At 55.5% G+C, this 283113-nt stretch overlaps 1 protein-coding gene across 1 annotated transcript; it reads left to right on the top strand.

The window, feature by feature from the left end:
* Positions 1-79376: 79376 nt before the first annotated feature.
* Positions 79377-251485, top strand: Tcerg1l (transcription elongation regulator 1 like). The gene is made up of 12 exons (XM_026410296.2): positions 79377-79703; positions 81640-81786; positions 82527-82704; positions 119490-119678; positions 193167-193261; positions 196207-196295; positions 208694-208848; positions 220583-220652; positions 234629-234764; positions 243133-243222; positions 246930-247048; positions 251329-251485. The coding sequence occupies exons 1-12, from the start codon at positions 79377-79379 to the stop codon at positions 251483-251485; spliced, it is 1752 nt and encodes a 583-aa protein (XP_026266081.2).
* The last annotated feature ends 31628 nt before the right edge of the window (positions 251486-283113 follow it).

Here is a 283113-nt window from a genome sequence, read left to right as displayed (position 1 = left end):
TCCCTGGCACGGTGTCACGTCACGGGGCCTGGAAGAGGGACTCCTGAGAATGCTGAGGAGACGTTGGCGCCAACCACTGGCCACAGCCGTGCACCCGAGCCGCTCTACCAGGTCTTCTTGGAAACTCGCAGATCAGTGCGGCGTGAGGCTGAACGGGACTCCAACTGCAGCCGACCGCCCTTCTCTTACCAGGCACTCAGTGCCAACATCTCTGAGGCTCCGCTGTGACTCTGGCAGGGGCCGGCCTCTGTCCCTACGGAGGCTGGGTCTGCCAGACAATGCCGTCATCATGTCAGCAGGAAGGAAGGCCCTGGCCGCCCTCCGTGGCAGCTCACAGCTCTCCACGTCTGCACCACGTGGTCCGGTCACACCCGCCCCACCAGCTCCGTTCAGAACCAGGAGCCGGTCACTAGACAGGTAGGCCCCTCCTCGAAGGAGTGCTTGGCCTAGACTTGGGGAGTCTCTGCCAGGCTGGGGTCAGAGTTAGAGTGACCAGGTGTGCAGATGACCTGGCCAAGCTGCCCCAGGCTCATGGGGTCAGTGAAAACACACCTGTCTGGGGAGCTTTAAAGAGTCTGCATAGAGAGAGGGGACAGTGGTGACCAGCCACAGGGAAGTGGTCCCCAAGACTTTGCAGGGACACAGTGAATGTGCATGTGGGAGGGTCTGTGAGAAATGAGTGGCCCCCAGTCCTGCAGGAGGATGTGGCTGAGCAAGGGTGAGGGGCACACGGGACTCCCGCAGAGTCCTGCCCCAGGGCCTCGAGGTGGCTCCTTTCCAAGGGCTTCTACTCCTCAGTGGCCTCTCCTGCCTGCCCCATTCCCAGACTTCCTTGGGGAGACGTGCCGTGGGGAGAGGGCTCTCCCTGCTGCTGGAGTCCCAGGTTCACAGGAAATCCAACCTTTCCAACCGCTTCAGGTCCTGAGAGTGAAGCACATGGACATCACAGGTCACTGGTCAAATAGAGACCCCACACTGGGCGTTCTGCTGACTGCAGGGAGCGGGCTCAGAGGTGGCCATGCACATGCTGGGGTTCTCCAGGGAAGCAGAGCGTGTGCACATACACATACACGCACTTACACACGCACACACACACACACACACACACACACACACATACACACACAGTATGTGGACATGTAGAAAGAGGGGCATTCTGAGTGGGTGGCACAAGATATCCCAGGACAACACGCCCACGATGCCCAGGGTGGTGGACATGCTGGAGACCCAGAAGGGCAGGCGGTGTGAGCTCCAGGCTGAAGGACAATGGCTGATGTCCAGCTCAGAGGTGATCAGGGAGGGAGGAGCCTCCCTTGCTACCCAGAGCCTCAAGTGATTGGAGGAGACCCACCCACCCCGGGGCGGGCCGTCTGCTTCATGCAGCCCACCAGTCCACGTGCCAATCTCACCCAGAGTCTCCCTCACAGACTCACCCAGAACAGTGTTCAGCGTCACATCTGGGGTCCTCAAGGCCCAGTCCCATCAACACGAGTCACCAGCTTGTCCAGTGTCGAGACTCCTCCGTGATGCGGGCTGACCTCCCGAGCTGCCCTGACCCATGGCCCGTGCAGTGGTCTGCTTCTCGCCTGCTTGGCCCCTGACCTCGGCTGCCAGGCCCCTAGCCCCCCTTCCTCAGTGCTCACCCCGTCTCCTTTCTGCAGAGCTGTAGCCAGTGTTCCTGCTGCACCTGTGGCCTGCTGCGCCTGTGGCCTGCTGCACCTGTGGCCTGCTGTGCCTGTGGCCTGCTGCGCCTGTGGCCTGCTGTACCTACCTGTGGCCTGCTGCGCCTGTGGCCTGCTGTGCCTGTGGCCTGCTGCGCCTGTGGCCTGCTGCGCCTGTGGCCTGCTGTGCCTGTGGCCTGCTGTACCTACCTGTGGCCTGCTGCGCCTGTGGCCTGCTGTACCTACCTGTGGCCTGCTGTACCTACCTGTGGCCTGCTGCGCCTGTGGCCTGCTGTACCTACCTGTGGCCTGCTGCGCCTGTGGCCTGCTGTACCTGTGGCCTGCTGCGCCTGTGGCCTGCTGTACTTGTGGCCTGCTGTACCTGTGGTCTGCTGCACCAGTGCTCCTGCTGCGCCTGTGGCCTGCTGCACCAGTGCTCCTGCTGCGCCTGTGGCCTGCTGTACCTGTGGCCTGCTGTACCTACCTGTGGCCTGCTGCGCCTGTGGCCTGCTGTGGCCTGCTGACTGGACACCCGCTGTCCTGTCTCTTGCTCAGCCTCCACCTGGCTGGCGATGAGTCCTCGGGAGGCAGCCCAAGTCCCACTCACCTCCACGTCAGGGCAAGACAGAGCCCGGCCATCACCACGGGTCCAGCCCACAGCCAAGCATCCCTCCACTGCTTCCTCTCTGCTCTTCAACAGCTGCTTACCAAGAGGCTCCCGTAGGCGCAGGGAGCAGAGTGTCCCCTGCATGTGAAGGCCCACCAGTGCCTGGGATCCCTGCCGGAGCCCAGCTTGCAGGGAGCAGGCAGGGGACCTGCCTCTCTGGCACCACGCTGTGCCCCCTCCTCCTGCCGCAGGTGCGCCCCCTGCCCCACCTCTCCTCAGCTTTGGAAGGTCCACCCGAAGCCAGGCTGGTGAGCCTGTGCCCTGTCCCTCCCACGGCAGATGGCCCACTCCCGACCATTGGCTGCTCTTGCAGACCCTTCCCCATGGGAACCTGCTCTCCCTTGAGAGGTTCCTGCATCCTGGGCCACCCGGGCAGATCTCAGGACAGGAGACATGACACTTCAGGAGGACGGTCTTAAAGAGCAGGGAAATGGAAGCCAATGTCACTCTGTCCCAGTGAGTCTGTTGGGGACCAGGGATCTTCCTTGTTCTTTGGTTTGCTGTCAGGGTGGGCTGCTGGGCGGGGAGCGCAGCCTGGAGGTGGGGCTGGGACGGCTCTGGACGGATGCAGGTGGTGGTGGGTGGTGTGGCTTTCTGCAGCTTCTCCACTCTCTGGTGACGTCCCACCCTCACACCCGCTGCTCTCCAACATCAATGATGGACAAGCGTCTTCTACAATGACCTTCTAAGAGTCGGTTTGCACTTCTCTTGCGAATGCGATGGACGGCGTGGGATAGGAGGAGCCCACTTGCTGAGGAGTAGGGCAGAGGCTGCTGCAGGGAGAGGGGTCAGGAGTACCTTCCTGACTGTCCCGCGTAACAAGAGAAGTGACCACTGGGAGAAAGGCACGTGTTTCCCCGTCCATGCTGTGGAGTGAGGAAGCTGTCACTTCCTTCTTTGACTGAAGGCAGAGGCCAGACGGGCAGCCAAACGTCGCTGAGTCTCCCACTGGCTGGAGGTCCCCTGGGAGGCCAGGGGCAGAGGCAGAGGTGGAGCCGTGGGCACAGGCCCCAGAGGGGCACTCGCTGGGCTTTCCAGGATGAGTCAGGGTCTTCGCGCCCCTGGCTTCCCAAAGAGCGAGTCTCAACAGCCACTCGGGGAAGGTCTGCTGTCCATGGGGAGTCACGTCCGGCCAGAAGAGGGGGCCAGGGGATGACCCCTGCCTGGGAACTGGGAGAAGCCCCGCAGGAGGTGGGATGGAGCTGCTCCTCTGTTCTCGGTGGCACCCAAGCACGGTGTTGGAGTGGGTGAGTGTGGGCGCCCATGCCGGCCCTGCTCCTGCAGGCTTCCCTGTGGCCAGTGTCTTCTGCTCCCACGGCCTCTGTGATCCCTGCATGATCTCTGTGATAACCATGTCCACTCAGAGATAGTGGGAGGGCTCACAAGATGGTGCACGGAGGCTGAGGGGGATGCTCTCGTGACTACCTGCCACTCCTTGCTCAGCATGTGTTGCCCCAACAAGATACTCTCCCTGGGTGTGACAGGGATGACGATTCCTAACACCCCGCTGTGGGTGCAGAGGGGACTTGAGGGCCCTGTGAAGATGTTCAGCTTCATCCTCTACTCTTTAGACCACAGAGGCCATCAATAAGTGGAAATAATCAAGAAATAAGGAGACAGGTGCTGGGGAAGGTGAGCTGGCCTGACTGAAAGGCTTATGTGTGGCAGGCACAGCTGCATGTCTAGGTGCCCAGTTTCAGCCATGTCTCTCCGCTAACCTTCAGAAAGTTTGACATGTTCAAAATGTAAGCATAAAATGTGGGTCGCCCCAGCGCGTCCACCCCTGCCGTCTGGCTGAGCCTCCTGCCCGGCTCCCACTCTGTCCCCAGCCCACCCTGCTGGAACTGACGGCAGGGAGTGGAGTGGAGTCCTGAAAATGAAGGGAAAGACAAGGCAGGCCGCCGCTGGACCTTTCCTAACTGTGCAGACACCGCAAGTTCATCGAGCTTGAAAATCGCCGTTTCCCTGCAGAGCCTCCCGCACACGCCACAAGTGCAGGAGCAGAGGCAGATGAGCAAGTGTCCTCTCGTCTTGAGCGGGGTCAAGCAGTCGTGAGGACAGAGTCATGCACAGAGCACTGCAGCGGCCCCCAGCTCCAGTACCTCCAGGCCTCATTAGTGGGAATCCTGGGAAATCTCATTTCTGCTTCCAGGGTGACTTCCTCCCCTGGTGAGGCCAAGATCGTGTCACCTGCAGGCTGCCCTTGGTTTAGGTCCAAGCCAATGTCCTTTGAATGTCACTGCTAATGAGCTTGCAGGCCCACCCTGCTCCTGGACCCTTGGCAGTGCTTGTCCCTCCGTCCTGCAGCCACGGGCTATCCCACAGCTCCCTTCTTGAGGCCTCCCTGGACAGCCGTCCCCAGGCCACAGTGCAGGGCAGCCAGACAGTCCCAGGTGGGTGGAAGAGGAGTGCATGGTTCTGGAGATGGAGGGCCGGACGGGCCGGACTCTGCCCTCTGGGGACTGTGGAAGGTCTCTGTTATTGTGGGGACCGAGGTGAGCAGTCTCGACAAGGTGGACCAAGCCCACTTTGAAGTTTCTCCCGCAGCAGCCCCGGCAGCTGTTTGGTTTTAAGAGCGTGCTCACATTTGAAGGGTGTGCACTCCAGGGGTGGGATTGAGAGGGTCGGGGTCTCCAGGAGAGGAGGGCCATTCCCAAGTGCCGTGTGCAGGCTCTCAGGCATTCACTCGAGCAAATGTGAGTGTGCAAGATAAGAGAGCCATCCAAAAGGACGAGAATGCCGAGAGACAAATGCCAACAGGCACAGAATCCTGGGTCAATAGATGGGTACAGCTGACGTTTTATTTTTTTCTGCTGTTTTCTAGGTCAAAAGCAATTGCTGAGCATCACAAACACTAGAAATTCAAAATCTTGAGTTTAAAATTTTCAACCTGGAATTCATGATGTCAGTGTTCAAATGACTTGGAACAAGGGTCAAATAAATAGTTCTAAGGTTGCTGACTCCCAGCCACTGGGCACGGGGTCCAGCCGCCCGGGACCCCAGCGGCAGGCCAAGGCAAGACTGGTTCCCACAAAGCCTCGTGCGTGGCCTGCGAAGCCTGCGGGTGGGGCTGGTCTGCAGCAGGAGGCAGGTGCTGGCCGTGTGGACAACTTGATCCTCTTCCTGAGAAACTCTTGGCACGTGGACCTGCGTTTGACGTGTGTGGGAGGTGGCCTGTTAGTGTCACTGCCTGGGAAACGCTCTGAGGAACAGACTGGCCTCTGTACTGCTGTGGGACACAGGATCTGGACACGTCCCCTTTCCCCCACGAGCAGACCCTGGACTCCAGAGCTTGCGCTGTGCTGACGCACCCTGTAGTCGGCTGACAAGGGCCCCTCCCGAGGATGTCCCCACCCTAATGCACAGAGCCTATGAATGTGTCCCTGACACAGCAGAGGGACTCTGCAAGTGTGAGTAAGTGGAGGATCCTGCTGGGAGCCCATCTCAGCGAGACCATTTTAATCATGAGGTTCCTGCTAGAGGGAGGCAGGAGGGTCAGAGAGAGCAAGGGATGGGATGAGCCACCAAAATCAGAGAGATTTAAAAATGATGCCCAGCCGGCTTTGAGTGTGAAGGAGGGGGCCAGGAGCCCAGGCACGCAGGCAGCCTTCCACAGCAGGAGAGGGCCCGGCGTCCATCTCCAAGAGCGTCCCGAAGGCAGGCAGTCCTGCTGACCCTGACTTTGTTCCAGTGAACTGATTCTGGACTTCAGACTTTCTGAGCTGTAAAGTGATAAATTGGGGTTATTGTAGGCCAGTAGACTTGGGGGCATTTATTGTACCCGCCACTGGAAATCCATCACAGAGCAGCCAAACCGACTATTGGAGCAGGGAGTGGTGTGGACTATGAAGTGGCCCAGGCTCCTTCAGGACTTCATTCTTCCCTAAGACGGAGTGGACATGGGGTCAGGGAGGGCATCTAGGAGGAAGATGGGACTGGCGTGAGTTGGAAGGTCACCAGAACAGGGACCAGTAAAGGCAGAGGCCAGAGGTTGGAGCAAGCCTATTGACCTTGACATCAACAGAAAAGTCCTTGGGAATATGGGGGGTGGGGAGTAGAGAGAAAGAGGAGGTCACGGTCTGAGGCTGCAGGCAAGCTGTGACCTGGCGCTTTCCCACTGGACCAGGAATCCCTGCAGGCTGAAGTTTGTGTTTTTATAAAGGGAGCCCTTGGGCCTCAGAACCTGGCAGGGCCTCGGGACGGACTAGAAATGCCCAGAGGCTCTACAGGAACAGGGAGAAACACCCGTGAGTACAGTGCCTCCACACCTGCACACGGAGACGTGGGCATCCCACGGTCATCTGAGCAAGGCAGAAGACAGCCAAGGGGACAATCTGAGATCCAACAGACTGTTGGCCCTGGATTGCTCCCATCCAGAGGTGATAATCCACTTCTACACGCAACATTGAGTTACCGATCTTCAATTTCAAAGCAGCAAATGCACCTCATAAAAATTCAAACCGCTCAGAAGAGGTTCCTGCCATCCCAGTCCTCTCTCTTCCCCCTGGGCCAGCGCCATGTTCTCCACCCACCTGGACCTGCCATCCTGGAAGTGGGTACTGATGAGTCCCCTGAGAGCAATGATCATGTTAATGAGGAAGACACAAAGCTCAAAACTGAGGCAGAGAGGTGGACCCACAGGATCTTCAAAGAGCAGAGCAGAGCTGCTCCTCCCCAGCTCCGTGTGTGGAGACGATGAACTTGTCCAGGTGGCCTCGTCCTAGAGACAGAGAGGTTGCTGCTGCTCTGCCTGCAGACAGGTTGGCTGCCCAACCCTGGCTCGTGCAGCGAGGGGGCTTCGATGCCACCACCACCTCAGTTTTATATATTCCATGAAGCAGGACAGATGACAGCATTGGCACCTTGTAGGCAGAGGGCAGAGCACGGTGACTGAGAATGTGGCTGCACGCACAGCAAGGACTCTGCCTACAGGAGCTCCCTGGACCCCTCTCCAGGAGCGTCCACTGGAGAACAGCAGCAGGTGTAAGGCTCCATGGCAAAGCCAGGTCCACGCATTGCACTGAGAGTTCACAAGCATTTAAAGTGGGTTAAAATGGATCCAGCAACTTATCTAGGAGAATGAATTCAGTTAGCCCTTGGGTCCATCTCCAGATGCCTGGCCCGGGGCAGGCAAAAGCAGTAAGGCGAGGGCTGAGGTCAGAGCAAGTCGACCTTAACATCAGGATCGTCATCGGGAGGTCGGGGGAGAGCGAGCCAGCTAAGAAGTACAACACAAGAGGAAGTCAAGGTCAGTGGCTGCCGAGATGGGCAGGGGCTGGCCTGCAGGCCCTTGGAGACAGCTGTGACCCGAGGTTTGCCTCTGGGCCAAGAATTACTTCCTGTTTGAGTTTGTATTCACTTCAGAATTGAGAGGAGATGTTGGACCAGCTCCAGACAGCACGGGTCTCCTGGTGCCATGGTCCACGGACGCTCAATGTCCTGCTTGTTTCCCGAGTGCTGTGCTCAGCAAGCTGCCCAAGGCACGACGACGGAGCTGGCACTTAGCATCAACCACTTCCACACACTTGGTTTTTATCACTCACTGTACTTATGAATAACACTGGCTCAATCAGACTTATTGTCTATATTTTGCTGAAACCCGCAGTGCCCCGTGGGATGGACTAGAAGTGCCCAGAGGCTCTACAGGAACATGAAGAAATTTTGCTTTATGGCAGGAAAAAATCCATCAGGTCCTAGATCTCAGCATCCTAAAAATGAAGTCTGAGGAGCAATGGGCAGTTTGCAGTGAGGGTTATTATTGAAAAGACTGGAAAACTCATTTTTTAGTGAACATCCTGAGATTTAGAGTCTTCACATAGCTTCATGCTATCTTAAAATCTCCACGTGTCTATAAACACCACGCTCCCAGATCCTGGGACGGCGTTCTCATGTTTCTGCTGGTTGCAGCATGTCATCAGCAAGATGCGTCCTGGCTATGCTCAGAGGGGAGGTGATGGACTTGCTTCTCCTCACAGAAACAGCCCAGTGAAATAGATCTTCTGTGGACGTGGTGAGCCCAGGAGTAGAAGGATAGACTTGCCATTGGTCCACTGTCTTAGAAACAGGAGTTGTAGTCCAAATCGATGATCCATGTCATTTACTAGTAAGCAAGAAGGTCGGCAAAGTTGATGATTACTACTTATGAAGGACTTTTTCACATAAAGCCAAATACACACTGTTGACAGCCCTGAGCCCTGGTGCAAGCCGGACACTCTGTCTGAAAGAGCAGAACCCAAAGAGGAAGGTGTTGCATGACGAAGTCTTGAGCATGGTCTTTCTTTGCCTAGGAGGCTCTTGCAAATGGTAAGAATTCAGAAATATGGCCAGAGCTGGTCTCTGAGTACCTCTAATCTAGACACTTAGATAATGCTTCAATTTGCTTAAAGATATTTTTGTAGCTTTAAGAGGAATTGAACTCCCAGATCCCTGAGTGATAGTGGTAGGCATCAGAGTAAGATTAGAGATTTTCCAACGACTGTTGATATTTTAGTGATAGAAGCAATCCACTTTTCTGCCTACTAAATTTTGCTGCCTACCTTTAAAATTCCTGAAGGTATTTTGTTCAACATTCCTGAAGGTAATTTAGGGATGCAGGAGAATTTAATATAGAATGCAAAATCCTAATGCCTAAAATTTCCCCAAATATTAGAAGCTTGCCCACAACCATCTGAATTCCCCCTCACACAGAAGATCCCAGACATGGAAGATCTCATTCCTCAGGAAGGAGATCACTCACTCGACCCGGCACAGCCAAGGTGGGTGAGCCCAGGAGTAAAAGGCTGAACAAAGACAGATCCTGCTACAAGGAGCTGCCACTCCTACACTGATCTGGGTTGGAGCCAATTTAAGAAAAGGAAATGGTCCGGAGTCTGGGAGGGTGGAAAAAGTCAGAAGGACAGGGTTACGGCACGATTAGTCCAGACGACAAGGCTGCAGAAGCAGGCGGTGGGGGTGGAGGAGCCCCGGAGGCAGAACTCAGGTGTCCCTCATTTCTTGAGAGGCTGCCTGAGCTGCCAGTCTTGGCCCTTCCTGCACCACGCGGTGCAGCCCAGGGCCAGGACCTGAGCCTCTTCAGCAGGTGTCTCTCGGTACCTGGAGTGCCAGAGCCTGCCCCATGGATGTGCTGTCCAGAGGGGCCAGAGGCTGAGCAGGGCCCAGTGTGGTGGACCGTGGTGGGCAGGGCCATGCCTGGGTCAGCAGTGCGGATACGCATGTGTGCTAAAGTGAGGCTTCTTCCCCGAGGGCTCTGTGTCCATTGCGCAGAACGGGGCCAGGGGGGCCACGAGGCACTCACTGCTGGACGGCCTTGCTCTCCATTCACACTGGAGCAGACCCAAGCTGTGCACTCACCCAGGTCAGGGAGCGGGCCGGGGTACACCGAGGAAGAGTAACCCTGCCAAAGCAAATGCCCTGCTCTCCAGGGGTTCCAAGAACGTTCCAGAAACTAATCCTCTGGGGATGTGATCCACGTGATAGTCCTCCAACCAAATGACCATTCCTCAGAGCATCCTGTACCACAGAGGTGCCCAGTTGGAGTCTGGACTAAGTTTTAGCTGAATGAAAACACTATGCTGTATTTTCCTTTATCAACCAACCTCCCTCAGATCCACAACTGACAAAGCAATCGTCTCCACCTTCCACCTGCAACACCAAGGTCACACTGCCTGGCCTGAGGTCTGCTGGTTGATCTCCAGGGGCTGCAGGAGCAGGTCCCCCACGTCCAGGGAGGTGGGCTAGCCTCCGTGTAGGTTCCTCAGGGGCTGCAGGTGTGGTTGGGCAGCCACATTCTGTGCAGTGAAGGGAGGGACGCAGCACCCAGGGCCTGTGTTCCTACACGGACCCTTCACGCACCCCAGGTGTGTGGTGCGGTTTGTATGATAAAACCCACACTCACATTGCATGGTCACCCACATTCAACTCCAGTCGCCATTCTCATTGATCCCAGTCTGCTGGCCGTGCACTGGGAGACCGTGGTGACACCGGGAAGAGCGAGCAGGGGGCTCAACCTTGCTCACTTCTGGCAAATGTCCTGTGGCTGCTGGCTCCAGAGGAGGCAGCCTGAGGAGGCCACAGGCCATGCACCGAAGAGGGCTGGTAAGTCATGGTCACAGGAGGGAAACCACTAGCCTGGGGCCAGAGAAGTCACAAATCCTGGGGAGTCCAACCAGGAGTGCCAGGTGACAAAGGACCTGGAGACAGGGACTAAATCTGCTCTGGAAACACACTCCAGCCCCAAGATGGACCTTCTCCAAAGCAGCCCTGCATCTTATTAGAGAATGTAGAAAAATAAATAGAATAGAAACCTAGAATAAAGTGAAAAAGTTGGAGAGGCTGGAGGCTTGCTGAGGCCCAGACCATGGACAGCTGTAATGGTGCGTGGCCCCGTGGCCTCTAGAACCACCTCAGCCACAGACCCCTTCCTTGCTGATGCAGACCTTCATGGTAGCTTGTGAGGACGTGGGTGGGGGCCACATGTGCAGGAGGCTCTGGGGGTCTCACACCTGGCCTGGACCTGTCCCAGGCACGTGGACGGCTCTCATGTTGAGGGTGTGGCTTCCAGCCTACCCCGACTTTGGCAAAGGAGGCACGGGCACTGGTTGGAGCTTTCAACCTGGGTGGCACCCTGGTGGCCACGTGCACCTGTCAGCCCACCTGAGAGTGAGCCAGGGCACCGCCACCTGGTCTGAATTGTGTCAGGAGCTCTTCAGACATGTGAAGCTGAAGAGTGCTGTTGTGCTTGTCCACAGAAAGCCCCTGTCATGAGTGGGTTGTGCCATTAACACAGACAAAACATGCTGCTGTCTCCACAGTGTGAGCGCTTACTGAACAGCAATCAATCCACAGGCCAAACCACTTTCATAGGTGGCAGTTCACAGAGCGGTTACAGGCCACCTGGTAGTCACAAGCCGGGCAGTCACGGTTTCTTTTATTCCCATCTTCATGTCTAACATCACTAACACTCAAGGCACACACACTTCACACAGTGGCATATAAACAGGTCACAGAAGGACTAAGGGAGGGCGAAGATGGCCCCGGGGTTGCAGGATGCTGAGCCAAGGCAGAGTACGGTACAGAGGCAGAGTCACACAGGGTCAGGTGGGTTTCCAGGAGCCAGTTCCAGAGTTGTCAAGGCAGAGGGTCTGGAGGGTTGGCAGGTTCGGTTTCAGAGTGTCGGCTTGAGGTGTCAGCTGGACGTGGGCCGTGTGGCCGTCACAGGCAGCAGAAACCAGGCTTTGCTGAAGTCTAACAGGAACAGGACATCAGAGGTTTGTCCTGTGGTGGTTTTCCTGGACAAGGCAGTGATGAGTGACCAGCGATCAGGGTGCCGCTGTGTTCAGGTCAGGGGCTTCTCCTTTTGTGGTTTCAATGAGGAGCTCTCATCTGTGAGGTCGATGAGCTCCCGGGTCAGGTGTCCTGGTAGGAAGAGGGGTGTCCACCTGTCCAGGTGCTCCTGGCCTCAGTTTGATAAGTTGGCATGGAGGAGTTGTTTATCAACGGTGGCACTGGGCAGGTGGTGGTTGTTTACTTCTACAAACAACAAGTGGAGTCATCTTACCTTGGCGCCTGACTCAAATACAGTCAGTCGCTCATAGCAAACTACTGCTTTAACAAAGGGAGTAATTCAGGATCAGGTGCAGCCTGAAAGCTGCTATCCTACACACCATGGAGTCACTAGGGCAGGTACAGCCTGAGGACTGCTGTTCTACACACCATGGAGTCACTAGGGCAGGCACAGCCTGAGGACTGCTGTCCTACACATCATGGAGTCACTAGGGCAGGCACAGCCTGAGGACTGCTGTTCCACACACCATGGAGTCACTAGGGCAGGCACAGACTGAGGACTGGTGTTCTGCACACCATGGAGTCACTAGGGCTGGCACAGCCTGAGAGCTGCTGTTCTACACACCATGGAGTCACTAGGGCAGGAGCAGCCTGAGAGCTGCTGTTCTACACACCATGGAGTTACTAGGGCAGGCACAGCCTGAGAGCTGCTGTTCTACACACCAAGGAGTCACCAGGGCAGGCACAGCCTGAGAGCTGCTGTTCTACACACCATGGAGTCACTAGGGCAGGCGCAGCCAGAGAGCTGCTGTTCTACACACCATGGAGTCACTAGGGCAGGAGCAGCATGAGAGCTGCTGTTCTACACACCATGGAGTCACTAGGGCAGGCACAGCCTGAGAGCTGCTGTTCTACACACCATGGAGTCACTAGGGCTGGCACAGCCTGAGAGCTGCTGTTCTACACACCATGGAGTCACTAGGACAGGTGCAGCCTGAGAGCTGCTGTTCTACACACCATGGAGTCACTAGGGCAGGCACAGCCTGAGAGCTGCTGTTCTACACACCATGGAGTCACTAGGGCAGGCACAGCCTGAGAGCTGCTGTTCTACACACCATGGAGTCACTAGGACAGGTGCAGCCTGAGAGCTGCTGTTCTACACACCATGGAGTCACTAGGGCAGGAGCAGCCTGAGAGCTGCTGTTCTACACACCATGGAGTCACTAGGGCAGGCACAGCCTGAGAGCTGCTGTTCTACACACCATGGAGTCACTAGGGCTGGCACAGCCTGAGAGCTGCTGTTCTACACACCATGGAGTCACTAGGGCAGGAGCAGCCTGAGAGCTGCTGTTCTACACACCATGGAGTCACTAGGGCAGGAGCAGCCTGAGAGCTGCTGTCCTACACACCATGGAGTCACTATGGCAGGCACAGCCTGAGAGCTGCTGTTCTACACACCATGGAGTCACTAGGGCAGGTGCAGCCTGAGGACTGCTGTTCTACACACCATGGAGTCACTAGGGCAGGCACAGCCTGAGAGCTGCTGTCCTAAACACCATGGAGTCACTAGGGCTGGCACTGCATGAGGACTGCTGTTCCACACACCATGGAGTCACTAGGGCAGGCACAGCCTGAGGACTGCTGTTCTACACACCATGGAGTCACTAGGGCAGGTACAGCCTGAGACCTGCTATTCTGTACACCATGGAGTCACTCAGGGTAGGCACAGCCTGAGAGCTGCTGTCCTACACACCATGGAGTCACTAGGGCAGGCACAGCCTGAGGACTGCTTTCCTACACACCATGGAGTCACTCAGGGCAGGTGCAGCCTGAGGACTGCTGTTCTGCACACCATGGAGTCACTAGGGCAGGCACAGCCTGAGAGCTGCTGTTCTACACACCATGGAGTCACTCAGGACAGGGCACAGCCTGAGGACTGCTGTTCTACACACCATGGAGTCACCAGGGCAGGCACAGCCTGAGGACTGCTGTTCTACACACCATGGAGTCACTAGGGTAGGCACAGCCTGAGGACTGCTGTTCTACACACCAAGGAGTCACTAGGACAGGCACAGCCTGAGAGCTGCTGTTCTACACACCATGGAGTCACTAGGGCAGGCACAGCCTGAGAGCTGCTGTTCTACACACCATGGAGTCACTAGGACAGGAGCAGCCTGAGGACTGCTCTCCTACACACCATGGAGTCACCAGGGCAGGCACAGCCTGAGGACTGTTGTCCTACACACCATGGAGTCACTAGGGTAGGCACAGCCTGAGAGCTGCTATTTTACACACCATGGAGTCACTAGGGCAGGCACAGCCTGAGGACTGCTGTCCTACACACCATGGAGTCACTAGGGCAGGCACAGCCTGAGAGCTGCTGTTCCACACACCATGGAGTCACTAGGGCAGGCACAGCCTGAGGACTGCTGTTCCACACACCATGGAGTCACTAGGACAGGCACAGCCTGAGAGCTGCTGTCCTACACACCATGGAGTCACTAGGGCTGGTACAGCCTGAGAGCTGCTGTCCTACACACCATGGAGTCACTCAGGGAAGGTGCAGCCTGAGGACTGCTGTTCTGCACACCATGGAGTCACTAGGGCAGGCACAGCCTGAGAGCTGCTGTCCTACACACCATGGAGTCACGGGGGCAGGCACAGCCTGAGGACTGCTGTCCTACACACCATGGAGTCACTAGGGCAGGCGCAGCCTGAGAGCTGCTGTCCTACACACCATGGAGTCACTAGGGCAGGAGCAGCTTGAAGACTGCTGTTCTACAGACCATGGAGTCACTAGGGCAGGCACAGCCTGAGAGCTGCTGTCCTACACACCATGGAGTCACTCAGGGCAGGCGCAGCCTGAAGACTGCTGTTCTACAGACCATGGAGTCACTAGGGCAGGCACAGCCTGAGAGCTGCTGTTCTACACACCATGGAGTCACTAGGGCAGGCACAGCCTGAGGACTGCTGTTCTGCACACCATGGAGTCACTAGGGCAGGTGCAGCCTGAGAGCTGCTATTTTACACACCATGGAGTCACTAGGGCAGGCACAGCCTGAGAGCTTCTGTTCTACACAATGTGGAGTCACTCAGGGCAGGTGCAGCCTGAGAGTTGTTGTTCTGTACACCATGGAGTCACTCAGGGCAGGCACAGCCTGAGAGCTACTGTTCTACACACCATGGAGTCACTAGGGCAGGCACAGCCTGAGAGCTGCTGTCCTACACACCATGGAGTCACTAGGGCAGGAGCAGCCTGAGAGCTGCTGTTCTACACACCAAGGAGTCACTAGGGCAGGCACAGCCTGAGAGCTGCTGTTCTACACACCATGGAGTCACTAGGGCAGGCACAGCCTGAGAGCTGCTCTTCTACACACCATGGAGTCACTAGGACAGGAGCAGCCTGAGGACTGCTCTCCTACACACCATGGAGTCACCAGGGCAGGCACAGCCTGAGGACTGTTGTCCTACACACCATGGAGTCACCAGGGCAGGCACAGCCTGAGAGCTGCTATTTTACACACCATGGAGTCACTAGGGCAAGCACAGCCTGAGGACTGCTGTCCTACACACCATGGAGTCACTAGGGCAGGCACAGCCTGAGGACTGCTGTTCCACACACCATGGAGTCACTAGGGCAGGCACAGCCTGAGGACTGCTGTTCCACACACCATGGAGTCACTAGGACAGGCACAGCCTGAGAGCTGCTGTCCTACACACCATGGAGTCACTATGGCTGGTACAGCCTGAGAGCTGCTGTCCTACACACCATGGAGTCACTCAGGGCAGGTGCAGCCTGAGGACTGCTGTTCTGCACACCATGGAGTCACTAGGGCAGGCACAGCCTGAGAGCTGCTGTCCAACACACCATGGAGTCACGGGGGCAGGCACAGCCTGAGGACTGCTGTCCTACACACCATGGAGTCACTAGGGCAGGCACAGCCTGTGAGCTGCTGTCCTACACACCATGGAGTCACTAGGGCAGGAGCAGCCTGAGAGCTGCTGTTCTACACACTATGGTGTCACTAGGGCAGGCACAGCCTGAGGACTGCTGTTCTACACACCATGGAGTCACTCAGGGCAGGCGCAGCCTGAAGACTGCTGTTCTACAGACCATGGAGTCACTAGGGCAGGCACAGCCTGAGAGCTGCTGTTCCACACCATGGAGTCACTAGGGCAGGCACAGCCTGAGGACTGCTGTTCCACACACCATGGAGTCACTAGGACAGGTGCAGCCTGAGAGCTGCTGTTCTACACACCATGGAGTCACTAGGGCAGGAGCAGCCTGAGAGCTGCTGTTCTACACACCATGGAGTCACTAGGGCAGGCACAGCCTGAGAGCTGCTGTTCTACACACCATGGAGTCACTAGGGCTGGCACAGCCTGAGAGCTGCTGTTCTACACACCATGGAGTCACTAGGGCAGGAGCAGCCTGAGAGCTGCTGTTCTACACACCATGGAGTCACTAGGGCAGGAGCAGCCTGAGAGCTGCTGTCCTACACACCATGGAGTCACTATGGCAGGCACAGCCTGAGAGCTGCTGTTCTACACACCATGGAGTCACTAGGGCAGGTGCAGCCTGAGGACTGCTGTTCTACACACCATGGAGTCACTAGGGCAGGCACAGCCTGAGAGCTGCTGTCCTACACACCATGGAGTCACTAGGGCTGGCACTGCATGAGGACTGCTGTTCCACACACCATGGAGTCACTAGGGCAGGCACAGCCTGAGGACTGCTGTTCTACACACCATGGAGTCACTAGGGCAGGTACAGCCTGAGACCTGCTATTCTGTACACCATGGAGTCACTCAGGGTAGGCACAACCTGAGAGCTGCTGTTCTACACACCATGGAGTCACTAGGACAGGAGCAGCCTGAGGACTGCTCTCCTACACACCATGGAGTCACCAGGGCAGGCACAGCCTGAGGACTGTTGTCCTACACACCATGGAGTCACCAGGGTAGGCACAGCCTGAGAGCTGCTATTTTACACACCATGGAGTCACTAGGGCAGGCACAGCCTGAGGACTGCTGTCCTACACACCATGGAGTCACTAGGGCAGGCACAGCCTGAGAGCTGCTGTTCCACACACCATGGAGTCACTAGGGCAGGCACAGCCTGAGGACTGCTGTTCCACACACCATGGAGTCACTAGGACAGGCACAGCCTGAGAGCTGCTGTCCTACACACCATGGAGTCACTAGGGCTGGTACAGCCTGAGAGCTGCTGTCCTACACACCATGGAGTCACTCAGGGAAGGTGCAGCCTGAGGACTGCTGTTCTGCACACCATGGAGTCACTAGGGCAGGCACAGCCTGAGAGCTGCTGTCCTACACACCATGGAGTCACGGGGGCAGGCACAGCCTGAGGACTGCTGTCCTACACACCATGGAGTCACTAGGGCAGGCGCAGCCTGAGAGCTGCTGTCCTACACACCATGGAGTCACTAGGGCAGGAGCAGCCTGAAGACTGCTGTTCTACAGACCATGGAGCCACTAGGGCAGGCACAGCCTGAGAGCTGCTGTCCTACACACCATGGAGTCACTCAGGGCAGGCGCAGCCTGAAGACTGCTGTTCTACAGACCATGGAGTCACTAGGGCAGGCACAGCCTGAGAGCTGCTGTTCTACACACCATGGAGTCACTAGGGCAGGCACAGCCTGAGGACTGCTGTTCTGCACACCATGGAGTCACTAGGGCAGGTGCAGCCTGAGAGCTGCTATTTTACACACCATGGAGTCACTAGGGCAGGCACAGCCTGAGAGCTTCTGTTCTACACAATGTGGAGTCACTCAGGGCAGGTGCAGCCTGAGAGTTGTTGTTCTGTACACCATGGAGTCACTCAGGGCAGGCACAGCCTGAGAGCTACTGTTCTACACACCATGGAGTCACTAGGGCAGGCACAGCCTGAGAGCTGCTGTCCTACACACCATGGAGTCACTAGGGCAGGAGCAGCCTGAGAGCTGCTGTTCTACACACCAAGGAGTCACTAGGGCAGGCACAGCCTGAGAGCTGCTGTTCTACACACCATGGAGTCACTAGGGCAGGCACAGCCTGAGAGCTGCTCTTCTACACACCATGGAGTCACAAGGACAGGAGCAGCCTGAGGACTGCTCTCCTACACACCATGGAGTCACCAGGGCAGGCACAGCCTGAGGACTGTTGTCCTACACACCATGGAGTCACCAGGGCAGGCACAGCCTGAGAGCTGCTATTTTACACACCATGGAGTCACTAGGGCAAGCACAGCCTGAGGACTGCTGTCCTACACACCATGGAGTCACTAGGGCAGGCACAGCCTGAGGACTGCTGTTCCACACACCATGGAGTCACTAGGGCAGGCACAGCCTGAGGACTGCTGTTCCACACACCATGGAGTCACTAGGACAGGCACAGCCTGAGAGCTGCTGTCCTACACACCATGGAGTCACTATGGCTGGTACAGCCTGAGAGCTGCTGTCCTACACACCATGGAGTCACTCAGGGCAGGTGCAGCCTGAGGACTGCTGTTCTGCACACCATGGAGTCACTAGGGCAGGCACAGCCTGAGAGCTGCTGTCCTACACACCATGGAGTCACGGGGGCAGGCACAGCCTGAGGACTGCTGTCCTACACACCATGGAGTCACTAGGGCAGGCACAGCCTGTGAGCTGCTGTCCTACACACCATGGAGTCACTAGGGCAGGAGCAGCCTGAGAGCTGCTGTTCTACACACCATGGTGTCACTAGGGCAGGCACAGCCTGAGGACTGCTGTTCTACACACCATGGACTCACTCAGGGCAGGCGCAGCCTGAAGACTGCTGTTCTACAGACCATGGAGTCACTAGGGCAGGCACAGCCTGAGAGCTGCTGTTCTACACACCATGGAGTCACTAGGGCAGGCACAGCCTGAGGACTGCTGTTCCACACACCATGGAGTCACTAGGACAGGTGCAGCCTGAGAGCTGCTGTTCTACACACCATGGAGTCACTAAGGGAGGCACAGCCTGAGGACTGCTGTTCTACACACCATGGAGTCACTAGGGCAGGCACAGCCTGAGAGCTGCTGTTCTACACACCATGGAGTCACTAGGGCTGGCACAGCCTGAGAGCTGCTGTTCTACACACCATGGAGTCACTAGGGCAGGAGCAGCCTGAGAGCTGCTGTTCTACACACCATGGAGTCACTAGGGCAGGAGCAGCCTGAGAGCTGCTGTCCTACACACCATGGAGTCACTATGGCAGGCACAGCCTGAGAGCTGCTGTTCTACACACCATGGAGTCACTAGGGCAGGTACAGCCTGAGGACTGCTGTTCTACACACCATGGAGTCACTAGGGCAGGCACAGCCTGAGAGCTGCTGTCCTACACACCATGGAGTCACTAGGGCTGGCACTGCATGAGGACTGCTGTTCCACACACCATGGAGTCACTAGGGCAGGCACAGCCTGAGGACTGCTGTTCTACACACCATGGAGTCACTAGGGCAGGTACAGCCTGAGACCTGCTATTCTGTACACCATGGAGTCACTCAGGGTAGGCACAGCCTGAGAGCTGCTGTCCTACACACCATGGAGTCACTAGGGCAGGCACAGCCTGAGGACTGCTTTCCTACACACCATGGAGTCACTCAGGGCAGGTGCAGCCTGAGGACTGCTGTTCTGCACACCATGGAGTCACTAGGGCAGGCACAGCCTGAGAGCTGCTGTTCTACACACCATGGAGTCACTCAGGACAGGGCACAGCCTGAGGACTGCTGTTCTACACACCATGGAGTCACCAGGGCAGGCACAGCCTGAGGACTGCTGTTCTACACACCATGGAGTCACTAGGGTAGGCACAGCCTGAGGACTGCTGTTCTACACACCAAGGAGTCACTAGGGCAGGCACAGCCTGAGAGCTGCTGTTCTACACACCATGGAGTCACTAGGGCAGGCACAGCCTGAGAGCTGCTCTTCTACACACCATGGAGTCACTAGGACAGGAGCAGCCTGAGGACTGCTGTCCTACACACCATGGAGTCACCAGGGCAGGCACAGCCTGAGGACTGTTGTCCTACACACCATGGAGTCACCAGGGTAGGCACAGCCTGAGAGCTGCTATTTTACACACCATGGAGTCACTAGGGCAGGCACAGCCTGAGGACTGCTGTCCTACACACCATGGAGTCACTAGGGCAGGCACAGCCTGAGAGCTGCTGTTCCACACACCATGGAGTCACTAGGGCAGGCACAGCCTGAGGACTGCTGTTCCACACACCATGGAGTCACTAGGACAGGCACAGCCTGAGAGCTGCTGTCCTACACACCATGGAGTCACTAGGGCTGGTACAGCCTGAGGACTGCTGTCTGCACACCATGGAGTCACTAGGGCAGGCACAGCCTGAGAGCTGCTGTCCTACACACCATGGAGTCACTCAGGGCAGGTGCAGCCTGAGGACTGCTGTTCTGCACACCATGGAGTCACTAGGGCAGGCACAGCCTGAGAGCTGCTGTCCTACACACCATGGAGTCACGGGGGCAGGCACAGCCTGAGGACTGCTGTCCTACACACCATGGAGTCACTAGGGCAGGCGCAGCCTGAGAGCTGCTGTCCTACACACCATGGAGTCACTAGGGCAGGAGCAGCCTGAAGACTGCTGTTCTACAGACCATGGAGTCACTAGGGCAGGCACAGCCTGAGAGCTGCTGTCCTACACACCATGGAGTCACTCAGGGCAGGCGCAGCCTGAAGACTGCTGTTCTACAGACCATGGAGTCACTAGGGCAGGCACAGCCTGAGAGCTGCTGTTCTACACACCATGGAGTCACTAGGGCAGGTGCAGCCTGAGAGCTGCTGTTCTACACACCATGGAATCACTAGGGCAGGCACAGCCTGAGAACTGCTGTCCTACACACCATGGAGTCACTAGGGCAGGCACAGCCTGAGAGCTTCTGTTCTACACAATGTGGAGTCACTCAGGGCAGGTGCAGCCTGAGAGTTGTTGTTCTGTACACCATGGAGTCACTCAGGGCAGGCACAGCCTGAGAGCTACTGTTCTACACACCATGGAGTCACTAGGGCAGGCACAGCCTGAGAGCTGCTGTCCTACACACCATGGAGTCACTAGGGCAGGAGCAGCCTGAGAGCTGCTGTTCTACACACCAAGGAGTCACTAGGGCAGGCACAGCCTGAGAGCTGCTGTTCTACACACCATGGAGTCACTAGGGCAGGCACAGCCTGAGAGCTGCTCTTCTACACACCATGGAGTCACTAGGACAGGAGCAGCCTGAGGACTGCTGTCCTACACACCATGGAGTCACCAGGGCAGGCACAGCCTGAGGACTGTTGTCCTACACACCATGGAGTCACCAGGGCAGGCACAGCCTGAGAGCTGCTATTTTACACACCATGGAGTCACTAGGGCAAGTACAGCCTGAGGACTGCTGTCCTACACACCATGGAGTCACTAGGGCAGGCACAGCCTGAGGACTGCTGTTCCACACACCATGGAGTCACTAGGGCAGGCACAGCCTGAGGACTGCTGTTCCACACACCATGGAGTCACTAGGACAGGCACAGCCTGAGAGCTGCTGTCCTACACACCATGGAGTCACTAGGGCTGGTACAGCCTGAGAGCTGCTGTCCTACACACCATGGAGTCACTCAGGGAAGGTGCAGCCTGAGGACTGCTGTTCTGCACACCATGGAGTCACTAGGGCAGGCACAGCCTGAGAGCTGCTGTCCTACACACCATGGAGTCACGGGGGCAGGCACAGCCTGAGGACTGCTGTCCTACACACCATGGAGTCACTAGGGTAGGCACAGCCTGAGAGCTGCTGTCCTACACACCATGGAGTCACTAGGGCAGGAGCAGCCTGAGAGCTGCTGTTCTACACACCATGGTGTCACTAGGGCAGGCACAGCCTGAGGACTGCTGTTCTACACACCATGGAGTCACTCAGGGCAGGCGCAGCCTGAAGACTGCTGTTCTACAGACCATGGAGTCACTAGGGCAGGCACAGCCTGAGAGCTGCTGTTCTACACACCATGGAGTCACTAGGGCAGGCACAGCCTGAGGACTGCTGTTCTGCACACCATGGAGTCACTAGGGCAGGTGCAGCCTGAGAGCTGCTATTTTACACACCATGGAGTCACTAGGGCAGGCACAGCCTGAGAGCTTCTGTTCTACACAATGTGGAGTCACTCAGGGCAGGTGCAGCCTGAGAGTTGTTGTTCTGTACACCATGGAGTCACTCAGGGCAGGCACAGCCTGAGAGCTGCTGTTCTACACACCATGGAGTCACTAGGGCAGGCACAGCCTGAGAGCTGCTGTCCTACACACCATGGAGTCACTAGGGCAGGAGCAGCCTGAGAGCTGCTGTGCTACACACCATGGAGTCAGTAGGGCAGGCACAGCCTGAGGACTGCTGTTCTACACACCATGGAGTCACTAGGGGAGGCACAGCCTGAGGACTGCTGTTCTACACACCATGGAGTCACTTGGGCAGGCACAGCCTGAGAGCTACTGTTCTACACACCATGGAGTCACTAGGGCAGGCACAGCCTGAGAGCTGCTGTCCCACACACCATGGAGTCACTAGGGCAGGCACAGCCTGAGGAATGCTGTTCTACACACCATGGAGTCACTAGGGCTGGCACAGCCTGAGGACTGCTGTTCTACACACCATGGACTCACTCAGGGCAGGCACAGCCTGAAGACTGCTGTTCTACACACCATGGAGTCACCAGGGCAGGCACAGCCTGAGGACTGCTGTCCTACACACCATGGAGTCACTAGGGCAGGCACAGCCTGAGGACTGCTGTCCTACACACCATGGAGTCACTAGGGCAGGCACAGCCTGAGGACTGCTGTCCTACACACCATGGAGTCACTAGGGCAGGCACAGCCTGAGGACTGCTGTTCTACACACCATGGAGTCACTAGGACAGGTGCAGCCTGAGAGCTGCTGTGCTACACACCATGGAGTCAGTAGGGCAGGCACAGCCTGAGAGCTGCTGTTCTACACAATGTGGAGTCACTCAGGGCAGGTGCAGCCTGAGAGTTGTTGTTCTGTACACCACGGAGTCGCTGAGGGAAGGGTACAGCCCAATCTCCTCCTGCCCTCTCTCCTTGTGGTGGCCATGCGTCCTGGTGCTAAGGCATCAGGATAGCTCTGTGCACTTGGTGGTAGCAGCCTCGTTCAAGATTGTCGGAACTGGGAGCTCCTGAGTTGTCCTCCCATAGCTGACATAGCACGTCAGGCAATGGGATTTTGTTGCTGCTGAAAGAGAGGAGATATTAAGCCACCAAGAGACATGGAGGAAAAGTCATTGGTATTACTAGGAGCAAAGTCAATCTGAGGAAGGCTGCCTTCTGCGTGGTTCTGACTATAAGATGCTCTGGAAAAGGACAGCTGTGGAGTGGCCAGGGGGTCAGGGTCTGCTAGGGCAGGAAAGGGGGTATGGAGCTTGGGCTGCAGGGTGCAAACACTGTGTGACACTGATGGCAGCCACAAGCCACAGCACCTTTGTTACAACCCACAGACTGTATACCACGCAGAGTGCGCACCACCCTAGTGCCCACCAGGGTCCTTGGTGACAGGGATATTTTGGTGTAGATTTATGGATGGTGGTGATGTGGTGGGGTACAGTCAGTGGGTCTGTGGAGAACCCCTGCACCTGCCTGGAAATGTTGCTATGGACCAGAGCTGGCCGCAGAGGATGATCTTCAAAACCCCGTAGGTCTGGAGTTTTCCCTTCTCAAATATTTCGGAGAAATTGGCACAAGTGCATTAAGCTTGGAATCATGTTGCAGAGTTTATGTATCAGTGTCACATTGTTCTGATGACTGTGGTTATATAACTGCACCATGTCTGACTTCTTACAGCTGCTTCACATCTGGATCTTAGAACAAATTGCGTCTAAAAAGCCATCAGTGCTCAGGGCTTGTGTGCTGATTGGTGAGGATGTCCATGCTGCTGCTTCTGGGCATGACACAATTAGCCCTGGGGGCAGAGGGAGGAGAGGTGCTCCCTCCTCCTCAAAGCAGGCTGAGCTAACCCGAGAGGGAGAGCACTGCGCATCCCTCATCCTTCCTCAGGGCGGTGTGCAGCCTGGAGGGCAGGAAGGCTGACGGGGAGACACTGCAGCAAGGCCTGTGGAGGAGGCCGAGGGTGCGGGCAGCGTGGCCTGTGCCCAGGCCAGCTCTGCGGCCAGCTCCTGTCCCTGCAGGCCTTCTCCCCTGTGCTCAGCTGAGTCTCATGACTGTTTCCCGGATGCATGTGTGTTCTGTCCACTCCACAGAGGTGCAGAGTGGAAGGAGAACTGAGAGAAGCCAGCATGAAGCCTGGGGACGTGCAGAGTGGACTCCAAGAACAGAGGGCTTCCCAGATCCTTCAGCCAGCAGCTTTCAGATGCCTTGAGTCTAGCCGAATGCTCTCTGAAGAGAGTGACATTTTTTATCATTTATCATTGAAAAAAGGCAAGAATAAGATAAGGACTTATGTAATTTATGGGTTAAGAGCCCTATTTGACATGAAGTCATCTGTTTTGCTGGGACTTCCATCCTAGAGAACAGGGCACTGTATGTGTATGATGATGTGTGCACAGGAATGTGTGTGCACATGCATGTGTCTATGCATGTGTGTGCACGTATGTGCATGCATGGGTATGTAGTGAATGAGAACATGGACACATGTGTGTGTGCATGTGGTGTATGTGTACACTCGTGTGCATAAGTGTGTGTATGTATGCAGAGTGTGTATATGGGTACATATATGTGTGTTTATGCACATGTGTGTATGTGGAGGTGTGCATGGGTACATACGTGTGTGTGTGTGGGAGGGGCGCCTGGGTTGCCACCACAGGCAAGGGAAGTGAGTCATGGGATCTCTTGTGAGAGGCTGGCCACCAGGAAGGTAGACGGGGTGCAGGCTGGGGGAGGTGAGCCACCAGCCACCCTCACCTCCCCTGGGGGACAGAGAGTCACCTGCAGAGCACTTGGCCCAGGAGTGAGCTGCTAAAGAAGTCAAGATGTGTGATCACTTGAAAACATTTCACGTCCGTTACCTCCAGCATGAGTTTCAACTTTTTGCAGAAAGTCTCACCACTAGGATGGGGACAGTGAAGACCTCACACCCCAGCACCCGTTCCCACTCAGGGTTAGAGAATTCAGCTCCCTCTGTGCAGCCCACGGGGAGCATGAGGATCTCCTGCGTCACAGGGACAGCAGAAGGTAACTGTGTGCGAGCCAGATGGGAGGTGAGGCCGCTTTCGGCTGGCCATGAGCAGCGCTAGGGCCCCTTGAGCTGCAGACCACCTGCAGGTGGCCAACCCGACCCAGCCAAGTCCCCCAGACCTTCTCGTAGTATGTGTTGTTCCAAGCTATCGGCCCACGGGCCGTGCTTTTCCTTCGTGTTTATTCATTTGGCTGTTTCCTCAAATCCAACACCTCTCTTCCTCTGTGGCTTACATCAGCAGCAGGGCGCTGTCGGAGCCTGAGACAGTCTCTGCAGCAAAGGGCTCACGTTCAGGGAGACCCAGCGAAATGGCCCAGGGCCCAGGGAGGGCCTCAGCTCCAAGGCCCAAAACCTACAGGACACAGACGATTTCTGGCAGGAAGCAAGCTGCATTTGGTTGGTGGCTACAGCTTACAGGAAGAGAGTGCTTCTTACTGATACCACCGGTGACCGGTGACGAGGCCCGCTTCCCACATGTTGAAGTTTGAACAGGAGAGAAGCTCGCTGAGCAGGCATAGGAAGCAGGGTTTATTTAAAAAGGAGTCACATAGACTTCTCCCGGGAGGCAGAAGGGGCCATAGCTGGTGTCCTGGTATCCCCAGAAGCGAGGTGTTGTGCCTTTTTATATGTCCTAGGACTCCTCTGTTCTCCTGCCTTTCCCCCCTGATCTTTCTCCTCCCTGCTTAGGTGACTGGACCTAGGAATGCTCGGTGGGGTGGCCCAAAGGTGGAAACAGGAGGGCTGAAGGGAAGGGCAGGATGGAGCAGCCCAACGCACATTAACCACCTTAGAGCTCCCTGTAGGGAGGGCCCTTCCTGGACAGGTTACCTTGGCAACAGGTTGGAGCAGGGACAGGTTCTTGGTAAGGGTGGAGGAAGGGCCCTGGAGGAATTCACATTTCAATCCCTGGTGGCAGTCTCCAACCTCCCAGACTCACTCAAAATTGGCCTCCTAGATCCTAGATCCTAACTCCATTTACCTGTCTACACTGCCTGCCTGATTCTAGCTTTATTATGACACAGGGGTACAAAGGAGCCGAGGAAAACTGAGGGGATGAACACCCTGGTAGAACTGAACGACCTCCTACTTGTGTGTGTACCTGTGCTCGCACACTCGCATGTGTGCAGGCACACACACCAGGCTGAGTTCTCTCAGCCAGTGGCCACTGCTTGGAGGTGGGTGGACGAGGCGGGTGGACGGGGCACAGCTGACGACTTGGAAGGAGCAGGCGCATGGGGGTAGGCGTGTGGGCTCTGCCGTGAGACAACTTGGGCTGGAACCCTAAACTCTGCCATGTCCCAGATGTGGTGCTGAGCCTTGGTGTCCCCTCGTGATGAGGCTGAGTAGACCCCTGCGGACCCCTGGGCACTGCACGCCTCCTGGGTGATGTGGCAGTTTGTGTCTTAGGTGAACAGGTGTCTGCAGGTTGCAGGAGGCCAGACACCTCCTCTGCTTCCCTGCACCCTACTTCTCTAACCGTGAAGGGAGTGGGCCGAGTGGGGGGACTGCCCCAGCCTGCCTGGGCTCCCAGGGTTAGACCCCCCAGACGCTGGCCCCCTGGGACGCTGGTTGTCCTCTTCCCCGAGGCCCCCCCCCCCACCCCCACGTGCATCTTCCTTCCCTGCTGGGTTGATCCTGTTGGAACACTGGGGAGAACTGCTGGGACAGGTCCTTGGGACAGGGTCTGGCCTACTTTCTTGATGGGCTGAAGATGGGGAATTCAAAGGGGCTTTTCCTTACTAAGGGTTTATGACTGCTCTAAGGAGCCCTAAATGTAAACCAGGGACTGATTATCGACCCTCAAACCTAGAAAGATGACCGCACCGTGCCCTGGATGGAGTGTTTCATCTTTCTTATTTTTCTTTACACATAGTTCAAATACCCATCAGAGGTGAGTATTTCAGCAAATATATTTCCATTTAGATTATTTTGTTTTATTCAAAAAGTTTGCAAAAGAAGCCTTGAGACCATGCTGCTGTTAGTATGTCTCAGTCAGCTGTCTTTCGCAGTTAGGGAATGGGCTGGGCAGAACGATGTCCCTCCTGGAGCTGTCCTTGTCCACAACCCCAGAGCCTGTGCACAGCGAGGTGTCTTTGCAAAGCGGATTGAAGTGGCAGATGCGTTCAGATTATAGCTGGCTTAACTTCAGACAGAAGGACTGAGGGCCAGGGAGGTGGCTCAGAGGCAGAGCACTTGCCTGGCACACGTGAGAACCTGGGATTGATGCACAGCAGAGAAAAGAGAAAAGAAAAAGAGAAAGGTGTCCTGGTCACCCAGGTGGGCCTGAAAGTGGACGAAGGAGGCAGGAAAAGACATTCGAGGGAGAGGAGTGGGCCATGCAGGTCCGAGGGACGTGGCGTGGCTGGATTGGCAGGGGAGGAAGGGCCATGGATCAGGAGTCAGGTGGCCTGAGAAGATGGAAAAGCAAGGGGACCCACAGTGGACGTCTGACCTGCAGAGCCATGAGATTGACTTGTTCCTAAACTGAGGAGACACTCATCCAGCAGTGTGAGATTCTGTCGGGCCACCTCTGCACCGGCAGGCCATCAGGCCCAGAAGGACTGCAGTGGAGAAGGCACCGGACCTTCCAGAATGTCAAGGAGACACTAGCTGAGACTCCCTGAGGGCGCTGGGTGCACCTCTTCTCTGGGCTCACTGTGACATGGTGGTCCAGCGGCGCATGGTGAGCTGTCCAGACGGCCCCCAGGACCAGCCTTTCCTGAATCCCCAAGTGGCTCTGGACTCCATTTGGATGACGTGGGGACAGAGTCCTCACGGAGGCTGTTTCCAGTCCAGGGCCAGTGAGGATGGGTGTGTCATGGGCCTGGGAGGCCAGGAGGGAGCTGGCCCAGCACGCCCTTGCTCTCCAGCCTCACTTCAACTCCTGTGCTGCTCCCTGGCTGCCCGCCTCCCCTACAGAGCAGGCCCCTGTCTGCAAAGACTCCCACCTCCCCCACACACCAGGGCTACCGCTAAGCCCCCGACGCCCAGGGAGCAGACCCTGCTCCCAGCTTGCCCAGAGCAGGAGGTGCCTGCCAGTCAGGCACCCGGCCGGGGCTTGGTCACTTGGAAAAAGAGTGTTAAGAAGGAAGATCACCCTCCCTGTTAAGCTCCTGGTGTGGAGGGAGGCTGGGCACCGCTCTGGGGTGGACGTGGGGCCGAGGCAGGTCTGGTCTCCAGCGGGGCTTCATCCAGGCCCAGGTGACCTGAGGCGCCTCCTCAGCAGGAGTGACCTGAGGACCTCTGGGAGGGTGGAGGGCCGCTTGAGCTGGCCTCCTAGGGTCCCACGCGGTGCTCCCTGTGCTGAGCGTGGGGGCTCTCAGGACCCTGCTGCTGCCCCAGGGAGCAGGCCAGCCCAGGTGGGGCTCCAAGGAACACAGTGACAGCACCGGCCATGAGGAGGTGGAGAGCTGTGTCCCTGGGCTTTGCTGCAAAGGCCAGCGTCATGGCCAGTGACGGATCTGGGCATTTGGTGGCTCTGCCGGGCGGGGGCTTCCAGGTGGCAGGTGGGACTGACACTGTCTCCCAGGCCCTGAGCCCCCCCTCGGAGCTGCGTGTCGGTGTGAGGCTTCAGGAGAGGGAGCTGGGCAGCAGCTCTGGGGTGCCTCCCTCAGCAGCTCCTCCCCTTGTCTCCCGACAGTCCCTCCTAGTCAGCCGCACCCCAGCCTCGCCACCGCCTGCCCCTTCAGTGGCGCCTGCTAAAACGGGCCTATCCCGGGCAGGGCATATGGTGACCACACTTCTCTGGGTCTGACCTGAGGAGTCAGGACAGCAAGGTGTCCAACGGGCTGTTGGAAAGTCCACCTGATCAGGCCGAGAATCGAGGACAGCACAGCCAATTTCATGCTCTTTAATTAAAAACAAACAAACAAAACACAATGTTGATGAGATTCTTTTCCTTGGTATTAACTTCAGGGGTTTATGAAAATAAAACTCAACTTTTAGGCTTTAACTATTTCTTTTGAATACCTACATGCGAACATGAAGCAAGATATGTCATTCTTCAACTGAATCTTAACATTGAGATATCGTCACCCTTGGCGTCATCACTGTGTGCAGTGGCTGGAAAGTGGGCGCCACCAGCCTGGCCACCTCCCAGTCATCCCCCTGCAGCTGCGGGCTGTGGGGAACAGGCTGGTACTGGAGTCCTGGAGTCCAGCGTCTTCAGGGGCCAGCTGGAGACCCAAGGAGCCACGGCTGGAGTGACGTGGGTCTGTCTGAGTCAGAGCCTGAAGCAGGGAGACCGTGTCCCAGCCGAGGAGCGCCAGCCAGAGAGACGGTCCCTCCGGGGGCCCTCCTTGGGCTGGATGAGCCCCTGGCACGGGGCCCCTGCACATCCCCTGACCCATCGCAGCTCCCGGCACTGAGCCGCCCTCTTGCTGTTTCTCTTCCTGGTGTGTCACGCAGGAGCGGTGCTCAGGACATTCCTGGATCCTGCCGTCTTCGTCCTGGAGTGAGGGGCCAGGCCACCTTCCTGAGCAGCCCAACACTGTCCGACCCGCCACAGCAGAGGGCGGGGTCAGACGAGGTCCTCCGAACCAGTTGCATCCTAGGGACACACACTGCATTTTGCTGCCCTGCGGCTGCCTCTGCATCTCCATGTTCATTTTCTGTTTGTCCCTGATGATCCAGGTCCTTGGCACAGCAGCTGGCGGACACAGACTGGCCCGTGTTCCCTAGCACACAGGTTGTGACTTTAAGTCTGAGCGCTATTTTATGGGGCAGTACAGAGAAGCACACGTGCTCTCACACACAGAAGCGTGTTCTCAGATGAACCAATGTATGCACATGGGTTGGCACTATCCCATCCTCTTCGGACTTTAGGTTATGTCCTGGGGTTACTTTAACTCAGACGTGATGTTGGAATCACTGCAGCCACCGTATGCCCAGGAGGAATGGGCAGGTGGGCCTTCAGTGACCATGTCAGCCCACCTGCTTCAAGATCCAGGGGTCACACAAGTCCCAAAGCCCAGCACAGTCAGCCAGAGGCCTGTGTGGTGGGAATCAAGGCAAACTCCACAAAGAATCTCATCCCTGGGAGAAGGTGGGAGGCCCTGGGTCACCGTCTGGAAGGAGACAGACAAACCCAGGTGTGTGGCAGCTGACTGCTGAGCTTTGCTGGGTTTCAGCCTGTCCTCAGCCTGGGTGGCCCGGCAGCCTCCTGGGAGCAGATCCTTTAAAGCAACTAATAGGAGGTTTCGCAAGGTAAGTTTCCATTCACTACCTCCCAGAGGGAGGCAGATCCACAAATAGGGAAATCGATGCCCTGTCAATCAACTTGGCAAAAGCTCCCTGGCCCATTAGGCATCCCTTCACTAACCACCGACGGGGCCCATCAACGCCCTGGGAACCAGGCGCTCTCCAGCCCGCTGCCCCTGCCATCCCCGGGAGCCAGTGGGGTTTCACGTGGGTCTTTTAGGAGATGCTCCTCCCACTGCCGTTCATTACCGTGGTCAGCTCTGATGGCACCGGCCTGCTGTAGACAGGGGAGAGGGGAGCTGCCTTGGGAGCAGAGGTGGGCTAGTGGGGAGGCTGGTCAGCGTGTGCTGGGCAGTGGTGTCCCCGGGGGACTGCCGGGGGCACGTCTCTTCTTACACACCCGGCTGGGAGGGGAGGGACCCATGAGAGAGTGAAGATGTACATTGTAAACTCTGTTCTGATAAAATCATTCTGTAAAAACAAAGAATTTTTTCAGGAGGTGAAAATATGGACAGTCTTGTCACCAGAAAAACAACACTGAATGAAACTTGAGGAGCAAAGTCACCAGGGGCTCCTGCAGTGTGGCCCTGGCCCTACGGGCTGGATGTCCCAGGCCTCAGGTGCCTTTAGAGACGCGGCTGTCATCGCAGGGACTATTCACGAGGCAAAGTGCCTCTGAAGGGTGGCCACGGTCCCTTCGATGGCGGCAGAACTGAGACCAGAACTTCTGGCCCCTTTGGCGGGATGGCCCACACTGCTCAGCCCTTGTCCCCCTGTGGGCCAGCCATGGATGGGGAACACCAGGGGGACAGCCCTCAGCAGAGACAGAGCCCTGCCTTGGGAGTCACTGTCCAGTGACAGGGACAGACTCCACTCCAGCAATAACCACTGCACTTCGCACAGGGTCCCAGGTGATAAACGCCGCGAGGGGAGGATCGCAGTGCTGTGGGCCTGCCCTGGAGGTCTTCTCTGAGGACCGGGGCTAGGGATGAGGTCTCCACAACAAGCAGGCCGTGGCAAACAGGGTGGTATATCAGGGGAACAGGGTTGCATAGGGAATAGCAGGTGCAAAGGGCCTGTGGATGGAGGCAGCTGGCTGGAAGCCGACTGGTGGGTTGGACACAGAACAGCCAACACTGGTGCTCAGGATGCTGGGGAGGGTCCGCCCAGAGGACCAGGGATGGTGGTCGCAGCTCCCCATCTAGGCTTCTGAATTAATAAAGTAGGTCACTGATGGAATGTCTTGAAGTCGACTGTGGTTTTAAAGGTGACTTAATCTCATCATTTGTACATGGTGATCTTGGTTAAGGGTCTAATCAAAATGTGGAAGAATTCAGTTATTTACAGAACCACACTTGGGGCTTCTCAGGGACAGAAAATCTCATACAAAATTTCCAAGTTTAATAATATAAAATAAGAATATTCTAGTAATTATGGAAGTCACATCTAGTTAACGTCTGGTATGCCTTTACATTGCACTCTGTTTGGACAGACTTCCTCTGTTTCTCACACTCGGGAAGTGCCTGCTCCTGCCCTGACTTTGCAGACTGGGGCCAGCTTGAAGAAAATTGCCAGGTCGTTACAAGTTGCCTTTTTGGGTCCTGGGGCTGTTTGGACCGGAGCGTGGACCTTTCCCCAGACGGCGATGAGCAGGGCTGGCCGGGCCGAGCACTTCATGCAGAAGGGAAGCACCTCGCCTCCTTGGAGGACGTGGCCAGCGTGGGGAGGGCAGGGGAGCGCAGAGCCACACATGAGCATTCCCTTCGGCCTGAAAGCTCGGGAGACTGCTGAGCACCGCAGAATGGAGACGAGACCCCTCCGGACCCAGAAACCCACCCTCTGCCCCTGCGCCGTCCTCACTGACCCGCCGCTGGTTAGTTCTGGGTTTGAGCCTTTCAACGACCCCGGGTGGGCGGGGTGCGGGGGCTCCATCTCTAAGGGTGGCTCTCACACACCCGATGGGAAGCCCTGGCCCTTCCTGGGGATGGAGGCCCAGCAGGGAGTACCTCCTGGGATCAGGGACCTCAGTCCTAGCCACACAGTAAAACCACCTGAAAATTAACTGGGCCACAACCCAGAATGATGGAGGCAGACCCCAGGGGAGGGACCCAGATACTGGCAGCTCAGGGCTCCCTGGCTGAGCAGGGCACGTACCCAGGACTGAGTCCAGGAGTCCATGCTGTGCTAAGGGGTTCAGGAGGAGCCAAGGGGATATGGGAGGAGGGGGCAGGGGCTGCAGCTGGCTGTCCCTGGCTGGGAGCATGCATCTCCACCTGTCTTCTCTCCAGCCGTGGGACAGAAGGCACCAAAGCTGCACAAGTTCTGCAGGGACTGGGATGGGGTTGGGGGGCTTCCCAAGCCTGGATTCCATGAGTGTGTTCCACCTCAGCCTCGAACAGTGACCTGCCCAGGGATGCAAACCTCTATTTCTCTTCAAGATGCTGCAGGTGCACATGAATCTTGGTTGCCACCCTGTGACCATGCCCAGTGTTGGGAGCCGGCCTCAGGGGCTCCCTGGAGCGCCACCCCCACCAGGCATGGAGAGCTCCCGCTTCAGACAGGTGTGGAGCTCTTGCCGCCCACGCCTCCCGTGGCCCCAGGGCTCCTGTGAATTTCAGCATGCATTTGTTGAGAAAAGAGGGGATTTGCAATGGGGATTCTTATAGCTCAGCGAAGATGCAAGCAGATTACTAGCCCAGGTCTTGTAGTGGGAGAGGATCAGGATTCTCCTATGTCTTCTGCGAGTACAGCCAGAGCAGAAGGTCAGCAATGAAGGAATTGAGCCGAGAATGCAGCCCCAGCACTTTCCAAAAGCCAGTCCACTGCAAGAGGAAGACTGGACTCTGGTGGCAAAGCTGCTACCTGTTTCCTGTGAGCACCGATCACGGGGCCACGCTGTCACCCAGGGCTTCAGTGGAAGAGCAGGCTGGACACTCTTCTCCTGACCCATGGTCGCCAGGCTCCTGAGACTTCTCCGAGGCCCCTCTGCATGCTTTCTTGCCAAACTCAGTTTTAGCAAAAACCCTGACTTCAACTCAGCGAGAACCCACTCCACGTCCAACCGTACTAGATGGACATCACACGGGGTCAGAGTGGCTGAGGATGTCATGTGAAAACCCAGCGCCTGCAGTCCAGGGAGGGCCTCTCACCCGCACCCCGCTCCCCGCCCACCACCTGCTCCCTTTCACCTAACAACTGCAGTGAGGTTGCACAGCAATTATTCCCAAGGGTTTTTCTGTGCCATCCCATCATCCAGGGGTAAAAACCAGTAAAACCGCAGGTTTAATTAAATCTGGAAACTTCATGTTAAAAATAAATAGTTTCTTTGTGGCAAAATTCTTCAAATCCTTTAATGACTAATGTGCACTTTGGATTCCTGAGGGACAGGGAAATCCTATAAAGCATCTCTAAGATTAGGTGGCCCTAGAATACTTCTTTCCTGAAATGCATCTCTTGGGACTATTGTTGCAGAAAACACACTTTAGAAAATACAGTTTCTTACCAATTTTAACTGCCATGCAAAAAAAAAAAAAATGAAGTGAGCTGTTCTCTACACAAATAATAACTAGGAGGCAAAGGGAGTGCATTTCTATTCCTGGGGAGGATTCTCGGAGGCAGGAAGTGAGAGGGGAGAAGGGGGAGATGGTGCTGTAAGGGGAACTAGGAAGGGGCGTGACCTCTAGGGGGACCCCTGTCACTGCCTGACACATGGTGCCACTGACTGTGTGCCAGGGGCACCGAGTGCCCTTGCCTGCCAGCCGGACGATGGGCCTGCAGACCGCTTCTCCGGCCACCTTCCTTCCTGGGCAGGGTTGCTAGGAAACGGGGAGCCGAGACTCGCTTGCAGAGTTGCCTGGAGGATTCTCTCTGCGATCCCTCCTGAGAGGAAGGAGGCCAGTGGGTGCAGGGAAAAGCTGAGCCCTGCTTCTCCAGAGTGCCTCCAGTGTGCCCGGGACAGAGCTCTGCACCACCCCCAGGGCAGGACCCCATAGGGATGTGGCCTTTGGCCACGGGCAGTCCTGGGCAGGGCAGAGTGTCCTGGGTGACGACCGTCGTCCCCGGGCTGTCACGACGCAGGACTTGAGGCCAGGCAAATTTTACAGGGTCCAGATGAGCTTACTATAGCGTAGAGGCCACAAGTCCAAGACCAAGGAGTGGCATCTGGTGAGGGCCTTGGTGCTGTGTCCTCCTGTGGAACAGGAAGGGGGGGGAGGGGAGGGCGACTCCTGGGTAAGGACACCAAGCCACTGGGGGGCAGAGTCCTCCTGGCCTGGCCCTGCCATGCTGCCCTGGAAATGTGTTTTCAGCACCTGCTTTTGGAGATGCATCAAGGCCACCCAGGCGAAGGCAGGCTCCAACCCAGAGGAGGGGCAGGGTCAGTCAGTCAGTCCTGGGCTCCCGGGCTCCAGGGCTTTTGTTGAAACTCATGTCACGAGGTACACATGGACTTTCACATGTTCTACCTGTGTGCTAAGCACCGAAACGCTGGACGCGGAACGAGAAACAGTGCCCTGGCAGAGGCCAAAGGCTATTTGTAGAGGGGTCTTTATTTGTAGAGGGGTATTTATTTGTAGAAGGGTCTTTATTTGTAGAAGGCTATTTTCAATGCTGACATGAAGGAGAAAACCTACTGGCGGGTGAAGCCGAGGTCCAAATCACAAGGGAAGGACTCCTAACAGTCACACAAAGCAAAGCTTCTCTGGGGACAGAAGAGCGGTTTCTTCACTGGGCAATCAGGCAACTGAGGGAAGGGAAGGAAGCCCCCTTCTGGCAGGCTGCAGGGTGACGTGACGGGAGGGACTTGCAGGGACCTGACTTGTGCAGGAAATCCCCCTGTCTCGGCCAAAGTGGGTGTGGGCAGGAGACGGAGACCCCAGCCTGGCCCAGGGGAACCTGCCGCCAGCTGTGGGTGACCCAGGAGGCATGGGGGGCACGGCTGAGGAACCTGGGGCCCTGACCCGGGGCCTAGGGCCAGTGCAGAAGCCACTCCTGCCAGCCCAGGAGGAGCATGACCCTCGGAGGGGAGCGGGGCCAGGGAACCAGGTGGAGACCCGGGCTCCTGCTGGCACTGAGCTGGTCAGCCACCCCCGTTGGCTGAGTGAAGAGCCGGGCCTTCTCAGAAAGAGGGTGACGTCATGAGACGTGCCCAAGGTCTGTTCTGCAGTGTGCGTGCCTCAGGAGGCCGAGCGCTGAGGTCAAGGAGTCAAAGTGACCAACAGAAGTGGACGAGTAGGTGATGCAAAGACAGGGACCACAGCCTGACTGAGGAGCGTGTGGAGGAGGGGGACCGCGTGGAATGGGTGTGACCGCAGATGGGAATGAGTAGAAATCCTGAACTGATGAACGACCACTGAAACCGGGGCTCGCTGGAGCAGGCAACTGCAGATTTTTAATATCAGAAGAAAGGACGAAACTCTGGAAATCAGGTCTACGGCGAATCCAAACAAAAGCACAGCGAGAGGGCTGAGCCACAGGCAGGAGGGAGAGCTAAAGGGTGCCACCGTGAAGTCCCAGCGTCTGCAAGCAGCACCCAGAAAGAGGAGACGGAGGATGGAGGAAGGAGAGTTTTCCGAAGCTGGAAAGGGACTCGGTGTCTGAGGAGGCTGGGGTTTGCAGGGCCATTGCTCACAGGAAGGAGATTCTCAGAGAAAGAGGTCTAGGAATGTGCGTGGGTCCCGGTGCGTCTCCAGCTGATTTCTAAGCTGAGGACAGATGTGGTCCGTGCATCCAGACAAGCGTGTCAGTGGGAGAGCGGTTAGCAGGTCGGGACTCACAGGAGACTCGGGAGTTCCAACCAGTCTAGCTGAAGAGACGGCGCTGGGTGGATACTCAGAAGGACTGTGCCTTAGAAATGTGCTCTGAAATGGCACAAAACCAGGCAAATAATGGAATAACTCCAAACAGGAAATAGACCAAAGAGTGAAAGCTTAAAATGTAAAATTTTCAGGGAAACCAGAGGAGGAAACCTTGAATTAAGCAAAGATTTATTAATCTTTCTTAAACACAAATGAAAATGTTCGATAAGTTGGATTTCACTGAAATAAAGACTGATCTTAGGTGGAAAACACCAACACATGGAAGGGCAAGATGGAGACCAGGAGAAGTATTCACACTCTACGTAACTGACAGCGGACCTGTGTCCAGAGCATGAGATCAACTCGTAAGATAAAAGCAACCTAATTCAATGTTGGCAAAACATAGTCATTCCTCAAAAGGTGATGTTTGCATCCCAGTCAGTAAATCAAAGATACACAGCATCCCTAGTCACTGGGAGAATGAGAATTGCAATATCAAGGAGGAAGTACTATCCAGCTACTGGAAAACCTAACACGATTATTCTAAGGACAGTGACCAGGGGAGGACACACAGCAATTGGAAACATTATGATTTTGGTGGAGGGCAAGGGGAACCCTACAGCCCACTTGAAAACGGTCTGGTGGTTGCTTGTAAAGTGAATTTCACATATGCCCCAGGACCCAGCAATCACCAGACGCACCGTAAACCCCGCGACAGCTCTGCGCCTGCCAACACAGCACAGGAAATGACACCAGTGTTCTCAGCAGCAGGCTGGGTGACGTGTTTCGGAATACCCACACAATTGAATAACTTCAGCAATAAGAATAAAGTGCTGTTTTTTTTGTGGATGAATCTCAAAACACATAATTGTCATTAAAAGAAGCAGACACAAGGAGTGCATCCTGAGCTGCACCGCTTACATTCTCTAGACTCCAGAACACAGCTGATCTAGAGAGGGTCGCCTGTGGGCGGGGTAGGAGCATGGACCGTGGGGATTGAGGAACTGGGTAAGGCGAGGAGAAGGGGTGCATTTGCTAAAGCTCATCGCCCTGCAGCTTGAAACCAGTGAGCTTTATCACAGGTACTGACCTTCAGCCGCCATGACCAGGAGTGCTGCTCCTTCCCTGGCGGCAGAGTGGCTGAGAGTGAGACAGAGACAACGTCTGGTGTCTGCAGAGAGAGGGACCCGGGACTCCTTCGGGATCCACGTGGCAGACCCCAAACCCCAGCACTGCGCCCAGTTAGGGACCCGGCAGCCCACGTGAGCCACGGAGTCTATCCCTGCTAGACTCTCAGGATACAATGACCAGCCCTTCCTCCCCAACTCCCTCCCTTCCTCCCTCTGTTCCTTCCTTTTGTAGAACAACTTGTAATTCTGTTTGCTCCTGTGCTCTTCATATGCAGAAATATTTCTCGAGTAATGCTGAAATTCTTCTTGCTTTGCTCCTGAGGGGTACAGCCAGCTGTGTGGGAGAGAGGCATTCATTGATCCTTCATTAGAACCATCAGTGGCCGTTAGCCATTTATAAAATAAAAAGCTGTGTAAGTTCAGCAAAGCAACCTCATCATCACCCAAATCAATAGCTCTGTTTTACGTTCCTTAGAGAATGTGACAGAAGGGACCCATATGTAATGGAGGATGAATCTATGCAGACGTGGGAGGTGGCACAGCCACAGTGAGACTGAGGGCAGAGGCAGGAGGGCCTCAGAGGGCGGAGGAGCCTGGCTCACCGGTGTGCACACAAGACAGCCCCTGCTTATTTGGCATATCAATTCCCTTTGTGGTGTCTTAGTTATTTTATAGAACAGGCTCTCAAAACTTGGTCTGTCCTATAGGAAGTGATGGTTCTAGTGTTGGAAAAAATTTTCAAAACCACGTGTTCCAGGAAGAAACAGGTCACACACATTTTCTGCAGACATGGGACATTTATTCAAAGTGGTGGTGGCAAATACCATCCAGCAAAAGCAGAGGACCTTGGTTAGTGTGAGGCAGGCCTCCGTCCAGCTCCACTAGGGTGAGGCTGGGCCTCCCCACGACTTCTGCAAGGAGGAGATGTGGAGGAGTTGAGAAGCATGGCCTCCATCCTTCCAGCTGGCTGAACGTCAGCACTCGGCGGAGACTGAGAAGGGCAGGCGGGCCCCGTCACCTGGGGCAGTCTCCGTAGTGTTGCGGTCTCTGTTCAGAGTGATTGAACCTCTAATTACAAAAGGCAAGAGAAGAAACCATCTCAGCCTGTTCTAGACATTCCGTCGACAATTGACTTAATCCTGTGCTGATTTTATAAAGGAAGAAAGCTCCAGCTGACTTAGGCACATGGCATCTGACCCCATGTCCCACAGCTCCCTCCCCTGCCTCCGTGCCATTTGGAAAAGACTTTTGGTTTTTGCTTTTCAAGTGTCACAGGGGGCCCGGATCATGGGCTGTAACTGGACATGCACTTCTGTCAAGGTTGCTGATTATACTGGAGACCTCCCGTGTCTCCTGAAGGACAGGTTCCAGAGCACTCTTGTCCCAGAAGTAAGTGGTGGCACTTCTTCACACGGGCACCTCTGCTCCGGGAACCTGTGCCTCAGCCAGGTGGCCGACTGCCCTCAGACACCCGGTTTGAAGGTGTCTGACAGCAACGCTCAGCTAACTGCTGAGGAAGAAGAAGTTCTTGGAAACGGAGCTGGGTGGCTTTGGGAAACGTATCTTCAACAACCCAGGAGCAAAACGCTTGGCACATTCAAGTTCTTCTGCAGAACTGACTCATAAAGCCCTCGCTCTGTGAACCACAAGAAGAGGAACTAGCTGGGGCGGGGACGTGAGCGCCAGTTACACGTTAGAAAAGCAGCCGAGGAAGCAGGGAGCGGCGACAGCACCACGCTGCCGGGTGGCGTGACGTAGGTGTTCACCTCAGCCTCTTCCTACCTCTGCAGAGGGCAGAGGTGACATCCAGGGGCTGGGGCTGGTGAAGATGGTGGAAGTCACAGCCTGGCACCTGGACTCACCTGGGAAGGTGCAGGCCATGTCGTAATGGGTGTGGACTCCCCAGATGGCCACTGTCCACAGAAGGGAGGGGAGGTTGGGGGTGGGACCTGTCATTCACTGGGTGCTGTCCCTGGAGTGCTGAAGGAAGACCACAGCACAACTGAGAGGCTCCACAAAGGAGGTGAAGAAGTGGTCCTGTTCCCAGACCCAGGCCAGAAAGAAGAGATCTGAGGAAAGACTGGAGGTCCCGCAGGAGTCCCTAAGAGCTGGGGCCAGGCTGACGCAGCCCGTGTCCCTCCCTGGGACATGCACCTGGCCCTGAGAGGGGCTCTGGGGGCACAGCCATGCTGACCACAGCCAAGCGGGAGGCGTCTCTGTGGCTCGCAGGTGCTGCTGTGAACATGGAATAGCCCTGGACGGGGCCTTCGCTGGGCCTCTGAGTCCTCAGGTCACAGGAGGATCGGGACCTCAGGTGTAAGAGACTTGGTCAAGCTCACATTCCAGGTGGAGTCGGCCATGTCGCCAAGCCCGCTTTCTTGTTCCAAGTCCCTCCTCTTTCTAGTGCTCTGTACCTGTAGCAGGATACCTCAGTCTGAGGAAGGAACATGCCTTCAGTGGTTTACTTATCTCAGGGACAGAATGTACTTAGCTTAGAGTCAGGGGGTCAAGAGGCATGAGGGACTGGCCAGCAGGGCACGTGGTGTTTGTGTGGACGCTTGGCATGGCCTTCTCCCCTCCATGGGCTCTTGGGTGCCATGTGCTCACACTCTTTCTCAATGCCAAGCTTGCCAAGGTCACTGTGTCCCCAGAGACACATGCCCTGCCCTGTCCAGGTCCTGCTGGGGCAAAGGGAGCTGACCTGAAGGAACGGATCTACCGTGGTGTATGCATGCGGGTTAGAGGGACGTCCTCACGGTCCTGATGAACATCAAGGGGACAGGCCATCCCTTTGGGACTTGCAGACAGATGTCACCAGGGAAGAGACAGGATCTGCCCTGCTCTCCAATGGTGCATGTGGGTGGAGGTGGAGAGAGGGCCTGGCTCACCGCGGCTCAGCACAGAACCCTGGGGGACAGTGTGGAGGGAGGGACCCCTGTGCCACGGAAGGCTGTGGGGAGCGCTGGCTCCTGCCAAGCTGCCAGGTGACAAGCCAGGCATCGACTTTATAGAAATGGCCCTATTCAGAGTATGTGGGGGACAAATGAAAGAATGAGACCGTGACAGAGAGAGGAGAGGCTGTGTCACCTGCTCACGCACTGCTGACAGGGACTGGGAGGAGCACTTCATGTTGGTCTGGCTCTTTTCTCGTGGTGATGGAATCACACCCAGGGCTTGGCTCCTCTAGGCGAGGGCATGGCCACTCAGCTGCGTCCTCTGCCCGCGTTGGTGTGTCTAAAGGCAGTGTGCATAATGCGCTGCTGCTGGGATTTAATTTGAATGAGACACTTCTGCTAAAGTTGATTTTAGTCTAATATTTTAATGTCTCCAATAATTCATGAGCGATGGCGTTTGACATTTTCTTCCCAGCAACGCGAGAGACTGGAGAAGCCAGACTTCCACGGACAGGACTCTGCCGCGACAGTAGTCGACCCCGACATGAGTGGATGACTTTCCAAAAGTGCTTCTCAGGGTGGCATGGCTGGTGGTCCTCAGCTAGGGCTCTAGCTCCTTAACTGCCACTCTGGTCTGTCGCCACCCCCTCCACCAGGGAGAGAGGACTCCCCCTGTGCTTGCATCTGCATGACCTTGGAAGACAAGTCATTGCCCTTGGGGAGGTGGCCCCCCACTGGGACACAGCAACACACAGTATGCATGCACACACAGCACGTGTGCACTGCATATGCACACCTGTGTGCACCCACACAGACGCTGGCTGCCCACGTGTGCACCAGCACTGGCTCAGAGCTGGGGGAGGCGGGCTGCACAGCATGCGCTGGGCGGTGGGAAGGCCAGGACATCCCGCCAGCGGGAGCCAAGCCTGAATCAGTTGCTGTGATAACCTTCAAAGGAGCTGCAGAGCGCCGTGGACTATTTTTAAGCAGATACAGGAGTACTTTTGTCACTGTGATAAGTTGACAAGTTTCCTGAGTGCTGATACTGTAATCATTACTTAATGGAAGGGACATTATCTGCTTTGGGGAATTTCACCAAGTGCTTTTCCTTCTTGATTTCTAAAGAAAGTCTGCTCAGCGTGCCGACCATGTGAAGAGATAATCAACTGCCTTCCAGAAGTAGAACTGCTGAGACAGGAGGCGCAGCTCGGGGACCCAGAGCAGGAGGCCTCTGCGCTCGCCTGCCCCAGGGCGGCTGCCGAGCCAGCCATGCAAGGCTGCGTAGGTAAGAGGCAGATACACAGCCATGGGGGTCCGTTCACAGGGGCCGATGAATTACTTCTGAAATTAAGACACATACCTCTGTTTTCTTTCTTGTTTGAAAGTTTCCCGTGGAAACCAATCAAACAATCCTACTGTAAGTCGTTGAATCATAGTTTCTACGATAGAGAATCCAAACAATGGAGAGGACCGTCCCATCCGGGGCCCCGTGGTGGAGACACATGCTCAGCAAAGACTTTCGTGTCTCACGCATGGAACACGCTCCAGGTCTGGAGCACCTCTTCTCTGGGCAGAGGCCCAGCAGGCAGGGAACAACGAGGTGTTTGTTATTCCTGTCTTGCAGTCGCAGACCATTGACAGGCCTGGAAAAGAAGCACACCAGCTGGGGGCGGGAGAGAGGTGCCACGTGGTGTCTTTCTTGGTGACATCCTCAGCAGGTGGACATTTGTGTGGTAGAAACAAAGTGACAGACCGGGCGGGAAAGCCTGTGGTCGGCAGAACTGAACACGGCCCTCCAGATGCGAGGGGAGAAGGCCCGCCGCCCTCTCCTTCATCCCCTGGAGCCACGACGCTTGGTTGTGAGCTGCAGAGTCAGAAATTTAGCACAGTATTTCTTGCTAATGTGGAAGATGAAAGCAGTTAATGCTGAGTGGACACATTTCCCCCTGGAAATCTGCAGCCCTTCATTTTCAAAGCCCCAACAGCCAATGCCACCTCGCTGGTTTCTCTGCAGAGTTCCACGTTTGGGGACCAGTCCCCCATATCCTACGTGACAATAGCAATCGTGTCAGATTCTTTTGCTGCGATACATCCTCATATTTCTGTAGCTAAAGCATCTTTCGCAAGAAGCCGGAGGCTGCTTCCAGAGATGGAAGGACAAAGCCAGAGACCATTCTTGAAAAATGACAGAGAATCACGGCAATGGTCGACTTGTTTTCAAATGACTGACACATAATTAATAAAGAGAATGGCTTCTGTTTACTCAGAGTCTCTGCCAAGTGGAAAGGCTGTGTCACTTGGACCTTGATAGTCTTTTGGGAGCTCAAGCCTAGAAAGGTCTGGTTAGTCTCAGAAGGTGTCAGGATTCCATGTTAAATCTTTTGATTTTAATGAGTCGTGTGTGTGATTCTGAGTAATTCTGGGGCATCCTCTTATCAAGATGTGAGCAGCCGTGGCTTCTCTGAAAGCTCAGATGTGACAGTGCTGTGAGGGCGATGTCATCTTTGATAACCGTCATTCCTTCTAGGTCTAGCCTCAAGACATCAGCAAGGGTAGCAGCTGGCACCCCACGGTCACAGGTGCTGGGCAGAGGTGCTCCACCGCAAACAGGGAGCACAGTGCAGGGAGGGTATCCTCATGGGATGGGGGGCCGCAGGCAGCCCCCATGAGCATGAAGAGGAAATCCTGCACGAGAGCCTTCCACCTCTGGAGACCTGAGCCTCGCACGTCGGAGGGGCTATGTGCGTCCAGAAGCCACCTCTACCCGCTGGCCTCTCTCTGTGTCCAGAAGCCACCTCTACTGTGCTTGCCTCAGCCCCGTGTGTGTGTCCAGAAGCCATCTCTACTGTGCTGGCTATACCCCTCTTGGTTTAAATTGCCATGGAGAATGGAATTTCACAGCTGGTGGGATTGTGTGTTCCTTTCCAGACTTCAGGATTCATTGTGGAATCTTCCGGGTGCTGTCTCCCTGTCCTGAACTTCATCACACCCCACTCCTCAGACACTTGGTGCTGGTGGGAGGCAGAGGCAGCAGCTTCAGGAGGGAAGGAGTTACCTTATGGGGGTCCACGCACAGCCATGTTTTCTCTCGAGGTAATCGTCTGGGGCGAGAGCTCTAGAATGTACCGTGGAAGCTCCTTGTCCACCGTCCCCAGACAACCTCTGCAAGGCTGGAGGGCAGGGCTGGAGCTCCGGCACGGTGGAAGCTGGGGCTCAGGGTGGAAAGGAAGCTGGCGAGTCACAGAGGGTCTAATCCCTGTCACCAGCCCTCGTCCTGCAGAGACGTCTGGGCCAGAGGGTGGACAGGTCAGCTGCTGCCTCTCATGGGGACGTTTCCCTGCAGCTGTCCCTCTCCCTACACGCTCAGGCACACCCGAGGGAAGCATTCCTTGTGGCTCTGCTCTGGCTCCAGGGGTCTGAGATAAACCAATTTGGAAGGAGGGCTTTTATCCCACTACAAGGCAAAGAGGTGAAGGGAAGCAATTGGCTCAGGTTGGAAAAAAAGCCTCAATAAGTGGGAGATTCAGTGCGTTTGGCATTGCTTCAAAGCATTCCGATTTCTATTTTAATAAGGTGACATTGAAAATAACCCCAAATTTCTTTTCAAACTCAGAAGATGAAAAATCTCTTCAGGTATTCCCTGCCATAAAAATAAGTCCAAATGTTAGGTGAAGGAATTCTAAATTATAAGACAAGTGCTCTTTGGGTCACCCTGTGACTTCAACCCCAAATTGATATAGTGAACATGATCATTATTTTCTGCCAAGCGCAGGAGGGAAGAGTGGAGAAGTGAGTCTCAAGTCTTGCAGGCGCCTTTGATTTCCGTGTCATTAATGGTAAGATGGCAAATGGAAAGGACTGGCCCCAATTTCAGGGATGCCACAAAATTGGGTTACAGTGAGAGGAAAGCTCACCCTGCAGTCAGGGATCGGAACCAGGGCTCCTTCATTAGCAGAGGTTCCTGGATCAAGCAGGGCCCGTGTGGCGCTGTCCGTGGTGCTGATAACACATCCAGGAGGAGACACCTCGTCCAATCCAGATCAACGCACTGCGTGCTGCAGAATTCATGCTAAAATACAGATTCACGGACAACAGCAAGTGCGGAGTGTATTAAAACAAACAAACAAAACCCAGCAAAGATCTCTGTGCTAAGAGAATGCACAGCCTACATCCTTCAGTGCACAGATACCCTCGATCCTCAGCCATCAGGGAGATCTGCAGTGTGTCAGGTAGTCAGTGCCATGGGGAAGGCTGAGACCTGTCTGCTAACTTGGAGGGAGACCAAGGGGGTTCAGTGGCTGGGACTGAGCTTGGGGACCGAGCGGGGGGGGGGAGGGAGTGTGGCTGGGCTTGGAGGGACACAGGCAGGTGAGCACGGCCTGCAGCTCACAGGGATCGTGGCTGCAGGCCGTGGCTCACTGGAGGGCTCTGACCCAAACAGGACCATGATGATCCCTGACCAGCAGACAGGCTCCCAGGGCAAGGACCAAGGGAAGGACCGTAAGGAAGGAAGGCGCGGGAATCACGAAGCCTCAGCAGTGCAGGAGAGAGCAAGGGCTGTGGGGAGGAGGTCGGGGGCCACTGGGGCCTCAGGCTCAGGCCATGTCGGCATGTGCTGCTGAGAGCAGGGGCCTTGGAAGACAGGGTTGCTCCTAACCGAGCAGGAGCAGGCATGCGGGAGGAGACGCAGAGAGGCTCCTGAGCAGCTCCAGCCCACATATGGGCCCCTGTTTGAAGTGAGGACCCCACAGCTCACCTGGCCTCGCCCCCTCAGTTAAGGCGCTGGGCAGGTGGAGAGCTGGGCTTCTCAGGGTGTGGTTTTACCAAAGAGAGGGATGGAGGAGGGAAGGCGCTGGCAGAGGAGTGATGCTGGGTGCTCTCTGGGACGCACCTGCTGGGCTGGGCAGAGCATGAGCTGCAGAGAGGGGCGGGGGGAGGCGGGAGCCTCCCCTGAGGAGGACATGCGTGCGTGGGAGCAGGCCAGGCAGGCAGGGTGAGGGAAGTCCTGGAGGAAGGACGTCCACCCCTCCTGCAGGAGGGGCCTGGAATCACCACAGGCTGGGGCTGGGCAGGGCCTGAGGGAGTCTGCGGTGGAAATCACTGATTTGTGTTGGATCTGGGCGGGAGGCGGTCAGACTGGTCCAAACTGTGGAAACTGACAGAGACCCAGGTGTCTGCTCCCCTCCCGCCCCGTCCAGGGTGGGGCAAGCCTGCCGCGGCCTGGCTCAGCCTGCAGACTTGGAGACGGGCAGACACTCAGTGGCTGAGCTCCAGAGCCTGACGTTCAGCCCTCCCACCCCCCACAGGCCTGCTGCACACCCTGGCAGAGGTGGACCTGGGCATCAGAGGCAGGGCCTGTGGGGCAGAGCATGGCGAAGAAGGACAGGAAGATTCAGGTCCTTGGCTCACCCCACACGGACCAGAGAAGCCCTGTGGCCACTACCACGCTCGCTCGGCCCTCACCTCTTGGGCAGGTGGGCCTACCTGATTCTGTGTTTTAAATAAGGGACTGAAGCTCAGAGGGCTTAGGTGACCCCCTGCGGCTCCACCCAGAGGAGCTGGAACCCTACTGGAGCTTCTCCACTCCCACCGGTCCTTCCTGTGGGGCTGGCACAGAGCCACCCAGGCAGTGGCCCTCAGGAAGGGCTGCCTGGTCCAGAGGGGGTCCTGGCCAGCCTGGGCAATGAGAGGACCCTGCCTGCGGAGTCCAAGGGCCAGCTTCCACCTCCTCCCCTTCTACAGACCGTACCTCTCTTGTCTCTGGGCTGTCTCGAAGGCCAACAAGATGGAACACTAAAGGAAGAGAGGCCAGGAGGCCTCCACGCTCCCCTGGGTCCTGGCTCACAGCCCTGGGGAAGGCAGAGAGCACAGGACTGAGCTGCACCTCCCAGGCCCCCGTGGGCTCCAGGATAAGCTGACCTCTGGTGGGAGAGTGTTCATGCTTCTCACCTGGGACACAAAGGCAAGGGTGTGTCTGTTCTCAGAGCCCTGGAACCTTGGTCAGTGTGGGGACCAGTCCTGGGTGCCCACCTGCTGGGCTGGAGTCCTGGGGCAGAGGCCAAGCCCTGCCCAGGGTGCTGGCAGGTGCTCTGCAGGTGGGTGAACATCTCCAGTCACTGCGCTGAATCATGCAGGTGGGCCTCCTACCAGGGGGCGGAGGCCTAGAGAGCAAAGACCAGGGTTTCCCAGAGGAGAGGTTCTGCCTGGAGGCTGCGGAGTCGCTGCCACCTCAGTTCCCCGCCTGCCCCGCAGGCCTCCGGCTGCCAGGCCCCCATCCTTGAATTTTTAAAAACTAAACTCAGCCTGTCAGTCTCTCCCTCCCTCTCTCACACACACACCCCATGTGGTGTCTCTCCAGAGAACCTGACTGATACAATTAGTCATAACAAACAAACACAACTAAAACAACGTTTTATTCCTGTCTCTTGGCAAATACCAGTCGTATCTCCATCGTTTCTCCCCAAACGTCGGCTCAGATGTCAGACAGGGGACCTAATCAGGGGCTGGGACCTAGGCGGTCTCTCATCTGCAGCTCTGAGCTACTCTTCCTGTGGGGTAACCTGTGTCAAGTTATTAATTCTGAAAGCAAAGTTACAAATCAGCACATTGTTCACGTGGCGCTGAGTCCCATCCACTTGCCTCTTAATTTGCTCCCTAGAAGCCGCCTCTGGGGGACTCTATCGAGCTGGGAGTCAACCACTTAATTTTTCACCAGGCTATTTTGCAATTGAAAATTCTAATTTTACAATAAATAAACACTTATTTAGCTCATTTATTTGATTTCTATTAGATGGCTCTCTCCACTACTTATGGTTAAAAGCAAAACACAATCATTCCCCCTGTGGCCAGCTGCTGGGCCATGCTAAGGTCAGGGGTCTCCCTGGACAGGAATTGCTCATTAGGCCAGAAGCCAGGGGCTGAGCCTGGGATGAGCCCTCGCTGTGCATCTCAGCTCTGACAAAATACCCAGGCAGGAAGCAGCAGCACCGACCGCACGATGCTTACAGTAGCTCTCCAGGCTCTTCGTCTTCACACTCAGGAGTGGGCAATGCTAATGGGGTGGATTGTAGTTTTGCCGTCACAGTGGCCAGAGCTGAAGACCAGCCCATGCTGCCCTCCTGCATGTGGAGGTCAGCCATGGTGTCACCTACTGGTCCTCACAGTCAAGGACAGGGCTGGCCTGTCGAAGACACAGGATCGGGGAACTCAGAGACACAACGCTCTCATGGACCAACCCTGCCCGTTCACCTGGGCCAGAGAAGCAGGTCCCAGGACTCCCAGATCCACCAGGGAATTCTGTGCCTGAGGCTTTGACGTGCCCAAGGTGGAGCTGGCATCCTCGGGACCTTCTTCCACTCTGGAGCACCTTCCTCCAGGCCTCTCCTTAGCCTCACCCTGCTCCACAGAGGTCTCCAGCTCCACGGGCCAGTGGCCCCTGGGGTGCCGAGCTGGCTGGACTCCAAGGTCCAAATTGCAACTCTCTAACCCCAGGAGTCGGGGCACTGATGGGAAGGGAGTGGTCTGAGCTGGATCCGCCAGGCCGAGCGGTGAGCCCCATCTTCTCAGCACGGTTACTGTTTCTTAGACTGCGGGTCCCCACTGCAGCTCTGCGGCTGGCTTAGACCACACTGTGTGCACATCTCCCGGGCTGGGAGGGCTGAGTCCTCGACAGAGTGAACGCAGAGGCAGGTGAGCTTGCTGCCCTCTGCTTCAGGTCCTGAGCGGTGAGTGGCCAAATCTGCCGCGTTGCCCAGTGCAGTGCTCATGCTTGGAGCTGTGGAACGTGACAGAGCACAGATGCTGAGCCTGGGGTTCAACCCTGGCTCCCTCCCTGCAGAGCTCTGTGGCCTTCCACCAATGACTTCACCTGTCTGTGCCTCAGCATCCTCCATGGTGAGTGGGGATAACGCTGGAAGCACCTACCTCCCAGGCCTCCCCTTAGGTGCAAAGAAGCCAGAACAGCGTTAGGCACAGCTGACCTCCTGCACAACGGTGTCCTTGTTCCAAGACCCACTGTGACTCAGCAGCCGATTCACAGTGTTCCTCAGAGAACTTTTCTAAACATCTGGAAATTGTGGCTCCTATGGTTTAGGTCTGAGGAAACCAGCTCAACAGCAGGCAGAGCAGGGAGCCACAGCCCTGGGCCTGAGGTAAGTCCCCACCCCGACCCCAGGAGAACTGGAGAGCAGCAGGGCTCCCTGCACCCCCGCTCAATAACCAGCCAGCAGAGACACAGGCCCAGAGTAGGCTGAAGTCGTAGCAGGAAGTGGTCTGCCTCCTGGGAAGATGGGGACCAGGGTGGGGTGGTGGGGAGAGTGGAAAGGAGGGTGTGGGACAGGGACGTGTGAGTCATGTACTGGCTCCTCGTGGACAGCATCTGCTATTACAGTTGTACCATCATATAATGATGAAATAATTATAATTAATTAATAGACACATAATGTCTTCCCACTGAACTTCAACAGCTCTCTCTCATTAGGTAGAGAGAGAGAAGGGAGAGTTTCGCTGGGGAAGGACCCAAGGCAGGCCAAGTTAGGAATCCGTGTGAGATCCCAGGGGACAGATGGGCCTCTTGCAGGTCAGTGGCTCTGTCCAGGCTGCAGTGGCCTTGCTAGAGGGCCACCACCTGAGCAGAAGCAAGGCTCATCTTGGCAGGGCTTCTGCTGACCTGCACCCTTCAGCCCCCACCAGGGCCTGTTGTAGCACAGGGGCCTCCCGGGGCCAGGAGGCCAGCATCCGTCCTGACTCCTGCAGGCTCCCTGAGCCTCAGTGGGCATGCTTGCTCAGCCTCCCTGCAATGCCAGGAGCTTCGGAGAGCCCCTGCCCCGGGAAGTGCAGAGGATTCCCCTCCACGCAGCCAGACTCCCACCTGCCCACACCTGTCCTCCTCGCATCCAGGCTGGAAAATGCCTAAGAGACCGTGGGATTTCACCAAGCGGCCATCTCCTTCTAGCAAGGACAACAGCAGTGTGGCTCTTCAAGATTTATGAGTCATAAAGAAATCCGCACATAAAGAAGTGCTCACAGGGCCCCTGGATGTGCCGGCAGCAGGTCGCAGAGCAGGAGGAGACCTCAGGGCCACCTGTTGCCCGTGCCACCTCCATCCTCAGGTGCCTGGTTCCCATCTGTGGTGGGGAATGCAAATGAGTCCTAGTTCAGCCAGCGCACCAGCCAGAGGACAACCAGGGAACACTGGGGAGGACCAGCTGGCCAGAGCAGGAGCCAGGAGTCTGTGGACGCGTGCCAATCCAGGAGAGAGGGCCGAGGGCCCCTGAGCCTGGGGGTGACACAGATGGAGCAAAGCTGCCCCTTGAAGGTGACGTGCAGCTGCACTGACAGGAGCCTGGCTTCCCCTGGCAGGGCCACCCCAGGTCAGGGGCTCCACTCAGGGCCGCTCTAGCTGTTCGTGCTGGCCACACAGTGGGGTGCGGCGTGAGGCATGTCAAAGTCCCCCAGATGGCTCCTCCACCCCAGCAGCCCTCACTGCCCCCACCACTCCCCAGGGGTGGGGATCCGGAGCGCAGAGCACCTGCTCTCAGGCTGTGCAGACGGTGACACATCCCTGGGGACTCGGGGGCTGGCTGTTCCCCTCAAGGCACTAGGCAGGGTGCCCTGCCTTCTCATGAGGGCCCAGTGGGAGAATTTGAAGCAGGAGGCTGTGGACAGGCCAGGGCGGACACTGCCACAGAGGAGATTGAGGTGGAGGGGTGATCTCTTCAGTGGCCTTCCCAGAAGTCCAAAATGATCCTTCTGAGCAAGAGGACAAGGCCCAAGGACCTGGGGTTCCAGCAGCAGGAGGGTTGAAGGGGCTGCTGCATCCTGACAGAACTGGACCAAGGGGACCCCCTGGGTTGACCAGAAGGCCTGATTGCTCTGGGCCAGAAGGGCCAGAATGAAGGTGCTGAGGGCTGGCCATGGCCTGGAGGACGGGGTGGGCAGGAAGGGACAGGCTTTGAGCCTCCTCCCCAGCCCCGAAGCCCACCTGTGAGGCAGTGTAAGGGTTGCTGGGGAGAGCCCCAGGGGCGAAGGCTGCTCAGGCATGGGGGAGTCGGGGGCTTCCCCAAGCACCAGCTGCAGCTCTCGGTGGGAGGAACCCGGGGCCAACCAGGGTCCCCAGAGCAGCCCAGAGTGTGGGGTCAGACCACAGCGAGCGGGCACCTCGGGGCTTCCTCCTCCAGGCTCCTTCCAGGGGATCCCCTCACACTGGGAGAAAGGACCACAGCTCAGGGAGGGCAGTTGATGTCACACTGGTGGTGACAGGTAAGTGCACAGGTGGTCACACAGGTGGCATCTGCTGGAGAGGTCTGCCCCTCGAAGCCTGGCTGGGCCTCATACCATGTGTCCAGTGGGGCCAGTGGGTGAGTCTGATGCGGGAGGAGAGGACAGGCTGTGGAGGGGCTGCTGGAGAGGAGGGTGAGGGACAGCACCCAGGGCCCTGCTCCTGCTGCTTGGCTTTCTCGGCAACACAGGCTCCCAGCTGCGGAGACAGAGGCTGGAATCCCGGGAGAGCTGCCTGGGGCTCATTTGGACCTTGCAACGGAGTGTACGAGAGTGACATGAGCATTGCTCTCCCAAGGCCTGGTGGGTCTCTGTGAGAGTCACCGTGTAAGGACTCCCTGACAGCCAAGGTGGCCAGCCTGGGCCACGGTGCCCTCCTGACCACCGTGTCCCCGCCTTGGTGCTATTGATGGGCCACTGGAGAGTACCAGGCCCGGGCACAGAGATTGAGTTGCTCCCCTCCCAGAGCAGGTGGGGACCTGCAGGTGGGCACTGCCCACGGGCTCACAGGAGCAGTTCCCTCCAGCCCCAACAGTGCTGCTCCCTTCGGCCCTGGCAGCTTAGGGGCATGGACCCCAAGTCATGGCTCCTCCTTCTGAATCCTGCCACCCGTGAGCTTACCCAGCTGCATCAGGCTGCTCAGGGCTTTGCTTCCATTTCATCCTCAGCAAAGTAAGCGGCATCTCAGTCCCTGTCCCTGAGCCGTCGGAGGCTGGCCGGACGACAGACTGAAGGGCATGGAGCCGTGCTGGGCTCATGCAGGACTCCGGGAGCTGGTGTGACCATGTCCATGTGCCCACCCCCAGACCAGAGGCTGAGCGCAGCCTCGAGAGCTCTTCTCTGTGTGGGACCAGGAAAGTGGTTTGCTCCTGTGCACTCTTCACACCCTGCGTGAGAAGGGCCTCCGCGACCTGCGTAGTGCTAACAGGCTTGTTTGCTGTCTTGCAGGTTCATTTAGACCCAGGGAGGATGCCCCAGTGGCACTGTGCTCAGAGAAGTGCCACTCTGACCTCGCGGTGGGACTCGAGAGTGAGGCTCTCGATCAGCATCTACCAGTTCACCACTTTCTGACGTGGGCCAAACTGAGCCACTTGCTGTGATGAGATGGAAAGTCCTGGGTCCCCTGAGGAGGGTTTCTGCTGGGATGCCCCACGCCTGCAGGAAACCACCCAGCAATCAAAGCCCCTCTCTTCAAGAGGAGCAGACCTGAATGCAGTGACGGGCGGCACACTTCACGCCTGGGTCCCTTGGGAAGACCTCCCAGTGGGTCAGAGGGTCTCAGACTGAGCAGCGTGGGATTACCAGGAGGGCTGGCATCTGCATGTCCAACAAGCTCCGGGAGGTGCCGCCTGGAGCCTGGAGCCCACTCTGGGAACCACCATCCTGGACTTCTGTGGGCCTCTGGGTGGTGGGCGGGGCCCATGAGTGCCACAGCCAGGCCCCGGGAGCTCATCTGAAGAGCAGGGCTCCTGGTGGAATTCCCCCGAAAGCCCTGGGTCAGAATGGGGGGACGGAGGGCGTGACAATGAACTTCTCCACCTTGACTTGAAGAGCTTGATCACATTATGACACAAGGCCAGCTGTGCCAGGCTCTGCATCTCCACATCAAAGTCACCCTTTAGGACCTCACCCGCACGTCCCAGATCACTTAACCAAAGCAGGGTGGGTTCTGGAGACAGACATTCAACTGGCTGCAATGGTGAGAAATCCAGCTCCGTGGAGAGTTTCCGAAGTCTTTGGATTCCTGGCCGCTAAGTGTTCTGTCCTTTATAAATCATAACTGCAAAAAAATCATTTAGAGTCACAAAAAAAAATCACTTAGGTAAAGAAAAGTTGTTGTTGGTGGTGGTATTTTTTTTTGGAGGGTTCCGTGAATTGAACTCAGGGGCACTTGAACACTGAGCCCCATCCCGGGTCCTATTTTGTTTTTTAGAGGCAGGGTCTCATTGAGTTGCTTAGTGCCTTGCTTTTGCTGAGGTGGGCTTTGAACTCGAGATTCTCCTGCCTCAGCCTCCCCAGCCGCTGGGATTACAGGTGTGTGCCACCGCGCCTGGCTGAAGTTGTTGATGTTCTTCTTTTTATTTTTTTTCCAGCTGCACCCAGCCTCTGCTCTACTTGTCTTCCCGTCTTGGTGAGCTCCTGACCTGCACCCAGCCCAGAACCCGGCCCAGGCCTGAGAACACAGGCTGTGCAACGTGGGGTGCAGGCACTGCTCGGTGTCCCTGTGAGGCCTCTTGCCGGCCTGGTGCTCTCCCTTCTGCTGGGCTCTGAGGACCAGCGAACATTCAGGGAGCCACTCACAGTGCTCTGGTGTGGGTGCTCAGCTCCTCTCTGCTTTGTGCCAGGTGCCTGCATGGGATGCGAACAAGACTGCAATGGCTGGACGCAGGTAGTCTGGTGTGGTGTCCCTGTCCACCGTCCACGTGGAGGTGGTCTTGACCTGACTCTGCCAGGCTCTGGGGAGGCGTTTCTGTGAAACTCTGAGCCCTGCCATGTCCCGCAGAGGCTCCGGGACATGCTGAGCTGGAGAAGAGAGGCTGCTCTGACTGAGCCAACCTGGGCACCTGGACATTCTGAGCAGTTGTCCTGGGACATCTCTGGACCCACCACGGCGGTTGAATAACAAGGCAGAAGCATGAAGACAACCCAAGCTCCTTGAGGACTGGATTTAAAGTTGAAGCAACGTGCTGCTGAGATCTTATCTGCTCCACAGGCAGCTTGCCCTGTGCACGTCTCCTCCTCCCAGTGAGCCCGGAAAGCACGCTTCCCACTCTCCTTCACCAGCAGGATGAAGACGGCTACAGGTCCCACACGATTGGCTCAAGCTGTCACGTGATGACAGGGGCACCTGGGAGAACTGCAGGCCTTTGGGGTGGTTTCCCTTCTGCGGAGCTCCTGCCCCAAGAGCTGCCGTCAGAACGGGCCGTGAGCCCTGGGCACACCAGGCTCCACCCTGACCATCCCAGGGCAACCAGGGCTCAGGGGCTGAGGAGGTTCCTCACTGGAGCTCCTCTCCAAGCTGCAGAGGTCAGCCGCAGGCCACACCACGGGGCACACGGGCTTGGCTTCCCCATCACATGACTTTCAAAGTCACATCTTCACCTTCCCATCTCCACCCTACTGTCGGTCACAGCCACAGCCCCACCAGGGGCTCAGGGCTACGTGGTGCCTGCCGTGTGGAGCCGTGGGGGGTGGAGTTGCCCGACACTCTGTGGGTCCGCTGGCTGGAGATGACGGTCACACCTCTTCTACCCGAGCTCACGATTGTGCCCACAGGCCCAGAGCATGCTCCCTCTGGGGCCAGGCTGGTGACCAGGCCAGGAGGGCTGGGAGGAGCAACCTGCCTCCCGGTCCCCAGGGAGTGGTCTGCCGCTCCCTGGTGCAGACCCTGCCTCACACAGGGCTCGGAGTGCTCTGTGCTCCCTTAAAAAGGGGGGGGAGCCGCCTGCCAGACCTTCTCATCTGGGAGGGAAGAGCGGCCGCCCCATCCGTGGCTTGAACGAGAGCCACCAGCATTTTGCCCAGAAAGAACAGCGGAAGGGCTGGGTCTGCCTCCTCCTAGGAAGAAACCCGAGGCTTCCCGGGACAGCTGTGCTGCCAGGGCGCTCGGCCCACTGTCCCGAGCCGAGGAGAGGCAGAGGGCCATTTTTCTTTCTGAAATGGACTGTCTCATCTCCCCATAACTGCAGCTGCGTGACTCGATGCGGCTTACAGCACGGCGCTGTAACGATCAATACGACGGAGATAAAGTGATGCGTTTGGACAGCGATGACCCAGGGAGGAACCTGATTGGCGGAGTCAAATTAAACAAAAATCTGAAATAGCAGCAAGACACTGACTTCCCATTATTTGAGCTGTAGAAAAATTCATTTCTATAAACATTTTTTAAACAGATTTCATCCAGTTATTTCAGGATCTCGATTACTCTTGGAAATGAGACAACTGGCAATTTAAAAGAGCTTCCTGTAGCTCCTCAGTGCCAAAGGGAAACGTGGAGATAACTCCATCTGAAGAAGCCAGACTCCCAGCTGCCGACCTTGAGGAGACCTTGCTTCTCAGGAGGGCGCTGTGTCCGTCAACATGCGTCTCCTCTCGCACAGTCGGTTGACATTTAAAAAAACGTTTAAAAATACTTATCAGACTCATGAAGAACATGTCATTAATCTTACTTTTCCACAATCCCCAGGAAGTGCAGAGAAGGAGCCACACACCCTTCTCGGTGGCTGGGGGCATGAAGCCCGAGTTCCCTGAGAGCCACAGGCGTGGGCAGAGCCTTGCTGGCCGCAGGGAGGCGTTGGGGCTGGGTTCTCCTGGGCAGTGTGCACCCCGTTCTTGTCAACAGCTCTCAGCACCCTGGGAATGAGGGTTGGGTGACCCTGGGCCCCCTCGAAGGCCTGCTGGGCCAGGCCAGAAGCCCCGGGGTGCACAGGCCCCTGTGGGGCAGCCTGGGGACTCAGGCTTTAGGTGTGTCTTTGACTACGCCTGTGAGTGCCAGCGGACCCCTGGCCGGCAGGCTGGCCTTCTGTGAACTGGAGCTGCCAGGGGCAGGTTTCTGCCTGTGGCTCGCATGCTGCTGGGGACCGTGGCAGTGCAGCGGTGTCTCCGTCACAGAGCCCCAAGGTGGTGCGTGCTCTCGCTGGTTCACCCAGCAGGTCCTGGCACAGGCTGCGTGGCAGAGCTGAAGGAGGGGGAGTGAGGCAGACGTGGCGGGATCACCCCAGGAGTCCAGCACCGTGTGCGGCTCGAAGGGCCTCCAAGGTAAGGCCTCTCCTGGGAGCAGATTCTCGCTGCAGGGCTTAGTGTGAAGAAAGGAACCGGTGCAGCCTGCTCTCAAGTGGGAGAGGCCCTCACCAGGGGTGTGACGAGGACGTCACCATGACACACAGCAGCGGGCACAGGCGTGGACATCGAGCCAGCGAACCATGTAGCCCCTGAGATCTGAAGATCACGCTCTGTGCTTGGACACTGTCACCAGGGGCACATCTGGGCGGAGCTGGAGCCCTGATTATCCAGGACAGGAAGATGGAGAGTCTATGCATGCGTCTCACGTGGCTGTGGGAACTCACCAGGACCAGGCAAGCGTGGAGCCTTCGTGCTGTACACACACTGGCGTCACCAGGTGCCCGCTCAAGGCCACCCTGGCCGAATGAAGGTCCTGCACTGCGCTGCTGCCTTCAGGGGTGACCCAGATGGCCTCACGTGACAGCAGCTCAGGGCCATCCACTGTACGACACTGGGCAGAGGGGCCCTGAATTAGCTCTGAGGGCTGGACACGCTGTGCTTCCTCTTGGTCACTCCTGCAGTCCTGGGTGTCCCAGGCTGGTCCCCGCTGCTCACAGGGCGACTTCAGTATCCGGGACTCGCAGAGCCGTGTCAAGATGTCAACCACAAGCAGCAGCCCTCCCCTCTCTCCTTTTGGTGTGTGAAATTCTTTTACCCGGTGTTCTTCTAACACTGCCTCTCGGGTCTCCTGGGCCATGACGCAGCGCCCGTGGCCACAGCAGGTGCTGGTGAGGCGGACCATCGAAGCAGAGCCCACCCTGTGAAGAGGGCAGGAGGCGAGGTGCTGTGGTGCCCTCAGACTGCCCAGGCTGGACACTTGGTCCCAGCATGGAACCTGGAGCCATCACCAGTGGCGAACAAGGGCCTGGGCCAGTGGGCCCACGGATGAGTGGGCTAGTGGGGTGTCCAGGGCAGGGAGCGGCCAGCCGTCTGTGACACACTTGCTCTGTCTCACTCTGCGCGGCCCTCCTCCATGTTAGAGGGCAGGAAGGCAACCCTCTCCACGCTGAGCAGATGCAGACACCATGCTTTTGGACTTCCAAGCCTCCAGAGTTAAATAAATATTCATTCTTGATAAATTACTTGGCCCCGGGTATTCTGTCTTAGTAGCACAAAATGGACTGAGATATCATGTCCCACAAAGTCACAACCACCTAAGACCCCACCCAGGCTTATGAATCTGCTCAGGCTGCCATAACAAGATACCACTGGTTGGGCAGTTTAAGCAACAGACATTTATTGTCTCAAAATTCTAGAAGCTGCAAGTTCAAACCCAGGGTGTGGTTAGGCTCAGCTGCCCCCAAGGCCTCCCGCCCTTCTTGGTTGCAGTTGGTCACCTTCGTGCTGCAACCTAACCTCCTCTCAGAAGGTCACCAGGAAAACCAGATTAGGGACCCAAGTTTATGCAAGTTTAATTCCTTCTTCATAGACCTTGTCCCCACGTGTGGCCACCTGGCAGGTTCCAGCTTCAGCTTATAAAACTTGGGGGAACACAGAGAGGCCATTACAGAGGTCAAGGGTTCTGAGCAGAGGAGGGCTCTGACAGCTGAGAAGACAACCAGGGGCCTTCGGTGATGCCCAGGGACGGTGGGTGGAGAGGCCACTCCAGGTTTGACCCGCAGTCATCTCTGCACTATTGTGCAACCAGAGCTGAGTCCTCTTTATTTTTTTTACATAGCTGACTTTGCAGAGAGGAGGAAACTCCACCCAGAAAGACCTCCAGAAAGTGCCATGGGCCCCCCACTGTGCATTTGCCTGGACATTAAGTGGAACTGTCAAAAGCACAGCTGGAGTGGCCCTCAGCCGCAGAGGTCAGGTTCTCACCAGGCTAACCAGAGAGAGTGGCCACGCTGGACACCAGAGCATTCTCCAGAGACCCCAGGGAATACGATTCAAAAAACACGCTGTGGAGTTGGTAGCATGAGTCCATTTTCACGTCACGGGCTGTGAGGTCATAGCACGGCAGCCACGCCCAGGTGGGGAGCGGAAGTCCAAGCGCTGTTGCTGCTGCGCTGTGTTTATGCCAAAGGGCAGCTGGGCAGGAGCTGAAGGTCACCTGTGGCTTTTAATTATGCATGTTTCCTGTAAAGAATAAGACACTGTTTTCAAGTGGTGTTTCCCCTCCAGAATACAAGAGTGGCTGGCGTTAAACATCAATCAATTTAGTTCACTATATTAAAACAATAAGAAAAAATCAACCTCGATCTAGGTCAAGGTTATATTGGACAGAATCCAGCATCCATCTCAGATGAAGTGGTCAGCAAACTGCAAACAGCAGGCTCCGGGGCCCGACGACAAGGATCCTGGCAGAACCGTGACCCTGGGTTCTCTGGTGTTACTAGATGTACTTACCCCAGTGGTTTTTTTTTTTTTTATTTTTTTAATTGTTTTGACTTTTCTAGAAATTTTTCTTTTTGATGACTGTACTGTTTGATTTTAAAACTGAAGATAGATCTCCCTTAAACAAGGAAATGTGCACTTTGCACAGAGATGGACAGGGAGGCCAGACAGTGGATGGAAAGTCCAGGGGAGGGTGGAGAGCCACTGGGAAGCTGGTCCCCACTGGCCAGGGATCCCAACATCAGCCACTCCATGTGAGCACCCTGAAAAGGGGTCAGCACCGACCTCCCCAGAACTCTGTAAATTGTCATATGCCTGCAAGTGTCTCCGGAGCCTTTATTCAAGTAAAATGGCTGACTCTTGAATCTGTGTCCAGAGCCCATGAATAACTCTTATAACTTGATAAGCACATAAACAATCTGATAAAAGGTGGTCAGAATATTTGGATACTCCCTTCAATAAAATATTGCTGCACACTTGAACTTTAAATAAGTGCCATTTATTCCATGTAAATTACGTCTAGGGAAACTGATATCAAATTTTCGTTTTAAAACTCAGCAAAATATTTGAAGAGATACTTGCCAAGGGAGTGCATATGAGTATCCAGTAAGCACACCAAGAAACCACTCAGCACCATCAATGGCCATCAAAAACCAGGTTAAAGCCCCACCGAGGCAGGCTGGGTAGCAGCAGCACGATTACACTTCAGAATAACAGTTTTGGTGAACGCGAGATGCACCTGACACCCTCTTCCATTTCTGGAGAAATTGAATATGCTTTGAGAAACAGTCGGGCCATTTGTTACAAATTTAAACATACATTTTTCATGTAACTCAGAAATCCCACTCATGTATTTCCAAAAAAGAAATGAAAACATATGTCCACACAGTGAGTTACACAAAAACGATTACTTCGTTTTTATTTTAATGGCCAGAAACTTGGAACAATTAATATGTCCATCAGCAGATGGGTCCATGGCACCAGTGGGCGCACCAGTCTGCACAGATAGCCTGGCATCACTTAGTAACAAAAGAGGAGGCCCTGCAAGTCCTCATAAAAACACACATGGATCTCAGAAACAGCAAGCTGAGCCAAAGAATCAGGACACACATAGGAACATACTGCAACATTGCCTCCTGTGAGATTCCAGGACAGGCGGAACCCGCAGGGAGCAAAGCCAGAGGTCGGCCTTGTGAGATGGCGTCCATGGTGCTCTGGGGGTGATGGGGATCTGCTTCCTGACTGTGGGGTGGCCCTGGTGCTGCATGCCTCAAAGCATTTAAAGTGGGTCACATTACAGCACACCACGTGCACCTCAGCGAGCTCACTTCGTAAGCTGAAAAAACCCAAACCTAGGAAAAGCAACCCCAGATCCTTAGTCTTCCTCTGCAGTGCACCCCTGTTTAAGATCCTCAGTGGGGGAAGGGTCAAGCACCTCTGCGGACCATAGAAGAATCCAGGGTTGGTCACGAGAGCCGGGTTTCCACGGGGCCAGGTGGCTGGCTGTGGTCCCTGAGTGGTGGGCTGGGCAGCAGCCCCTGGAACCCTCCTGGAGCAGCCGGTGAGGGGTCGCTTTCAGGAAGGTGTGAGTGGAGAGGGGGCAGGCCTGAGCCAGCGGGTCCCAGACAACCCAAGCCTGGGCTGGAGAGGCAGGCTCCTGGAGCGGGCATCTCCTCTGCCCCTCCTCCTGAGCACCTGCGCACAGCCAGGGGACTGCTCCCAGCCTCGGGGCATTCACCCAGGAGGCAGAAAAGCCAGCTTGGATTTGTCACACAGACGGATGTGGCTGCCATCCTCCCGGGCATGGTGCCCTAGGACACTCCTGGTCCAGTTAAGGGTAGCAGGGTCACATTCAAACTCAGGCCTCACCGGCTCACTTCCCGTGCGACGGAGGCCCAGTGCTGCTCTGAAGCCTGGAACACAGCTCACGGCAAACTCATTTTCTTCTCTTTTGAAGTGTGAACTCTCACGGAAGGGTCCCCATTGTTGAGATGGCTAGCTGTCCTCTGGAGCCTCTCCCTCCTACAGAGCAGGAGCCCTCCCTCAGACGTCCCACCCCTAAAGGTCTAAAAGTTGCATTTCCCAGACTCCACGGCAGGTAGGAGCGGCCACAGGGCTCCAGGGGGACCAGGCAGTTGGAACCATCCTCAGTGGAAGGTACAAGTGTTTGACTTCTCCTCTCCTCCTCTTCTTGCTTTTACTTGGCTGCAATTCCTTTTAGACCCATCTGGGACACAGGGACATACCAGTACAGTCCGCTCCTGAGGGCACCAGAAGCAGGTCCCCATCTGCTGTCCTCAACACTTCTGGCTCTGAGTGACAAATCCCAGGTGGGAGGACAGACGGAGCAGGGACTTTCATTGAGGATGCTTGCTGGCTGAACTCGATGTCACTCAGGGTAGGAACGTGTGCACCTTCATTCCCCAGATCACCTTAATCGTGAAGTGCAGTTGCAGACAAACCACCCTCATCTCCAAACGCTCATCTCTCAACGGAGCGGGGCCCACAGATAAGTAAGGGAGGCCCGAGGCAGCCTTCTGAATACAGTGGGGAGGGAGCGGGGTTCCCATTCACCTGGTGGAATCTCGCCAGGCCCATGGAGCTGGGGCTAGGCAGAGTCGGTGTTCCTGAGAGCAGGGGCAGAGGACTGTCCTGAGGCCCAGCACTTGCCTGGTCACTGTGCCCTCGACAGGGGAGGTCACCTCAGCAAGCCTACTCTGTGTACCAGGGGGGAGGTACCTCCCAGGTGTGCAGTGCCTTGCCCAGCGCTCCTCAGAAGGCCTCACATCAGGTCCTGAAGCCTGGTGGTTAGACCCTCAGTCACATTGTCCGGAAAGCCAGATGCCTTCTGGTGGTTCTGAGGTCACCGGTGACGACAGAGAGAGTGACAGCCGAGGAGCAGAGAGGGATGTAAATGTGTGGAGGCCATGCAGAGAAAAGGACTAGAGGAGACTGCCAAGCTCGGCACCAGGGACGCACGCGCAGCAGGCTGGACAGGCAGCCGAGGAGCAGAGCAGAGGTTTGCCGACCCCATGTCTTTGGTGTCTGATCAAAGGTGACGTCCAGTCTGCCTGAATGATTCCTTCCCTCAACAGCAACAAGACCAACAGCTCTGTTAAAACGGGAAAGGATTGGAAAGATACTTCTCCAAGGAAGACACGCAAAGGCTGATGAGAAGATGGTCAGCATCGCTGATCATTAGGGAGACAGGATCTAAACCGCGGGACAGGGCCTCACGCCCACGAGGTGGCATCGTGAAACACAGCAGTGGCACACGTGCCAAGAGGTGCCGGGGCTGGCACTCGGGTGCAGGTTGGTGGAGAGGGAAGGGCGGAGCTGCGTGGAGAAGAGCGGGTGGTTCCCTGAAGCAATTAAAAATAGAATTCCATATGGTCCGCACTCTACTTCTGGGCCTCTGACCCCCGTTTCTTAAAATGTTAGAATAAATTGAATGAGGTGAATGGAAGCACTGGGCTTGGCGTTTTCCCAGTGGAAAGATGTGGGAGAGAAGACAAGGAAGAAGTGAGCTCACACGGAGGGCAGTGTGGGAGGGAAGCCGCTTGGCTTGGAAGCACCCGAGCTCATGCATCACGCCGGGGTGGACGCAGGCAGTGGGTGCCGACGGGCAACCGCAAAAATAATGGGGAAAACAGGTATATATAATGTTTTCAGTATCTTCTGAATCCCACCACCCGCCCCCATAATGTATCCTAAATAACTTCTAGCGATCCACGTACCAACTGTCCTCTAGAGCTGAGGCTTTGCGAGAACCCCTTCGCAGCACTGTGAAGAAGGATGAGGTGGCGTGTGGGCCAACGGTAAGCAGCTCCTTGGCACGGAGCTGGGCTCATCTGTGGGGGCACGGCTCGCCCAGACAGGCTGTGCAGGGGGTGGGGGACGCTGTGTGAGCTCTGAGCCTCCCACCCAGCTCCTGGAGCAGCAGGGGTACTGTCAGCTTCTGAGGCCACCTCTCGCAGCCAAGCCGACTTCCACGCAGACTGTGTGTTTAGGGAGGGCCGGGATCTGAGGGGACTTCTCTAGGATGACCCCGTAACCATGGAAAGGGCTCTGTGTGCAGACGGACAGATGAGGAAGGAACGGGCCGCTCCCCCTCCATCTGCCATAGGTGTTTGTAAAGATGCTCGGCATCGGCATTCTGTTTGCTCTGTTTCCCGGTGTGGCCAGCCCTGCCTGCCAATCCCAGTGCCCAGGAGGGGACTGCTGGGCAGGCCTTGGAGGAAGGGGAGCAGGGACACAGACACAGAAAGTACGTGGCAGGTGAAGAGGATGGCAAAGGCCCCAACAGAACCAGTGCCATGTGGTGGGGAGGGCGGCGCCAGGAGGGCCATGTGGGGAACTCACCTGTGGCTGACCCCATGACCACCCACTGGGGAACCAGGAGACTCAGGCTCAGCCCAACCTCTCCTGCACCAGGCAAATGTGTCCTCCCCCTCCTCCCCCTCCTCCCCCTCCTCCCCCTCCTCCCCCTCCTCCCCCTCCTCCCCTTCCTACTCCTCCTCTTCCCCTTCCTCCTCCTCCTCCTCCTCCTCCCCTTCCTACTCCTCCTCTTCCCCCCCCCTCCTCCTCCTCCCTCTCCTCCTCCTTCTCTTCCCCCTCCTCCTCCCCCTCCCCCCTCCTCCTCCCCCCCTCCTCCTTCCCCCCTTTCCTCCTCCTCCCAGGATGCTGACCCCCTGATCACCATCCCTGGAAGCTCCCTGCTTGGCCCATGTGCCTGTGGTTGCTGTGGAGAGATGCCCTTGTTCCTGTGTGGGCGGCTGCACCGTAGGGCTGTGTGGCCTTAGTAATATTCTATCCCTCACTGTTCTGGAAGCTCAGGACAGAGGTGCCGGCAGGTCGGGCTCTGGAGAGGCTTGCAAATCATCACCTGCTTGCTGTGTCCTCACCTGGTGGACAGAGCCAGCACTGGTCTCTCACCTTCTCATAGGGACATTAATGCCATCACAGGGTTCCACCCTCTGAGCTGTCTGAACTTCGTCCTTGACCAGAGGCCCCATCTCCAGGCACTGCCACACTGGGTGGCTCCCACATGCAGGTTAGAGGGCACCATCCGCCAGGCCCTGCAAGCCTTTGTAGGCGGAGGAGGAACACGCGCTCTGGAAGCCAAGGTGGGGCAGAGTGTGGGTTTCCAGCCCATTTCTTCCTTGTGGCCCCCAGGGCAGGTTTGCATAGATGTGGGGACCACACGGCTGCTTCTCACCAGCGCTCCTGAGAAGCCAACGGTCACTGTGTCCAGGGCTGAATGGTTAGGAGCAGTCTGGATGGTGCACCACACTCCTCAGGACGGCTTGACCTTGAAACCACCTTTCCTGCACACCTCTGGGCTGCACCGTGGATGCCGGGTCGCTGCTGGCACCGGAAAGCTCTGGGCTTCCTGTGCGAGGCTCCTCCTCGCCCCTCCCCCTCCCCCCTGGCTTCTTCAGAGCCCAGGGACACGTGGCCCCTGGGCCTCCTTTACTCCTGGGCTCTTCATGAGCCAGGGACCTGCCTAGTGGCAGCAGCAGCAGCAGGAAGGACGTGATCTTAAAGGGTCCTGACGCTTGACAGGAAGGTTCTTGCTGTGGGACACCCCTTTCCAGCTGGGGCTCCCCTCCTTCCTGTGGAAGGTCAGGTTCAGGTGAGACAGCAGGAGGGGCACTGCTGGGCTGATTGTGCTCTCCTCGATGGCCTCATATGAGGAATGGGCCTGAGGAGCCCTTCCCCAGGGTTGGGGACGCAGCTCCGTGGGACAGCACTAGCCCAGCCCCTGTGAGCCCCTGGGTTCCGTGCCCAGTGACACCAGGAATTGTGAAAGTTCCTGAATGTTGTCCCGTCCACACTTGTGCCGAGCAGGAACGAGGCCAGAGCTGGGCCCTCCTGCAGAGGAGGCCTCCCCAGCCAGGCCGAGTCCTGCACACGGTGAGTCAGAGCACCAGGCTCGGGGTTGGGGGCATTTGCCAGCTCGGCATGGTGCTTGGCAGAGCAGACACTGAGAGGAGCTCCAGTCCAGCGAAGACCAGGACTCCGTGTCAGGACACGGTCCCCAAGGGGCCCGAGCTGCTCCAGTGCCCCACAGCAGGTCAGCGTGTGTGACCCTCTCACTGTGGGTCAGTGTGGTGCGTGGCTGTCCAGCCCACAGTGCACAACCCTCCTGGTGCCCCTCTCCTCCAAGGTGCTGGACCTCAGTGTGTGCTGGAGGTGGCACCCCTGGGGACATGACTTGGGGGAGGGTGCTGTGGCGTTGGTAGGAAGAGGGCGGCCCACAGCCCAGAGTCACAGTCACCACAGCAGTGGTCAGTGCTGCTCCGGCCTCTCCCCGCCTGCAGCACCATGTGGGGAGGAAGGAAGCAGTTGGAAGAGCCATTCTGGGGGGTTTCACCACACCCCAAAGCAGGCAGGGAGGGTGGAGGTAGTCAGTACTGGACGCCCTCTCACGGGTGTCCCGGGGGCATTGTAGGAGTGCTCCACACAAACTACACCCCTTAGGGTTTAGAACATCTGGAGGAGAGGAAGATTAATTAGCTATTTCATAGATAAAATCGTAGGGTAAAAGAAACGCAGAAATACCCGTGGAGCCGGCTGGACGGCCCAGCTGCTGCCCTGGGGCCTTTGTACCTCCTCCTTTAGAACCCTTCAGCTAAGTTCTGTCCTTACCCCTGTGCTGCAGACCAGGAAAGGCAGCTGTTGGAAAGCTAATGACATACTGGGTCCCGCCCTGGCTCCGGGGAGCACCCAGGTGTGTGGCGGCCCACAGAGCCTTGGTGCGGGGCTCCCTCCTCCAGCCCCAGCCTGCCAAGGGCTGACCTGCAAACAGAGCCCTGGGATTCAGGAATCCCTCTTCAAGTCTCTTGATCAGCCTGGACAGGAGGACAGGGACCTGGCCTCTCTGATGTCACTGTCGCTGAGCGCTCCCAGGTGCCCCACAGCAGCCAAGCCTCCCTGGGGGGAAGCCAGCCCCAGCCTGGGTGCTTCTCGGGTGAATGCAGAGCTCACCTGCCCAGGGACACGGGAGGGCTGTCCGAGGATCCGAGACCTGCCAGGCCACAGTGGATAAGGCACGTGGATGCTGGGGTAGGTACCTGGAGAAAGAAGGACGTGACAGAAGCTGGGCCCCAAGCTGGAGAAACAGCTCCTACTGGTTACCTGGAAAGGCACCGACTGGCCACTTGGGCTGGGAGAGGACGTGGAGCACGGCTCCAGAATGAGGAGGATCAGGGTAGAAAGACCAAAGGGAGAGGGAGGAAGAATTACCCACTGGATCAAAGAGTGCTTGGTGGCTGCCACCCACCTTGTTACGGTACCAGGTGCAGGTGTGGAGAGCACACAGCAAAGTGTGGCATCCTGTACAGCGCACTCCTCCCTGCCCCCGCAGGTGGGACATCATCTAAGTCTTCTATCTAACCAGCCCTAGCCTTCCCTATGTTTCCCCCACATATACATTGTTTGAGCTTAAATCATCTTCCTGTTTTGTATAAACCCACTAATGTTTTTATGTATTCTTCTGCGACTTTGGCGACTACAAACAACATCATGTGGAGGAGTGGCTGCAGGTCGTCCCTGTTCACTACTGTGTAGTATTCCAGCACACAGCTCTGCCTGATGGATCTTTCCTCCTGTTGGTGGAGTTTACATTGTTTTCAGTTTTCCTCTTCTGAGCAGGGTTCCTTGAGCTCACTGAAACATCCTGGCACACATGCTGGAGAGCAGGGATGTTAGGACAGAAGCACCTGTAGGTAAGTACTTACGCTCTGCTAAAAGGCCATGCCAATTTCCATTCTGCTCCAGATCATTCCCAATACTCGACTTAATCAGACTTAAATATTTGATTTGTGGTGGTCTCTCAAGTTGCTAGAATTACAACATAATCTGTCTTCTTGAAAATGTTCCTTGGTTGTTTTACTCGGTAGTTAAATTGAACTGTTTATCTTTCAAAATATAAAACAAAATTTTAATTGACACATAATAATTATACATATTGATGGGGAGAGTGTGTTGCTTTGATACTTGTATACTACGTGTAATGATCAAATCAGGAGGGTCAGTATATCCACCACCTCAAATGTCTATCATTTCTTTGTGTTGGAAGTATTCAGAATCCTCCCTTACAGCTATCTTGAAACATACAATTAACTGCTGTTAACTTGAGCCACCTTCATGTGCTACAGACTGCTGGACCTACTCCTCCTGTCTAAGTGGGTCTTCCTGCCTGCTGACCAAGACTCTGTCCTGCCTCTTACCCATCTCCTGCCCAGCCTCTGGTATCTAGGATTTCCTGCTGCTGTGAGGGAGCTGCCGATCTGTAATTATTGACTTGTAGAATTTCTTTATTTTGTGGAAATCTGATCTCTTGTGTTGCTGTAGCATTTACCATTTTGTGCATTTTTATTTTAATATTGAGATTTCAATGTAGCTGAGTTTATCAGAGTTGAGTTGCTGGCTAGCCTGTTGTCGATGTTATTTAGAAATGCCATCTACATCTCAGTTCAGAGCTACTAGTTGATAACTCCTTTTAGATTGCCAAAGAGCTGTGCCTTACACTATGAAGTCTCCAGACTTCCCCACGTTCCTTCTGACTATGAAGGAACACAAGAGCGAAGTTCGTCTTCACAGTGGGCAGCCAGCCCTGGTCCTGAGGCACAGGTCCCCAGGGCCACCTCTGTGTCTTGGAAGCAGGGCTCCTGTGATTACTGCTGGCCCTCTGTATCTCTGGCCTGTTTCTGTACTAGGTTGGCCTGGCCATTCCTCAATTAGAGGAGATTCACAATTCCTGTTCAGGAACCCGCCTCTGAGAAGTAAGAGCTGCCCACTTCTCCTCTCCATGTTGGAATGCAGCTGGGATCCCCGCAGGGGACAGAATGCAAATGTGAGCCCAGTGCAGAGCAGGACAGGCTGCGCTACCTGGACCAAGGGATGACCCCGGAAGTGCCACCGGCCACCAAGAAAAATCCCCAGGAGCCAAAGAACCAGGAAAGGGGAGATCCAAGGGAGGGATGTTCCCGCTGTGAGCACAACTGCAGCTCCACTGCACACACCAGCAAAGGCTGGGGAGGAGGGCCCTGGAAACACTAGTACCAATGTGTGGACGCAACAGAGAGTGGAGCAGAGGGCCTGGACGTGATGGACATTCCCATACGGCAACAGAGGGGAGAGCGAGGAGGAAGAACAGGAGCTGGGGGCCTGTGGAACATGGCAAAGTCAAACCCCCTGTCTTCAGAGTCCCCGACAGAGGGGATAAGGAGCATTGGTTGAGAATAAAAAGGAAAGTACTGGCTGGAAACCTCTTGGACTTTGACAAAAGACCCAAGAGACTCAGGAGACTGAGGAAACCCCAAGCAGGACAGAAATCAATGAAGGGCACCAAGACACGGTCAAGGCAGGCTTTTGGACACCAGACAGAAAGTTCTTGGGAGCAGGAGGGAAATCAGCAGTCACCTGAGGGGGAAAAGAAGCCCCTTACAGGAGATTCGTCATCAGGAACTGGGGGCCAGGGTGAGGTCGAGTTGACGGCGTCTTCCAGATACTGAAAGAAGAGTCACCGGAATTTTATACCCAGTGAAAATATCCTTCAGGAATGAAGGAGAAATCAAGACATTTCCAGATGAAGGAAAATCAAGGTCATGTGTCCTTGGGAGACTGACCCAAAGAATAGCCAATGGACAATTCTTTCCTAACAGAAGGAAATGACAAATGGACAGAAGCAAGAAAGACTGTGATAAGCAAGATGCAAAAAGTACAGTAGACTTTCTTCTTCCCTTCAATTTCTCCCTTGAAGCACAAATCGTAACAGTGTATCATGTGGTTCTAAATGTACCTAGAGGAAACAGTAAATGCAATTTCTTTTCACAGGAGAAAATGAAGGAATATGAAGGGAGGTGAGATTTCCAGGCCCCTCTGCCATGGTGAAGAGCTGTGTCACAGCTTCACTGTGTTTGCCATTTTTAGCTTTTTGGTTTGTTGATGTTAACCAGCCGGTGGGTGTGCAGTGGTATTTCCCTGGGGGTTTAATGTCTAATTATCCTGGTGACTAACATTCTCATATTTTTTGCAGCCATCTGTACACCTTGTTTTATAAAATGTCTGGACAAGTCGTTTCTGATGGAGCTATTAGTCTTTTTATAGGTTGTTTTTTTTTCTTATAGGTTCTGGACCCTCTGTTAGATTTATTATTGTGATGTTCCTTTCAGTATTCTAGTGATGTTTTCTGAAGGACAAAATTCTAAATACAGTATTGATCGACACTAATATATACATTGTTTCTTTTTGTATTTTGTGGTTTCTGCCCTGTACAATTGTGTCTACCCAAAGGCTGCGGAGAAGTCATGCTTTCTTCTAGAGCTTCATGATCTTAGATGTCACTTGCAGTTCTGTGAAACACTGTGCCCGGAGGAAGGGAGCAGGCTTTGTTCTGCTGCAGGATTCCATGGTTTCACCCCGAAGCTCCCGCGTCGCGTGTGGAAGGATGTCCCTGTCCCTCTAGAGCAGCTTGTCCTGTCTGGGCTACTCCTGCCCTTGGCACTTGCATGATGCACCTTAGAATTAGCTTATCAAGTCTATTTTAAAAACCTTCTGATTGCTTTGATTGCATTAAAATTCTACATAAATCTGGGAAGAACTGATGGCTTTAAAACATTGTCTTCCTATTCAAAATATAGTCTATTCTTCCAGTTTTTAAGAGCTTTTTAAATGTCTCAGAAGTTTGACAGTTTTATCCATAAAGAAGCTACACACATTTTGTGTTCCCTCCTAGGGACCACATCATTTTTGTTGCTACTGTAAATATATATATATATATATATATATATATATATATATATATATATATATATAACTAAATGACGTGCTCCATTTATTTGTATGCATTATGGAAATGCAAATGATTTTTATATATTGATTTTTTAAAAACTTGCCAAATCCTATTTTTATTCTTCCAGTATTTATTCTAGAAATTCAAACATGCAAATTTAATTTGACAAAGTTAAATTTTCATAAGTGTCTTCACTTCCCTAACCAGGGTTATTTTCATGAGTTCTCCAGTGCTGACCTAGTTTTCACCCCACAGAGTGTCCCTTCAGGCGTTGCCCCCCGGGTCCCTGAGGCCGGTCTGTCTTCTGCCCGGGACCACACGACTCTGCTTCTCAGTGGAGTGCCACTCTCTTGCTGGCCTTCCTTCCTTCCCTCGGGCAGCGCTGCGGCCTCCCTGGAGAGGTCTGTGGAGTGGACGCGCAGTTCTCTTCGCCTGGCACACACCTTCACTGTGCCCGCCTCCCACTCTGCGGTGTGGGGTGCTGTGCCCACAGTTATCCAGCCAGGCGCCTTCTTCTCGTCCAGGGCGTCTCCTCTGTGCACTTACTCAATTCATCCAGCTGCTCTATCAGTTACTAAGAAAATCGTGTTAAAATCTCCCTTCATCACTTTAAAAACTCTGCTATTGTTTCCTGGGCATGTTTTAAGGCCTCCTTGTGCCACACACCCACACGGGACTTCTCTGGCTGCTGGGTGCTGTCCTCCTGCTCCCAGGCTGGTCCTTGGCCAGTGCTCTCTGCATGCCTGATTTGGTGAGTCCTGTGAGGTGAGCCACTGCTTTCTTTGGGCTGGGGTTGCCTGGCCCATGGTGGCCCTGGGTGGCTCTCTTATGTGGTACCCCTGTCCACAGAAATGACTTGATGTAACAACATATGGGAAAGTCATGAGTCCCCCTGGGGCACAGTGACTTATGCAGCAGGATTTGGAGCTGGGGTGGAGAGAAGGTGCTTATCCCTGGTGGGTCCTGATGGTGCTCCTGCGGGTCCTTGGTAGTGGCAGGACCATGTCCGTTCAGGTCCAGGTGCCTCCACTCCACATTCCCGTCACCAAGTGCACCTTGTCTGGTTGATTTCACATCTCCTAGATGAGCCAAACAGGCCCCGCTCTGCTGCCTCACACTGGCCCTGGGGACCCGTGGGTGGGAAGAGATGAGTGTCTACCAGCCTCTGCAGCTGTGGCATGTGTGTGATGCACGTGGCTCGGGCCACCAGGAGCTCTAGTGTCCAACGGGCCCTCCACGCCCGCTCCTGCCTCTGCTCTCCTGGAGGACAAGCGCACACGTGTCCCTCTGGGAAGGCAGGAAGTGCGTCCAGACACTGGGCACTGGGCCATCTCTCCTCTTTTCCCTCCGCCTGTTTCCCGGCTCTCACCAGCACAGGGTCCTGCCTCCCCGGCTCTCAGTGTGTCGTGCACTCCTGAGTGGTTCTCTGGGTAACTACCGAGTCTCTCTTCCAGTCCCGTTGTCTCCTCAGCTGAGTCTCATCTACTGATTAATCCACCCATCGTGTTTTAAGCCTCAAACTGAATATTTTTCATTTCTAAAGGGCTGGTTAAATGAATTAACAGATTCACCTTGATATTTGCTCTAAAGTCCCGTTCTCCAGACTCAAAGTTAGTAGGCTATTTTAAAATATTTTAAGTAGCTAAGATATAAGTTTTAAGTACTTAAAATACTTTTGAACATTCTTGAAAACTTGGGTTCTGTGTAAGTGCATCTGCACACTCATTCCATATTCTGTGCCTCCTTCCAGAGCTGGCCGTCTTCTGGATCACATCCGTCAGTTTTAGTCTTTTTCCTGCAAACCTTGGTCTCCAGGCCTCTGCCCTCCGGTACACTGTGCTTTCCAATCTGTGCCTCTGATGGATTGGGGTCACAGTGTGTCCCCAGGGGTCCATTCCCCACCCCCGAAGCCTGGAGCCACTTCCCAGGAGGACAGCTTCAGACTCTTCCCTGCTGGGTGGATTCCTGCACCCAGAGTCAGGTGCCAAATGGGAAGAAGAGCATCAGCTCTAGGTCCCCCGGATGTCACCCTAAGGTGACCTAAGGATCCTAAGGTGACCTGGGAGAAGTGCCTGTTTCCTGTGTGCACACATGCTCATCCAGCAAACGTCCGTAGAGCTGCTCAGCCCAGGGATCCCGCCTCGGCAGGAGGCACAGCTGTGGGTGGAGGCCGGAGTTAGTGTTGGTGCTGCTGACCTGGGAACCCAAGTAGAACTCTCTCTCTCTCTCTCTCTCTCTCTCTCTCTCTCTCTCTCTCTCTCTCTCTCTCTCTCCCTCTCTCTCCACACACACACACACACACACACACCCGTCAGCTTCAGTGAAGCCCAGCCTCCACTCAGACCCTGGCAAGTGGCTCTGAAGAGGGCCCCTGAGGTGCCCCACCGTGTGTGAGGATGGTGGACTGGCCATCTCACCTGGGGGGGCTCTGACGCCTGTGCTGTCCTTGTCCCAGCCTGGGAACACCTGTAGGGGTGCTACCTTGCACAGGCAGATCCCAGGGCCTGCCTGATGGGTGTGGAGGTGGCCCGTAGGGCATGGGCCTCCAACAACGTAAGGGTGTGTCATGTGGTGGCTTCACTGGGGAGATGTGCTGACTTCCCGGCTGTCCTGGACAGGCTGTTCCCATGGCCCTGGCCCAGCGTTCTACCAGGGTCCTATGGAAACCCCTCTCAGGCCGCCAGCTCCACTACACACCTTTACTTCACCGCTTGCTCTTTAAATAATGCAAACTTGCCCTGTCTAATGCTGAACATGGAGAAAGGTGAGAAGTCAGGTGCCCCAGGGGTTGGTCTCCAGGTAAGAATATTTCAACGTATTTATTAACAAGTTGGAAGAGTCAGAGAAAAGGTTAAGTGGCAGAATTTGCTGAATGCACAGAATTGTTTAAGTTAGCTGTTCAGGGAGGGTAAAAAACAGACCATCTTCTGTGGAATTATATCATTTTTTTCTTACCCTGAGACTATTTTATCAAGGTGAAATCTATTAAGACAATCAATGGTGCAGAGACTACATTTATTCAGCGCTTTCTTTTTCGTTGAGATATAATTTACTATCAAGAGTAGAGGATTTGGATTTAAAGGATTATGATTACTGAACTCAGAGATGTCACCTCTCAAGAATGCAGGCTTCTCCAAAATTGTGGCTGTGTGGAGAGCAGCTGCCTAGCCCAACACTCTTCCAAAGCAAGCAACCAAGGAAGATGCATCGTCTGGTCACCAGATGTCCCCATCACCTCTGCAATGTCCTAGACACTTTGGCCTCCTTACCTTGAAAGCCAGAGCTCTGGAGTTAGGCTCACTGGGTTTGAATTCTAGTTCTGCCCATTATTAGCTCTGGGTTCTTGGACATATTGCCATATCCCTCTTTGCTTCAATTTTTGTCCTTTAAACAGACACAAAAGCACTTCTGCATGGTATTTGGGATGGATTTCATGAAACGAGATGTTTAGTAACTTGGGATGCTGTCTGGGACCTGGGACATGGCCAACAGCATGGGCCACGTTGTTACTCACCTGCACACATCCTGACTGAACTTCCCACCACACTCCTCAGGAGTCCTGCACAGGGAACCTGGCCCTCGCTGGGGCTGCCAGCTGAGTGCCACTGCCACCTTGCTCTTCGTTGGGCTCTGAGCTCTGGCATGCTGTCCACCTGTGGGCTGAGTCCAGTCCGGGTCTCTCTGCTGTGCGGCACAGCAGGCCGGACTCCTGCCAACTTAGGGGCTGTGAATGGAAGGGAGGTGTCTTGGGAAACCTTTGGAATCCTGGACAGGTCAAGCTCCTGCTGGCCGAGGCCAAGCTGACGGGAATGGCACAGAGACCCTTCTCCAGAGTTTTGCTCTCTGGTGCCTCTGAGGAAGTGCACGCTGAATTCGGACCCTGGCCCTCAGAGCTGCTGGCAATCTGAACTGGGTTGGAATTTGCCTCCTCTTTGCTTGAGGTTTGAGGGCGGAAAGGAAACTGAGCAAAGTGTAGCCCTGGACAGAGGATGGTGGTTGGCCCAAGCTGCTGCCTCTTGGTGTGCTAGCTGCCAAGGACTGGAACCTGCTCAAAGGAGGCACAGTGGGGCCTCTCCTTGGCTGCTCGTTATGCCTGGGAACAGGAAAACTGAGTTGGAACAGACTCATTCGTCTACACCTTCCCCCAGCTCAGACCAATCCACTTCTGAATTATTTCCACTTAGTGGGGTTGTTGTGAAGTATTTTCCAATTGTGTCCCACAACTGCCAGCTGGTAGTGCATGCCACTTGTCATTAAGCTGAGTGACAGTGGAATCCAAATATGCCTCTCTACGGGGACTTGGGTGCTGGGAGGCCCCACCGCCTGCTCATCTCTAGTTAAGAAACCGGGAAATCGTTCCTTTATGTCAGACAGATGGGAGCAGGGTTAACGCAGGTGCTGCCTTTGGTACGCCTCAACATGGTTTGGCATCAGGAAACTACATGTGAATATAAATGTTTGTGTCAAAATGGGAAGTTTCCCTGTTTGCTGACTGGCAAAAGGCCCACTTAACGGGAATCATTATGGCTTCTAGTTGTTTGCTTGGGCTTTGAGGAGAAAATGCAGATGATTTTATGTCTCCCAAACCCACAAATCATGTCACCATATGTGTGCTGGGAACGAGGCGGAGAAATCACGCAGCCGGTGAGGACGGCAGCACCGTGTGCCCTTCTCTTCCTTCCCGGGTGTAAGTGCCCTGTAAATCATCGGATGATGAGATTAAGGACCCTTCCCCATCCCCCGCAGCTGGTGCTGCCAGACAGTGGTGGGACCATAAAGGGCACAGGAGGCTGGGTGGCATGGGGGAGGGGGGCTGTGAGCACCCTAGGTGCCAGGAGCTGTCGTCTGGACACCCCACACCTTTCCTCTTCTCTTCTTACCTGCTTGACCACACTTCTCTGCCCAGGTATTCCGGGTCTAAAGAGGCGAGTGAGTGGATGGGGGCAGGCGACGCTCAGCCGGGATCCTGGCACCCAGGCCCTGTGTGGCTCTCAGGACAAAGCCCTGTGCCTGGCCTGTGGCCTGGCAAATGGCCTTGCTGGGTCCCAGCCCCTTTCCCTCCTCACTGGACATCTTTGTGGGGGTAGACAGATGGATAGAGACACGGGTGATAGATGAGCAGCATCTATAGATAGAGGAATAGGTAGACAGAGATGACTGACAAATGACAGCTAGAGGGGTGTGTTCACAGAGAGGTGTGTGGGTGGGCAGCAGGTACACAGTGGATAGGTAGGTAGGTGGGAGGTAGGTAGCAGGTAGGTGATTAGGGAGGGAGGGAGGTGATCAGGGAGGGAGGGAGGTATCTATGAAGTGGTAGGTGCCTGGGAGATGCCCTTTTTTGGTTGCTGAGTTCCTCAGCTGGGTGAGTAGGTGGTGGGCACTGTCGTACAGAACGCCAGGCCCTTCTTCCTCCTGCTCCACTCCCCCTGCCCCTGGGCAGCTGTCCTAGCAGGCAGGGACTGCCGGGTAGGCCTGCATAGACAGGCCCATAGGGGGCCAGGTGGCTGGCACTGCCTGGAAGAGGACGCCTGGGCTCGCAGGAGTGTTTCAAGATAAGAGAGCCTGAGAGGGAAGGCAGCCTGGGACAAGCTGCTCCTGGGCCCCTCCAGTCCAGGCTGCTCCACCGCAAGGCCGGCCCATGGCTCCTGGTGGGCACTCAGGCAGGGTGGGCTCCCTCCACGGGGAACCTGGGCACAGAGGTGGCCCACACGCACCCCTTAGAGCTGCAGCCCCGGAGCCCGGGTTCCAAACCAACCCCAGCTCCAGCCACTGTGGGTCCCGCGCGGGGTCCCACTCCCTTGGGCTTGCCTAGTTTCTCTTCTCTAACTTCCATCGCCCACAGAGGAAAGGGGGCCAGGGGAGGGCAGGGAGCATCCCCACTCGGGACTGGGGCCTCCCTGCGCAGCCAAGGAACTGCTGGACGTCCAAATGGAACCCTCCAGAAGGTGCCTGCTCTGCCCAGATGCACCAAAAGGGAGAAGAAACCCACGTTCAGAATGTGCAGGAAGCAAACAAGGTGCAGAGAGGCAGCCCAGATAGGAAGAGCGGCTGGAGTCTACTTTGAGCCCACCCTGGGCTCGGACCCATATTAGTGGTTTTTTTGTCTTTATTTTATTTTTGGTCAGTTTTAAAACTTAAAAATACAGCACATAATTATTTAAAGCTCAATTAATGTTATTCTGTAATAACACTTGAACAGCAGAATGGTATTCCATCAGAGGGAAATTTCATCATTTCTATAACCAGAACTTGTAAGTAATTTTTTATACTATAAAATATTTTAATGTAGTTAAAACTAAAGTCTTAACATTGGATTTATTGATTCGGAGTACCAGAGGCATCCAGAATGCGACTTCAATCTCCCTAAGTTACATTGGAGAGGATGCTTTCTCCCAGTGGGGCTGCACCTGCCAAGCAGGTGTGGGGGGCATGAGGCCACCCCAGAGCAGGCTGGTGGCCTACTTTCTCAAACTGGAGATTCTGGGTGAGGCTCCCAAGGGGGCTTTCTGAGGACCCTGGCAGTTGATGTCCAGGGGAGGGGAGACATTGTAGGCATGAGGCCCCACAGGAGGGGTGGGGTTCTGTGATTGAGTTTCTGAGCACAGAGTTTACTGGCAGCAGACCCAGGGAGCCTGCCTGGATCCAGTGGCTGTCTTGCACAAGAACAGGAAAAGGATGGGAAAAGGGAAGTTGGGTTCTATGTTCAATCTGGGGAGAAGCAGCTCGATTACTTCTCTGCCCTTTCTACAGAAGCATCAAGTTTACAGCCAGGTGAGAAACGAATGCAGTTTAGCTGGGCTGTGCGAGCCGGGGATCCTGCCAGTGGTGCCCGGCCAGGGAAGGGGTCGTTTTCATTCATTTTCAGCACAAGGAGATTCAGGGTCTCTCTGTTCAACAGGAGCAGAAGTAGTTCTGGGCCCCTTTCAGGACTGTCAAAGGAGGCGAAAGCAACGTGTTCAAGATGTCATGAGACTTGGGTGGCAGCATAAAGAAGCAGGGACCCTGGCCAACGCTAGGGTCTATCTGGGGAGCTGTCTTATCCAACCAGAATGGTCAGATGGGCCAGGGGTGGCCACAGGCAAAAGACTGACCAAGGGAAGTAAATCAGTCCCCTGTAGGACATAATCAGCTGCCTCCTCCTTCCTCAGTGCCACAGATGCCTGCTGTTGACAGCTGGGAGGTGCTCGTGCTAAACCTTCGAGGGAAAATGAGATGTGCAGTTAGGTGTGGTACCTGCCGAAGGAAAGCTACTTACTAAACAGTGCAGTTTAATATGAAGTGTAATATTACAAGATGCCATATGGATACACACACTGTGTATATGGACACGTGTGTGGGGGGTGTACATTCATTTCTACCTCATATGTAGAAAAAATATTGTGGACAGAAGTCCACCAAAAGTTTCCATTACTTTTCCCTGAGTGCTTTTCTATATTTTCCCGATATTCTATAGTAAATGTTTATAATAACCATAATAATAATAATAATGCCCCTTATGAAACAAGCAATGGGGTGTGAGGTGGCCCAAGGGCCTGGTGCATCTCCTCTTGCCCTGTGTGCTAGGGCGCCTCATCCCCCGCTGCCTGACTCTGAGAACAGCCCCTCCTCTGCCCACGCTGTGCTTGCCTTGGGCAGCGATCCGCATCTGTGGTCTCCATGACTATGGACAGCTGTCACTCTTAATTCCAGCTCCATCCAAGACCTCTGTCCTCAGCTCTTGACTGGAGTTCCAGCCAGTGACCCAGATGCTCCCAGGTGTCCGGGAGCCTTCAGAGTCAGCGTGGCTTGCTTCCCCCTCTCGGGGGCAGGCTGGTTGGCACAGGCCCAGCCTCACGCCTCCTGGGACCTGTTTGGACCTCTCTCCACACCTCCCCTCCGTGTTCCCCAGCTCAGGTGTCAACCTTCAGTCCCCTCCCAGGTCAGCCAGTCCCTGGTGGGGCATACTCAGCTTCTTCCGTGGCTTTCACCCAGGGCCTCCTCCTGGTCAGTGGTGGGTCCTGTGGCGGGGGACTGGTCAGATCCCGGCTTGCTTTGGAAAGATGTCCTGGCGTGTGGGTGGGCCAGGCAGGGGCCGCTGAGAGGCCTCGGGTCCCAGCCCTCCTCCTCCTGCCCTGGCGCCTGTTTTAATGCTGCAGGCTGGGGCGGAAGTGTTTCATCTTTCTCTCTCTCTCTTTTTTTTTTAGATTCTTTCGATTTTACTTTGAAAAACAAAAGAAAATAAAATTTTAAAACTACCTTCTCCAGGCTACAAAATCTTATCCCACTGATCTCTCCCTAACATCCCCGTTATTTCTTCCTGAGAGGTGATACACAATTCGGAGCTCATTAGCAGGTGTAGGTGATTCACATGTTCCCCCCTGCTGCTGCCGATCGTCTGCTTAGGCGGTATTCTGTCTCACCTTAGCTGAAAATTTCTGCTGGTTTTTCCTAAACCTAAGGACAGACTTCAGGTTGTTTTTTATCGGTTAGGATAGCTGGAGACTAAATTGTATATAAACCCTTTATCAAGCAAATTTCTCACTGACTTTCACAGGGAGTGAAAGGGCCTATTTATGGGGTATCAGCCCTCCTCGTCCTGCCTAGGCAGGTGCCCTGGGGACACTGACCTATAAGATGTCCACTGGCAGCACACATCTCCACAAGGCAGCCTCAGCCCAGAGGTGGACTCCTGGTTTCTGGTGGGTGGGGAGGATGAGGCTCCTGGCTTTGTGAGGAGATGGTGACACCCACTTGTGCCACCTTTGCAGTTTCTCTGCCTTTGTCTTTCAAGCCACCCTCGTGATGCACAGTGACCTTCGCAGGACCGGGTCACGGAGATCATTCCTAAACAATCATCAAATGAGGATGTCTCCGAAGAAGGCACCTCTACCCAAGGGGAGCCGCTGGTCCTGGGTTCTGTGGGGCATAAGGAATGTCCTGCAGTGAATCCCACTGAGACAAAAGCTGGGAATGAGAATGAGTCCTTTCCTGAATCCCCTCACAGCAAGTAAACAGTGGACGTTGCTCTGTGTCATCTGGAATTTAGTATGGAGCATGGTACAGAAGGGGGCTCACAGCACTGTGACACAGGGACACAGCTGGCCTCTAGTAGGACAGCAAAAGCTTGTGGGCTACTTTGAGACTCTTTGAAAGCCCAAATACCTGGGTTTCCAGCTTTTGTGCAAAGTTAAGAGTGGCCCAAGACATCAGGGCTTGGGACACATCTTTTGCCAAGCTGCCTATTACCAAGGACGGTACGGGGCAGCAGTGAAGCAAGACTCCCCTTGAAGGAGACAGGGAAGCACCCATACATCATGGCTTGCCCTCTCCCAGCCTGGGGCCCTACACAGAATGCTTTGCTTTTGCTGAGAGCTGCATGCAAGCTGGACATTGATGCCAGGGGTCTTCTGTTCCCAGCCTCTAAAACAAAAAGGGACAAATAACTCCTACTCAAACATGATGATACCTTAGTGTGGCTGTGAGACGCAGGACCAAGATTGTCACGCTACATCACATGTGTGCACACAAATATATGCACATGAATTAAGGCTCAAGCCAATAGTACCAGCCTTCTAATCTGCAGAGCTTTCTGATTTTAGGTGAGGGAAAAAAATCTTGCCAGTACTTTTGCATCAAAGAGAGATATAAACTTGCTAATTGAAAGATGTTCACATGGAGGAAAATATGGAGATGCCAGCTATGTAAATTAGCATATGCCCAGATCCAAAAGAAATCATGCCAGGCCAGGAGGAAATTAAGCAGATCAGGGGAGTGAGGAAGCAACCTGAGAACAAATGGAAAGCACTTGCGTGCTTTGGCTTAATCAGAAGGGGCTGTCAAGAGCTGGAAGATGAGAACACTACCAGGAGACCCGGGCCGGTCTGTGGGTGCGGGGCTGGGGGCGTGTCCTCCCACCTGTCGGCTGGCTTTTCACGCTGAATCGGAAAGCATAGATCCTGAAGCCGCTTTCTGCTTGATGCCCCTGGAAGGCCTTTCAGGGGCTCCCAGATAGTGCCGCTTCCGCGCCCTGGACTTCTCTGGTACAGGGATTTCCGGGGTTCATTTGCACATGGAAGTCTCTGCCCTGCTCTAGCAAGACTTGTCCCCGCTGCCGCCTTGTGCTGGAGGATCAGGAGGAGGAGACTGGGCATCCAAGGGACAGCAGTCTGCAGCAGGAGCAAGGACAGCCCACCGGCTGGGATGGGCGCCTCCTGGCGGTGACTGCGTGTGACCAGAGCTCAGCTAGGCTCCCTTTGGCAGGCGCCCCGGGCTGTGTGAGCGCTGGGTGGAGTGAAGATACTTGGAGGAAGGGTCTGTTCTTGATTCCAGACAGTCGGGGGTGCAGAGACAGCGGTCGCGTGTGGCCAATATTGGAGGTGCACAGTCCTGTGACTGGGGGAATTCAGCAGGAGTTCACAGAGGATGATCCCTCCTGTCGTGGGGAGGGTCTTGTGCAAAGGCCCTGAGGCCACCTGCCTGACATGTTGCACCATGGCAGGGGTGGGAGAAAGGAGTCGGGGGGCCGCCAAGGCAGAGGAGACCCCTGAGGGCAGCAGACATCTGGATGCTAGATTTTAGACCTGGTGCTGAGAGCTCAATCTCTGAGGCTGATGGGGGCTTGGGAAAATGTTTGGCAGATTTGTCCCAGAGAGAGATCTACCTGTGCCCAATAGTGTCCGGGTGTCCACCTGGCGTCCGGACCAGCAGTCCAGTATCTCCTAGGGCTGTGCACCCTAGACTAGAATGAAACCTGGTAGAGAGAGCCGGTGCCCCTAGCTCCGCCCGGGCGGTGGGACGTGCCGGCTCCGGCGCCACCACCTCAGCCTCGGTTCGCCATTGCATGCAGCGTCGGGAGCCTGGAGCCCGGAGCTGGTGCCCAGTCGTGCGCGCCTCTCCGGTGGTACGCACCGTCCGCGAGAGCCAGAGGCCACCAGCCGCTGCTCCGGAGCCCGCAGGAAGCGAAGGGTTGGGCTGGATCAGCGGGCCCCGGCCAGGCGCGCCCTCGGCCCTCGCCGCCCCGCGCGCCCTCGCCTCCTGGTGCCCACGACTCTCGCCGCTCCGCGCCTTCGGCGCTGGGCACCCCTGCCGGTCTCCGCCGGTCCCCTCCTCCGGGTCCGCGTCTCCACCCCGCGGCCTCGGGGTCCAGGGGTGCGGGGGCGGGGACTGGGGCCAGGCGGGCTGGGGGCGGCGGCGCCAGCGGCCAGCTGGGAGGGGAGGGCGCGGGCAGGGGGAGGGGCTCCCGGCGCGGGGCAGGGGCGGAGCGAGCGGCCGCGCCGCGGAACCAAGTGAGTTGGCTCCGGAGCCCGCGCCGCCGCCGGCCCGCACCTCGGCGCCCGCCGCCCCGCCGCCGCCCGCGCGGGGATGTAGGATGCGGGCGGGCGCCAGGCTCCCGCGGCGGCGGCAGCTGCAGCAGCCACAGCAGCCCCGGCGGCGGCCGCCTCTCCTGTGGCCGATGAACGCGGACCCGCCGCCGCCCTGGGTCTGGATGGTTCCCGGCGCCGCCGGGCTGCTCCGGCTCGGCCCCGGGGTCGCGCCCCCGCCGCTGCTGCTCGCCGCGGCCCAGCCCGCCGCGGCCCCGCTGCTCCCCGGGCTGCCCGGCTGGCCAGCCCCGGGCGAGCCCCTGCTGCCTCTGCTGCCTCTGCCCTCTGCGCCAGACCACGCCGCCGCGCACCACTATCCCCTGCTCCACGGACAGGTAAGACCCAGCCCGCGCGCTCCGCCGCCCGTCCCTCCCGCCCCCGGGCGCGGCCCTCCCGGGCAGGGCGCTGGGGCCCCCGCCTCGCGCTCCCCCTCCCAGGGGTCTTCGCCTCCCAGACCCTCGGGACGCAGCCCGGCCGCCAGCACGGCCACAAAGTTCCAGCTCGACGTCCCGTTCCGCCTCTGGGCAGTTTCCCTTCTTTCTCCCGGGTCTCTGGGCGGAGCGGTTTAGACCCACACCCCAGGCCCGAGTCCGTCCGGCCACAACTTTCGCCGGGGCCCGGGTCGCTGTCCGGCGCGCGGTGCTGAAAGCGGCCGCCGGAGCCCGGCCAGGCAGCCAGCGCCGGGCTGACGCCGCCTCCAAGTTGGTACTTGTACAGTCTCGGGCAGACTTGAAAGGCAGGCTGAGGGTCAATAGCCGATTCTGATTCTGGTCGGGTCCCCCTTTCACATAGACCAGGGCAGCGCTGGGGAGAATCGGGACCAGGGGAAGCCAGCAGGGCAAGCCGGCTCGGGCGCCGCGAGCCCACGCTGGTTCCCCTCCTGCCCTAGGCCGGGTCCACAGATTCCCTAATGCCATATTTCACTTCAGGAGAGTTGGGCGTTTAAAGCTGGGAATCAAAAAGTGACTGTGCCTTTGATTAATGGTACCACAGACCAAGGCGGGCAGGTTTTGGCAGGGTCCGTTGTTTGCCATCTAACTATGCAGACGCATGTAAATCAGGGAATAACATGTATTTTATTCCAAAATCGACCTCATTAGCATATTCAAATGAGAGTTACGTTAGAATGCACCTTCTAATTAATTTGTCTTCAATAGTACCTTGTGAGCTTTCCTAAAAGCTGTGGTTAAACTCCTCCTAAACGGTCTTTAATGCTAACTGACACATCACATATGTGGTACTGGGTATGTATTTGATGTGTGATGCGGTTCATGCTGGGTTTTATTGGATAAATGCTGGTAGCTTTTGCCATATTTCGGAGGGTTGTTGTATCCGAATATCACCACTAGAGGTACATAATGTCAAGGAACTACAGTTTTTCCATATAGAAAACTGCATTTTTTTTCTTTTATAAATTTAAAAAGAAAAATCCAGAAAAACTTAAGTGTTTGTCTTTTAAATATTTTGTGCTATCCATATTCTGTCAAATAACAGTATTTGGAACGAGAGGGATATAGTCAAATATCAGGAAAATAGAAATGCATTATGATTTTACAACAATAGATATTGAACCATTCCCCATCATTGAGCAGTGGAGGCTCTGTGGATCCCCTGAGGAGGACTCCACTAGTTTGCTCAGGGAGACAGTCTCCTCTCCTGTCTGCTCAGTCAGTGTCTGCTGTTTTGTTCTGTGCACTGTGTTCTTCAGTTATGTGATGCTTACATTTTCTTTGCTGTAGGACCTATTTTTATTGACAAATCTTGGGAAACTTTGAATCTTAAATCCTTAGCTATTTTCATTTTGAAAATATTTGCTAAGTGTTTTGTAAATGGTAGATATAATTAACATGACATGCACCGAGAGGAATGTCATAACATAGCTCTGTGCTTGCTTCTGAGACTAATTCAGGGACCCCAGTGGAACAGCCAGCAGCTCTGCCTTTCCCTGTGGCTCTTCCCTGTCTCAGGGTGGGCACGTTTCTTACTGTGTCCTCCGGGTTTCCTACTTAGAAGTTCCCTTTCAGTATTGAAGAGTGCGATGTTGGCAATGCCCTGTGATGCTTCAGATATGAAAACTTGTATACGTTTCTATTTGATTTGTAAACATCTACAATTTTTCTAGGCTGAGGAAAGAGGGGATTTTTCTTATACTCACATTATGTACATTTGAAAATTTCTTTTTTAAAGCAATTATTCTAACAATTTTTGGTACAAGTAGAGTTGGCCAGTGTGGGCTAATGAGTGGTCCCTTGTCTTTTGCTGTTATTACAGTGGCTGATTGGTGGACATTCTCCACCCACAGGACTGTGCCCCTCTTCGACAGTGGAGTTGGTGCCCATTTTCCCACACGTCTGCCCTTCTGCTCTGCCAGCTCGTGTTGGGAGAAGTTGGATAGATAAAAGGATACCTAACTGTAAGGTAAAACGCAAGGGCTCTGCCTGGTCAGGTGGGCTTTTATTTGCTGAGTTGTTGCGTGTTGGTGTAGCAAAGGAAACACCATGTATTTTCTAATTCAATGATGGACCACGGAGGAATAGAGAGAAATCATTTCGGAATTAGATGGACCTGTTCAAAAAACATCACTGCAGGGGGGATGGGTATTTTACTGTAGCTTGAAGTACTTGGATTCCACACCAAAAATGTAAGATGTTTTAATTGTCTGAATAATGATTTTTTAAAATCTAATTTTAAATTTTTTTCATTTTTAAAATCTATAACCATAGAATGAAATCTAGCATTAGGCATTATATGATGCAAGTTTAAATTGTAAGAGGGAGTTTTTCTTGTTATTACTGCTTTAAGTTTTCATCTTTCTGATGGCTTGTTTTAGCTTTCAAATTCAAATTCTCCCAGTATGTTTTGCTGACCTGAATACTGACAAAGTGATGCATTAACTTGTTCTACACCACCAACTAGTAATCTCATTGGGGTGATTTTCCACCTGCAAACTAGCTGCTGGGTTGAACGGACCAGGCCAGCATGCGAGGACTAGCCCAGGACACTTCAGGCATCCGAGTCCTGCCCTTTAATTTTTAGAATGGTGATTTATAGAGTGTCCAATCAGAATGCCCAGTACTGACCAACATGAGACAACATGAATGTGTGGCCCTTCTCACATGCCTCGTGCTCAGTGTTCTGTTTGCATTGTTTCTGGGCAGATTTTTGTGAATAACTCCTTTGCTCTGGACTCCACGTGGATACACCCTGGGGACTCAGGTCTGCTCCACCTGCTGGAGAAGCCTCCTGTGCTGGATCAAGTGGCTCTGACTCTGTCCAGGCCCATTGCTGCCTCCAGGCCTCGTCCTGCTGTGGTGCTAGGGCCTCAGCCAATGCCAGGTCAGTGCCCAAATCACAGTGGCCATGGGTTTCTGTTTCTTTCAGTCATGAGTTGGTATGGAAACGATATTTGTCATTCTAGTGACCCACGTCTCTTAGTAAATCCTCTCATACTTCATTCATGGTGTGTGTATGTTTTTAAAAATTGATTGAGTCTTGAAAATGCCAGGAACTTTGGGCAAAGGGAAGGGGAGGGGGTATGGGGGCAGGTAAGATGGTGGGAATAAATAAATAAAATTTTAAAAATTGATTGAATCTTGGGGAGCTCACCCAATTTTTTTTTAAGAACGTAGAGTTATTTTTAAGATGAAGAGATGATGGAGGGATTTGCACAGAACGGTATTTGTGGTGCTCTGTTTTTAACATTGGACCATGTTGTCTGTGGAGAGCTCTTAATAGGGGCTCTAATCCATCATCCCACGAATTGGAAAGTGTTGTCCTCTGGGCTGAGGGTGTGCACGGGTGCTTGCTGTCTGAGGGCTCGGGCATGTTCTCTGTAAGTTTTGCCTTCACATTGGGGTGATGGGGGTGATGGGCTATAAATGCCCTGTTGGGAAGATGGATTTTGTTCTATCTTTGGAGTCTAGTGACCTGAAAGAACATTTGTCCTGAAACAGGCTCCATGAAACAATCCCTGGATGAAGGATTGTATAATAAACCCGTATCATAACAGGAGAATAAAATCATCTTATGAATTTTTAAATTGATTTTTAAAATCACCTTAACATATGATCATATTATAAAAGCAAATGCTGCCAATGCCAGAATTGCCTTGCAGCCCCTTCCATTGTGGAATATTTTATGACTTCAGAATTACATTATCTTCCTGTAATTTCCTACCTACCAAGCTTATCTCAATATGTGTCTCTGAAATTTAGTAATAAGGAGATGTTCCTGTGGATAATGCAGTGCTGGTGTGGGAGATATATTTATTTTCTGCTCTGTTTGCCTACAAATTCATTCCAATTTGCGATGAATCTTGTTTAGCAGTGAGTCAGGAAGAACAATGCAACTCTGAGCTTCTCGCAGGACTTGAGGATTCCTGGCTGAACCTTGCCTTGCTCCTTGTGATTGAGCTTTGCTGATTAATCAAAGCCTGACTGAGCATCAAACACTTTGGAGCCCTTTACACTAAGATGATCGTGTTTCCTGTTTAATTTGATGGAGATGAAGGATGACTCAATGGCATGTGTGATACGAGGGTGTGCTGACTGTCAATCATTTTTCTAGCATAGAAGAATAATATTTTAATTTCCTAATGCATTGGCAAGAACTGTCACCAAAACAACCAGCCAGCTTAGTTTAAAACATGGAGCAGGTAAGATGAGTTCCCTGCTCCATCCTGAGTGGACTTCTGCACCGCTACCCATCACTGAAGGTCACATAGACGCTTTCCCAGGTGCTTGCTCCTCTCCCCAGGGACTGAGTCTGTGAATGTGCTGGCCATCCATCTGGTAGGAGCAGCCTATGGTAGCTTTCCACTGATTTTCTGTCATGTGGACTTTGACGCTTACTATTATGTAGCGAATATGTAATACTTGATTCAAATAGTATTCATTAATTTTACTTTTTAATTAATCTACTTTAAGGAATACAAAATATTTCTTACTACTGGGTACAGTGGTGCACCCCTATAATCCCAGCAGCTCCAGAGACTGAGGCAGGAGGATCCAGAGTTCAAAGCCAGCCTCAGTAAAAGCGAGGCGTTAAGCAACTCAGTGAGACCCTGTCTCTGAATCAAATACAAAATAGGGCTGGGGTCTATCTCTGTGGTCGAGTGGTCGAGTGGTCGAGTGGTCGAGTTTAGTCCCTGATACCTCCCAAGAAATTGCTTACAAACACAATCGGTATTGGAATAACCTTGCATACCAACCTCATTTACCGTTTCTCAAACCCACGCTTTCCCCACTCCCGTTTCTTGCTCTGCTTTAGACTTAAGAGCAACAACTGAACAGCACACTTACAGCTCTCCTTACCCTATGGGAAGGAGTGCACCTGTCCAAAGCATTTGTTTTGAGTTGAATATATCAGAATTGCTTCACAATTTTCATTTTTTGATAAATTTCTGAATTCTTAGAAGTTATTTGCCTTTGAAAAGCATGGGTTAAATGTCCTTCATCCAAAGGACATTTTTAAGGGGTTGTTTGTGTGCCATTAACTGCTTGACAAAGAGCTTGTATGGGAACCAAATAAAGATGGAAGTTAGGTTAAACTCTAAGCCAGTTAAAAAATCAAAACACATCATTCCAATTTTACTATCGATAGAAATTACACCTCTATTAAATTTACATGTTAATTTTCAGACATTTTATCATTAAAATCCTATTAAATTTCTATATCCTATTGTAAATTGATAAATTTCTTTAATTATAAACAAATCATTATATAACTGTATAAATTAATAAATATATACATTTAAATCTAAATGCAATATAAATAAAATATAAATATATTTAAAATTTTTTTTAGTTATAGTTGGACACAGTACCTTTATTTTTTAAATTTATTTTTATGTTGTGCCTCGCATGTGCTAGGCGAGTACTCTACCACTGAGCCAAAACCCCAGCCCCGAGATATAAATATATTTTATAATTGATATATTACATTCTTCAATCTTGCTATATACTTTTTTTTTTTTTTTTTTTTTTTTGGTACTAGGGATTGAACCTGGGGCACTTAGCCACTGAGCCACATCCCCAGCTCTTTTTATTTTTTATTTTGAGACAGGGTCTTGCTAAGTTGCTTAGGGCCTCCTTCAGTTGCTGAGGCTGGTTTGGACTTGCGATCCTCCTTCCTCGGCTGCCCGAGCCACCTGGATGATCGGTGTGGGCCACTGTGCCTGGCTTTGTTATACATTTTTATGTTCAGAAATAAGGGGCTTTAGAATCAGATGTATTTTATCGATCCCCTTTAAATTAAGAAGCATATTGAAAATTCCCGAGAACTGGGGAAGTGAGTCAAGAGCCTCATCTTAAACAGGCCTCGTGGGTAAGATCTTTTCTCGGTCGACAATAATTTCTGTGTAATGGTTGTTTTGTAAGCGCTTTAACACAATTTCAGGGATTGAGGCAGTTTAGACCACGGACTCAGCAGTGTACCCCTGGCCACTTGTGTCTGAGTAGGCACTCGTGACCCGAGTTGGAGGTGGCCTTGGGCAGACATGTTGAGTGATCTCTGGGGCTCAGATTACCATTGCGCCCCCTGGTGATGTTGAGTAAGGAGTAACTGCCTGGCATAGGGGCCAGAGAACCTGCGTGTGGCTTGAATGACCCTGGGAGCCATCTGAGATGGGTTAACTAGTACAAAGGACTTCACTGTGCATGCCTACTGGGCTCATCCATGATGACAGTGATGATCATCTGCCTTATGCTCAGATCTAGGAGGGCTGCTGACCCCTGGGGAGAGCTGAGTAGTGACTAGTGGTCATTTTCTCTGTGTTCACCCAGCCCCCTGTCTTCTGGCATCTTCTTAGCGGTCATGGTGTGGGCAGCTGGACTGTCAAGGCTCCTCCCCTGCTCAGCTCGTGCTGCCGTGATGTGGAGGACAGAGCGGCCTGGGTGGCTTAGACGACAGTTACTTCTCACGGTTCTGGAGTCTGGATGTCCTGATGGGGCTCCATGTGGCTGAGGCAGGAGGGTGGTCTTGCCTGGCCTATGGTGGCTGCCTTCTGTGTCCTGGTTTGTCAGAGGGGACAAGGGGCTCTCTGAGGCTCCTTGTCTAAAGAGTCCCATCATGGACCATGCTCCTAGACCTCCAGTCCCAAGGCCCTCTTCCTGGTGCCGTCACGGGGGTTGGATCTGGGGGCCACCTTCAGGTCTAGCCCTGCTCTGCTGAAGAGCTCAGCAGTAGGTAGCAGCACCTGGCCCATCCCTGCAGGTGTTTGGGGGAGGGCATCCTCAGAGAAGGGCTCCTGGGCTAAGGCCCCTGAGGAGGAGGGGAGGGTGGAAGGCCAAGCCAAGGGAGTGCAACAATGTTCAGTCACAAAGGTGTGAGAGGGGAGCCACCAGGCGGACCTGCAGCGGGGTGGCACAGGGAGGAGAGGTGCAGCCAGGGCAGCTGAGCCTGGGTCTCTTCAGGAGACGCTCTCCAGCTCCTCTGGGGCTGTCAAGGGATCCTCATGTCACCTTCCTGCGGAGGACCCCCAGCCCTCCCAGGAAGTATGGAGAAGAGGGAGCCTTGTCACTGACCAGTGAATCCAAACATGCAAAAATACACAGTCTCAGCCGCGTTAGGAACCAAGGTCTGCCATGACAACCTAGTGGCTTTTAAGGAATCGCCTGTGTTACGGCTGCCTCAGACACAGCCAGGGGGGCAGGAGGGAGGCAGGCTCTCAGGGCAGTGCCTCCTCCCGGAGAGCTTCACTTGCCGCTGGCTTCGGTTCCTCCTGCTCCCTGTGTGCACGTGGACACAGGGTGACTCACAGGCGCTCCCAGGGGCTCTGTAGTCCACTCCCAGAACGAGAACTTCAGAGCCCTGAGTTCCTCAGAAATAGAGCTACTTAGGCGGAGAGTGTGGGGCGGGGAGGAGACCCCCCTCCACTCTGCCCAGTGAGACCCTGGAGCAGAGTCCCGCTGGAAACCCGGGACTCCTGGGAAAGTCACCTGGGGGACACTGTGCGTCACTGAAGACCTAAGGGCTCACTGGCTCAAAGGTGAGTCAAGAGAGGCAGGGAGAAGGTGGAGCCGAGGAGGGCTCAGCCAGGCGCAGGGCAGGCACTCCACGAGGAGAGGAAGGCAGGTCTGAACAGGACCGAGGAAAGTTAGTATCAATCTACTTTTATTTGCCTTAACAGGCAAAAGGAAATGAATAAATAAAAGACCATAGAAAAGCAGTAAAAGATGACTGATCAGTAAAAATCAATGATTAAGTGGGAGCTGCCCATCTGAAAAGATGATCTGAAGCAATTGGAAAAGAATGCAAGGAAACTTCCGGAAACTAGCAATTAGAATATTCACAGAGAAGGACTAATTGTGACGTTAGTGAGAGAACACGGTACAGAAGCATTCATGAGCATAAATGGCTGTGGTTGTGAACATGAGATGATAATGGAAGGAGATAAATGTGTGAACCCAGAAGACAGGCGACAGCTCCATTTACCAGCAGAGAACTGGAGATGCCCAGGCGTCCGCTGGGAAATGGGGTTGATGGCCTGTGGCTTCAGCTCATCTCACAGAATTGGATGGGATCAGCTCCTGCAGAGAAGTTCAGGGGATCAGGACGAAGCAAGTTGGTCCGCAAAGAAATTCATGCCCCACAAAATGTGTGTGCAAATGCTCAGTCATGAATCCGTGTTGTCTAACACTGACAGTACCACCCCTCCATCTGCTCAGGAAAGGGTGTAAAAGCAGAATTGCTGTTTTTGCCTGTTAAAATTACAGCTTAGCTGTTTGACTTACTATCTTTTTAATTTTTCTGCCATTATTATATCCTGTTTTTATGTTCTCTGGTTTTTTCTTTGTTTTATTCTGTTTCTGCATTTGGGTGACATTTATATTTTGTTTACTTTTGTCTATATTATTATTTGGAATTTGTCCACACTGATCTTATTTTCTCAAGCAATTACCTGTAAGATTTTTTAAAAATAAACAGACTTGAGCATATGTTTTCTCAATTTTCAAATCATGACAACACTATTAGTTTAGAATTCTTTCATGAAACATGAGAAATTTGGGGAAATTTTTCATATTAAATTTTCTTTTTATTTTTTATTTTTATTTATTCCTCAACTAAGATGTAAATTTAACACTAGAATTAAAAATGAAGTCACATTTCAAGTATCTGTAGTATCAGCAATTACTATTAATTGCTGAGAATATATGTAAATATTTGTTAATTTGATTACAGAAATAAGTGGGAAACTCCGAGCGGTTTTCTTGGTGGGAAAGAGGTTGCTATAATAATTGTAATCTCAATAAACTCAGATTACGCTGGTAAAGGGAGGCAGGTGAGGGTGTAAACTCTTCCAAATCCCTCAGCTTTGTTGAAAGAAGGTGAAGCAGTCAGACACCCCAACCGGAGTCCAGGCTGATAAATAAGTCACCCAGGACTGAACCTGGGCCAGGTGTCTACCACCCAGCAGGGAAGGGATGTAGGTTCATGGTCCGTTGTGCAGGAATCGTGATGGCTGCAACTGGAGCGTGGATACCCAGAGATTGTCAGACGCCCCAGAACTCGCCTTAAGCAAAAGCCATTGTTACAGGGATTTGAAGCCTGTGGGGCAGGGAATGCACCCATGATAACAAAAATCCCCATCTGGGACAACTCCTGGATAGGCCAACTCAACTTCATGTACTTCATGTCATGCCTGACAGAAGAAAGGGTGGGCCTGTTCCCTGGGGGGAGTCCTGCAATCACGTCCTCTATTGTCCCATTCTCTAGGTCTGGCATTTGATAAAAAGTACAAGACACACGAGTCAAACAAGAGATGATAAACCACTGTCAAGATACAGAATACTGGACAGAACTAGACCCTAGGATGGTGCTGATATTGGCATTTAAGACCAGGACTTTAAATTAACTCTGATGAGTGCATAGATTGATGTAATAGAAAGGGGAACATTTTGAACAAACAGTTGGGGAATTTTATCAGAGATAGAAATATGCAAAAGTCAAATTGCAATATTAGAAAAACAAGCATGCTTCCTCAGAATTGTGAGATAAGATCCAAAAGTTCAACATATACATAACTGAAGTTCCAGGAGGACAAGGAGAAAAACACTCAGAAAAAATATTTGAAGAGATAATGCCAACAGGTGATAGGAATATAATCCATGTTGTCAAGCTACAGATCCAAGGCGCTCAGCAAACCCCATGAGGGAGAGGTGGCAAAAACAGACAAAACATATGTTTTGACACTGAACACCAGACCAGCCATAGTCTAATCTGTGATTCAAAGATGAGAAATAGATCTTGAAGACAGACAAAGAGAAAGGACACATTAGGTATATAGAGACACAGGAGTTTCATAGTGAGAACATGCACAAGCCAGGAGACCATGAAGTGACGTGTTCACCTACTGAAACAGAAGCTCTCCATCCAGAACTCAACCAAGCAAAGATGCTAACGGCAGCCGCTATGGGACCAGCCCAGGTGCCCACCCACTGATGAACGGATAAAGATGATGTGTGTGTGTGTGCACAGCGGAGTTCTACTCAGCTATGAAGAAGGAAACGATGGCATTCTCCAGTTCAGGATGGATTTGGAGAACCTCAGCTACGTGAGCCAGACTCAGGAAGTCAAGGACTGAATATTCTCTCATGTGCAGAAGCTGGAACAAAATAAGGATACAAAAGAGGGTGGGCACCTTGAACATGGAAGGGAGATGAGTGGAGTGCAGAAAGGGGTTGAGGGGAGGGAGGAGAGATGGAAAGGGAGGAGAGGCAGAAGGAAATTGGCCACAGTGGGCTGTGTGCCTGTGTGAATGCACCGTGGTGAATCCCGCCTTTATGTGTACCTGATCTTATAAGCCCAATGAATAGTTGGGAAGCCAGTGGAGGAGAGGTGGGGGAGTCAGGAGGAGAGAATGGTAGGGAGAAGGAAAAGGAGAAGGGAGAAGGAAAACTGGCCAAGGTTTTCAGGTTTTCAGTCCCAGGCACAATATCAAGAAGATCCGACTCTCCCAGAGCCCATAACAGTGAACACAGGAGACCTGGGCTGGCGGACATCCTACTCCATGCCTGTGTGATCCTGTCAGAGTGAGCCCCAGTACCATGTGTGGCCAGAGTGCATGAAGAGAAACATAAAAATCCACAGTGAAGTGTTTTCCCCCAGAACTAAAACTGAAGGGAATTTATTGCCTGGAGACCAGCAGTTCTAGAAATTACAGGAAGAAATGATATCATAGCAGAGAGAAACTTGCCTTGACTCAAGAAAACAGAGTGATAGAGATGGTGAAATATTTATTTTCCTTATTTGTAATTTCTCTAAGAATAATTGTATGAAGAACAAAGAACAGTGATGTCATCTGTGTGTATATGTAAAACAGGAATGCATGTCAACAATTTCACAAACACTGGAGGGAAGGCCTGAGTACAGCACCGTGGCTATCACACCAGGTGTGACGTGGGGTAGTGATATTCGAGGATCAATATCTTAATAGAGAGATGATATGCCTCATATATTTACATGAAAATACATGCATATATATTTATAAAGACATATCTTTAGGCATAATATAGATTACAATAAGACTTGCTGTTATAATATCAATCATGGTGGAGCCTAGAGCAGGCAGTTGGAATTGTGAAAGGAATCACAATCGTGGAGATAAACGTGGAATCCTAACAGATACTCAGATCAGCTCCCAAACAGGCAGGAAACAAGAGCAAAAGATCAGGGCACAGATGGAACGACTGTTTGTAGAACTGTAAAACGGCAGATTTACATGGAAGGTCCACGCTCCCTGTTTAACCGGCCAAGGTTTTCAGGTTTTCAGTCCCAGGCACAGCAGCAAGAAGAACTGGCTCTCACAGAGCCCATAGCAGTGAACGCAAGGAGGACGAGAGATCCCTTGCCAATGCTCACCCAGAGAGAGCCGAGGGGCCGTGAGGCCACAGAGGAGTCAGAATCAGGAGAGGTGACCTGGGGATGCGGCAGCACAGCTGGCCTGTGAGAAGCCAGGGCCCAGAGCTGCCAAGGGCAGGAAGCCAAGCTGGCCCAGTGGCAGGAGGGAGGACCAGGGGCTTCAGCAGGAGACCAGCTCACCTGGGTGAGGGGCAGAGTGCAGAGCGCAGGGCTCTAGGGCCGGGCCCCTCTGTGCAGGCCCCTCCAGAGGCCCTGACCCGCGTGGAGTGCTGACGGCTCCCACGGCCTCAGCTGTAACCAAGCCAACCCGTTTCGCGGGATTAGAAGCCTGCGCTGTTTGCTCTCAGACCACCATAGGATTAGGTTAAAAATCAATAGTGAAAAAAATACCTAGCAAATCTTCAAATCTCTGAAATAGCCAACACGCTGAAGCCACAAATGATTCAAAGAGAGAAGATTCAAAAATGTTTTAAATTGAAGGAAAATGAAAACCAATATGAAATGTCTCGTGGGATACACCCTAAGCAATGCTAAATGGAAATTTAGAGTATTAAAATGATGACATGGAAAAAGGATCTACGAAATTAGTTACCTAAGCTTCACCTTAGAGAACTAGAAAAGAGAAAGGCACAGAAATTAAAACATGGGCAGCAGAAATCAAAGAAATTAAAAACAGAAATATAAAATCACGACCCAGGGGCGAGTGCTCTGTAGGACCAGCCCAGCTGACCCTCTCCTGCCGAGGCAGACCAGGAGAACGAGACCCAGGGACATGGCCATCCAGAGGGAAGGGCTCCTGAGTGCTTGGTGGGAACGTGGTGGGAAGGCATCTGACACGTCTTGGCAGTGAGTTCCACGCTGCAGTGGGACCTAGGAACCCTGAGTAGAACCAGGTCTGCACAAGGCTGACGCCGTGGGCCAGCCTCCCCTCAGCAAATCCACCCCAGGCAGCCCCTCTGCGACATTCCACCAGCCTTTCTAGAAGAAACCACACCCACATTTAAATAAACTGGTCCAGGAGAGGGAAGAAGATTCCCCAGCCGTTTCCTGAGGTCAGTTCTCCCCTAAGACAAAAACCACTGGGATATGATGGGGGTCACAGCCCCCGTGGGCTTCACTAGCAGAGACGCAAAGCTGCCCAGTGTGATCCTAACAAACCAAACCAGCGACCCAGAGAAACAATGGTACATCTCGACCAAGTGGATCTTCTGTTTTTCTTAGAGTGTCATGCTGAATTGATATTAGAAAATCAATTGATCTTATTTATCAAAAGAACAAAGCAAAAAAAAGAAGAAAAACGAAAGTATATATTTACCAAACTCAGCATCCATTCAGACAGAAAACAAACACCCACCTGTATTCTGTATTCACGGCTGGATGACTCAATAAGGTTAAGATGCCAGTTGGCTCCAATTGATCTGTGTGTATTCAGGGAACCCTAAACTAAACCGCAGTTTCAAAGAAATTGATAACTTAATTCAATAATCGATATGGAAAAGCAAAGAGTTTGAAGGAAGAAAACCAAATGTGAGCACTCCTATGTGGCTGATGTGATCTCTTGATAAAGGACTGGGACGAGGCTCTTGTGGAATTGGAATGGAGCACCCAGGGATAAAGACCGACAGGACTCTGATGCAGACCATCAGAAGGGACAAGTTCTGGACAGTCAATCAATTTTTGAAAAGGTGCAAAGAAAATTCAGTCAATAGAAGGTTTTCTTTTCAACAAATGGTTTGGGGACAATTGAACATCCATCTTCAAAATAAACCTTGATCAATATCTTGTGCCACGGAAAAACTCAAAATGAAATATAGACTTATAGAAAACCAAAAGTCTAAAACTTCTGGAAGAAGACATAGAATGAAAATGTTGTGGTCTTGGTTCAGGCAAAGTTTCCTACATCTGGCACCAAAGACATGGACCACAAAAGAAATCACATCAATAAATTGGACTTCAGCAAAATTCCAAGCTGTCGTTCTTTCAAAGTGTCTTTACAAAATGAAAAGCTACATACTTGGAGGAAAGATTTGTAAAACAAAAATCTGATAAAGGGCCGGCATTCGCATTATACAGAGAACCCTTGTCAATAAGAAAACAAACAACCCAACAAAAATAAATAAAATTAGTGCAGACACATCAGCCACTTACGAAGTACGGATTGGAAATAAGTACGTGGAAATGTGCTCAGCATCACGCATCACTAGGAAATGCAAACGCCTGCGTCACATCGGGCCCCACATCCCTGTAGGAATGGCTGTAATTAAAAGAAGCCGGCAGGACGAGCTGTGGTTGGGACCAGAGCAGCTGGCATTTCCGTGACTTGCTGGAGGGAGTGCAGTGAACCAGGTGCTTTGCAGACCCGCTTGCAGAATCCCACCGACCCACCTCAGCCAGCATCTCACTCTTGGGCACTGACCCAAGAGCAGCGGAGAGACGCCTCACCCTGTGGTGTGGATCTTGGGAGCCCCAGGGGCCGGCGTGCTGAAGGCTGGGTCCCTGAGCTGCGGTGCTGCGGGGGGTGGTGCAGCCTGCAGGAGGGGGCACCTGGTGGAAGGGAGCTGGGTCCTGGGCGGGTGCCCTTGGAGGGAACGTGGGACCCAGCCCTTCCTCTCTGCTTCCTGGCCACAGCCTGTTGTGCTAGTGTTGACATTTTTCATGATAAAATTTAAAAGAAGTATGAAAAAATGAAAGGGTGAAAGATGCACTCCTGACACAATGAAGCCCCCCTCAGGAGAGGACAGCTGGAGCCCTGTGGACCCTACTGCAGACCACAGGGCACTGCCCTGAGGTCCATGAGGCCGTTAAGGAGTATCAGCAGCCCCGAAGGTGTGACGACCAAAATCAAAGGCAGCAAAAACCAGGGCTACAAAAACGACCGTCTCAAAGTAGCCCACTTCGAGCTGCACGTGTCAGAGACCATATTTTTGCCTCCAAGATGGACTTAGGGGCAGATCTGGAGCCCGAGAGGAGGAGGTGGCCTGATGCAGGAGCACAGCATGTCGGCCTGCGAGCCGAGACCTGGGAAACTGGAGCAGAGAAACCAAGTGCAAAGGAGCAAGTGATCAACAGGCTTCCACAGCAGGGAGCAGGGGACAGAGTGTGGAAGGGGCTGTCGTCCACCCCCCGCCCCCAAACAGAGTACCTGAAGAGAAGAAGCTCGCTGTGGTCATCTCTGCTTGGCCTGTGTGGCCTCCCCTAACTGGAGGAGCTGTTTCCTGGGACACGGGAGCTCTTCAGCATCCACAGGCCTCCCGTCTCTCCTAACTGTAGCCCCACTCAGCGGCCTCCACCCTGTCCCTGCCCATGGTCAGGTCCTGCCCACCTGTGACTCTAGGGTGTTGCTAGTGAAATTGTCCAACTCCAAGGAGGCTCTCATGAGGGAGGGTTTGCTTCAGATCACAGGAAACAGTGAGACTGACATATGTAAGGAAGGTAGCCACCCATTTTATCAACGGTTTTTCAAAAATGAGAGAAAAATCAGCAGCAAATTATGTAGACAAATCTCAGTTATAAATATAGTTGTGGAATCGTGAAAGAATTGAGGATGTCCCGGGGCAGCCATGACCGCTTCTGCTGGGCTCGATGGCACATGGTTCGCAATAGCAGAGACTGTGTGGTAGATAGGTGTTTGTGACGACATCATGGCCTGGTTTAATATGTCACGTCAGCCAGGCCATGTGACAGGGCATCACTTGATGGGATGCAAATCCAACAGCCATTTACAAAAGCCAGAAAACTGAGGGGTCAGGTGGGACCTGATAGAATAGTGACCTAAAAGCTTCACGTGGCGGCACAGCTTGGCCTTTGTGGATCACCAGAATCACTCCGTATCACAGGCTTTAACTGTGTTCTGCCAGTTCTGGCCAGTGCAACAAGAATCCCAACAGAAATGAGAAATACCACCTCTGGGTGCAGGGGCTCATGACTGTCATCCCAGCAGCTCGAGTGGCTGAGGTAGGAGGATCACAAGTTCAAAGCCAGCCTCAGCAACTTAGTGAGGCCATTAGCAACTTAGCAAGACCCTGTCTCAAAGTAAAATATAAAACCAGCTGGGGGCGTGGCTCAGTGGTTACGAGGCCCTGGGATCTGCCTGCCCCCCACAAAAAAGATAAGAAATACCACCTGAGGATTACATGCTTTTATATTTCAAAAACCCATACTCTCAAAATTAGTTGCAATTCTGCAAAATGGGCTGATAAAATACCAAGGAGAGCACATTTCCTACACATTAACAATCACTTAGACATGTCACCAAAGAAGCTCTGTCACACAGCATGGGAGAGTGCACGGGTACCTGTGAACAGCCACCTGGGGTGTACGGGTTGTGACCTTTACCTGTCAAAGACAAGTCTGAGCACTCTGGGGAGATGACACTCTCCAGGTGGCGAGGCTCCCTGGGGTCCTGGATGGGAAAGTGCACGTGAGAGGCCTCAGTGCTGTTGGGGTCACTCCATAACCACAGGCCGTCTGTTCCCCATGAGTGTTTTGAAATGTGAGAAGAGTTGTTGTGTGTTTGTGTATATGTGTGTACACCTACATATTTGTATATGCACATACACATACGTATATGCATGAGGGGCTGATTTATTATTCTAAAGTTACATCAGCTTATTTAGTGTGGTGCTGCTGCGGAAATCCACACAGAGGTCAGTAGAGGACATTTTAAAAGAATCCTTACCTAGGACTATTTATTTTAATACCATAATAAAAAGAGATCAACAGGTGATTCAGAATGATTGTAAGTGGTCATATGAAACACACAGTATGCTCCCAAGTAATTCCAGGAATGCAGGTTTCAACCACCGGGTGCCTCTCCCTGTTGAAGGAGAACACACTCCACACTTTCAGAGGCGCCCTCTGCCCCAGTGTCCGCCTCAGGGTGCACTAGAGCTGCTGCGTCCGTCCTTGGGAGTCATGTGCAAGGGTCGTGCAGGGGACTTGCAGGCCTTTGGAAGAGTTCATATAATTTCACTGCCTCTGCAGCAGGTTAAACAGAGCACACGTGCAGCACATCATGATGCAGTGTGTCGTCACTGTCACTAATGCCAGAAGGGAAAGTAAAGCCTCCGAGGTCTGTGGTCGATAATCAGGAGACCTATCAATACACCGGGTTGAAAACAGGTGCTCTTCTGTGAAAATCACATTTAGGTTTCGGTCCTTTGGTTGCTGCTCCTGTATTTTGCAGGGCTGGGTGGAACCCGGGGGCTCAGGCGTGCTAGGCAAGCGCTCTACCACTTCTGCTGCTCCATGGTAGAGCGCTTGCCTCTCGTTTTGTTCTAGGAGTCAGTTTTTAACAGGAGGTTGCAGACTCTGTGAGCAGTAGGGTCTTGATTTTGAGAGCACTCTGCCAAGTGTGTGCACACATACCCATTCACACAGGGGAATGTACACAACACTCACGCGCGCACACACACACACACACACACACACACACACACACACACACACTAAAGGAGCAGGGCCCACCCCGGCAGGGTGGGAGTGATCCATTCTGGGTGCCCTTGTTTCAGCTTGGTAGTCTCCATCATCTTCCACTCTTCATGAGCAGGCACTGCTTGTGTAATCAGAAAGTGCCACCAGCACATGGCCTTGGGGATGAGAAGTCACTGCTGCCCAGCACAGGTGGGGAGCTGTCCTCCTGCTCCGCCAGGGCTGCCTGCGCTGGGCCTGCTTGACTGCTAAAGCCCTTCAAGCACGCTGCTGCCTCCCTGCTCTTGTTTCTAAGCTTGGTTTGCTTTTACCATGTAGTTTCAGGAAACAGGAAGAGCTCTTTGGAGTTCAATACCCTGACTTCAGACATTCTGTCTCACCTTTGGTGTCCTCCAGGGTCTCCTAGGCCTGCTTACCTCAGGGCGGTGTGGTCCAGCGGCAGACCTCTCGGCCCGGGGCTGGACGGTTGGAATCGAGGGCCTTCTGGAGCTGTGAGGGGATCCCTGGCCCTCCTGGTTCCCCAGTCCCTGCAGTCCTGGACGGTTTTTGGCCTGTGGACGTGTTGCTCTGAGGTCTGACTCCTCCGTCCCAGGGCCACCTCCCCTGGGGGTGTCTCTTTACATCCCTGTTGAGAGCCACAGCCGAGCTGGGATGGCGCCTAGCATTTTGCCAGTACTTTTGAGTTCTCTCGGAGTTCCCGTTGAGTTCCCGTTGAGCTCTGGGGGGATTCCTGGGGAGTTGGTGTGGGTTGGTGAAGTGCCGGTGGAGGGAGTTCCGGTGGTGTGTGGTGTGTCCCGGAGAAAGCCGCGTGGGTGGCGTTCGTGGGAGTTGGGAAATAAAGTTTGTTTCTGCTTGAGTGGCCGTGATTTGTGCCCAGCCAGACGGCGGCACATCCCTCTCTTTTGTGTAGTGAGGCCAGCCTTTGGAGGCAGGGTGCACCGCATCCTGTGTGACTTCATCTTCACGATGGCATCCAAGGGCTGTGTCCACCTCAGGTCCCAGTCACAGACCCACCCTCTGGAAGGACCTCAGGTGTGGCGGGTCCTGCACTTGCTCCGTGGAGACACAACCCTGCTGGCCCTCGGGGGCCAGTGTGCACTGGGGCCCTGGCAGGTGGTCGCATCTGCCTTCCTGCGTGGGGAGCATCTCCACTGAGCTGACTTGGGCTCCTCCCTCACCCCTCTGAGATATTCACACTTGCCTTCAATTGCAGAGAAAACTGTAGGGAAACAAATCCCAGAGTGAACTATACCATCTGAAGGAAGCAAAAAAATAAAAAATAAAACAATGTACTTGCATGTGAAAAATTTTGGCTCCTGAGTTGTGTGAGTGACGTTGTTTTTAGAAAAGCAGGTTGTTGCAGGAATTAGATGCATGATGATTGCAACATGAGTCACAGACAGGAATGGCTCCTGCTCCCAGGCATCTGTGATGCCAGCCACATCCCAAGCATCCCCCAGATGCTCCCTGAGCCAGGTGGGGGTGGAGTGAGCACTGTCCTGCCAGCCAGCCGCTCTTGGGTCTCTTCACCTGCACCCTCCCTGACTGTACTGCAAGGTGCCAGGCAGAGGAAACATGACCCCCAGACCCCCAGCTAAAACTGAAGGAAGGAGTGCCTAGATATCGAAATCAAATGCTATTTGTTTACAGTGGCAGAGTTTATGATTTTAAAGAACAGCCTCCTGTTGATGGTTATTTTCCTTAACTTATAGGTGATGTTCCACAAATTGAGACAGGTTATCAAAAGAGGAGAGCCCCGGCTCACAGATAGAATCAGTGTTGAGGGGCCCCTGAGAGAAGAGCTGAGCAGAGGTCAGAACTCGCCTGCAGGCTTCAGTCCCTAGACATTCTCACCCCCGCCTTCCTTCCCACCGGGAGTTTCCAGACCCCTGGCCCCAGCCCCTATTCTGAAGCAGCATTTGCTGGTGGAAATAGAATACAAACTAGGTATGGAGTTAAAATGTTCTGCATTCATATTTTTTGAAAGTCTAGCAACAGCTAAAGTCTAATAATTTATTTTATTTGTCCAAAATATGTAGAGCGTTATCTGAACATGTAATCAATACAAAATCATTAATCTGTCTAATAATGGCTCGCTCTTTGGCATTTCCCCGGGAATGCAGGGTGTATTTCACACTTAGAACACACCCCAGTTCAGACCAGCTACACTTTGAGTGCTCCAGAGCCACACGTGTCCCTGTGTCCCCTCAGGGACAAGACAGTACTGGAAGATAATACCCAGTTCAGTTGTGAAGGCCAAAACCCTATTGGTCAGTATATTTGAGAGAGACTTTCAGGAGGGTTCAAAGACATTCATTCTGTGAACAAATGAAACCCAGGTGTGACCTCTCTGTGTCCATGACCTTATGAGAAGGAAGGTCTGTTTTAATCCACACAAACAGCAGTTAAGTGGGGTAAGCTTGTTCGATGCTCGTGTGCAAAAGTGATTCACTTTTTATTTTAACATATTTTACTTTTTTCCAATATAAGGATAATCCATATTTGTTAGATGTAAAATTTTGTGAGTAAAATGTGGAAGGAAAGAATAAAATGGCCCACAGCTCAGGAAATATTTACAATATGGTGTATCACTATCAGGGCGCAGCACGGTGCCCACAGTTTTGTGTTCTCCTCTGACAATGTGGTAATATTTATTCATCCATGATATTCAAATTTAGTTGACTTCACCTTTAACAGCTTTAACAAACCCAGCGGTAGATCAGAGTTTCCTTATCATCAACATTCCAGGGACCGTGCATACATGCTGGATAGGAATTGATGGTCACTTCTCTGTGATAATTTCCCCGTCTTCCTAAAGACCTCTCGATCCGAGTTGTCACAGTGTCTCCCCACCTGAAGGTCATCGGAAGGCGTCTGGCACGAGCTGAGTTCAGGGAACATCGGTTCTTCTTCTTTCCATTCTCATGCTTTGTGCGTTTAGATCTGCAAAGCCTGTTTTTACCTGTGCCGCCTCACGTCTGAATGCAGTGTCTCCGCTGAGGACAGGGACACCCCTGAGGGGTGGTCACACTCAGCGGCAGCCACGTGCGATGCAGGTCCTCTGATGCCCTCAGCCTTCCCCGCCCCCTGGCTCCCAGCTGCCGGTGTGGTGTGTTGCTTCTGTCCCCTTAATTCAGCAGGATTCTCCCTGCTCTGCTTTCTCTGTTTTCCTTCTAATTGGTCACTGCGCAGCGTGGCATTTAAGCGGCCCGTGATGTGAAATCACGGTGGGCTCAGTCCCTCTGGTGAGTCCGGTGCTGGCTCCCTGCTGCCTGCTCGGGGTCTCTCCTCTGTGCTTGTGTGAAATTGCCCAATTTCGTCTTTCTTTTACTGTGCTCACCTGCATGGGGTGAAAATTACCCTGGCTTCCTAGAATACGTCGGGAAGGGACCCCTCCTTTTTAACACTTTGAAGGTTTTACAATACTAGAAGGAATATTCCTTGGAGATAATTTGTAGGATCTGCCTGTTACATGGTGAAAGCCTGGTCTTTGTTTTGTGGAAAGATGTCTAACCACTGACTTAATGCACTGAATTGTATGACTATCTGTACTTGGTATTTTCATGCTGCTTGGGTTGGCAGGTCATACATACATATTTTAGAATTCATACTTGCAACCCAGTTTGCAAACTGTCTTTGGAGCAAGATTGCTAAATATTTGCTCACCTTTTCAATATGTTATGTTAGTAGTTGTCTTGTTTAATGTATAGGAGTGTTTTCACCTCATCATTGAAAATATCTACTTGTTCAACATCATTGTAATTCTGTCCATTTTATCTGTTCTTCAAAGAGACAACTTTTGAAAACGTCCTAAGTCAGCAGGGAGTGGTGATGCACACCTGTAATCCTAGTGGCTTGGGAGGCTGAGGCTGGAGGATCATGTGTTCAAAGCCAGCCCCAGCAACTTAGGGAGACCTGTTTCAAAATAAAATATAAAAAAATAAGTAAAAAGGGCTAGGGATGTGGCTTAGTGATCAAATGCCCCTATGTTCACCTTGGACACTCTCCTCCCCTTCCTCCCTCTCATTTGTTACTGAGGGCTGAACCCAGGGGTGCTTTACCTCTGAGCCACATCCCCAGCCTTTTTATTTTTTATTTTGAGGCAGGGCCTCACTAACTTGCTGAGGCAGGCTTTAAATTTGCAATCCCTCTGCCTCAGCTTCCAGAGTCACTGGGATTGTAGGCGTGTGCCACTGTGCCTGGTTTCTGTCGTTTTGTTCTGATATATTTTTCTGGTATAGATTTAAAATACTTTAAAATTTATGCCACAAATATTTAACTTGAAAGTCTATAGAGTTAAATGTCATGCTGCTGCACCATCTTACTGAACAATACAAGGACATTGTCACAATATGATAGTGACAGCTGTTTCTTAAAAACATCCTTATTGTTATTCTATATTATTAGATATTTTATTTTCTCAGATGATTCTTCTGAAACCATTTTTGTTATTAGATCCTTTAGAATTTCTCCTTATGAAGGTCAGCTACTAGTAAATCTATTTTTTTCTTTATCTAAAAATGCATATTTATTGTTGAGGTATAGATTTTTGGTTGGAAGTTACTTTTTAATCAACGGTTTGATGACTTTTTCTTCATGTCTTAAGACGTCTGTTATTTTCTGCCGAGGTGTTCTACCAGTCGAAATGATTTTCCCATGTACGTCATCCATCTTTTCTCTATACATACTTTAAAGACTTCACCTTTGATTTTAGGATTTACAACTTCCTCGTGATGTATCTAGATGTGAGCCTTGTAAAAATCCACGTCTCTCGTGGGTTGTGCTTTTGTGGATGCGTGTCTTTCTTCATTTCTGGGGCATCTTTCAAATATTGCCTTTCTTTCTTTTGTTTTTCCATTTGGCTTTCTAAAATGTTGGTAAGGGATTCATTACACTTCATTATCCCAAATTTCGTATCTCTTCCTTTCCCCTTCGTATTACTTATCTTTGTTCTCCATACTTACTTAGATAATTTCTTTAGTTGTATTTTTCATTTGCTAAATCTCTCTTCATGGATGTCTAATCTGCTATTTCAAGTCCCTAAGAAGTTTGTTATTCCAACAATTATAATGTTAATAATTTTAATCTCTAGAAATTCCATTATTTTCTTTTTCAAATCTGCTCCATTCCTTACAGTGTCTTGATCTTGGTTCCTCTTGAAAACATTTCCCATGCAGTTGTTTCATATTCTGCACATGAGATTTTGATATCCCTGTTTTGGGTGCAGGTTTGCTGAGTGTTGACTTACCGGCTGTCGCTCATGGTGGCTTGCTCGTTGATTTATCTGGTGTTCTTATTTGGGAGCTTAGCATCATACTTCTGTTTGTGAATCTTCTGCTGGCTAGGTGGGTCATGCCTTCCTCTAAAGATCTACACCTGCACAGCTGAGGGGCACCATCAGCCCAGACCCATCCCCGGAACATCTCAGGTCCTGGAGTGGGCTACCGAAGACCTCTGCTGGCCTCTGCCTCTGCCCACGTGGGAGACCTGCCTTTCCTGTCTGCACCTGTGGGCCTAAGACATGAGTCTCCAGGGGAAGTGGAGAGAGGTGGACCTTGGAGACTGGCTCTCTCTTTGGCACAGACCTGCCTCCTACCCAGGGTTGGGGTCCCTCAGGGAAGTTGCTCGTACTCCTTTGAAAACCAAATTCAACTCAGCTGCTTTTGCTGAGAATACTGGTCAGCTCTGGGGTGTGCATGCACTTATTTTTTAAATTGTATAGTAAGAAATATTCTTCCAACAGAGGATACATTTTTGTCTCAAATTATACACCCTCAAATTATATACTCTGATAGCTGGGCAAAAAGCCAGATAAACTGGTGCACAGATTCCTCCGAATTACAGCTATCACCAGAGCTTTAATTCACCAGAAAGTTAGGTTCAAGACCTGCATGAAATGAACATGTGGGAAGTGATGTTAGATAAAAATGGAATATTCCACTTAGCGGCCCATTATCGTCTTCCTTTGCAAACCAGGTGCGGAGTCTTGCAGGTAAGATCTGAGCTCCGGGAAGCAGAGCCCTGGGCTGTGTGGCCTCTCCTGAGTAGGCATAACCAGGGCTTGCAATGTCCTCTCCATACTCCACACCAGCAGGCCGAGCACCCGCCGCGCACCCTGCTAGTGGAGGTGCCAGGGACAGACCGTGAGCCAAACAGGGAGATGAAAGGGGTCTGCTCCGTGGGTCTTACAGACAAGTTTCTTTTCTCTTTGGGCAACTACTGCACCGTGTTAACTTGTGTTAGTAGATTAATAAACTTTGGGTGAAAGGTTCCCAGATGGGGAGTCTGGTCTTCCTGCTGCTCTGGGAAGGCTACCTTGGCCGGGCTCCGCGTGGAGAATCAGCTCCTTCTGCTCAGTGTTGCCATCCACAGGTGCCTTTCGGGAACAGTGTGGGGTCCTTGAGGAGGTGGCCTCGGACAGGCTGCGAGGAATTTGAAAGGTTCGGGTGGGCAGACCTGGCTGTGCTGTGCCCCTGGGGTGGAGATCTGGGTCATTTCCTCAGTGGCTTAGTGGAAGCCGGGCGATCTTGGGGTGGTCTTCATGGGCATGGGGTGGTCTTCACTTTAGGGCCTAAGGTGGGAGGCCAGGGCAGTGCATGCTTGTGGACCCTGAATGTCTATAGCTTTTGGGGAGGGTCTTTGTAGAACACACAGTGGAGACCTGAGACTGGAGCCTCTGGAGGTGCCTGGGGGCGGCGCCACGGGAGCTTCTGGGGATCTGCCTTGGGGCAACAGAGAGGTGCCCTCCCCAGGGAGCCAGGGGGCACCCCTTGTGCTCCTGAAGTGACAGCCGGGTGGTCTTGTCACAGCGGCCCTGTTCCTCAGGTGCACTAGAAATGCCCTGGACACCAGCAGCGTTAGGCTCCCTCCTCTAAGGAAAGAAAGCCTTCCTCCAGGTAGCATGGTCTCAGGACAGTGGATCTTTAAAACCTGGGAATTCACCTCGAATCTCCTTTGTTCTGATGAGCCTCTTTGCATTCATTCTCCATGAGAGACGCAGCCCGCAGGTAGCTTCCCCAGGCAGCCAGATCCAGGCGAGCCTCGACCCACAGACCCACACCCCTGCAAGGCCCAGACAGGATGGGCGACGTTTTAGGGGCGACCTGCTTCCTCTGGGCAGCAGAGGTGGGTTCTACGATCTGAAGAAGACGTGGACATCAGTGAGGGTCAGTGGTGGCTGACTGAGATCATGAAACCGAGGCACAGGAGAAAAAGAATTCTCACAGGGGCCCACAGCGATCACCCGAATAGTGACTTTTTAAAAAATGGCACTTGGAGAATGCTCTGAAGGTCAGGATTTGAATATGGACTCAGAAGGGGAAGGTGGGCCAGAGACGGGCTCAGGCTCCCTGGAGAGCAAGACATCTTACCTGGGGGTGAGCAGGCGGGTGGCTCCCAGGAGGGCCTGACTCCAGGATCCCCTGGCTGCCACTGGTGTGGTGGCTGGCACGTGGGCAGCAGGGCTCACCCTGCCCACCTGGAGCCCGTCACGGTGCCCCTCCAGGGGTGCCCACAAGTCTGTGTGGCTAAGCATGCTCCACAAGGAGGATAGGTGTGTGGGCACCGTGCCTCTCCCCCACGCAGGTACAGATGCCCCTGAGCCTCAGAGGCAGCTAAGATGGCCTGGGGTGCCTGCTCGCTGGGCCAGGGCACAGGGGGAAGGCTGCCTGTGACGCTCCCCGAGGGGGTCCCCCAGAGCAGCTGGCCTCAGCATCTGTCGTCTGAGACCTGCTCAGTCTCAGAACCCGTCCTCCCTTCCTTCAGATTATCCAGGGGCCATTCCTTGGAGCTGTCTGGGGACAGGCGGGGAGTGGGTAAGGGAGGGAGGAGAGAAAGAAGGCAGGCGGGCGGGTGAAGGAGCAGAGAGGCTTAGCACCCAGGGCATGTCCCGCAGGTCCTTCCCGCCACAGGGTTCTGGACCTTGCTCAGCCTGGGTTCCCCAGGACTTGTGTGTCCCAGGAGGGGCCCCTGAAAACCCACCTCATTAGGAGCAAAGTGAGGGATCCCGGACAAAGTGACATTTGGCCAGACAGACTTACACCTCACCAGAAATGTGTCCAGATGGGAGAGAAGACCATGGGCCAAGTGAGCCTGGAACCCATGAAATTCCAGAGGAAGGAGAGAGAACTGAGCCTGGCCAGGGAATCAAGGCCCCCAGCTGCCCTGTGAGAGTGGTCACCCCTCAACAGACAGCCCCGACTGCTTCCTCCCTGTCAGTGCCCGAGCAGGAGACAGCAGGAGCCAACAGGCCCCATGGCCACTCGGGAGGAGGCACCAGCACCATGCAGAGGGGCACGGGAGGACACAGAGAGAGAGGGACCAGCTTCCTGGTCAGGTCGTGGTCCTGGGCAGGAAGCACGGCTCAGGCTGCATTTGGAAAGATGATGAGTCTTGAGAGTCGAGCTCAATGTGGTGGGGGACCCATGTGCTCTGGGGCAGGGTCTGTCCCCATCTCACAGGTGAGAAACCCAAGGAGGGTCTAGGAGAGTGGCTCTGCCCAGGCTGCTTGGCTCACTGGTCAGTGGTGGAGTCTGGCCAGGGCCTGCACTGGAGTGCTCCAGAAGGGACCGTGAGCCCAGAGGACAGGGGGAGGCAGTGGTCCCTGGTGAGCCCGCTGTGAACTCAGGCTCCCTGGGCTGCAGTCTCAGCATCCCCCCACACCTTCCTCTGAGGCTGACCAGAGCCCCGTGTGGGGGTGAAGCCCCCCGAGCCTCTGCTCTGTCCCTGAGCCTTCCTGGGATCCGTTGGATTTCCCCTGGTTAGGAAGCTCCTGCCCCGTGGGCTTCTCCTGGAAAATGGAGATTCTCCAAGTCGCGACCTCAGGACCAGCGGTCCCTTGGGGATGTCCCTCCGCCCGGGACACTTTTACTCAGATGCTCATCCTGCTTTCTTAAGATCTCTGCTGACCGTGGGGCTCACCTACCTGTGTCCCTTTACAAGGGGCACCTGGCCTCTGGGCTTCCACCACTCGTTCCAGCCACTGTCCCGTCGCCACCGACTGCTCCACGACTCCCCTGTTGGCTTGTCCACGGCTCCTCAGGCTGAACCTGAGCCCACACTTGGGAGGGCACCATGGCCACTTGTGAAGTGCCTGGGGTGGACGTGGGTGAGCCCTGGTGTGGCTGGGTCTGGCTGAGCCCCCCTCACTGGCCTGCAGGACGTTCTGTGACCGTCAGTCTGTGCAGATGCAGTGACTGGGCTCTTGCAGCTTTGGAGCAGGCAGCGCTGTGGCCGGGAGGCCTTGGTGACTCAGGCTGCGCTTCCAACTGGGCTCAGACCCCTCTGTCCCTTCCAGTCTCTTCAGCGACTGGCCTGCCGGTGCTAAGCCCCTTTTGTCCACTGTGGTCCTCGCTCTCTCCTTGCACAGCTCTGTGCAAGGTCTTGGGACAGGTCTGCATGCACAAGGAGGGCTCTCCTGTCACCTGCAGCTGTGAGCTCAGCAAGGACACTCAGAGCCAGCCAGTGCCGCGATGCTGCCAGCTCAGGCTTTGGCTCGCTCAGGGCTTCAGTGCTCAAGGACGGACGCCATCTAGCCCTGTCATGCCACAGTGAAGCAGGAACTCAGTGAGACAGCTCAGCAGCTGAAAACAATGAGAAATACTTTCTGACAATGTTGCTTTCGATTTTCGTTTTCAAACATTGTGTGTATTCACTGGGGACATGCGTGGAACCCTGGTCTGGAGGCTGTTTCCTGCGGAAGTGTTTGGGTTTGAGGAATGAAGTCATCCGAGTGGACACGTTTACCTGTGTCCTCCGTCCTCAAGTCTTGCCAGTGCACAGCGCGTGCGCTCACCTGGGGCTCCAGCACCAGAGCCACTCAGGCAGGTGGCGACGAGGAGAGCATGTTTGGTATCTCAATTACGAGGCATTCAGTCATCTTAATTTCATAACGAAGATCGGCACAGCGAAGCAGCAACGTTCCTCAAAACCGTCAGCGGCTTGATTGCACCGCCGTCTGACTGCATCTCCGAAGAGGAAGGCTCGGCTGAGCATCATTTCCTGCACTTCATTACTGCCGTGGGATATTAGGAGGCGGGTAAGAGGTGAGCGTGCGGCGTGTGAGTCGCACATAATGAAGTGGCTTGAAAGCAGCCCCCTGATGATGAGCCGCAGCACGTGGCTTCACGCATCAAGGAGCTCTCCACAAAACTTCTGTTGTTGAGCAAAGGGGATCCTGTGGGGTTCAAGGTCAATGAGAGCTATCTTCCTGTTAGGAGTAGAATCTGCCGGCTGCAGCTTTAGGGAGCAAGCACTGGTATTATTTTAGGGCAAAGGGTTGACCTTCCTTAGTGCCACCGTGGTGCAGAGGTCGCTCTTCACCCTTTGCACCCTATGTGGAGGGTGCTGCTGGATCCCCCGAGGGAAACCGTCTCAGGAGCACACTGAGAGGCCCAGGAGGCTTGGTCGGCCTCCTACCCCACTACAGCTACTCACGGGTGAGCTTCTCAGGAGACCATAGTTGTCTCCTCTTAACATGCATTTTAAGTGCCTTCTGTATGCACAGAATGGGGTGTGGCTTTGAGCCCAGCACTGCCCCAGGGTATAGATGTGTGTGAGATGGGTAGGCAAGTCTTGGGCTCTGGCAGGATGTGGTCTAGGGGACTCAGGGGCTCTTCCCAGCCAACGCTGGTGTCCAGGTTGGCCAGGGTGCCCACACACTGCCATAGTCCTTGTCCCACCCAGGCACCTGAGCCTGGCCTGCTGCACACTGGCTCCTTCCTGAGGAGCCTGATTCCTGGGAGCCTGGTCCTCTGCAGTGCTGGCGGGGTGACTGCGGGGCAGGCCGTGCGGGGCCAGGAGCTCCTGGAACCGGACTGTTTCTCCTGTGGAAAACTGCTTCCCTGCCTTCCTGCCCCTGGCCCCTGACTGGCTTCGTCGCAGCCATCAGGACGTCTGCTCTACCGAGTGTGAGCGGCAATTGTTCTTGGGGGTAGTGTAATTCATCTCTAGTTTTAATAAAATGAATATTCAAATGATTGTGCAGTTACCTGAAACCATAAAACTAACAGTAAATCAGTATTGCTAAGCTGACGAGCAGAGCAGAGTGCATCCTCCACCTTCCTGGCATGGAGAGCTCATGCGCCCTCGTCCTGTACCATCGACACCCGAAGGCTGGAGAGCAGGTCTCCATGTGGGCTCTCAGTGACCCTGCCATGGACATCACAGCTGCCATCCGTGTGGATGGGAGTGGGCACCTGTTCCTCCTAGTGGGACCCCGGGGCCTCTGGGGTCATGACATCAGGGTCCTGGCGAGACGGACGTCAGAACTGTGACTTTTAGCCTGTCAGCTCTGCAGAGGAGACCTGGCTGAGAGTCCCCACACGCTGGGCAGAAGGGCAGGGATCCTGGCTGCACCACCCACGGTAGGGCTGGGAAGCAGAGCCCGTCATCATGAGACAGGACAGGGACTGGGCAGGGAGCACCATTCACAGGTTGGGGCCCCAGAGCTCCCCACGCGTCTCTCGGGCAGGCACCACTCTGAGACCACAGGAGCCCACCGGCTCCACCGAGGCAGCAGTCCCGTCTGGGGAAACCTGGACTGTGGCTGGGGACAGGAAGGTGGGCTGAGCGGGTCCACACAGCACGGCCGGTGGGTGGCAAGCACCACAGGTGGATCTCCCCTGGGAAAGCAGAGGGAGACAGGACATCCCGGGTCGGCAGGACCTCTAGTTCTGGGGCCTTGGGGAGCCTCACCGTGACTTGGAGGGAGCCAGCCGAACGGCAGGGCGTCAGGTGGAAAGCAAGACAGAGCCAGGTGTGGTGGCGCACCTGTGGCCCCAGCTCCTGGGGACCTGAGGAAGGAGGACCCCTGGATTCCACAAGGTCAGGACCAGCCTGGGCCCACACTGGACCCCATCTCAGAAAGAGAGGAAGCCAGGTAGCCGCTCGCTGGGAAGAGCGGCCCTCAGAGGCCAGGAGCGTGGCAGGACTGACAGCAGCCCTGTGCAGATCATCTCCTGAGCACAGACAAGTGGCCCGCGAGTCAGTGAGGGCCAAGGGCTGCGCACACCGCCCACAGGGCTTGGGAGAGGTCCAGCACCAGGACCAGCGGGTCCTCCCGTCTCAGCTTCATGGCAATGGGCTGCCTTGCAGAGCTGAGGCTTGCGGGCGGGGACGGTGGACCACCTCACCCTGGGTGTCTCCGGGGGATGGCCGTCGCCTGGACTCCGTCAGTCCCTCTGGGCCCAGTTTTGGTACCATTTTGAAGAGACAGAGTGGTCTTTGCAGAAGGTAAACATGGGGCAATTCTCCACTTCTCCAGGCTCCTTCCTTCCCCGTGTCGGCTGTGTGGACCAGCTGCCTGCAGCTGCAGAACAGCAGCGGACGCCCTCCTCACTGACCCTAGCGGAGGCCAGACAGTGGCCACTCTCCCAACACATGCCAGGCAGGGGAGAGAAGGGGGTTTCTCCGGCACATTTATTGATGGACTGTTCCCTTTGTACTGGGGAGTTCCCCGGGGAGACACTTTCCTGGGTCGCTTGCTCTCCCTCTGGGTGGCACCTGAAGGTCCTGAGCAGGGGCATTCCAGGCCCTGCTGTGCCCAGGCCATTGCTGGAAACCTGCTGCCTGAGCCTGAGTTTTCTCTGGGCCCTCTGTGGGGACGGACAGGGACTGGGAGCCGTGTTCAGAGGGAGGCTTGGATCTGGATCTTTGGGCTCACAGGGGTCTTGGGCTCAAAGGGCATCGACAGAGGTCCCCTGGGCAGCAGGCAGGGCGTGTGGGCTGTCGTGGGCATGGAGGAGAGTGCAGGTGCCTTCAGAAGGTGCTGTGAGGGAGCTGGTGTCCACTGTCGGGGAGCAGCTCCGGGAGGACAGCTGTGTTCACTCATGGTTTATGGGAATGACTCGGGCAGCTGGAGGCTGGAGGTCACGGACATGTGGTGAGCGGTACCTGGGTCGGCAGTGACCAGGCTGTCACTGTGCGCCCCTGGTGCAGGGTCCCAGGGAGCAGGGACTTGCTTGTTCTCAGGTCTAGAGTCGGATCTGACCCCTGGTTCAGTGGGAAGCCAGTGTTAGGGTTTTTGATTCAAGGTCCCTGAAAGCTCATGATTAGATTGTGACAGTCACAGCCTAATCAGTGCCCATTGTGTTGCTCCATGTGCCTGAAGCCAGTGTCCTGTTCAAACAGTCTTCTGCAGAAATCATGACCGGTTGATAGAGGGAGGCCTGCAGGACTTCCCCTGGAGCCGGGCTCACTTCTAAGCAGACACAGACAGCAGGCTGTCCCTGTCCCTGTGCATGGAGAGTGTGACGGGGTGCTTGTCAGATCCGGTTTTCTCCTCTGCGAGGACTCACCACATCTACTGTTTACCTGACTCTCTGCCACCTCGAGTCCTCGAGTCCTCCCCGACACGGTGTCCTCGCATGCAGATGTGGCAAGCGGGGGGCCTCGAGCAGTCTTCTGCAGATGTCCAGGCCCTAACTTCTCACCTGCTCTGCCACCTGCTGGGGGTGACGTTCCCAGCGTGGTGTCTGACAACTCCTCCAGGTGGTCCCAGGGCCCTGATGCTGGCATGCTCCTCCTGAGGCTGGTGGCTCTGGCAGTGACAGAGGCCTGGGTCATGTGAGTCCTGCCCGTCTTCTTCTGACACCTGCCTTCTTGCAGGAGAGACCCAGGGGAGGCCTGGCTGCTCTCGGTGTGCCCAGAGAGGTGGGGAGCCCAGGATACTGCCAGCACTCGGGGTGCCCTGAGTGGTGCAGTGCCAGCTTAGCTTGCTCAGCCTGACATCGAGGGTCTGGAGCGCCTGCCCGCCCACCACCCAGTTCCCCTGGACGGTGTCCCTCCCTTCCTTCCCTCTGCTGAATCCCATTCTAGATGGGTGGCAGGCTCTGGCAGCCGGGGCTGGAGGGGTCAGTGGCAGTGTGAATGGGTCAGAAGGTCCACTGCAGAGCCTGCTGCCCTCCGCACTGCTGAGGCCACAGAGTCTTAACCAGTCATGCTGCCCGTGGCCAGACCCATCTGTGCATGCAGCCAGGGGGCTTTGGGGACACCAAGGAGTGTCTTTGAGAAGCACTTGTCTTCAGGTGTGTCAGACAGGGATGGTGTGTCTTCAGCCAGGGGGGCCAGCCGCAGGTCTGCAGAGGGGGACCTGGCCAGGTGGGCCTGACCAGGGGAGGCAGGTGCCACGGCTCACTGTGGCCTTTGTGTGGTTCTTGTGTCCCCAAGCCTCTCTCTCTCCCACTGCAAACAGGGTGGCTAGCAGCTGTCCTGCTCACCGCTGGCCAAGCGCTTACTGTAGATGAATGTGGACTGAGCTCCTTTGTCAGGTGGTAACTGGAGAAGCAGGTCGGTGGCAGCGATTCACATGGCCGCAGTGGCAGTGGTCGCCAAGGCTGGGCTGAACGCAGGGTTCTGGAGCCCCGCCCCCGCCCTCTCCTCCAGCTCTCCACCAGGGACGGGCATGGTTAATGACTGTGTGGCTTTAAACATTGATTTCATAAGGGATGCTTATGGGGCGGCATTTCTGGTTTATCTCTTAGCTGGCTGAGCAGGGTTTTGGCTGGTCCTATCTTATCTCACTGTTTACCCAACTAAGGGGTTTTCTGCAGTCCTTTGGGGAAAGCAAGTTATTATCATTATTTATCAGTCGACCCAATTTATTGAGCACTGCTGCTCCTCTTCCAACTTGGCTTGAGAGGTGCTCTCCCGGGAGCAGCTGGCGTGGGGCTCTCCTTGGCGCCCTGCGCTTCCCGGCTGGCGTCCTCAGCAGCAGGTGCCCGAGGGTGCTTGTCTGTTGGCCTGGTGCCTCCTGCTCTGGGTCTCAGGCCCAGCGCTGCCCAAGGCCTGGGGGCAGAAAGCCGGCTGCCTGACTAGCAGGTGCGAGAGGCAGAGAGGAAGGAAAGCAGGAGGGGGCCCCGCCCTTCCTCCCACCTGGCCCTGCCCGCCATGCAATGCTGTTCACTGTGAAAGTGCCCGAGCCTGTAGGTGCACTGTGGCTTTCGGGTGTGTCTGGGGGCTCAGGGCCAGGCACCTTTGACCTTGACGGGCTGGGTGATGGCTTCAGGTTGAGGGTCCCCAAGACCAGAGCTCCAGGAAGCATACAGTGAGACAGGATCTCGTCCTTCCTGCTCAGCCACCCGTCCGCTGACTTGGAGAGGATCAGGGAGTTCCGTTTCCATATGCAGCCCAGGGGCTCGGGCAGGTTAAGGGTGCTCCTTCCAAGATTCGTGTGTGTGTGTGTGTGTGTGTGTGTGTGCGATTCAAAAGGTAGGCTTGCTTGTATCTTAAGTTGACAGATGAGTTTTGGCAACAAAAATCACATAGTGATAAAAATATCTTCACACTTCCATCGACAAAACACTCTGACCTCAACATCTGTTTAAAACACTCTAGTTATTCTCCTGTTCATTGCTAAAGGTCATCTTCATTTTGAATGATGGATCAAATTTGTTTCAAAACATGCCAGGGTAGCGCGTCACTGAGGTCCTGAGGCCGGGCCTGTCTTACAGCAGAAGCATCGAGCACCGTGTCCACCCACAGGCCTGGCTCTGGTGTTCACTGCCACTCCCTGTCTCCTTGTAGCATGTTTTAAAAATTGTGTTTAAATAAGGTCTTGTTGGCACAGTGCAGACCACGGCCAACCTCTGGGGTGTGGTTGGCAACACAGGGCGGAGGGAATGGAGCCCACCTGCAGGGCCTCTAGTCTCCCCTGCACCCTGGGGGCTGGCCAACCATGTGGACACCTGGCCAATGGGAGGGGCTTCGAGTAGGAACTCAGCCCTTCAGGGGCTCCAATGAGCCAGTCAGAGGAGCCCACTAAAACCCAAGCCTAGAGTGAAGGCCCTGGCTTGACCCCCTGGGGCTGGTGCAGGCCAGGGACCTGGAGGAGGCGCCCACAGGCTCCCCACCTCCCTAGCCCATTCCCTCCCTCACGGAGCAGGGCAGGGTCCAGGCCACATGGACAGCACAGAGGTGGCCTCTCTTCTGAAGAGGGTCCTGCAGGTTTATGGACTTGGAGCAGGAGAGCCACAGGGAAGGGCTCGGGAGGGCTCAGGTCCTGAGTCAGGGTGGGGAGAGTCAGGCCCCACGCCCCATGAGAAGGAGGGTGGGGAGTGTCTCCAGGCCCCCCGACCCATGAGGAGGAGGGTGGGGGAGTGACCAGGCCCCTGTACCCATGAGGAGGAGGGTGGGGGAGTGACCAGGCCCCTGTACCCATGAGGAGGAGGGTGGGGGTGTGTCCAGGTCCCTGTCCCCATGAGGAGGAGGGTGGGTTGAGTCCAGGCCCCTGTCCCCATGAGGAGGAGGGTGGGTTGTGTCCAGGCCCCTGTCCCCATGAGGAGGAGGGTGGGGGAGTGTCCAGGTCCCTGTCCCCATGAGGAGGAGGGTGGGGTGTGTCCAGGCCCCTGTCCCCATGAGGAGGAGGGTGGGGGGTGTCTCCAGGCCCCTGTCCCCATGAGGAGGAGGGTGGGGAGTGTCCAGGCCCCTGTCCCCATGAGGAGGAGGGTGGGGAGTGTCCAGGTCCCTGTCCCCATGAGGAGGAGGGTGGGGGAGTGTGTCCAGGCCCCTGTCCCCATGAGGAGGAGGGTGGGGGGTGTGTCCAGGCCCCTGTCCCCATGAGGAGGAGGGTGGGGGGTGTGTCCAGGCCCCTGTCCCCATGAGGAGGAGGGTGGGGAGTGTCCAGGTTCCTGTCCCCATGAGGAGGAGGGTGGGGAGTGTGTCCAGGCCCCTGTCCCCATGAGTAGGAGGGTGGGGAGTGTCCAGATCCCTTGTCCCCATGAGGAGGAGGTTGGGGGGTGTGTCCAGGTCCCCTGTCCCCATGAGGAGGAGGGTGGGGTGTGTGTCCAGGTCCCCTGTCCCCATGAGGAGGAGGGTGGGGAGTGTCCAGGCCCCTGTCCCCATGAGGAGGAGGGTGGGGAGTGTCCAGGTCACTATCCCCATGAGGAGGAGGGTGGGGAGTGTCCAGATCCCTTGTCCCCATGAGGAGGAGGGTGGGGAGTGTGTCCAGGCCCCTGTCCCCATGAGGAGGAGGGTGGGGAGTGTCCAGGCCCCTGTCCCCATGAGGAGGAGGGTGGGGGGTGTGTCCAGGCCCCTGTCCCCATGAGGAGGAGGGTGGGGGGTGTGTCCAGGCCCCTGTCCCCATGAGGAGGAGGGTGGGGAGTGTCCAGGCCCCTGTCCCCATGAGGAGGAGGGTGGGAGTGTGTCCAGGTCCCCTGTCCCCATGAGGAGGAGGGTGGGGAGTGTGTCCAGTTCCCTGTCCCCATGAGGAGGAGGGTGGGGAGTGTCCAGGCCCCTGTCCCCATGAGGAGGAGGGTGGGAGTGTGTCCAGGCCCCTGTCCCCATGAGGAGGAGGGTGGGGAGTGTGTCCAGGCCCCTGTCCCATGAGGAGGAGGGTGGGGAGTCTCCAGGCCCCTGTCCCCATGAGGAGGAGGGTGGGAGTGTGTCCAGGCCCCTGTCCCCATGAGGAGGAGGGTGCGGAGTGTCCAGGCCCCTGTCCCCATGAGGAGGAGGGTGGGGGGTGTGTCCAGGCCCCTGTCCCCATGAGGAGGAGGGTGGGGGAGTGTCTAGGCCCCTGTCCCCATGAGGAGGAGGGTGGGAGTGTGTCCAGGCCCCTGTCCCCATGAGGAGGAGGGTGGGAGTGTGTCCAGGCCCCTGTCCCCATGAGGAGGAGGGTGGGAGTGTGTCCAGGCGCCTTTCCCATGAGGAGGAGGGTGGGGAGTGTGTCCAGGCCCCTGTCCCCATGAGGAGGAGGGTGGGAGTGTGTCCAGGCCCCTGTCCCCATGAGGAGGAGGGTGGGGAGTGTCCAGGCCCCTGTCCCCATGAGGAGGAGGGTGGGGGGTGTCCAGGCCCCTGTCCCCATGAGGAGGAGGGTGGGAGTGTGTCCAGGCCCCTGTCCCCATGAGGAGGAGGGTGGGAGTGTGTCCAGGTCCCTGTCCCCATGAGTAGGAGGGTGGGGAGTGTGTCCAGGCCCCTGTCCCCATGAGGAGGAGGGTGGGAGTGTGTCCAGGTCCCTGTCCCCATGAGGAGGAGGGTGGGGGAGTGTCTAGGCCCCTGTCCCCATGAGGAGGAGGGTGGGGAGTGTCCAGGTCCCCTGTCCCCATGAGGAGGAGGGTGGGGGAGTGTCTAGGCCCCTGTCCCCATGAGGAGGAGGGTGGGGAGTGTCCAGGTCCCTGTCCCCATGAGGAGGAGGGTGGGGAGTGTGTCCAGGCCCCTGTCCCCATGAGGAGGAGGGTGGGAGTGTGTCCAGGCCCCTGTCCCCATGAGGAGGAGGGTGGGAGTGTGTCCAGGTCCCTGTCCCCATGAGTAGGAGGGTGAGGAGTGTGTCCAGGCCCCTGTCCCCATGAGGAGGAGGGTGGGAGTGTGTCCAGGTCCCTGTCCCCATGAGGAGGAGGGTGGGGTGTGTCCAGGCCCCTGTCCCCATGAGGAGGAGGGTGGGGAGTGTCCAGGCCCCTGTCCCCATGAGGAGGAGGGTGGGGAGTGTCCAGGCCCCTGTCCTCATGAGGAGGAGGGTGGAGAGTGTCCAGGCCCCTGTCCCCATGAGGAGGAGGGTGGGGAGTGTCCAGGCCCCTGTCCCCATGAGGAGGAGGGTGGGGGGTGTGTCCAGGTCCCTGTCCCCATGAGGAGGAGGGTGGGGGTGTGTCCAGGTCCCCTGCCCCATGAGGAGGAGGGTGGGGAGTGTCCAGGCCCCTGTACCCATGAGGAGGAGGGTGGGGAGTGTCCAGGTCCCTGTCCCCATGAGGAGGAGGGTGGGGGTGTGTCCAGGTCCCCTGCCCCATGAGGAGGAGGGTGGGGAGTGTCCAGGCCCCTGTCCCCATGAGGAGGAGGGTGGGGAGTGTCCAGGCCCCTGTCCCCATGAGGAGGAGGGTGGGGAGTGTCCAGGTCCCTGTCCCCATGAGGAGGAGGGTGGGGAGTGTCCAGGTCCCTGTCCCCATGAGGAGGAGGGTGGGGGGTGTCCAGTTCCCTGTCCCCATGAGGAGCAGGGTGGGGGGAGTGTCCAGGTCCCTGTCCCCATGAGGAGGAGGGTGGGGGTGTGTCCAGGTCCCCTGCCCCATGAGGAGGAGGGTGGGGAGTGTCCAGGCCCCTGTACCCATGAGGAGGAGGGTGGGGAGTGTCCAGGTCCCTGTCCCCATGAGGAGGAGGGTGGGGGGTGTGTCCAGGTCCCCTGCCCCATGAGGAGGAGGGTGGGGAGTGTCCAGGCCCCCTGTCCCCATGAGGAGGAGGGTGGGAGTGTGTCCAGGCCCCCCGCCCAATGAGGATGCGTTGCAGAGGTGCCTGGATTTGCCCAGGGCCTGAGGCCTGTGGTGGACACCTAGGAGGGGAGGTGCCACCCCTGCTGGGTGCACTGCGGGAGGGAGCCTGCCCTGGGCCCTGTCTGCTGCTGCTGTCTGGGAGCCCGCCAGGTGCCAGTCCTGCACCCCTCTGGCATGGAGAGAAAGGGGTCCTGGAGGCTCCCCAGGCACAGCCCTTGTAATTGCCTGGTCAGGCCCCAGACATCACCTGGTCTTTGGACGGGAGCTGCACCCTCCGGCCCCAGTCTGCACCCTGATCCCACCGGGCTGCTCTCTTAGCATGGTGACCTGCATTCGCCATGAAAAGGTCAACCTCTCCTGGTGTGGGTGGGGGGCCTTGCTGGCCCCTCCCCTGTCTGCAGCCCAGGTTCCAGGCCTGGCGCCTCCGGGGCTCTCACAGCCTCAGTGCAGCTGTGAGCCTCCTGCAGAGAGGCGGGAAGAGAGGCCTGCTGCTGCTGGTCACTGCTGGGCCACACATGCGTCCTGCTGTGGGCCTGAGTCAGGTGTCCACACAGGGCCCGTCCCTAGGGCTGGTGCCTGGGGCTCCTGGGCCGGGAAGGACATGGATCTGGGGGTGATGAAGGGCCAGCTCAGGGGGCCTGAGGGGCTTTGCTCTTGCTCCCACCCTGGCCCTTCCCTGGGGGCTTCCAGCAGCTCAGGACGGGGCGGTCCTGTGAGCCACCTCTTCCTGGGCAGCCCTGGAAGACTCCCCTTGCCATTGTCTCGAGAAGCACTGGGCAGGGCACCAGTGGTCACAGCCAGCTGTGGAGAAGCCGTGGAGAAAGGACTTCTGGAGAGGGAGAAGCCACTTTGAATGAGAGACACTCACAGGGGACTTGGAAGTGTGGAGATTTTCCCCAAATCAGTCATTCAACTGATGGCCACATGCCCCAGAGCTTGCAGAGGCTCACCCCGGCCTGGTCCTGGGTGAAACACGCAGGTGTCCACCTGGGGCCCAGTGGTCTCTGCCATGCTGCTCGCCTGGGCGTCGTCTGGGACGCAGTGAGTGAGTATGGCAGGTCCATGTGGCACTTGCACCCCCAGGAGCAGCGGGCCCTGGGCAGCAGCTGGCCTCTCAGTGGTAAAGGGTGTGTCTGTCTGTGACATCTCATGGGAAAGCAGCCTGCACTGTGACCACGATGTGGTGCCAGCACAGAGGGGCCGTGCCAGCAGAGAACAGCAGCACAGTCAGGTGCTCAGGGGGGTCCGGGGGACCTTGGCACTTATCTACGGGGTCTGCTGTGGGGTGGTTTGTTATTAAGCTGTAGGGTCTTGAGTATGGCTTACGTTCTCTTTGGATCCCTACGTGGTAATGATGGGATCCACTACACCCCAGTGGAACAGACCAGGTCCAGTGCCACAAGCAGGACTCTGCGTGGCTGTTGGGGACAGAGCAGTCAGCCCCTTGGGAGGAGTCGGTGGTTTCTTACAAAGCCACACCTACCTCTACCGTGTGATGCTGCAATTCCCCTCCTTGGTATTTACCCAGAGGAGTTGAAAACTCATGTCCACATTAGGATCTGGGCACAGCTATTGTAGCAGTTTATTCATAGTCACCAACACTTGGAAGCTCCGGGGACGTCCTTCAGGGGGTGAATGGGTAACTGCTGCGTCCTTGGAGTGAAATACTACTCAGCCCTAACCAGGAATGAGCTGCTGCACAATGGAGACATGAAGGGAGCTCCCGTGCGCCTCGCTCAGTGGGGGATGGAGGGACGTTAAGTGCACATGGCCAAGGGCAGAAGCCAGTCGGTATGGCTGGGCAAGGCTTGGTTCTGATCACAGGGCATTCAGAGAAGACATGGCCACAGTGGACAGGCCAGGGGCTGTGGGGGTGGGAGGAGGGGGGAAGTGCAGTGTGGGCATTTCTGGGGCCGCAGGACTCTGGGTGAGGCTGGGGTGGCAGATACGTGTCAGTGTGCATTTGTCAAAACCCATAGGACATTCAGCACCAATGACAACGAATCCTGCAGGAAACTGTGGGTCTTAGTGAGTCACCGTGTGTCCCCGAGAGCTCTCCCCTGTGGAGACACACCGCGGCAGAGCAAGGCATCAGCAGGGACCTGGGGTGGCCCAGGAGGGAGCGGCACCTTCTGCTGGTCTTTCTCCAGCCCAACACTGCTTGGTGAAAAGTCAACTCAGGTTTAGACCATGTCTGCCCGTCACAGGGACTTCAGAAACTGGGCAGACAGGAAGGAGAGGAGCCAGCTTACGTCCACGTCCAAGACTGACTTCCAGTCCTCCATGGGCAGCTTCTTAAATACGTCTGACATCCTGGTGGAGGGCTCCCTGAGACGCAGATTGGCAGGCACTGTCCCTGGGCCTGGGCGGAACCGAGCCCTGCCTGTCGTCCCCAAACAGACAAGATGGGGACATCCACACGGTGTCAGGGCAGGCCCTTCCCTGCTGCATGCCCCGTCCCTTAATGCTGCCCAAACCAAGTGCAACCCAAGTCACCACACACCTGTGTCCACCTGCGTCCACCTGCACTGACTGCTGTCCCCCAGCCAGCCCTGTTTCCTCATCGCCCACGTCCTTCCCCTTGCCCCCTCCACCTGCCTCCCATTCTCCTGGACACACAGGGCCTTTGCACTCCCTGCTGTTTGTCCATGGCCCTCTCCTCCAGGGGCCAGTGGCTCCTCCCTGGGCCCCTCCCGTAAGGACTTTCCTAGCTCTTGACCCCGCTTCTCTGCCTTTTCCCTTGTGCCCATCAACCTATCACAGAAGGCACAGAAGTGAGAAAAATGTAGTCTGCGTGTCCTCTGCGAGGCCGCGCCTGGAGGCAGCTGTGCACTGTGGGCCCTCGGCTCTGTCCCTGTGAGTGGGAGCAAGCCGCACAAGTCACCTGTCAGTGACTGTGGTGTAGGTATTTAAGTGCTTTTCTGGCCTGTCTTGTCACTCACCTGTCTTGTGAGTCCTTGCATAACTGTCCTTGGTCCCTTTGGTGGCCAAGTCCTCACCAGGGACAACCTGATGTCGGGAGGCTGGCCGCATCCTGCAGCCACAGGCCGGGTCCTGTGAGCTCAGGACACCCGTCTGCCCTGACCCACAGCTGCCCCTTCCAGCAAGCCCTCCCCACCCTATGTGTGTGGCCTGGAGTGGCTCCAGTGACCACGCTCTTGTCACCGTGGCTTCCCTTTCCTTTCATCCTGTTGTGCACTGAGGATTGAGCCCAGGGACACTTTTCCACTGAGCCACATCCCCAGCCTTTTTGATTTTATACCTGGACACAGGGTCTCACCAAGTTGCCCAGGCTGGCCTTGAACTTGCCACTCCTAATTGCCGGGGTCACAGAGGTGCACCCTGCCCCGGCCTGTTGTGGTGATCTCTGATGTTGTGCACTATCCACATGCATCGCAGCTGGGCTGCTTCTGTTAGGGTGCAGGGGTCTCACTCCTGTCCCGGGTGACCACAGGCTCTGCAGTGCACTGGACATCCTGCAGGGCGTGTGCAGTTGCACAGTCCACCCTCAAGTGCTTCCTCTGGGGAGGGAGGCCCATAGTGTGGGCTTTCTCTGGAGGGAGCTGGTGTGGGGTTTGGGTGCTGGTGCCTGATATGTCACCGTGGATGATGCACGTCCCATTCTGACCTGTCCCTCTTCTGCAGGTGGTTGCCATAACAGCCTTAAACCGATCAGCAACAGTCCCACCATCGCCATCGCAGCCGCCGCTGCCGCCGCTATGGTCTCCGTGGACCCTGAGGGACTCCGGGGTCCATCCCCCGCCAGCGTGCAGCCCTGCCACTTCCTGACGTTGGCGCCCATCAAAATACCGCTCCTGACGGCCCCCTTCTCAGGTAGGCACAGAGCCGCGCGCTGCTCGCAGACGGAATCCTCCATCGGTGAGAGGCAGGGATGCTGGCCTCCGTGGCTCACAGGACCCGGCCTGTGGCTGCAGGATGTGGCCAGCCTCCTGACATCAGGTTGTCCCTGGTTTCTGGTCAGTGCCTGTGGCCAGGGGTGCCTGTGCTGACCTCTTCTGAGGTCACGCAGGGTCTGCTCCACGTCTGACTGCCCAGACACACCTGGGTTCCACCAGGAGCCAGGCCTTGCTGTGCCACCCGGCATCTTCAGCCTGTGAGTGAAGAACTGAGCTGTCTCCTAGGACTCTGCGGCGTAGGGCAGGAGCCTGGTGGTGCAGGGACCCACCTTGTGTGTGTTCTTTCCTTGTGTGGGGCACACGAAATAGCAAGAGCAGCCCTGGCAATGAGCCCGCCTGGCACTAGAGCACAGTGCTGAGCCACTCGCCCCTCCCTGGCCAGGCTGGGACTGGGGCAGGACGAGTGATGGCCCCGAGCCCCTGAGCTGTCCTGGGGCGTCGGGCTGGCGGACACTCTGGCTTTCTGGGAGGTGCTGGGAGTCGTGGATGTGGGGCCAAGGAGGGAGGCCAGGCTGATCACGGATCCGTGCCTGCACGTGGCTGCTGGAGTCGGCAGGCCTGGCGACCGGGTGTCCCTGTGAAACGCGGGTTCCCTCAGGTGCCCGTTAGGGTAGCACAGCCCTGGGTGGGCCCTCCAGGAGTGCTCTGGTTTTCACTGTTCACCTGAATGGGGATTCTGAGAAAGTGACACACACGGGGCCTGGGAATAGCATCCTGGATCCCAAAGTCCACGATCTGAAATGCTCCCAATCCACCCCTTTGGAGTGCTGGCAGGGTGTCCCGTGGAATTCCCACACCGTAAAGATTTGTTTCTTGCACCAAATTATTTCAAAAATATCGTATGAAACCTTCAGGCCGTGTGTCCAATGGGTACGTGAAACATAAATCAACTTCCTTTTAGCTGGGGTCTCCTCCCCAAGATGTCTCATCACGGATGAGCAAAAATCTGAAAAAATCCCTAATCCAAAACCCTCGAGGTCCCCAGCAGTTAGGAGGAGAGACGCTCCGCCTGCGTCGCTGCCCGCGAGGCTGGGAAGTGTGTCCAGGCGTCACACGCCCAGGGTGAGCTGTGCCCTGGTTCCCAGTCTCTGCCGAGTTTCTGGCCTGGGGCCCTCTCCTCCTGCAAACCTAGGGTGGCCTTCTCCCCGCTGGGTGTGGCCTTCTCCATGCTGGGCGTGGCCTTCTCCCCGCTGGGTGTGGCCTTCTGTGGTTCCACCTGGCTGTGACGAGTATCTGGTCAATCTACTCTCAAGAACCAGGCCCCGTTTGCGTTTCCGCGTGCGAGTGAACTCACACTTGGAGTTTGATGGGAAAATAAGCGAGTGTGTGGGTGACCCTGTATGGAGCCCAGCTCCCAGCTGTGTCAAGAGGCTGCCCGAGACCTGTCAGTCACTGACATTTGATCAGCTGACACTGATCCCGGGAAATCCATCTGAGAACCGAGACCTGGGTGCCAGGGGGCTTCGCTTCTGTCTCTCAGGCACTTAGGAAATGACATCAAAAACATTAGCCCCCTTCTGTGTGGCCTTTTCAAAGGTTCTGTACCCGAATCAGCCACACTGTGCGCTCAGTCGGAAAAGGTCAAGCCTCTCTGTTGTAGTCTCTGCCTCGATGGATGGTGGCGTTGGCCTTGAACGTTTGATCTGAAAGCCCTGCTCGGAGGAGGGTGAGGTTGAAATGCAGTCTGGGGTGGACCAGGACCAAGGAGCTCACTGAGCTGCGGGCTGTGAGGCAGCCTAGGCACTGCAGCTCTCCCAGGGGTGCCTGGGGAGGGTGTTGGAGGGGTGGCCACCTGCAGTACTGTCCAGGGCACCTCCTCTGGCCATCTCAGAAGGGAGTGAGGCCAGCCAGGCCCACGTTACACCAAGCTGGAGTCCCTGGAGAACCTCTGGAGAAGCGAGGCTTGCAGGAGATGCTGGGCAGCTCGCGGCCAGGGCTGCTCAGGCAGGCCGTCTCCAGGCCGCTCTCCGCAGCCCGTGCAGGAGCTGCTCTTGGAGTCAGCTGTTCTGACGAGCAGCTCGCTGGAGAATTCCTGACACCCCTTAAAATGGGTGGACGGCGAGGGGCAGGAGAAGGACAGAGGTCCCTGGGAGGTCTAGGGGGACCCAGAGCAGAGGGGAGTCGTCAGTGGAAGTCTGCTCCGGGAGAAGTGATGTCGTGGACGCCGGTGCCTGGGTGTGTCCAGAGGGGAGCCACCCGTGTACACCCAAAGGTGACGAGCTGGACGCCCTCAGCTTGGTGACAAGAGCCAGATGGCCTCAGAGGCCACACAGAGTGGGATCAATGGTTCTCATCGGGGCACCTTGGTCCCCAGGGCGTAGTGGGCAGTGGCAGGAGATGGCTTTTGGTGGTCAGAAGTTCAGGAGCTGCTGCTGGGATCTTTGGGGTAGAGGCTGGGGAAGTAGCCCGTGTCCCTGGCCCCAGGACAGTCCCCGTGATAACAGTGATCCTTCAGCCAACACCAGCGATGCTGCCGTCAGGAAATCCTGGCTCATGCCAGGAGGGTGCCGACCAGAAACTGAGGCCTTGGCAGGTGCGGACTCACCTGGGAGTTCCTGTTCCTCTAGCCTGGACCCCGAAGGAACCAGGCTCTCTGGGAGGAGGGAGCAGGAGAACCTCAGGATATTTGTCCTCAGGGGGAGCAGCTGGATGCTGGGGATGGGCTCTGCCCGCAGCCCAAGCAGGTTCCCCTCCTGGGCTGCCACTCAGCACATCCCTGCCCTGTCTCTCTGCTGCTGGGCCCCTCAGCCTCCTGCTGGTCCCCTTCCTGGGCCCCAGGTTACCTGCAGGTAGGGTTGGGTCTTTCTATCCTGGCCCCTCTGCACAAGTGGTGGACCGAACTCAGCTGACTGCAGGGCCCTGCCTTCAGGGACCACTGTCCCCAGGGCCAGGCTGAGCAGAGCTGCTCTCTGCGTTGAACGCTGCTGCTCAGGTCTGCTAGAGCTAGTGGGGGCAGCGTCGAGTGGAGGGCACAGCGCACTGCAGATGTGCTGTCTGATATTCAGATGGGCATCCTGTGACCAAAGGACCCCACAAGAACAGCTTAGCAGAGGAACGGTCTGTCTTGGCCCCCGGTTTCAGAGACGTCGTCCACGGCCAGCCAGCCCCACAGTCTGGGTCAGAGGTGAGGTGGACATCATGGCAGAAGGTCATGAGGAGGAAGGCAGCTCAGGATGGAGAATCGGGGAGAGGAACAGGCCCCAGGAAAACCAAGCCTTCCCGTGACCTGCCACCTCCAGCCAGGCCCACCTGCCTAGTCCCACCCCATCCTTCAGACTCCCTGGGCTGACTCAGTCACCGCTCTCATAAGGCCACCCTTTCACCCCTGACTGTGCCTGGTGAGCTCAGAGCCTTGGGGACAGCACGTGTGCCGTCATAGCCTGCCCTTTCTGCTGACGGCTGGGCTGGGACGGCTGGAGGAGCCACCAGGGGGCTGGACAGAAAGGCGCCCTCTCCCCCAGGTCTCCACCACGGCTGCTGGCTCCTCCCTGCTCCTGCAGGCCTCTGGCTCCAGACTGCAGAGGAGCTTCCGGGGAGACGACCTCAGTGTGTAAGGAGCTGTGTGTCAGCGCCCAGTGAGAGACGGGATGAGGGGCTGGGGATGTCCCCGGAGCGCTCCAGACCTGCAGCCACCAGACAGGGTCCTGCCCTGGCCTCGTGCCAGGAACGGTGAGGTGGGCTCAGAGCTGACTGAACTCGGCAGCTGCCCCACAGGACGGGACAAATGAAGTGGTTCTTCTTTTAAGAACAATCCTGCCTATTTTTACGACGTGACTTGCCGTTTTCTTAAGCACGTGAGTGAGAAAGGTGCTGTGTGAGTGAGGAGTCGGTCTCTGGTAGCAAGAATTACCATCAAATGCAGATATTAAAAGGTGCCATCTGCCTTGGAGATCATTTGCCACCTGTTCTTTTGATTCCAGAACTATTTAATGGTCTAGATTTAACGTGTTGTCCTGCCACAGAACAGCTGGGAGTGACTGTTTTTTTTCTGCCAGTGTCTTCCAGCCAAGCCGCGTAACGAGTCCGAGAGGTCTCCAGGCCAGAGCCAGCGCGGCCTTTCAAGTCTCCCCCGTGAGGGAGCCTGCAGATGCCCAGGCAGGCCAGGCGACAGCGCCGTCAGCCAGGCGGCATGAGGCTTTCATTGCTTTTTCTTTTTTTTTAAATCCAGGAATTGTTTTCTCCTCCACTATAATCAAAAATGTCATAATACATATTAACATTTAGAGTTTTCCTGAGACAAAAATACAGTAACACGGTAACAACGTAATTACTCACAGCCCAATATGCAGGAGCCCAGCTTCCTGTGGGGAAGGCGTGTGCGTCTTGGACGGAGGCCTCAAGCCACCGTTAGGAGAAAGCGTGGGGACCTGGACAGGCACTGGGCTTCCTGCGCTTTGCTACCCGTGACGACCCGGGTCGTGTCCAGAGGCCTGTGCAGGTCTCCAGGCTGGCGCTAGGACTGGGTGTGCGGCGGCCTCTCCTACGTGGAGAGTGTCCCTGGGACCCGAGGGCAGGACCCGTTTTCACACGAGTCTCCCCCTTCGGCCAGGTCTAGGTGGCGTACCCAGAAGGTGCTCCTGTGACCTGAGGCCCCCAGGGCTCTGGTCCCCGAGGCACCTGCGGCACTCTGTCTGCATTGGCCGTCTCCACCGGTAGGTACGACCCACTCTTTCTCTGAAAAGAAAAATTGGAGCTGCTGCTGGCCAAGCCTGGGCATCGACGTCAGGAGTAAAGCGTGGAGTGCTCCAGACGCCACGTGGCCCTCCCAGGGGAAGCAGCGGCGCCCGGTGCCCAGCCTCCCTGCAGCTGTGCCACACGCGTGCCAGGCACCCTCTGCTGCTCTTTCCACAGTTGTTGGCCACACCCTCCAGGGCCTGCAGCCTTGTCTCCTCTGGAGTTCACAGAGGGCACCCTGGGTACGCACCTGGTGTAGCCGGTCTCATCAGGGAGGTGTCTCTGGGCGCTGTCCCCTGTGGCCAGAGGTTTCTGAGCAGGCACAGGAGGCGGTGCCCTTGGAGCTGCTCCATGGAACAGCTGACACAGTGGTCACCTGTGTCCCTGGGACGCACTCGCCTTCCTGGTCTGACTCTCCTCTGCTGGGCTCCCCTGGGCCGAGCGCTCAGGAGCCCTGGGCCCTGCTCTGTGTCCCATGAGCCTTCCTCCTGGGGAGTAAGGATGGCAGCAGGCCTCCTGCTCTCTGGGCTCTGGGCTGCAGGCTCTTGGTGGGCGCCCACTTTCCCAAGGACATTTCGAGTTCCCCTTCTTGTACAGGAAGGCCTGACTCCCACCCCAGGGTCTTCTCATGAGAAGCTGGCAAACCTCCATCCCCAAGGTCTTCCAGCCACCCCAACCCTGTAGGCTCCAGTCAGGCAATGCCACCAGCATGTCCAGGAGCCGAGCCCAGCGCCTGGAGGTCACCCGGATCCTCCTCCAGCTGGCTCCTCACGTCCCGCTGGTCAGCACCATTGTCTCTCCTCTTCCCCAACACCGGGGTGGTGGGGAGGGCCATGCCTCTGTGTCCTCTCCTCTTGTCCAAGCGGCACAGCCTTCACACGGAGACGGCTGCACACTTCCTCTGCCTCCACGGCACCTGCCCGAGCCACAGAGGAGCCAGCGTTCAGCTCCAGGAATCAGGCACCAGCCCCCCGCTCACCTCCCTGGCCCTGCCTTCCAGGGGTTAGAGCAAGCCCCAGCCCCCCCCCCCCCCCCCCGCCTTGGGCGCTCTCGTGCCTGGCCTGCACAAGCCACCCCCGTTTGCCCTGCAGCCCTCCCATGCCGGCTGCTGCTGGCTCCTCTACATATCAAGGAATAGCCTGGCTGCCTCAGGACCTTTGCTCTGCTATTTCCCCACTCAGAGACGAGCCCCGGCAGCGTCCTCTGGAATAAGAGCCTCCTCGTTGCTGGGCATTTACTTGGAGGTTTTCATCTTGGCTCAGAATCATCCTTGGTGTCTGTTTCTGCATATTTCCTCCGTCACTGGGAGTCAGGGCCACTGGCAGGGCCCCATGCCTTCTTCACCACCGAGCAGAACACGTGGGGACGGTCTTCCCTCGGTAGGACCTTGCTCGTGGACACGTGGAGCACAGCTCTGTCCTCCAGTGGTGCTTGGACTTCAGGGTGGGTCTCAGCAGACACAGCGGTGTCCATGCCAGCCTGTCCCATCCAAGGCAGTGACGAGGCACTGCCCTCCTCTGCCCATGCAGGTCCCACACCCCTTGCCTACCGGGGCCCTGTAACTGAGCGAGGTCACCAACAGGAGGAGGCGCCTGCAGCCAGAAGTCTGCCTCAGCACTGTGAGCTTTGTGTCCCCTGCAGAGACGTGCAGGTCGGTCAGATCTCTAACAGGAGCTCAGGCGCAGGACGAGGCTCTGCTGTGAAGGACTTCCAAGCAGTGGTCAAGCCCCAGTCCTACATTCTTGTAGGGTGAATTTTCTGGAATCCAAACTTTCAAGCCAGAAGGACTGTGGACCCTATGTGGCCAGTCCCATTAGATAAGGCTGGGAGACCATCGAAGGTCAATGGAGACTGGCTCCCCACTGGCTGGAGAAGGGCCAGTGAGCCAGAGTCATCCTGTTCAGCGAGGGCATCACTGTGCCCAAATCAGCACCCGACGTCCTGAAAGTGGCCACTGCGGTGCTGAAGGGCGGCCGGCCCAGGAGCAGGGGTGTGTGCACCCCACGCACACACAGTTGCACATGGTGCCTGGGTGGGTCTGTGGTCTCCATGCAGGGCCAGTTTAGGAGACCCTGGAAGGACTATGAGAAAACAGGTTGGTCTGCAGACGAGGGGACGGGGACCACTCATGGCTGCCTTAACTCCATGTGCCCTGGAGGCGCCTGGTTGTGTTAGGCCCAGCTCTTAACCCTGCTGGATGTGCTTCTGGTAAGGGAGCAGCGGGCTCCTTCCAGCCGGGCCACTTGGCCTGATCTGAGATCAGTGCCCTTAGAGACGGCTCCATGACTGATGGGCATCAGAGATGGCAAGGGTGATGTCCCATCAAGGGTGTGGCCCAGCCTCGGGGCCCGCTTGTTGCTCAGGGCCTCACACTCTGGAGTCTCTGGGTCTTGCCTCTCACACAGATCCCCATAGGACATAACACGATGAGGTGTCACACAAGAGGGCTGTGGGTGAGCTGGGCATGCGGACCTGTGTCTACTCGAGGCCTGAGTGGGAGGGATCTAGCCCTTTGCTCTGGACACTTTCATTTCTAGGGGCTACGTGGGACTTGCTTTGAGAAAACACCCCCAAAGTAGCATTGGTGCTTCTAAGTAGCTCCAGCTGTGGACAATGGATGGCAGGTCCTTGAAGGTGAGGCGTGAGGTCACCAAGGTGGTCCAGCACCTCCACCTTGGGTCTGCCTCCCAAGGGACCTGAACAGGTCCCAGAAACATCTCTACGTCCGTGTTCACAGCCACATTATTCACCAGAGCTGAGGGGTGGAAATGACGGTGGTGACTGTCGACAGGTGACGGGGAGGACAAGGTGGAGCATGTGTGGACCACAGGAGACTCACCCGGGCTACAACATGGACCCGCTCGGGGACACCAGGCTCAGTGACATCAGCCAAGCCTCAGGGTGCCATGTGCGTGTGTCTCTGGAGGCAACAGACGCTTGGACGTCAGTGGAACAGTGGGTGCCCGGGCAGGGTGGGGCGGGAGCCAGTGTGTGCAGTCTCAGCTTCAGAAGATGGACAAACGCTGGGGGTGGGGGGACAGTTGCCCAGCACCGTGAATGGCCTGAGTGCCCGGAACCGCACACCCAGAAATGGTTATGACGGTAAATTCTATGGTGCATGAATTTTACTACAGTTTTTAGAAGTAGGTGCAGCCTGGAACAGGCCGTGGGGTCCTGCCCCGGGGGCTCTGTCTGAGAGAGAGGCCTCTGCACACACACGAATGGAACTTGTCATGGGAATTTGGAAAGTGCCAGAAGGAGAGCATTAGGTAGGAACCCTGTGAGGCTCCCACCTCCCTTGTGAGTTCGAGCTCCAGCCGTCTCTAGCCTCTGCATCCCCTCTGCGTCCCCTCTGCATCCCCTCTGTGTCCTCTCTTGTAACAGCCTCCGGCAGCCAGGGTCAGCCATCTGGAACACAGTAGAAACCGAGGTGTGATGGGAAGAGGCCCCAGCCCAGCCGGAGCAGCTGGCGCAGGCCCCTGCACTCTTCTTGGGCAGCTGGGCAGACTTCAGTGGGGACCACAGTGAGCTGGCAGAGGCAGAGCCTGGCCCGGGGGTCTGTGCTGGGTGGGGGTGTGGTCCCGGAGCAATAGGGTGAAGTGCCGTCCTGAGTTGGGGTGGGTCTGGGGGCACAGAGGCTGGGAGGGGCCCAAGGGAGGGGGTAGACCTGCAGGGCTGGGGTAGGGGTCCAGGCAGCGAGGATGGGACTGACACTGGGCAGTGGGGGACAGGGCGAGACCCAGAGCACCGAGGATGGGGCAGGGTTGGCTTGGGACCTCTGCTCTCACAGTGTTTTCCTGGGACGTTTGGCAGTTCACCCACTGCTTGAGGACACAGTGAGGTCCCATCGTTCCTCCTTCAGTGCCCTGGCGCGGCCTTCTGAGGCAGGGGTGGAAGTGCAGTCCCCCGGCCGAGAAGAGGCAGGACCTGGTGCAGGCCAAGGTGCCCGGCATGCCATACCTCCAGGTTGAGGGAAGAACAAGGCCGGGCCGCTGTTACTAAGCGGGGAACACAGGCAGGCAGAGGGTGGGTCAGCATGCACAGTGTCTTACATGTGATGAGAGGCCGTGCGTGCTGACCCGCAGTCTCCAGCTCCAGGAGGAGGTGAGGACATCATGGTGGAGCAGCGCCTGTCCCTTCCCCTGCGACAGGGTGAGGACGGCTGTGCTGGGCCCTTGCTGTGGGTGACGTCCAGCAGCCCTTGCCACCCCCCACGTCTCCTGGGGACTCCCAGGGCTCCCGGGAGGAGGCTGCTGTGCTGGGACCTGCAGGCCGTCTTCCCTGGGAGGGCCTGCTGACCAGTGACATTGTGACGGGTACTGACGGTCCTTACCAAGACAAGCACGCGCCAAGGACCAGAGACTTCCAGGACCACGGTGCCACCTCCTCCGCCCCTCTCCTGCTCCTTCCCGTGGTTGTCATGGCGGTTGTCATCTGACACGGCTCTGGACGGTGTGTCCTTTAGCATGCACGTGGATTCCAATGAGGTTTAGGGTCTATGACAGTCACCTGGCCACCTTGGGAGGGAGCGGGCTGGGCAGGTCCAGGCCAAGTCAGCCCGTGTCATCGCTGTGGACGGATCTTTTTCAAGTGACCAACGCGTCCGCGTGCAGAGCTGGGTAGACTCTGACCCGAAGGAGAAGGCAGCAGAGGACAGATATGACATGAAGGCAGAGGGGCCGAGTCTCTTCACACCACTCCAGCCACGGGGCATTGCAGGACAGATGCAGAACCCGTGTTTTCAGCAAAAGCCACCAAACGTCCCTGTGCCCCCTTTTGGCACAGGCAGTGTGAGTAGCAGGCTGCTCCCTGCCTACACTCTTGAAATTCCATTTACCTCTTTAAAATTACAAGCCACCAGGCAGATGGGACACCCCATGCAGCCAGCCAGGCCGGGGCTTCGCCTGGAGGTCTCTGGAGGGATCTGCGCAGGCAAGGGGGGCTCTGCCAGCGCCTTAAGTCTGCAGGCCGCATCCCTGGCCTGCCTCGGCCTCTTTGTTAACACACTGTTCAAACCTCACTGCTTTCAAGGGGCCCTGGCCTGGCAGGACCAGGTTTGCTCGCGGTCTTTCTGGATGTTCTGCAGGGTGTGCTGCTTTGGTAAGCAGCGCCGTCTTGGCTGGGAGAGGACTGGGGTCTGGATTGTTCTCTGAGCACAGAGCGCTGTGTTCCGTCCTCAGGTTCTCATTTGCCAGGCTGAATGCTTTGAAATGGGGGAGGCCTTGCTGCTCAGCTCACGGTAAACAAGCTGTGTGTGTGTGTGTGTGTGTGTGCGCGCGCCTGCCAGGAGGCTTGCAGGCTGAGCTCCCAGCCCAAGCAGGAGCTGAGCAAATCCACGGCAGGTCCATGGTGTGTGCACTCAGCACTTTGCACAATTGGAAAGAAGGCTTACGTGTGAGGCTTTCAAGAAAGAACTGAAGTCACAGAGGTTGGCAGAGGACAGGCGCATGCTCTCGTGCAGGGAGGCCAGCAGAGCACCTGCAGCCCCCAAAGGGCATCCTCCTGGGCTGTCAAGGGTCACTGTGAGCCCAGCATGCCGGCTCCTGAGACCGTGGAAGTCCACATGGACCCACAGGATGGCTTTCCAGAGGCTGCCCGCCTCCCTCCCTGCTCTTTCTTTCAGAGGGGACTGTGTCTGCTAAGGTGGCAGGAAAGACACTTCAGGTCATGGGATTCTCAGCAGCAAATGTACAGAGAAAGTCTGGGTTTTCTTAAGTGGACCACGTGGTTCTGTTGTAGTCAGCGTTTTCCCCACTCTGGCCAAGAGGCCCGGCAAGAGCAATTAGAGGAGGGAAAGTTTATGTGGGGCTCACGGTTTCAGTGGTCTCAGTTCCCAAATAGGTACCCCAAATACATACCCCAAAGTCAAGCCCCCAATACCACCTCCTCCAGCCACACCTACTGCCTACAGCCACCACCCAGTCAGTCCCACGAGGACATTAATGTACCGATTGTGTTGAGGCTGTCAAGCCCAGTCATTTCACCTCTGAACTTTGGGGGGACGCTGCGTGTCTAACCATAACACCTGCCATCCCCCTCTACAAATGTCCACCCCACCTTCCCCAGCCCCTTCCAGGTGGTGCTCTAGAACTCAGCGGTGAGTGCAGAGAGGGCTCCCTGCCCCACAGGAGGCCAGCACCCAGAGCAGAGGACAGGCTGCCCCTCCAGCTCCGCTCCTCTCAGGAATCAGTCAGTCTGTGGAGACTGGTCTGGGGCGAAGTCCAAGAGCTTGTGACTCGGAGGGCAGAGCAGACTTGGCCTCCACAGGGCATTGCTTCCCTGGAGTGAGGCCATGGTCCAGGCGAGGCAGGGACATATGCTGGATGGCCCACAAGATCCCAGCAGGACCACAGCTGGGCGGTCAGGTGCAATCGCCCACAGATGTCCCCAAGGTGCAGTGCTCTTGAACCCCGGCTAGCCCTTCTGATACGAACATTTTAGGTGAATGATTTGGTTTCAGACAGTCAACCAGGTAGGGAGGCATTGAGGGACAATCTGGATCAGAGGTGCTGGAGGCTTGGACTAGGCAGGGAAGTGTGGGCATCGAGTAGTGGTCAGTCTAGCTTAAAGCTGTAGACAGCAGGCTGGACAGCAGGGTGCTCGTGCATGTTAGAGAAATGCAATCAAGGATGACTTCAAAGGCTTGGTCCTGAGCAAATGGTGGATGGAATGCCACTGACCAGTGGACATCTGTGCCTTGCAGATGTGGGGGACAGGTCTCTGCTTTCCCCTGTTGCTACCAGCCTCTGCTCTCTTCCTTGGAGTTCCTCTAAATAAGCGGTGCATACCTACTTGCCGGGGCTCAACCCATCTCCGCCTACTTTCTTTTGAAGCTGACTTTGGCCCCTGGTCACCCCTGACGTGGCTCTTATCGAGGCCACCAATCACTCACATTGTCCTAAATCCCAGCAGACCATTCTCTGCTCCGCCACTGACACTGCACCAGCATTTGATAGTCTGTCACTTTCTCCTTGTTGAGTGTTAGCTCATTGGTCTCAGGTTAACCCCTGGCTAATCTGGGCTTCCTGGGGGACCTCTGCCGGTGTGCTGCTTGTCCTCCTTTCTGGGCTCACCCCTCCCCCAGGCCCCTCCTTTCCCCGTCCACAGTCTCTACTGCAGCACCACAGCCCGAGCTGCCGTGTCCTGCTGCTGCCCCCACCGACTCCTGATTCCCTCCACACAACCTGTGTGCCCCAAGTCTGGCACATTCCCTCTTGCATGTTTAATGCCCACACTGCGATGAGCAGATCCTAAACTGAGCTCAGACATCCTTATAACTTTATTGAATAAGCTATGATTTTTATTATACTCATTTTTCTCAAGGCAGCACCTAGGGACAGAAATCACAGAAGCGAGGTGTCTGGGATGGAAATGGAGAAGGACACGCCGTGGAGAATGGCGGGGAGGGCACGGGGGTCTGGTGGCCCGCAGTCAGCCTGCCTCGCTCCCTGGCACAGAGATGTGCCCCAGTCCTGGACGTGGACGGGGGGCTTCGGGAAGGCGGGTGGTCTAACAGGGAGAAGCTCGTGACCACACTTACGCTGGGGAATTGTGTCAGGCCTGAGAGGGAGCTGCCTCCGTCCGGGAGTCGGAGAATCATAGAGTCTGTGAAAGACTCCCATGGGCTCACGAAACCACAGGTGCAGGACACTCAACTAATAAACAGCCGTGGAGGGAGCACACCATGGCCAGTGAGCACGCGGAAAGACACTCACTCGGATCCATCGCCATCCCGAGATGCCACAGTGGTGCCACTGTGCATACTAAGTAGCTAAGATTAAAAGGGTGGGCAGTGACAAGCATTGTCCTCATACCCTCCAGGGGGCAATGACGGGCCTGGGTTTGAGGACGGAAACCCTCACGCTGCTGGCTGAACGCAGACTGGCACAGTCCTTGTGAAAAACAGCCTGGCAGTTCCTGGAACAGGTGACACAGGGGCCACCTGCCCTGCCCGTTCTGCTTCCAGGTATGTGCCCGAGAGCCATGGAAACACACAAGTGCCCATAGCAGGGTTCCCGCAGGAGCCACGGAGTGGACCCAGCCCAGATGTCTGCTGGCTGATGAAGGTCAGCTAGGTATGGTCGTCCACCGCACGATGCCATGTTCTGTGAAAACATAAGGAAATGAGCTACGTGCTTCAACATGGATGGGCACTGAACACCCCTGCTAAGGAGAGCAGATCAGTTCTGAAAGCACGTCGGGAGCATGCTGGCATGTGCTTTCCGTCTGTGTGAAGGTGCAGAGCAGGCACAGCTGCAGAGAGAGGAAGCAAGCAGAGTCCTGGGGGCCGGGCTGGGGGCCGGGGACAGGGAGGTGGCTGCTGGTGGGCACTGGGCTTCCCTCAGGAAGGAGGTGCTCTGAAATCGACTGCTGAGGGCTGCGCACCCCCGTGGAACTGGTGAAAGTCACCAACGCGCGTGCTTTGAGTGAGTTACAAGGTATGTGACTTGTGCCTTAATGTGCCCGCCTAAGTACCAGCTGCTTCCGTGCAGCTTGCCAGGAGGGTGCGAAGCTGCACGCTGCCACCTGTTCACATTTGTCTAAGAGAGGGAGGAGTGGAGACTGCCCCAGATCCCGACACTGCACACCCCTCCTGTGACGGGGAATCCAGGCCACTTTCAATGCTTTTCAATCTGAGTGTGTCTTCTGCTCACCTCATGTCTGTGCTGGTAGCTGTGAGGACCTGTGTGGCTGGCCTTCCTGATGGGAATGGCCTGGAGTCGATGTCCGGGTTCCCTTGGGATCTCTTCTCAGCAAGGCAGGGGGCGAGGATGCACTGAGAAGCCCCAGGGAGCCTGGCAGCCTGGGCCTGGGCTGCTCACAGCGTGTGGGGTGCCTGCAGAGCATGTACGTGTGCAGTGCACGCAGCCTGTGTGGCATGTGTCACGTGTGCAGTGCACACGTGCAGCACATGTAGCATGTGCAGGTTCTCCTGCTCCTTCCAGGACACCCTCCAGCCCCTGGGGCCTGCAGGGTGGGCTCTGCTGGAAGGTGGTTTTCTGCTCTGCTGCACCTGTCTGACCAGTCTTGAGGTTCCTGGCCCCTCACCAAGACCAGGCACGGGTCTCTGGGATGGCTGGGAAGGGCTCCAGGGGTGTCTATCATTGTGGCCATCAAGAGCAGAGCAGGGAGGCCCTGTACGAAACATGAGAATGAGGGAAAAACCAAAGGACGGCACAGAGTCTGTCATGGGGCGGGCCTTGCAGACGGCAGCGGGCACAGGGCCTGGGAGTCATGTTTCTCTTCTGCGTGTGGAGTCCTGTCAGCACAGCACGTGGCCACAGCACGTGGCAGGTTGAGCCTGGAGGACCAGCAGACCTTGGTGGCAGGATGTGCCCACGAGCCCAGCACTGTGCCAGCTTGTCAGAAAGGTGTTCACCTCCTACTGGAGGGACCTCCCTCCAGCCCTGGGGGTGTGTGACAAGCTCCCAGGAGCTCCTTGTGTGCAGGGCGTGGGCGCAGCCTTCTGGGGTGATTCCATGCCCCTCAGATGCTGCACGCCACTGCTCAGCAAGCGCACAGGGCCCTGGGGCCTGGAGGCTTCTGAATGAGGAGCTGTGATCCTGGAGACCTGGTGTTGCAGTGCGATGTGAAGGGGAAGTCGGGATCAGTCCACACCACCAAGGCCCAGGGTGGAGCTGGGCTGGAGGGACCCAAGCAGGAGACACAGCCGTGGGTGCATGGAGGGGCTCAGGCTGAGAGTAGACAGGGCTAGCTGCAGAGGGATGGGGAGGCAGGAGAGATGACTGGATGAGCCCTGGGCCTTGGACCTGGGCAGCTGCAGGAGCAGGGCAGGACCCTCTGGGAAAGGACCTCAGGAGGCGGCGGCAGAGGAGGCATGAGAAGCAGCAATGAGAGGTTTGTTTCAGGGCAGTGAAGGGCCTTCCGGTCCTGCCCTGCCCCTCAGGGGTCACTGTGTGCTGCAGGGAAAGTGGCCCTCTCTGACATCCCCTTGTCAGCCACCCTTACCCACTGCACAGCAGGAGAGTCGTTGCAGTGTTGTGTGTGCATCTTAGGACAGCTGGAAGACATGGCAGGGGTGAGGTGAGGATGGTTACTTGATCATTACACGATACCTACATGTGCTGAGATGTCACACTGCACCCCAGACACATGCACAATCATCAAGCACGAATTAAATAAGTAAGTAGGGAAATAGGTGGAAACCCAGGGTGCTGCTGCCAGCAGATGACCTACTGTGTGGCTCTGGGAACCCACCCGTCTCCCTGCGCATCCCTGCAGGTGCCCTCACACATTGACTCACTGGCAAACCTGAGCTTTCACATTGATTTTCTTATTTTCTCAATGGCATATACAATTGTTTAACACTCGGGTTCATATTTATGGTAGTGGCTTCTCAAGTCCCCTTCTCATGGCGACTCTGTCACAAGGTGATTTTATATTCTAGCTTCGTTTATGGATAAACTGCTTCTGGCTGAAACCTTGGAAGGGAGGACAAGGACCCACATGATTGCTCCCCATTCCTTATTTCTAGCCCCAAGAAAGGAACACACTTTGTCTTGAGCGTGGCAGGTTTCTATCACTGAAGGGCCTCCCACTGTCCTCCTGCCCTCCTCCACCTGCAGCAAGGACAGAGCATTCACTTGTGGTGCTACTGCTGAACTGTTCACTTGGGGTGCTGCAGGAGCATTACTTGGGGTGCTGCAGGAGCATTACTTGGGGTGCCTCTGTAGAAGCATTACTTGGGGTGTTGCAGGAGCATTACTTGGGGTGCTGCAGGAGCATTACTTGGGGTGCTGCAGAGCATTACTTGGGGTGCTGCAGGAGCATTACTTGGGGTGCTGCAGAGCATTACTTGGGGTGCTGCAGAGCATTACTTGGGGTGCTGCAGGAGCATTACTTGGGGTGCTGCTGTTGGAGCATTACTTGGGGTGCAGCAGGAGCATTACTTGGGGTGCTGCAGGAGCATTACTTGGGGTGCTGCTGCAGGAGCATTACTTGGGGTGCCTCTGTAGAAGCATTACTTGGGGTGCCGCTGCTGGAGCATTACTTGGGGTGCCTCTGTAGGAGCATTACTTGGGGTGCCTCTGTAGGAGCATTACTTGGGGTGCCTCTGTAGAAGCATTACTTGGGGTGCTGCTGCTGGAGCATTACTTGGGGTGCCTCTGTAGGAGCATTACTTGGGGTGCCACTGCAGGAGCATTACTTGGGGTGCTGCTGTTGGAGCATTACTTGGGGTGCTGCTGCAGGAGCATTATTTGGGGTGCTGCTCTTGGAGCATTACTTAGGGTGCTTCTATTGGAGCATTACTTGGGGTGCCACTGCAGGAGCATTACTTGGGGCACCTCTGCAGGAGCATTACTTGGGGTGCTGCTGTTGGAGCATTAATTGGGGTGCTATAGGAGCATTACTTGAGCAATTGGGGTACTGCAGCCACTGCATGACACTCAGTAGCTCCCCTGCTCCCTGCACAATAGATGCTAGAAGGGTCCACCTATGCCTCTTCCATCAGGCATGAGGGGCATTAAGGGCCCTGGGTGCAGAGCCAGGAGCTCACTCTCCCATCTGCCCTCTCTGAGCTGTCCCTATTGGGCCATCCAGGATGTGACCAGAGGGCCCCTTGGCAGAGCTCCATCAGTGGGAAAAGAGGAGTTGGGCGAGTTGGGGTAGGTCCCTCAGCTAGATGTTTCCCAGGAGAACAGCCTCACTCTCATCAACACGAGCTTTCGCGTGAGCCCCGACACGACGCCCCCATTCTTGTTGGTCATTGTAAAGACTAGCGGGGTCAGGAGAAGGCGTTCTACCCAGACTCATGCTCTTTGCTTTGGTTCTCTTGGGAGCTCGCTCATGCAAACGTGTTCAAGGACGTGTCTACCAGGCTATGGGCACGTGTGCATGCACCTGAGTCTGGTGGACCCAAGAGGGGTTTTTACTAGCATGTGCGTGGATGCAGGTGTGCATGGATGTATGTGTGTGTGGATGTGGGTGTGCATGGATGCGGGTGTGGTGGTTGAGGGTGTGCATGGATGTGGGTGTGTGTAGATGCAGGTGTGTGTGGTTGAGGGTGTGCATGGTCAAGGGTGTGCGTGGTTGTGGGTGTGTGTGGTTACAGGTGTGGCTGCAGCCTGATGGGAGAGATGGCAGGCAGGGATGGACAGGTAGCTCTGGCGTCAGATGTGGGGGTGGGGTGGAAAGCAGCCAGGGACCAGCTGCCACCTGGGGTGGGCAGTAGCAGGGAAGCCACCTGTTCTAAGTCCCTCTTAGGACGTGTCATGACTTTATTCGTTCACAGTTCTTTCATCATTTCCGCCACACCTTTTCCTTAACAAGTGGTGACCTCTGCCGGGGCCCAAGCCTTTTTACATCTGTGTGTCCCAGGCCTTGGCCGGCAGGGGCCTGGGGGGTCCAAGCATCATCCTGTAGCTGCCCGAGTGATTTAAGGGAGAAGCTCTGCTGTGCCTGCAGGTGACACTGACTCACAGACACACATTTTGAAATCTGATGCTGGTGAGAGAGAACAAGCAGAACTTGGAGATGACCGATGCATGGCCGTGACTGTGCAGTGCAGAATGGGGATGTGTTCACGTCCCCCTGACCTCCCCTCTGTTCTCCGGTCCTCCCCTCTCCAGCTGGTACAATCCCCCGGGTTCCCCAGCCTGCTCTGCCCATCCTCTCCACGGCCAGCTGCCTGCTGTACTGGGCAGGCCCGCCCGGTGATCTCTGCTGACCTTCTGCCCTTTATCCCTGGGTCCAGCAGACCCCTCCAGGGTTCCTGCCACCTCCCTCTTCATGCTCAGCCTCTCCTGCGTCCCTGGGCCTACGCCTTCCTCCATCCACCATTTTGCTCTGAGCTGGGTTCTCTGGGCCCAGCCCTGTGCACTGAAATCATCCATCATTCCAGACGCCCCGGGCTTGGGCTGGGCCCTGGCCTGTCCTGGCCCTGCCCCTCAGCCCTGTGCTGCCTCTTCCTCATGCTTCACATCCTCAGCATGTTCTGGAAGGAGGGCTCACGGGCCAAGGCTTCAGTGAGTGTCAGCCAGAGCCTGCCACCTGCCCGTCTGCGGCAGGACCCTGGAGAAGGCCTCCTGCAGCCTGTCTGGCCTTCTGTGGCCCCTGGGCCCTGCCTCCCTGAGCCCACATTCCCCACATTTGTTCAGGGGCCCCGCATGCCTGCTGCCAGCTGAGAACCTGGAGCTCCCTGTGGGGAGTGAACCTTGAACCTGGCCTGGAGCCCACCTCAGGCTCGGAGCTGGAGGTTCCCTCCGGAGCAGCGCGGCCTCCCTCCGGGCAACTGCCTGGGAGGGCCCGGAGCCCAAGCTGTGAGCTTAGGGAGAGGACTTCAGGGAGAGGGGACGTAAGTGCAGGCACAGTGGCCGCACCCTCAGCATGCGGACACACCTTCAATCTCCTGGGTTTTGTTTTGGTTTTAGTCTATTATTTGAAACCTGTTAACAAGCACTAGTGTTGGCTGTTATCCCTGAGAATAATTAGTCATAGACCAACTTGAAGAATTCCATGGTGGCTGAGCTGGGCGGCCTCCTGCTGGACCGGGGCGGTGATGGATGTCGCTCCAGTGGCCTGCCCTCGTCTGACTCTTCCTCCAGCTCATGGCAGTCACGGGTCCTGTTCCATGCGCTGGTGCATTGATGCCAGGCCCTGGCAGGCTTCATCACAGCCAAGAAATCCTGTGTCCTCTCACAGGGGGACGTCCCTCATGTCAGGCTCATTTTTACAGAAATGGCATGATTGACAGGGACGCTCCCACCTGCAGTCCCCTTCCTGGCGTCTCACCTGGCCTTGTAAAGGCCACTGCTCTGTGGGGGCCTCTTCCTCCTGTGCCACTGACCCCCACCTGGGTCCCTGAGCACCTGCCTCTTCCTGTGGTTGTCATCTTCTCCTGCCCCCCACAGCCCTGGGGGCAGGACAGCATGGTGTCACCTGGGACCCAGGAGTGGGCCTGCCCAGTGTCTGCAGGGCGGCGTGGAGGCTCCAGGCCCTGGGCTGGGGCAGCTGCGCCCTTCGTCCACACAGGTGCCTACTCCTTGGAGGGAGAGCTCTCTCGCTGCTCCATGAGCTTAGTGGCCACCAGCTGTCGGAAGCCTCCCCCCAGTGTCTTTCCTGACCCTTGGCCAGCCCTGGACCAGTCTGGGCACAGAGGGAGGGGGTTCCTGCAGCCACTCCACCCAGAGCACCCACCCAGCTCTGCAGGCTGCCAGGGTGCTGCCTTTGCACCCCCAGAAGCCCCGCCTCGAGAGCCCACCCTAGGGTGCACCTGCAGCTTCACCTCCCGTCCCCTGGACAAGTTCCCCGAGGCCCCAGGACAGTGACAGGTGGGAGGGAGTCTCAGCTGCGTGGAGTCTCTGGCTCAGTCCCCAAGGACAGAAGACTGATGGACAGTGCTCCTGGGGACACCTTCCGGAGCAGCCCTCGGTTGGAGCCGCCAGGCTGTGTTGGGCACAGGCTTTCCCATGGTTGAACCTTCACTTCTCCATCCTCAGCTTTCAACACCAGCTGTCGACCTTCTGCTGAGTAACAGGAGAGTTGCACAGTTAGTTAGCTCCTGCTGAATACCAAGCTGTCCCAAGCAAGAGGGGCTTAAAGTAGTGGCCCAGTAGTGGCTGTTGGTGTGACTCTTTCATGGGTCAGCAGTGTGGCCTGGGATCGGGTGGGGGTCCTGAGCCAGGCTGAAAGCTGTCGTGTGTTTTCATGCACTAGATTCAACAAAGTCCAAGTGCATGTGTGAGAGCTGCCTCTTTTGGACATAGAGCAGTTACAGGTCTGGGTTCTGTGGGGTCGCACCTGAGAGTCTCCAGGGCACTGTCTCCAGCTGCAGGACGCCACCCTCAGTTTCCTGGAGGAGGAGCCCCAGCACCACTCCTCGGGGACCTCGGGCCCAGGCCCCCGCCCACAGCAGGAGCGTTTGCCTCGGGGTGCCTGGGGGTCTCCTGTCGAGGCGTGGTCCTCTGGTGGTGTGTGGCAGGTGGAGGAACCTCTGAGCCGTGCAGCCCAGGGCAGGCACCTGGGTCAGTGGGCGCTGCCCTCGGGACTGACGCAGCTCCGACCTCCAGTTCTCACAGGAGGGTTGTGAGGCCTACTCCACCCACCCTCTGGCCTCCTGGGTCACCACCTGAAATCTTCTTCTCTCAGCCCCACACCACGATGCCGTCCTCCATGATGTGATGCAGCCAGGTGGCCACTGTGAGAGCCTGGACCATAGTGTTTGGACTCAGAGTCCAAACAGCTTTCAGTCCAGCTTGGTGACCTAAACAAACCTTTTTAAAATAAAGTTCCAAGTCTCAGGTATTTTGTTGTAGCAATGGAAAATGCACTAAGTCAGGGAGATTGGGAATTAAGCATTTTCTTCTCCTCACCCAGTAAGTCTTCACCCCTCTCAAGTCTGCCTGAAAGTGGGACAACTCTTTCTTCTTGCATCTTCTCATAGGCAGCCACAGGAGTCCGGAGACAGTCTCAGGATTTCCCTGGAATCTCTTCCTAGATACCTGGGTGATGGGGCTGATTTCTGTCTTTGGACTTGCCCCAGGGGTCATGGCTAATTGTCCCAGCAGCACCTCACATGGGTCTGCTTCCCTGGATTGGGCTTTCTCACCCCTATCGCAGCCTGGCCAAGGTCTCCCTGCATTTTCTAGCACGTGCCTCTTGCCTGGGCTGCAGGGAAGGCTTCAGGGACATTTTCGTCATTTACACAGTGGCATAGAGGGCTCAGTGCAGTGACCCGGGCTCAGCACTTGGAGCCAGGCCTGGCTGGGTGCTCCTCTGTGGTGTCTGCTGTGTCCCTGCACCTCTTGCTGGCAGCTCCCCTTTGCCTGAGGACACTGCTCTGGGGTGGACATTCCCAGGCTGTCCCCTGGCCCCTGTGTCTCACCACGACCATTTTCTCACGTGGGGCTGGGGGTGGTTCTGGAGCAGCAAGAGTGGGGGTCCCAGCTTCCCTCGTGTGATGTTGTGACCGTCCAGTGGGTCGGGGCAGGTCCACTGCTCACGCCTGGGCCAGGTGGGAGGAGGCCAGAGCAGGGTGCAGGGGGTCTGAGCACCCGGAGGCCGACACCAGGGCCCTGTCCTCCACATTCAGCTCACGGCTTCCTGGTGGCACTTAATTAATTCTAGACATTTAGAACCACAGTCCTTTAAGTGACTCAGACCATCGAGGTCCCCCTCGGATGCCCTCTCTGCTGAGCCCCGGTCCCCATGATCTCTCGGGCTGCACTCTGCCCTCCCGCCCTCGGGGTCACACTGTGCTTCCTGTCTGGAGGCTGTTGGTGACTGGAGGCTGTCCCAGGGACCCAGCAGACAGGGTTTGTTCACAGACTGAGTCTGCGGGCTGGAAGGGGGAGCCGGTGCTGCTCACTGACACCCACCAGGGTGGGTTTTGGCCAGCCACACAGACGCCTGCACACATCTCTGTGCCAGGTCTCAGCGGCCCTTGTCGGGGTGGAGGCGGACGGTGATGGTGGGATCCTGGGGTGCTGGGCCTGCTGTCCTGATGCCCATTATGGTTTGGATGTGAGGTGTCCCCGCAAGCTCACGTGTGAGACAATGGAAGAAGATTTGGAGGAGAAGTGACTGGATTAGGAGAGCCTTAATATAATAAGTGAATTAATCACCTGATGGTATTAATTGAGTGGAAACTGAGGCAGGTCGGGTGTGACTGGAGGAGGGGGCATTGGGGCATGGCTTTGGGGTATATATCTGTAACAGGTGAGTGGAGTCTCTCTGCTTCCCTCTACCACTCTGTGCCGTGATGTCCTGCCTCACCTCGATCCCTGAGGAATGGAGTCTGCTGTCCATGCACTGAGACCTCTGAAACAGTGAGCCCCCAAATAAACTTTTCCTCCCCTACAATTGTTCTGGTTGGGTCTGTTAGTCACAGTGGCAAAACGCTGACTGACACACTGCCCTTCTGCACTGTCAGGTCTGTCCCAGCTCTGCCCCCGCCTCCGGCTGTGACCCCTCTTCCCTTTTGGGCCCCCTCCCCACGCCTCGCCCCCAGCTTTGAGGGTGGCTGCGTGGACCTCCCTGCCCTGCTCCGCTGGCCTGGGTCCACGGTCTCACGAACTTCTCCTTTACTGGGTCAAAACCTCATTTGGCCCATGTGTCCTAAAATAGTGACAAAAGATATTTCTGATCCTTTGATGATTAAAATCCTGGCTTTGCCTTCAAACTCGGTTGACAGAATGTCAGTTGGACAATATTTTGACTTGAATTTTGTTTTTTCAAAAATTAAAAGGAATTGCTCCATCTTCTAAAATGCAAACTTGAAAGAAGTCTCACTTGTGATCGTTACATTGTGGGTGCCTCTAGGTCCCCCTTGGTGGCTGTGCCCTGGGGACGTTCCTGCTGTGGCTTGGGTGTGGTTTGAGTTGTCCCCAGAGGCTCCTGTGCTGTCCTCAGGCTGGGAGGCGGTGCCCATGTGGAACCTGTAGGTGAACCTGGAGGGAGGTCCTTGGCCATGGGGGACGCCCACGAAGGCTGGAGTCATTCTTGGGGGACCCTGGGCTGGTCGAACTAGAGCAAGTTGTCCTCAGGCTGAGTGAGGCTTTGTCACTGAGCTCCCCCGTGACATGAACTCCTGCTGCCGTGATGCCCCCTTCTCAGGTCCCTCACAGAGGCCAGGCTGATGCCAGCACCATGCCCTTGAATCCCAGAAGGGCAAGCTAAATAAATGTCTTTTTGTGTGTCTAAAGTAGCCTGCCTCAGGTATTTTATTACGGTGATGAAAATGGAGTGAGACGGTATCTTTTTACCTTTGGTTTTCAGTGATTTTGTAAGGATATTGAGACTTTTAAGAAAATATATTAATTCAGTGGGAAACTGTGGTCATTTTCAATCCAAAGATTCATGATCTTCTTGCCTCTGGGAGTTCTCTGCTGTCATTCGAGCCCACAGTTAACACCTGTGGTATATGTGTCTTCATCCCACCTCCTGTCACACTGCCCACCACATCACGTGGTGCAGTCTGACACAGAGTCCTCTTTCTGTGCACCTCCCCTCACAGGTGTCTCTGTCCTGGGCCCCATCCAGGCTCAGGCACCGTGGATTGTCCCTCCTCGTCCCTTGCCTCTGGCCTTTGCCCACCTCTGGAGACCTTCTTTCCCAACTCCACTGGGTTTGGGAACCAGCCGCCCCTGTGGTGTGTGCTGTGTCTCGGGCAGGTGCTGGGGCTCCTGGGTGTGGTCTGCCCGTCCCGCCGGCACCCTCTGGTCTCCACCCCTCGGCCCGGCCCTCACTCCCTGGGCACCTGGCTCTCCCGCCCTCTGGTCCCCCTGGTAGCCCTGGGCCTCGTCTGCTTGCTCTAGGCTGGGAAGGCTCGGTGTTGGTGGGCCTCCTCTGCTTGGCACCGCCGTGGCCAGGCCTCTCAGCTTAGTACAAGGCCCCGATGTCCATGTGCCCCTGGGAGTGACCTGGGCAGCAGTTCTCCGTCATTGCTGGCTCCCTCTGATTCTCGCCTCCTAGAGGCCTCTGGACTCCTGTCCTCGGCTCAGATGCCCCCCCTCACCCCTCTTCACCTCTGGGTCCTTCTGCCTCTGGAGTGGCCACAGAGGGATGGCAGCACTCCACCTCCTTTGTGACCATGAAAGGTCCCCAAATGTGAGACCAGTCTCCCTGGGAGCCGTGAGCCTGGTGGGTGGAGGTGCTGGGCAGGGGCACTAGGGCCTGGGGAGGGGGTGCGAGGACGCTCTCCGACCCACGGGGTCATTCCCTCTCTCATTCTGCCAGGGCTGCCCGTGCCAGCGCCTGTGCCGGGTGCCTGACGTGGCCACGTTATAGAAAGTCCCTGCTCTCCAGGAGTGAGGCGAGCAGACAGGACACAGCCAGCTCCACAAGTGTGTTCCGTAGGCGAATGGACGGGGCGTCCTGGGGTTGGGACGCCTCAGCAGACAACCGAGCTCCTCTTGCACAGAGGGCCGCGGTCTCGGCTCGTATTGCCTGGGCTCTGACACTCGGCCCCGGTGCCTGCTCCACGGCCCACAGGGAGCCAGGCCTGAGGAGGAACGCATCCTGTGCAGGACGTGTTTCTGGAATGCAGCCATGTGATTCTGCACAGAATTAATGGCGGGGATGACAGGCTGCTGCTGGACTCCAGGGCCTGGTGTCCATGGCTGGGGTGTGACCCGTCATAGGGACCAGAGTGGTGTGGGGCAAGGCTCTTTCCCCAGCTCCAGCCACCCCACTCCTGACCCCACGTGCTGTGTCCTGGGTAGAGATAGCTCACTCTGTATTCGGGAAGACACCCCACCCCATTCCAGGGTCAGCAGGGGCCTGGGAGGGTCTTGGCTCTGACCACAGGCCGGTGCTGCATCTGAAAACTAGGGAGAAGACCCGGTTCTCTCTACGCAGGAGCCGGGCAGAAAGCCAAGCGGCAGGATTCTGCAGCCCAGGAGCAGTTCCTGCCTGGTGCGCTGTGTCTGAGGCCCTCAAGGTCAACTCCATGAAAACCCCTGTGCTGCCCGGCTCTGCTGACCCTCCTCACCCTGCCTCTTCAGCATGAGGGGCTCTGAGTGGCTGACACGTCTGACAGCCCCAGGAGCTCCACCCTGGAGTGCTGAGCGGGGGTTTGTGAAAGACATCTGATCATTGCCAAGCTTGCTTCCATTATTTGACCACTTGTCAAAATCTGCAAAAAGCTTTCTTTAGCGTTAATAAATAAATAAACAGATAACAAGGGAGCATATTCCTTTTTCTACATGCCTTTATTTTTAGGAGATAAGCTCCATGTTGACATTTCATTCTCATTTTCATTCTGGGCATCGCTATGAATGCCTTCCACAGCCGCCTCTTTTCTGTCTGCATATCTTTGGTTCCGTATCAGCAAACAATTTATGGGCTGTTGTTTATTTATTTGTTAATAGCTGACTGAGGCTGCATCCAAGTGAAGGTATGGAATTATATTCCAGAAAGGAAACTGCACAATTCCTTTTGCTCCAGGGCGGGAGAGCAGGGTCCTGTCCCAGGCTGGTCTGAGTGTGGCCACAGCCCGGCTCCTGGACACCAGCAGCCTGCCCAGCAGATCTTCTGGGAAGGGCGGCCTCTGGGTCTGCAGCAGGGAAGGGTCTGCATGGACCTGGGGGCTTTGGCTCAGAGTTTCCGAGTGTGGCAGGCAGTGGGGCGAGAGAAGCCGTCCTGCTCACCCCTGAGGGGAGACATCAGCCTGTGGCCACACTTTGCAGGGAACACTCTAGTGATCAAAGTAACAGCTCCGACTCCACTCGGCCTGCTGTCTCCCTGCGCTGCCTGTGGAAAGAGGCTTCCAGACGCCAGGGTGCTGAGTCAGAGCTTCAGCAACATGATGGCAAGAGCCTTGGCCACCTGGGCACGGCTACGAGGGCCCGTCTGCAGCATGCAGCTGTCCGCACTTGCACCAGTGGGCTTTCTGTGTCCCAGAGTCAGGGGACACGGGTGCTTAACAGGGGTCGCGAACAAGAAGGAGCTCCCAATGGGTGGGCATGAGGCCTCTGCGTCTCCTGGGCTTCGTGACGCTTACGTGTGAAGTGAACCCTCCCTGCTGACTGGCCTGGCCTCGTGCACCACCACATCCTGGGTCCTGTGCCAGGACAGCCAGCAGCTGTTCCTGGGGGGGCTTGTGCAGGGCCTGGAGACCCTGCTGGGACCCTGCCTGCCCTCTGAGGGCCTGCCTTTCCTCCAGCCCTTCTTCAGAGGAAGCTTCCCATCTCCTGCAGAAATGTGTCCTGATACCATTTCTAGCCGTCAGCATTTTTACGCGGCTGTGGATTCCTTAATGAGATGGCACACAAACCTCAGGGGTCCGAGTAGAGCAAGTGCCTGGCCTGGGATGGGAAACGGACCCGAGAGACAAAGCCTGAGCTGGGAAGGATCCAGGCAGGCCCTGACCTCGCTGGTGGTCACGTTATTTTTTTAAAAACAAAGCAATGTTTTGATAAAAATAAGGTAATTTGTTGCACTGTGCTAGGATCTGGGCACTCTGAAGTAGGACAGTGGAGTGGGAGCGTCACCCAAGGGCCACCTCTGCCACCAATGGTGTCTAAACAAGGAGCACTTGGAGAGGGAGCAGCAGCGCAGCCCAGGGGTCACCAGGGGGGATGGGGCTTGCAGACCACCAGGTGCACGGGTGGCAGCCCCCTCTGCCTGCGGATGGTAGGAGAGAAGCTGTTTGCTGGGCTGCCCCTGGCTGCCCCTCTGGCACTCACAGTGGGCTCTCCAAGCCCCTGTAAATGGCCACGGTGGCACCATGGCCCCTGGGCAGCCCAGCCTGCCTGGTGTCTTCCCCTCACTTCTCAGAGTAAGTCCAGGAAGCTGCCCCCTCAGTGTGTTTGCTGCAAGCCATGGGAGTCGGGGGGGTGAGCGGCTACCCTCCGCATTCCGCTCTCTCTGCAGACTCTCTGGGTGAGCACGGCCCGCTCAGCCCTGGGCCTGGTCAGGTGTGACATGGCCAGTTTTATACCTCTGTTTGCTCCGCGATATTTACTGCCCCTGCCTTGTGCTGGATGTGGGGCTGGCAGCACTACCCCCGGCTGTGCCCAGCACAGTCCTGACTCTGACAAGCACTTCCTCGTGGACTACCAGACCACCCCAGGACACCTGGGAAGCTTCTTTGTCTTGGGGTCATTGGAACTCATTTAGAGTACTACATAAATGATGGGATTTTATGTGTGTCCCGGAAATGATCCATCTGCAATTTTACATAATCAGCTTCAATGAAACTCGATTATTAAACAAGTAGATGCCCGAATTTATCTTCATTGGTTTACGCGTTCACTCACTTCAATGAATGCTCATTAACCCTGACTAAGTGTGAGGAATGGTTCTTGGAATTTGGAAACACTTGAGAAATGCAGTAAGACCTCTGTGCCTGGGAGCTGCACCCGAGTAAAAGAGCTCACACCCAGCGCCTGGCCGGGTGTGGGGTGAACTCTACGTGAGCGAGAGGGCCCAGCGTTCTGCTGTGTGGGTCCCGAGACGAGATGTGGAAGCTAGAGCTGTGCTGGGCAGGGCAGGGCAGGCCCACCAGCAGATGACCCCCAGGCACGGCTTGGAGAGGTTCTCTGTGTGGCTCTGGGGAAGGAGCGTTCCAGAGGGGGGGGGCGTGGTCGTTGGAGAGGGAACAGAGGAGGTGGGCAGGAGGCCAGGAGGAGGGGACACGGACATAGGAGGGTCCTTTGCTCCCAGTGAGGTGCGGCCCCTGCAGGGCTCAGGGCAGCGGTGTGACATCTGAGAACAAGCGTCGGGGCTCGGCATTTTGGGGCGTGTGTATTTGCTCTTACTTACTGGCCTGGGGGCTCGTCCTGAGTCTGAGCGCTTGTGGCTCCCATTGTAGGCAGTCACCTGCACTCAGCTCCCCCTCCTGAGAGTCAACGCTGTGCTCCCAGACGGGCGAGGGCTGATGAAGGACCCAGGCCCCCTACTCACCGGGGCGTTGTCATTGAATAGGCGCCAACGACCTCGCACAGGTCCAGCAGGAGGCCCGGGCTGCAGGGCACAGAGACGGGACGGGGACTCCACCTCCAGGAAACTCTGGGGTAGGGGCGACGGGTGGCCGTGGCCTGGGAGGCCGACTCGGAGAAGCCCACATGTGGGACAATGCAAGAAGGTGTAGCCGAAATGACGGTTCTGAGCGCCTTAGTCCAGCCAGTGAGCTGATCCCTGTGGGACTCGCTAAGTGGAAACTGAGGCGGAGGGGGGTGTGGCTGGAGGGGTGGGCACTGGGCGTGGCTTTGGGTACATATTTGTGTCAGGTGGGTGGAGCCTGCTTCCCTCTGCCACAGTCTTCCACCAGAAGGTTCTGCCCCACCCTGAGCCCTGAGGAATGGAGCAGCTGTTGATGGGTGGAGACCTCTGAAAACGTGAGCCCACAGATCAACTTCCTCCTCTAGGGTTGTTCTGGTGATCTTCTGGTCACAGCAGCGTAAAACCCAACTAAGACAGATGCCGACATGGGCGCATCCTCTGGTCTGCTGCCACTTTGAGGCTCATCTTTCTTTCTTTTTGTTTTTTTGTTTCCTTCCCTGCCTGACCTGGCCCTGGGGATTGAAGCCAGGGGCACTAACTACTAAGCCACACTCAGCCCTTTTTATGTTTTATTTTAACAAGGGTCACTGAGTGGCGGAGGCTGGCCTTGAACTTGTGATCCTCCTGTCTTGGCCTCCTGAACCGCTGGGATTACAGGTGTGCTCCGCTGTGCCTGGCTTTGGGGCTGATTTCTGAAGCTGATGACCAGGTGACTTTTAATTAATTTGTTTGAAAAACTGGCAATTGTAACTAATTTACTGAGAGCATGGAGGGGTTTTCATAGTTGAATTTATCAGATGATAGGCACAGACTGAGAAACAGGGTCCTATGGAGGCCCAGCATCCCATGCAGGGATGGGTGTGTGTCCTAGTGAGACACCAGGATCCTGCCTGATGTTTGGCGTTTTTATGTGACGTTTGACGTTTTGGCGATTTTATGTGACTGCAGCTGGCACAGCTGTCAGGTGAACCTCGCTGGCTGCGGTGGTGCCCTCTTTGCTCCCACCGAGGGGCCTAGTTTGCATCGCCATCCTGTTACACCTACTGTGGCGTTCTTTGTTCCTAGGGATATTTGGGCTCTGTTAGACAAACGGGGAATGCATTTCCTTTTATAAGGTCCGTACAGAGCAGGACACCCAACGCAAGGCACGTCAGCTGACCACCTCTAACCGTGCCAGTGTGGAGACCTGGCCTGCTGTCTGCCCGGCGTGTGCAGGTCTGTCTTCCTGGCTCACCTCCACAAGGGTCCTGCTATAAATGCTCTTCTACAGGCCGATTTCTTAAACTTAACTGTTGTGGGAACATCTTCCCTGTAATCGCCTAGAAATCGACCTCATTCTGTTCAAGTGCACCAGAGTGTTCCAGAATTTTGAGCCACTAGGATTCCTTATTGCTCACCTATGGATGCTGGTGCTGGATTCACCACTGCAGAGGGGCACGCCTGTCCTGTGGGAGCCCAGGGTGAAGCCCCTTCTCCCTCTTAGGGAGAAGAAAGTGTCTGCCTGTCCTCTCCCTCCAGCCAAGAAGAGCCACTTCCCTGGGGTCTAGAGGGGTCTCTGCCTGCCCTCCCTGAGGTCCAGTGTCCCAGGCTCAGTCATGTGGTCATTGCTGAAATTGCCTTAGAAAGCTACTTTGTTGGTGCATTTCTAAAAGGGAGCCTGCTAGGCCTGGGGAGTTCTGTGGGAGATGATTCAGGGTCTCAACAGAAGCCAGGGCCACCTGAGGGATCCTCTTCAACATCCTGGGCTCCCTGCCATGGCTGTCCCCTTGCCCGTGGACCATGATGCTTCTACTAGTTCATTCTTGTCATTCTTAAGAAAAGGGGGACAGTACAGCTCCATGTCCCTCAGATGAAGGAATGTTTGCAGAGATCTAGCCAAGTCCAGGGGCCTGAGAGCTGGGCCACAATGCCCAGCCACCTGTCATCTAGAGACCCAGCCCCGTGTGTGCTGAGAACCAGGGCAGGGCATGCTGTCCGCAGGAAGCTGCTTCTAGGACACATGCCGGGCAGCTGCTCCCTGGGGCGCTGGTCAGACAGGATCCAAGGAAAACAGGCAAATCGCGGACTTACTAAGCCCCTCTCCCTGCGGTGACTGGTGAGGGCCAGAGCTCCATGGGCCCAAGGGCTCATCCAGGTGGTCACTGCTGGACAGAAGGTCCTTGGGAATGGAGGCACCGGGTGACACAGATGCGCCATCCAGCGCAGCCTTTGGCGTGGGGAGTGTGGGCTCTCGGTTCTCCTGCTGAAAGTTGAGTTCGTGGACGACCCAGACTGCTGCCGCCTGTCCACTCAGAGGAACTGTGGGTTTCAGCCCTGGGGAAGGCTGAGGAAGGCAGTGACAGCTGCTGCCCTGTCCCCCTGAGATGTGGTGGAGGAAGGGCAGCTGCAGCGGGCAGAGCCACCGTGGTCAGACTCGCGCTTCGAGGCTGCCCAGCCGCGCTCTGCTCCTCCCTCAGCTGCAGAGCTGCCCGCCCTTCTTGGCTGTGTGGGGATCTCATTTGCTCCTGGAGTCCAGAGTGGCCTGCGGCTGGTCTGGCACTCTGCCTTCTGAGCCTTCCCTGGCTTTGGCCCTCACTGCTGGGTTGCTGTTGGACAGTTAATTCCAGGGTGCCCGCCTGGCTGTCAGCAATTGTCTTGTGGTGGGAACGAAAACCTTGGTGTCCAGGGCCCGGAGGCCAAGATGCTGCTTCTTTAAGACCTTGACATTGTATGCAAAGGCACCCACCTTCTTCCCCAGCCATCCACTCAGAACTAAGAAACGGGAATGAAACTCTGCAGGGAGAATTAGTGCCAAAGACTTCGTCTTGGAACAATGTCGTGCTGGCCACGTGTGGCCCCAGTATGAGCCCGCAGTGGAGGTTAAAGGGGCAGCTGATTCTCGCGGGCCCACAGCTGCCTTGCTGGACTGAGGCCTGTGAAGATGGCCCCTGTGGTCCTGCCGGGATGCCATGAGGAAAGAAAGGATGGGAGGGGTGAGCAGATGGTGGCCTGGCACAGGAGAGGAGACCCGAGTCAGGCGCTGGGAGGCAGGAGGGGCCTGGATGGCAGCCTGAAGGTCCCCAGGCCACAGCAGCCTCTGCTGATGCTTCCAGACTGTCCAGATCATTAGCCCCAAGAGAAGCAGGCTCAATTAAAATTTAAATATGAGACAGGAGACCATGAGAAGAGTTTTCCTTTTCTGTCTGAAAAATGAGAAAAGAACATTATTCATAAGCGATCAATATTTTGATGAATGTGACAGTAATCTTTTTGTAACAATCAAAATGTGGCCTGTTTGCTCACATCTGTAGCTCGTTTATGTGCTTGGTCTATCATGACCAGTCCAAAGGGACAGGCAGGGTGAGTCAAGCGCTCCGGTGGTCTGCTGGCTGGCGAGCTCATGGGACAGTCCAAGGGGAAGCCACGGTTGCAAGAGGGCATGGATCCGACTGTCCCCTGGGTCAGAGGGACCGCCCTGGCCATGCCACTGTCTCTGGCTTGCCCTGGCTGTGGGCTGGGCTGAGGCTGGTGGTTGCTTTCATACTCAAGTCCCGGCAACGGGGAGTGTCCTGGCTGGATGGAACCAGTCCTATCCAGAGGTCACTGTGCAGCCCACTCCGTCCACCTGATGGCCTTCCCAGTGTCCTCTGCTCTTCCAGTTTGCTGGCCCAAGCCCAGCCAGTAAGAATGGGACCTGGGTCCACCTCTCCAAGGACTACCCATGGATAGGGACAGAGCTGGGAGTTGCCCTGGGGTCAGTCTCTGGGTTGGGCTTAGATGGACCCTTGTCACTTTCAAGTATGTCAGGACAGGCCACGTCAAAAGGGCTTCTTCCTGCAGCCAGTGGCCAACTCCTGGAAAGATCTGGAGAACTGGTCCCTGGATGGGGCATTTTTCTGTCCTGGGCCTGTGGGGCAGAGGGCCAGGCCAGTGTGTGGCCTTGCTGTTGTGAGGAGGCCAGCAGCAGGGACTGAGCCGGGTGGCCAGGTGGGCACGGGAGGGCTATCCTTCCTGGTCCCGGGCAGCAGGACCCAGAGCTGTCAGGGCCACCAGGCACAGGAGCACCCACGCTCTGCTTCGGTTTGGCTTCTGTGTTTCCATTTGGAAGGTCCCTGCAGTTCCTCTGAGTTTCCACACCTGGGAATGCGGGGCTGGGCCTGTCCCTCTGTCCCAGTGAGACAGGACACCTTTTTGTTCAAAATGAGCCTCGTTTTGTTGCCTGGGCTTTTAAACTTCTAAACTATAATTATTTTTGATTACCTGTATTTACCATGTGGCTAATTTACCTTGAATGCCTTGAAATTGAATTTGTGGGATGTATTTTTCTCCCTTTCACACCAGCTGTTCTATTGATTATTTCTACTTCCTTTAGTTGTCTGCCTAATAAGAGCATGCTTCGCTTCTCTGCAGCGTGGAAACCCACTTCTACTGAATGTTGATTTCCATGGCTGTGATTCTGATGTTTACGGTTCTGAAGGAAAACCTGAAAGCCCGGTCATTTTTTGGATTCTGCACGATTCTGGAAGGTGGTCACCTGCCTCAGACACAGGCTAGAGTCCTGAGTGAGGAATTATTGGGAAAGTTAGGCTTCAAGGAAACCGATGCCTGGGTCCCAGTGTGCTGCTCCGAGAGGCATTCTTCAAATCCCTGCGTCTCGTTAAGATGATATAAAGCTTGGCAGATCCTGTCTCAAGATAAAATAAATAAAGGATGGAGGATGGAGCTTAATGGTGGGCCTGGGCTCCATCCCCAGTACGGCAAGGAAGACAAAGATTTCAAACAAATCACTGATTTTGGAACATGCTCGTGAGATGGATGGCATGTACCAGCAGCCTGAAGCTAGCCAGGTCACATGGGCTGTGCTGATGTCCCTTTCCCTTGCGCCCCACACAGCCCATCCTCGGGCCCTTCGAGGGGAGGGTGGCTGTATAGCTGGGAGGTGGGGTTCCCTTGTGCCTGTGGCTTTGCTCATCAGCATTCAGTGGTGAGTCTTGAAATCATCTAACATGCATCCTCCATCTGGAGCCAAGATAGAAATGGGTGTCGGGAAGGCAGCTCAGAGCCCGGGCTCGGGACTGGCTGGTGTCCTGGAAGCCATTGTTTTGGGAAGATGAGGAATACCTCGGATGCCTCCCTCTCTGCTCATGGAGAGAGTGATGGGCTGGCAAACTGGACGTGATTGCCCTGTACCCTGTTGCTCCCGGGCCTCATGGGTGACCCTGCTGTGGCTCTGTGTGCCCGTGAGCTGCCTGGCTGGAGCCGCTCGGCTGTGTGTTGGAGGAGTTTCTTGTGCTCCGCGGCGGGCGGTCGCGGTCTTCACCGAGGAGATCTGAGCAGACACAGGTGCTTTCTCTCCACTCCATCCTCGAGCTCCAATGAGCTAAAGTCATGCCTGACCGGAAGGAAGGCCAAGCCCCGGAGTCAGGTGGAATCCTGGGTCTCTAGGCCGAGGGCAGGGCCTGGCCACCTCAGAACTCTGCACCCAAGCTGACATGTGCCTGGTGTCAATCAGCAGAAGTGCCCAGGTTAGTGCTTGGTGCACAGCAAGGAAACAAGAGGGTGCTCACGAGGTCACCCACAGTCCTCTCCAGCAGTAGTGCCTGTTCCACGCCTGCCCAGAGTTCCTGGGGCTCAGGGGCATAGCGAGGGCTGGAAGGAGTTGCCACCGCCACTTCCTCAGTTGGTGTTTCCCCCGCGGGTTTCCTGGGAGAGTGTGGGAGACTCGGGGGCAGGTGGTCTCTGTGAGCTTGGAGGGTGCTGGGCCAGGAGCTCTGCGGGGGAACAGCCGGCAGGAAATGGCCTTCCTCCGGTCTCAAAGTTGTCGAGCAACTGGCCAAGTTGCTGCCCTGAGTTTGGCAGTGTGTGGGGGCCCACTTCTCGGCAGTGGGCAGGGAGCAGCGCCTAGCATGAGGGATGCTGTGCTGCCCACTGGGGAGCATGCAGAGGATCACACGGAGGCCTGGGAGGCCGGAGGGGGGCACCAGCTGATGGCCTCTGTACCTGGGCTGTGGGAGCTCATGGCAGGGCTGACTGGAAGCAGATCAGAGGTTTCAGGAATGTTCTTTGGAAGAAGGAAAGTTGATGGAGAAGTAGCTGGGCCCGGGTGTGCTCACACTGGGTGTGTGCGTGTGCATGTGTGGGTGGGTGTGAGTCATAGTGCAGGTGTGTTGGCGTGTGCACACCTACACACTTGGGCTTTGTTTTGCTTTGTGGTTGTACCTGTCAGACTTTTAGGTATAAAATATTGGGATATGTTGATATCCATATTCCAACTAGGAGAATGGGAGGGTGGACCTAAAGACCAAATCAGAGAGCTGCCGCTTTGCCTTCCTGGGACAAGATGTGGCCTGAGGAAGCCCCTGGGCTGGAGACTGGGGCCAGGGCAGGGCAGGGCGGGCAGGACTCGGCCTCCCCTGGGTGCCTGTGGGGGTCTCCCCTGTGCACTGAGCAGGGCGGGAGAGCCCCTGGTTCCTGCCGGGATCCAGACATAGCTGAGGCCTTAACTGAGCAGTGAGGCTCCTTGGCTCGTGGACCTGGGGCGTCCGCCGGCTCCGAGGACGTTCCCAGGCCCCAGGTCTGAGTTAGATCTCTGCTCCCCCAGACCTGCAGCCTCTGGAGGGCCTACCCTCCTGGTGGGCTCAGAGGGTGGTCAGATCTGCCCTGTGGTCAGGGGACTGAGGACAGGGGCTGGGCTGTCACCCACAAGCAGGGACGCTTCAGCGAGGGGCCTCTGGGGGGCTGTCCTCACCAGGACCCGTGTGCCGTCCTGTGTGCTGATTTGGAGGGTGGAGCACTCCTCTCGCCAGGGCTGAAACCCGGCTTCTAGACTTCTCCCATGACCTCCTCCAGGGGGACCGCCCCTCCCTCTAAGCCAACGTGTCAGGGCCAGGGGGACAGCAGGGGCCATGCCCACATGAATGACCATATCCGTGGCTGTAGGAGCAGGGAGCTGTCCTGAGCGGGACCCCAGACAGCCAGGCCCTGCCACCAACTCCCAAGGAGACTCCTGTCTGTCAGGAGCCTCTGTGCACGTCCTCTAGCCGAGGAGGGGTCTGGACACCCAGGACGCTCTCCTTCCCCCTTGGGGGTCCTGTGTCCTCCAAGAGCTCTCAGCCACCCGAGGTGGCCTCTGTGAGCCCCACGCCTGTCAAGGGAGGGCGCCTCCTCTCTGAGGAGGCTGAGTGTTGTTGGGCTGCTGGCCCGTCTCTCAGATCAGGCCCGTCGCAGCAGCCCTGGTGCATACACGAATGGCCTGGTCAGCTGGTCCGGCATGCGGCCATCGCAGCCTCTCTGAGCATCTTCTGTGGGTGGTTTTGAAGCATCTGTCACACTTGGGGCATGTGCGATGCTTGAGTCTGCATTGAGCTCTTGATGGATGGTTTGTTGGCCACGCTCATGCTGGCACACCCAGCCACGTGTGTCTTAATGGCCTGGAACGTGTAGGCCATCTTACACAGAAGGCTGGATGTGGACTAACCCACACGAGAGGCTGACTGTCCCTCCGTGCTTTCTGGAGACGTGGGAATTTAAAGCTCTGTGAACTACGGGAAATCAGGGAAACTGAAAAGGATCTGACCATGGTGTGCCTCATCTGCTACCTGGGGGTCGAAGGGACTTCGCTGGGACATTTGCACTACGTGGATTCTATGCCGCACACGCCACTCAAGCAGGGGTTGCAGGACTCTGCCTCTCCCTGTAGGATCAGAGCCCCAGGAGGAGCTAATCCGAAGGCCTGCCTTGGGTTTCCGTGGGTCCAGGGGCCGTCCAAGCCTGGGGGCCTGGGGGACCCCCTGGGATGCAGTTGTCCTGGGAAGAGCTCCCATCTGTGTTTGGTGAGCCCCAGTGACCAGAGTGACTCGAGACGCAGGTCTGGTGGCTGAGAGGTGTGTCCCCTTCTGCAGGCCGCATCCTTTTGGTGCAAGGTGATGCCCCACTTGGATCCCGGCCACAGTTCGGAGGCCCTGTCTGTGATTCCATGCTGTCTTCCAATCTGCAGGGCCCTGGCCATCACCCGAGGGGTCCTCCGCCACTGCCCCTCCAGCCTTCCTGCCCAGCCCTCGGGGCGCCCTCCTGGCGGTTTCTGTAGCAGACTGATGAGAGAATCTGTTCTCTTTGGTGGTGTCACCCAGTCTCTGCGGCAGGCTCAACCTGTGTGTTTTTGTTAGGATGAGAACAATCTCTGCACATACACGACTAGCCTCGTTTAGCACAAAAGAAGAACCACGGTTAAATTTTAAAAATTAGCAGGAAATGTATCCTTTGGGAATCTTTATAAATTAAAGGCATATAAATGTACAGTTGGCATTACCAATGAAATTCACCTCTGAAAAAGCGATCATTTCTTTGATAAATATTTTAGCTGCATTCTGCTCAAATCATGTCTAAAATGCAGGGATTGGGAACTCGGCATGTATTCTCTCTCTAAACCCAGACAATGAGTGTGGAGTGGGCTGCAGATTCTAGAGAATTAGGTGAGACGTTTGGACCTCAGCCAGGAGAGAGGACCACTCTGAACTCACTCCTTCTCCTTGGGAAACCAGGGCCTCACCTGTTGCCTGGCACAGGTCAGGAAAGAGCAGCTCTGAACCTGACTGAGCTCCAGGGTCAACCGGGCTCAGGGTATTTGGGTCAGCTTTCCAGCGTCTGCAGAGTGGAGATGCTCACTCGGAAGGGCCCTGCTGCTTGTTCTGTGCCACCCGACTGCAGGCAGAGGCTTCTGATCAGGACCTTCTGGTTGGTTCTCAAAGGTCCAGGAGAGACAGGACAGCTGGAGTGCCCCCGAGAGGGTGCCAGCCACATGCCGGGCAGCTTGGGTTCCACCTGCCCGCCTGGTCTCCTGACAGGTGCTGGGAAGAGCTCAGGTGGCTCTGCCGCAGGGAGGTCTGCACCCAGGGGTGGGAACGGGCTCGAGGTCGGGGATTCCAGGTGGCAGATTCAGGACTGAGAGGAAGGCTGTGTGGGCCCTGAGCCTGTGCCCTTAGCCTTCTCGTGCCCTTGGCCTTCAGTGCCCTGTGCAGAGGAGCTAGGGCTGCGAGAAGGCAGCTGAGGGCGTGGAGGAGCAGCCTGTGTTGCTGCGGATGTCCATTTTGCCAGTATCTCGGCAGGTTATGTCTCCCAGGTGAGGCCACAGGGTTACTCCCAGCCATGTGCCACACAGCCTGGTGGAATCTAGCCAGGTCCCTGGTGGGGAGCAGGGCTGGGCTGGGGTGAGAGGTTGAGAGAAAACGCAGCGGGGGGCCACCCCAGAAGGCCTGGCCTGCGGATGGTTCTGGCCTCCTCTGAGCATCCCATGGGCCTCTCAGCCCCTGCTTGTTGGCTCCCTGAGCTCATCAACGCAGTGCTTGGCTCCACCCCTGAGCACCACGACAAGCCACCGTGCACTCCCTGTGCTTGCTCAGGCCTACAGCTGACTCCTCGCTGACCCTCGTCCCCATTTCCCAACTCCCCAGGGAAGGTTTCCCTGCCCCAGGGTTTCTGATGGGGGTGCTCCTAACAGAGCTCCTATATGCTGGTGCAGTAGCACATGCCTGGAATCCTGGTGACTAGGGAGGCTGAGGCAGGAGGATCACAAGGTTGAAGGCAGCCTCAGTAACTTGGCAAGACTCTGTCTCAAAAACGGAAAAGTCCAGGAGGCAGCTAAGTGGCGAAGTGCCCTGGGTTCAGTCCCCAGCACCACAAGGCCCTATTGCACACATGTGTGTTTACTGCCCAGAGGTGGACTGTAGCTAGTGGTCACTGCGGCTGTGGATGGTTCCCAGGGGCCTGCAGGAGTGGTGATCAGATTGGGCATCAGAGAAGGGGACGCTGTGTGGGGGTGGACGATGAGTCACAGCGGTGCAGGGATTATGGTGACCATCACTCAGCCCTGGCCAGTGGCCCACCCTGGCCTCAGGACAGAGAGGGCACCTGACTGTGAGGATCCCCCTGGCCTGCCCATCAAGTCTGAGGTGGGGGCATGGGAGGAAGCCCAGTTGCTTCTCTGTGAGGTGACCCCGTGGCTCAGTTCAGGGCTACTCCTTCTCGCCTCCTTGGCCTCCCCCTCACCTGTCTGGGCAGGTGCTGTCTCTGGCCTCTCTGCCTCCCACCCATCCACCTGCCCACTGAGGGGTGAGCAGCCGCAGGTCAGAGGTGCTGGACGCTTCGGGCCAGCTTCTGGGTTCAGCCAGGTTCTCGTGGCCAGCCTGGCCGCGTCTCCACTCAGCAGTTTGCGGTTGCCTTAAGTAAACACGGTAGGTGAACCAGTGGGTCCCTTTTGGGAATCAGCACAGGTGTGGTGCCCTGAGGGTTCAGGGGCTCAGCATCAGCCTGCTCCAGGAAAGAGACACAGGACCCCGAGGAGCCGGGCTGGCTGGGTCATGGCTCCCTGTGAGTGGACCTCAAGGGAAGCGGGCACCCAGGAAGCCTGAGCTGGCCAGAGCCCAGCCTGGAGGGCTACCCCGTGCATTTTGGACTTGACAGAACTCTCCTTTCCCAGGCTGGTCAGCTCAGCCCAGAAGGTTCCTCGTGATCTGACCTCTTCTCCTGGGCTAGGTGAGCTCCCACGTTGGCCAGATCTAGCTGCCTCTGATGTGGGGGCCAAATAAGGAAAAAAGCTTCCAAAATAACAGAAAAACCCCGTCTCCAGCTCTGAGAGGTGCCGTCTCCCCCTCTGGGGCGGATGGGGAAGAGATGGAAAGGGCGGGCCTGTGGCCACTTTTCTCCCCAGATTCTCAACCCCAGGAAGAGGCAAACCACCATCATCCCAACTGAAGGCCTCAGGGGCAGGGATTGCGACAGCAGACGGTGCCTATCAGTGGACTGCCTCAGAGCACTGCCCAGGGCTCCCCGAGACCCAGTTTGCCCAGACTCCCCACCCTATTGTCTCATGTCTGTCAGTCAAAACGCATTAGGGCAGAATTCAAGAAAAAGGGAGGGACATTATTTCATAAAAGAAAGGAAGGCAGGAGGGAGGGAGGGAGGGAGGGAGGGAAGGAGGAGTCTGCCAACTAGGAGACTTGGCCCCAGGTACAGTAGTGCATTCTGAAGACTTCCACGGAGCAAGTTCCCACCAGGTGACCCCTCTGGACCCTGTGCCACTGAGGGGTGCCAGGTGCAGATCAGGGATCTGGCAGGTTTGGGTGAAGACACCTTTCCACTGGCTGCTTCTCTTGGCGGCTGGAACAGGCTGACACCTCAGCAGGGCTGCAGGCTCAGTTCCTGGTCCTTCCAGGACCAGAGAAAGTGCGGGACTCACAGCCAATGGCTGCCAGGCTCCGTTCTGGTACTGGCCCAGGTGACCGCCCTGCCTGGAGATTTTCTTCGGGTTCACGGCCTGGACGCCCTTCTGCCTTGACCTCCAGTCCCAGGGCTTTGTGTGCCCTGGAGGACTGTTTCCCGGTTCCCCTGTTGAAGGAGGCCAGAGTAAGCAAGAACCCGTGTGCTCCTGACACCAGCTAGGGACTTGCCGCTGCTGTGACACAGGGCTGTCTGTCTGCTCCTCCTGCCTGAGAGGGCTCCTGGTGGAGGGCAGAAGGGCCTCCAGTTCCTGCTCCTGCACCAGTAGTGAAGGGGCCACTCTGGCGTCACATTTGGTGGCTGCTGTCCCTGGTCACACAAGCTCCCCATGGACAGTGCTTTCATGCTTCCCTACAATACAGTTAATTTGTCCTCTTCTTGGGCACTTTTCCAGTTTTTGATCCATCAGGGGTCCTAGTGGACCCTTGGCCCAGGACAGCCTTTGTCCCTGTCATTGCAGATCTCAGCTTCCCGACAGCCTGGCTGTGGCTGAGCACCCTCCCGGGCTGCACCAGGCTCCCTCAGAGCCTGCGTCTCCCCTCTCAGTCCTCCAGGTGGCTGCCCCTCAGCCTGGGCTTTGCCCCTCCAGCACTGACGTGCTCTCCCTGGTCAGATCGGTTCCTGCTGCCCACGAACACGGAGCCCCACAGAGAATTAGTCTTTCACCAGTTATTTTTATTCAATTTTAATCAAACATTTCCATTCATCTTTAAGTGTATGTTTTAAGGTAATTTTCTCTCCGCAGTTGATGTGTTTGTCTAGTGGTGAGTTCCCAATTTAAAATGCTACATTTGCCTTGAAACGGCTTCTCTCTGATTAGCTGTTCATTTCCGGCTCCTGTGGGGCGCTGTTGGTGTAGCGCGGACATCACAGGTGTGCAGGGTTGGAAAGGGCCTTCAATAACTTAGAGTCTGGAGGTTTTCAATGGTGAGAAATCGATGGCAGGTCAAGACCAGAGATGCTTTTAAATCAAGGAACCCTGCACGGGCCCTGCCAGAGCTGGGAAAGGTCAGCCCAGGTCTTGGTCTGGCCGCCTGGCTGCTCCCCTGACCTGTGACCTTGGGCAAGCTGCTGGTGCCATCTCTGAGCCCCGGCTTTTCTGGCTGTAAGTGGGGCAGTCTCTGTGCTCATGGGGAGAACTGTGAAAATTCAGGAGGGCGGTTCTCACGAAGGCCAGAGAGGAGGCCTCGGCCCGGGGAAGCGCTGAATGTGCTTGTTAAATAAATTAAATAAATTGATTAAGTATCAGCTGGTACTTGCTGGCTCTTGCTGTTAACTGTCTCTTCCTGGCACATGGTCAGTAGGCTTGATGATCCAGCACTGACTGGTCCAGCTGAGTGGACTCCACCTGCCTCCCGGGTACCAGCTCCACCTTCAAACATCATCAAAGTTGGAAACCCTCCTCTGAGCCGAACCGAAGCCCCCCACCCCTCCAAGCCAGCCTTTGGCCCTTGCTGAGCGGGAAGCTGTGGGAGACACGTGTGTGCACAGGGGCTGCCTCCCACCAGACTTGGTTACTTAGAGACAGAGGCTTAAACAAGGAGGACGAGCCTTCCTCACGAAGCACACGGGAGGCTCTAGATCCTGAGAGGTGTTCCAGCCCTGGAGGGACCCTGCTGACGGAGGGCAGAAGGCAGACACTGTGGGACTCACTGAGATACCAGCTCCAACCGCATTCTGTGAAGGAGTAAGATGGCCAGCCACAAGCCCATAAGCATGTGTGGCCCCTCAGGTGCCCGCCTGGTCCAGTCTACCCTGTGCCTGGGGCCTGACATCTCCTGTGTGCAGGAGAAGAGGGGACTTGGGCTGCACTGTTGACCTCCGCAGCCAAGGCTGCAGCTCTGGGAGCAGGGACAGTGACGGTGCCCGGTTCTGCAGTCAGCGAAGTCCCTGAGCTCATCTCGTTTTGCTTGTTTGACATGGCCAGCCTGTCCCCACCCTTGCACAGGGAGGGCCATGCTGCCTGGGGAATGGCCTGGTCCTGGGCGTCCGAGCTGTCCTTGCTGCAGGACGGTGATGCTGCGAGCACCTCTCAGGACCTGGGGAAACCACCTCCTCCCGGCCAAGCCCTGACCCCCTCTGGGGCGGGGTCTTGTTTCCTTCCAGCGCTGACCGCCAGCCCCACGCTGTGTGGCAGTGAATCCTCACACGGGTGTGTCCTCTGCCCCTTCATGTAGGGTTCCTTCAGCAGACACCTGGACATTAGGAGTTGGGGGTCCTGGCACCGCATTGGCTCAGGGCTCACCTGGACCCAGAGGCCGATGCAGGTGCCCTGCCCAGAGGAACTCATCAGACTCACCACAGCCCTGCTGACCACACTGTCATCCCCCTGCAGAGCGGGAACCTGAGGCCCAGCTGCCCCGGTGCCCAGATGCCCTGCCTGGGGGCTGGAAGCTGAACTAAGGCTGTGAGGCTCCGGAGCCCTGAGAGTCTCGCTGCCCACTGATATTTTATGAAGACTTTGAAGAAGAGAACCATGTGTAAATACCTTAGGGGGGTTACACGTATCTGGTCCTAATGAAGAATAATTTTGAAACATGAAATATTGTTCCCGTTATATCTGCTTTCTCTGTTTGAATTTCTGTAGAAATTTCCAGTAAGTGAGCCCCTGGACATCCAGCCCTCCTGAGTTCGTTAGAGGTTGGGTGCAGTGTGGGTTCCACCGTGTCTGGGATTCTCTTCCCCCTGCCCTGTGCATCTCCCTGGTGCCCAGGCCTGAGGCTTGGTGGAGCCAGCTTCCCCCTGGTTGCCAGTCTGGCCCCAGGAGGGGGAACCCGTCTCATTGAGAGGGGGCTTTGGCCAGCCCTTGGCCCCTGGTGGCCAGGATCTGCACCCTCCTTGTGGATGCAGCCTGAGGAGGCTGACTCGGGAGCGGTTTCTGGGCTGCCTGCCTTGCAGAGGCAGGAGGGTACTGAAGCTGATGAGTGAGGTCTCCTGATCTGTCGGAAGGCCAGCCTGTGGGTGTTGAGAGGAGAGCACCTTCCTGACCTTCCGTAGGACGTGCTCCCGGGTGGCCCAGGCAGGGTGCCCTCGCTCCCCTACCGCACACGTCCTGGGGGCTGGCTGGCACCCTCTGCCACTTCTCCACCTCCCAGGCCCTGTCTGCCTCCCTCTGTTGTAAACACCCGTCTAGCTGCATCTGTGGCTCCTCACTTGCACCTGCCATGAACTAGATTTGTTAGTCACCCATAAATCATCTAACTTGGTGTTCTCCAGTGTCATTAAGAATCTTAACAACAGACTCATAAGTGGAAAACTAGAGGGGCACTTTCAGGAGGAATCCACGACCACAAGACACTAACTGGGTGGACTTGTCCAATCACCTGGAGACTTATCTGCACTCCACTTTGGAAGGACGTTTAATTGTACATGAAGCCTAGAGTTCAGGTCTGGAGGACGTCTCCCACGTGCTGGTGGGCTAGATGAATCAGCCTCCCGTCATGCCTGTGGTTCAGGTGGATGAAGTTTCCCAACAATCATTTGAGATAATCTTAAATTTAGGCCAAGGGATTGGACCTGGAAGGGCCCCTAAGACCTTTTGTGGCAGTGGTGCAGGATGTACTGGGCCTGAGCCTGAAGCCAGTGGGCAGCTCCTTCTCGCCTCTTGTCTGAGTCAGAGTCAGGGTGACCCCACTGAGGAGGGGCGTGGCCAGACTCCACCTTAGCCACACACTTTTGCACAAGGTGGCTTCCCGCACCTGCACCCAGGGAGTGAGTGGCCTTTCTTATCCTCCTTGGGGCTCAGGGTGGCGAGCACTCTGCATACTCGAGTCACAGGGTCTTGGCACTTTGTACCCCTGACCTTCCCTGGACTGAGCGTGAAACCAAGAGCTTACCTGAGCCAGCAGATGTTAGCAGGGCTCCTGTAGGCTCTCAGCCTGGAGATAGAATTCACTCTGAGCCAATGGTGATTCTAAATTGTCCTCCACACCCCCCGTTATGGTTTAGATGTGAGATGCCCCCCCAAAGCTCATGTGTGAGCCATCAAAGAAGGTCTGGAGAATGAGTGGCTTATGAGAGCCTTAACTTAATAAGCGGATTAATCCTCTGATAGGGATTAGCTGAGTGGGGCGTGCAGGCAGGTCGGGCGTGGCTGGAGAAGGTGGGTCCCTGGGGGCGTGCCTTTGGGGTGTACATTTTGTCCTGTTGAGCAGGCCCAGTCCCTCGGTCCCTCTCTGCTTGCTGGTGTGATGTCCTGAACTCTTCCCTCCACCACACTCTTCTGTCGAGATGTTTGGCCTCACCTTGAGCCCTGAGGATTGGAGCAGCTGTCTATGGACTGAGACCTCTGAAACTGTGAACCCTAAGATAAACTTCCATCCTCTAAAATGGTTCTCATCAGGTCTTATAGTTACAGCAACGAACAAGCTGACTAAATCACACCAAAAATCTGGGTTTCCCATGTATTCATTGTCTTCTGAGTAAGACCATGAGATAATAGGAACAGCGGTAGGAGGGCTCGGGTGAGGCGGGGCTCTGCACAGTTCCCCCTTGTTACATGTGTCAGAGCTCGGTCCCCAGGGTAGCAATGTCGAGGTGGAGGAGCCTTTAATCGCGGGGCTATCGGGAAGCAGCTAGTTCCTGGGGCATCACCCGCAGAACAGATGGATCTAGTTCTTGCTGGACCAGGCTGGTTTCCACAGGAAGTTGCTACAAGGGAGCCTGGCACCTGCCCAGAGTCCTCCCCAGCACCTCTCTCCCTCTTGTATGTGCTCCCACGACTCTGATGCCCTCCAGGGTGCCCACACCAGGCCAGGCAGATGCTGGCACCATGCTCAGCAGCCTCCAGGAATGTGTCCTAATAAACCTGAAAAGGCAGAGTCCCGGCCTCATTTATTCTGTCGTAGCAGCACAATATGGACTGCAGCATCTCTCATCCCGGGGATGCCTTTCAAGATCCCCTGCTACCTGAGTTAGAACCAGAGCCCCCACACTGTTCTCCCTACACATGCACGTCCACGTCCATGGCGGTATGTAGTTCATGAATTAGAGCTAGCGAGAGATTGACAGCGAGGACCAATAATGAAACAGAATGATTATGACCATACTCCGTCGTGAAGGCTCCGTGACCATGCCCCCTAACACCCCACCCTGTGTTCACCGTTCCTGTGAGGACGTGGGGGACACAGGGCTGGCGGGACACCATTGCTGAAGTCCTGCCCGGCTCCGTGCCTCTGGCACCGCCCGTTTCACCCTCTAGGCCACGTCTCCTGCTCCGTCTTGTGCTACACATTTCACGCCTCTCCCGCCTTCGCTAAGCGCTGACGCGCCGTGGCCGTGACTGCTGCAGTCCAAGGTGCAGCAGTCAAACTAACGCGGGTGTCTTGTTCCTTCCTCAGAACTTCATGACAGAAGACTCGTCGTGGCCATCGATCTTGGCCACCCCGGCAGGCAACTCTTGCTTTTCAAGTTGAGAACTTTCACCTTCTCAGGGAAGCTCTTCACGGCTTCTCTCTGGCACCTCGGAGTGGCCGACACTGCTGCTCTGGCCCTCGGGGCCACTTGAACACGAGCCCCATGGTACCTCACAGTGGATTTGACCCAGAATTGCTGCCGAGTGGCCAGTGAGCAGGTGGCCACGTGTCCTGGATGAAGGGATGATGCACGTCCCAGGTAGGACGGCTCAGGATCTCATCATGCCACTTGGCGCGATGTGCACTTGAAATCTTGAATTGTTTACTTCCGGAATTTTCCATCTGGTCTTCTCAGACCAAGGTCAGGAGACCTACACTGTGGGTATGGGATTCATCTGCTCTTCTTGCAGCCCTGCGGGGGAGGACTGTGAGGTACTCTGTCTTTCCCTCTCGCATGGAGAATCCGGAGCACAGAGACCTTGTGCCTCTCTCCTGAGGCCACACAGCCGGAGGGCAGAGAGGTGGCTCTCTGAAGTCCTGTCCCTGGCTCCCACAGAGGGAAAGGGTGTCTACAAAGGTATTGGGGAAAGGGTGAGCCAAACCCAAGGCTTGCCTCATTTCATGATTCTCGTTGCCTCATAACCTGGAAAAGAAATAAATAACTAAAGATGGTCAAATTCATCCTCAGCAACAGGAAAGAGGATCTTACCGGGACCGTGCTGTGCAGATTTCTGCTGATTGGGCACTTGGGCATTTTCCAAGTCTTTTTCATCTTTCACACTCTGTTCCTATTAGAGCAGTGGACGCTGCTGGCTGCAGGACATGGGGCGGGGGCTGCTGGCAGGTGGCCCTGCCCTCTGACACTCCTGGGGGAGCCCGTCCTCAGGCCCTGTGCCACCCAGTCTCTCCTCTCTGGGCGCTGACGGTGCCAGCCCTTTGCCTGACAATGCCTCGTGCACTGCCCACCTTCCCCTCGGCTGGCCCTGCTGTCCATCAGCTCACTGTAGGGTGTGAGTGACGATGTCCCTGCACAGGGGACACTGCTTCAGTGACAACTTATAAAACAGGAGTCCTAGCAAATCTAGTTCCTGCACAGCCTTGGTTCAGAACACAGGGACGGGGTTTGGGGAGCCCCCACACCCGGGGCGATGTGCAGGTTAAGGCATAACGGTGACTGGCCACACGCTGGCCACAGGTGACAAGGCTCACCCCACATGTCCTGATCTGAGGCATCTCATCTAGTTGTGGCTCCATCTGCTCCTCCTGAGGACCCAGCAAGGCCCAGGCCCCCTCCAGGATGGCCTCTGTCCTCCACTTGTGGGTGGAGGCTGAGGCGCCTCCTGCAGGGAGGACAGGGTCCTGCAGCCCTGCCTGCCCCCTCTCCCAGAGTGCCAGGGGCACCTGTCCACCGTCACTGCTGGCTGCAGAAGCGCAGGCCACAGACTACGCTGCTGCGTAGTTCAGAGGGCTTTGTGGGGTGTGAGGCAGAAGGGGAGACTGAACAGCGTCTTTAGACGTTTTATTTTGATTAAAACATTAAAGTGCACGGCAGCACCTCATGGAAATTGTAAATCTTTACTGGAGGAAAATGAGAAAATAGTGAGGACGTGAAATAAGGCCTCCGTTTGGGTGGATTGCAAGGCCTGCTAGGTTTACAGGGGAGGCTGTGTGTTGTCGCCTTCAAATTAATTTTTGGAAAATGAGTTATCGACTCAGATATAATTTATTACTAATAGGCACAATCTGTGTGTGACTGGGCTGATGGAGTAGTCAGCAAGCAGGAAGAGGATGTGGGGTTGGAGGGGGGACAAGGGCTGGACCTCAGGGCCTGCCGGGGGCTGTGGGTGGACCCTATGGTCCTGCACCACCAGCCCTACCCCTCAGTGTCCATCCTGCACAGTCCAGAGGCTTCAATAACCCAGCAAAGCTGCCCACATGACACAGAGAGGCCAAGTGCAGTTCTGGCCCTCTTCCCCCTTGGTTGGCCTGGTCCTTAGGGAGTCCCCTGGCTGGGGGTGCTCTGGAGGGAGGGTACAGCCAAAGCTGGCTTCAGTTCCAGTGGGAACTAAATTGAGGAGTGTGATGTGATGGCTGGGGCATGGGCGGTGTGTGGGAGGAGGCGCCAGGGGTGGCCAGTGTGGTCTGTCGGCGGCACTACCTGCCTAGCTGCACGTCAGGGTGGTTGTGCCCCCGTTAGTTAGTCTCCTCCTCTGTGCAGTGGGCACAGTGGTGGCTCTGCTGGCTCTTCTAGACATGTGATAATAACAAAAGAGAGAAAGGAAGAGGTCAGATGCTGGAGAGTCCCGTGTGACGAGGAATTTCGCGTCAGGCGTGTTCTTTTCCCCCAGGTGATCTGCATCTCACTTGTGTTCCTCGCGCAGGGAAAATACTTTTTTTTGTAAACTGGGAAAATGTCCTCTAGGTTTAGAATTCTCACGTCTTTGGAAGGAACTGCCCTGTGAAATTACAGTGGCATCACGATGCAGTAGAAAAGTGGATGGAAAGTATATTTATCATCTTGCTATTTTGGGTGTTGTATCATTAAAATTCTGATATATTAACTGATGGCATTTTGAAGGCGCTTAGATTTGGAAATTAATATCTGAAACATAAAAGCTTCTATAAGCTTAAAATCATTTAAATAATTATATGTATTTAGATAATTACGAAATGGTTTATTTCATTACTTATTTTAGTGACTACTTAAATAATTATAAAATGTAGTTACTTCCCAGCTGTGATACACTGTGTGTCACTGTGGTGGGAAGACAGGGAGGCCGTGTCCCTGCAGTGCAGGGGGCTGGAGGAGGCTGGCAGGCTCTGAAATGGCTCTGGCAGCATATTTCATACCCGTGAGTTCACTTGTCTGGAACCTTTTCACTGCACTGATGATTTCCCCAACCATCCCACGTGCACATTGCAAGGTCTGTTCTTTGAAGTTGTGAGGGAGATTCCCTCATGCTTTCAAAACAGAGCTGTTTAAAATCGTAATCAGAGTAGGCAAGTGTGCGCTGTCTCCTTAGTGTGACCAGGAGTTCTCAGTAAACCTAGTGCACATTTCTATTGAAGGTGTTCCCAGATTTCCAGATTCCCACTTGTTTGTGAAAGCTGCACTGAACGGAAGACCATGACCTGTTCCCCTCCCTGGGTCAGGTGGGCCAGGGGCAGATTGTCCTGTGACAGACAGTGAGCAGGGACCGAGGGCGTGAGCCCTGAGTGACACTGGGAAGGCGTGGCGGCTGTAGGGGCCCGTCTCCAGCACCACACAACCCTGGGCTGCAGCAGGCAGGGTCCATCCAGCTCTGGACGTGTCCTGGCCAAGCTGAGGGACAGGAGGCTGTGCAGCCCCTCTGAGGCACTGTGTCATGTAGCCAGAGGGGACAGACGGAGGTACCATGGTGGCTGGGAGGACAGTGAGCTTTTCCCAGGTCACATGATCAGGAAACCCCTTTGGGAGGAGCATTTGGATTTGGGGGGATTTCTTCTGGAGGAAAGGGCCTGGGGTTGGGCAGCAAAAGAGGTCGGAGCAGACCTGGGAGGTTCACACTGACCGTGTCCAGTCCTGCCCTCTCGGCACCTTCAGGGTGGTCTTAGGGTCCCTGCTGGGGAGGTCCGTCTGTGGTTGGGTTCGTCCCTAGGGTCTCTGGATGTGCTACTTGGTGGCCTGACTGCAGCAGGGGCTCTTCCTGAGCTCACCTGCCAGGAGCTGGACACAGGCAGGACCCTGCTCAAGTTAGACGTCCTGTCCTCTTTCCTCGGATTCTGCCACCCTGTGAAAGATGGCTGAGGGGGAGCTTAGACGCTGGGCCTTCCAAAGATGGCCAGGAGTGGGAGGTGCTCAGGCAGGACCCAGCTCCCGGGCCTGGCCAGTTTGAAGTCTGAGCTCTGGTTGGCCAGGCGGACACCCTCAGGCTGAGGGTCAGGGGTGGCTGACACGGGGTGAGGGTGCACACTGCTTCATGCTGGTGGAGAGCTGTTCCCATTTGAAGAGCGTGCTCCGTGGATGCTCTGAAACCTGCCTCGGCTCCTTGCCTGGTGAGAACCGGGGGTAACAGGGTGGTGGCAGCTGGTGCCAGATGAAGTGCAGGCAGAGGCCCATGGCCAGCTTGAGGGCGCGTCTGCCTTCACATGGAGCTGTTGTGCCACGGGCTGACAGTGGACTCCACCCCTGCCCTGTGCTGTGCAGGGCCTCCACGCTGCACCGTGGTGGCCGACCCTCTCCTCTCCATGAGGCCTGAGTGGATCCCATGGTCACAGGTAGGGCTAGAGCACACTTCCTGGAAGACTTGAGGGAGAGTTTTAAAGGACACCTGTCGCCCTTGCCGCAGGCCCTCACTTACCCACAGGGACCACTTCATCTTCCCTGGGGTGGGCCCAGCGGCCTCGTCCACTTCATGGTGACCTCAGGCCTGAGCCAGGAGGCTGGCTTGCCAAGGGAGTGCCTCTGGCCCCTTCCCCCTCACTTGCTCAGCTTTGCCCCCGGGTTCCTGAGTGTCCTGTGCTTGTCCCCTGGGCTCCAAGGGGACCCTGTGCTCTCCTCTTGCTGTGCTGCTCCTCACCAGTGTGCTGCTTCTGCCCTCCTGCAGGTGCCTGCCCCTGAGCCCTGTCTGGCTCGGGGTGGCCCTCGGGGGTGCCCACCAGATGAATGACATGTCAGGGAGCTGCTCTCCTGTGGCTCCCTGCATGGCATCTGCCCTTCTCTCTGAGGCTGGTGGCTTCTCAGAGGGCTTGTGTCCTGTGGATGGATTCTGTCCTTCCTGGGTGGCCTGGGGATTGGCAATGGCTGATTTGAATTGTCAACTTGATTGGATTAGGAGATGCCAATGATCGAGAGGCTTCTGGGTGTTTCCATGAGGGTGTGTCTAGAAATGATTGGCATGTGGGAGAGCCACTGAAATGGAGACCCTCCCTAAGTGTGGGCAGCACCCACCAATAGGATGATGCTTGGGTGGAATCAAGTTGGAAGAACAAGGACGCAGCGGCAGGTGCAAGTTGGATTCTTCTTGAAGGGGATCTTGGTTGCTGCTGGGATCCTTGAGGATTTGGACTCTCGCTTCTTCACCCTTCCAAGGGAGACTCTGCCAGCGATTCCCCAGAAGCCTTCCTCTTGGACTAGGGTAGCACCTTGATCCCCCTTGTTCCGGGCTCAGCCTCTTGGACTGCACAGATACTGGTTTCTCCAGCTCCAGCCTGCAGACGGCCATGGTGGACTGTCCTCCTGCTGCTCATGGAAGCCAACCTGATAAATCCCCTTTTTATAATCAGACTTCCTGCTGATTCTGATCCTCTGGAGGACCCGGTCAAGCCAGGACTGGGGCCCTCAGAGGCCTTCACCCCCAGCCCCGGGTCTGTGTGGCCCCTCCAGCTGGCTCTCCTGGAGCCTCACTGAGTGGACCCCTCCTGGCTGAGAGCCTGTCTGCAGACGGACACTCCTGGTGCCCCTCAGGCCTGCCTTGTGAGGATTCCGCTCTAGACAGTGGCCACACTGTGGGCAGCTCCGGGGTCCCCCAGGCGTCCTTTAATTTCCCACGGTGGTTTTTCTCCAGGTACAGAAGCACGGGCGGGTTCTCAGGCCTGGGGAGTCCCGAGGGCTGTGTCTGCACCCTCCACTGCTGCCCCCACAGACCTCCAGGGCTCTGCAGACCCCTGTGGAGACCTCAGGTGGGCTGGGGGTGGAAGCTGTGTCCTTGGCCTCGTCACTAGCCACCTCTTGGACTCGGCTCCACCCTGGGACACCCCAGGCCTCTCGCCTCCTGTGGGCTGCCACCTGGGAAGGACAAGCTCTCTGTGACGCTGAGCCTGTAGGACCAGGTGTTCTTGGCAATACCTCTAAGAACTGCTGCCTTCCTGGCAAAGGGACTTGGAGGATCAGAGTGCCCTGTGGCCCCCGGGCTGGGGACACACGAGGAGAAGGCCACAGAAAGTGCGTCCACCTCGGCTCTGACAGGGCTCAGCGGGAGCCACTTAGGAGGGATTTTCTTTCATAAAAGTTGAGCCGTTGAAGAGTTTGCTGGCATGAGATGGAGGCTGGAGCGAGGCTATTCCATGGAGAAATCAGTGTGGGGACGATTCTCATCTCATGTGGTTTCCGGAGAGAAGCTGCGTCCAGAGCCCACTTCCTCTTGGCTTCTCCCACTTTTTAGTTTTATTGCCATTTTTTGACATCAGGAGAAATTGGAAACCGGGTTAGATTTCACAGCTTCACATTTCAGAGGAGAGGACACAGCCATTGGCCAGAAGTGTCTAGTGTGATTCACAACGAGACCTGGGCTTCGCTTTTTCATGAGGTGGCTTTCCACAGAAGAAAAGTGTTGGGATGAGGGATAAATTGCTAAGATTAACATTTTCTTTCCCTTTTTAAGGTGCCACTTATCAGTCACAAAAGGTAATAAAACCAGGCTCGATGAGATTAGAGCGGGAGAGAGGATGGGTTTGACTTTGTGAGGTGGCCCTTGGTCTACTCCACTGGATCCTTGGAGCAGCCCAGAGGATCAGGGCGGGGGCTGGGGGTCAGACCCAGAGACAGGCCTGAGCTCAGATCCTGGACAACAGACAGGACCCTTGTTCTCTGTCGCCATCAGATGTCTCCAGGTATCCACTGTCCACCACTCTCTTGTGTGGACTTGCTGATAGCTGAGGTGGAAGCAGGAACTGTACTGTGTGGCAGCTTCTGAACTGAATCCATTAGTTCAGAGCCCCCATTCAGCCTACCCCAAACCTCAATCTCTCACTTTATTTTGAAGTAGGGTCTTTGTGGGTATAATGGTTAAGTATCTGAGATGGAATCATCCTGAGTTTAGGGCAGGCCATTAGTCCATCGTCTTGGTCTTTGTAAGGAGAGGAGGGGACACAGAGAGGGACCGCGGCCCTGTGGGATGGAGACTGGAGTGACGTGGTCAGGGCCCACTGAGGGCTGTCAGAGGAAAGGAGCATCCTCCCCAGAGCCTGCCCAGGGTCAGCTGCCCAGGGACAGTGATGTCCCTGCACTGTGATGTCAGGCCTCCGGGCCCCAGAACTGCCAGCCAAAGTTTCTGAGGCTTTAAGATGTCAAATTTGTGGTGATTTGTTCTGAAAGTCCCAGGAAACTGATAAACCTCAGGGAACGGCACAGGGCCCCTTGGTGACCCGCCCACTGCTGTGTGTCTCAGCCCCCGACACGTGGGCCAGGGGACCTCCCCTGCCTGGCTATAGTGCTGGTCTCCGACTCACTCGGCTGGGCCCCGGCTGGGAGGGGGCGGTGGGCAGTCTCCTACCAAGGGGGCTCTCCCTTAAGGAGTCTCTGTCCCCCAGAAAACAATCCCTGGGCTCATGGCTTTATTGGACACACATTCCTTGTGCTTGGAGGGCCGTGCCCCCCAGGGATCCGAGCTGCCCTGTGCCCACCCTTCCTCCAGCAGGGGCTTTGCCAGTGAATAACCATTGTCACCCAGTTTCCACTGTGCAGGAGCAGGCTGAGAGCACGTGGCCCGCCAGGATTGGGTCTTCCCTGGACCCAGCCGCCACCCTCCCTTCCTGGATCCAGAGCACACTTGGTTTCCCGTGGAGAGGGCTTTTCTAGACAGGAAGGAGCTGACCCCGGAGGCCATGCTGACAGCCCCCCCGCCCCCGCCCCTGCCTGGAGCAGGCTCCCCCAGGTGAAAGGCCTGGTTCTGTTGGGCACTGGACAGCAAAGGCAGTGGGGAAATAACAGCAAAAGAGATGGAATCCAACACAGAGGAGACGTCCTCGGCAGCTACAGGCCCGACACAGACGTGGCCAGACACTCTACTTATCCCTGCGATGACTAGAACCGACTCCTGGCGGGCACACCCGGGGGCCAAGTGTCCCAATTAACATGACTATAATTAGGAACAGATTTGAAATTAATTCTCTTCTACAAGAATCATCTTCCACAACAGACAAACTGTGTCCTCTTAGAGCAAAGATGTGTGCTGAGAGAACATTAGCCAGTTCCAAACCCTCTCCTGGACACTCCAGGGGCTGCTGGACTCTCAAAGGTGCCTGAGGTGTGGTGACCAGGAACCTAAGGAGCTGTGGACCACAGCAGGTGCCATGGTCACGGCAGCCCCTGGCCATCCTTTGCCATGTCCCTTCCCGTCTCCCAGGCCAAGCTGAGCTGGAGATGGCCAGCTATCCCCTTGAAATGCACTGCCCCCAAAGTGCAGGGTCATACCTGGAAAGTGGGTCTGGGTCAGCAGCCACGCTGCCCATCCTCCCGAGAATGAGGAGATCTCAGAGTTCCACCTGCCTCAGGGGCCGCAGGGGCGTGGCGCCAGTGGGCAAGCAAAGGGAGGCTCTCACCCGCTCTGTGCTCTGCCAGCCTCTGCCTTCTGACCGCTCCAGGCTGGGAGGTGGCAGAGTCCCAGGAGTCACTGTTGCTGGCCCTCTTGTGAGGCCAGGTCTCCAAACTCAGCGATTTAACCAGTTGGAACATTTTCCCGTCAGAACCTAGCAAGGCCGGCAAGCACTTCCTAAAGACAGAAATGTCCACAGGAGCTTGGGACCAACTCAGGAGTTTCCTAGAAGCGGTTTGTCTGGGGCCCTTCTCTCCACTGACCTCATTAGCCAGGGTCCTTCCCTGGAGCCAGCTGGTGGGAGGCGGTGAGTGGCGAGCTGACTGCTCAGGGTCCTAAGAGGACCACCCGCCGCACAGCTGCAGTGATGGGTCTGGAGCACCCCTGGGAGCGCGGCTGGTCCTCGGGGACTTGGCTCCGCGGGGGCTGCGGCTGGATTTGCAAGCAGCGCTCCTGGCAGCTGCGTGGCAAATCGAGCATGCCGGACTCGGCGCAGCGTTGACTCCCTGCCCTTCATCTGTGAACCAGAATCAGCCTCTCCGCCCTGACTTCCATGTAGGAGGGCATTTGATCCAATAAATCACCAGCAACCAGAGCCTGGGCTGCAAGCTTCTGCAGAGATTGAGTCGTCTAGATGCTTTCTAATTAAGTTATAAAACGGAGAGCATTCTCTTTAACAAAATGGAAACCGTTTGGAAGCACATGGACTCCACCTCGGCCTCCTCATCCTTCCTGCAGAGGAACCTTCTGGTCACAGTTCCCTGTCATCACCGCCTCGGGTGCCTGCTCGCGTTCCCAGTGCTTCCTGGGTGGGCGCGAGCTGCGCTGTGCTGGTGGTGGGTGTGTGGGTGCTCTGTGGGTTCATCGCCAGGCTTCCACTTGCAGCCGGGGCCTCCTGGGCAGCTGTTGCTACGTGGTTTAGCAGGTGTCCAGAGGGAGATGGGAAGCACGGCTCAAGACTAGTTTTCCTGTACGCCTGGACCCAGCAGTCCCAGTCCTGGGGCTCGGTCCCAGAAGCACTGCCATCAGGTCTGCCCCTGGACCAGGACCCTCTAGACCTGGCTGGACCAGCTGTGTCCTGTCCCCTGCCCCACGTGGCCCTGGGACTTGGGCGTCTCTCTAGAGCCTTTCATGTGGCCAGGGGAAGTGATGGGTGTCCTGTCAGCACAGGGCACTGTGGACGTGGAGGAGAAGAACAGGTGACAAGATGTAGCTAGGTGGCCAGTAGATCTTGGACCTCAGTGACGGCTGGGCACCAGGACAATTGCAGGCCCACAGAGAATGATGTGTGAGGACCCCGCACAGAATACAACTGAAACAGGGAGCTAAGAACGACAGCCGCCTAGTGCCCACCGCAGGGAGGGGCGGGGAGCCTTGCAGCCTGGGCTTCCGCAGAAGTCACACTGCAGGGACTTTGCACAACAGGGGGATCAGATGTGAAAATACTAAGTAAGAGTCCTGCGTTTCCGGTGGTGGTTCACCATGACACCAGGGAGGCCCACTTCCTGGCTTCCCCCGGCTCTTCCCAGGCCCAGGGTGTTCCCAGAAACCCGGTTCAGGATCGTACACTCTCGTACACCTGGTGAGCGTGTCCCATCCTGTCCAGGGTCTGGGGTGTTTGTGAGCATGGCGGGATCTGGCCGGGGATAAGTTGGGGTCATGTAGTGGTGCAGTGGGGGTGCCATGGGCTCACTATCACTTTCTGGTGAATTGAGTCAGCGGTGCCAGGTTGGGAGTGACTCCCAGGGACTCCTCACCCTGCGTCCTGATCTTTTGGTGCAGGGTGGAGGTTCTGTCTTGCTGTGAACACACCCCATCGCCCCCAGGGAGAAGGTGGGTCCCAGGTCATCCACGGGGAACTCTTCCTGTCGCTGGGTGTGAGAACTTGTGAGATGAGCGTCCACTTCTCAACATCAAAGGCGTAAGAATTAGAAAGGGCGTCTGCGAACTCCTCCCGGCTGCTGGGATGGGTGTGGGACAGTGTCATGCCCTTCAGACACGGAAACACTGTGAGATGTTTAGTTTAGATTTGGAACCACTTCACCTTAGTTCCTTGAAGACATAGTGACACAGGTCTCTCGAGTGGTACCCCACTTGGAGAAGGCCTCATTCCTGCGTCTCTTACCTGGGATGCGTGACATAAGTAACCGGTGCAGGCAAGCATCACGCGCTGCTCTTGTTCATGGGTGTTCTCAACTTCCCGCCCGCTCCTCCTGCTCAACCGTGAGCTGAGGCCTGTCAGGCACCATCTTGGGAGCACTTACTGTGGGCCCCTGGATCTCATGCTTCTCCCGGGTGGCCACCCCACCCTCGGTTAGGGTGTGCCTCAGCTCTCCTTCCAGGTGGCAGCACCAGCTGGCCACATTCGGGTTCTCTCGGCCAAGATCACCTGATCCTGCAGCACGTGCAGCACCGACGGCCCCCGGAACCTCCAGGCAACCCCAGGTAGACTCACAGAGCTCCCGGGCCGCTCGGCATGCACAGGCCTGTCCCCCTAGACCTGGGACACTTAAGGGTGAGCCATGAAGCTGCAGCGGAGACTTCATGTATGTCTCCTTGTAGAGAAAGGAATGCAGTAAAATCTGATTTATATGACTAGGGGATTGGCAAGAATTCAGTCCAAAAATGTAGGAGCAAAAAGCAACTTGGCAATATAGTGGGCCTTGGTAACAAATCTTAGGATGCTTTTCTGGCTTTTGTGATGTTTGTGATATTTGATTTTTTAAAAAGAGTTTGGGATGCGTTGTGGTTTCTTTCCCCACTCTAGATGAAGATTCCCATTTGGATCTGATTTTGTTTTTGTAATTTGAGTGTTTTTCTGGAAAAGGCTCCTTGGCTGTGTGAGCGCTGGGCAGCATGCCTGGCCATCTGCGAGGTGTCTTCTGTTCTGGGTCATCTCACTGGGCAGCCCTGTACATTGGTAAAGATCAGAATCTGATGAAATGTCCCCAGGGTTTACATCGCTGTGTCCTGATACTAACTTGGGACTAATTTATTTTTTGCTTCATTTTGCAATTTGTTCCTTTACAAACCCCTGTTGCTTGTGTCAGGAAAAAACAAGGGAAGGAAACCCTTTGGCCATATTCAGTAGCAGGACATAAGCTGGGCCTCCCACTGAGAGCTGAGATGAAACTTCTGGTCTCTGATGCTGATGGACAGCTGGGGAAGGACCGTGCCTAGAGGGCTGGAGAGGCGGGGCCGGGTCCTTCGGCTTGGCTGGGACTTGTGCTGTGGCAACCTCTCTGTCTTCCACTTCCCTGAGGGCTCTCTCCTCCTCCAATGTCCTCATCCCCAGGACACTCATGTGCCTCTCATTTTAGAACAGGTCAGTTGCCCTCCCTAAATGCCTGTTCTCTAGAAGGTTCTCCCTCTTAGTACACCTGGGATTAACGACAACTGCAGTTCTTGCCAATCCTGCACTAAGCAGGGACGGCTACCAGCCGATCACAATAGCAGAGGTGCAGACTTTTCCTCCTAGAGTGCTCATCAGTTGTAACAAATTGCTCCGCAGTGGCAGCCCAGCCGGTCCAGCCAGGTGAAGCGCGTCCATTCAGACAGCAGAATGGAGACTCTGGGCTGTGGTTCCAGGTCCTGGAAGTTGGGCTGCCCAGCCCTCACTCTAGGCCCCCTGGGTGAAAGCCCAGGTCACGTCCCCAGCAGTGCTTGGGACATGGAGACTGGACACCCAGTTTGGAAGAGTAGGGGAGTTGCCTGTGTGTGGAGGCTGTCTCTGGAGAACATTCTTGGGTGTGAACAGGCCACAGCCCGAGTATAAGGAGCTCCTGAAAGAGGCCTGGGCAGTGACACCCTCTGTGGTCACCTGGGTTGTTCAGCCCACACTCCCACTGCCATGCTGCGAGCAGCATCCTGGGACCAACAGAGTCTTGCACCGTCACAGCCTCAGTTAATGGCATGGTGGAAACTTGGCTGGATTCAGTCACATGCAAGTATCAGCAGCCATACTTTACCATCAACTTCCCTTGCTTTGGTCTTCAAATAGCATGTGTGCCTACATGCTCACAGATGTGTGGCCATCGTGAACATGAGCGTGTGTGTCCAGGAGCAACTGAGACACCCCCAGGCCCTTAGGACTCAGAAAGGAGGGCATTTCAGATCAAGGGGGAGATGGACGGTCCAGGCATGGTGCTCAGCAAACAGCAGCCTTGGTGAAAGGCAAGGCGGGTTCCACTTTGCACCTTCCCTGGACGACATCGACGAAGCTGAGAATGTCTGCAGAAAACAGAATCATGCACCTGGTGGAGGAAAGCAAGGGACAGCCACCATGAGATGCCAGAGCCAGGACAGCGCCCTCAGGACAGCAGCAACCCACAGGCCCCGACCAAGACAGGAGGGCCCATCTTCCTGCAGGGCCATGCTCGAAAAGAAAGAGTCGGGCAGGGCCAGAGCACAGAGCCCGGGTACATGATCAAAGGCTGCCGTCACTGTTGTCTGTAAAGTCACAGGGACAGGGAGTGCTTCTGCTGGTCCCCTCCTGCACTCCCCAGCCACGGACACCAGCAGGCCTGGCCCCAGCGAGTTCTCGGGACACTTGCTGAATGGAGGAGAGAAAAGCCAAGGGAGCCTCTATGAAGACGAGGATGGGGCCTGCAGACTGGCCTGGGCAAGAGCCCAGTGCTGCGTCCATGGCCTGGGAGCAGAACCCAGCGCTCCCGCTGGGGGAGAGGTGTGGTGGGGACCCACTCCCTCTCTGGAAGGTCCGCTTGGCAACACCCTTGGAATCACGGAGGTGTTTTCAGGTCACAGTCTGGACCCAGCTAGTCCTCTTCCAGGGCTCCTGTCACAGAATGCCCTGGGGTGCTAGGAGAGGTGTGCCCAGGGCTGCTCTTGGCAAGGAGGTCTGTAGCACCAGGGGAACTGGCACGTCCATCCCTCCAGGAAGGCTACACAAGCGTGGGCACCTCCAACAGTGGGTGTTGTGAGTCTCTGGAAAGCACCATGTCCCTGAGTTCAGCCAGATCTCAAAGTCAGAAGGTCACATTCTTTGAAAGATGCAAAACCAGTCTCTGCGTTGCTGTGTATGTATGTACAGGAGGAAGGATAGAAAGGATGCGGACTCCTATTTGTCTGTAAATGCATGGATATGGACAGGAACTCATAAGAGGGTGGTGACATTCCTGTGAATCGTGGCTGGACTTAGGGGTGGAAGGGGGATATTACATACTCTACCCATCTCTACCTCTTGAAATTTAAATCGTGACTATAAAATCAGTAGTAGTTTAAATAGATTTTTAAAATACAGTCATATCCCATGTATATAAATGATTTATGCATATTAAAAGAATTCAGTCAAAACTATTGACACATTTGTGTGAAAAATCTTTGCGTGTCCTGTAACAATTTTTTTCCTGACTCAATGCTAATTATACGCATGTCATTGAAAGTAGGAGCCACTGAAATAGAGAAATTCAGTGTTGTTTCCGCCATTCTAACTAGACATTGGGGGTTTCCTAAAAGTAAAGATTTTTGTGGGCTCTGTCTTTTGCTTCAGAAGTCATTTCTCTCGACCACGGTCTGTGCATTTCCCATGTGGACTAGGCAATTGTGCAGGCAAGAGGGATCTTTTATCTCCCTGGAAAAACTTTGAAGCCTGTTTTCTAACTGTTCTGCAAAGCACACCCATTTTGATTGTGTTCTATTGTATTAGGCTGCACTTTAATTCCCACTATTTCAACTCATAAACCTTGCCATCGATGAGACTAATTGCATCAGGAGCAGCCAGGGAACTTCACGAGCATTCTAAACACATAAATAACACCGCCAATTAGCTGCCAGCGTGCCCAAGCTCTCCATCTTCTTGTCAGAAGCGGGCGCGTGCTGCTCTAATTGCACCGAGCAGGGAATGGCGATGTCCCCCACCTGCCTCTTGCCTGGGATGGGTGCTGGGGACAAGGAGAGGAGAGGCCGTCCTGTGGGAGGCCGAGTGCAGCTTAAGAGCAGGCTGAGTGCTGAGCTCACGTCTGTGTGGACCCCTTCCCTCCGGCATGGGGCTCAGCACAGGAGCAGCTACTGGGAACCGGGGCTAGTGCCTGGAGCACTCACCTGGGACAGGCTTGTTCCTTCTCCTCTGTTACCTGTTAACAACCGAGTCCTCCGCACCGAGGGCTACAGCAGCCTGGCGTGGAAGCTCCAAGGAGAACACAGATGCAGCTGCATTTGAGGTGGTTTTGTGGCTAATGGACAATGAAGGAGGCAGCAGGGAGGAGGGGGTGCCCTGCTACCCAAAAGGGGCAGGTGGTGTTGGTCTTGGGTTTTGCTCCTGCAGTGGCAGGATGAAGTGCTGGAGAGAGCCGTGGCGGCGTGCGGATGCCCTAAGCCTGAGGCCTTTGACAAGTGCAGGAGGACAGCCCTCAGCCAGGCCCGCTGGGTCAGCGCCCAGGAGCCGGACGGCAGGCAGGATCCTCCCTGCTGGGTCCCGTGGACCCATCCTGGTGTTCAGAACAACGGGGGGTGTGGAGGGCAGACCTCATGCCCCTTGGCAGTGGCAGGGTTCCGATGAGGTGGCACCCTGAGAGACATAGTGTGTTCAACTACAGTAAGATTCAGTACTTGCACACGGATGCAGCTTTCTTGAGCTTATCACGCTTTCTAACCGGGTTGGTAGTAGTGCTGTGCTTAGGCGATTGCCGCATGGACAGGTACCTTCTGCACTCGCTTGGGGGACACTGCTCACTGCACAGCCTCTGAGCAGACCAGGGTCAGGGGTAGGTTTTCCTCTCTCTTCCCTGAGGCCCACTGTCACCTGCTGACCGTGATGAGCAGCTCTGGGCACGGGTGGTGCTCCCCTGCCTGCTCACATTGTGGAAGGGCAGTGTCCAGGTCCACCGTAGCTCTGCAGACCTGCTGGAGCCAGTGTGTCCTCGAGGTTGGGTGCACCAGGAGCCATCATTTGGTCATGGGGTTCTTGAGTGACTGGGCAGAGGCTTCCTTCCAGCATGGAGAACCCCGGGCTGGCTGCTGGCCTCTTGTCAAGGGCTGCACTGCCCTCTTGTTTGTTTGCTGACTTGCTTCTCTCTCGTTTGATTGCTCTGCACGTGGGAAGTGCAGGTGACAGCCCCGCTGCGTCCCCGTGGACAGTGGTTCTTCGTTTCGGTCTACACTTACTCAGCCGTGCAGTGTTTATTAAGCATCTATTTTGTGTCAATCACACAGTTGATTTAAAGTAGCTTCAGAGATTAAAAGACATGACTTCCATTTCCAGAAAGCTTGCAGACATGAAATGGGTCATTTAAATATGACGTGCTAGGAGAGAAACCAGCATTACACATTTTAAGTCTCAGGACCATGAGGTCCTGGCCGGGGGCAGCAGGCGCAGTGCAGGCTCTGCAGGGGAAGTGTTTGGAGCTCTCTCTTGAGAAGAGGAGAAAGCCTTGGGTAGAAAGAGAAGCAAATTCCAGGCACTAGAAGGTATGGAGGCAAAGAGGCCGAGAGTGGGGAGAGTAAATCCCAGGGGCCTCCCCCACTGGACCCCTCCCGATGCAGACATGTTGGGGAAGGGGCCGTTCTTAGGAGTGGGGAGAGTCAAGTGCTGCCTGTGTAGTTAGTTGGTGAACCGAAGACTGCAGACGAGGTCCCTGTCTTTCAAGGACGCAGACACAGGAGCTTGTAGCTTTAGTGGGATCTGTGTAGAGGTGCAGGCTGATGTGGAGCAGGGGTGCCACCCACAATGTGGGGTCCAGCGCCCCAGGGAGGCGGAGCCTGAGCCCAGCCTGCAGAGGAGGAGAGCCCCTCAGTGATGGGGGGGCACTTGTCCTGGTGAGGGTGGTGAGGAGCTCCTGGAAATGAGGTGCCCGGCGGGGAGGGGGAGGGTCAGCTTGCACAAGGAGGATGAGAGCCACCGGGGGATGCGGGAAGCCCGAGGTGGGCTCGCTGGCTCGTGGACCCCGATTCTGAGGCTGGTTGGTGGAGAGCTGGCCCGAGGGGGAAGCAGCCCAACAGAACTGGGGAAAGGCCCTTCCCAGATAGAAACCTTCCTCGGTGTTTCCCACACAAAGGATCTCTTCACCAGATGCTGGTAGGGGATTGATGGTTTTAAATTTTTAATAGCTCTAAAAGAAATGGTCATTAAAAATGCAAGCTCCCTGGAAAACATACCGTGTACCCTGGCAGAGCCAACCCCGATATGGCAAGTGGCAGATAGAGCATGGTCACCTGGGTCTCTTCCTTCCCACCCCTTGAAAAATGAACCTGCCCTGGCCACCAACAGGCAGCTGTGTGTATTTGGGGACAGGCTGGCTTTATGATGGCCTTGGCAGGGGAGTCACTGTTTCCGATGCTGGGTGGGCTGCTCTGATGCCAACCCTAGTGGGATTGTGCCGCCGACGTCACAGGTCACTGGGGAAAGGCAGCGCTTCCAGTTTTTAGCGCAGACCTGAGCTCCGAGCCTGGATTCACTAAAGGTTATGTTTGCCTTTAGCTAATTAAAGCCATTTGTATCCAATGACTGGAATAACTTCCCTTTTGAAAATAAAGAAAATAACTGAAAGAAGTTGGTTAAAAAAGAAAGTCTGAGTTAATTTCATCAACAAAGATGAGAACTGCACTATTAATTTTATTAATCTAAATGTGAAAATAAATCCGTTTGGTAAGGATTGCCTCTTCATGCAGATTGGGCTGCAGGAGTCAGTGGACTCACTCTGAGCTCTGAGGAGCAGAGTGGCCAGCCTTCGCTGAAGCCGGCGTGTGAATCAAGCTGCTCCAGCCCAGGGTGCAGTGGGACCCCCACAGTCCCTCAAGGTCACCTTGCTCTTTAGTCCTATAGGGTTACCAGAAGCATGAGTACTCCTTTGTGTAGTGGGCTCACACTCCCCTAAGTGTGTGTTCATTTAAATCTTGCAAATGGACCATTTGCAAGTTGTGGTTACAGCTAAGAGATGTTTCACGAGTTTTCGTGATGCACTTCCCAAGCCCTGTAGTGCTAGGCCCACAGCTAGCAGCATCGGACACAAAGACGCTGAGTGTGGCTTTGATAGGACTTAAAGAGAATCTTCCTCTTGCCACATGACAATGTGGGAGGCATTTAGCAAGAGGCAAGAGAAGGCTCTTCAGTGATTTCTCCCGTGCTCACTCACGTGGGAAACCTGAGAAAGGAGCTTGAGTCCTCGGCACACACACGTGCACACACACCCGCACGCCCTGTGCCTGTGCACACACACAGGTGTACTCTGCATCAGAATGGCATGGGTGTCGTGTCCTGATTCACAGCCGCATCTTAACAGGGGCAATGCCGCCTTGGGGGAATGAGCTGTCTTTCCACGTGTGTTTACACAGAACGTTCGTCATCGATTTCCCTTAAATGTTCCTGATAATCACTACTACAGTTTTTCAGAAGACCTAGGTGATGGACAGTTGAATTCTCCTAAGAAGAGACATGGTCCTGAGGGGCTAAGTTTGCACATGAGTTGAGTGGGGACTAGGAGCCTTTGATGTTCCTGACCCATGGGCTGACCCCCTCTCCCTGTGGGTGGGCTCCCTGCTTGTCCAGCCGCAGGCAGACCTGGGTGGTGGCTGAGCCTGGGTCCTGTGGATTCTGCCTCACCCCTTGCTGGGATGCCGAGGGGGAGGGAGCACCCCACTGAGCAGACATCGTACACAGCATTGAATAATTAGTATCCTGTCCCTAGCCGGAATCCTCCACGTGGCATTGTCTCCCCTGTTCTGTAGAGGGAGAAGTTAGAACCACAGACGGCAGCTAGCTGTCCCCAACATCATGCCCAGTGAGCGGCCTGGTCCCGGGCCCTCCCAGCAGCCGTGCTGAGATGTGCCTAGTTCAGCTCTCTGCTTCCTTCCTGTGCCTCTCCCAGCTCCAGGCCCTGGTGACCCCAGCAGCAGAGCTCTCCCCAAATCCAGGGGGCATAGCCAGGGGCTGCGCCCTCCTGACCTGAGACTGAACTTCCCAATCATGAGAAGCAGTCTCAGGCAGTGGCTCCTCCTGAACAGAGCACCAAACCCAGAGGCCCAGGGCCACCTTCCCTTGGGAGCAATAGACGTCCCTGATAGCAGGATTTGCTCAGTGATCATCGTAATTCCTATTCTAGAAACATGGCCTTCACAGATCTCCCTGTTACATTACAATTGCTCTAATATGGAATCTTTCCTTAACAAAATGTTCCCATTTGATAAAATTTAATGATGCAATTTAGAAAATGAATATATTCAATCATACATTTCTACATTTAACTGAAGGTCATATAGAAAGGTGCTTTAAGTTTTAAAATATGAAGTTATATGTGCTCCTGCTAAAGTGACTCAGGTGTCATGCACGGCACTGAACTTTAGGACTGCAACACTTGAGTTAATATTGTCAAACACACCTAAGTCACGTACAGCCCTCGCCTGAAGTCCCCCTTCTACAGAATCACAGTGACAGCAGACCGTAGCCTTAAGAAGTCTTCACTGTGAGAATCCAACGTGAATGGTTCTGGTTTTGTATTTATATGGTGTCACACAACACACCACGTGTCACACTCTAGGTTCATGTCACATTAGCATCATGTCCGCAATCCAGCCAGTCAGTGTGTGTGTGTGTGTGTGTGTGTGTGTGTGTGTGTTGTGTATTTGGCTTTCAGTGCTCCTGGTGATGGGTGGGGGCTGGGGAGGTTGGTCTGAAGGTTGACCCTGAGCTGGCCTCGTCTCTCTCTCTGTCACCACCCTTGTCCCTGTGCCCTGTCACGGCAGCCTCAGCTATGGGACCTGCTAGTGCCCACATCACTACCCATATGTAGAGAGAATGCACCTCTATTTTTCTGTGTCTGATTCCTTCCCATCCTCAGGGTCTTTGTTTAAGGTTTTGTCCCCAGAGTCTCTCCACATGGGGCATATGCATGAGTGACCTCGAGGGTTGGTGGTCACTAAGTGCCCCGAGACGACTGAGGCTGGGACTTGTTTTCCCTTGGACCCCCCTTGGGCCTCGAGCCCAGGCTTAGAGCGGGTGTTGCCTGCCATGTGCTTCTAACCGAGAAGGGAAGACCGTGTGTGGGTACCAGGGGCAGAGGCGGGGACTCCGGGCTTCTGAGCCGTGGCGGTCCCCTCTCTCCCGGTGGTCCCCTCTCTGGGTCGGCCTGGAGGTGGGCTGGGGAAGCGAGGTGGAGGGGCCTCGACAGACAGGGCTGTTGGTGGTGGTCACCACCATCGCCTCCTTGAAGAACGGGGGCGGGGGTGCTGCTTGTCCCCGTGGAACGGCAGGGGCCTCACTGACTTCAAGGTCAAGGTCACAAGCGCTGGAAAGTCGCCAGCCCCTGTGGTGGTGTCAGGTGGACAGGCTGCCTGACCTGGCCAGCTCTCGTCTGCCTGGCTCTGCCTCCCTGCTACTGACCGGTACTGAAGAGCTGCCCAAGGCTGCCCATGGCCTCTTGGAAGGGCAGGGATGATGTCCTCAGACCTTCCCCGAGGGGCACACAGGTCCCCGAGGGCAGCTCTTCACACCTGGCCAGGACATTCTTGGACAGCTGAGGTGACGTAGGTTTGGTGTCTCTGTAAGTTGAGAACCCGGCTCTACCAGGGCCAAAGCGGCCTCCTCACTGGGCTCTTCCCGGTGGCCACAAGTGGGCCCCGTCTGGCCCTGCCCCATTCTGGGGGGTGCCCAGCTCATACTCCAGCTCATGACCCTCAGGTTGTCTAGCTCTCTGCTCTGCCCACCGTAGGGAGGGCACCAGGGGATAGCAGGGAGCCCAGCTTCCAGGGGCCCTGGCTACTGGGGTCAAGGAGGGACTCAGGCCCCTGGAGATGGAACCTCCTCGAGGGCCATGCCAGGGTGTGTCCCCGTGAGCAGGCGGGTGACAGGAGTCAGCACGGTGCTGTTGGAACTGCTTCGTTTCCTCCTTAGACAGTAATGTGTGGCTCTCCGGAGTATCCAGTGGAGTCCCATCTGTTGCTTCTGTTGTTTAACTGGATGAGAGAGAGAGCCATCGAGCGTGGAAACGGGATATTCAGCCCCTGCAGCGTCTGTGCCAGGGCTTCAGGAGAGGGGCTAGGGATCTTGGACCCTGGGGGAGGCAGACCACAGCCCTGTGCTGTGTCTCCTGGAGCCCCCAGGTAGACAGGTGCTCACCCCAGTGTTGGGGCCACCTGGGGAGGTCCCACACCCAGTTTCCTTTGAGGCCCAGGTCTCTTCCCAGGTGATGAGGCTGGTGGGGAAGCCTTGCCCCCTCCAGGGAGACCCCCGTGCAGGCCCACAGCCACGGAGCCTTCCAGCTGTCGGAGCCTCACTGGGAACTAGGGCCTCGAGGGGGTTGTGATGCTTATGGCATCTCAGCCGAGAGGAGCAGAGACACTCAAGCATCAAGTCACTTCAAGGGTTGCATGTGACTGAACCTAACCCCAACCCCAACCCTCACCCTAACCCAAGAAAATGCCCAGGTTCTGGGGCAGGTCACTTGCACCATTGTCTTGTTTTAAAGCCATTAAAGTAGATGCTCACTCTGCAGATGGGGAGGTGGAGCCCTGCTCCCTGGAGAGACCCAGCTGACACAGGGTCCTTGGTCCCTGTGCTCTGGCAGCTCAGGGCTGCATGGTGTGGAGTGGCTGCTCAGAGCCACCCACCCCGGGAGCCGCCCTCCCTGTGGCTTCTGGTCCCTGGCAAGCAGTGGTGGCTGAAAGGCCATGGAGGAGGCAGGAAGGGAGAAGAGGCCCTGAGTAGAGGGAGAGAAGAGACGTGCAGGGGCTTCTCAGGTACAAAGCAGCAACGCGCCAGGCCGTCTCCAGGAGGGAAGAGCAAGAGGAACAGAGTCCCAGCTGCGGTGGCTGGAGGGCTGGGGGCGCCCGCTGCTCTGGGCTCTGCCGGGAAGGGAGGTGTGGCCGAGGCCGAGGCACACCACCTCTGTGTGTGCAGGGGTCTCAGCCTGTCCTGTGCGTGCCTGTCTGGGCAGTGCTGGCCTCTCGGAGGGTTGGGCAATGAGGTGCCAGCTCTAGGCAACTGTCCCTGTCATGACAGCCAGTTTAGTGGAACCATCATGGCCAGGCAAAGAGGCCAGCAGCCCAGGACATGGCGGGCAGCCTTGTCCTCCCTCTTTCAGTGGCTATAATGCCTTTGCTTCTTGAGCGGTGGGTGTTTCTGGAGGTACTCAGCCTGCGCCTGTGACAGGGATGGACGCTCCTGGGCGGGAGCTGAATGCTGCGCACTGCTCCACCGAGTCGCAGGGAGACCTGTCAGACACTGCTGCAGATTTACAGTGATCTCCTTTCAGTCTTGTCTTTCTCTCCATCGCCAGCTACATTTCTCTGTCCCATCTCATCTCCAAGCCACCCCTGGCCATCTGTCTCCCGTCCCTGCTCTAAGCCTCTGGCCAGGTCCCACTCGTCACGGGTTCCTGGCACCAGGGTGCTCAGTGGACATTTGACTTGCCATGGGAACCTTCTGGCTGAGGCGTTGTGTCACCTTCTCCATCTGCTTTTGGGTGAAGAGTAGAACTTGGAGCCAGTTCTGACATCTCATGAGACCCACCTGTGGCTCAAGAGTTCATCACTGAACACGTGCTCATGGAGGGCACAGGGTCACTCATGAGCACATGCTATGCACAGTGCCAGCTGCTTCTGGGCACCGCAGGACACTGCCTGCTCCGGGTGAGGGGGATCCAGTGCCCTGGTGACTTTCAAGTGGGTGCTTGGGAAGGAGGGATGAGGAGTGGCCAGTCTGCACCACAAATCCTGACATGGCAGCCCCACGTCCTCTCTGCCTTCCTGATGGGGGCAAGGTCAGCTGAGCTGTCTCCATTCCTGCAGCCACCACTGTGCGGCTCAAACCTGATGTCACGCCTCCTCCTCAGCCAGCCTGCCAAGGTACCAACTGCCTTAGCTTCTCAGTCACTCCAGGGAAGTGACCCATGGCCTCCACAGGCCACTCTGTCCAGTGACAACACAGATCCTCCTAAGCAAGCACACTGGACACGGGCCAGGTCAAGGACAGAGTCCTGTGACCTGTTACAGGTGGAGTCCTGCTGTTGAGGTGAGGTCACACTACAGGGGTGGGGTCCTCTTACTAGAGTCTCGCTCCTAGGTGTGAGTGTGCTAGTAGCTTGTGGTCACTGTGACCTAAATGGCTGACAGGAGCAGCAAGGAGGAGGAAAGGTGTGTTTGGGCTCATGGTTTCTGAGGTTTGGGTGCCAGTGGGTTCCAGGAGAAAGCTTCAGGTGCGGGGCGTAGTGGACGAAGGCCACTCTGATCCTGGCAGCCAGGAAGCAGAGAGAGGGAGAGGAGGGTCCAGGCAGAGATGAACCTTCTGGACGACTCCCAGTGACCCTGCCGTCCACGCAGCTGTCGATGGACGATGGACTCGTACACCACCAGGTCGAGGTCCGAGCCCTCGAGGTCCGAGCCCTCCTGATCAGATCACTGCGGAAGCCCCACCTACACGCAGGAGGCTTTGGGACAGTCCGGATCTGAGCCCTGGCCGTGGGTGGCCTGCAGGAGCAGCACAGCAGCATGCCTCCATGAAGGACCTAGGGCAGCCAGGCCCGTCCTCCTGTCGCAGTGCTTTACAGACTTTGATGGCACGGGGGAGATCCAGGGTCTTAAAAATGGGTGGAAAATTAATCCTCTCTGCGGCTTGTCATGCTGTGGAATCGCTACCTGTGCAGAATTTAGGAGGACTCAGAAGTGATTTGCGTGTCTATGAAAACAATCTTCAGCAGAGTTCAGAGCGGCACCCCGGGTGTGCTGGGGAGAAGTGGCAGTGGGGGGCCACCTGTTCTGCAGGTGGCTGTCAAGGAGCCAGGGTTCCTGCACACAGTGTCCTGGCAGGTGTGGCTGTGACCTCTGCCCTGTGGCCAGGCCAGCGCTGGGGCTATGCCTTCTGTAGCTGGGGTTCTCCATGGGTTGGTAAGCTCATTGCCCTGTGCCCAGGAGTTGTGCACCAGAGGGACAGTCCTGTCCCCTGCTGACACCCACTCGTGCCTGCTCTCCTTGGCTTGTGCCTGCATGCTTTGGTGACCTCAACGTGGTGACTGGCACTGAGCCCCCACAGGGAAGAGGGGAGACGTCCCGCACCTCAGGGCCCCTGGGGCCACCTGCCACTCCTCTGCAGCACCCGGCCTCTAGGATTCCCCCTCCTCCCTCCAGACCCTGAGCTGCTGCCTGAGGATCCAAGGCCAGCTGCTCCACGGACCGCTCTACAGCTCCCACCAGCCTGGTTTTGCCGCAGTGGCTTTGCACATGCTGAGGGCTCAGCAGCACTCTGTGCACCTGGGTCTTTGTTGGGAGTAGGGAGCACTCCTGAGCCTGCTCCCAGCACCCCTGGGCCAGCTGCAGCCAAGTCTCTCCAGCCCTGCGCCATTCCAGCCCCTTCCAGCCCTGGGCTTCCCTCGTCTTTGTTTTGAATCCCTGACCTCTGTGTCCCTCCCTCCTGGCTCCTGCTAATGATACTGGGCAGTCCTGAGACTGGGCTCAGCTGAGCCTTCCCAAGGAGGACTCTCCTTTGACCATGCAGGTCTCCATGTGGACTGTGAATCAGGTCACTCACCAGGCCTCCTTGCCACAGGCAGTGGACCCCCCAGTGGTCATTTTTACTATCTTAGGCATACATTGCTTTTCCCCTTCTTTTATGATGGGATGTTCAATGTTGCCGCACCGACGAGCAACACAAGCCCTCCCTCCGGGTTCCTTTGTACCTTAGAAGCAGTGCACCCTGTCTGCCCGCCTGGGGTGCACTGAGAACTCTGGGCCTGCTTCAAGCATCCCAGACGCTGTTTTAGAACGGTGCTCAAGGGGAGATGGCCTGCAGGATCAGGCGTCGTCACTGTCCTGAGTCGGCCCCTCTGTGTGGACGGCCCTCTAGTCTGTGCAAACACAGGAAAAGAGCTTCACGGGCTCTGGTTGCCTCCGGCCACCCACACATCTGGTACAGGCCGGGGTGTCCTGCAGGGAGGAGGTTGCTGAAGGACACACAGATTTCCCCTTTTGGAGGACCAAGTCTTCATTTCTTTGTACGACCTGCCTGCTAAGGACGGTATGTGCTGGACAGACCAATACGATGAATTTTCTCTGTTGACCCTTCCCAGAGTGGCCACTGTCCAAGGAGGTCATCTTGCTGTTCCCCTACCCCTTGGGCACCTCAAGGAAGTCACTGTCAGAGTCACATGGTGGCAGCTGTTTGTGGATCTGGGGTCCCCCCAGAAGATTTCTTACCTAATCCCAAACTCATTAGAAGAGGTTTGTTCCAAAGAACAGAAGCTCTGTGGTGGCCATCAAGCTGCAGTAGAAGGGCTGACTGCATCCCGTCCCCACGGTCACTTCATCCCTGTGCAAGCTCCTTCCCCGATGGGAAGCCAGGGAGACATCCTTGGAGCCTTCTGGGTAACAGTCAGCTGTGGGATGGACCCCGCCTGATGGCTGACGTTTGGAATCCAGAATCAGAAGACTCAAGACACCAGTCCCTGGCATGGATGAGGACTCAGAGGCCAGAGAGGTCAATGTTGAAAAGGCATTGAAACAAGATGCGCTTCTCACCTCTTGAATCGGGAGGTCTGATACATTTCTGTGTCTTCTGACAAGTGAGACAACTCCTGTTGCCGGCAGTGGTTTTCATTTTAATAATTAAAGAAATATTCACTGCTGGCTCTCTGTTCGGTCTAAGCATGGCTTGCTCAAGTCAGGCTGTGGTTTCTCAATGCGTGCCGCCTGACAGCCCTCCCACCAGCCCGATCTCTGATCCATAGTCCAATACCAGATGATGACAGAGACCTTTGTCTCAGAGACTCTAGGGAACTTCATGACCAGGATGCAAATACCAGAGCCCTGACCTGGGGTCAGGAGGCCAGCCAGCTGCCCACTGTCATGGAGAGGGTGGATGGCTGCACTCTGGGAACTGGGAGGGAGCCAGGCTTCCCTGTGCTCTCCTTGGGGAGAGGTTTTGCCTCGCTGCACTCAGGGGCTCTGGGCTCTCCCCTCTTGATTCCTGCAGCCCACGAGGAGCTGACCACTCACGCGGTTTCCCTCAGCTCTTCCCTGGTGCAGGCTGTGCAGGATCACAGGGGCAGTACACAGACCAGCCACCTGGACTATTGTAGCTCAGGCTCCTGTCCCCAACTGCCATGTGACCTTCCCATCTCTCTTTGTCACTCACCACTGCCAGGAGGAAAATCAAAGTGACGGCCGAGGGGGAGCACTGAGACCGCAGAGCAGGGCTGGATCGATGGTGAACCGCAGGGAGGTGTTACCACTGCGCCTCGCTCCGAGGGCAGAGATCTATCCTGTGCCCCCCAGGTGCGTTGGGGCCCACAGTCCTGCAACTTGTGGAGTTTCCTCCATAAACTAGTTCTCCTCGCCACTCCAGGGAGCCCTTCACTACCCCATCATCAGAGTCTGGGGGCAGGCCCAAAGCCGAGAGCACTTCAGCAGGCCAGAGTGGACCCCCAAGTGGCCCGCAGAGAGCCGTCCAGCAAGCGCTTCCACGGTGAAACAGCCAGGAACAGACCCAATTAGAGTGTGCGCGGTGGGCCTCCCCCGCCTCCCCGGGGCCTGCACAATCAATGGCTGTTAAAAAGTGCCGGCCATTAAGGAGCGACGGGGGACACGGGGCAGCATTTGTCATTGGTGTTCTGGGGCGAGCGGCTGTGATTAGGGGCTTCGAGACGATCATCAGCGTCACCCTCTCTGAGAAGCACTCACGGGGAGCAGCATCAATCCGCTTATCTCAAAGCTGGGTTTTAAGATCTGATTTTCACAAAGATCAACTGTTTTCAATAAAAGAAAGACTTCAGTGTGTTTCCTGAAGATAATGGGGGATAAGCCAAGCGGCCCTCTCTCCTGAGAGCAGGCTTGCAGGCGGGGCCCACTGTCAGCCCCCAGGCTGCACTGACTAGTGCATCTGCCTATTAACATGGCTCTGTGCTCTGCAGGTGACACTGGGTGACAACAGGGTGTGTGCACAGAATCCTGGATGAGGCACATCCTGCCCTGTGGGCCTGGCCAGTCCCACTCTGTGGGATTTACTCCTTGCCCCACTTTGGGTGAAATTCAAACCAAATGACTTTCGGCTCATTCTTGAGCAGTAAAAATCCATCCACTCGTTTTCAGTCATAAAAGAGGTTTCGGAGCAGCAGTTCAGTCTGAGGCGTCCGGGGACATCATCGGAACTCCTGACTCCATTGAGAGTTCAGCTTTCCGCCTCCTTGCGGGGCCTGCCCAGGTGTGTCGAGGTCACTGCAGCTGGCAGCAGAAGGGCTTAGCTCACTTTTAGTCCCCTCCTCCTCACCCTAAGCCACAGGATGGAGGCACAGGGGCAGGATCCCAGGGCCCTGCCTGGCCAGTTCTGATGCTCCGTTGACACAGTTTTCAGGGTGGCAGTGCTGGGGAGCCCCCTCTCTGTCACAAAAGCTGCCCTGTGGCTTCTCCAGACACCCCCCCCCAACACTTATCCCAGTTCCCTGGACAGCAACCTGCCACCCCCAGACTTCACTTCACCTGTGGCCACCCACAGTGCCCTCTCCCCATCCCCCTCCCTGGGCTGCAGGTGGGAGAAGAGCTAAGGTGGACATGTCCACCCTTCAGAGGCCCCCTGGGCAGAGGCTGTGCCCTGGCCCAGTGTTGGCACTGGCTGAGCTCCCACGTGCCCTGTGGGGAGTGAGATGGGCGAGGGTGGCAAGGTGGCCTGATCTATGTGACATCACTGAATGGCCTCACACCTGCTTTTTGCCTCTTCTCAAGGAAGGGACTGTTGTGGGCAAGGAGTGGCAGGACTCAGGACCGTTAAGTCCCTCAAGCAAAGAAAGGAGGCCGCCAGGTGGAGACATGTGCATGGGGTGGCTGGGACCTGCGGGAGCTGAGGACAGGTGTCCCCCGGTGTAGCATGGGGATTTGAGGATGTGCACGTGTGTGCCCAGGAGGCAGCTCTCCGCAGTCTCTGCCTGACCCAGCCGCACTGGTCTCTTGGCCTCTGTTCCTTCGAATGGCCCTTGGGTTTCTGCAGCACTTTCCCCTGGAGTCATGTGTCGAAGGACCACTCCTAGAGGCTTCTGTCTCTTAGCACCTGTCTGCAATGAGACCTTGGTGACTGCCGATCTGTTTTGTGGAGAAAGACAGGAATGAGGCTGGGGACAGAACTGCCCAGCGTGGACTCAGTGCCCCAGGGTCAAGGTCAAGTGCACCTGGACAAGGAGTGGGCTTTGGGGAGCAGCTCTGCAGATTTCTGGAAATCTCGCTGCAACCCCGTGGCTCTGCCTGTGGTCCTGAGTGAGGATAAAATCTTTCCACTGCTCTTGGACTTACTTTCTTTACTCAGGCTTGGGCTTCCACCCCCTTCCATGGAAACATGGAAAGGTGACAGTTCCTCCCAAGGACAATCTTTTCTTTTTTTGGCCTGGCAAGTGCTCTACCACTGCACCCCAAGTCCATTCTTGAAATGGGACCTTCTCTGGCATTGGCAGGCCTGGGTGTCTCCTGTTGGTGGTCACAGCTGCCCTAGAGCCCTGTGTCAGCAGAGCTGGCCTCTGTGTGGCAGGAGACGTGCCAGCAGAGGCTCAGCCTGGATGAGTTGTAGTGCTGGAGGCAGGGAGGCCATGGCACCAGGGACTCTGCTCTGCTTACTCTCCACGGCTGGGGCTGAGGCCGCTGCTCCTTTAATAGCAAGAACCAGCCCTCTGCCATGGAGAGCCTGTAGGACAGCGCACACTTCAGGGTGACGGCTGTGGACAGGGCTTGCTGTGTCCATGGTGTCCTGTGGCCTCATCCATCCATTCCCAGCTGGGGTGAGGAGTCAAGGGCATGTGCTTCTGCCCGGTCTGGACGCAGGGCCGCTGGGTCCTGGCCCAGAGTTGCCTGGGCTGCCGCTGCGGGTCAGAGCACAACCGCTGCCTGAGCACCACTCAGTGAGGGCTTCCCGCCCAGCTCTCCAGCCGCACCCTCCAGGTGCAGAGGCCCACTGTGGACATGGCTGCAGCCCCTGAGGCCTTGGGCTTCGTGGCCCCTGCACACCTGTGTGCAGCAGGCAGTGGGGCTGCGGGGTAGGCAGCTGGCTGGTGGGAAGCCTGGAAGACGAGGGAGGATTTGGCCTCCAACTCTGCAGCTGCTCCCCCTGCTCGCCCCCGCTCCATGCAGATGTGTGGCTCCAGGGAGGCCATGGGCACCAGTCCACGTGCCTGTTTGCTTTTCTGTGCCTGTGCGTGTGTGTGCGTGTGTGTGCATGTGTGTATGTGTGTGCACACACACGTGAGGCGACTCTGTCCCCCGATGCTCTTCTGTGGAGTGCCCCCTCTGGGCTACAAAGCCGGGACTCCAGGCTAAGCAGTTTGCTGTCCCAAGTGGGCTGACCTTTGAGTCCAGGGACGCCTGCCAGGGCCTTCCCTCAGGAACGTTCCTCCTGGCGATGTGGGCAGGTGGTGGCCTGGTTTTCCTTTTTAATCTTAGTATGATCCGTCAGGCTCTTGATACGAAGTGCTGGCTGTCTGCACAATTTTGAGAGTAGGGTAGGAATTGGGGGAGGTGAAAGTTTGCATTTTTTTTTTTTTTTGATACTTGGAGGTCTCGGCTTCCCTCCCCGCTTCCCTCACAGCAACCAGCTAGTTTTCACCGTGTGGTGCGTCCAGCTCATGGAAAGGCGTCAGTGCCCACCTGGTGATGAGCAAACGGAGCTCTCCTGTGCCCCTGGCAGGGCAAGGCCACGTCTGGCTCATGATGGCTACGCTACCTGGAGCAGCCCCATCTCACGTTCTCCTGCCTCAGTGTGGGGCCTGGGTCCTGACCATCCTCAGCTCACATTGCCTGGCCACCCATGTGGTCAGCAGTGATTAGGATGGTCCTGGAGTCTTGAGGCAGCTTTGAGGAAGCTCCCGGCTGCGCAGGACATGGGCACCTCTGGGAATTCAAGACAGCAGCCTGATTGGCCCACACGCCCTGGCATGGCACCTTTGCTCTGGGCCCACTGAGCCTGTGAGCCATGGGCAGTGGCTGCCATTTGCTGAGAGTGACCTCACAGCCTCCCCTTGCCTGCTGAATCGCCAGAACAACTGCCCCTGTCCTCGGTGGTTCCTGTGGGGACAAGCTGACTCCAGGGCCTCTGCCTAGGGCTTGCTCACCAAGCTTTCCAGTGGGAGGAAGTGGGAGGCTGTGGATCCCGCTCAGCACCAGCAGAGACACGCACAGGAGAGGGCTGCTGGGGGTGGGCCTGGGTGTCAAGGTGCATGCCCGGCTGTGGCAGAAAGTGGCCAGCCGTGAAGGCCTGGCCTGTGGTCTCTGCACACGGGGGTCAGGACAGAGCCTCGTCACGGGGCACAGTGGGAACCCAGGCCTGCCCAACGGCAGCAGACTGCAGCCTGTCCACAGACCTGAGCTCTCAGGGCCCCTTTGATCTTTGGTGGCTGGAGTTCCAGAACCACCGTGGCAGTTGGAGTGTTGATGACGGTTGCTTTGGTCCCACAGATAGAAGCAAAGAGCTCAGCCGGGCGCCCTGCCCCCCAGCCCTGATGCTGCACAGCACAGAGAGCAAGAGCCCGGCCGGAGTCGAGGAGGACAAGGTGGGTCGGGCTGTGTGTGTGTGTGTGTGTGTGTGTGTGTGTCAGAGGCAGCCAGCCCAGGGTCAGAGGTCACACCCACCTGTTTCCCAGGAGGCACTTGTGGACTGGTTCTGTGAGCAGCAGCTGATGCAGCCCAGCAGTTCAAGGGGAGAGTCTGGGAAGGGGCCTCTGTCTCTCCAGCTGGGCTCCCGGCTCCTGGCAGCACAGCCTGATGGGAGGGACTCGCCCCCTGCTCTCACCCTGTCCATTTCCGGAATGAGGGGGGATGCGCGAGGTGGTCGCTGCTGCAGCCCGGGTGCTGGTCACAGTTAGATTTTAGCATCAGAGAAAAAAGAGCCCGAGGCACATGGATCGTTGTGAGATCGTTCTGATTGTAGGTCTTTCTCCTTGCCTGCTTGCCAAGTGGCCCTTGAACGACTCACCAGGATGGTGCCTTGGGTGTGTTTAAGGCTCCCAGTCACCTGGCCTTTCCTCTGGATGACCCAAGGGACTCACTTTTGTCCCTGCATTTGAAAATACCAAATGGCACTGTGTCTTTCCTCATCTGTCTGACGTCCTGGAGCCTCCAGTCCAACTTAGTATCTCGCTCACCTTCTCTCTTGCTTTGTTGTCAGTCTTTCTGCCTCACAGCTCCCTGGGAGCTTTCCTTCCTCCAGGTCTCTGTGCCAGCTCCCTGTTGGCCCCAGCCTGTGCCCACCCCTGCTCACCGTCGTCAGTGTGGTTAAGGGGGGAACATTCACCACAGATGTTAGCGTGAGTTACGTGTTTGCCCCCAACCCGTGGCTCTTCTATAAGGGACTAGCATTGGAGCCAGAGTTCCATATTAATTACCAAGATGGCCTTGCTGGTGCCGCCCATAAATACCCGCTCTATCTCCAGTTCCTGAGTCTGACTCACTTTCATTACTTCAGTGCAGAGCAGGAGTTTTATGCCATGATTAGCCATTTTTATCACCAACAGGAAATCATAACCAGCGTGCGCCTCGTGGAGAAGACCTTGGTAATTAGTGAAGAGAATCCCAGCATCGCCCAATTTAAGTGTTCTTCTCCAACACAAATTACACCCTTCCATATTTACTTGAATAATTAGTGGAGGTAATCTAGTACTCAGAGACTCCTCGTTGAGTTCTATTGTTCAATTAACTTCATAATGAAAATCCCCTCCAGTTTTCCTAATTGGATTAGTAATATAAACTCTGGTCTTCATATATATTTTTTGAGACAAGTGTTTCTGAATACTCCTTGTTAAGCTAATTATTTATCCTGACCTTATTTTCTCATAGGAAAAAAAGATATTTTCTACTACACAAAGTTCTGAGGGAAAAAAAAAAACCCACAATGATCTTAAGGATGGTTGCCTAAGTGACAAACCATTTGTCCAGTGCACTTATCAATCACGATGCAGCCGAGCGCAGAGGGACACTGGGAGGAGTGGGCCTGAGTGAGGCTCCTCTGGGTTCCCAGACCCCCCAGAGCCTGGCAGAGGTCCTGTGGCTGTGCATCCACCTCGGCCCTTCTTGCCCTGCCCTCGTGGTGGGTCTCCTGGACGGGCTGTTCTTGCTAACGTGGTCAGCAACAGGTTTACCTCTGTGGGCATGTTTTGCTGTTGGCTCTCCCGGCTCTTTGGGGATCTTTTACTTCTTGTTGAAATGTGATGCTTTGAGGCTTCTGTAATTTAGATCTTCTTTCCTAGCAGCATGAGCACGGAGTCCATCTGGTTTTGTTGGCCAGGTGGTCGGCCGTCTCATCTGTGCTCTCCCAAGTAGCCATGTCACTGCTGTCAGAAACACGGATTCCAAATGTGAAGATGGCAACCAATTTGTTAAAACTCTGAGCTCAGAACTGAAGTGTGGCTTGGGTGATGCAAGCAAGGTACCTGTTAAGCCGGCAGAGAGGACACCACCTGGGTCACAGTAGGTCTAGATCAGAGGCCAAAGCTATGCAAATCTCTGGGGAGGCCAAAAGTTCCTCACCCCTAGAATGGACTTGACTCTGTGGTTTGTTTGTCAGTCAATCCGAAGCTGCAGGGGGCTTCTTTTTCCTTACTATCTCCTTGTGCTTCTCAGCTCCAGGTGGAGACGGTGCAGTAGCTGTCTGAACAGAGAGCTCACGTCTGGAGCTCCCACACAGAGAGGCACAGCGTCTGTGCCTTGGCACTACATTCCTGTTGCAGTTAGGACTGTCACATTTCCTTATTTCAAACAACCGTTTTCCTCTCCAGATTTTCCCAATCATAGTTGTATTTTTCTTTTTTAATTTTAGGAAGTAAATTTTCTTTGTCTTCCAGGTGGTGTAATGCTCAAACATTGCTTGCTTTCCAAGTGGGGTAGAGACAGAGTGAGGCTTTTCACACCTGGTGGGCCATCAGTACCCCTGGGGTCCCGCCCCAGCAGACACACCCCAGGGGCAGGTGTTGCCCAGGAGCCACCTAATGCTGCAAGGGCCCAGCTGTCATCTGAGAACGGGGGCTTGTTCTCTTCCTGCCATAGCAGACCTGAACTGCCAGGTCCATCTGTGTCTAGGGTCCTAGTAGCTGGAGATACTGCCACCTGATACAGGCTTTTGGTGACATGGTGACTCCAGACCCTGGGACAGCTCATTCCCAGAGATGAATCCTTTGGGATTTCTGTGCCACAGACGTTGGGGATTGGAAGCCTCCTCGGGGCTCTCTGCATGTCTCTGATTGATTCTGGAATGGCATCTCAGGGTAGTTAGTAGCACCTGTGCTGAGTTATTGTTTACGGTCAACTGTGTTCTTAACTCTGTCCTTGGTGCCACTGCCCAGCCCTGATTTTCTGCTCTAGCTGCACTGAGAAGGTCATTATCCAGTGGCTACTGAGGGCAGACTCTCTGCAGGAGACGTTGTAGTTCTTCACTCGGATGCTGAAACTGAGGGTGAGTGTTTACAATGACAGACAGTGCTCTCTCCTTCTCTTTCTGTTGAAGGAGCCTCCATCCATGCTGGAGAGTGGGGAGGACAGCACCCCAAAAGGCAACAGACCTGTGGCCTCCACCCCGGTGCCTGGATCCCCCTGGTAAGATGCCCCCAAACCCCAGAGCAATGAGAAATACTATCCTGTCGCCCTGGCTTTGGTTGGTGCAGCCAAAGAGAAAAAAAGAGCCTCCCAGGTATATTGTGTTTTAATGTATGAATCTGCAACTCATGGCAGGTATGATCTACACCACTGTCACATCCTGCAGAAAGAAAAACGGCACTTAAGCGATAAGTTCTCCTGCTCTGACGTGTTTGTGAATGTGTATAAAACAGGAATGCTGCTGCATATCGATCAGGGAGAGCAGCAGCCTGACGTGGGTGCAGCTTGCTGAAGCTTCAGAGGGTTTTCTCCCTCTCCTCCAAGGAAAAGAACACGAGCTGCTGTTAATTAACGAGGCACCAGGCTCTCTCCGTGGCCTGTGAGGATTCCTGATCTTTGAGTGTGCGATACTCAAAAATACCCTCCACCGGGGAGCCACAGTCTTTGGTTTTTAAAAGTGCCCTTTTGTAATGGAGTAATTTGGAACCAGGATAAAAAGGTTATTATAGAAAAAATTAAGTTTTAAAACCTGAAGATGAGAGTGTAGGGTACAGCTGAGAGGAACAGATCAGGGAGAGACCAGAAATGGCCCCAGCCTGTGTCGGTTTACCATGCCATCCAGGCTCAGAGAGGAGACCTGCTGGCCACCGCGGGAGTGCCCCTGTGACCGGCCTCTCTGCCTGTGGCTGGGCCAAGGTCACTCTGCCTGCCTGGAGAGTCCACACCCCCTCCTTGTTGGTGGCCGTGGTCAGCTCTGCAGCACGGTGGCCTTGGCTCTCTGCCCTCAGCGGAAACTGCCCTGTGCCAGGAGCACCCTGGGGAGCAGCTTCCCAAGACCCCGGGTCCTCAGTGCCCTGGTGTCTGCGTTCAATCTGAGTGTACCACAAGGAGTATGGAGGTGGCCTCAAACCCACGGCTCAGGGCTCTCACAGGCCACTGACAGCAGATGCTGGCTGCAAGTGGCCCTGGCAGGCCACCTACACTTCCATTCAGCTGACCACAGCTTCAGGGGCTCCCCCCCACAAGTCTCGGCTTTGATGATGATTCTCTAGAGTGGCTGGCAGAGCTCAGGAGAGTGCCATGGTGACAATCACGGCTAACCACCAGGGACATGCGCAGCCAGGTGGAAGAGATGCACAGGCAGGGACCTAAAGCTGGTGTCACCGCCCTGCACACAGGCACCTCAACATGTGCACAGCCCAGGAGGACCCCCAGATCCCCAAATGGGTGGAGTGTCCTTAATAGGCATGATTTGAAAAGTCACTAACCAAGTGGCTACTCAGCCTCAGCCCCTCTGACTCCCCTGGGAGACTGGGGAGGGGCTTGATCCCAGGGCTGATCTCTGGACACCAGCCCCCAACCTGTCCTCTCCAGGCCTTCAAGTTAGCAAAACTCGGGTGTGGTCAGGGGGCCTGTTGGGAGCTGCGAAGGACCCTCCTCTCCCTTAGCAGCCCGGCAGTCGTAGGAGCTCTGGGGGACGGACCGGGCACACGGACCGAGTGGATCCCCTCACACACGACACACATGCTGTGTGGGATCTTGGATACCAAGCTCTGCCAATGTGAGCCCATCACACTGGGGGGGCAGCTTACTGACACCCTTGGGACCTGTCACAGTTCTGGCAGAGCTCCCCGGGGGATGGTAACTACAGGAGTGACCTTGCACTCTGGGACATTCCAACGGTGAAAACTGCGGTTTTCCCTCATCTATGGTGTGGTGCTACACGGCAGGATGCCAAGCAGGACCCCGGAAGTCAGCAGGGCCCCTGATCTGGCCCAGCCCCCTCCTGGGGCCCTCAGTCTGTGAACCAGAGATCCCTGTGTGAGCCTTCTTGCCTTGGGTGTCCCAGGATCATGACAAGAAGGCACCCAGTTCTGTGTCAGCAGCTGTTTGGGGTCAGGAGTAGAGTGGGGGCTGGACACACTGGGAGGGAAGACCCTGACCCTGGGAAAGACTTCTGAGAGGGGAGCAACCAAGCACAAGTACCTCCAGTGGTGGAGTGAACGAGCACTTGGTGCTGGTACTGAGAACTCCCAGGTTAGCAGAGTGGCTGGGACAGGGCCACGTGCCTGGGGGTGCCCTGGAGGAAACAGGAGGAGCTGTGGAGGCCAGACCCGCAGACTGCTGGTCTTCTCACGGGCGATGTGTTCTCTCTGACCGGCGGTTCTGATGGAGAAAGGGACTCTCCAACAGAGCCCAGCGGGCAGTGGACGTGTCCTCCTGCTCCGGGAGAAGAGCTAGACACCCACACGTGCCAGGAGGAGCTTCGATCTGTGGAGTGCACTGTGTGAATCAGAACCAGGCCACTTGCTGGGCCTGGGCAGTGTCACAGAGGTGACCGTCAAGCTGCCAGTGCCTCTCCAGGGCCCTTCACTTGTTCCCTCTATCTCAGGAAGCCTGAACCCGAGCCTCTGGCTTGGCTGAGCAGCCCTTCAGCTCCAGGAAGAGCCCACCTTCCTGAGGCCAGGTCTGCACTTCCCCTGCCAGGTGCAGGGGCCTTGCTATGTGGGGTGAGGGGCAGCCAGAGTCCGGTTCTCCTGCTGTGGCCAGGTGTGTGGAAATGACAGCCTCATTCGTGTTGGCATGGCGTACCCTGCCTCTTCCCCACGCCGCCATCTGCCACCAGGAGCAGAGCTCCTGCCACCAGGGCTGATGCTGTTCTGTCACTCTATATGTCACTCCAACTCTCCACTGTGAGTCTCTCCTGGGCTTGGCTGATGTGAGGCTTGACCCAGCCAGGTGCTGAGGCTCAGGGGGACAGGCAGGTGTGGCTCCATCACTGGCCTTCTTTCCTGCTGTCCATCTGGAAGAGCCCTGGCTGCAGAAGGCTACCCTCATCCTGAGGAGCATGCTCCAGGGTGGCCCTTCGACAAGTAAGCGCACAGGAGGTCCCAGTAGGATGGCTGACAGCCCACCAGAACTGGGGAGGCATCTGGAATGAGCAGGGCCCCCATCGACGGCTCCAGCCAGAGACACAGCTGCCCGTTACTGCCCAACTGAGGGCTCTCGGCCTTCATCTTGGCAATGGAAGCTCAGGCCAAGAATCTGACCTGTGTGGCTCTAAAGGTCTGGCCTGGCTGCCAGCAGGCTGCAGTCTGCCTGTCCACCCAGAGCTGCCCTCAGATGGTCACTGTAGCTGCTGGTGGGCAGGAAAATGTCTCATACTTGAGGATCAGGGTGAGCCACCCATGTGAGTGGGCAGAGGATAGGGGAAGGGACAGGTCCCTGGAAGTGGAACACCAGGACACCAGGGAGTCCCTGGAGCACTGTCCGGTGGCAGGTAGCAGGACGGGCTGGCAGGAGCTCTGACTAGCCTCTTGCATCTCAGGGAATCTTGTTTGTGTTCGTCCATGGTAGGGGAGGCCCTCTCGAAGGCTCTCCATGCCAGTCAAGTGCCAGCTGGCTCAGCAGGCCGGGGGGGGGGGTCCAGGCAGCCCCCTCAGGTCAGATCCCGGGAGGAGACTGGCAGCAGAGCTTCCCATTCAATCTCCCACCCAACACTCCTGAGGAGGCCTTGGCCCCTGAAGGTTCCACGTGAGCAGGGCTGGTGTGGCTCAGAGAGGACCGTCCTCGGCTCAGAGCTGTCCAGGAACAATGCAGTCCCAGGAGGGAAGAGGACTTGGAACCCACGAGAGTGAACATGCAGTGTTTCTCGTTCTGGGCTGACATCGTGGCGGCTGAGAAACGGAATGCTTCCGAGGACACCAGGTCAGCCGGGCGCTAAGCCCCAGGCGTGTTTGTGGGAAGGAAATGCCACCCAGTACCTCTTCTGTTTTCATCCAGCCTGTGGAACACACCCTAGAGGTGACGAGGTTGTAAAACTGGCTGACAAGTGGTGAGGGGAGAGGGGGCATTTGTCCTCGTTCCCTGACGGGGCTCTGTCTGAGCCAGAGAGCCACCTATGGAGGGCCCCAGCAAGCCGTCTGCACTTCGTCATTCCTCCTGTGTGGGACTCCCTCTGACACCCCAGCTGCAGGAGAGCTGGCCAGATGCACAGGCTCCCTGGACATATGACGTCATGCTGAGCCCTGAGAAACGCACATCAGTGCCTGTGGGAGAATCACGACGGAGTGAGAGCCATCTACTCACTCTCCCCTTGCTGCCTGTGCCAGTTAACCATTAGAAATGGTTTCAGAGTCCAGAATACCTTCCTCAGCCAGCTCTGCAATTCAGAAAGGCATTTAGCCTCACACTGTTGGATGGTTCCCAGGGAGAGGCAGGAAGGGCAGGGTGTCCCCCCACTTCTGTGCAGAGTGGCCAAGAGACCCTCAGGAGAAGGCTGAGATTCTGGAGTGGAATTTGAATGACTTTTTCTGATCTGCTCTGTCTTTAGGTATGTCCATAGCAGAGTAGCACTGTTTCAATCTCCTAGGAGATTTCTATATCTCTCCCCCTGCTCCTCCTCCTCTTTGTAATTTGGAATTTGCTCCCCATGGTAATTTTGAAGGAATTAGACCACTCTTTCATTGGAGGTCATTAAAATGTTTTTCTTGGTGGTGTGGATGTCACAGGGAGGTTGCAGAGGTAATTGTTAAACAAGGGTAAAATCCATGAGCTTTGGGCTTAAATGACAATAAATGTCAGCAAGGATGATTAAATAGCACCTTAAAAAATTATCTTAGAAATTATGGATGTACAAATAATTAGCTGGTCTCATAAAACTGAAGATATATATTGAGCTTTGGTTTTAGCATCATAGCCTTTTCTGAAAAATTCAAATTGTAGTGCTCAGTTAGTCTGATCTATTAATAGCACAGCATAGAGTATTGTTTAAAGTGAAGAGGGCCAGTGCGCTCCCAGGACCAGCAGCCCCCCCCTCCCTCCGGCGGCCGTGGGGAAGGTGGTGTCTGAGAAGTTGCCTCTCCTGGCAGAGCCGATTCAGGTTTCTGGCCTAAGAAGCGGAGGCAGCTGTACTGCACGAGGCTGGTATCAAAGCCGACAGGTGCGTTCCCAGGTGTCACAGCCCAGAGGCCCCTGGCTGATTCACACTTCTGCCAGGGAGAAGTAAGCAGGTCATAGACACTGATGATGTGAGAGGCCAGCTTTGGTAGGATCACTGCAGACATCAGGCTGGTGACAATCCTCTGACAGCTGAGCCATGTTGAAATCCCAGGCACATCCTTGCCATGTGAATAGCAGGGCTTTAATTCTGACCTTCCGAGACTTGATATTTCAACACCTGTTACTGATATCTTTAAAATAATTTATAACCACTAATTTAATGGGTATGAGATGTTAAAAATGGTTCTCTGCATTTTAAAAAATACAAGCATTGAATCATTTCACTTGAAAAGAGCTGGCATGAAAGCCTGCACTTGGGTGCAGTTGGAGGAAGGCATCTGACAAAGCAAGGTCCTTAGGAGTCATTGTCAGTAAGAGAGGTGGTGGCCGGGCTGCCACTAAGCACGTCATTTCTCACAGTCACTTGATGTGCCACCAGGCTTACAAAGCTTGGCAACAACACACTCTGCTCTGAGTACATACCACTGAAGGGAAACCAAATGTCACTTTGTCCCCTTTGCATAATTGAGTCTTTCATTATGTCAGGGAGGGACAGCTGAGGTGTTATTTGCTGGGGAGGGGAGTCTACTGCTGAATTAAATGTCAAAGTGCTCAGTTACGGCAGACGGAGGCAGAAACGTGCGGAAGCCCGTCACCTGGGCCAAAACTGACTCCCTGAAGGCTTTGGTTCCCTGCAGACCTTGAGGACAGGCTCCAGAGGGTTCTGCGTCCACTCTCTATAGGACTAGGTGGACAGTTGGCCAGGGCTCCACAGCATCTGCTGATCGCAGACCTGTAGTCTTTACTGCTCTAGACTTGAAAAAGAAAATGGCTAAGGATGGATAACTACTGCCTGCCAGGACTTCTGCAGGGAAGCTGAACAGGAAGACCCCAGGAGCAGGGCCTGTGAGCCCGGCTCCTCCCCGGAAGCCACAGTGGTGCGTCTGAGCAGGGGCAGGATGCACTCCCATTCTCTCCCAGGCTTCTTTCCTCCCACGTCTGCATGGAAAACTTGATGCATGTGCTTAGCCTCAGAAGGAAGAAGCGGAGGAAAGAGGGCAACAGGAAAGGCACCAAGCCATTGCTTTTGGGAGTTGAGGCCCTGAACCTCCTGGACTTCAGCCTCAGGGGCCCTGCGCATCCCAAGCCTCTGCCACCAACTGGAGCACCTTCACTCTGTGGTGTCTTTCACCTGACAACCTTCACGTCCTGAAGTGGGAGATGTGCACGTGCACGCGCACACACACACACACACACAAACACACACACACACGCACAGCAGGTCTTGCGTGTAGAGTTGCTGTCAATCAGGGAACAGCCCATTTCCATGTTGGTCTTTATCCTTGTCCAGTGTCAGACCCGGCCAGACACTTGTGCACTCTTCCTGAATCATGGTGGTGGAAGCCATGGCCAGAGAACACACTTACTCTGTCCTTCTTGAATCTTAATGTCCTTGCTCTCTCTTGGCCTGGGAAGTGGATGCGGGGGCAGGGGGAACCCTCATCCCTGCCCAGGTCAGCCCCTGCCAGAGATGAGACCCAGTGTGCACCAGGCTCTGTCCAGTATACAGAATACTCCTGGGACAGGGCACACAGCGGTACAATCCATAGCAAGGGCCTCTGGTGGGCTTTCATGTGGGAGGCGTGGAGGCCAGAGGCCATCCACTGAAGCACCAAATTTAAAACCAAGACTGATCTGGGATTGGGGAGAATTTAGACAAATAAATATGAATCCCTGAGGCCAGGCACCAGTTCCCCAGTGGGCTGAGATGAGGTTTGGGAGAGAAACAGAGATGGATGTCCACCCATAGAACTTACAGACGTGGAGTTTGCTGTTGAAGGGTGATCCTGATAAGTCTTCTCTGCAACAAAGTGACGTCTCCAATTTCATCGGATACAATTCAGATCCTCTTATATTCAGTGGCTCAGTGTGGGTATCCTGTACCAGACTTAAATAACGGACGCACTAATTACATCCTCCGGGATATGGGGACAGTTAAAGAGAAGAGGGATGTGGCGGCCAGCCAGGAGTTATGCAGCATGATTAAAGAAGGGGAGCTCTCCATGTTACTTAAAATGGGCATAAAATGATACATAAAATTAATTTTGCATGTTACAGCTGGCTCCGTCTAGTTGAAACCAACCGTAACAAGCGGAGGGGCAGATTTCTCTCGGGAACCACATTTATTTACCTGCCACCAGCTCTGTGATTCAATTCCACACACTTTCCCCAGCACAGGAGCTGGTTCTTGTAGCTGAATATTTTTTTTTAATACTGTTTAGTTGTACGTGGACACAATACCTTTTTTATTTATCTTTATGTGGTGCTGAGGATCGAACCCAGGGCCTCACACATGCCAGGCGAGCGCTCTACCACTGCACCACAACTCCAGCCCTTGTATCTGGATATTAATGTGCACAGTGTTAATTGCTGCCATTTCCCCCTCCTGGACCACACTCCCCCATTAGTCCCTAATTAGCTCCCCTCCTTATGGCATTAGAAGCTCAAGTTCGCTGGTGCAAGCAGGGGTGTTGGTGATGCTTCCTGCACCGGTGGTGGTGTTCCAGGATTCCAGGGCATTAGATGGTCCATGGGCATCTCTGCTCCGGACACCAGGAGCCAGCACCAGTGCATCCACTGAAGCACCAAATTTAAAATCAAGACTGATCTGGAATTGGGGAGAATTTGGACAAATAAATATGAATCCCTGAATGTGAAGCCCCTGTCTTGAGTTAGCTGTGGAAGGCAAAATAGCTCAGGACTCGATGAGGAAATGCCTGGAGCTCATTAGAAGGGCCTGGGGATTCACGTTCTCAGGGACACCACACCTCTGACCCCTCGGGAGGCATGCCAGGTGGAGGCCAGCAGCCCCAGCAGGGAGCCCAAGGGCCTGGCTCCCTTGGGTTGCTCTGGTCCGGTGACTGTTTGGTTCCAGTGGAAATGGGAGGATCCCAGGTGCCTCCCCCAGGGCCCAGCCTGATCTGGGCAGCCCTGCCCTTCCCTCCCTCCTCTAGAGGAGGCCAGGTGCCCAGCACCTCCCCATGCAGCCTTACCCTGGGGAAGCTTCCATGTGGCTAACCCTCCACTGTGGCTTCCCAAAGCACCAGTCCACCTCCCAGATCCTCTGCCTTGACCACAGCCTGGGGTCCAGGTGGCAGGACATCTGTGAGTGGCTGTTGGGGCCCCCAGTTGAAACCCCCCATGGTTAGCGTCCACCACAGGGTCCCGTGCATTCCTGGCCTGCTCATGGACGGTCTTCACTTACCTGCTTCTCAGCCCCTAGTCCCTTGTCCTCGTCCTATCCTCTAACCAGAGCCTGCTCAGAACCCAGGAGGCCCTCACATTCAGGAGAGCCAGCAGGTACTACAGAACACCTGGAGAGCCCATCTGCCCCGCACTGGGAAAGCCTGCGGAGCCCTTGGAGGCTGGGGCAGCTGGCACCCACCTTGCCCTCTGCCTGGAGGCTGACTCTCCAAGGCCTCCAGCTTCTTAGTAGTTGGGACAGAAATGCCCTGTCCACAGTGGCATTGATTAAATGAGCCGATGCATTCTCCAAGCACCAGGTCTTAATTAACCGCTGCGCCTCAGTGAGTACTTCTCATTACCTCCTGGGTCCCGCAAAGGCTGTGCCATGCTGGGAGGCCTCGGGTTTCTCTCCGAAAACCTGGAGGGCAGGTGTTTTAGGAAGGTGAGGTTTGTCAGTGCCTCCCAACTAGTCTACTGGGAAGCTTTCCGAGAACACCCAGTTCTTCCCTACCTGTGGGGCTGGTCCTGAGCAGGGCTTCCTGGATGCAGCGCCCATGCCTGAAAGTTAAGGGGGACGTCAGCCAGAGAGGAGGAAAGGAGGCCGGGCGGGGGCTCTGAGGACAGGGGGTCTTGGTTGGAGCCCAGCCAGGCTTCAGACTGTGACTTGCACCAGAGAGACTTGGCCACACTTTTACCCCCACCCAGACAGTCGGGGCCTGCAGGCTTCCCAAGGGCACAGCCCATGCTCATGTGATCAGAGTGGGCGTCCTGCCAGTGAGGTGGATTGGCAGGGAGGGGCCCCAACGATGGCTGTGACCAGGGTCCTGGTTCCAAGTTGGAAGATTAAGAGGAAAGGAGTCCAGAAGTTAGGACTGAGGTTGGAGACTGAGGGTGGAAGGGAGCAGCCGTCTTCTGGGAATGAGGACTTGGAGGCCTGCGGCCAGGGACCTGTGCTCTAAGGTGTTCAGACAGAGAAGCAAAGCCCACACTGGACTCCCAGCCCAGGGCTCTAGAGGAGGGAACAGTCTGTTATCTCCTTGTACGGCCATGGGGCCTTACCTTGGGGTGTGGTGCCCAGGTCACAGGTGCTGGTGGGACCTCAGGGCAGGATGACCTTCTGACATGATGGCCATGCCAGTCAGTCTGTCTGCTGTGGCTAGACCACAGGAAGCAGTCCTTCTTCTAGGGAGACATATGAGTGGACAGATGGATATAGAGAACAAGGGACACTTCTAGAATTTCCTACCCAAGCCAAGTCCTTCAAAGGTCCAGAAGGAGAGAGAACTCCAGCATCACTGTTGCAAATGGACTGTCAGCTCCCGGGGCTTCCTGTCAGAGCTGTTTTCCATCACAGCCCAAATAGGAGGGCGTTTGAAGCCAGTGTGGGGGACTGGAGTTGGAGCTGGCCTGACTCTCAGCAGGCTCCCTCCCCTGCACAATAGTCCCCAAGGGTGCAGCCCAGTGGGGGGGTCTAGTGGGGTCCCAGCAAGCTATGCACATGGCCAGCCCTCCCCAGCCCTGCGTCCAGGGGAAGGAGCATGGCTCCCGTGAGGGGTTTGTGCTCCCTGCTGGCCATGCGGTCTAGGGAGTCCATGCAGCAGATGAATCCCGCATGATGTTCAGCACTGCGTCACCACCTCGGGCTCTGCACTCAGCAAAGCCCTCAGTGCCAGCTGGTCTCCCTGTGGAGGCCTGCAGCCTCCCTCCAGGCCCCACGGGGCTCCATTTCTCCTGACCGTCTCCCAGGGCAGAGGCCTGCCTGGCCTGCGAACAGGAAAGGGACCTGACCCCTTGGGTCAGGGTCCTGGTTCAGTTCATGGATCTTGTCTTCATCTTCTAGCCCCCGGCACAGGACTGGTCAGTGGGAGGCGGGTCCTGGCCTGGAGCACCAGGCTCTTCGGCCCTAGTTCCATCTCCCCTCATGAGGTGGACATCCCCCTCACCGACAGGGAAGAGGGGGTGAGGTCCTCTCAGGGTCCCCAGGAGGTCGAGGGCACGCTGGCCAGGAAGGGGAGCTGCAGTCTTCTTTGCTGTGGCCAGTGTTTCTGGGTGCACTGCCCAGGGCCTGGGTGCTGCATGCTCGGGCTGGGCCTCTGGGGACAGAGCCACATGTTGGTCTGCGCGCCTGGGCTCCTCCAGTTCTGGAGGCCAGAAGCCACTAGCACTGGCTGATGAGAGTGTGTGCTTGGTTTCTGCTGCGGGGGTGGGTGTGGCCTTGGGCCTGTCTCCATGGCCAGGCAGTGCTTAGCTGGGAGGGCTAGGGAAGCCCACTCCAGACCCATCCCTCCCTGGCTCAGTCCAGAGGCGCCCAGAGCACCCAGGGCCTGCACTGGAGGGTCCTTGTTAGGACAGGGAAGGGAGGGCCTGGAAGATGGTGCCCGGCTGCCCAGGGCGGGCTCCTCCAGCTGCCTTTCCAGCTTCCAGTGGGCATCTGGGCTCCTGGGCTCCTGGCCTCTTATCCACCTTCAGGCGGCTCGCTGGCTTCTTCCTGTCTCTCTGCCTCTGTGTGTGGTAGGTGCCACGTCTGCTTCTGTCCTCAAGCCTCCCCTCCTGTGTCACTCTTGCAAGGACAGCTGTGGTTACATTTGGGCCCACCTGGATCATCTGGAACTCTTCCCACTCACGATCTCACCACATCTGCAGAGTCCCTTTGCTGAGTCAATGATTCATGCTTGGGTTCTGGGGAAAGTCCCTTCCTAAAGATCACGGCACCACCAGGTGATGCACAGGGGAGTCTGGGTTCCGACCTCTATGAGCCCTGCAAATGCAGCCAGTTGAGGCCAGCTAGGGTGGCCCTGGCCATGAGCTGCCCCCAACTGCTCTAGGGGTGCTGCAGAGTGAGCTCCTTACTTGTTGGTCTGCACACCTGGACCAACAAGTAAGGAGATGTGGACATCTTTGGGACCATCGTTCTGTCTACCACACCCTGGAACCCTGCTTGGTCAGGATAGGAGTCCAGTAGATTTTCTCAGGGTTATTTCTTGGAGGGCCCTGATCTGCCCGGAGGTCATCACATGTGGGCTGGGTCCCCGAGCCCTCTGTGCAGCCCACAAGCATGGCTAGCCTAGCAAGGGTGAGCATGGGAGATTTTCTCAGTGCAGGACAGAGAGACCTATGCTGGCACTGACCCAGGCCAGCTGCAGACACTGTGTGAAGCTGCAGGGTGAGGTGTGAGCGAGATGCTGGGGCCTGGGCAGTATCAGTGCTCCCCTTTGGTCAGGGGTCCTTTCTTGAGGGAACTTTAGCCGGATGGTTGCACATGTGGCTGACCCCTGCCTATCGCCCCAGCAGCTGAGAGGTGGACAGAAAATCACAGCACCAGGCCACTCAGAGGCTAAGGAAGCTGGGGCCCAGGGACACCTGGTCCAGGAGAACCTCACAGAGGCCCAGACAAGAAACAGGACTGGGCCAGTAAGGAGCTCACTCTGCAGCACCCCTAGAGCAGTTGGGGGCAGCTCATGGCCAGGGCCACCCTAGCTGGCCTCAATTGGCTGCATTTGCAGGGCTCATAGAGGTTGGAACCCAGACTCCCCTGGGCATCACCTGATGGTGCTGTGATCTTTAGGAAGGGACTTTTCTCCTCTCTCTCTTCTCTTTTTAAATTCTTCATCTTTTCTGATAACTCTCCGAGAGTGAGGGGTTTGATGATTGCAGATGATGCCTTTCAGATTATTTAGATTTCCATACCCGAAAATCCCATTTCATGGGATTCTTTGTTCTCCTGAAGGTGAGCAGGAGCCGGGCTCAGACACTGGTGGAGTGGCCCTTGAGAGAGTGAGCTGTGACTTGGGGGCTCCTCCATCGCCCTGAGGTGCCAAACCAGGGGGGTTTAGGGAAACCATCTCCAAGTTACTTCCTCCCTGCGAGAGGTGCCCCAGGGCACCCAGGTCTGAGCGGGAATGACATTAAACAGAGCCCCACCTGGGGTGGCCTTGGGAGCTGCTTGCCTGCCCTGAGCTTTGGGGTCCCTGGCTGGGAGGAGAGCAGGCCTGGGGACATTCACCTGCTAATGAGACATGTTCATGCTTCACATGAATGACCTCACCCACCTGTGGCTTCCGGTCATGAAGGGCACTAGGAGTCAGGGCACACGCTAGTGGCTTTGGTCTTCGTGTCTTTGAGAGTGACTGAGGTGAGTCTCGGCTCCACAGGTGCGTGGTCTGGACAGGCGATGACCGGGTCTTCTTCTTCAACCCTACGATGCAGCTGTCCGTCTGGGAGAAGCCCTTGGACCTGAAGAACCGTGGGGACCTCAAGAGGATCATCGAGGACCCCCCCCACAAGCGCAAGCTGGAGGCCTCAGCAAGTAACTAAGGGGTGCTGCGTCTCTGCGTGCTGGGGCCGGGTGTCAGGGGCGTGCGGTGACAGTGTGCTTTTCCTGGTTAACGGGGGAGTGGTTACGAGGGGTCACGTTCCCGGCATGGGGCGCAGTTGTTGACATTTTCAGGGCAGAAACTTGTCCCCTCTAGGTGCTCGGCTCTGGCTTCTCTGTGCACTGGGTGTGGTGAGTACGGGGAGGCCACCCACTGCACCACATTCCTGTCTAATGTTCTGTTCCAAAGGCCTGCTGAGCGTCACTGCAGACAGTGCCCTTCGTCTGCCTCGGGCTCCCTGAGTCTGGCGCTCAGTCCCTACAGTGCGGCAAGGGCAGCTCATGTCAGCAGGGGCCAGGACCCTCTTCCCTTAGAGACTGGGCTGCTGGGCGGGAGGCGGCTGATTGTGAGGAGGCCCTTGTAGATCTTGTCTCACCAGGACTCAGAGAAGAACGCTCAGCATTTTCAGAAGGCTGCTTTCCGGTTAGAGCTGATACATTTTTTATGAACTGCCGTGCTGGGGAAGCCCTGCTCACTGAGTGCGTGGCTTAAATTAGCAGCGCTCCACCAGAGAGGTGCCTGAGAGGAGCTCCCTGCCACCCCAAGGCGAGCATGCATGGCTGAAAGGCCAGGCCAGTGGACATGGGGTCTTGATCCCCTGAAAGAGGGTCTTTGATTAATTCTGGGAGTTATTTTATGGGGTTTGTGATGCTATTTTTCATTTCACATTATATGGGGCTAACACAGCATGACACCAGCCTGCACCTGTCAAATCCAGAGGCCTTTAGAAAATGGTGTTACTAAAGTTTTCTTTTACCAGTGCCAAGAGGTGTGGACATGTGCTCTTGCCAAGTAGTATTATCCTTCTAAGATTTGAGAGATGACAGGTTTATTATTTATTTCACTTAAGATGCTGAGAACATCCTCCAGACAGCTTGAGTCAAAGATGTCCTAGGTACATGTTTAACTGTAAGATACGTAAAAATGGCCCTGGGTTCAGGGACGTTAGCAATAGATTTGGTGATTCTCTTTCCTCCTTTGATCAAGTGGCATCCAGTATTAAAAGAGATGTTTTGTGTCCTGAAAGAGGCTCAAAAACCATTATAGAAATCAGTCTCTCAAGGTCTTCCTTGTGGACAGAACAGTGCATAGCTTGGGAAGATTGTGAGAACTTCCAGGCCTAGGAGAAGCCTTAAGGCCCAGTTTATCCTAAAGGTGATTTATCCCCCGGCAGAGGGTGAGTGAGCGGGCAGACTCCCTGCTCTCTTCTTCAGCTTGCATGCTTCCAGATAATTGGATGTGATTTCATTTTTTCCCCAAAGAATTAGTAGAAATAAGAAAGAAATGAACTTGTTAAAGGCCATGCATGATGGCTCTCCCTTTTCTACCATCTGGACATCAGCCGGGTCTGAGCAAAAGCAGGGTTCTCTGCCGTCTCAAGGCCTGGGGGCCTGGGAGTGAAGGACAGGATCCTGCATTGCCTGCCGGAGGTCCATGCTCCCTTTCCCTCTGTTAACAGGACCCTCATTTCATGCTTATAATAGAGAGCTGAGCCTTAAATCAGCCCAACTCAACTGGAAAGACCTCATGAGTTTAAATTTATGCCCATGGTATTCTATCTCCCACCAACTTTACCCTGGTGGACCTTCAACTATTCTCTGCAGATAGACGAGAGAATACAAAATTGTATGTAGTTGTAAAAACATTTTTTTTGTCCACAAATTAATTTTATTCTATAACTTGCAAACTGGTTATTGTTTTTCCTCCAGTACCCATATTTTCCCTCCCTTCTTCCCTCCCCCTCTTCCCCTTTCTCTATTCTACTGGTCTGCCTTTCACTTATTTTTCTATTTTTACTATTTTGGGAGGGGGTACCAGGGATTATACTCAGGAACACTTGACCACTGAGCCACATCCCCAGCCCTATTTTAGAGACAGGGTCTTGCTGAGTTGCTTAGTGCCTCACTTGTGCTAAGGCTGGCTTTGAACTTGTGATCCTCCTGCCTCAGCCTCCTGCGCTGCTGGGATGACACCTGTAATCTGTTTATTTCTACTTGGTGCCTTATAGATATCCATAAAGGTGGAGGTATGCTATGCCATACACACAGTGTGATTTTGTCATGTTCATTGGCATTACCCCCTTTCCTGTCCCTCCTCCCCCACCTTAATCTCCTTCGACTCCACTGATTTCCCTCTGACTTCTTGATATCTCACCGCCCTTTCCACGCCTTATTTTGCTCTAGTTCCAGCTTATGAGAGAGAGCATCCAACCCTGGGTTTTCTGAGTCTGGCTTCTTTCACTCAGCACGATGTTCTCTCATTCCATCAATTTACTAGCAAATGCCACAACTGCATTCTTCTCGTGGCCAAGTGAAACTCCATGGTGTATACATACAAACATTTTCTTGATCCATTCATCTGCCGGCCCCTGGGCTGGATCCACAACTTGGCTACTGTGAATCGCACTGCTAAATCATTAATGGGGCTGCCTCACTATAGTAGGCTGATTTTAATTCTTGGTGGATAAATACTGAAGAGTGGGACAGCTGGGTCATTTGATTTGATTCCTAGTTTTTAGCGGAATCTCCGTACTGCTTTTCAGAGTGGTTGGACTAATTTGCAGTCTCACCAACCTTGTACCTTTCCCCCATATTCTCACCAGCATTCATTATTAATTGTATTCTTGACCTTGCCATTCTGACTGGAGTGAGACGGAATTTCAATGTAGTTTTAATTTGAACTTCCCTGATGGCTAGAGATGTCGAACATTTTTCATATATTTTTGGCCATTTGTGTTTCTTCTTTTGAAAAGTGTCTGTTTAGTTCTTCTGCCCATTTATTAATTGGGCCATTTGTTTTTTGGTGTTAAAATTTTTGACTTCTTTACATATTGTGGATATTCATCTTCTATGGAGGAACAGGCAAAGATCTTCTCCCATTCTGCAGGCTCTCTCTCTACACTCTGTTTCCCTTGTTGTGTAGATGTTTTTTTTAGTCTGATGGCCTTCCACTTGTTGATTTTTTAAAATTTTATTTCTTGAGCTTTAGGGGTCTTGTTAAGGAAGCCAGTGCTATACCAATATGTTGAAGTGTTGACCCTGAGTTTTTCTTCTACCAGTTGCAAAGTTTCTGTTCTAACTCCTACAACTTCCATCCTCTTTAATTTGTCTTTCATGCAGGATGAAAAAAAGGATCTAGTTTTTCCTTTTACATAAGGATATCTAGTTTTCCCAGCACCATTTGTTAAAATGATCATCTTTTCTCTTGCATATCAGATGACTGTCCCAACATGGGGCTTGTCTCTACATTTCTATTCTATTCCCTTGGTTTCATATCTGCGTGTTGCTGTTTTTGCTACTATATCTCGGTAATAGAATTTAAGATATATTGTGCTGTGTCCTGCATTGTTCTTCTTGCTAAATAGGGTTCCTTTGGCTCTTCTGGATCTGTTATTCTTCCAAATTAATTGTATAACTGTTGGTTTTTTTTTTCCCTAGTACTGTGAAGAATGTCATTGGTATTCAGAATGGGGATTGCACTGAGTCTGTATATATCTCTTTTGGTATTATGAACATTTTGACAATATTAATTCTGCTGTACAAGAACATGGGAGGTCTTTCCATCTTCTAAGGTCTTCTTCAATTTATTTCTTCAGTGTTTCATAATATTCATTGTGGGGGTCTTTACCTCTTTTCTTATATTAATTCCCAAGTATTTTATTAGGTCATTGTGAATGGGACAGTTTCCATAATTTCCTTTTCAGAAGATTCATTATAGGGGTTTTATATTCATAAGTTATTGATTTATTAATGTTGATATTGCATTCTGCTACTTTCCTGCAAAGTCTTCTGGTGGAATTTTCTGCATCTTGTAGACATAGGATCATATCACCAATAGACACAGGTAATTTGACCTCTTCTTTTCCTTTTGGGACCCCTTGACCTTCCTTCTTTTGCCTGATTATTCTGAGTTTCAAGGGCCATGTTGAAGAGGAGTGGTGAGAGTGGACATCCTTGTCTTGTTCCTGAGTGTAAAGGAAATGTTTCAGGTTTTCTCTGTTCAGTATGATGTTGGCCTTGGGTCTGTTTCTACCACCTGGTTACAAAACTATTTTTAATATTACCTCCTCTTATAAATAGAGGAAGAGATGGTCTTAAAACATTATTTTTTGTTTAGATGATTCTTAAAGATATGCAAATGACCATGACCTCAACTTTCAATGTCCAGTTGCCAGGGTAGAATTGGTCCTGAAGAGCATAATTTCTATTTCCTAAAATTCATCTGGAGAGTTTTGCAGCCAAACAATTAGGGCAGAAGTTGTTTCTGGAGGATTAATTAATGATGAGGGAGCTGAGTGGATGACCTCCAGCCAGTGTGGCACCGTCCTGACGGTCATTCATCACGACTCATCGAGTGCTTTGACCCTCATTATTGCAACACGCTCTGGGGAGACTGTGATAAGCTCTTGGTGGAGAATTTTGCTTTCACATTTTTTTCATCTATGAATCATTCCAGATTTCAGGCTATTAATTCTGGTTTCTAGTCTGAAATGCCACAATTAAGCATTCCAGTTGACCCCCATTATTTTTCAAGAGACAAATGGAATAAGTGGATTTTATAGATGTCCACTAAATGGACTGCTGTTGGGTTTGCACAGTGTGTGGATGGGCAGCACATGGTATTAGGAAGTCTATGGGTGGGATCCAGAACTGCCCAGAGCACTAAGCTGCTCATCACCCAGCAGATTAGGGAAGAAGCCGCTTGTTCATTCTGTTAGCATTGCTGAGGGATTCAAGTGAGGGCCTGAATTATTTTCTAATTACCTTGCAATGCATCCAGATTTTTTATGGCTCTGTAGCTTTGCTGTTAGTTGAGAATAAATGCCTGTTGAACTAAAGTGAAATGAGAAGCACCAGGCTTCACCCCAAGCCCATCCATTACATGCCCTGCCATTCTTGGGGAGATTACCAGCTCTTCACTGTGGTGGTCCTGGCCTTGGTCTTCCCACCAGCTGTACTCCTCAAACCTCTCCGAGGTCCTCCGCCTTCCCAGGCAGCTGGGGAGCCTCTCTCCCTGCAGTCTGGCTGGGGTGCCGCGGCTTCAGCGTCTTGCAGCCCTGCCTGCCCTGTCCACCGAGTGCATTCCGACTCTGTGCTGGGAGCCCCTACAGCCAGTGGGAAACAGCAGAGGCGACTGGATATTGGGAGCTGGGCTCTTCCTCTGGGGCACAGGAAGAAGCAGGGAGAAATGGGCAGTGGAAGCCCCATCCCTGCATTTTCAGTGCCTCTGATGGCTTGGCCAAGTAGGGTAGAGGCTTGGGAGGAGAACGGAAGAGGTGAGTGTCCTCTGGCCAGGAGAGTGGAGGGACACGGACAGCAAGGAGCTCCCATGTTGGCTGCAGGTGAGTGCCATGGTATTGGATACAAATTGCTGCCATAACAAATCGTCTCCAAAAAGGAGGTTTCCAACCAGACACATGGCCAGCTTCCAGGTAGAGAGGGTGGAGTCCAGTGGGAGTCCCCAGGCCTGGGCAGGCCGTGCTCCTAGGCTCTGAGGAGGATCCCCACCCCACTCTTCCTGCTTCCAGAGGCACCTGGTTCCCCTGCCGCATGGTGCCCTTCTCCAGCTCCAGCTTAGCACCCTGGCATCTCAAGTCTGACTTGCATCCTCTCCTATTCTCCCACGGGTCCACCTGGGTGGTGGGGAGGGTCTCCCATCCTAAGGCGAGCTGGAGCAAACTGGACTCCCCCTACCAAACACTGGACAGATCAGGTTCCAGGTCGGGACGCCCATGTTCTGAGAGGCACTATTGTGTGCCCCATGGTCTTTATGCCGATTGTGAAGAAGACAGAATCGAGGAACAGGGATTAATCAAGTTGCCAAGGTCAGGCTTCTATCCCTGTGATCTGGGCTTTTCACCCCAAATCAGTCTGAGAAGGAGGCCTGGCCAGGCCTGCTGTGGGCTGCCCCATGCTCCCTCCCCTCCTCCCCTGCCTGAGGTACAGTCAGGAGGCTCCTGAGCTTCGATTGTTCTGCAAACATTTCAGTTGTTGATATTCAGGACGAATGTGATTCATGATGACGTTTATTCCACCAAGCAGGGTATAAAACTGGCCTGTGGGTAAACACAGCTGCGGTTAGTGAATGGTCACTTGTCCAAGTATTAATTGGTCCAGACAGCATGTACTGGGTCTGCACATCACAATGGGACCAGGTGGCCCTGGCGCCGAGCAGGACCCAGAGCCACCGAGATACACATGTTGGAGCTTTCATAAGCCGAGGTGCTTCCTTGAGTCCAGGGACTCAGGTGGGTGTGGGAGGTGCTCCCCCCACACAATGATCACCCCACTCCGAGGGAGACGTCCTTTGAGAGGGAGCTGCAGTCAGTACGGTCACCTCCTGCCACCCAGGGTCAGGCCTGCTCTTGGCACAGCGAGTGCCTTATTTACCAAGTTGCATTTCAGTGGCCGCATTAGTCAGCCTCTCTATGTGACATGCCAGATGAATGGCAAGGGGCAGGTGATCCCTTGGGAGGCTCCCCGTTGACAAAGGCAGGAAGCAGAGGGTGGTGCTCTTGTTTAACATGTGGGATCCTCCAGGCAGCTCCTGTTAGGGAAGGGACGAGCCTGGGGTGCTGGGTGCTGCTGCGCCTTAGCTTGCACTCCTGTCACCAGCCTCTCAGCTGTTTGGCCTCCACAAGGGAGGCTGATGGACAGGGCAAGGGCTGAGCCAGGCTCTAGCACTGCACTTGCTTACCTCCTGGAGGCCTCGTCACCCTCTGTGCCTTGGGCCCCTGACTGTCACACAGGAGGGCTGGAGCAGCACTTTCCAGAGGAAGGAAGTGGGGAGGGGGGACACAGTTCCCTCCTAAGTACAGAGTACAGAGTCCTAGGGACTCTGGTGGCCTGCCCCAGGCCTAGCACAGGCCTCCAGCTAGGAGCATTTGTGGGCAGGAAGCCACGTGCCCTGGGGGCTGGGAAGAGGTCAGGGTGGTGGGTGGCCGAGCCTAGTGGGCACTCAAACTATGGCCCAGAGTCCTCCCTGGAGCAAGGCACCCTCACAAGGCCCCAGAAGATGGGGTGCAAGACAGAAGTCTGTTGCAGCCCCCGAGGCAAGAGGGAAAAGGCCCATGGGCTGAGAGGAGGGTGCCCAGGAGTTCTCTGAGACACCAGGGCACGGGAAGGTCTGGGATGCCTGTGGCACTGGACAGAGAGCACATGGCTGCCTCCCCGTCCCAGGGCTGTCTGTGCACTTTGCCCACCACGGTTCCCAGCCAAACGCAGCACCTCCTCCCTGAGCTTCAGCTAGGACCCCAGTCTATCCAGACAGAAGGCCCCTGGAGCCACCGTGCCGGCAGCTGCAGCCATCAGCCCAGTCAGCAGGCTCCTCTCTGCCTAGATTGAACTCTTGGCATTGCTCTTGACTGCACCCCAGGAGTACAGAAAAGCCAGTTCAGTGTCTGTCGGTGTCTGGCTGGACCTGCAGGTGCAGCCCCTCTGCCGTTGGGTGGGTCTGACCTGCTCCTGCACCCAGGGCCTTGGTCCTGCTGCAGCCCCCACCCGCCCACCTGTCCTGGCAGACAACCCCTCCCAGCTCTTGCCATGAAGAACCTTGAGCAGGGCCTGCCTGCTTCGTGGGGAGACTGCTCATGGACGTGAGGTCAGACCCGCCACCTGATGGCAGGCCACTGGCCAGGCTTTCCCTGCGGGTGCTCTGTCAGTGCCAGGGAGAGCCGCTTCATCTGGCCTTCTGTGTGCTGGAAGCAGTCACCCCTCTGCACCCCTGGAGGAGCCCAGGTGCCCCTCACAGGGATAAGACTGCACCATGCATCACCCTTTTTTTCTCATTTATAAATGCAAAACTTAAACAGAACAAGATGGCCTGCAAGCGGCTGACCAGTCCACTGAGGGGCTCATGGATTTCAGACCATGTGCAGAGAGCCGTCTGCGGCAGGGCCCAGCTCTGAGGGAGCAGAGCCAGTGGCCTGGCCTGCGCCTGGCGAGCACTGGGTCTCTGCCACAGGCAGGTTCGCAGGTGGGACTCTGGTCCAGCTAGCCTCCGACTGAGCCAGCGCCCTGTGGGCTCGTGGGGCTGTGCGCAGGCTCAGGTGGTACCCGGTGCCACCGCAGCCATGCCACACCAGGGTCAATGGCTTTCCAAGTCCAGATGGAAGCTCAGTGCCACTTCATCCACAGGCTCCCCAGTTTCTCTGTTTACAGACTCTGGGGTCCCAGGGGCCATGGCACTCTGGCAGGCCCTCTCAGCAGTGCTCAGCCACCCCATGGGACTGCCCCAGGTCGGGAGGGGATGGGAGAAGGCCTGATGTCTTGTCCCTCTGAGCGACCTGATGCTGCTCTGGTTGAAGTCACTTGGCCACAGTCTCTCCCTGCTGGTCTCTGCAGTCAGCCCCAGAGCTCCCAGCAGTTCACATCCTGCAGCCAGCTCGCTCCAGGGTGTGCCTCTGCGGGGAACAGCTGCTTCCTGAAGCCAAGGCAGGGCCACTGAAGTGGGGTGTGAGCATGCCTGGCAGGCCCGCGTGGGTGCTGGGCAGCGCTGCCACCTCCTGGAACACCCACCCTGAGGGGAGGGACTGGAGGTTTCTGTCCAATGCCTGGGTGAGAGTGCTGCGCTCCAGGCAGGTGGTGCCAGGACAGACTCCCTTGTCCTCACCACGTGGCAGTCACCTGGTCCCCTGGGTTAGGGTCAGGGTCAGAGGCCTCACCCACAAGTCCTGAGACTTAAGTCAGCTTTAGCAGGGATTCCCACCCCCCCTAAGGCCAGACATGATGGGTGTCCACACTTCCCCTCCCAGCAGGGACGACCCGGGCTCACAGGCTGGAGGCTTCTCCATCAACCTCACTCCATGAACTCGGAGACTTAGAAGCACACGCACTTACACTCACGTTCTGTAAGTGCATCTGTTGTGTGATGGGGCCTGACTGGAGTTGCCGCATCAAAAGGTACCTGCATCTTACACGTCTGTGACAAGTAGCAGCACATCTTCCTTCGAAGGGACGATCTGTTCCCACTCCCAGGACTCGTTCTGGGTCAGTGCCGTCAGTCATCAAAACTTAATTCCCAAAGGCATTCTTTGTTTCAATTGGGCCTTTCTTTAATTTTGAGCAAAATGGAATCGTTTTTCCAGGTTTGCGGCCCCTGTCTGTTCTGTCTTCCTGGGGAGCACTTCAGCTCTCCTCTTCCTTATGGAGTCAGGTGGGCTTCGGCTGGAATAGCCTTCTAACATTTGCCCTTGTCTTTTGATTTTCTTTTGCCATAAGATGAGTCATTCCTGTGTTTTTCTTATTATGGTAAAATATTCCCACCATGAATCTCGCCGTTTGGCCAGTTTTAAGTGTCTTCTTCAGTGGCATCACGTACGTCCATGATGTGGTCTGTCATCACATGGTGACAGTCCAGAGTCTCCCGAGGACTGGGCGTGAGCTCCCTGTGCCCACTCCTCTGGGCCCTGGAAGCCCTGTGTCTGGGACCCACCGGTATGTTCTTGGTGTGTCTTCCTCGCTGTGCTGACGGGGTCTTTTGAGAAGTGACTTTTTCATTTTGGTCAGGTCCAGTGCATGGGTGTCTTGTTGGCTGTTCTGGTGTCACGTTTAGGAAATCGTCTGCCCAGGGTGGGGCAGCTTTCCCCTTCTCTTGTAGGAGGTGTGAAGTCTCAGCCCCTTGCTCCGTTTCTGAACTGTCCCAAGTTGGCTTCTGAGCGCGGGCTTCCTCTGGGGGGTCTCTGTTAAACCCTCCTCAGGCCCTGGCTGATTTGGCTGGTCGCGGGCTCTCGTCCGCATCTGTACTGTTCAGAGGACCTTGTTCTCGTGGCCTGGTCACAGCTCTTCCTGTCCCTCCCTGTGGTCAGCAGGACAGCCACCTCCTCCGCTCTCTTCACTGTGGTGACTCTGGGCAGCCCTCCAGCTCGGTGGCAGGTGCAGAGGCCACCTGAGAGCTCCTCTCACCTGACGCCCATTGGTCTTCTGCTTTTAAATTTGGACAAGCTGCAGATATTTTCCTTTATGGTTTCTGAATTGTGCGTCCAGAGGCAAAGCAGCCCCCACTCGCGCTGAGATCATTCCGTCTAAACCCGACCACAGTCTGCACAGTCCTCTTGATAACAGCCGTGTGAGTGTGCGGCTCCGTTCTTCCCATTTTAAGGATTTCTGTGTTTCCCATCTGCCTTCCCTGGAGCACAATCCGGCTTAGGATTATTAAGTCATGTGGGCTCTTGTAAACCAAGGTGTCAGTGGGCTCTGTGTCCCTCCCACGGTTGACCTTTTCATTCCCCTTCATCTCCCACCTCATCTGCCTGGAAGATGAATGGATAAGCCCCCTCCCCCCAAAAATCTGATCATTCTTCAGAATCGAGCCAGGATTTCCTACCTCTGGCCATCCAGGCAGGAGGCAGGCCTGGGGAAAGGTCTACACAGCATGTAGTGTGGACATGGCCGGGGGAGAGTCAGACCACACTGCTCCAGGTGAGAGGGACAGAGGGCCACCACCAAGAGCCTGGGAAGGCCTGTGGGCTCTGCTGGGGCCCGAGCGCCGTCCTCACCTGCTGCCCTGTAAGAAGCCTGGGTCCTGAGCCAGCTGCGTTTGGAAGGACCACCCTCCCTGTGCCGGGCCCCTGTCCTAGTGGAGACTCCACCCCAGGAAATGGACAACTGCTGGCCTGGCTGGAGGAGGAGGGGTGGCTGGCCCACAGCCAGTTTTTGCTTGGGAAGCAGTTGGGGTCCCCTGGGAGGGTGACCATGTGGCTGTGTGCATGGCAGGAAGGAGGGGGTGTGGGCAGGCTGTTGGTGAAAGGAGGCCACTTGAAGGGTAAGCAGCCAGGGCTCAGGTAGGCCATGAGCCCCCAGAGCCCGACCCCCTCTCACCCACAGCCCCGTACACCCCACAGCAGAGCACAGCTCTCATGAGCCGAGCCTAGAGTGGGTCACTGTTGAGAGCCACGGCCGAGTTGGGATGGCGCCTAGCATGTTGCTGTACTTCTGAGTTCTCGCGGAGTTCCCGTTGAGTTCTGGTCGAGCTCTTGCGGGGATTCCTGGGGAGTTGGTGTGGGTTGGTGAAGTGCCGGTGGAGGGAGTCCCGGTGGTGTGTGGTGTGTCCCGGAGAAGGCCGCGTGGGTGGCGTTCGTGGGAGTTGGGAAATAAAGTTTGTTTCTGCTTGAGTGGCCGTGATTTGTGCCCAGCCAGACGGCGGCAGGTCACCAGTAGGATTTGGTGGGAAGTGAATGGTCGGGTTGTCAGAGAAGATGCGCGGGTCAGGCAGCACCCCTCCCAAGGGTGCACTCCTGTGAGCTTCCCCGAAGGAGGTCGGAGCTCTGGGGCACCACGAGGCAGCTGCTGAGTGTCCTTCATTAGCCAGTGGACAGGAGGTGGCTGGGCTGGCGGTTCCCTTACCACCTGGACAGGAGACAGAGGAGTGGGAGGGAGGCTCCTCCTGGGGCCGGGCCAGGGTCAGGTGTTGCCCACCCTGGACATTCCACCCCCTGGAAAGTGCAGCAGCCTCTAAATGGACACCAGCTGAAAAGGACCTCTCTTCGGCCGGCAGAGTGAGGCTCCTCTTCTGCTGAGACATGGCAATGTGCCCCTGGGAGGAGAAGGCTAGCTGCTGGGTCGGACTCAGCCTCTAACGGAGTCTGTTTCCTTGGTTTCCAGAGGAGCTGCAGGTGTGCCGAGCACTGAGTCTGACCACCCCAGCCTCATTGATTTGATTTTCTTTCAGCTGATAGCAGCGATGGATCCAGTTCGGAAGATGGCAGGGAATACCAAAGTGTGAAAACCAAGAGGAATCGGTAGGTGGCAGTGTCCTTTCCTAGTGGGGCTTCCCTAATGGGGACTTGGGTGGTGTGCGGAGAGATCTCTTTGACTGCAAATGAAGGATGGCAAGAGAGTTTGGGGTCTGTCCTGGAACCTGCTCTGGGCACCTCACAGAGGCTCTGGCTTCTGAGACACGGTGGACAGTCTTGGTCCATCCCTGTCCTCCCAGGGCCACTTCCAACCCCGCCTGTGCTTCTGGAGTGGAGGGAGTGGTCAGGGTGGGCCAGGCACTGAGGAGCAGGCGAGGCTCTGGTGGGCATCGTGGAATGACACTCCAGCCCCGTGCCTCACCGGCTGAGTGACTCTGGGCAGTTAATCCAGCCTGGTCCCAGGGGCCTCATCTGTAATGGGACTGCAGGGTTGAGAAATGCCGGTGGCACTCGGTGACGAGATCCCTCCCAGCTGGCCCGTTGCCCATAGCTGTGGGACCGGTCTTTCCTCCCAGCAGGGCGTGGCTCTTCCTGGTCCCTCCTACAGGGCAGCTGGCCAGCCTTTACTTCATACACTGAGCTCCACATCAAAGGCGAAGTTGGGGAAGTTGGGGAGCACGTGTCTAAGCACCCCCGTGTGGCCCACAGAGGGGGGCGGCCGTGGCCCGCAGCCCATCCTGGCGACTCCAGAAGGTGCCTGGTGCGCCCTCCTAGGCTGCTTCCTGAGCTTGGTCATCGGTGGCCGTGGAGCCTGGTCTCCTGCAGTGGACGCGTCCACACGAGCACTGTTCCTCTACCCGCCCCTTCATGAGAACCACCGCCCAGGCCTGCAGCGCGGATCCTGAGGCGGTGGCCGAGCGTGGCCCTGTGGCGCTTCCTTCTCTTGGCCTTTGCTGTGACCAACACTCGTCCTAGCCAAGGAAGCAGGGGTGCTCTCCGTGCCTTTCCCACCTCCTCGGCCCTTCCTCCTGGGGTGTTCCAGTAGAGGATGAAGGACACTGATGTGACCAAGTGCCGCTGTTCTGACAAGTGGGGGTTCAGGGTACTCGAGGGTACCCCAGGTTAGACAGGAACAAGACCTGCATTCTGTGATAAGCAGACACCACAGAACTTTCTAGAACAAAGAAGGGCAAGATAAGCACAGTCCTCCCCAACTCCAGGAGGGGTCTGGCAGGAGGTGGGAACCTCCTCTTCTCCCTGGACTCCTGCTGCCTCACCTTCAGCACCTGGAGCCAGCAACTGCGGTTGGGAGGATACCAGGGCAGCCATGCAGCAGAGACCAGTTCCACACGGCCCCAGGGTGGGCCTTCTGCCCACCTCAGGGCCTATTTTCCTGCTGCCCCAAATCTCCTTAGAAGGCTGCTTCTAGGGGTCAAAGTTGGGTGGCCACCGGTAGTGGACACATGGGGTCTCTGATGATGGCAAAGGTCCAGGAAGCGGGGGGGGGGATTGCCTCTTGGCCCCAGGGCCACACTGTGGACATTAGCCAAGCCAGCCCTGCTGTCTGTGCACACGCACGCTGAGTCTGAAAGGCGTTGGTTGTGTTTCGTGTTGGGCAATCTGACCTGTCCATCAAGGAACATGGCTGTGGAGTCTGCTGGAATCAGTCTGTTTGGCCCTTTAGGTATAAATAATAGAATTTTCCTCATCAAAAAGCACTTAAAATCCTCCTTCAAGGTGGGACTATTCAGCAGCTATTTTATGATATTTGAGGGGAAAAAAGGAGTAAAACTGAGGAGAGGGCTCTGGAAGTAATGTCTGCCCCTGGTTTCCTAGGAACCCTGGCACAACCTAGGCATGTTCAGGGCATTCATATGCAAATGAGCAGAGTGGATTGGGCCAGTAATTGAGGCCCAAATGGTACTTTTCCTAAACTTCCCTTGGAGAGGAGAGTGTCACAATGACAAGCTGTCGACTCCCTGGCCAGGGCCATTAGGGAAAGCGCCTGCTCACTGCTGGGCAGATGTGCTCATGGCAGGGCCACCCCCCTCCCTGCCACCAGAAAGGTGGCTGATTGTTGCTGGTCCCCTTTCTGCGGGTGCCGGGAGGTCCTGGAGGTTCTGATGTGCACATCTTCATATCTTGTATCTGCTTCTCGAGTTTATTTTAAGGAGTTGGGGTTTTTTTTAAATAGTCGGATTGTCTTAGGGATTCAGCTAAAATATGTCATGTGTTTAAAAAACCAGAATGAAAGCATGCACAGACACCCTGGAGAATTCCCAGGATGTGCGTGTCTCCTAGCCCCCTCCTGGAGGCAGGGTGGCCTCAGGAGCTGGATTTCTGCTCTGCTGACGGCTTTTCGCAGCACTGGAGAGCTGAATGGCTCTGTTGTGTCCTCAGTTATCATTGGCCCAATGACTTTGAAGTGCTCTTCCATTTTCATGGCATTTGGTGTGGATTTCTTGCACTACAGGAGGCCCAAGGAAACCTCTGGGCTTGGCCTACTGTTTACTATGGTGGTGTGAGGGGTTTGGGAAGGTCAATCGACGGCTTTGGACGTGCGTGGCCAGGGGACTTACTATGGCACGGGTGTCACACTGGTGCTCTCCTGAGGCTGTACTCAGTTCTGGCTGAAGATTTGAGGCCCTGGGATGGCTTCATGTGCCCCTTGTGCCCATGTCCCTAAACTCTCCACTTCCCTCTCCATGGCCCTACTCTCAGGAAAACTAGTGGCCACAGGACACCTGCAGCTCCTCCTCTGGAAGGAGCTGGGACCTAGGCCACCCTCAAGAGGCAATTCCCACCAGGATCCCCCCCCCCATGCCCAGGCATGACCTTGAGATGTCCTCTAAGGAGCTGTGTGACTGTGATGGAGCTCCCTGTGTTCTGCCCTTCACCTGCATGTGACCTGGGGCAGGTGGGTCCTTTCAGAGCAGAAGAAGCACGTCGCATCTAAAGGGCAAATGTAAGAACTTGACGGCAGCTTTCAGTCCTTGCTAGGCAAGGCCAAGTCTGGAGACTTGCCACCACCCTGGACGGTCTTGGAGCCACGCCCACACCTACCCAGTTCACTGTGGGAGGAGACGCTCCTGTACAGCCAGACCCCTGCTGTGGAGGCAGAGGTGAACAGAGGTCAGCCAGTGTGTCCAGCAGGCAGGAGGCCAGCACACCAGGCCTCTGTTCTCATAGTGAGAAGGAGCCCCTCTCCTCCTGTGTCCTTGATATCTGGAATCCCAGGAAAATTAACTATTGAGAAAGTGGGAACGTTTGATAATCCTATAAAGTAAGTGCACTCTAAATGAAGATCGTTATAAACTTATGTCTTTAACTTGTGGCTGGATAAAGGCAGAGTTACTTGTATCCCCATCTTTGCACAGGGGTCTGGTTGAATTCTCTGGGGACCCCCGCACTAAGATCGGGATACATGATAGGAGGGTGCCCAGGTCTTCCTGGTCCTTAACGTGCATGGAGAAAATCATGAAGCTCCACTTGCCTCTTAGGTCATCCTGGGTAGTTAAGTCAGTTCTGTAAAGAAACCTGTGGTTGTCTATGCGGTATGGAGCCTGGCCATATGCCATCAGGGCATGTTGTATGGGGCCTTCCTTTGATCTGTGGGAAGACTGAGTGGAAGCAGCCATTTGTCAGGAGGTTCGATGTGTCTCTTTAGGCTGAAATGTGGAAGATATTCCCGGGTGCTTATTCTCTTTGCAAAAAAGGACCCTGAACCTTAGCATTTCTGAGAGGGGAGACCCGAAGTCAGCAAGCGGGACTTAAGCTGGGGACGAGGACTCGGCACACATCTAGCAGACGCTGCAGAAAAGGGCCCAACGTGACTACAAGGGAATGGGTGGCCAACGAAGGAGCAGTGGTCGCTTTGCCTATCTTTGAGTGTTTATTAAGGGAGAGTTCACTGGGAACCTGGAGCCGTGTGCTTCCCTCTCCCGCCCACCTCTCAGCCTCAACCACTGGAAAGGCAGGTGCTGTCCACCTGTCCCCCAATCGCAGAAATCATGTGAGTACTACTTGTAAATATTTTAGGATAATGACTGAAATATAAGGATTGAAAAACATAAGTGTGGTAAAAACCAGTGATTCTCAACATTCTCAGATGTGCCCCTTGCTCCCATTTCCTGGATGGCTCCGTTTCTCTGGATTCTGTATCTCAAGCCGGTTTCCACATGAGGTCCGTGGCTGCCCTCTGCAGATTTTCCTCCCAGAGGAGCCCCTCCCCTCCATCCACGCGTTTCTTCATTTGTTCTATAACAAGTGGTTTCTTCTCCTGTGGAGTTTTTCCAGTTTGGAGCTTGTCCCTGTCTCTGGTTTGCTCACCGTGTTCTTGGGTCCCTGTTTGTTTTTCCTCCCTGGTAAACAAGGCTTGGCTCTTGTTTTGGCGGGGACGCTTGGCAGTGGTGCGGCGTTCCCTCCATCCTGCCTGTCGCCTCTTGGCCATCTGTCTTTTTGTGTTGTGAGCAGGTGACTTGTCTGATCCATTATTTCCTTAGGGGCTGCTAACTGGAACCTCTCCGATCTCCATTTCATTGACGCAGAGGAGCATGAACACTTCCACAGAGACTTCTCCCCGCAGACTGTCTGCTTCCCCTGGTGGTGGCTTGAGCAGAACACGGGACACATGTTCAACTCTCCCTGTGCCATCGACTTAAGAGCAGGGTACTGGCTCCCGAGCCTCCTGGGGCGGTGACCGTCCACAGACTCCACAGGGTGCTGCGTGGCCACGGTAGTCCCCAGCTCTCCCTCACCACCCCCGCGGTCAGCTGTCATCTGCTGTTTTAAAAGACAGTAACGGACCACGTGCCACTCTTGGTGGTGGATGGCCAAGGCACAGGAGCGATGTCTTCCTTGTCATAGTGTAGCGGGTGTCTCCTGATAGGAGGACAGTTGTGAGGGTGTTGTCCACTGCTCTGCTCCCGGGTGGCCGCTCCTCTCCTGTGGGATTCCAGGCCGCCTGGCTCTTCCCTCCTGTGGCTCCACTCTCTGTGCCCCTGGTCACATGTCCCTTCCTGCGTCCTTGTAGCCCTGTTCCTCCTCTCCAGGGGCACCGTGACATTCACTCCCTCTTGCTCCTCTTGCTTCACTTTCATTTCTTATTCGTCCCTTTTGTTCTAATTATTTCCTGGATTTTCTCACACCTTTATTTTCCTCTCTAATACTTGTTTGTATCTAATATCTTTTTCTCTCTCAGTTTTTCTGTTCTGTATATGCTCTTATTTTATGTCATTTGTCATTTGTTTTAAGATTTAGCTCATTCTCAAACAGTTAAATTTCCACCAGACTTCATCACGTCTTTTTGCCTTGAGGCCACTGCCGTGGACACAGCCCTGTGTCCCCTGGTCTCCTTAAGCTCAGCAGGGTTGTGGGTGGTGTTGGACCGCGGTCCTGCTGACCCGTGCTGAAGTGAGATGCTGATGAGGCAGGGGCCTGGCAGGGTGCTCCTGGATTCTTGGCTCTGCACAGCCCCTGGGCCTGGGGCGAGGTGCTGTCTGGATCTAGGTCCTCTCTGCTGCACAGGCTCACCTGGCCTGGTCATTTCTGTGTAATTCAGGTTGTGCTCACCCCAGTTTCTCTGTAGTGCCAGTTATCACCTGAAGGGAGCGCTCATGGGCCCAGATCCCATGCTTCATCCTCCCTGGCCCCCCTGGCTGCCCTGCAGTTTGGATCCCGGAAGGCACCCCGATGAGCTGTTCCGTGGCGGAGGCCCAAGGGCTACCTGTAACCTGGGGACTCCACCTACCCACGCTGCAGGCTCCCTGTGCTTGGGGCCACGGGAGGTGCCCCTGCCCTCTCCAGCTCCTTGGTGGTTGCCAGCGCCGGCTGGTCCCTGGTGGCCTGTGGTCTGGCTGCACCTGCTCACAGTCCGAGTTCTTGGGGACGCCTCCCTCAGTCCTCAGTTTGTGCAGATGTCCTCCAGGGGCCTTTTGTCCTGTCCATCTTACAGCGCCATCTGTTTTTGTGTGTGGGTCTGGGGAGATGGGACCCTTCCCTCGGCCTTGGCTTCACTTACTGTCACAAGTTTTGTTGTTGAGTTTTAGAATTCCCAGAGGCCTGTGTCCTGAGATGTACGTGACTGCGCTAATCTCTTTTCTCCAGGAGTCCCTGAAAACAGCAGCTCAGGCAGGAAAGTGTGCTTGCTGCTGCTGCTGCTGCTGCAGTCGCTGGCTTTGTTTTAAGTGATCAATCAGCTGCTGTCAGCCCTGCCCCAGACGCTCAAGCCAGAGGCAGCTCCCACTCCCCCTGGCCAAGACTCACCCTGGGCTGAGGGCTGTGGTGTTCTGAGCATGCTCTGGAACCCTTGCAGAAGAAGAAGGCTGGCGGCCAGCCCACATCCCTGTGCTGTGGGTAGGTGGCAGATGACAGGAGATAGCTCCCTGGATCCACCACTGTGTGTTCCCAGGTGAGGAGCTGCAGGGGTCACAGGTGCAAAAATACGTCCCTATGCAGCGCTGGAAGACCTCCCAACTCCTGGGCAAACCCTCCAGATTGGCCAAGCCAAGCCCTGAAGCAAGGTAGACCAGCTCCTGGAAGAGACACGCTGTGAAGCAGGTGCTGGAGCCAGGCCACTGCCCCAAGAGCACCAGAGCTGACCTCTCCTCGTGGCTCAGGGAGCACGGGGCGGGCTCCCTGCTCGCTGGATTCTACCCAGTCTGAAAGGGGCCACCTGCCACCAGTAGCAGAGCACCGAGCGTCACGCCAGGGCACCCTGAGAGCAGGTGAAGTGACAAGAGCCTCCAGAGCCTTTGCTAGCTGGGCCGCAGAGCCCAGGACAGCAGTGGCTCCTGACCGTGGTGGTGCCCCCATTCTATGCCCTCTGCCTAGCGTGGCCCGTGGCACATCTTAGCTTCCATCAGCATGTGGGGAACGAGGCAGAGGGAGGGATGAGGATGACCAATGACGCATGGGGAGTCATCCACCCACAAGGGCCTGCCTGACCTGGCAGAGCTGAGAAGGGGTTTGGTGACCACTGAGGGCCATCTTGGCAAGTGCTTTCAGTGCCAGAGGACCACCCCTATCGAGGTCCAGGGGCAGGGATCAGGGCAGAGCTACAGTGGGTGGGGAGAGCAGGGGGTGGTGGATGGCCCTCAGTCAGTTGAGCAGGGTAGGCCACTGTGAGGCTGAGGCCAGGGGACAAGCACCTGGCACCAATCGAGGCTCAGCCCAGGCCTACTCCTCTGGGTGGCTGGAGTCCCTGCTCCCCGCAGCCTGTACACGGGCAGCCTTGCCTCTGAGTATGGTCAGGGGATGGCCATTCCTGCCGAGCTCAGAGGACTCTTTGCACCATCTCCTCTTGGAGCCCGTGCCAAGGCCCCACAGTCAGGTCTTGCCCAAGGCATGATCCAACCTGGGAGGCATCTGGCCTGGTGCAGTCCTTGGCTTTAGACCCCACCTGAGCAGGACAGTGTGGGAGGGCTGACACGCCTGTGCTCCACGGCTGCTCAGGGTCCCAGTGTCCCTGACTGGTGTGACAACCTGTTTATAGCTGCCAGACACATGCTTCTGCACCACAGTGTTGAGCCGAGAACCAGAGAACGCAGATCTTTCAGAGTGTGTGGCATCTTAAGATCATTTTTTTATAACACATGGTAGGATGTCTGAGGCCCCGTGGCAAAAAGATTCATAGAAACTTTGATTCCTGTAGAATTGTGTATTATGTCTAACACCAGATATAACACCAGAGTCACAGGAGGGTGCTGTTTCGATGATGAATTCCCAGACCTATTTGCTGGAAGGCATCCATTAAATCAAATAAAAGATTAGATGTCCCCCAGATGAACAGAGGGCTGGAGCCCAGCCTGGGAGGAGCTAGTATGGATGGTCAGAAGCCTCCAGAGACAACGAGGGTGAAGAATCAGCAGCAGCATCTCTGTCACCATCTCCACCATGGCATCACACCTCCACCACCACCAGCAGCAGTATCACCACAATCTCACCACCTCCACCACCAACATCACTACCACCATCATCACCATGTTACCATCATCCCCACCACCACCAGAGCAGCAGCATCAACACCATCATCACCACAATCTCACCACCTCCACCACCAACATCACTACCACCATCATCACCATGTTACCATCATCCCCACCACTGCCAGAGCAGCAGCATCAACACCATCATCACCTCCACCACCCCCAGCAGCATCATCACCACAATCTCACCACCTCCACCACCAACATCACTACCACCATCATCACCATGTTACCATCATTCCCACCACCGCCACAGCAGCAGCATCAACACCATCATCACCTCCACCACCCCCAGCAGCATCATCACCACAATCTCACCACCTCCACCACCAACATCACCACCACCATCATCACCATGTTACCATCATCCCCACCACTGCCAGAGCAGCAGCATCAACACCATCATCACCTCCACCTCCGCCCCTGGCCTCATTGTCGTCACCTGGCCTCAGCACCACCACCCTCAGCAGTGCTACTTACAGACCAGCCTCCTGCTAAATAAATTAAATGCAATATCTCAGTTCAGTATGTTTGCCAAAAATTGCAAACAGTTTTCAGGTGTCCTTATTTCATTTAATTTTTACAAACAAGTCCTAAGTGGTAGGTACCATTAGTATTTCAACTTTCTAGATGAAAAGTAGCTGGACAGTCAGTGAAATGAGAAGCCTTGTGTGAGATCACAGCGTCTCCGTGGGAAGGGCAGGCCTGTGGGCTGGAGAGCTGGAGTTCTCCATTACTTCCCCGCAGTCGGCCTCCTCTCCCATCCCTTCAGAGCAGATCCTTCCTTGTTGTTGTGCCACCATGGGGGTGCAGAAGGTGGGTGTGGGAGAGGTCAGTGCACTCGCCCTCAGGAGACCTGTTAGGGCTTCCAGCCCTGTGTGAGTCCACAGTCTTGCTCTCAGCTCCTGCATGGTGGGAAGCAGTGGGTGTCAGAGAACTCAGGAGTCACATGTCACTTACCTAAATGTGACAACACTTGGGACCTGGAGCTCAGCGGTGTCTAAAATGTCTCTGTGGAAGTTACAAGAAACAAACAAACCACAAAATCTAATCCAACAAGCACCTGTCACGGCTTGTTGGGCACCAAAGACAAAGCCTAGAGCTGTTGATGGCAACCAAACAAGCACTTTGTTGCCCTCGGGGATCTGGCCCTGCGTTACAGGAGGTGGACAGGGGAGAATCTCTTTACGGGAAACCTGAGTGACACCCGGCTGCAGGAAGGCCGTGCCCTGGGAGCTCAGGGGAAAGGATGGCTCAGCCACTGGAAGGGAGGCGCCACCCCCGGGGGAGACAGGCAGGTGGCCAGCTACAAGCTGAGCCAGGGCTTGTGGGTGGACAGGGGCAGGAAGAGCACCTGGGAAGAGAGATCCTCATGACAAAGGCACAGAGATGCCCAGAGCTGGGGGAGGAGGGTCATGTGGATGGGTGAGGATGAGGACAGGAAGGAGCCTGTGGTCCTTCTGCCAGGGCTGTGTTGGGAAAACCCAGACGAGGAGTCACAGGCTGGGTGCTCGTGGCCTGGACCACTGGGCACCCTGGCCCTATGACCATGCAAGGGTGCCATACACGGAAGGGAGGCCCCGAGGAGCTGAGGTGAGCAGGGGCATGCAGCAGAGCCACTGGGGCTGTAGGCACGTTCCCAAGGAAACCCTGAGGCTGGGTGGCCGCTGGAGTGTGGGAAGGTGACCGTGCCCCCTGGACTGGGCTGGAAGGGTCCCATCCTGTGCCTCACACCCAGAAAACCCGGGGCTCCTAGCTTTTGGCCCAGCACCTCCACCTGGACCACAGAAGACACTCAGTGACAACCCTGGTGGGCACCCCATTCTCTTGTCCAAGAGAAAAGAACTTTTCTAAGTTAAACTGCGTCACTCCAAAACCTCTGGGTTGAAGCAGGGGAGGAAGGAATAGCAAAATGAATGACTAGGACACTAATCAGTCGCAGATGGACTTCCACAGCTCACAGTCTGATCACAGGGCCCCAAGATTCAGCCTTGTTGCTACCTCAGAAGTCAAAGCACAAACAGGATGGCCAGGCACTGTCCTGTGTGGCCTTGCATTGACCTTACAGCATCAGCAGGTCAAAGAAACAAGTGCAGTGACAGAAAATCGCGTCCCTTGCACCCAGCAGAGGCATCACCTGGGCTGGCGCATGCACCGGCTCTTCACGGGGTGCTGTCCTTGCCATGGGCAGCAGCCATCAGTGCACATCCACCCAGGTAATGGAGGACTTGAAAACTCATCAAGGAGTTTCATCAGGAACCAACCAGGCCTGAAACGTGTCTGAGAAGACGTCGGCAGACCTCAGCTCCAGGGTCTCAGCCGCAAGGAGCCTTGCGTCCCAGGGCACCTTGGGGCCACTGTGGTGGGACCTGCTGGAGGCGTCTCTCTTTGGCATTTCCTGCTGAACACTTTTAAGAACAAGTTGGAAGAAGATTCAAGAGGCCCATCTATCACATTTATCCAAACTGCAAAGGTCGGGAGGCAGAGCTGAGTGCGTGGAGAGCCAAGACGTGGGAACACTTCTACAGGGTGAACTTAACAGGCTCACACCTGGTCAGAGCCGTGGTGCAGCGAGGCGCTTCAGATCCTATTGTCTGACCATGAATTTTACTGTGAATAAGTCCAGAGAGTGGCCATAGTCAGGCCCAGGTTGTGCTGTGAGTAAGCCTCCCCACGAGGCTCAGGAGCCCTGGGGAATGGGCTCATGGGGACCTCTGCAGACCTCTCCCCAGAGGCAGGGCTCTCTGCACAAGACGGTGGCATCCCAGCTGTTCTGTCGCAGACTCAGCCCGAGGCAGACTTTTCCTCACATGCCTCTGGGGCAACTCAAACGCCCTCAATTCCTGCAAAGCCTGTCGAATGGTAGTGCTGGCGGGAATGCCAACCTAATGCCACATTAGAAACCCTTGCACCCGGCCCCTGAACATGGGGACTTCAGCCCTGGCTCTTGGTGGTGGCTATTTGCTATGGCACGCCACGGTTCAGTCCAGGCCCACCAGACTGCACTCCGGGGGCAGGGCACCCCTGGTTTGGCCAAACCGTCCTTGTGCCCAGCACAGCACAGATGGATGCCACGCACTTGCAGGGAACGCTGAGTGACAAAAGCTGTGGCTTGGGTCTGCAGGGGTGGCTGGTGGCGCTGTCGTCTCTTTACCAGGTCAACTATATGGCCCCAGGACACTCTGCAGAAGAATCCAGGGGAAGAGGCCGGGGTAAGGGTTCAGGGGAGATGCCTGTGTCAGTGGTGTGCACACGGGGGCTGAGGGACAGAGTCGGGAGGAACAGACCCTCCATCTGGGTGGAAACCATCACCATGGTGTCCACCCTGAGTGTGGGAAAGAGGGCAAGGAAAGTGTGGCTCTGGAGCGAGAAACCCCCGGGGTGTGGTGCCCAGATTTGGGGAACACCTACAGGGTGGAAGGTCAGCCCAGGCCAACCCTGGGTGCAGAGCGTTCCCCTAAGCAGGGTGTGACATCCTGACCGTCATTCCCGTGCTGCAGTCAGACCTCCCCCAGGGTCAGCCAGTCCTAGTGGGGCTGTCAGGGAGCCAGTCCTGTGCCCAGCGCCTCTCACCCTCCGTGACGCTCGGGGCCCACCCAGCTTTACTTCCAACAAAAAGTGTCAGAACTTACTTTTGGCTAAATGTACAAGAATCATGCAGTCCCAGGAATATAAAAACTATGTTCCGCTCATTTGCATTGGCCTCTGACCTCTTCTAATGGAGCTGGTGGCTGGTCACTCTGGACGCGTCCCGTGGTTCCACACAGAGTATTTTGTTGAACAAGTGATAATGTGCGATCATTTTTGCACTCACAATGCTCCTCTTAATCTTATTTCAAATTACAACAATATGAGCCTTGTTTCCACTCTTCTGTTTTTAACTAATGAAAATTTATTACAAAGAAATCCTAATTATACCCTCTTGGAGTGTAGTACAATCGCAAATGCTGGAAATTTCTATTTCAAAATTCCATATCATTGCAGAAGCAGCGCAGGATGTGAGCACTGGGTCTATAAATAAAATCCCCAATGGGCCAGCAACCCTCTGTCTCCCTGTACACTCACTTTGGTTTGATAGGACAAACCAGTAGTTGGTATGACAGCCCTCGTGTGTGGAGACCCCTTGCTGGACAGAGCTGGGCATTCTCAGCAAACACATTCTCTAAGTACCTGGGTCAGTCGGTGCAGGGAAGAAGCACACTTGGCAGGCTGGGCAGCCTGGATCAGCCTGGCCTGGCAGCTGAATGACCATGTGTCCCTGTCCTGCATCCCAGGAGGAAGTGGTGCAGGCTCCACCTGATGCCCATGGCCTGGAGGAGGCCTACCTGGGCCACCTCATCTCATGATGGGGACTGCTCTGTGCATCGCAGGGTGGTTAACGTCATCTCCTTCTAGATGCCAGGGCGTTCCTCAGCTGTCTGCAGACATGGCCCCGTCTTCCCAGAGCAGATTCCCCACTGACAGCGCTGTATGAATGTCAGAGAAAACCAGAGCCAGGCAGTGAAGTGGTGAAGACGCTGCACTCAGGGCTGTCACGATGGGGGAGATCCCAGCACAGAACAGGGATCAGTTCCAAATCAGCAGGAGCAGCAGGAAATTAGAGCCAGGGAGGAGGGTGGAGGTCATGGACAGAAAACGACCAAGAAGATGCGTCAGTGGTGGGCGGGGTCTGGCAAAGCTAACAGCAGGATAGCTGCTGAAGGCAGGACCGAGTGTCCATACAGCCCCTGGGTGCATCAGTGCACATCCACCCGGGTAATGGAGGACTTGAAAACGCATCAAGGAACCTCATCGGGAACCATCGAACATTAGGAAACCAGGCCTGAAACATGTCAGGTGGGGAGGACCCTGAGGGACAGCGGGATCGGATGTTGTCCACTTGCACTCAGATTGCACAGTGCAGAGCACGTGGAGGCCAGATTCCAGACTACTGGAAAGCACAGGAGCTGAGTGGGGTGTGGTCCAGGAGAGAAGCCTTGTCCCCAGCCCAGGATCAGAGCGGTGGCCTGTGGCTGGAGCTGTCCAGGGAGCCTCCACACCTGCTGCTTCGAACAGTGGCTGCCGGGGGCTGGGCATGGACAGGTGTGCAGCAGGGTCATGCTGCACAGAGGCCCTGCCAGGGTCAGAGTGGCTGCCGTGAGGCTGTGCCGGAAGCCAGTGTGGGCCGAGCCTCTGTGACAGGCAGGTGCAGGCCGCAGCCACGAGGACTGGGATGGCGGGTGGTCAGAAGCTGCTCCCAGGCTGGGCCAGGCTGGGGAGGAGGGGAAGCCCAGCCTGAAGGGAGCAGTGTCTGCACTTTGCCCACCGTTTTCTCCCACTCAGCAAGGTTTTCTGGAAGGAGCTGGCAGATCCTTCTAGCATAAGGCACAGAGCCCTGCAGAGGTCTGCCAAGGGCCAGTAGCGCTGAGGCAGCACCTGCTTGTGCAGGGTGGGTGTCTCCCTTCCTTCCAGGACAAGGAGGTCCCCCCTGTGAGAGCCTGGGGAAGCTGTGGTGAGCTCCTTGCCTGGTGAGATAGGCCCCCGTGGCAGCCAGCCTCCGGGGCCTTGGCTGCAGCCACCCCTCTCTGCTGGGGACTTCACCAGGGACCCGGCAACGCCCAGCCTCCCTCCTTGTCACTAAGTCTCCCTTTTGGTCCATCTCAGGGCAGAGACTTCTGTTCCAGAAACTCTTTCACTCATCTGTTCAGTAAAGAAGGGAACCGGTGGTGAGTGGCAGGTCTCCCCTCCCCCGTGGTTGAGAGCATCTGTGCAGTGACATGGGCACCTCAGCCTCTGTCCTGTGCAGGTGGCCGTCACAGGGACCTGAAGTGAGGGTCTCACCCACAGGCACCCTGTCGGCAGCTCCTGCAGCTCCACTAGCTCGTGCCCACCATCCCCGACTGGTGCCCTGGGCTGGGCTTCAGTCTCCATCTCCTGCCCAGAGCAGCCAAGCAGTCTTCAGCCAAGGGCAGAGATCCCCACTCACCCGTTGCCTGCACCAGGCTTTATGGAAAGAGTTTCCAAAGATTCTTTGTTTCAGAGAAGTCTTAAAGCTGCCGTGAAAACTGGCTGGGCCTCCCAGGGCCTGTGTCAGTTTTTGCTCTTGTTTCCCTGAAGGACTGAAGGCTGCGAGAGTCCCGGGCCTGAGGAGCCACAGCCAGAGGACAGAGGCACACGGACACCGCCCCCCCAGATTCTGCTGCCCCTGGAGGAGCGCGCCACCCACTTCCGAGACATGCTCCTGGAGAGAGGGGTAAGGACCTGCAGGGCGGGTGCGGGGCCTCAGCCTGGGAGGCTCCTCAGGGACAGCAGCCAGGGACCTTGTCCTTGCAGAGCCCATGACTGAGCAGAGTGGCACTTGGGTACTAAATCATTGGAGAAGACTGGGGAAAACTGACATGGAGAAAGGCCCCTGCTTCTTGTCTTAAAGGAGAAAAGAGGCAGCCATGAGGTGTGGGGTGCCCCCATGCGAAACCCCCACAGGGCCAGGCGGAGAGACCCCTGTAGGAACAGGTCCCCAGGAAGACAGAAGGAGGCTCCTGCCCTTGTGAGGGAAATTGCTGCTGTAGCCGGGCCAGGCCCTGGTGCCCCACCACAGGGATGTCCCCCTGGGGGTACCTTACCCACCAGGGACTCCCACGCCTTCGGATTAATATGACTATTTGTGAATAAAATTAGAATATCCTAATTGCAGCCAATTTCTGAATCTCATTTTGAATGGAGGGGGTTATATTAGAATCTCTTTCCAACAACTTTTAATTTCTTGCCTTGGCTTTTGGGTATAAAATGAGCCAGATACAATATTGTAACCCAGTTGGATTTCCTTAGAAAATGAGGCTGAACACAGAAGGTAGCAGTGGAACCTTCGAGTGAAGATAATTATAATGAGCACTGGAATGGCCTCCTGAATGCAAGGCAAATTCCCTCCACGGTCCACACGCCCCCAGGCTGCTTCCTGCCTGGGCCCTCGGCAGCAGGTGCAGCTGGAGCCTGGTGCAGGGCGCTGGGAAGAACTGCTCTGGACCCCCCGGGGGCAGCCCAGTCTGAACGCTCACCCCACCTGAGACCCAAAGAGCCCGGAGGCTCCAGCCTTTCCGGATTCCGCAGGAAGGAAGGCCTCCCACCCGCTGCCTGGGCCCTCTCCCTGGCACTGTGGATGCCAAGGTGTGCATCTCCATGCAGCCATGCCCCTGACGGGAAGGTGCAGGCCTTGGCATCAGGAGCTGGAGAAAGGAGGTGGGCCACAAGTGCCCTTGAATAAAAACAAAACAAAACCCATGTCGGTTCTGGAAAGGGGATCCAGGCTGCAGCTGTCACACAAATCTGTCTCAGGGTCCCTTCTCTGGGAGGCCCTCCCTCAGCTGCTGATGACCTGCCATGTGGGGTCCTGTCCCTGCCCCAGTACCCGTCCCTTTGCCAGGCCATGCTCCTGGAGGGTAGAGGAATCCCAGTGTGTGCTCCAGGTGGGCCTGGTGTCCCCTTCCTCACTCCTGGACAGGCACCGCAGTGGTCTCTAACGAGCCCTGGGGAGCTTTTCAGCCTTCCACAAGGGCTGCTGCTTGCTTCATTGCACTCCTGTTCCCACAGAGCAGCTGAAGCACAGGGTCCCGGAAGCACCCTGTGAACGGGACGCACCCCACCCTCTGCCCAGAGCTGTGGGTCCTGGGCCTGCAGGAGACTGGATGCTCCTGTGAGCCCTCGGGGCTGTGGCTGGCTGTCAGACCCGCCCAGAGCCTCTTGCCCTTACGCCCACCCTGTCTCCCACTGCGGGGACGTTGCAGAAGTACCCCTAACCCGTGTTTCTGAGTGGCCCTAGCCAGGCTGGTCCAAGGGCATGACCTGGAAGGAGAAGGAATCTCCCTCCCTGGGACACGTTGGCCTTATGAACTGTGAGAAATAGGAGCAACACACTTCACTTCATCTTACAGTCAAGTGTTCCCATCTCTTTGGTTTGGACACCAGCAAACCCAATTTACCAACAGAGTGTTACACAACCAGGGGCCGGGAGGCTGGAGGGCTGGGTTCACACAGGCTCTTGAGTTTGTCCAAAGGGCCTTGCTGAGGGATTTCACAAATGACTCTGCAGTGCACTCTTTTTTCTCTTTCCTCCTTTTTTTTTTTTTTTTTGGTACCCAGGATTGAACTTAGGAGCACTCAACCACTGAGCACATCCCCAGCCATACTTTTGTATTTAATTTAGAGACAGGTTCTCATTGAGTTGCTTAGCGCCTCGCGAAGTTGCTAAGGCTGGCTTTGAACTCTCGATCCTCCTGCCTCAGCCTCCTGAGCCACTGGGATTACAGGCCTGCACCACTGTGCCCAGCTGCAGTGCATTTTTGACCTGCATTTTGACCTAAGCAGCTGATTTCAGTCTCTGATTCTGAGATTCTTAAGTGAAAATAGGCACGAGGGAAAGGAAGTGCCGTGCTGCGTTTTCCTGGGAGAGGCAGGAGCTGTGCCCCGTCCTGCAGGGTGTTCGGGAGCCCACGCTCACTCAGATAGAAAGACCAGTCCGATTTACAGCCCATGCCATAAAGCACTGCCACCATTTACGATTTGGGACTTTATAAACTATGCCGGCAGATTTCTTAAGTTGCTCCTGCTCATGAGAATTCTAGAGCTGAGCCTTGTAAGAGTTGTAGTTGCTTAAAGAATGAGGCCTAAAAGGTCACTTTTTTCATGGCTAAGTGATTAATAAGACTTTTATTGCCTTTGCTCAATACTTCAGCTCAGAGGCTCCTGCGCTCATGGAATGATGAGGCCAGGCCCCGTGGTTTCTTAGTGGTTAACCAAGGGCAGAGCTGGAGCTATTCCCTGGGCCTCCTGGGCAGGGGCTCTGGTTACTGCCCCTGCCCCAGGTCCGTGGTGGCTCCTCGAGGTTAGTAGGCTCTGTTTCTATTTTGGTACAAATCGCAATGGAGCTTTCTCTTAAAACTTGGTCTATCAAGGAGCACATCTGACTGAGCAGCAAGTTTTAACGGCCTGTCCAGGGAGTCCAGCAGGACATTTGCCTTGGGAACGTTTTCATTTGCAGCCTCCTTTGGAAGTAGGCAGTTCCTCGGCAGGGACCAGGAGAACGAAGGCCCTTAGAGACCCTAGAGCCCGACTTGGTCTCAGAGTGTCCCAGAGTCCTCTCATGTCCCTCTGTGAGCCACCGTTGGCCAGCTTTCCAGCAGTGGGGTCAGCCTTGGGGACCCTGGATGACCCTGGCCAGCTTGAATGAGAGCCCTGGGGCTGGGCCCACGTCCTGTCACAGTGAGGAAGGAATTCACAGGCCCACCCTGGCCTGGCCTAGTGGCCTGTAGCTGCCCTGAGATGGCCTTCCAGCACAGGGAGTGGTGCCAGGCTGGTGTAGGCAAGACAGCGGCTCCTTCTCAGGTCCTGGGCAGCCTGGTTCCCAACTCTGTGCCCCGCTGTCAGTCATGTCTGGGCCCTCCCTGCCCCGGGCACGTGAGCACACCGCCAGTGAGAGTTACGGCAGGCACCAGGCCAGGGCACCCGCTCGTCCTCACGGGGAGTGGCTGAGCTGTGCAGAGGAGGCCGTGGCTCCAGTGCCGTGTGCTCTGCGCCTGAGTCGAGGCCGGAGAAGCTGATCACACTCCTACGGCAGCTCCGGCAGCTCCTCCGAGCCTCACAGGCACTTCACACATGGCTAATAAGACGAGGCGGTGACGAAAAGAGACTCAGAGTGTGAATGACACCTTGCTGCATGCCATAAATACACAAATGACATTGCACTAGTAAAGTGGTCAATCAAGAAAAGAATATCAAGGAAAAAATCCACCTAAATCCTACCCTTAGAGGTGACTGTTACTACCAATGGGGTCTATCTTCCTTCAAACTTTTTATTCCTCTAAAAATAGATTTTTAAGGGCTGGAAATACAAGTTGGTGGTAGAACTCTGGTCTTGCATGCACTAAGCCCTGGATTCCTTCTCTAGCACTGAAAAACTAAATTAAGATGAAAACAGAGTTTGAAAAATCAAAACAAAAGATTTTTACCTTCCAGCATAACCCATATGGAACTGCGGTTGACACAGCTGAGCAGTGGCTTGTTTAGCCGTCGATTTCACAGGGTTGAACCTAATTCATACTCTATATCACCCTCTTCCCTCTTCATTAGTGTAAACTCTCAGAGAACACTTCTGATGTGCTCATATTACCCCACTCATTGTCAGTTCAAAAATCCTGCATTTTAATTTATTAAGTAATACTTCCCAATTTTTGTTACTTTAAATAATACTTGGCTGATCATATAGATAAGTAGTCGTGTGTGTGAGTGTGTGTACGCTCATGCACGTGAGTGGAATGTGTTTCCTCTGGGCTGTAAACATTTGATCTCTGTTACCCAATTGTTTTGAGAAGGTTGTTGAAATTCAGCTTATTCTCCCAGCAACGATGTTTGAGGTTCCTGGAGAATGTGTTTGGCCACACTGAATACTAAGGGATGTAAATATTGACCATGTGTCCTTTTAAAAATCACTCTCTTCTTCCTTCCTTCCTGCTTCCTCTGGGCTTCGGTGGCCCGAGTCCCCTTCTCAATGGACACTGAGCTCTGGCTGTCGGCTCAGGCTTTGGGATGGACGCCTCACTCATAGCAGTTGAATCAGCTCTAATGACAGAGCTGCCCCCTTGGGCTTGTGACCTGCCCACTGCAGCTTCTAGATGGGATTTTAACTGTCCCTAATGTGAAAGCAATCCTCAAAAGCAAATGACGTGGACTGAGTACATGATGGAATAACAGTGAAATTTTACCTATTACAACAGGAAAAAATGCTGAAATGGGTAAAATTTGGCCATTCCTGCTGAGGGCCCCTCTGCCCACGTCTGCATTTACCTGAAGTTCACCTGGGCTCACGGGGCTTTCGGCATGCTGACCCCTCCAAGGGCACCTGTATCCAAGAAGGGATGGGAGTCCCACGCAGGATGCTGTGGGCCCCTCCTGGTCACACAGATCTCTGTCAGTGTGGGCGTGTTCCCTGAGTCCCCCACCTAGTGGGGTCTACTCGGGCCACCAGCTCCTCTATGCAGGGCTGCTCTTGGCAGAGCTGAGGCAGTGACCAGGGGCCCACCTTCTAGGACGAGGCAGGGCTGGGCCCCTTGCCCCAAGCCTGGTCCCTTTATCCTGGGGCAGTCACCTTTAATCACTGGGACACTAGAGCCAGAAAGAGAAGACCCAGCAACATGCTCCAGAAAATGGGGTACAGCGCGTTGGCATTAAAGGACAGGCTCTGTTCCCAGTCTGAGTGTGCAGGTGGAGTCCAGGGTGGGCGGAGAGGCTGGACAGTGACAGAGCAGGACGCCCTCCTGCCTCCACCCCCGGGTGCCTGGACCCAGATGCTCCTGGGCTCAGGCCTGAGGGAGACTGGAGAACCCACTTCTGTGTGGCTGGGTGTCACTTCCACCTGCCCCCAGGGGTCTCGGTGACACTCCAGAACCCCATGCACATTCCAGGAGGAAGGACTGCAGCATCCCTGGCTGAGGTTATGGCAATTCCCCGAGAGCCAGGCACAAGAAGGCACAGGAGAGACTGGTGCTGGCAAGGGAAGAAAGCCCCCGCCATTGTCAAGGGCATGAGCTGGGCAGAGGCTCAGGGGAGGGGACCGTCAATGACCAGGGACAGGGCTCTCTTGGCAGCTGCAAGGAGAGGCCACTGCACACAAGGCAAGAAGGGGCACCGTCTGTGCCTCTTTCCCTTCTGTCTTTAACACCACGTCACACGGGCGTGTCACATGGGCGCCTCCCTCCTTTGTTCACCTCAATAGGCTCTGAAGGCAACAGTGTCACCGCTCAAGTGCTGTCCCCACTGGAGCACAAGCTGGGGGAAAGGGCCAGCCCTGGAGGGGCCGGAGCCTGGACCAGAGATGAGCGCCCTTGAGACTGGTCACTTCTTCTGCAGGACATTCACACCTGGACCAGGAAACACGACCTTGACCTTGGCCAACAGTTGACGTCCCAGTTTCACTATCACCATTTTAATACGCCAGGGAAGTGAGGGACCACACGTGTGTGTCTTGCTGATCAAACTTGGTGAGGGACAGTGTCTGAAGTAACTGGGTCTCTATCTAGGGTGGAAATCAGCCCTGTTCCCCATGACCTGGCTGGACAGCCGCTGCTCCCCCGGGACATGCACGGGGGCCAGTGCAGACAGATGGATGGCACGTGCTTCTGTGCATGCACAGGAACGATGGTGTCCCCAGGTGCTGGCCCTAGGTGGGAGCCAGGTGCCCAGTGACAGCGAGGGGGGCCCTGGGGAGACCCATACACTCTCCAACACACAACCCATGACACTCACCCTCTCCTCTGGCCATTGGGATCGCTGGCCCTTGTTGATCCAAGGATTGAAACATACTCGACAGGCTTTTTAGGGGAGAAGACTGAAAGCCCAGTGCTCGCCGTGGAGGCTGCTCCCCTGTTGAGGCCTGACCGCGTCCTCACCCCGAGATGCCTGGCTGGCACCGGGCGCTGACAGGACCTCTGTCTTCACACGTTTCAGCCTGCTCTGAACTCTCGCGGCCACTTTACTTAAATGGAAGCCATTTGTCTTGAAGCTGAATTGTCCCCAGGAGCAACGCAAAATCCTTTTACCCCCTTCTGGAGAGGCTTTGCTGGCGCTCGGTGGAGGCCAGAGCAATTTTCTCTGGCTGTCTTCTGCGTGGTCTCCACCAAACCTCAGTCACCTTCCAGTGGGTGTGACAGAGGCTCCGCTCACCCGTCCCCAGTGGGGGTGCCAGGCAGCCATCGCTGGGCATGACAGAGCTCTTTCCCTGCAGAGTCCCCTGCCTGCCGTGAGTGCTCGCCGGAACACGAGGAGCACGCCACAGTAGCTGGTTCTCTGGATCCCTGCAGGCTGCTCAGCATGCCCTGGGTCCCTGGCATCCAGGCCTGTCTGCTGCGGTGCCAGTCCCCTATTGGAAGTCCTTCAGTTCCCCCATCTGCCTTCTCCTACACCAGGGCTTCCTGATATCATGGGGCCTTGAATTGTTTTCTCTGAATTCTCAGCACCCAGCACAGGACAGAGGCAGAGTTTATCCTAAGCCTGTGTTTCTGAAAATGAATCGTTTTTAAATGACTCAGGCAGCCTTCCCTTGTTTTCTCTGCTGAGTCCCATGCAGCAAACCCGTCTGGATGTGGTTCCTATCACAGCTCGCTGGGACAGAGGAGCCAAGGCTTCCTGCAGGAATGACTGGCTTGGGGCTCAGGCGGGCACATCTCAGCTAAGCCTGGAGCCCTGTGCAGAGCTGCAGAGCATGGGGGCTGGCAGAGCAGACTCGGGAGCACACGTCAGGCATGCAGAAGCCAACGGAGGACTCCCAGGGCTGACGCTGGAGCAGTGTGAACAGCAAGATGCATGCAGCAGAATTGGATCCTGAGAGTACGCGCTGCGTACCATGTGTCCTCACAGATGAAAGAAACTGCTGAATAAATGAGTGAATGTGGAAGAATCCAAATCTCTTATGTAGCCACTGCCCTCGGTTAGTAGAGTTTGCTAAGTGTGGGCTGAAGTGTCCACCTTCGTCAGGGTGCAGTGGGCAAAGGGCAGAGTAACCTGGAGGTGGAGACACGGACACAGCTCAGCCAGGTGGTTGGGTCCAGGCCCCAGTGCTGAGAGCCGGGCATGGTGGGGATCCCTGATGTCATGCATGACGCATGACACAACAGCCCTGTGGTCTTCTTCCCAAACCCGTAGCCCCAGATGATCCCGCCCCCGGGGGATCCTGTCAGCACCCCAAACAGCAAGGCCATCAAAAACCAGGGAGTCTGAGAAACTCCCCAGTGTCGAGGAAATGTCAGGAGGGGTCCCGAGAAGAAAAGAGAAAGTCCTGCAGGAACCGCAGGATGAGTGGCTTTGTTAACAGTGGTGGGAGGGTGATGCCCTGACCAGCCTGGCCCACTGGCAGAGTTGGGGGCAGAGGAGCCTCCTGCAAGGTTCTAGCAAATTTTCAGTAATGCTAAAACTACTGTAAAATAAAATACGTGGCTTTTAACAATAACCCACCTAAAAGATGCTTGATGTTGATTAAAATACCAACCAAAGGGCTGGGGATGTGGCTCAAGGGATAGTGCGCTCGCCTGGCATGCGTGCGGCCCGGGTTCGATCCTCAACACCACATACCAACAGAGATGTTGTGTCCGCCGAGAACTAAAAAAAAAAAAAAAAGTAAATATTAAAAAAAAAAATTCTCTCTCTCTCTCTCCCTCTCTCTCCTCTCTCACTCTCTCTTAAAAAAAAAAAAAAAATACCAACCAAAGTTCTGCTGACCCAGCCTGTTTGCAAGACATAGCCCTCTGTTGTGACCTGCAGGTTGTGAGAACTTTTGCAAATATCCTCTCTGCTCTCAAGACTTGGCTGCAGTGCTTTCTCCATGGAGACCGGGGCCTGCAGACCAGGGCTGAGCCCTGGAGACTCCCAAGGAAGAAACAGTGTCACGAGTCTAGAAATTAAATTTCCTAATGTTCTAAGCATTGATTTTCTCGAAATGTTCGCACGCTTTCATACAATGCCGCGTCGCTGATCTGTTGTACTCCGATGTTGCATTTTTTTTAACCATTGATCATTTCAGCGCAACCCCAGCTCAGAATCTGATGCTAATACCAACTCCATTGAATATCTTTCTCCAGGTGTCAGCGTTTTCTACTTGGGAAAAAGAATTGCACAAAATTGTGTTTGACCCGCGCTATCTCCTGCTAAACTCTGAGGAGCGGAAACAGGTACGGTGGCGTCCAGCAGGAAGACCACTACAGACACAGGACTAAGGGGCGGCTCTGGGCTTGTCACTGCTGGTGGACAGCTGCCTGCTGACTGCCCGTGCAGCGGGGAGAGGGAGCGTGTGGTGCGTGTGGAGCTTCGAGTTGTGAACGGGGGTCAGCAGTGCAGTGGGGTCTCTCCTGGGAATCCTTCTTACCTGAACGTCCAGACTTGACCAGAGGTAAAAATGCAAACTGGGGGACCTAAGCCATGTCCCAGTGACTGTACTCAGAGTGTAAAGTCACCGGGCATGTCAGGTGCCATGTGATGTGAGTGACTGGGAGAGGTCCAGGGCACACTGCTGGAATAAGCAAAGGGTGGGTGTTCTGGAAAGCAGGTCCAGGACAGCAGGGCTGGCTTGGAGACAGGAGTCTGGAAGCTCTTTTAAAGACAGACTGGCCAGGGCTCTGTGTGTGGTGAGGTCGCTGAGCCTTCTGTTTCCAGGCTGACCAGGCAGATGGGAGAGGGCACTGAGATGACTGGGCTTCGGGAGAGGTGTGTCATCGCCAGGGTCAGGGTTAGGGAACCACGGCTTTAGCTGGACCTGTGGGGTCCACGGGGCCTGAGAATGGCCCGGCTTTCTCAACCCGAGTCCTCACATGAGGCCACGTCCTCCCTCTCACTGTACCCCGGGCAGTGAGTCACCTAGAACCAAGACTGACCGCAGAGGAGCCTTGGGGTCATCCCAGAGAAGAAGGTCCATTGCCGTGGGCCCACGGGCTCTCCTCTGGGGTTCTCAGATGGCAGTTTGTGGTCAAGACCCACGGGGAAGCGTGGAGACTGCCTTTCTATTTTCAGTTCAGTCACCAGCTCATGAAGTCCCTGTGAGCAGATGCCAGAGACGATGGCAGGGAGCAGCAGGCAGAGTCTCAGCCTGGTTGCCACCCCTGGAGCCGTAAAGTCCAGGAGCAGACACAGGTGGCCTTGGAAGTGGGAGGCTCCTGAGATGGCCACAGTCCTGTAGGAACCGGGAACTGATTACCTTTAGCAGAGTTTCAATTTTGAGAAAGAAGCATCATTGACCACATGAGGGGTGTGAGCATGGCTCCGGATAACCCTGCCATTGAGGGGGCTGGTTTGGGAGACCACAGAGTTTAATCGCTGACACCGTCTCACCCCTTTGCTGCATCATGAGATGGGAAGGTCCCAGCGTCCACCACAGCGGCACAGAGCAGGGAGCCTGTGTCCACGTGGCAGCCACGCCCTGCGCCCTGGAAGCCACCAGCGGCTGGAGTCTGACCGCCACCTGCAGGGCGGCTCCTGCTGCCATCTGTTACCGTCCTTTCTCTAAGTCACAGGTATTTCTAGTGGCCACCACTCTCTCAAGAGGAAGTTGAAGAAGGAAGACTCCCACCCCCAAGAGAAAGGCCAGCAGAGAAGAGACCCCTTGAACACTTCCGGCTCCAGAGAGGACCTGAGGCAGGGCCTGGCCACTGCAGCAAGTTCAGGAGCAGGGCCGCCACTGCCCTCCATGCTAGAGACAGCTGTCCTGTGCACCACTGGCAGGGAGCAGGGGCTGCACGTGGGCAGGCCAGGCAGAGGGCACAGACAGCCTGAGGGCCGTGCCTTCCCACGCCGACTGGTGGGGAGTCCTGCCCTCGTCCATGGCCTGCAGACAGATCCAGTGGGAATGTCAGCCCACACCTGGAGTCACTATTGGGGGAAACCTTCAAATGTCCCTGTGGAGTCTCCCAGAGGAAGCTGTGGGCCCCAGAAGGCCCAGTGAAGAGAAGGCAGCCACCAGCGGGCAGACTGCAGCAGCGGGGGCCACGTCAGCTCAGGGGCTGCAGCTGCTCCGGCACAGAAGCTCCGCAGCTTGTGTGAGCAGGGCACCAAGCTGGACTGGGAAAAGAAACAGTGTTCGGGCCTCATGCAAAAAGCAGAGCCCTATTGACAAATAAATAGTGCAAGCAAGCGTGTGCTGAGGCCCTGCGTCCCCAGTGCCTCCATGGGGAGGCCCAGGCTCTGCCGTGGATGATACCCCCCTCCCTCCACCTGGGGCTGCAGAGGAGGAGAGAGGGTGAGCCAAAACAGAGAACAGGGCCAGGGAGTGCAAATTGGGCCTGTTTCCATGGCAACGAGTACTGTTTGGCTTCATCACAGCAGAGCTCACAGTAACGAGATAATGGCCAACGTTATCTCTTTTAAAAAGTCATGCCCCACTTTGGAAAAAAATGGTATGATTGTTAGGAGGAAAAAATCCTGCTCTATTAAATCATAGCATCATAAATAAAGCAACTGAGAAAAAGGAGAGACAAGAGAGAAAAATCTGATTCGATGGATAAATGGTTCCAGGCAGAGAGGTGCAGGTATTCCACGGGAGCTCTGACCCCACAGCCAGCCAGCCTTTCTACCCAGATTTAAAACTAATAGAGCAAAACTCTGGCTAATGAGGGAGCCACATGCTTTTGTTTGGATAATAACCTTGCTTTCACCTCTTTTATTAGTTTAAATTATAAGATGACTAGACTCCATACCTTATTATTTGCCTTAAAAGTGGAATTAGCCAGTCAGATTCTTAAATAGACAGGCACCTGCTCTAAGGCTCAGCCATAGGCACTGCCGCATCCTCGGGTGGTAAGTAACACTCTGTGTTTATGATCCCATAAATGTTTGCCATTAAAGAGGGGCCTGAAACAGGAAGACAAGGTCAAAGAGGGCCAGGGCCAGCTGGCTCCTGCCGGTTTCCCCCCCCCCCCCACAGCGGGCTGCTGCTGCTGATGGAGACCTGCAGCCGCCCTGCACTTGGGTGCGACCCCCAGGCCTGCGTGGGTTGGTACAGAGGTGGCACCACGTGTGGGCTTTTTACTGATGCTTTATTTATATTTGCATAAGAATTTAAATTACCTCCAGTCTATTTTTTAAATAGTCTTGAGGTTTTGTTAGCATTAGGAATGAAATGACTTTGTCCCCTCCCTGCCAACTTCATAGTCTGTAAGTGACAATTCTTCAGATGTTAGAACGATGAGCAATCTTCTTCTAATAGAAAGCACGAGGCTTCTGTGGGCCGTGGCAGAGAGGTTTCATCATTCTGTGTGGCTCTGGTTTCTGAAAGGAAGGTCGTGGAGTCTCGGGGATTTCCCTGCAGACGGCACAGAGGAGGTTTCCTTGGTCTCATCTGAACACCTTTCTGGCCCAGAGAGGGTCTGGCAAGCCCAGCGGGTCTCCTTGAGCTCATCCCAGCCTGGACGCCCCCTGCCCCCCGCTGCAGGGTGGGGTTCTGGGGAACTGGAGGTCGGGAGTCCTCTGTTCACAGGTTCATGTCCTTTTTGGAGACTCGAAGGCCAATGACTTGCCTTGGGAGGAGACTAGGGAAAGCTCAGTACCCAGTGTCGCTGTGCCCATTGGTGATGGGAAACTCGACAGGCCAGGGACTGCTCGGAAGCTACTCAGGGTCCAGACGAGAAGCACACCTGAGGGGCTCAGAGAGGGCCACCCCGCAGCTCCTGGGACTCCGGCTGCAGGCCACGGTGTGGCCCAGAGGTGGGGCCTGTGCGTGGACCAGCACTGGGCCTCGGGGTGGGGTCCACTCTGTGGACTCATTGGTGCCCTTGAGAGCGCAGCAGAAGGGCCACGGCTCACAGGCCGGGCCACGAGGAGCGGGGTGGCTCACCCAGGGGTTCCATTTCTCCTGTGTCATCCCATAATGCTCTTGTCTGTGTGTTTCAAGATATTTGAGCAGTTTGTCAAGACGAGGATAAAAGAAGAATACAAGGAAAAAAAGAGTAAATTGCTGCTCGCCAAAGAAGAGTTCAGAAAGCTCCTGGAGGAGTCTAAAGTGTCACCCAGGTAAGGCGGGGAGCACTCAGGGTGTCTTCTGGGGCCAGCAGGTTGTCAGCGGTCACAGGGGGCCTGAGATTCTCCCTGTCCAGTCAGGTGACCTAACATACCAGGGACCCTGAGAGGAGCTGACTGTAAGGACGGGACCGTTCCTCCCTCTGGGGAGGAAAGCGGCTTTCCTACCACACCGTGGTGTGTCAACCCTCTGTCACCACCTGTGTCCTCCCCACACGTATGAAGGTCCAGGACCTGGCTGCCCACAGCAGTCCCGAGACCCAGGCCGACAGGGCACAGCAGCTCCCACCACCCTCCCTCCATCTGACCACTCAGCAGAGCCATGTGAGGGTCAACGCAGGCCACCCGGGCGAGTGACCTGTGTTGACTTGGTCACCAAGGCTGCTAAGATAACAAGGAGGGCAAAGAAAGCCGTCGGACAGGGTGGCAGCAAGCAGAGGCGCTCCTCAGCTTAGTTCTTTAAAGTCACCTGAGCTGACTCATCTTTTAAAAAAGTGAACATGTGCTCCTTCTAGAACCATGAAATAAGGCATTTGTAGGTATAAATGATGGGTTTTGATGCATTTTCATCTTAGATCGGCATGGCATCGGTCCTTTCAATGGAGGTGTAGGCTTCCACGTTTTGTGTGTGACCCTCGTGGTCGATGGCTGGGTGGCCAAGTTAGTGTAGCTCTCACCACCTGGTAAAGCGTCTTTCCTTCCAGATGGGGAGAAACTGAGCACAAATCATCCCCATCACGGAACGCTCATCTAGAAAAGTCTGGAGCCTGGGTTTCCTGTGGCCCCGCAGCTCTGAGAAGTGGGTTCTAGACTCGTCTCTGTCCCCATGAGTGGCTGAGGGAGGGGAGAGGAGGGAGGTGGCCCTGACGCCATGTAGCTCCTGGCCTGGCCCAGCCAATAGGCAGGTGCTGGACCTTCATCAGCTTCTGCATCCTCACAGGAATGGGGTGACCACACCAACCTCAGAGACCCCCAGAGGGTGGCATGTGGTGCTGCAGGGTCCACCAGTGCTGGGCAGCAGATGCTCAGGACACAGCAGGTGCCACAGGAACAGCCCTGCTGCTGTCCTCACTAGGGATGGTCGGCAAATGTTAGCCACAAGCCACACATGAGCCCCTGGGGCTGCTGCGCAGTGAAGGGGTGACCACAGTGCACACACACACATACCCACACACACACACCCACACACCATACACATACCATGGTCCACACACACACACACACACACACACGGACCACACACACCATGGTCCATAAAATGTGCACTTGGCATATATTACTGTGTTGACTTTAAAATCCATGTTTTGACTTTAAAAGCAGCCAAGTCCTCAGCGTCCCCAAAGCCCTTCCGGGGTCTCCTCTCCCTATTTGCAGCTGGGTCACAGCCATCCCAGTGACACACACAGGTGGCGGCGCACTAGAAAGCCAGGCAATCAAGCCCAGGCCTCGGGGGCAGCATCTGGGGCTCTGTCTCATCCTGTGGTCATCCAGGCTGATCCCCGCGGCCCACCTCAGGTCGCTCCTGAGAAGCTGTGGGAACAGCTGCCTCAGGGACAGTCCCGGGCACTCCAGGTCTTGGGCAGCAGGATTGATGCCTGGCCCTACAGCCCCACCTCCTGCAGTGGCCAACAGGCAAGAGGCCTTGTTTACCAGAGACCCTGTTTACAGAGGTGCATTGCAGACCCAGGTGGCCTCACAAGCTTGGTGACAGCTTGGCAGATGTGCAGAAAGCCAGCACTGTCCCTCAGCACAGCCCAAGAGCACAGAGCTAGAATTCCCCATCCTCTTCAGGGCCTCTTCCTTGCAGGGATGTCAGTAGGGGTGAGTGGGAGTGGCCCCTGTGCAGGCCTCCTGGGCGTGCCACGACCCTGTGCAGGCCTCCTGGGCATGTATGACCCCTGTGCAGGCCTCCAGGGCATGTATGATCCCTGTGCAGGCCTCCTGGGCATGTATGACCCCTGTGCAGGCCTCCTGGGCATGTATGACCCCTGTGCAGGCCTCCTGGGCATGCCTGTCTCCTTTGTAGGCCTCCTGAGAATGCCTGACCCCTGTGCAGGCCTCCTGGGCGTGCCTGACCCCTGTGCAGGCCTCCTGGGCAGGCCTCAGCCCCTGTGCAGGCCTCCTGGGCGTGCCTCGACCCTGTGCAGGCCTCCTGGGCAGGCATCAGCCCCTGTGCAGGCCTCCTGGGCATGTCCTGACCCTGTGCAGGCCTCCTGGGCAGGCATCAGCCCCTGTGCAGGCCTCCTGGGCATGTCCTGACCCTGTGCAGGCCTCCTGGGCATGTCCTGACCCTGTGCAGGCCTCCTGGGCATGTCCTGACCCTGTGCAGGCCTCCTGGGCATGCCTGTACCCAGCAGACAGGCAGAGGAGTGGCAGCCCTCACAATGGCAGCCCTCTCCTGTCAGGTGCAGGAAGTGGAGAAGCACAAGAGAAGCTAGTTTTGTGGCCCACAATTGTTAAACATTAGAGGACGAAGGAGAGAGAGGAAGGCAGGAGAGGTAAAGAGGAGCCACAGGGAAGAGGAAAACGGGAAGGAAGGAGGCCTCGGGGCCTGGCAGCTGCTGAGGAGGGCGCGGGCTCCTCTGGGTGCCTGATGAGGACAGGTGTGAGCAGCGTGGCAGTGGTCCTGTCCGGGTGTGAGAAGCTGTGCAGTTGCAGCTACATTTCATACAGTCGTTAAACGCCTGCAGGAAACGTGAAATCTTCTGCAGAGAGAAAGGAGGGCATGGCAAGAAACCCTTGACAGGGCCTGAGCCGATCCCCACTGCCCTGGGCACTTCCCCAGGAGCCCCACCTGGTGAGGCCCAGGTGGCCGGCGGGTTGAGCCCTGCCTGTGGCTGGGAGGAGGACCGTGGCTCACGCAGCCCACCAGAGCCTCCGCCCTCTGCTGTCACTGTCCCCAGCTTCAAGTTCAAGCTGACAGGACAGACCCACGGCCCACACGCGTCCCCCTCGCCACCCATGAGCCTGGCCTCGCTGGCCCAGGCTGGCCTCCTGACCTTTCCACCAAAGGACTCGGTGCCTAGCAGGTGGGTTACCCCTGACCTTGGGTGCTCTACCCCAGCGTGCTGCACACTCAGCGTGTCCAGTGGGGGGATCACAGAGCTCCACTGCAGTGGACAAGGTCCAACCCACCGCCCGTTAAGGTGGAACAAGATCTCAGCTGTGACCAGGGCCAGGGGGAGTGGGTCCCAGCTACTGGGGCCTCTAGGGGGAGCGTGTCCCACAGAAGGCATGCTGGCCCTGGATTCTAATGAGGTGTGGGCCCAACCAGGAGAAGAAAAGAGGGAAGGGTGTGCAGAAGGAACAGCATATGCCAAGTCCAGCAGCAGGTAGGAGCCTGGCAGGAGCAGCGGGGAGAAGACTCTAGGGGGTGCAGAGGGATGGGAGTGTCGGGACGGGCCTGGAGCCATGTCTGCAGGGGTGATGCCCAGCGTGGGCAGCAGGTGCTTCCCTGTCAGCCTGTTGGTTTGCAGCACCCTGTCCCTTGGGGCTTTCTCTGACTCAAGTCAGGCCGCCTGTCCTGGTCATGGTCAGGGAGCCAAGGTTTGCTCTCAGGGAAGACTTCTCAGAGCTCCTTCTTGCGGAGCACAGTGGTGCTTGCCTGTAATTGCAGCGTCTTGGAGAGAAGCAGACCAGAAACCCCCACCCCAAGGCCCTGCCATGACGTAGCCTGGCCTCTTCTCAGGTCAGCAGGACGTCTGCAGAGGTCATTGAGGTTGGAAGTCCCTCTTTCTGGTCGAGGCCATGTTTGTGCACAACAGGTGTGATGGGTCAGGGTCCCTAAGCCTGTTGTGCAAAAGATACTCTCTCTCTTTTCTTGGTAAAGACTTATGAAACGTCTGGTCTAAAAAGCACTTTCTGAGAACTCAAAGAAAGAAAAATGTTACTTTTATATAGACTCCTCCTGTATGGAAACTCCAAGCCCCCACCCCTCCATGCTGGGTCTAAAGTTTAAGCAATTTCTAGACTCATGGTCCAGAGAATGGTTTAGAGTGTCCAGTAGCACTGTGGACTGGCTGCAGCCAATAAACCTGCTCCCTGAAATCCCTCAGGTATCCAGTTCCTTCTGCTGCTTCAGGAGGCTGAGGCAGGAGGATGGGAAGTTTGAGTCCAGCCTTAGCAACTTAGTTAGCGAGGTCCCAAGGACTTGGTGAGACCTTGTCTCAAAAGATAACATAAAAAATGAGCTGGGGAGGTGTCTCAGTAGTGAAGCCACCCTGGGTTGAATCCCCATTCCAAAAAAATAAAAAGAGAACTCTTTCTTTTTTCAGGACCACATTTAAGGAGTTTGCTGAGAAGTATGGTCGGGATCAGAGGTTTCGACTCGTTCAGAAAAGAAAGGATCAGGAGCATTTCTTCAACCAGTTTATACTTATCCTTAAGAAACGGGACAAAGAAAACAGACTAAGGCTACGGAAAATGAGATGAATCTGTGGAAAATTCCGTAAGACCGAGGGCAGCTGAGAGCGTGGTGAGGGGCCAGGCATGGAGCCCGGCCGGCAGGGGCCTCCGAGTGGCGGGGGGCCGAGGCCTGGGGGCTCCTTCTCAGAGGATTACTGTTTCATATTGAAGCTCTCTTTTGTACAACATTCCGAGTTTGACGCATTTCTAATTGCCATGATACTGTTGATTCCTTAATTGTTTTAATTATGCAAATTTACTTGTAATATACACAGATTATAAGCCCACTGCAGGTTTGTAACAAGGAGAAACCATCTATAATAATCTTGGGGTGTTTTCTTCGTGGAAAAGATTACCTGGGACTTCCAGGCACCTTGGCAAGTTGCTCCGCCCTGTGGGGTCTCTGTGTGGCAGGAAGTCCCCTCGCTCCAGCCCTCCTTGGTCTCTGTCTCATTTCTGAGTAGTAGAATAGGGTCTCATCGCTCATCATAGTGACAAGAGAACATTCCACATGTGGACCCCGCACCACCTGCGGTGGCCACAGGTGACTGCCCATTCTTCCCTGAGGGGCATCCAGGCCAGAGGCAAGGAGCCACGCTGGCCGTCCGCCAGAGGTCCTACGACAGAGAATTATTTTGTACAAAATCATCATATTAATATTTGAGTTATTTTTATTGTATGCCCAGAGTTTGCATGAGATTTTGCTCATCATCTTTGTATAAAAATTTTAAATTTTTTTTAATCAATAAATATTTTAAGGCAGTGTGTTTTTGTGGCAGAGGTTTCTACCATAAGCAGTAAAATTGTATGGACTAGAGACGCAGGTCTCAGAAGACTCGGGTGGGAACTGTGACTCTCGGGAGGTGAGGGCCCTGAACCTCAGAGGCCCCTGGCAGGCTCTCCAGCCCTGGGCGGGGCAAAGACTGCGAGAGGGCTCCTCACGTCTGCAGATCAGGTATTGCCTGTTGGCCCTCAGGGAGCAGTGAGGGCCTCCTGGCCTCCTGCTCCTCCGTACGCACAAGAGCACTTTCTGCCACGTGTACCAGAATGTCCCTGGGACCTTCCTGGGACATGCCCTGGCCTTCACAGCTGAGTGGTTGGTGTGTCACCACCGATGTCAGCGACTCCAGCTGCCTGGGCCTGGGCTTCGGATCAGGGCCCTGAGCTAGCTGGCCCAGGCCACGGCTCAGGCAGCATGGCAGGACCAGACTTCCAAGGACCCAGTGCCAGTCCAGGACCAGGCGGGTCCAGGTGGGAGCTAGAGACCACCGTCACCCCAACAGGGACCTTCCTGATGGGGACAGGTGTGACTCTGGTGCAAGAGCCGGGGCTGGTGAGCTCAGATAACCGTGGGCAATGCAGGACTGACAGACAGACAGAGCAGGCCCCCGCAGGGCTCAGCGAGCCCAGGAGAGAGGGCCCCGGCCTGACCAAGCTGAGCAGCTGCCCTGCTGGAGAGGGCCCGGCGGTTCTGTGCTGGGAGTTGCTGGTGCCTGGTGGGAGGGCCACCTCGTGGGCACTCCAGTGGGTGCACCCGGCCCAGGCAGGGTGGCCAGGGGCGGCAGGGGTTGGGTGGGAGGAGCTGCTGGGCCCCTGGGTTTGCATGGAGGGAGGCCCTCTCCCACCCACCAGGGAGAGGTGCCCCTTGAGGGCCACTGCTGGCCAGCCCACGCCTGGCAGGGGCTGCTGACCTGACCACAGAGCAACCGGCCGCAACCTGATGGGCCATGTTGAGCTGGAGCTCATCCACCAGCCTCACATGGGGTTTGCTCCGAGGGTTTCCCAGGGAGGGAAAGGCCTGGACCAGGTGCCCTGGGCAGCTCTCGCATCCCCTGGGGCTGTTCCCGGTGTGTGGCCTCTGCCTGGGGTTGGGCTCCCTGGCACCTCCCCACAGAGGAGGGGTGTGCAGGCAGATCTCGCCGAACCTCTCTAGTGCTGCTCCATCAAGAGCGCCCTGCATCGGTAGAGAAGTCTGTGCAGGGAACCGAAGCTGTAGAGGGTCGGCGGTTCTGTGGACTGTGTCCTCCTCGCTGGGAAAGGCCCTGAGGTGTGGGCGGGGCCTAACGAAGCTGCTGGGGATCTGGAGAGTATGAGATCTGAAGGTCAGTGGTGAAGGGCTGCTTTCCATTGCTAAAACAAAATACCTGAGGCTGGGCAATCTTTATAGCGAAGAGATTTATTTAGCTCATGGTTCTGGAAGTCTGAGAGCTTTGGTAAAGGCTTCCTGGCAGATGGCATCACAGTGGCAGAAGAGAAAGGGACAAGGAGCAGTGACATGGTGAGGCAGGAGGTCCGAGGGTGAGGAGAGGTCTGTCCTGCTCTCTTGGAGGAACCAGTCAGCAGGTACTACCTGGGTCCCCACGTGAACTGCACTAACCCTATTTGTGGACAGGCCCTCAATGACTGATTGCCATCAATTGGATCATGAATGTCCACAAAGTCCCCTGGGTTAAAGGCACGGTCCCCAGTCCAAGGCACTTTGAGGAGGCCAGGGAAGCTCGGTCACTGGGAGGGAACTTTTGGGGGGATGTTGGGTCCCCGCCCTCTGATGTCTCTTTTCTTGCTGGCTGTCAGGAGGTGAAGTCGCCTCCTCTGCCACCTGCCCCTGCCATGAAGTGCCACCTTGCCCCAGGACCAAAAGTAACCAGGCGACCAACAGGGACTGAAACTGCAAACTGAGCCCAACCAACCTTTCCTCTTTGGGCCTGTGCTGACATTGGGTATTCTGTCACAGTGGTGGAACCCGCCCAGCACACCTGGACCTCGCCCCTCAGGGGCCTCCCAGCAGAGACCAGGCCCCCAGCAGGTGCAGCCGGTGGGACCACTCAGCCGCATCCAGCAGAGCAGTGGGATGGCGCAGGGTGTGGAGATGCTCCTGTCCCTGCAGTGAGGGGTCAAATGCGGGGTGCACATGGGAGTGATCCTAGTGCCTTGGCCCGTGTCTTTCCCTGGATTCCTTGAGGGTAGCTTACTGACCAACACCAAAGCCACTCTGGTGTCCAGGGTGCAGGGACACCTGAGCTGGACAGCTGTGCTCACCAAGGCTGGCGTGGCTGTGGCCACTGGGCACCCTCTGCAGGCCAGTCCTGTGGGATCCTCTCTGTTGGTGGACAGCCTTTCTCCTAACTAAGCACCCCTCAGGTGCTGGACCTGCTTCTCCCATCTCCACAGTCTCCACAGTGGAGGTGGATCGAGCCCTCTGTTGCCATGTTTCTCAGCAGGGTCTTCTTTGACCCAGGACTTTATTTAGGAGGACGTAGTGCAGTGATGGGCTCATGGCCAGGGGTATCCCCAAGCACCCTCCTCCCAGATGCAGCCGGCTCCGGGGTCTGGAAGGGCTGAGAAGCCCGAATCCAGGAGGCAGGGTGCTGTCCCAGGGTCCTGGCACAGGCCTTAGGCCAGTGCCCACATGAGCAGCTGACCCCCTGGAGTCATGGTGCGTGGCCCTGGTCACCACGAAGTACAGAGACATGGCCCTTCTCGTTGGTGATGAAGCCCTCCCTCCCACAGCCGGGGCTCGGGGACACCTTGGTTCCCTCGAGGTCTGGGCTTGCTTCCTGGCCCCTCAGGCTCCTCCTGTCCTGAGCCCTGGGTGGAGCACATGGCCGCTGGCTGCCTGGACGCGGCCTGCCAGCTGGTTCATAGGGAGGACGAGTCTGGTCGGGGCTCGACAGGCTCTGTGGGCAGGGCTCTGGGGCTTAGCGCTGGCCAACAGGAGCTCACAGACTCCCAGAGTCAGAGGCAGGGAGACCTAGAGGACGGTCACTGCTCTGCAGGGCGGGGGAGTGACGAGGAACTCTGGGCCGCGGGTAGAGCTGAGATCTCTGGCACAGCAAGCAAGCATTTCCAGGAGGGCTGAGTCTCCTGTGACGGGAGCCCCTGCTTCCTCTGTTCCCCAGCATCACACCGACAGCAGTCTGTGGTCATCAGAGCAACACGTGAGTGTGGAATGGGGGAGCCAGGCTGGGGTGGTCCTCCAGGACACCGGGGCTCTGCCCAGGGACAGGCCAGGCAGAGCTGAAGTCACCCTATGTGCCACCTGCACATCTGGCTCTGCTCCTCTGGCCTGGTCTGATGGGGGGTCTGCTCCCCTGAACCTTCTCCACAGTGGGGGACGGGCACTGAGCTGCATGGCGTGCCAGGCCAGGCCCTGCTCCTCACTCAGGGCACCTCCCTTGGGGCTGCCACCCTGTGAGGAGGCCCAGCTGACCGGCTGGTCATGTGTCAGCTGCCGTCTCCAGGTGGCATCAATAGGTGAGCAAGGGAGTGAGCCGTGGGGGATTCTAGCCCAGCCTTTGAGAGACGCCAGCCGACAGCCAGGGCAGCCGTTGTCCACCTTGTCCAGTCACAGCCATGAGCAGACCAAGAGCTGCTGCTGCTGTAAGCCATTGCATCTCAGGGGAATTTGGTGTGCCGCCTGTGTGACTGAAGCCACCCTGTTTCAAATGACGGTGACCCTTGATCTGTGAAGAACTCAGAAACTAACCTTAGTGGGTAATTCAGCAAGACAGCTCCTCCAGCAGACTGGGCTGGGCACCTTGCCCCTGCCTCATGGGGTCCCTCAGCTGTCCTCTGCCCCCCCTACCCAGAAGACCCTGGGGTTTAGGAGACAGGCGCCTGCCACAGCCACCTGATCCAAAGTCTTACATCCAGCAGGCCCGCCCAGACCAGGGGCACACGTGGGTGGCACGTGGGTGGCAGGGGTACACCAGGTCTGCATCTCTTTCCCACGGGGATGGCCTTTCACACAAGCCCTTGGTCCCCGGGGCCAGGTAGCTCTGCGGGATTTTCCCTATCCACCCCTATCCTTCCACACCCGAGCGTCCCTGCTCACACTGGTGTGTCTGTCGGCAGAAGCGTGGCCCTGTCACAGTAAAGCCGAGTTGGACAGCTTGCTGGACATTCTCAGCGTGACTCTGGGCATCTCTTGTCCCTGATCGGTTACCTGTAAGTTTCTTCGTGTTTAATTTGGGAGCAGTCATGGGGGCATCTCCACGTTCATCCCCGTGTGGCCTTCCATCCCGTTGCCCCTGAGGCCGGGGAAGCCCACAGGTGACTTGGGCTGCTGGAGGCTCTGGCAGTGTGAGGGCCGAGCTGGAAACGCACTGCAGCTCTGTTCCTGCTCTGAACCCGGAGCCCCAGACAGGAGGTGCCAGGCGGGAGAGCGGCCACCCCCGTTGACTGAGCACCCGCTGCTGGGGCTCCAGTACGGTCTGAGCCGGGCGGTGTGTGGACCTGCAGTGCTGGCCGAGGCCATCCTGGAGTGATGAACGACGTCCAGCAAAGGCACTCGCTGGGCGCTCTCAACCCACCGTGACCGCGGCTTGCAAACCACGATGCGAAGAGCTGCTGGGGGCTCTGAGGCCTGCTCCTCCGTGCGCTAAAGTTTGTGATCCAGTGACCCTCACCAAAGCCCTGCGTAGGCACTTTGCTCTGGGCACTGAGGGTTAACCAGAGTCAGAGACTGGGCTGAGACGGACACTCTCTGCAGGCGAGCAGCTGAGCCAGCTCCTTCTCCCTTCACCCCAGCCGCCAGGCCGCTGCCTGCACACATCAAGAGGTCCTGCTGCACCTTGCCCCAGGACTTCCGCAGCCACTGTTCTTTGACACCAAAGGGGCAAAAGGGACACTTTCAGGAATGGTGGTGGTCAGGAGTTTTCTCTGGGCTCCTGGAATTGGGGGAGAAGCAGAGGGAGCTTTGGGGGTGAGGTGGGGTTCCCCATTGGCACACAGCGATGCCATTTTTCCATCCACCACAGCTCTCAGGAGCTGAGGCTGGCTTGATCTGGAAGTCCAAGTTGGCTCCAGGGTGGTAACAGGACTCCCTCTGTACGGCTCAGTCCTCGCTGTGCAGGCGTCCCCGCTGCTCCCGCGTGGGACAGGGTTCTGGCCAGGACCCACAGACAGTCCCTGAGGACACCAGCTCCCATTCCTGATGGTCCAAACACCCTCCCTGGGAGCTTGGGGCTCCCCTTGTTGGGAGTGCTGCACCCAGGTGGTGAGGCCTACACCAGCCTCAGTGCCCCATGCACCGCCAGCCAGTGCTCAGCTCCCCACACTCAGTGCCCCTCCATCTGGGCAGCTCTCAGAAGGCTCCCTTCTGACGGGAGGCTGAGGCAGGAGGATTGCCAGTTTAAAGCCAGCCCCAGAAATTTAGTAAGACCCTAAGTAACTCAGCAAGACCCTGTCTCTAAATAAAAAAAAAATATTAAAAAGAAAATGGCTTGGGGTGTGGTTTAGTGGTTAAGCGCCCCTGGGTTTAATCCCTGGTACCAAAAAAAAAAATAGATTCCCTCCTGGGGTGCCCCTGTCCAGAGGTCCAGCACACTCAGTGGGCCCAGCAGCCTTGCTCACCTGGTGGGGATGTCCCAGACTATAGGCTCCTGCTAGTGTCAAAAACCAGCCTGTCTGGGGACAGTGGCTGGGACTCTCATGAACATATAACTTTGCCATTTGCTGTTATTATATCTGGGCAGAGCTGGGAGGGAGGGAGCAGGAACAGCCCTGGTGCCCTGGTGCTCCACGGTGGCCAGGGACACTGTGTCCACTTCATGTACACTCACTGGAGGCCAAGAGACTTGGACCCCATACCCTGGACTCCTGAGCGCCGTCTGCACAGCAGCCGCATGCTGTCTCTTCCTGTGGCAGGGCTGCTGGGCAGGTGTCCTTGTGTGGAAGCCCATGTGGGGCCAGATGACCGCTGAATCCTCCGTGGGTCAACAGGCTACAGGACATTCGCTGAAGGTCACGGGGGAGGAAAAGTCTTAACACTGGCCTCTGCCTCCTCCTTAACACCCCTGTGCCCGAATCCCTCCTCGGCCAACGCCAACCCGGCCCCCTCCAGAGCTCCTGTCTGCTGGGAGGGCTGGGAGCAGAGTGCTGGCCCAGGCCCCGGCCCAGTTCACGTGGCACACAGCAGCTTCCGTCCTGGCGTGTTGCACGTAAGGCCATGTCCCTGCTGCTGGGGCACAGCGGTGTCCCCACCGTTCCTGCCCACTCAGCAGGCGCCTGCTCACCATGGCTCGGTCAGTGCCGGGTACAGACGGACCCGCGGTGCCCACGCAGAAGGCTCTCTTGTTCTATGACTCGTGCCTTTTGACCTCCCCTGCGTTTTGTGACCTGCCACATTCCCTGGCGTATTTGTGTCAAGAGAGAAGATCACTGGACCCAGCACATGTCATTCCTGTACCTGCTGCCATAGCCTGTCCCTCTTCTATCCAGAGGGGCCTGTCCACGCTCACCCATCCCAACAAGCAGGGATTGTGCCAGGAACAGGCTGAGTTGGGATTTAAGTTGGCCAATGGGAGCAAGAAGGTGTTCTACGTGGAACTTTCCAATACTGGAAGCCTTCTTGGGTTATCAAAAACAGAAACCCCTGGGCTGGGGATGGGGCTCAGCGGTAGCGCGCTCGCCTGCCATGCGTGCGGCCCGGGTTCGATCCTCAGCACCACATACAAAGAAAGATGTTGTGTCCGCCGAAATCTAAAAACAAATATTAGAAAAAAAAACTCTCCCCCCCCCTTAAAAAAACACAAAAAACCAGATACCCCTGGGGGTTGTGTGCTCTGGAGAGCGGGGCCTGGGGTCTAGCTGTCCTGACATGGTACCATTTACCCTGGGTTGAGCCAGCAGAGGCAAGCTAGGCCCCCCTGATGTGGATACAGGTATATGTGTGGGGCTGGTGCCTGGGTGTGTGTGCACACCTGTGATGTGTGTGTGTGTGAACACCCAAGGGTCCAAAATAGTTTGACTCTCTGTTATGGTTTACATGTGAGGTGTCCCCCAAAGCTCCTGTGTGAGCCAGTGCAAGAAGGTTCAGAGGGGGTTACGAGAGGCTTGATCTAAGCAGTGGGTCGCTGGGTGGTGACTGCTGGCTGGTGGGGTGTGGTGGAGGAGGCGGGTCCCTGGGGCCTGCCTTCAGGGTATGTATTTTGTCCCTGGTGAGTCTCTCTTCCTGTTGCCCTTTCCTGAGCTGCTGTCCCCCTCCACCCCCTCCACCTGACAGTCTGCCTCACCTCAGGCCCAGAGCAATGGAGTCAGCTGCCTGTGGGCTGAGGCCTCGGAAACCAGGGACGCCAGACACAAGTTTCCTCCTCTCAAATAGCTCCTGTCGGGTCTGTTGGTCACAGGGTGAGCCAGCAGACTAACACGCCCCGCCGTCTCCCACCTCTCTCTAAGGATCAGGGGCTGTCCCCCCAGAGGGGCACAGCTCACAAAGGGAACACGGAGGCATCCGCGTCTCGGCCTCGGGCAGCGCTGCCCGGAGCTGTCTGTTCTGCAAACTCCTCTCGATGGAGGCCTCCCCTGGGACCGGCCTTGGCCGTGCCATCATTGTTGGAGAGATAAACTCTACCAGGGCAGATAGAAGTCGAGGAAATGAAAACAAACAGGAAGTTCCTTCCCGAGAGAGAGCAAATTACCCCTCCATACTTTCAGAGAGTGCGGCATCGGCTTCGGCCGGGATCTCACTTGATTCATCTGCACGTCCATCCAAGACAGATCTCTCCATTTTAGTCCCCTAATTCCTTTTGTGAAGTCCCAAAATGTGGGCGTGCCATATGTTCTCTACAATAAATCACCTCCTGGCGAAGTGTGCTGAGGAATGAATCATTTTTACTACCATCCCCGCTTCCTGCACTCCTCCAACACTCGCACTTAATAACAGAGTCAGAGATCTGCGCCCTCATTTTTTGGTAGCTCAGGCTGACAGAATTGAAAGGCTCTCGATTCAAATGTGCTTGCAAAGGTGTCGTCTTCATTGACTGTGTCCTCCCTCGCAGGGATGAAAAGACCAATAGTGATCTGCTCCTGGTACTGAGTGAGGATGTGCATGTCACAGGAAGAAGTCACCTGCCTGCTGGACAGCAGCTACCCCCTGGCATTCCAGTGCACCTCTGCGTGGGGCTCCTCCAGGACCGTGCTCCCTCCAGGACACAGGGATCACCTGCTGAATGCTGTTCATGAGGGCTCTGTGCAGGGCTGGCCACTATAGCTCATGTTCACTGCCATTACATTTTGGTTAAATCACAGGCCCAGGACCATAATGGCAAGACATAAAAGAGGCCCACAAAATATTCTGAATTTTTAGGTTTTATTTAGGATATAAAAGAAGTATTTATTATGGTCCTACACATAATAAATACTTCTTGCCATCTGCATCATCGCTGCGACCTAGCCCACACTTTAGGGGTGGAAATGGTCCATAAAGCCCTCAGCTGCTCTGCTGTGAGTGCACGGACACGGCTCAGTGCCCTGGAAGCAGATGAAGTTTTCCCGGCCCTTGCTCGCAGCCGCGGGCGTCAGCAGCAGCAGTAAATTGCTCCTTGTGCTGATTCATCGGGTCTGCCCCCCTCGGCCAGCCAGCGCTCTGGCACTGTGGCGTCTTCTCAGGAAGTCAGGCCAGTAAGCTCTGGGGTGACAGCCGAGGGTGCCTGCCCAGGTGGGGTCCCCACCTTCTCCCCAGCTGTGGACCACAGAGATCTGAGTCACGTGGGGTCACTTCCCAAACACTGGGTGCCACCGAGTGCCAGAGCCTATGTGTCCCGGGGCAGAAACACTCAGACCAGCCTCTGCTCTTGGAAGGCGCAGAGAGCAAGAGGCAGAGGAGCATGTCACATCTGCGGTGAGAGGGAGCCACGATGCTGCATGGCCCTCTGGGCGGCTTCCTCCGAGAGCATCCGTGGCCACTTGTGCCGTCCTCACGTGGACCCCCCCAGGGGACCGCTCCCATTTCATGCTGGGCAAACTGAGTCTTGGTGAGGCAGTGAGGACTCAGGCTGGGCCCAGAGCATGTCCAGGCGGACAGGGATGCCTAAGTGCCCGGCCAATCCTCTGCAAGGCCTCCAGCAGCAGGGGGGAGGTGAGACCCACAGAGCTTCTGCTCTCATCCCTGAGCCGTGTCCACACACTGGGTCTCCCCATAGTGCCCGCAGAGCTCTCAGGGCTGTGCTCTGCCCCTTGGAAGCTCAGCAGAAGCAACTTACCCAGCGCAATCCATCTGCTGCCCACAGACCTCGGTTTCCCTCCTGGGCCTGCAGATGGTCAGAGAGCCCAGGTTTGCCGACGGGCATGGCCAGGTGTTTAAACTCACAGCCTGAGCTTCTCCCGCCAGGTAGCAGTTCCCGTGTGGTGGGGGCTGCAAGGTGAGCGGCGTCGCTGGGTTTCAGAGTGGCTCCAGTGCTGCAGGCCTGGCCTTGGAGACGTCCTTGTCCCCCAGGGAGGGCTATGGGCTGGCTGCCCTGGACCTGGAGGAGCTGGGGGTGGGGCAGCTGGGGAGCTGGCAGGTGTGGGAAGGGAGTCAGCCTCCACCTGCCTGAGCGGGGAGGACACCGGCCCTGGCCGTGATGGCTGTGTTTAATTGCCCCTGCAGAGGTATTATTACCATCCCATCCTCTTATTTTTCAGGCTGAGATAGGAGAGAGGATATATAACCTGATTATGCACCATATAATGTATTAAGCCAGGAAGGCCTTAAAATTAAAACATTTAAAAAGAACTATCTAGGGAGGTAGTTAAAATCCATTTAAATCCTTATCAAATAATGAAAATATCTTCAGAAAAAAACGTCAGCCTCTTAGCTGTGTGTTTACCTCCAGGACCATTTGTAATTTTAGCCTGAGCCTGAAGATGAATGAATGTGTGTGAAAACATTAAGAATTCAGAAGCCACATGTTGGAGGCGAGTGCAGGGTGGGTGCCTTGAAGGGTCTTGAACCTTGTGGGGGGCTAGTGGCCGTGGAGCACCTCTGCCTCGGGTTCCAGAGTCCTTCTGGGGTCCCGTCCCAGCCCGTCCCCCAGCACACCTGAGGCATTGCTTTTCCCAGAAGGACAGGTCCTGCCTGGCTGGTGGGCAGCAGCTGTCAATGGTGCACACCGCCTGGGCGTTCCCTTCTCCCTGGGATTGGGAGTTTGGGTCCCTGAGTTCCTGAGCTGCCTTCTGCTCTGCATTCCAGGCTGTCTCTGGCACAGAAAGAGTGGGGGGTTTGGGTGGGTGCTGCACCAGCAGGGCTGAGATGCAGTGGCTGTTCCCAGGACCCCAGGAGAAGGGACATGGTACCTGGTGCAGCCTCCACTCAGTACCTTGTGCCTTGCCCTGTGGGCAGGTGCTGCAGCCCAGCCTGGCTGGCCCAGCCTGGCTCCATCCCTCAGGTGTCCCTGTGCTTGGTGCTATTGCCAGTGGGTCCCCAACCCAGGGAATCTGTTCTGTTCTTCTCAACTATCTGGACACCAGTATTCAGTGGCCTGGACACATGGACAGCAACAGTCTGGGCTGTGCTGAGCTGGGGGGCTGAGGGAGAAGCCGGGCGAGCTGAGTTCCCACGCCCTCTAAGGCAGGGAGGATGGCCTGCTGGGAGCACGGCCCGGGGCAGGATGCTCTTCTCTTGCTCTCCAGGCACAGACGTGGCAGGGACGTGGCCCATGAGTGCACAGCCCAAGTGGAACAAGCCACAGGGAGGAGGAGAGCTGGGCAGCAAGGACGTGGGTGTGCCTGTGCACGTGTGTGTTCACACGTGTGAGTTCTGGGAAGAAAGAGGGCAGGATCCAGGCCCTGCCCGGCAGCACCCCAGGCTTCCTTTCAGCGGGAAGCAGCTTCTCCCCCAGCAGGAGCCGTACTGTGCCTGCTTCTACTCTGAAAGATGCAATTGTTCCCTAACTTGGGCCCTGGAATTATGAAATCATATTATCTTTTTTAAATATTAATTTTATTTTGCCATAAAAGTCTTTTGTTTAATGAGTGCATGAACAGGAACATCTTGCAGCTATCGTACAAGGGGATCTCAAGCGGGTGCGCTGGTGTGGGCAACACTGCAGACATCTCCAGAGGAGGGTGGTCAGGGCAGGGACAGTTCTGAAGCACTCTCCTGGGCCTGAAGACCAGCCAGGGCCGGCAGCAGGAAGTCAGCTGGCAGAGGGCAGGCTGGGCGGGGCAGGACCTGCTTGCCTCCTGGAGGGCTCGACCGCCAGGGAACCTCTGCCCCACCTTTAGGGCCTCCCAAACCTGAGTCCAGGCCCGCCTCGGCCTCTGCACTGGCCCTGAGGGTCTGGTTTTCCAACCTCTGCCCTCCTCACATGAGGGTAAACAAGTGGCTCTCTCTGCACACCATCATGGTTGCCCAATTTCTACTTTGGAAAAGCCCTAAAACTACAGAAAGGTTGAAAAGCAACACCACCTGCCCTCCCACGTTTGCGGTTTCTCAGCATTCTGCCAAGCTGTGCTCTTGCTCTGTCTGTGTCGGCTACCTGGTGTCCAGATAGTGAGAAGAACAGAACAGATTCCCTGGGTTGGGGACCCACTGGCAATAGCACCGAGCACAGGGTCTCTGAGGGATGGAGCCAGGCTGGGCCGGCCAGGCTGGGCTGCAGCACCTGCCCACAGGGCGAGGCACAAGGTACTCAGGGAGCCGAGGCTGCACCAGGTACCATGTCCCTTCTCCTGGGGTCCTGGGAACAGCCACTGCATCTCAGCCCTGCTGGTGTAGCACCCACCCAAACCCCCCACAAAAACACTTCCATTTTTTTCTAGAGCATTTAAAAGTGAATTTAAAACCTCTTTTACCCTTGAACCCTTAGCAAGTCATCCACCGGATGACACATCTGAGAGCCACATGTGGGTTCCACCCATTTAAATAAATGTTCTCTGTTAGAGTCTGTAAACAAGTGGGGATGGCGCCTGGCACTTTGCCAGGGGGAGTGGTTTATGAGGTGGCGCCAGGGAGCCATTAAGTGTGGAGATTCCTTATTGGTTGACTGCTGTATCTAGTTTATGCTAATTAAGATAAGCTGTGTGGAATGTATAAATACCCCTCCGGTCCTACAATAAACGGCTCCCACGGTATCAATGTACACAAGTTGCTCATCACCCCCCCTCCCCCTGGTTATTTTGCTGCAGCCAGACTGCGGCAGTTCTCATGCTTTTTCTCCTCCACAATCCAGTCAAGCCTTACTCCCTCCACATGCTGCCAGGTGTCTTTGGACACTAAGATACAGAGCTCCCACCTTCCACGTCACCCGCTCCCACCACCACATCACCGTGCTCTCCTCATGGGTTGTTTGGGGCCAGGGTCTGTTTTAGTCAGTTTTGTTGTTGTTGTTGTTGTTGTTGCTGTGACCAAAAGACCTGGAGAGAACAATTTTAGAGGAGGAAAAGTTTATTTGGGGGCTCGCAGTTTCACAGGTCTGAGTCCACAGACAGCAGGCTCCATCCCCCCGTGGAGCTCCAGGTGAGGCTGGACATGGTGGGAGAAGGTCATGGTGGAGGGCAGCAGCTCACAAGGTGATCGGGAAGCAGAGAGACTCCACTCTCCAGATACAAATGTATAATCCAAAGCCACCCCCACGCCCACCTCCTCCAGCCATCTCCGCCTGCTTCCAGCGACCACTCAGTTAATCCCACCAGGGATCAGGTCATTGATTAGGTCATTTCTCCTCTGGGCCTTCTTGCATTGTCTCACTCAGGAGCTCTGGGGACACCTCACATACAAGCCATAGCAGCTTCTGCAGGCGTCTCTGCTGAGTGTGCAGCTAGGCTGACTCCTCCCTCCTCCCCCCAGGAGGCACCGGCCGCCCTGTGTTCTGGGGGACCACGTGCAATCCCATCACTCCCCATGGCCGTCTCCTCTTCCCCAGAACCCTACTTTCTTCCCCTTGCCTTTGTAAAGTGTGCACACCTGTGACCTCAGGACCCTGTCCCCCACCTCCTGCCCTCCGGCCTGCTGTGCCTGCACAGTGTCCCTCAGGCCTGCTGTGCAGCGGGTGTGTCTCTGTGACATGGCCATGCTGGCACTCTCCACAGAGCCTGCTGCCCGTTGCCTCCCGCAGTCGTGGTGGAGAAAGTTTCAATGTGCTGCAACCCACCACTGTCACGACTCTTTGTGACGCCCAAATTGTCTCAGATTTAGCCTGTGGGAGGCCCTGGAGGCAGCTGGGTGTCCTCCTTTCATTCATCTTGGGCATCTCCCTGTGTCCTGGCACCTGGTCCCAGGCTCACCAGCTCCAAACTGGACACCAGTCGTTTCTCCATGGAGCCTGGCTCCTGTCGTAGACAGACAGGAGATGATGTATGTGTGTCTGTCCCCATACACACACCCCTCATGCATGTACCATGCCTACACACAGCACACAGCATGCACACATCCACGGACATCATACCTACACACAATGCACATGTATGACATCCATGCATCCACACACATCCTTTCTACACATGTCATGTCTACAGGAAACATACATCACAGTTATGTGCAAACATACCTACATATGTGCACACCATGCATACTTAAAATACACACCTACAACATCACACATACATACACATCAGGCTTACACACAAACATACACATCATACTTGCAAAGACATACATAACTCCATACACTCACCCCATGTATGCCTACACACACACACACACACACACACACACACACACACATATCATGTGTTCATGTGTACTACATTATGCACACATACACGTATCATTATTGGGTTTTGTCTATTTACATTATATTTTATTTTTTGTTTATTATTATTATTTTGGTACCGGGGATTGAACCTCTGGCACTTAACCACTGAGCCACATTCCCAGACTCCCTTTTTAAAAATATTTTACTTAGAGAACAGGTTTTTCTGAGTTGCTTAGGTCCTCACTAATTACTGAGACTGACTTTGAACTGCAATTCTCCTGCCTCAACCTACCAAGTCCTTGGGATTACAGGCATGTGCCACCACGCCCAGCTTATTTATATTTTATAAAACACTGAGACCTTTAAAGCCATGGGTTTCTACTAATACCTCTGATCTGAAACCAGTGACTCAGATGCCTCACACACCTCCTTCCTTCCTGAATTTGTGTCCGTCTTCTCTCAAAGTAAGAACCTTTTTATCAACTAAGATCCCTATTCACTTGCTCTTTCCCACAACATACAAGGAACAGTTTCAGAATCACTTTGTCATTACCACTATCAACAGAAATCCTAATTGAAACTCAAGACCTTTGGTTGGTGTCCTCAGAATATATCCCATTAAGTTAAAAAAAATATCCTGAAAGGTATATCAATTATTTTTGTGCTATAAATTTGATGTATACCTTGGTTCAAGTATTATGGTTCGAATTTAATTTTGTGGCTTCCTTTCGTCCTCATCCTTTCTTAGCTAATTTTTAAATGTGAAATATTTATGTGGTTGGGATCACGGCTAACAGGCCAGCCAGAGGTCTGACTCCTGCCCTCCTGACCGGCTCTGGGCTCCAGGCTCCTCCACCTGGGCCCTTCCTTTTTCTCACTAAAGAGCAAGGCCTGCTCACCTCCCCTGTTGGAGGAGCCCTCCTTCTGCAGCGAGAGCCTGGCCCTATCAGCAGGGCAGCTGAGGCCTCTGGGCTCCCTCCAGCCCTGCTGACCTGGATGGTGATGGGGGGGCCCACGCGGGAACGTCACTTGCCATGGGAGGAGGCCCCCCCACCCCGGGCTCCTCGGCACTACAGGACAGTGTGGGCCTGCACCAGCCTGAGGCGCTACGTGACAGTGACGCCTGCCCCTGGAGCAGCTGGCGGTATGATGTGAGTGGGGCCGGGTGTGAGTGTGGGAGGAGCCCAGAGGTGTGGGCAGTCCTGATGCGTCTCCCTCCATCACAGTGGAGCCGCAGGAGTCTCTCAGTTCCCCGCTGTCTGAACGTGCCTGCTGTGAGCTGCGCGGTGGGCCTGGGAGGGCCTGCCGCTCCACTTAGGCATCCGTCATTTGATGGCTTCTAAATCTTGAGATCAGTTCAGGTGAGCTTTCCCCTCCAGGTCAAGGGAGGATGCTGACATTGGCAGAAGCCACAGACAAAGCACCAACATTGGGTCAGGGCTGAAGACCACCTCAAAGCTGCTTGAACCTCTGCTCCAGCTGCAGCCTGGGCTGAGAAAGCCCGCGGAGTAGCCTGAGACCGTACAGTCACCTGCTGGTCGCAGGCCACCGAGCAGAAAGGAACCCACACATGACAGCTTTTGTCCATGGCTGCCGGACAGACTCAGGTACAGGTGGGAGTTGGACACCTGTTCCTATGTTCCAGTGAGAATTCCCCATGGGCAGAAGGCCCTGTGAGTGCTGTCCGCTGCCCTGGGCCCTTCCACAATGCTGAGAAAATGAGGTTTTAGATTAACGTCCGTCTACTCTGCCCCCTCAGTTGAATGCCACCTGAACTCATCGACGTGCTGGGCTCAAGGCCTGTACAAATATCTGCTGTTAATGTCCAGAGTCAGTGATCTGCCATGAATGTCCAGAGCCAGTGCCGCGCACTGTCTTTCTGTGACAAGGTCTTCCGTTTTGGACTCCAAGGTTCTAAAAGTAAAGTGGGGTGAGACTGGTTTGGGAGAACACTGATGGATTCCCCACTGGGGTATTGCACCTGCTGCTCAGGGGCTGTGTGGTTCTGGGGGAGCCACCAGGGAGCAGCACTCTGCCCCTGAACAGTGGAAGGGCTCCTGGAGCACCCAGAGGCCCTATTGGACAATACAGCTGCCCACGAGTGGGACAGCTCTGCCCAGCACTGACTGTGTACCTACTGTTCAGGGCCTGGCCTTGGGGAAGCCCAGGGATGGTCTGAGGCCCTCCAGGGTTTAAGCCAGAATTGCAGACCCGGGGACCCATTCTTCCTAACTGATCCCACAAAGCACACTGTGCACTGGGGAACAGGCCTTCCGAGGAGTGGCTTCCTACCTCCCAGGCCTCTCCTGTTGTGAGGGTGTCCAATCTGCCCCGAGAAGCAACCTTGGCGAGCGTGTTTGTCACAGGGGTTCTGGGAAGGCTGTCACGGAGCTGCTGTGGCGGCTGGCCTCTTCTTGGTGACCTACTTGGGGTAATGAGGCTCCTCCCACCTCACTGAAGGAGAACCAAAGGAGACAGTGGGCCTGAGCATCACTCATGAACAGCAAGGGTCCGAGTTGGAAAGGAGCTCGGCTGTTTCCCCCCAGAGTGTTTGCATGTGCAGGATGGGGGCCCAAGGCTCACTGAGACCCAGGGTCCCTGCCTCACACAGCTCTGAGTCAGCCCTCATTTAGTTTCTGCTTATACCTAAGGGTACAGGACCGTGCTTACTGATTTCTGTTTCCTTGAGACTGATTGCATTTAAAATTCTCAACAGAATCTGTTGCATTGGATTATCACTGGCCAACCCTGAGTTTTCCTTCTGTGAACTGCACTAAGCATGTATACAGAATACAGTAACTTGCTCCTTCTTTTCTGAAAACAGACATCTGTCGTTTTATATTTCCATAAGTCGTTGATTCTCATTGTGTCCCTGTTGTTGGAAGACAATGCACAGATGGACTGCGTCACCCACGTGGACTTAGGGGTGTCCCAGATGGACTTAGAGGAGTGTCCCAGTCTCCTGATGGGAAACAGCACTGGGAGCTTTCTCAGGAACGGTTTCCTTGCCGTCCTATCATGAAAGAAAACCAAGTGATTAAAGCCAAGGCTTTCTAAAGTAGAGTTGGCTGCAAGCAGAGTGTGCTAGACCCGCAGAATCCAACCTCGAGTGTCCGGCAGGCCTGGATGGACACCCAAGTCAGTATCCCTGCCCGTTTACTCAGCATCCTCCAGAGGAACAGGACCAGGTATAGCTGTATATGCCCAAATGTATATAATTATAAGGGGAGTGATTAGATTGGCTCAGGGTCAGAGGCTGGAGAGCCCCACAATGCCGTCTGCAGGCTGCAGAGCTGAGAAGACCAGCATCTAATTATCCCAAGAAGCTGGAGCCTCAGAACAGGAGGGATTAGCCTGGCACAGTGGCTCACGCCTGTAATTCCAGCAGCTCCAGAGGCTGAGGCAGGAGGATCGTGAATTCAAAGCCAGCCTCAGCAAAAGTGAGATGTTAAGCAACTCAGTGAGACTGTATCTCTAAACAAAATACAAAATAAGGCTGGGGATGTGGCTCAGTGGTCTGATCCCTGGTACCAAAAAATCAAAACAAAACAAAAAAACAGGAGGGACAGTGGTGACGCAGCCGAGGCGGAGGGCCTGGGAGCTCCCTGGAGAGTCTCTGGAGTGAGCCCAGGTCCAGGTGCTGAAGCCGCTGAGTCTGAGGTCCATGGTGGCAGCAGCCCCGAGACTCACCTGCTGGAGGAGAGTGGAGCTGGCACGCCCTTCCTCCTGCCCTCCACGCAGGCCTCCAGCCCACAGGATGGTGCTGGCTCCGTTCACCGCCCTCGCTCCAGTCATCTCTGGAACACTCACGGGCACACCCAGAGTGTGCTGTACCAGTTTCCTGGGCCTCTCCAGCCAAATGATCCGTCAAGGTCAACCACACCCTGACCTTTGACACCTCTTAGCTGAGAGAATCCTAGTTAATTAGTCAAGGGGATGGGTTTGTGATTCAGGGTTTCCATCCAACCTGTGAACGACCTCCAAAGTCACCCTACAGACCCCCTCTCCTGCACCTTCGTATGGGACAATATTCAGAATCGCCCGGATTCTGTGTGCCCAAATTGCAATGTTCTTATTTCCCAAATAGTGGTTTTCCTTTGACCTCTGTGTTAATGTTTATACTGTAAGTTAGCTCTGTATTTACTCTAGTTACTTTCTGATATCAGAAATGACGTCTTCCCAGCCCAATTTGCTCTTCTGGACACCCTGGTGTGTTGCCCGACAGAGACTCTGTATTTAGGGTTCTGGACCCTGAGACCCATTTCCTGTGTGGTCTTGGAGCAGGTGAAGTCCCCAGAACACGTGGTTCTTTCTCAAACGTGCCCTGTCCTGCACACTGTGGTATTCACACTTGGCTCCCCAGACCTTGAGACGTGTTCCCATGTAGCGGGCTCTTCTCGCCCCTGTGGCTCTGTGGGGCACAAGCCGGATGGGTGTGAGGGGGCTTAGCATAGCCCAGAGAGCTGCGGTGCCAGAGGACATTGCTCAGTGGGCAGAGGGGCCTCAGGTCCACTTGCTGCCACTGTTCCGCTCCCATGGGGTGGCAAGGCTACGGCAAAAAGGCATTTGCAGTTAAGAGGGGTGATGCTGTCTCCATTCCTGGAGGCCTAGAGGACCAGGGCTTCCACTCGGATATTTGTAGAATGTGAATTTGAATAATAAACAGCTCAGAACAGCTGAGATAATTATGAAAAAAAGTCTTAAAATGCTATAATCCTCAAATAGCTAGAATCATGTAATACTATTGAAGGAACAGAGAGATCAGTGGAGCGGAAAAGAAAATCGAGAAATACCCCCAACTGGATACAGGCTTAACATTCAATAGGGAGCTACACGAGGATTAGGAAGGGAGGCACTGGTTCCTGCTGCCTATCTGGAAATTTGATTATTTGGGGGAAAAAAGAGGGGCTCAGGGTCCTCACATCACACTATTATCCTAAAACAAAGCCCCAGGGGGTCAAATACAAAAGCCGGCACCAGACGAGAAGAAAGAACAAAACAGCAACAGAAGAAGGAAATCTGAGAGAGTCTCACCTGCTCCCTGGGTAGGAGGGAGGGTTTGTCTGGTTGCTGTGGTGTGTCCGAGGTATATAAGCAGGAAGATAAATCACAGGAAGTTTACTGTCTCCTGAATGTGACTAAAGGGATAGTGAACATGGTATTCCAAAAGCACATTACATGATTTGTGACCCGAGAACTGAGGTTAGGGAAGAGGATGTACATGAATATGCCAAGAGAACATTATCTGGCATAAATAAAAGCTAATTTTCAGAAGTCTAAAAACTCGGGAGAAAGCAATAAATAATTTTGTTTAACAGAAAAGGAAAGGAAATGAGTACGTTATTTACAGAGGTTATTGACAAATTAACATGAAATTATTCAAATTTTCTGGTAATTAAGTAGAGAATTTATCACAACATAAGATACTTGTTACTTATTAAATTAGGAAAAAAAAACTTAGATAAAGAGACTCATCATTTCCCACCAGGGAAAAGGAAGCCAGCAAGCTACGCCTCTGCGGGACAATCAAGTGGCTCACAGCTTCTTGACATTTGCAATTTGATTCAAAAATCACATTTCTTTAGAATCTATTTTAAGAAAACAGCCATATTAACCATCAAAGACTTCTAGCAAAGATACTCATGACAGTATTATCCATAATAGTGAAAAAATGCAAAAATCGTGTGTTCAACAATGGGGAGTAATTAAATAGTACTATATCATATAATAGATAATTACAGAGCCATTAAGATGCTTCTCTCAAATCATCAACGACTGGTAGAAAATTTTACAACACTATATTAAGTGAAAAAAGTCAGGATATAAAATTGCACATGCAGTATAATCTCAATTATGTAAATCTATGTGCATAGACTATAGGAAAATGCAGATGGATCTAACCGCACTTACCCGTGGGTTCCACCAGCGCAGTCTGATACAATGTTTCTTCTTTATATTTTCACATGAGTATGCATCACTCTCCAAAACTAATAGTAATGACAAGAAAAACCAACAAGAGTCCTTTAAAATGCAGAGCTGAACTGGGCCATGCACACTGACTTGGAGGCAGGCGCATCAAACCCACATCACGATGTCAACCAGATCCACCGTCTGCATCCCCTTCTGCAAAATCCTGTATTTCCAGACATTGACGGATTTTTTTCAGCCTGATGTTTTTTCCTTGCTTGGTTTATTGTTACTCAGTTGTTTTTATACTTTGATGGAATCACAATTTAGGTTTCTCTAGTTTTCTCCTTAGAAATCAAACCTATCTGCCACTGGAGCTCATGTAGACTGCAGCCTCTCCACAAGCAGCAAGGGACAACTGCGTCCCCTCCAGGGCTTTTTCCCTGTCCCTCTCTGGGGCTAGTTGTGTTCTCCAAGGCTTGGGGATACTGGTCACCTTAGGAGGAGGGGTGCCCTGGGCCTCCCTAAGTGTCTCCTCCAAGCAGTTACCTCGTAGCCCCCGGAGGGAGAAGATGGGCAGAAGCCAGGAAGGAGGCACCTCAGCAACAGATCTGGATCCAGGGCTCACCAGCAGGGTGGCCAGGCCAGCAGCCTGCAATCTCACTGTCAGCATCTTTCAAATGGACAGGTCACCACGGGTTAACTCAGGCACTGTGCAGGGCTCCAGGATGTTGTCCTGGGACATCAGAGGGTGGCCTTGCAACTCCAGCAGAGAATGAAGTGAGGCCACTCCGCCCACGCCTGACCCCACCCGCAGCACTGCCACACACCAGGGATGGAAGTGCAGACCCCGCATCCCCGTCCTGGCCCACCCAGGAAGCCGGGCCTTTCAGTGGGAGGCTCCTCGGTGGAACCAGAGAAGGGCACCTCCCAGGAGAAGGCCCTGGATGCCGAGTTCCGAAAGGGCTTCCTCTTGTCATCAGGCTGTGCCAATTGTTCTACGAGATCGGGGAGCTCACTGTTGGGTGAGGAAATGAAGGCTAAACGGACCGCCTACTAAACGGGGCCCTTGGTCCTCACTGGAGATAAAGCCAGGCTGTTCACATGGGCGTGAGCAGGACTAGGCGGCCGCAGCTCTTTCCCCCTCTTCTTTTGAAATGGCTGTGCCTCCCGCTGCCCTCTCCCTCCAGCCCTGCCCCAAGAAGATGTCCAACCTGTCCTTAAGTCAGTGTTAGGGGCGTGGACACAGTGCGATGGGACCGCACAAGGCCTCTGAGGGAGGGGCTGTCCCTTGTGGACGCGCAGGTGGAGGACAGTCTCTGTGGTTTTCCATGATGGGGACTCGCTGGTAAGTTGAGGCCTCTGGCTCCTGTGCCACCTAGAACATGACCCGTTTCCACCAGTTGGTGGGACAGGTGGCACTGAACACAGGGGGCAGCCGAGACGTCCAGTCTCCTGCGCCAGGCCCGTCTTCTCAGGGCGCTCAGGCAGTGGGGCCAGGGCCGCTGCCTGGTTCAGTCCTAAGCCCTCACAGTGGAGAGGCAGAGTCGCCTCGGTCCTGGTCAGAGCCGAGGTTCGATGTTGCTCAAGGAGCGAGAGGGCCCTGGCCCCTGCTGAGAAGCTCAAGGCACTGGTGCTTGGATACTTGGTCACTGTCAGTTCCCGTCCCTCACTGTGGGAAACCAGGGTCCCTACCTCACATTTCCCAGGGATGGAAATTGTCACCGAGAGTTAAAGCGCCCCGTTTTTCACACGTGCTGGCTAGGTAGTTCCCAGAGAGATTGTGGTCAGTGTGCTGGACGGGAGTGTCCCGCCGGGGCTTGGTGGGGCATCAGGGAAGGCTCAGGCACGAGTTTGCACCAAACCCATAGCATCACCTCTGTTTCCCGAGAACAGTATCCACTGTCCTCTGTTTTAAAGTACATAATATGTAGACGATGTGAAATATGCTCCTTGAATGATTCCTTTTGGGAAACCCATTCATATAATTATGCATCTAGAATTTCAGGGGATTCTTAACCTTTTCTTCTTTTTTATCGTGGACCTGTGAGATTCTGTAGAAAGCTATAATTTACCTAGTCACACTCACAACAAGTTGTATCATTGTATAGCATTAAAAATAAATATTTTCTGGCGCACACCTGTGATCTTAATGGCTTGCGAGGCTGAGACAGGAGGATCACGAGTTCAAAGCCAGACTCGGCAACTTAGTAAGGTCCTAAGCAACTCAGTGGGACCCTCTTTCTAAATAAAATATTTAAAAAGGGCTGGGAATATGGTTCAGTGGTTAAGAGCCTTTGGGCTCAATCCCTAGTACCGCCCCCCCCCAAATATATAATACATGGATAAATAAATAAATAAATATCTTCAATGAAGACAAATGACTATGATTAGTAGGAAGTATCATTGGGTTTTATTTTCTTATGCAACAGTTGATTCCTAATTCTTTTAAAATCCTTGATACAACTGTTAGCTGAGGCAATAAAAAAGTGAACTTTAACAACCTACCAAGAAAAAATGCACAGGAAGGCTCTAAAAGCTGGGCTTAAATTCAAAATCAAAAGCAAGAAGGGGGCCAGGCTTGGCAACTGTCACTTTTGACATCCAATTGATGTTGACTTTCATTTTTTGGCTATAGATGCTGAAAATGCTGATTTGCCAACTTTTCCGTTTGTGACAGTCCTAGAGCTCATAGGATCGGATTTGCCTGGTTGGGGTCTGGTTTGTCAGAGGCAGGAGGCTCCTGAGTTCTGTGGGTTAGGCTGTTCATTCCTTCAGCCTCCCAGGGGCCTGGTGGATAAGAGCACTCCCCCATGGACGCCCTGGGAATCACCTTCTGAAGCCCCCGCCTTGGTGATGTCACGTGAGCAAATGGCTCATCACAGGAGTCCGCGGAGACTCTGGGAATCTGCACGTTGTCCTCTGTTTTACATTTTTAATTAAACTTTTGATCTTGACGTAGCTATAGGTTCACATGCAATTTTGAGAAACAGTACGGAAATATCCTGAGTGCCATTCACTGGCTTCTCCCAATGGCAGCATCTCAGGAAACCCTCCTACAGTGTCGTGACCAGGATGTGACCAGGTCACAACACCAGGATGTCCCTGTCGATGCAGTTGAAATGGAACACTCCTATCTGGGGAGGACCCAGCTGAGGTTGCCTGTTACGGCCAGGCCACCCCCCTGCCTGGCCGACTTACCTGTGGTCTTCTCCCCTCAAGTGTGCTGGATAGATGAAGTCAAGCCTCATGCAAACCTTCAGGATTGGTGAGTTCTGTGTTGGCTGAGTTCTCTCTGGAGAGCCCCTCAGGTCCTCCAGCGGATCAACCGTCATTTCTCGTCACTGTGGAGCAGTGTTCTGAGGCGTGGGTGTCCCCTCAGCTTGCTCAATGTGCCCCCATCAAGGTCACGGGTTGTTTCTGGTTTTGAGCAATTACAATAAAGCTGCAGGAGCATGCGGCTTGGGGTTTGTGAGAACCGAAGTTTCCATTTCTTTGGGATGAACGCCCCAGAGCGCAGCTCCAGGCGGCAGGACGCCACGTGCAGGTGCTTTGCCTTGGATGGGAAGCCACCGCCATCCTGCTGTGCCTCCTCCTCTCCCGTCCCCTCTCCCACTGTTCAGCTTCTCTTTGGGGAACTTCCTCGACGCCTGCTGTTGAAGCAGGTCTACGGACAGCCACTCGTCAGCTTTCCACGGCCTGTGCATGTCCTGTTTCTCCTCCGGGCTGAAGGACACTCTGCGATTCAGGGTTCTCTTGCTGGTTCTTCCAACAGTGAAGCAGGGGAGTCCCGTGAAGATGACTCTCATTCCGCTATTTTCCCCATAGACAAGGGGTTCGTTTCTCTTGCTGCTTTTAAAATATCTTCTTGGTTCTTAGTTTTCGACAGCTTGACAACCACACGCCTGGATGTTGTTTTCCGCCTGCTGTCTCTGGGGTCTGCTCGGCTTCCGTAGCCCACCCTGTGTCCGCAGCTGTGCGTTTCCATCTGCTTCTTCAGCCCACCTTCCCCCCTCCCCCTGCAGGATGTTGGCCCAAGGGTCAGGTCTTTGTTCTGTCCCACAGGCCCCGAGTCTGTCCAGTTGTCTCTTGTTTTCTGTTGGGGTTGGATGGTCTCCTTCTATGTTCACACAGAATCGTCCAGGTGCAATACCACGTGATCCTCTCTTCCCTTCCCTCCATTGTGCACTTTAATGGTTTATTTTTCTAGTGATAGATTTTTTAGCCCTAAAATACCCTCATTTGTTCTATAAACCTTCTATTTCTGCATCGATACTTTTATTCTCTTCTTTTTTCGTGTGTTCATAGTTGCTCATGAAGCATTTAAATGAGGGCTGATTTAGACCTTTGCCCAGTTCTCACATCATGGTCAACTCAATCTGGGCACCAACTGATCTTCTAAGTTCAGTTTGAAACATCTGGTCCTTGGTTTTCTATTAATGTCCAGCCACTGGAGAGTGATGAGACTCTGGTCGTGAGCTGGTCCCACAGGAGAGGATGGAGGTGGGCCCTCAACTCGGCCAGGACAGGGTAGAAGTCCATTCTTCCCATCAAGCCTGGTGACCATAGCTTTTGACCATGGTGTCCACCCTGGGCAACATCAGCAAGGGACCCAGGCAGCTGGGCCAGGAATGACACCCTCCCTAGGGGTCACAGGTCCCATTAGTCCTAAGCCAGCTCCCTTTCTCCCTGAGAGCAGAGTGTGTGTAGGAAGTTCAGGCAAGCTCTGAGAAGCTCTGCTTAAGCAAAAGGCTCTCAGAGGGGAAAACCTGACCTCCTGACCAGGGGGAAGTCCAGGTGGTCTCCGGCTTTGGTGGAATCCGGGTGGTGGGTGAGACACTTCCGGGCAGGACATCCCTGAGCATGATCTGGGAGTGAGCACGAGGACGCCGTGGCCATGGCCGTGGCCAAGGAGCTCCTCACAACACAACGGCCCCCGCAGACGTGTTCCCGGACTCCACGGTGCACTCTCCGCATGCTAACACGGAGGCCTCCCTGACCGAGCGGCACTCGGAAAAGAAGCTTCCGCGATTTCAAAGATACAAGCGTCCTTTAAAGTTAGAAGAAAGCAGGAGGACGAGAGGCGCCGGGAATGCAGGCTCTGCGATGGAGGAGCCAGGGCGACGGGAAGCAGCAGTGGCCCTGTGAGGAGATGGCCAGAGTGAGCTGGGCTCACAGGCACAACCCTGCCTGGGGGAGCCCGCGGTCCTGGACAGGCCTTCACCCGGCACAGACCTCTCCCTGACCTCTGCCCAGGCCACACACCTGGTGCCTCCTCCCAGGACCCAGGACCCGGGTGGCGCCCGGCTTGCAGGACATCTCCAAGAGAGGTGTGGCCTTGGCCTGCAGGCCGGTCTGAGTGCTGCTTAAACCCCAGTCTTCAGAAAGGGCAAAAGGAGCCACCTCTGCCACCCGACTCCTGCAGGGAAGGAGTGCGCCAGCGAACCACTGAGATGATGATTTGAGTTAAGCTATATATAATTGCTGTGGTGCTGGATTGATTGTATTGTATGTTTGACCTTTACTGTCGGGCAGTGGGGCAGCTCTTGCTGCCTGGGTGCCTGCTACTTTGGAGTTCTCCTGGGGATTCCCGGAGAGTTCCCATTGGTTGGGGGAGTGCCAGAGGAGGGATTTCTGGAGGAGGGATTTCCTGTTGGTGTGTGGTGTGTCCTGGGAGAAGGCCGCGTGGGTGGCATTGGTGGAAAAGCGTGCGTGCAGTGCCAGTGAGAGTTGAAATAAAGTAGTTGCTGTTTGAGCTTACAAGGCTTTGTGGCGGCTCGGTTATTTGTGCCCAGCCAGACTGCGGCACTCTGGGCCAAGATCAAGTTGAACGACCCTTCCACCCGTGTGAGTCTGTCCTGGTGCACCTCAGGTATGTTGCAGGTGGTCATCAGTGAGGGCAAAGCAGCTTCCTTTAATTCCTACCCCAGGGCCAGAGATCACAGAGGTGGCAACGTGACAGTAATGGCTTTTTCACCCAGTTTTTTCAGGAGGGTCCTGTGTGTGGAAATGACACCTCATGTTAGTGAGATTGTGTGACACTGTGCTGTGTAGAAACTCCAGCTGCAACGGTGCCTGTAACCCAGGGGACCTCAGAGGAAGAGCTGCCGATTTCCTGTTTGAATATCCGTTCACCAAGAGAAACTTCCTTAGAATGAAACCCAAGTGAACCGGAGCCTGGAGAACCTGACCTGTTTACTTTCTCTCAAATGCCAAAATCACCATATTTTGAAATTCAACTTTCCATCCTAACAGCAAAACTTGCTGCAGTGGTTCTGAGGGGAAAAGCCTGAGACTCCTGGGTCTGCCTCCCTCCTCACCCCTCGGGGCAACGTGGCTCGGGAAATGAAAAGCTGACGGGCCACATGACAAACAGCCTCCCCACTAACTTGGGGACAGCATCTGTGGCTCACTCTCTGGATGTTGATTGGAACATTGTGGAAGTCGATCACCTTTAGGCTCAAAAGTAAGCCCATCACCAGAATCTCTTCATCCACCGCCCTTCTGTGTGAAGAGCTGCAATGTCATCCTCCTTTGTGGCCTTCTGGGGACCCATCTCTCCAAGTGACTTTGGGGTCATTACTGCCAACAGCAAACCATAAAACGTGTGTGCTGTGTTCCACTTTTCCTTCATGATCTTAGAATGAGGACTTGGTATTTCTTGGTGTGCTGGCGGTGACAGTGAACATGAACCAACTGCTGCATAATAAACAATGAACCTGGTTTTATTCTTGTTTCCTGCAGGGAACATCAACCGCTGGCTTCCTGATTGTGGGGGTTTAGGTGTCCCCCCAGAGTTCATGTGTGGGACAGTGTAAGCATGCACAGAGGTGCAGTGATTGGACTGAGAGCTGTCACCTAATTGGTGGCTCAATCCACCTGAATGGACTCACGGGTGGTAAGTAGGCAGGTGGGTGTGGCTGGAGGAGGCTGGGCACTGGGGTGGGCCTTGGGCTTTGTCAGTGGTGAGGGAGGCTCTTCCTGCTTCCTGGCCATCCTGTCCTGAGCTGCTTTCCTCTACCGTGTGCATCACCATGATGCTCTGCCTCACCTTGGGCCCAGGGCTACAGAGTTGGCTGACTATGGACCGAACCTTGGAAACCATGAGTCAAAATAAACTTTCCTCCGCCATGTTGTTCTTGTCGGGACTTTGACCACAATGATGCAATCTGACTACAACACCGATGGAGGTTGACACTTTGGGTTTTTGGGGTGCGTCCGCAGGTTCACCTTTGAGTTCATGCCAATTGGTGAGGTGTGGAGACACTGCTAGACTCACTGTGGGGGCTGGCACCGCTGTGGAGACCAGTGGTGTGATTTTATGGTTGGGCTTTGAGCCAAGCAGTGTCCACCTGGCTGGTGGGAAGGAAAGGAGAAGTGGAGATGGAGCTCAGCTCTTCGTGCCTGATGATGAATTAATGACCCAACTAATCCCATGTGTGCAATGAGACTCCATAAACACCTGGACATGGGGCGTCACACAGATGTCGTGGTTGGAGAACGCAGCAGTGGCGGGAGGCAGGCACGTCCTGTCTCCACGGCAGGAAGCAAACTGGCCGTTTGGGATCCCAGCTCTCACCATCTATGTCTCTCCATTTGGCTGGTCTCCATTCATACCCTGAAGAGTTGAGCTATAATCCCAAGCATGGTATTTACCTGAATTCTCTGAGACGTTCCAGTGGATTCTCAACCTCAGAGGGTGGCGAGACCCTCAGATTCACAGCCAGTTGGTCAGCCAGCTGGACTCGCTTGCCCCGCTTCCTGCTCCTCATGCTGTTGTCTCAGGTCCGTCCTGGACGTCTGCTCCCTCAGGACATGGCCTGCCTGACTCCCCCTGTGACAGGCCTCCAGCCAGCACCAGGATGGCACCCTGCAGGGCGGTGGTCCTAAACGGAGGCGGGGCAGGCAGCGGGGCCCCCTGTGTGGTTCTGGGCAAGCCGGGTCTCTCTGGGTGCCCGCCCAGACGCCCTGCCCTCTACAGGTTATTCCCTGAAGGGCCAGGTGATCAGAGGGATGAAGGCGCACCCCGTGGCTCCAGGGCCTTCCTGGGCCTCTTCAGGGCACCTCAGTGCTGTGTGGGTTTGCATGTCCAGCACTCGGCCTGTTCGCCCCGACACTAGCTCCCCAGCACCTGCAGGAGGACTGGGGCCCTCCGTAAGGAACTGCTGGAGGAGGAGACGACAGGTAAGGGTGTGTCCCTGGGGACGCCCTCTACACAGCCTTAGCCTGGGACAATGGGTCCTGACTGCTGTGGTGGGGCCCAGCCTCCATAGTCCTCCCGCCCCCCAGCCAGGCGCCCACCATGGGAGAGGCCAGACTAAACCTCAACCAGTTGAAGAAGAGACCAGCAGGGCTGTTGTCTTCAAAGGACGCCGTCACAGGTGGCTCTCGTGCTGCTGATCACGGTGGGTTGACAGAATGACAAGCTGCGAGGTGCAGCTCCTTCCCAGGAGGTGTGCTGGGGGACCCTGAAGCAGGAGGACATGCGGAGGGGCAGGAGGTACACCCTGGGGGAGGTGACCTGCCGGGCGGTGTTCCAGCCCCTGCAGCCTGGCCGTGGCAGCGGCTTGGAGCCGAAGGCCACACCCTCCCTGGTTTGTGATGAAGTGGAGCCCTGCAGGCCCAGGCAGCCAGTCCTCAGTGCTGCCCCACGCCTCCCTGTTTCTGCTGCCAGGTCCTGGGCAGGCCCGTCTGCCCCTGCACTTCTGCTCTGTATTTCTCCCCTGGACAGAGGCCTGTGCTGGCTTCATATCGACCCAGCTGCAGTGTGCTGGGGACACTCAGGCCCTGCGCCAGGAGGCACTGAGGGCCTCCGTTCTGCTACCTCTGCCTCACAGGAGTGACAAGGCTTTGGGAGAGCCAGGGTTCACCTGGGTCACCTGCCTGCTCCAGGTCACCACAGGTCCCCTCAGGGCGATGCCTGAAGAGTGCTCTGCTGGGCTCCTGCCCAGCACTTCCTCCTGAGCCTAGGAGTCCAGGAAGGGTCATTGTGGCAGTGACAGCGGAGCCAACTAGTATCCAAGGTGTTCACAGTGGGAGCCGAAGGTCAAAAGGTCAGAAGAGAAGTGGGGAGAAAGGGCAGGTGGAGCTAGCTTCCTTCCTTTCTTCTTTCTTTTTCTTTCTCTCTTTCTTCTTTGTGGGAGGCTGCCCACATTGGGGGATTTTGGGAACCTAACAGCCAAGAGCACGGTGGGGCTTGGCTATGCTGCATGATGCGACCCCTCACAAGCCCTGGGAGGCTGCAGGTGGACACCCATTGGCCCTGGGGGGCTCTGGGCATCAAACTTACTTTCCTTTGACACATAACGGGGCTGCGATGGGCCTTGCAGCGAGGAGAAAAACCACGCCCGTGTGCTTGGGTTCCACAATAACTTGAGACCTTTCTTGCTGTTTAGCAGGAAAAAATTGAGTCAGCAAAGGAAGAGTTAGAGAGGGTGGGGGCCATTCGCACAAGCCCAGGAGGTGGCTGGTCAGTTTAATGAGCTCAGCTGGGGAGGGGAGGCTGCTGCCTGGAGGCCAGCCCTGCTGGGCACTCTCCGCCCAGTCTGCACACAGGCCCAGCAGGCACAGCTCTCACCCACTAAAACAGCAGGAAAGCGGCTCTGCTCTCCAGGTGCTGGTGAAGTTATGGATCCTCCCATTTTCCTAATTTCCTCAGCCATCTACAAATCTTCCATGTGGATGAAGTTTCCATCTCAAGGAATACGACCAGGTGCCCAGGGAGCAAGGCCCCGGCCCCCAGGGAGTCTCCTCCTCCCCTCTGGCTCCCTCCCTTGCCCCTCCCTCCTCTCCCTCCTTTCTTCCCTCCTCTCTCTGCTCCCGTCCTGCTTCTCTCTCTTTAAAGGGACCCCGCAGGAGGAAGGTGGTGGCCTTTGTCTGCTAAGCTCTGGGCAGTTGTGGGCAGCATTGCCTCTGCCCACAGCACACCCTGGCCTGGGGTGAGCCCTGGTCAGTGCGGTCAACCCACGTGCTTCTCCAAGCTGGTGCCTGGCCTGCTGGGGACTCAGGCTGTCTCCTAGGGCCTGCTCACTTGTGTGGATCCAGCACGTCGGGGGTCCCCAGCACGAGGTGGTGGCCGGGTTCACAGCCCAGGTTGGCTTTCCCTGGTCCTGAGCCCCTTTCCCGTGGTTATACATAATCAATAAGAGCTTAAGGATCAGTGCTCAAAAGACGGTCAGCCCCACCCTCACAAGTGCTCCAACAGGGCAGAGGAGGGGGTGCCACATCTGCTCTGCTGTCATGGCAATAGCGAGAGCCAGAGAGAGAAGAGGGACAGAGAGAACCTGGCTGTGCCTATGAGTGTCCCATGTAACCACGAACATGCTTGTGGCTACCTGACCTGGGGGGGCAGGGACAGGCGCAGGTCTGCATGGCCCCTTTCCTGCACCAGCAGAGGCCCTAAAGCCTACAGGTAATGGGTGCAGGGGGCCACTGCTGACCACCCCACTGCCCCTTCCTTGCTCCTAGTGACATCTGTCTCCTCCCAAAGAGGTGAACACCCAGAGATCAGTGCAAGGGCCTTTGTGCAGTGTCTGGACCTGGGAATGCCCAGGTGCGTGGGCAGGGCCCAGCACCTCTTCTGCAAGCTCCTGAACACTGTGACACTGCGCAGCAGGTGGTGACAGGCCCCAGGATCAGGTTGACAAGCTACGGCATCTGGGAGCCACAGGATCCCCTCCAGGGTTCTGCCTTCAGTTTGGCATGGTGTGTCAGAACTGGGGCAGGAGCGAGGTTTGCCCCTGGCCTCCCGAAACCAGCCCCCTGGGGTGATGCACCCAGGGCCCTTCCCCTCGGGGCGGCGGGGTGGGGACGATCCCTCTGCTCCAGCAGCCACTGTGACACTCAGAGCCAGAGCAGAATCTAGCCCCTTCCACCGGAGGAGCCTCACCAGATGGAAGGGTGGAGCTGGCTTCATTGAGACCCAGCCGGCAGGACCTCCTCCTCCCCCATGCGTCCCATGGCCACAGGGAAGAAGAAAGGGTGGTGCAGAGGCTGGAGTTCACCAGTGTCCTTGCTCCCAGAGGTCTCGCTTGGCTCCAGTAGAGATGTCTGTTGGCCTGGACAGAGGGCGGCTGTCCTCAGAACACCTGAGGGGCCTCCCGTTCAAGGCCGAGATGGGAGGCTGTGGCCCTCCACGGTGCCCACCATGGCAGCCCACACCAGAATGCTGCTGGCCTCCATCACCAATCCTCAGGACTGCTGGCCAGGCCCCCTTCCACCCTGTCCAGCCTGATGAGCCCCCCACGTGGCACTCAGATTGCGCTTCAATCAGAATTCCTCGGTAGCTCCTGTGGCAGTAGATAAGCTCAGGGAAATAGGCTTCCATCCACCTGTCCTGCCTGGGCGAGGGGC

The sequence above is a fragment of the Urocitellus parryii genome, chromosome 5 (genome assembly GCF_045843805.1).
Source record: "Urocitellus parryii isolate mUroPar1 chromosome 5, mUroPar1.hap1, whole genome shotgun sequence".
Lineage (NCBI taxonomy): Eukaryota > Metazoa > Chordata > Mammalia > Rodentia > Sciuridae > Urocitellus > Urocitellus parryii.
This window is presented reverse-complemented; position numbering and strand designations above follow the sequence as displayed.

Excerpts from the sequence above, each read along its gene's own strand:
- Tcerg1l (XM_026410296.2), top strand. The coding sequence starts at position 79,377 with ATGCGGGCGGGCGCCAGGCTCCCGCGGCGGCGGCAGCTGCAGCAGCCA. Across the intron at positions 208,849-220,582 it reads CAAGCTGGAGGCCTCAGCAA|CTGATAGCAGCGATGGATCC; the intron begins GTAACTAAGGGG and ends ATTTTCTTTCAG. Across the intron at positions 234,765-243,132 it reads ACATGCTCCTGGAGAGAGGG|GTGTCAGCGTTTTCTACTTG; the intron begins GTAAGGACCTGC and ends ATCTTTCTCCAG.